The 288,358-nt window shown below is 37.9% G+C and overlaps 5 protein-coding genes across 14 annotated transcripts in view; 2 read left to right on the top strand and 3 right to left on the bottom strand.

The window, feature by feature from the left end:
• Window positions 1-48,045, top strand: part of LOC117409242 (mineralocorticoid receptor) — a 133,728-nt gene extending 85,683 nt beyond the window's left edge. For all 3 annotated transcript variants that reach the window (XM_034014948.3, XM_034014947.3, XM_034014950.3), the window contains 6 exons: window positions 11,427-11,543; window positions 17,724-18,041; window positions 18,185-18,329; window positions 22,681-22,811; window positions 33,920-34,077; window positions 42,613-48,045. In XM_034014948.3, the coding sequence (XP_033870839.1) occupies window positions 11,427-11,543; window positions 17,724-18,041; window positions 18,185-18,329; window positions 22,681-22,811; window positions 33,920-34,077; window positions 42,613-42,768 (1,025 nt within the window). In that variant the 3' untranslated portion in view covers window positions 42,769-48,045. The remainder of the gene's footprint in view (window positions 1-11,426; window positions 11,544-17,723; window positions 18,042-18,184; window positions 18,330-22,680; window positions 22,812-33,919; window positions 34,078-42,612) is intronic.
• A 6,627-nt stretch (window positions 48,046-54,672) lies between these two features.
• On the bottom strand, window positions 54,673-152,257 carry LOC117409087 (rho GTPase-activating protein 10-like). Of its 6 annotated transcripts, XM_034014705.3 has the most exons (23): window positions 151,748-152,257; window positions 114,725-114,820; window positions 114,475-114,536; window positions 107,705-107,776; window positions 107,365-107,466; window positions 105,864-105,974; window positions 105,339-105,443; window positions 100,543-100,672; window positions 100,345-100,451; window positions 99,591-99,685; window positions 97,154-97,235; window positions 96,935-96,974; window positions 96,127-96,195; window positions 95,575-95,649; window positions 91,595-91,682; window positions 87,191-87,249; window positions 86,536-86,641; window positions 85,480-85,639; window positions 83,955-84,093; window positions 79,625-79,787; window positions 65,502-65,621; window positions 63,583-63,674; window positions 54,673-56,179 (listed from the first exon to the last, which is right to left on the bottom strand). In XM_034014705.3, the coding sequence occupies exons 1-23, from the start codon at window positions 151,899-151,901 to the stop codon at window positions 56,091-56,093; spliced, it is 2,316 nt and encodes a 771-aa protein (XP_033870596.1). In that variant the 5' UTR covers window positions 151,902-152,257; the 3' UTR covers window positions 54,673-56,090. The 6 variants fall into 6 exon arrangements, with proteins under 6 accessions (XP_033870596.1, XP_033870597.1, XP_033870598.1 ...); XM_034014706.3 differs by lacking the exon at window positions 63,583-63,674; XM_034014707.3 differs by lacking the exons at window positions 63,583-63,674; window positions 65,502-65,621.
• Window positions 152,258-153,243: 986 nt separating this feature from the next.
• On the top strand, window positions 153,244-167,678 carry prmt9 (protein arginine methyltransferase 9). Of its 2 annotated transcripts, none has more exons than XM_058999496.1 (13): window positions 153,244-153,321; window positions 154,361-154,566; window positions 155,201-155,349; window positions 155,665-155,901; window positions 156,362-156,529; window positions 158,337-158,439; window positions 160,094-160,203; window positions 161,504-161,696; window positions 162,307-162,490; window positions 164,075-164,777; window positions 165,308-165,461; window positions 166,076-166,198; window positions 166,564-167,678. In XM_058999496.1, exons 1-13 carry the CDS (start codon window positions 153,303-153,305, stop codon window positions 166,810-166,812), a joined length of 2,598 nt encoding a protein of 865 aa, XP_058855479.1. In that variant the 5' UTR covers window positions 153,244-153,302; the 3' UTR covers window positions 166,813-167,678. The 2 variants fall into 2 exon arrangements, with proteins under 2 accessions (XP_058855479.1, XP_058855484.1); XM_058999501.1 differs by having other exon boundaries at window positions 153,265-153,503.
• A 2,709-nt stretch (window positions 167,679-170,387) lies between these two features.
• Window positions 170,388-187,515, bottom strand: LOC117409218 (transmembrane protein 184C-like). Of its 2 annotated transcripts, XM_058999563.1 has the most exons (11): window positions 187,402-187,515; window positions 187,054-187,202; window positions 186,410-186,540; window positions 185,035-185,071; window positions 183,562-183,767; window positions 180,452-180,526; window positions 176,009-176,102; window positions 174,346-174,458; window positions 173,972-174,071; window positions 173,316-173,487; window positions 170,388-172,884 (listed from the first exon to the last, which is right to left on the bottom strand). In XM_058999563.1, the coding sequence occupies exons 2-11, from the start codon at window positions 187,168-187,170 to the stop codon at window positions 172,586-172,588; spliced, it is 1,344 nt and encodes a 447-aa protein (XP_058855546.1). In that variant the 5' UTR covers window positions 187,171-187,202; window positions 187,402-187,515; the 3' UTR covers window positions 170,388-172,585. The 2 variants fall into 2 exon arrangements, with proteins under 2 accessions (XP_058855546.1, XP_033870791.1); XM_034014900.3 differs by having other exon boundaries at window positions 187,054-187,515.
• Window positions 187,516-202,334: 14,819 nt separating this feature from the next.
• Window positions 202,335-220,729, bottom strand: LOC117409424 (endothelin-1 receptor-like). Its single transcript, XM_034015449.3, has 8 exons — window positions 220,453-220,729; window positions 218,664-219,164; window positions 210,982-211,109; window positions 209,675-209,873; window positions 207,360-207,512; window positions 206,928-207,061; window positions 205,959-206,067; window positions 202,335-204,079 (listed from the first exon to the last, which is right to left on the bottom strand). The coding sequence occupies exons 2-8, from the start codon at window positions 219,105-219,107 to the stop codon at window positions 203,948-203,950; spliced, it is 1,299 nt and encodes a 432-aa protein (XP_033871340.1). The 5' UTR covers window positions 219,108-219,164; window positions 220,453-220,729; the 3' UTR covers window positions 202,335-203,947.
• Between the last annotated feature and the right edge of the window lie 67,629 nt (window positions 220,730-288,358).

The raw sequence follows: 288,358 nt of genomic DNA, 5'->3' as shown, positions 1-288,358 counted from the left end.
ATGTGTGGCACGGGGTTGCACGTAATGAATTCACGTGCTGGGATTCAAGTGAGTAATTAATTAGTAATTGAATCCCAGCACAAACAGTATAAATAGACGCACGTTGCTTGCACTAGGGGTTGGGTGTTCGGAAGAGGAGAACGGGTGAGAGAGAGAGGAGAGTTAAAATAAGTAAAATCATTAAACGTAAAGATAAGTTTGTTTGTACTCACCGTGTCTGTCTGTCTGTCCGTGCACCGTTTGTTTAGTGTTAGTCCGTTTTGTATGTCTATTTATTTTGGCGTGTAGTGCCGTGTCCCGTGTTTTGTTGTTTCAAACCTTTTATTTTCTGTCTGTTTATTAAATGCTGAACGCGATCACGCGTTCAGCCTCACCAAAACCCCATCTCTCTGTCGTTTGTGTTCCTGTTTCTGGTCTGACGCCACCCACTCCGGCCGTCTTTGTGACACCGTATTACTTACTTTTTATCCTACATCAGCTTGATAAGGATTTGTCTGTTGTGATTACAACCAAACTTGTCCACAACAGCATGAAGGTCCAGTTGTTTAGCCAAGGCACTTTCCACAGTAAGAATGAAGATGAGAAAGATGTTCATTGCCCATTTGTTTTTCGCAGATACGTCTTTAAACGTTTCATGCATGAAAAGGTACGCTCAGCATAGAGGGAAAGTAATAGCAATGACACACAATTTGTACAGGTCTTGGAAAGCAATCTTGTGGCTATGCAGTAGACTTGTAAACTTTAACAGTGTATCAACTTTTGTGTGCACTTTATCTTCATATCTGACTTTCAGACGAACCACAAGTCTAGCCTCAGTTTCTACACTGTCGATGTCACATTTATAATACTCAGCAAATGGTTTCAGCACTGAAGTGTTGAGAAAAGTATCACTTCTGGGATACAAACTGCTGATGCCTTTCATAATGGTATTATTTTCACTGAATAGGTTTTTCAGCTAAGTCACAATTCTGTCAATGACTGGTAAGTACAAGTTGACACGGTATTCCTCTGAAGTCGACAGGGATGCCTCTTCACTAGTTACATGTTCTATAACACATTCCTTGAAATGCGCAGGACGTAGACGTTGTCGTTTTGGTTTTGGTTGCATTGTAAAGACTCTTCATCAATATAATTTTCCTTAGCCAGAGAAATAACTTCTTTCTACAATGTTTCAAATTCAAAAGTCTCCCTTAGTTTCTGAAACCCATCCAAAGTGCTATCTCCCAGCATACACGCAGAAGCTAAACTGCATTCAGGAGCTTGTAGGTAGTGTAACAGGGCGAGCAGCCCTGTACATTGTTTATTTACTTTTAGATCGGGGTCCCCCTCTGCCCCTGTGTTATTTTGTATTATTATTATGATTTATTATTGTATTTGTCGGCGAGCGCCGTGTTATTGTTTTGTTTATTTTTAAAACGTGTCCTGGCAGAGGCGAGATCGGTGCTCGTCCTCTGCCAGGAGTAATAATTAATAAACCCGTGCAGATTGTGGCCGAGGGGTAATAGGATGATTTACTAATTAGTTAAACCCCTCGGCCATGATATAAAAAGCCTGCAGCTCTCGGCACTCGGGGTGGGTGTTTGGAGCGAGAGGAGAGAACGGGAGGAGAGAAACAAAACGAAAGTAAAAGTAAAAGGATCAGTGACAGCTATTTGCCCAGCCTGACCTTTGTTTATATATTTTGGGTTCGTGATTTGTTTTTGTTTACCCTTTTATTTTGCTCGGTGAGCACAGTGCTTTTTTGTTTAAATATTTATTTATTTTTTTGGTTGCTTTAAATAAAACGGCGCCCGCGCCACTGCACCATACCTTTTGTTTTGTTGTGCCTTCTTCTGGTCTGACGTCACCCACTCAGCCATTCCTGTCACAGTAGTCACACTAATTTCAGATCTTTCAGAATTCTCGAGAACAAGGTCAAACAGAAGACAAACTTAAAGTTAAGTTGGAAAAAGAAGACCTTCTGCTTCCACCTCCCTCTGTATGATATGCAGATCTATTACTTACTGTAATGTGTACAATACAATCTAATATTAATGCAATAAAGTAAACTTTTAAAATAGTTTCACCTTACAGATAACAGACAACCAGAACCTTTCTAAATGTATTGCAGTCATTATCCATCCATGCCTTTCTTTTAAGTGCAATTAAGGGGCATTCCACAATTTCAGGAATGGACAAACCATGGCTCTTTTTTAAGCTAAATCTATTTCTATGAACAATTGTTTTAAATATTATGAAGTGAATTAGCCTACATTTATTAATAACGTCTTAAAGGGTTGTCCATTTTTTTTTTAATTAAACATACCCCCATTTCAAACCTTAGCCTGCAATTTGATGTGTATTCCAAAGTCTACACGCAAATACACTTCAGGGGTCTCAGCAAGATCAAATGCCATATTTTGTAAGAATGCACACTTCAACAAATCAGTTTCTACAGTGCTTGAAAAAAAATAAGTAAAGGGGAAGGCTTGTTAAAAACTACAGTATGATTTACTCTTGAATCACATTGACTGACATTAGCTATTCCATATGAAACTTAATGCAATGTAAATTTCCTAATACCATGAATATGGGTTCCGTTTCATCTCCAGTAATGCAGTATTATCAATACTCACTAGAAACCTGTCAGATATTAAACAAATAGTTTTCAAACTCTGAGGGCACATTCAAGCAATGCAGTCCAAGACAGCACAACACATTTCATCTGTTTTTTATTATTTTTCAAATAGCATTCGTAAATCATATTTTTTCCATAACACTCAACATTGCTTTTATACAGAAAATGTGCTCTTCATAAACCATCACACAGTAATATGCTCTCTTATATTTCCTAAAGGAAAAAGTTTGGTCTCTGCATTGGAAAGGAAACTAGACAAATTCATAAATATTTACCTTTATACTGGTTTAATGAAAGCATATAATTTTGAATGCAATATGTGAAGTACTGTTGAATAGAAATATGAACGAGTTCTACATTATACTAAATCTACATTACACACCAAACTCTTCCTGTGTCATCAGCGTTTTTATTATCAGCCCCTTTTCCATTCATACATTCATAAACATGAATACAAACATCACATATAATACAGCTGTTCGGTTCCATACAACCGTGTGTGTGTGTTCTTGTGGCAAAGTGGTAACGATGTGCAGGTGAATGCAATGCAGAATAATCACACAGACAACGTTGGTACAGGTGCAAGGGTGTTTATTTAATTTAATAAATGTCCAGAGCCTTAAGGCAAACCTGCAAATAATAATAGTGCTGGAAGTGATACAGCGGCGTGTATCACTTCTATTTGTAATCCACGGGTTTGACCCGTAACCCCAAAAAGTCCCGTTCAGACACCCACACAAAACACAAACACATTCAAGTGCTAATGGTGCAAACAAAAGACCGTTCCTGTAGTGGAAAAAGGTGAGTGGTGAAGTCCGGGTTTCTCGCTGGCCTGCGGCTGCAGCTCCGGATCGTGCTCAGTAATCTTTAGTGAAACAACACACAAGACACACAGTGTTAAGACACAGACACGAAACACTCACGGTTTATTTTCACAAGACGGGCTCCTTCTCGGTTATTTAATTTAACCGTATGCAAAGGAACAGATCACTCAAGCCATGCCCCCTATTTATACCCTCGCCCATGACCCCGAGGTTAACGAGCGCATCCGCTCCTCCAATCCTCGGATGCCACGCCGCTTACCGTCCGGGTCACTGAGCTCGGGTGCCGTGGCTCCGCCCCCTTCCGAAATGACCGACTTCCATCTACCCTACGGAATAAATTGTCGTGCCATTTCATTAAGGGTACTCTGTTCCTCGTGTACCGTGCCCTCACAGGTCGAGAGGGAGATCTAACACCAAGTCTCATTCGCTCTCTGTCACAGTTCTACACAAGGTTTATCAGCTTGGCGGCACAGAAATAATTACGTTACTTGGATCCTGTATTTAACATGAAATGCTTCATCTCAGTTAACTTGTTAAAATGTATAAGTTCACAGAACAATGAAATACATACATTAGAAAATCCATAAGTTATAAACAGTTTACTTTAATATTATAGACACAAGTCGCGGGTCCAGTTTCGCTTGTTTCTCACACGAGTGTTAACGCTTCAACCAAATGTTGTCAGCACTGACAATGAAGGCTTAGGTTGGCAGGGGAAACCACGGTTCACCACGCATCAGCGACCCCTGTGGCACCTGTGGGTCTGCAGTGGAGCCACCAGATCTGTGTTGTCGTCCTGCACGATAGGTCTGGTGGCCTCGCTGGGGATCTGCAGTGCGAAAAATGACGGATTGGCAGGAGCACATTTTGGAGGATGCGTGTTCCAGCCGCCCGTTTCCCGAGTCGGAGGGGGGAATGCGAGTGGTGAGCCGAGGATACAGATAATAATTGGGCATACAAAATTGGGGAGAAAAACCAGGGTAAAAAATTGGCTACGACTAAAAAAAAAAAAAAAAGAAAGACTTGCAGTCACACTGTACACACTGTCAACTGTCAATTCCCAGCAAAGAGTAGCCACGAGCTTCCGACTTCAGGGTTTTCTTGCTCTTCCCAAATCTAACTCTCAGTTTTCTCCATTGGGCTTTACATTCTCTCCAGTCCTTTTCTATATTTTTCTGAATAATACACACCAATTCTGTTTCTATTATTTGGGAATATCAATATTCTTTAACTAAGTGAGGATTTATATAATATGTTTACAAACAGTGGGTGTTTACAGACTTCTATTAAAAACTATTTAGTAGTTTTTTGTGCAGATACTAACATGCTAAATTAAATGTAATAGTAAATTCATACAAACGTTTTGACGTGTTTTTTTTTTTTTTTTTAATTAATTTCTTATGCTAAGCAGTACTTTATTTTGGACCTGCTATGACGTTAAACACCGAGGTTAAATAAAAAATATAATGTCATCTTTACAAACTCCATCAACTTAAATTCAAATGTCTTTGGTTTTGACTACTTTAATGCAGTTTGGGTAATACAATTTACCATTTTATTACCTCAATGTAGACAGAAGAGTGAACTTTTTATTTTTTTTTATTGTAATTAAGCTGCCTACGTCATCGCTGTCAGCACACCAGGGGTATTCTGATGTGTTGATCCGCTTTATGATAGCTGGACAGAAAGTCACATACCAACATACCATTTACAGTGGCTCTCAAAAGTATTCACCCCCCTTGGACTCAACATGGAATCAATTATTTTCTGTTTTATATTTGTAATTCATTTAGAACAAGTTGTAGATTTTATTTTTCACTTTGACATTATGAACTTTTTTGTGTTGATCAGTGGCAAAAACTCCTAATTAAATCCATTTTGATTCCATGTTGTAACACAATAAAATGTGGAAAAGTCCAAGGGGGGTGAATACTTTTGTGAATACTTTTGAGAGCCACTGTACCATGACTGTGAACCCTTAGGGGTTTCTTGCCCTTTGATAAAATAGAAATAGGCAAACATTTAACGCAAAGTCATTTTCAGTGTAAAACTGAAGCTAAAAGTTTGAACGTATTTGAAAAATAAACATCTGCACTGATCAAATATTAGTTTGTCTGAGGGTGGGTTTACACCAGTCAATACTTGCTTGCAATAATTGCTCACAGGCAAATTGCTATTGAATTACCTAGTGTAATACAGTAAGCAAAGTTGCTTTCAGTCCTGCCGAGAGAGTGAGGGTGTGATTCGGGAGGAATATTTCCAGCAATTTTGCAGCCTTTGATGTCATTTTACTCATCAATCCAAGGTGGCGCGTCCAACGATAAGTGGAGCGTGGGAGGAGAGGCGTCTCTGATTTTATTATTTATTTTAAAGTTAATGATGTCTTTGGGACTGCAAACAATTAAAAAAAAAACATGCTAGGATATGCTATGTTGTTAACTTGCTGTTAGCCATAAGCAACATATTTATTGTCTATATTTTTTTTTATTATATAGTCATTGACATTTTAATGAGCTAAAACAAATATTTTAACCGTTTTTGTTGTTATACTGTTTATTTTGACTCATTGTGTTTGATAACGACATTGTAATGATATTGCAAACGTTACATGGATAATAGAAATAATACTTTAAACACCTTAGTTGATTAATTACTTTGCTAACTGCACATTTCAGTGTTGAGATAATCTATACCACCCACCCTAAGGCCTTTCAAGAAACGTATTTTGCTAAACGTATTCTTTTGTTTTTGATGGATATAATTTATTTTTAAAGGAGTAATGAAGTAATTCATTTTAATTGGCTGCCTGATGATTGTTTCCTCGGTGAAAAACGTTTATCTGTGGAATTAAAATGGACGTCATGTGAAAACCAAGAACTTTGTTTTCGCAACTCTGATTTTGACGTAATGGGCTATTCTGGAGTTGTGTGCGTTTTAAAGAGAAATGTTCCCATGGACCTCCTTATTAAACACATCCCATTGATAGTGACAGCGGCAATGCCGACCACCCTTAGAAACCATCAGGTCTGGTGTCGCTCTGGAAAGCAATTAAACAGGCCATAAAACGACTGTGTCACTTGAGTGGATAAAATATGAAAATTGTCATTCTAGTTTTTCTCATAGAATGATTTTACCTTCCTGGATGAAGCAGGGGCATCACTGAGAGCAGATGTAAATGTTTTTAGAGGTAGGCACTATTAGGCTTAAGCATTGTTTATAACCAGGGGTTAATTTGTGCCAAATCACACCGGATCCCAGATCCTGTACCTTTTTGTCTAACAGGCGACAATTAAACAGTATTCAGATGATGAACTGATGAAAAGTTTTTATTTTTGCAAAACAGAGCTCTCTATTACAACGGTTTGCTTTGTTATGAAAAAAACTTTGTTATGTCTAAATCACAAGATAATTCTGATCTCGATATTACCATTCAATTTTCTCGTGCTCACGAGATAGTTTATCCCAGGATCTCGAGAAAACGGAAGTGACTACTTCAATTATCAAGACCTGCACCGATTGTGCACTTTCATTTGCCAGCTACAGTGCCTGTCATTCAAAGCGCCTACTTTGAAATTAGCGGGTTAATTTCTTAATTAAACACTTAATGAATATTGTGCACAATACCCTGACTGACGGCTGAAGTCTCCGTGGCAGGACGAAGCGGGCCTGTCTGCCTTGCCTTCCAGTGACTCTGAGTCCAGCTGTGCTGAAGCAGGAGCTCAGACTGAGTAATAAATGCTAATTAGTTCTGTTCAACTATCTAATGTTTGTTCTGTGCATATTATTTTTTATTCTAATTATAAGATCTTATACCTTTTTGTTTACAAATGAACCCCTGCTTATTACTATCTCACCACTGCACCTTCCACATAAAACATCATATTTTGTCAGACAGGTGTTATAACTTGGTTATAACTGAACAGAGTTTTCAACATAAATCAGTTGACAGTATCCAAGCCGAATCCATACTGAATGTTTCAATAGAGCTATAGACAGCTTGAATGTACTTCCACTTGCTTCTCTTCTACAGTTTTAGCTCACAGCAGATAAACTACAGCCCAAGTTTTTAAAAATCTGTTTGCATCAGTTCAGAAGGGAGGGGTACTTTCCATTTTTGCTGCTAAACCTGGGAGATGACATTCCCGAAATGATTGTGTTCTGTGTGTGCTGTGTTAACTGAATAGCAACCGCCTGCTGTTTTTCGATTCCTGAGATATGCCATGGAGATAGGGGAAGATTTGCTAAACAGTACCCGTTCATCATGAACTGTAGTTTCAGTAACCTTGCATGGCTGTGTGTTAACAGATGCTTCAGGGGCAAATGTTTTGTGTATCTGTCATCTTTTTTGCCACCCAGATGATTGTTTTAAAAAAAAAATGTCTTTGTTCTGTGACTGCAGTGTGGAAGAATGCCCAGGAAGAATGCTTCTGTTTTTTTTAAAGGAGTATACTATTAGGGGATTTGTCATTCCAAGAACTATTTCATTTCAACTGAGTTCCAAGAAAGCAATCAAGGCAGACGAAATGAATATTTTTTTTATTGTGTTTTTAATAGCCTGCCAAATCCACTTTACACTGAAGAAATTCTGAAGGTAAAAATATCTCAGATTTTCATAAACAAAGAAACCTCTGCATTTTTAAGTACCTATTATACTTGAACCCACTTATGAATTATATATAGTGTTGTATCTATATTACTTAACACTTAGGGCCTCATTTACCAAAGGGCACTAAATGTAGCTGTAATGTGCACATTGAGTAGTGAGCCTAATGTGCACCATGAATCTAAATGTACTGATCCATTTACTAACAGAGTTAATACATGTATTGTGAGCAATAATTTAATGAGCACGATAATGTCCAAGACATACCCGTGACCACCCAGCAGTCCAGGCGTATCTTTTGGTCAGTGGCTTATTGTGAGAGGTGGAGGTGGCTTTCATTGACCCGAGAATGAGCGATCAACAGACGCAGCCTTCCACAGGGGGCAGGCAGAGGCAACGCAAACTAAAACTGCACACAGAGGAGTTAGAAATTCTAGTGGAGGAGGTTGTTTTAAATTATAATACCTTGTTTGGTCCAGTGTTTTATTTAACCACTCTATTATTTGTACCAATGTAATGAACTATAAAATAATAAAATAAAAAAATAAAACAAAAAAAAAATAATTCATTCATGTTTATTCATGCTTAATATAACCTGTTATTTACTTGTAATTTTCACTGCTCTATATAAAATACTTTAATGCAAGTAATGCCTCCATGATGCCAGACAGATTTCAGCCCAGAAAAATAAGTTTAAATAGTGCGTCTATCAGTGGTTAAAGCCTGGTTTCCCTCAAACTAATTATCACTCACTTTAAGGTGCACACTACGATTATTGCCCTTTAGTAAATACAGTATGACTGAAGCTCATCTCATTATTCAGAGCAGGGTGCCTCATTTAAATATATAATCATGCATTACCATACCAATCACATATTCATTCTGATTACCATAGGGTGGCACAATAAAATCAGCATGTGCCATAATATGCCCACTATTTTGCGCTATGATGAATAAAATTGCAACAGTAAATACGGAAACCATGAACGTGCACACTAACTGCAATTATGATGCACCATAATGTTTAGTGCCCTTTTGTATGAGGCCCATAGAGCATAGAGTTTATGAACAGCATCCTCCTTTAGTACTGAACAATTTTGAATGATGTCCTTTCATAGAAGTTTTAACACATTGAAACAAGGTCAAACAACCTGTCAATCAATCACCAGCACTTAGTCAAGAGAAAGTAATAGCTTCCTAACACAAGTGCTACTGTAGGGTAAAAAAAAAATAACACTGCAGAAATATCCTGTTTACGGGAATAATTAGCTTTAGAAACCAAGCCAAAGAAACATGATTTTCCTATTGTATAAAAACCACTCCCTTTGCAATAAGAAGAATAAGAGTAAAACTGTTAATGCAGCAATATAGGGAGGTCACAGTAAATGTTCAACCCCACGGTCTTAAAGGGTGCATTCCAAAAACTGAAAATGATTATGTGAAATTAGCTTGGTTTAATAAGTTTATTTTTACATACAATTACCCATTTATACAGTTGGGTTTTTACTGGAGCCATCTAGGTAAAGTACCTTGCTAAAGGGTACAGTAGCAGTGTCCCCCACCAGGGATTGAACCCACAACCTTCCGGTGAAGAGTCCAGAGCCCTAACCACTACTCCACACTGCTGCCCTAAATATTAATTGTCTAATTGCCTGTACTAGGAGATTTGTTAAAATTGTTCTTACCTAAAGTGACTATAAAGCTTTTGTTGTTTTATAATGTTCAACATTTAGACAAAAAAAAAAATTAAACCTAAACCTAAAACACCAAAATTCTTAAAAAAATGTTTTTTGTTTATAATGAATCCATTTTCAAAACATGATATCTCATCCTAATAGTTTTTGTTGCGTGTTTGTTAAAAATCAGTTCCAACGATATTGCAGCTGTATTAGTAAAAAGTGATGTATGTATATGCTGCACTGCCCTTTGAGTGCAGTACTATAACTTTGGGGTACTGATAGAAAGGTGCCTGTGAATTTGTTATTGGCATTGGTACCCCTGCACTGGTTGGAGGTTGTGGATTAGATCTACATGATCCACGCTCAACTATTCTCACCATGTTACTGAACTACAGTGTATGCAAACAGTGCAAGTTTGATGGAAGTACCCTCCCATTAATCTTGTTTTGTGACCACACAGTACCATAGGAGCTGAATGGAACGCAAGTAAAAATTTCAGACAGGGTCCTATTAAAACAGGAAGTGAAGTTGTGGTAGGAAAAAGGAATTTCACCTGAATCAAAGTAAAAATAGCTGCCTTTGTTGTTGTGTTGTGTTCTTATAGTTCAATATAAATTAGAAAATGTGTAGTACTACGGTATGGCCAACCTAAGTAAATGTGGGTTAAGCAAGTTAAAAACAAACACAGAAAGTTTGCTATCTGTGAATGTATGAGTGTTTCTGACAATAATTAACCAGATTCATGGGAATAGAAGCGTTACAATGAGAGGAGTTGTTTATCTACATTTACTTTACACAGAATACAGGGGAGCATCATGTTTCCTGTGTTGTCGTTGCTGGTTTTCAGAGGAAGAAAAATGGGCTTATGTAACGGTCATGTGACGCTGACAGAAATAGAGCGAGATCCGGTTGCTACTGCAGCTATCACTGCCAGGCAGCTACCAAATAGCCTGTGGCTTTAGTTTGTTATATTCATTTATTCTACCAGCAAAGTGTGTTGTTTTAAAGGAGGCACATTTCAGTCAGATAAGGGTTGTGGAAGCTTTGCATTGCTGGCTCTGGGTTCACTCAAAGTCATAAAATCATGTCGATCAGAGGGCTGCAAAGTTCTCATTTGTGGTGGAGTTTGCACAGCGTTGGCCCTGAGCATTGCAAGACATCCATAATGTAATGTAATTGACCTGAAATAAGAGATACTGCACTGTGATTGCACCATGTTTAGGATTGAAGGTGGGGAGAAGGGGGAGGGGGTTATCATCACAGCTACACTGTTCTTATATACATACCCAATGCAGCCACCATCAAATAAACATATACTTGCATATTTACCTTAAATACAGTATGTTACATAGTTCTAGGAAAAAGTACTTCTTATTAAAACAATTGCCTGTTAGAATTTGCAGAAAGGTGTTCTATAAATGTTATGTAGTGGCAGACCATTTGAAAAATACATATTATAATTAAAACACTGTCCATCCACCTCCTGCCGTACTAACCACAAACCTGTTAAGTACTATATGCCTATAGTAGAACAGGAGATGTGTTACCTATGTATTTTTCTCTGTATTTTGTGCAGCACAATTTTGTACAGTAAACAGATATATCTGTACAGCCTATAGTATATTCTAAATCTGAATTACTGATGTGGTGTAATGTATTTGCTTGTCAAGCTAACTTTTCTGTTCTTTTTGCTTTTGACCCAGGACAGCACAATTACCTGTGTGCAGGAAGAAACGACTGTATTATTGACAAGATTCGTCGGAAAAACTGCCCTGCTTGCCGGGTACGGAAGTGTCTCCAGGCTGGAATGAACTTAGGAGGTACTGTATGTGTACTTCTGTTTGCTTGAGTTGTGACAGGAACCTTTCTGCCCAGATAACAGTACACAGTTAAATTAGATCAAGCTGAATACAGTCGTAATATAGAGAGCATGATAGCAACCCCAACTGAGTACCCAGTAGCCTTGTGTGCTTGCTGTGCTCTGCTTTATGTGTATAGGACAAGGTCAGTTAAGGTCAGTTACCCCGGTGTAGTAACTTACAGTCAGCACTCGGATATCCGTTAACCAGATACAGTCATTTGCATTTTACCACCCTTGTATTAAGAATAAAATCAATCCCCATTATATAGATAACAAATTAATGCACTTACCCGTCACACGCGATGTCCGACTCTGTCACCAGTTTTCCGATACAAAGCCCATCTCTTCAATGTTACAATTTATTTCAATATCCGTCACAGCCTGTGTTTTTTTTTTTTTTTCATCTCTGCATGCCAAATCAGTCTGTTATTGTGTAGTTACACAGTGCTTCCTCCAGTTTCACCTGATGACAAAGCAAAGAGACAAGCTATGGTAATGTAACAGTTAATTAGTGTTGGGACGAACACAGGATTTTCATGTTCGGATATTCGCTCATAATTTTAATATCCGTTCCGATATACGTTCATTTTCAAAAAGTAATAAAAGGCATTATATTGCTCAGAACGGAGGCAGAGACCGTATAGCAGCAGGGGCAGGAGGCGTGGTTTACAGCAAGAGGTTACAGTAACACCTCAAAGTGGAAAATATCACAGGAGTAAAGAATACGATGTGTAGACCTTACTTTACCCCAGTGAATTAACTATAAAACAAAGGATGCCAAATAGCAGTTCAAGTTAAACGTTGTTTTTATTATTCCTGAAATAAATAGTACATAAAGTTGACACCGCATTTCAGAGGTCACTTTTATACAGAATTCTATGTTATATACGCAGGACATTTTAATAAAATGGTAAAACACAAATGTAAAAGACAACAGATCCCCCTTTCATCCCTATCCAATAATTTTGTTTATATTATAAAGTAGTTTTATGCATCTTACCTGTTGACACTCAGCCAAGAATTTGGACAAGTAAAACACATGCTCAAAAATCATGGTTTTAAGACCATGACATCTTTCCTGCTTTCACAAAACTTGCAACAATTGCAATTACGATACTTGTATCTTGAGTACCAGCAGAACAGGGTTTTAGCTGTCAGAACAGAATGCAGACCAGGAAACACTCTAGTTTACATGAGGATTATCTAAAACATGACAATTTCAATGGAAGCTCTTGAGAATTATTAAGACTTTGATTTGGAAAGAGCGCGAGTCATTTTTTGACTTGGGTGCTAAAAGGAAAATTGAAAGAACTTTTAAACAGCAAAATTGTAAATAGTTATGATGTTGACATGGTAAGCTTGTCTTTATGTCTATTTCTACTACCATTATTTATATTGTGTACTGTTTTGCATGTTAACTTGGTTAATCTGAAATAGTTACATTGGAAAATAATATAACTATGTTGATGCAATATGCAGATGTTCAGGTTGAAAACGCAGATTTTGAGATGGTATGCTTTTTACAAATGCACAATTCTAAAGGCTAGCACGAGCCCTGCCACATTTTATTGATTTTTTTACTTTCTTTTTTAATTCCTTGCCATTTCTATTTATTCACAGTAAACAGTAGCCATAGACACGTTTTCATAAAGTAATAACATGAGGTTCACTTGTGCCTTATTGTAGCTGAACAAAACCAAACAAAAACTGAAATTTTACTTTAAACACTTCAAATAAAACAAACGTGGAAATGGCGTAAAATGTCGCAACAAAAAATATATAATATATAACAAAGTCGCAACAAAAAATATATAATATGTACAATCTATATAAAAATCACTACACAACAGTTACAGCAAGTTGGGCACTGTTTAAGCGAGGCATTTGCCTTTTTTCTGTCATGAGATTCTCATTCGCACTAAAGCAGCACAACGCTTTTTTGACCCAGATAGCTTTCCATAGAGAGCACTATGCTTGCACGCGCATACTCTGGTTTGTTTACTTTTTGCTGTCTAAAACTTTTAAATAGAGGCTCAAGAGCTGCTATATTAATCTTGCATATCACACAGAGCTCTTTTTCATTTGCCATGTTTGAAACTGTAGCGCAGCTTTTGGCAAGGCGGTGAATAAGTGCAAGGTATTTTTGTACTTTCTACCAAATACAAACATCTGAATTTTCTGCATCTGCATTACCTTTAATGTTGTACGCAGTTCTGTGCATGGAGTAACTGTGGCAAAGTGGCTTGCAGAGTGCAGGTGATGCAGTTCACAACAATGACGGACAAACACAGGTCATGGTCCAAACAGGCATTTATTTAGCTCTTGGTCGGTTTGCAACCGTTAAATAATAATACTTAGCAATACACAACAATGTGTAGTTGCACAGGTAAAAACCATGGGGTTCAGTACAGAAACAATAAACAATAATGAAGCACACACAGCACAGACACGATCACTAAAACAAAGTGAGTGCTCTTCATGCAAGTGGTCAAACACATGTTAGGGTGAACAGTGGTAAAGTGCAGTCTGGGTTTAGTGCTGGCTTCAGTGCGACTTCTCCTGGGTATTTAGCCATCTAATAATGACAAACAATACTATTATTAAGACAGACAGAACAACACAAAACACTCATGGTTCTTTTTTACTCCTTCAGCGGTCCTTCCGTAACCATAACAAAGGAACTGTTTGCTTCGCCACATCCCCTTTTATACCATGAGTCATGCCACCTTTGATAGCGAGTGCAATTGTTTTTCCTCCAATCCCCGATTGCCACCTTGTCGACCGCTTGAGGCAATGACTTGTTGTATTATGGCTCCGCCCCTTTTCTAGATGGCCGACTTCCAACTTTTCCTGGAATGAATTGCCAACCGATCCAGTCCATGGCACACTGTTCCCTTTACACAGCGCCCTCACAGGTCGGGAGGGAGATTTATGATCAGGATTCACCCTGTCTCTCTGCCACAGTAACATTTTGATTTAATTTTGCTGTTGGGTCGTTAACGGGGAATTTTACATACTGCTACAATACGTACCGTAAATGTATATACTGTATTACAGTCTACGTGTCGTCTCTTGGCAAGTGATATTTTCAGAATCATATCGTTCTGAATTAAAATACTTCTTCTGTTGAAAATATAGTACTGTACCAACAAAACCAATACATTACATCTAAATGGAAGCCTACTTATTTTAAAACACAGTCGTGTCAGCTATGTATTTTGATATTGTATCTTTTTTGTGTTCCCTGAAAAAAGGGTTGGAACGGGCCAAAATGAAATAATCAAATATGCATCACACACGTTTACCCATCACTGAAGTAAAAAATGTATAGGGTCGGATATGTGAGTGCAGTCTGTAATTGTTTTTTTTCACAGGGATTGCCTCAGGGAAGGGGTAAACGTTAAGTTTATTAAATTTTGCATTCCCTGTATGATTTGAAATTCACTCTATATTTACTTGCCTGCTAAATAACACAAAGAACAATGAGGAAAACTAAATATGAAGTTAAATTAATAAAAGCAAGCCTTTAAGCTCTGTACAAGTATATAAAATTGAATAAAATGCTGTGATTTTTCCATTCACAGTCTGGGGGCTGCAGCAGATTGTCGCATTTGTCTCCAGGGTAACAGATTAGATTATGACATTTAATGCATGTCTGATTTCCTCTACATTTCAGCATGATCATGAGGAGTTGCATATTACAGTGTGTGGAGAAAAAAGCTTGAAGTTCTTAGAAGTGAGAATGCTAATATTAAATGTCAGCTTGAATGTAGCCTATGTGTTAATGTTGTGAGCTCTTAATGCAGTTTTTTTTAGATGTGTGGTTTATGCATGTTTGCCACAGAGGTTTTCTGCTTTATCTGATTAAACTGCCACCGTTTGTTTTGACCTTGAGTTAAATTAAATAAGAGAGACAAATGTGATTTGGAGTAGAAAGCAGACATTACGTTACACATGGACTCTCTGTGCTTAGAAGTCTAGTTTACCAGGGAGATTGGAATGATTTTTCAATAAAGACCAAACTAAGGCTTTACGTAATACCTTGCTGTACATGTTTTTAACTCAAAATGTGTTGGTAAAATTAGTTTGAAATGAGGGATTGCTCTGTTGCTGTCTCCCAGGATACCCTTGTAAAGGCCCTTACACACCAGACGTGACGCAAAGAGAGTCACGACAAAGCGACGTGAGAAAATCAATAAAACATGTGCTTTTCAAAAGCGCCCTTCAAACCAAAGGTGACATGACAAGCGACGTCGCCGTGACACAAATTCCAACACGAACCTGGTCCTATTTTTGTGAATTCATCGCGCAACAGCTCATGTGGTTTGAAATCAAGCCCTGTTTCACTTTCACTGAAAATGAAGAAGAAGATCATACTTGCAGTATCTAATTTCTCTGTCCTTTTTGACAAGAGTCAAAGTAATTATAAAAACACTGAAGCCAAAAACATAACATGGGAGTCGATTTCTAATGATCTGGGCGTGCCTGGTTTGTATAATTTCATACATGATTAAATGCATATCGCCTAATATATTGCCATTATCATCACGCCTATAATAATAATAATAATAAGCCATTTTCTATTGCGTTTGTTTGTTAGTAATCATACTTTCTGAAAGATCTGGCAAATTTCCAGCTGTCGCATCGTGTCTGTGATTGCTTCTGGTGTGCACAGTGTTTTTGCAGTGAATTTGTCGTGTCGCCCCAGTAAAAATCGCGTCGCGTCTGGTGTGTGAAGGATTTAATGTGATTAATGATCTCAATGGGTTTTCTCCAGGTATGGATAGATTTACAAGCAGAGTGCTGGCTCATACAGTGCTTTTTGAATCCAGTTAGTATTTTTTAAATGTTGGCAAGAATTGGGTACAATTATACATTGGTAATTTATTTCATGTAATAAAATTAATAAATTATGGTTTCATTTTGGTGTGTTCGTAAATAGTTCTTAGAATATTTAATTAATGTGTAAGCGTATATGAGTCATTTTAAAATAAAAGTTGAATATGATTAATATTTCTGGGCCCAAAGTCGGATAACCTTAGTAGAATTGTACCTATAACTTGCATTGCATTTTTATTTGGTGTGAAGGCTGCTTCTCTGGTCAGTCAAGTCAGCTGCTAAGCCTATTGTTTGGTTTACAGGTTATAATTCTAACCACATAGACTGCCATCTACCTGACAGCAATTAACTTCTTAGGGAGCAACAAAGTAGCCCACAAAATCTGGCCTCTGCTGGTCATTTGTTGCTGTGATGCTGTTAACAAGTGCATCCCGGCACACTCTTAGCGATGAGTTTTTTAAACATTAACCTTGTTCTATCAAGTCTCAATAGTTTTAATAGAGGTATAAAATGCACTTGAAAGCAGTTTTTTTTTTCAGTTTTCCCTCTTGACTTAATATATTGTTATGATGAAGTACTGTATGGGATCTTTCTATGAAACCTCCAGGACAGTATTCATAAGACCAAACTGACGACCTCCTTCCAGCTGTACTGAACAGTCTTTTCGTGACGCTGTTATCGATCTTTCTATTACAGAGCTCCTTGCTTGGTTTTAGTCTTGTTTGCACTCTTGTGTCTGTGGTGCCTCAGCATAGATGGACGAGATTGCCTTGCCAATCGAGAAAGCATGTGTGTCACCTAATATATCACAGAAGCAGGACTGTTTATTACTCAGCATTTCAGAGACTGACTGGGGACTTAATTATTTCATTTATATGCAAACAATAATGTGCTTGATTTATGCTGTTCAGAAACTGATTTGGTCAACTGCAGGTTTCTATAGAAAGTTTGCGTTTAGAAAGGGGTTCAACGCATAAATAATATATATATATATATATATATATAAAACTGTTTAATCAGTTTTTTGCACCTTGCCTTTGATAAATGCTTCCTTTAGCAATTCTGTTTTTAATCCATCATAAAAAAGTTTTTTTTCCCCACTATGATCTTTCAAAGTGTCATAATTACTTTTTGCTGGGTCTCCTCCATAATTAAGAAAACTGTTCCGTCATTGCAAGCTTGTTTAATATGGAATTATAATTTTATTGTCAATCTTCATTCACTGTTGAATGTGTGTTTCACGATAGACAGCATTGGCTTTGGTTTGAGTTTCAGTCTCTTATTTGATTTGTTCTTTCAGCACGGAAGTCAAAGAAGTTGGGGCAATTAAAAGGGGTAAGCGAAGAGCAGCCGCTACGGAGCCCAAAGGAAGGCCAGACATACTTGACTTCAGAGAAGGAGTTAAGCACCAGCACCATTCTCGTCCCTCATGTTCCCGGCATGACGCCATACCTTCCTCCATCCATCAGCAGTGTCCTGGAAATCATTGAACCAGAAGTTGTGTATGCAGGCTACGACAGCACCCAGCCTGACACAACAGACCACCTGCTCTCCAGTCTCAACCAGCTGGCCGGGAAGCAGATGATAAGAGTCGTCAAGTGGGCAAAAGTACTTCCAGGTGAGATTTTTTATTCTAACTACACAGCTGTATTGAATGTATTGCACTTTCAATGGGTTAAACTGCAGTTATTATTATTATTATTATTATTATTATTATTATTATTAATATTATTATTATTATTATTATTATTATTTCTTCAGGATTCAGAAGCTTGCCGATTGAGGACCAAGTCACCCTCATTCAGTACTCTTGGATGTGTCTTTCGTCATTCGGCCTCAGCTGGAGATCATATAAACATACCAGTGCTCAGATGTTGTATTTTGCACCTGACCTTGTCTTCAATGAGTAAGCTATCATTCATTGCATTACAGTTTCTCAACTTTTTGACTGAAATACAAATGCTAATGCTAACACAGACATGTCCAGGCTAACACAGACATGTCAACCCCTAAGGGTTCATACCAGTGAGACCCCTACTGAAAAGCCTTGGGATTGATGAAAAACCTTAAACCTGGATTTACACATAAGTATTGGAGGAGAACAACTCAATTATTTTAAGACCTTATTTATTTAATATTAGTAAAACAAAGACACCAGATTTAAAAAAAATATATATTCTTTTTACATTAAATGAAAACAACACTTCTTATCCTCTTACTGCTGTTGACAAATCACATAATCAGCACTAACAAATCACGCTACAACTAGATCAGCACTGACAAATCATGCTATAGCTAGATCAGCACTAACAAATCACGCTACAACTAGATCAGCACTGACAAATCACGCTATAGCTAGATCAGCACTAACAAATCACGCTACAACTAGATCAGCACTGACAAATCACGCTATAGCTAGAGCAGCACTAACAAATCACGCTACAACTAGATCAGCACTGACAAATCACACTATAGCTAGATCAGCACTGACAAATCACACTACAGCTAAATCAGCACTGACAAATCACGCTACAGCTAGATCAGCACTGACAAATCACACTACAGCTAGATCAGCACTGACAAATCACACTACACCTAGATCAGCACTGACAAATCACGCTACAACTAGATCAGCACTGACAAATCACACTATAACTAGATCAGCACTGACAAATCACGCTACAGCTAGATCAGCACTGACAAATCACACTATAACTAGATCAGCACTGACAAATCACACTACACCTAGATCAGCACTGACAAATCACACTACAACTAGATCAGCACTGACAAATCACACTACAGCTAAATCAGCACTGACAAATCATGCTATAGCTAGATCAGCACTGACAAATCACGCTACAGCTAGATCAGCATTGACAAATCACACTACAGCTAGATCAGCACTGACAAATCACACTACACCTAGATCAGCACTGACAAATCACACTACAACTAGATCAGCACTGACAAATCACACTACAGCTAAATCAGCACTGACAAATCACGCTACAGCTAGATCAGCACTGACAAATCACACTACACCTAGATCAGCACTGACAAATCACACTACAACTAGATCAGCACTGACAAATCACACTACACCTAGATCAGCACTGACAAATCACACTACAACTAGATCAGCACTGACAAATCACACTATAGCTAGATCAGCACTGACAAATCATGCTATAGCTAGATCAGCACTAACAAATCATGCTACAACTAGATCAGCACTGACAAATCACGCTACTCCTAGATCAGCACTGACAAATCAAACTATAGCTAAATCAGCACTAACAAATCACGCTACAACTAGATCAGCACTGACAAATCACGCTGCAGCTAGATCAGCACTAACAAATCACACTATAGCTAGATCAGCACTGACAAATGCTGATTGATTTAAAACAGACTGAAACCGAGTAGGCACCAAAATCTGTAAGAATCCATTGCACAGATGTGTGACCCTCAAAATTGTGAAAAACCCTGAGTTTCAAGGGTAAACCTTGAATGTCTGCTAACGGTTATATAACTTTTTTAGTGTGTGTATGCGTGTGTGTGTGTGTGTGTGTGTGTGTATGACCCACTTTATAGACATTGAGAGGTTTGCTGTTCTAGAACCTATTTCATTTTCTGTCTTACTTGCATTTGCTTGCATGTAATATAGTATAAATCCTTTCAATCAGCATTCTGGCTGCATCTGCTGTGTCAGTAAATTTTAACTACAGTACCGCTTTTTAAAAAGTCTACAAAACTGTCAAAAACTAAAGTTGGACAAGCATGAAATCCCAAAGACGCATGATCTGGTTATATCATGCTGCCAGCTTTAACACCATTTTAGCACTACCACAGTAGATTCAGCTGGAAGCAAAGTGTATATTAGCAAGACAAGGCCATTCGCTCCCGTTCATTTTTTTGCAGTCAGCTTTGAAAGGTAGACATACTGCATAACTGCATGGGACTGTTTGTGGTCTTTCTGCTGTGAGGACCAGGCTGCCGCAATTCATCACTCTAATTGTGATGCCTGGAAGGGTTTCACATCTCTTTTCTGGTATTCATTTACTGCCATAACCCTGTGTTTGGGAATGAAGCTATTTGAAATGCAGGCCAAACACACTCCCCCTAGATTCCTCCAGATCTGAAGAGGCTGAATCAGGTAGAAGATGCTTATTATCAGTTTAGGAATATACCAGCCTCTAAATGACCTTATGCCCTCCGATGCACATAAACTACTGTTCATTTGCACATAAACTACTATATTTATTTAGTAACTGCTTCCTCCGTAACAGTAAACTGCTGTTTATAGTCATGGGTCTTGTGGTACTGGAATTAATTCACATCTGTGTGCACAGGAATAGTGGCCAAGATGTTTGGACAGCTTCATGTTAAATTAAGGGAGATGTGGTCTCTCCCAAAATTTTGAAGTCACATTTATTTAGCTGGATTTATGAAGGGAAATAAAACAACAATATTTGACAGCACATTACATAAATAGAAGGCTGTGTTTTTTGTTTGGTTTGGCTGTGTTTATTCAGCATTGTTATGTGAATGATTGTAGAATATTTTAAAACAGTTTTAAACATATTTTAGTACTGTATATCCAGCACCGCCAACACTTTGTCATGTCATGTGACGTTTTGGTGTGCTGGTGATAGAGAGGCCTAATACTTTGAGATATAAGCTTCATACACCTATATTCAGTGATTCTGTAGGTCAAATTTGTACAACCCTGAAAAATTTTCTCGAGTAGTGAGTAATCAGAAGCAATGATGGACAATCATACAGAACACACATAATTGGATATTAAAGACAGGTAAGACATTAATATTGGGAAAAATTAGGTGTTATAAAGTACCCCTTTAAAATGTGTCTGTCTTTGTGGTACATACATTGTATCAGTACACTGCACTGGGAGGTAGTTAGAAATGTTTTAGAAAAGCACAAACAAAGCCAGTTTTATATGGCGTACATTATATATACTGTACTGAGACTTCATATTGAATTCCTAGCATATGTTGAACTGATGAACAGGATGATTAATATATGCCTTGCACATTTGTTTATAGACTGCCTCTTCTTTCTAATTAAGCTTGGCGCATTATTAACTTTTTGTTGTAAGGCTGCAAACACAAAGCTCTGGGACCAGCTGTTTACAGTAATAGAGTAACACGATTTTTCTCATTTCTGTTGATGTAATGATGTGGCCTGCAGTATCAGATGTGAGCTTGAGGGCTTTTAAGTCCAGCCATTGGCTTGTATATGACTAATTTATGGTTAAAGTTGTGAGGTTACGAAGCCAGGGGTCATACCTTTTTATTCCTCTGACTTCACAACATCTGTTGTCCAGATTTCCAGTGAGCTGTGCACTATTGTTGTCTTTTTTTTTTGTTCTGCACTGCAAGCTCAAGTTATGTAGCAAAATAGTTCAGTAATGTGGTGTTTCATGAGTCATGTCATGTTGTGTGCTGAGCTAATCAATCAAGAATGAGTAAGAGCAGAAACCCTGCATATGGGAAATAGTATGCAATTTGTTTCTTAGCAGAAAAAGTAGCTGTTTTATGTAATGTTGATAAATATAACTGATTGCTCATGTAGTCCTGTAATCAGCCCCTGTTAATATGTAGGCTTTTCATAATTGTAGTCATTAGAAAATGTGTATTACAAGGTAATAATGAGGACATAAGGTAACATATACTGTGTAACACAAAACAAAATGTGTCTGGAAATCACATATCATTCATTACATGTCTGTAGATGTTTAAAGTGGTATTGTAATTTAATGTTTCAAGTTGGTTCAGTCTCAATTGAAAATACATTACTTTAAATTATATCTGACACCACCAAGTAAATAGAGACATTTAAGGCATGTTAATTTATACATCAAAATACTGTTACTTAAGAAAAAAACAAAATAAAACAGCATTCTTCATGGTAGTCTGCATTCTGTTAAAAACGGAATGCTCTGACAGGCTAAAAAAACAAAAGCCAATGTGTCCAAAAAGTAATATGTTGGTTGCAGAAGGGGGTTTCTTTGAAAAACAGTACATGTAAATTAGAAAGCTTGTCGTTATACAGCAGCAGTATTTTAAATTAACAGTATCTGAGCATTTCAGCCAATGTACCAGTTTAAGAGAGAATTTGATTTGGGGGAGAGAGAGAGAGACAGGATGTAAACATCTAGAGGCAGATATTTTACTTCCTGTATCTGGAATAGACTCTTAATGATCCTGTGCCCATCTTTTCCATCCTACCAGGGAGCGGATGCAGCAGTCAGCAATGTACGGTTTGTGCCAGGGGATGCGGCAGGTGAGCCAGGAGTTTGTGCGGTTGCAACTTACCCATGAAGAGTTTCTTGCCATGAAAGTACTGTTGCTGTTGAGCACGGGTGAGTACTATGGGTTTGAAATTGGTTCACGGTTAAAGATATTCAGATTTCATACCCCTCATTGGTGAGTTTCCATGTGTGGTTACTCACACGTGAAGTTGCGATGCACATGAATGTTTGGGAGAACAGCTCGAGAGGATCAGGTTTGTGGCCGAAAATAACGACCACAGAGAGGGATAGGGTAAATCTCATTTACTCATGAGTATGACGTAAAGCATGGGAAATCCAGGCCCATTTTCACATGGAAACCCGCATTTCATGTGAAAACGTCCACTGCTCCCAATCCAGACAGACTTTGGACGGGAGTGGACATTTGAAAAACAATTTGGGCAAGAGCAGCAAAACACATTATTAAACAACCAGGCGCGAGGCATGTACAAATCACAGCTTTATTACATGAGCTTAACACTGTGCTTTAGAGTTTCACTCAAACAAGATGTCACCTAACAACCATGGAGTTCTAGGTGAGATTCTCTTTTGTACCTGTTCTCTGTGCATGGAAACCATTTTCCTGAGCTGTCTGAAAACAGCACGAAAAGAGGGTTTTCTCAAGTAAAATAAACTGAGCCAATGGAAACCTAAAATGTATAGGGTTTTTCATTTGGCTTGAGCACAATGTCTTGAGTAAAATTATAACACACATGGAAACTCCCCCATTGTTTCAGATGTGTAAGGAATTAAATGTACAACGCTGGGTGCCCTTTAGTTTGATAATGGCATCAGCCCTGTAGATAATGGGGATGGTGAATTAGCATGAGGCTGTTAAAGGTCAAGGCTTTTTACAATTTACTTATCTCTTTTAGTTTAGAACAGATTTTCTTATTTACCATATATAACATGTTTTATCACAGGCATAGTAAAATGGGATATAGCACTCTAATCATGGTTCCAAACTCCAAGGCATATGACCTGAGCTTTATAGTGATACTGAGTCTCGCCATGAATAGCACATATACTATACTAAATAGCCACTGGGCCAATCACACGTGGTGCATGGCAACATAAGGAGAAACTCCCCCTATGGCTGTATCCTCTGATACAAATCTAATATACAGTCAGCGTTTAGTTTAGTTTAGTTCTGTCTTGGAGTACAGTATCTGTAATCAACTCCTGCCTGATTTATCTTGGGTGTTGTTAAGATCCTCATAACGAGGAGAGCAGTGGCACCTCTTCAGTTATGAAAGTTGAAAAGCTCATAAAATGTTTTGCTTTCAAGTGTGTTTTCTTAAAATTCTCAAAACCGTTTTATCCATTCTGCAAGTTCTTGCGTGCGCTAAAGACAGACAGTCCACTGCCAGCGATGCTTGTACTTTTAATTACTTTACGATTTCAGCTACCTACCAGATGGCACTGGCTGTGAAATGACTGCCACTCTATTGTTGTTTTTTATACACAAATAAGCTTACTTGATTTGAAAAACATCTTAAAAGGTACAAGCAAATTCTTACAGTACTTGGTTTGATTGAACGAGTAGTACTCAACAAGCTTCAATATAAAAATCTGAACATTTATTTCTGTAAAGAACAATGACACGTTTAATGATAAAAAACATTTTGTAGCCTGCTTCCCTGAAGTAAAAAAGGTTATTCTGTTATTTTGAAATATCACTGCTTCATATGATTACTACTGCTTAAAAACAGTAACAACATTGTATTTAGGGTTGGTGTTGAACTTAAACGTGTTCATGCCTGCCCCCACCAGAGGTGAAAGTAAGCTGGATTAATTCTCTCTGTGACAGAGAGCGAATGAATCCGAGTCAACAATCTCCCTCCCTACCTGTGAGGGCACGGTATAACAGGAACAGTGTGCCCTGGACTGGATGGTTTGACAGTTCATTCCAGGGTCAGTCGGAAGTCGGCCATCCAAAAAGGGGGCGAAGCCGCAATACTAGAATTCAGCACCTTACTGCGGTAGGCGATGTGTCAGTCATGGATTGTAGGAGACTCGCTACCAAAGGGGGCATGACTGAAGGTATATCAGGGGATGTGGCCGAGTGATCTGTTCCTTTGTTATGGTTGTGAAAGACCTGTAGAGTATTATTAGTTAGAGTTAGATCATGTGTGCCAATTTTTGGTTCAATCGGACTAGTGGTTTCAGAGACGAAGGTTTTTGTAAGCCAGTTTTGTATGTTGATGATGTCATCCAACGTGGCCGCCATGTTTTTTTATTGTAGCAACTTCCCTTGACCAAATCTTAAAGACAACCATACCAGGATCATGTGTGCCAATTTTTGGTTAAATCGGACTAGCAGTATGGGAGAAGAAGATCTTTGTAGTTTGTGATTATAACGTCTGTACCATGTGATTATGACGTCATGCAGCATGGCCGCCATACCACACAACCTATCAGCTTCTTATGAACACCAGTTAATCTTGGACTATCCCTCAACAACTATACCAACTTTCAGCACTCTGCAATATGTGGTTTTCGAAAGACAGATTTCTACATTTAGGAAAAATGTTTTTTTTCAATCCACTATGGCGGCCAAACTACGACATATGTTCAATTAACATCTACCAACTTCTGGTTCTCTCGCCTTTTTTCAATGAATAGAATGTAATTAATAAAGAATAAAACAAACTAAGCTAACAACTACCTAGCCTAAAGTAATCTACACAAACTGCCCAGCAGCTTCTGTTGCAGTCACGTCGCTGATAATGTTAGATATTAATACAGTGCGGACCATGGGTCAAACCAATGTTCGTAATCAAGGAGGGAGTGGCATATGCCCCTTCTGCCCTAATGGGTTAGGCACCTATGTATATAGGCATATTTTATTTATATATATTTTTTATCCTGCAGTTGCTTTTAATTAATTTTTATGCATGTATATGATTGTAAACATCTAACACTAGTATGTGCAATACTCTTTCAAATAAACTTGTTATGATTTTGAATGTGCGGTTCTTAAGAACTGTATTATTGTCATTGCTTGCGCCCCGGCACCTCTTTCTTTACAAATTAAACACTGGAGGAGAGTTTTCATACACCCTGTTTACAGTTGTGATACGCTCTGCAAACTTAAGTTTTATAAGGACCTTGTTAACATGAAAAAAAAAACATCTTTGTAAAGTAACTCCGCAGAGATTAGTTAACCTATTTTTGTATTTTAATTAAATGTCTTAATTATGACATTTTGAACACTTGCAAGGCATAAACCACAATTTCCTTTCAGAAAAAAAAAATTGAATAAAAAGTATTACAGGAAGTTATCAAGTTTTCAAATGGAGAGGATATTGCTTGCAGTGAGAGGAGGTGATATATAGCTCTGAAATGGATAACCAATACTTACACTAGCTTGTACACTTATGTAACTAGAAAACATGATGTCATCTTGTAACAATAATTATGAGTGCATGGCATACTGGTATGGTTCACTTGTTTATCTGTTGACCTGCAACACAATACTGTTGATTACACTTTACTGTTGATACTCCACACTGCTGCACTTACAGGCAGCAGTGTGGAGTAGTGGTTAGGGCTCTGGACTCTTGACCGGAGGGTTGTGGGTTCATATCCCAGTGAGGACACTGCTGCTGTACCCTTGAGCAAGGTACTTTACCTAGATTGCTCCAGTAAAAACCCAACTGTATAAATGGGTAATTGTATGTAAAAATAATGTGATATCTTGTTACAATTGTAAGTCGCCCTGGATAAGGGCGTCAGCTAAGAAATAAATAATAATAATACCACTGCCGTTCGTGTTACACGTCCAGTCACGTTGCAGATTTGTGGATGTTAATCATATTGAAATGCATAAACTAGCCTCTTTAAAATAGTTACAGTATATTTAATTTGAAAAAGAAACCCCTAAGAAGTAGCTTTTCAAATAGAGTTGTGATTCCATTTCAATGCCTAAATGATTAACGCCTAGATAGATTTTGACAACAAAGATAATAGTCTTGATTATAAACTCACTAGTCATGGTGCCCATCTCCAGTAACTCTGCAGCTTTACTCTTAGTATTCATGATCTCACTCACTAACATTGCATGGCCAGTCTCCCTCTCCCTATCCCATACATGGTCCCTCTTGTCTTTCATATGTCTATCTTTCCAAAAGTAACAAATAACCTAGCAGGTTTATGTCATTGTCACTGTTTGTTTTACAGTGTCTCCCAAATTGTAATATTTTTTTTTACTATTCCACATTACATCCTGGAGACTTTTGTTCCGCTGAATACTCAGTGTCTATAATAAGTCATAATAAGCTGACTAATGTAGCTTAGTATAACAAGGGCTCAGTTTGTCAGGCCCTCACCTCTAACAAAGAATTCAGACGCTACAGTGAACGTAATTCTGGACCCATTCCCATTTATGAAAGTCTGCACATAGTTTGAGGTGCAGTCAGAAGCAGTCAAAGATCTCAGAGCAATGTTCATTAAATACCAAGGGTGTTGTACAGCCTCCAGTCAGAACTTCATCAGACAACCATGGAAAAGGGATTTTACATGGATACTCAAAGAATGTTTCTCTGTCATTAATAATAATAATAATAATAATAATAATAATAATAATAATATAGTGGTTTGAGTTATGGAAGCTGACTGTGATCCCCTGCTAGCATAATTGCATATTTACTTTTATCATTACCATTCATAGGAAAGCTATGATCTGTTTCTCAGCTAATCCCCTGTGAAGCAAAGCAAATGTCACTTTTGCCAAACAAAAACAAAACAAAACTCTATCTTGCACTCAAATACCAGGAAAGTATTTATGTTAGTGCACAAATGCATTGTAAATTGGCTGTAGAGAAAGATCTAGTCATATACACTTTTATGATACATTAACAACGGAAATGTTATTCGCTTTTGTTTTCTTTTATCTTGCCACAGTTTTCTTTTTGTCAGTTTACAGCAATGCTTCAATTAAAAAAATATTAATAATGAAAGTCGTGACAGTCGCTGTGCTCAGAACCCCTCCTTCTCCCCACATCAAAGGAGTTCTGCTTCAGTTTCACATGGAGGAAGCCACATAATGCATCTGCCTTGTTTTAGTTGTTGCTCGGCCCATGGCCCTGGAGCCATTCCAAAGGGCCTTACTGTATTTAATGTGTCAAATCAAGATCTGGGCACATCTCCAAAAGCTGGTGTTTTGCTTGACTTCCTTCGAATTGAGGTTTTAGTTTTGAGGGGGGGCACAAATAAATACTTAAAGAAAAATAAACTATTAACAGTCTGCAGCAATAAAATGCCAGAGATTACCCTAAGACGGGTGACATATGTTTAACAAGTTGTCTTGTAATGAATCCTGGGATACAAAAAGATACTATCCCACATTATTTTAAATTATATCGGGTTTCAGTCAAACAAGCAAAAGAGTATAGTACAATTTACGCTTTTCCAGTTCCAGCGGTACATGCAGGGCCTGGTTTTCAAATGGCTTCCACTGAGTAAATCTCTGACAACCAAGCTCAGGAACCAAATAAGTTAATCACATTACACAAACAGCATAACTTCACTGAGAAAAGCAGAGCATTCAACATTAAAGTTGAATTTTAAAAGCAAAGACTATCCACTTACTTAAGATTTGAAAACCTGGTCCATATTGGTTGTTAATTGTTTGGGAGGTCACAGTTGTATGAAACAACTGCAGCTAAACCTAAGTGCATTTTAGTAAATTGGTGCAACAGACAGTTTTGAAATATATGTTTATTAAGAATAAATAAATATCTCTCCACATTTTCTCTGTTAAGCCCGGAACACACTGCCCGATGCAATCATCGCATCTCAATGGAGGAGATTGCGTTGCAAAAAAATATTTGTGAGCAGGCATCACACAGTGCCTGATGAAATCTCAGGAAGGGATGCAAAATTTGTAAGTTTGACCTGCCCTGGATGCATAAAGCACAGAGTCAATGGAGCGAATCAATAGGCGAAAACATAAGGCTATGGCCATTCTATTATCTACAATTTTGGTTAGAAGGTGTCGTGATAGTGAAAACCACATATGACTGGAGACATGCATGTATTTTTTCTCTCTCGCTCTCTCTCTCATACACGTACATTCCAATTGCTCCATTGTTTGATGTTGATAGTAGAATATAGATTAAGTACAAAAGAAAGACAACTTATACTTAGTACAAAGGAGGCCTTTGATTACAGGTCCCTGTATTTCTTTAGTAGTGCAAGAATATGTCTCTCTTAACATTGTTTATGTATGGGTGTTTTTTTATAAGAAACACCTATCATTTTCAAAAGCACTAGCAGAAACCACATTTTGACTCGGGGAATTATTATTATTATTATTATTATTATTATTATTATTATTATTATTATTATTATTATTATTATTATTATTGTTATTATTTATTTCTTAGCAGACATCCTTATCCAGGATGATTTACAGTTGTTACAAAATATGACAGTACAAGGTATTGCATTATAAAATATCACATTGCAAGTTATCACATTATAATATATCACAGAATATCATAATACAGATAAGAGCAGTTACGAAAGTACAATTCGATAGAGGTACCAGTAAGAGCAAGTTTGACTAAGACCAGTTATAACATAGTAAATATTTGCTATAATTATCATGTGCTTGTGTCTACTATATCAGTGCTGAGTTTTGCAGGATGAAGCATTCCCCAGCTGAATGATGACCCAGGGTGTGTGAATGAAAATATCAAAACCATCATGATTTATGCTGAAAATGTATATCACTGTGATATATAAACTTATCTGGGTGTTTTGTTACCCTCTTGTGCTAAATTAACTGAAAGATGCAGGGAAACAAAAATTTGACTGAACATGCTAGCATGGTTACTTATAAAATTACATAAACATAGTGCTCTTCAGTTCCAAAAATGTCACCATGGAAACGAATGTCCCCTCCGACAAATTAAAGTGTTTTATACACAGTTGCAATCCAAAAATCTAATTAACTGCACATTTAGGGGCAATTATTTTGCACTGCGCCCTATGTAAGCTTAAGCTTGAGTAATGCAAATTACTCAACACGCACAAATAATGATCTACAATTATGATAATGAGGGTCTCAAAAGGGTCTCAGCGCATTTGTCTATTTAGTGGCCTCACTTGCAGAGTTGGGAGTACAGAGAGCAGTAGTTGCTGTATGACGTCTGTGGAGCAAGAAAATACAAAGCAAAAAAAAATATGTCAGAGGAAGGGCGCACAGAAAAAAATTCACGTTTTCTGAGAAGGAACTGAGAGTCCTTACGGCTGAGGTCACACAGCATGAAACGGAGTTGTTTGGAAAAGCCTCAGCCAACATCAGTTATGTGAGTAAATTATATGTATTGGCCTGCCCTTTTCAGCATGACATCCAGATATTTGCCTAGCACTCTGGAAAATGTGGATTGGGCTATCCCTCCAGACATTCCAACTGTGATCAGAGGCTAAGTAGTCCAGAGAACACAACACTTTCACGTGTGCAAGGATAGCGGTCCCTAGATTGACGTTGGGGTCTAGCTCATCCTTCAGTTCAGCTATTAGGTCTAGGATGACCTGCAGAGTGAGACAATAATGCTTTAGCACCGCATCCTCTGACATCCCAAACAAAGTGACCCTGGGATTGAATAGGCAGGGTCTTCTTCGTCTTGCCCTTCTCCTCCGAACATGTTCCTGCCTCTCCTCAACAAGAGCCAAGTGTCGCCGCATCAGGAAGTGTACCACAGCAGCCACCCTGAAGCCAATGACAGGTCTCTGCAGGTGTGTGCTTTTATACAGCTCTTAGTTACTCGCTTCTACAATGGTTTGCACCTTGTAAGAAAAGGTGTAAAGATTTTGGAGGGTCAACAATTGCCTAAGTGTAAGGCAAAATCCTTACATCACAATATAATGTTTGCGCCCACTTACTATCGAGATCCCGTCCAATTCCGTGCTCTTTTCTTCATTTGAATGCATTTCAGTATCATTTTAATGGATTAATGATTGCAAAGTGCAAATCTGAAAGCAGGTACAGAACGGCAGGTGAACACCATTCTTTACATACGCCACATTTTTAGCGACCGGTAAAATCAGACTTTACGGCTGCTAAACACGATTTACAGCAGCATTATGGGGGTTTTGAACCCACAAATCACTTAGCACATATCCTTACATCCCCCCCTTAATATGGTGATGCATTTTACCAGTGATATACTGTATTCATTAACCTCTTTTAGTCTAATAAGTGTTTATTTGTATTAGTTTATATTGCATTTCAGAGTGGACCTATATCTGAAACTAACTACTAATTAAATAACATAAATTACAGTTTTTAGTCATTTTAAGGATATGTTTCTTTACTGTTTCACAGTGTATTACTCGTTAATTTAATTATCATAATTATATATGGTACTGTACAATATAGTACTTGGTTGAACTGTACATGTGTGTTACTTCAATTACTGTCTTGGTGACACATTTCCTGTTTTGCAACACAAGTTGATTAAATGGTTGGTGTGAGAGTGTGTTCCTGTTTGGTGGTTAGGGCTTGAAGGAGTTATGAGAGGCGATGCATGTCAGATGGCCTTGCATTACACACTTTGGCAGTGGAGTAGGGGGTTGCAGTTTTTTCAACTGATTAGTCCATTTCAACAAGAATAGAACACACATTTTGCTTGATTACGATGTCTTGGCCAGCAGAATTAAGCTTCGTCCTCAGCATTAATGCAAAGCTCTTTTCTTTTAAGGTGAATGTGACAGGGTGACCGAGGTTGAGACTCAGAGACAGTGTGAAAAGCTCAAAATAAAGTTTTTAATACACAAAAATACAAAATAAACTGGCACGAGGGCCAAACAAAACAGGTTTCTAAGACACAAAATAAACACAAAATGAAACTTACAAGACTAAGGCATCCAGGCTGAGTATTACCGTCACTGGATTGAAAAAATAAACGCAAAACCCCCAAAACCCCCAAAACCCCCAAAACCCCCAAAACCGTCTTCTTCTAGAACTCTCTCTCTCTAATGGGAGGCTGAGGCCTCCTTTTATGCCAGGTGGCTGGGTGATAATTGAATAATTAATTGATTGATTGCTCCCACCTGACGCAATCAACCTGGGCAGGGAGGAGAATTTAACTCCATCCCTGCCAGTATTTCCAAGGGCAGAGCCCTGCTCTGCCACAGTGAAGTTGTACCGTTGTAAGATTTACTGTGGCACGCCACAGTAAAATCAAAGTAAATTATAAGTAATCGTCGTGAAGCTAAACCTTGATAAAAGCATATTGCAGTTCGGTAAAACTATATGAAGCAAGATTATTTCTAATTTAAATGCCTCATTTACCGAAAACGAGATTAAAAAAGATTAGATTAAACAACTCATTTCTTGTTCGTACCCAGCTTTAAAGTTTCTGGAGGCATAATGTGATACATTTATTTTGCAGAAGCCAGAATCCTTTGTAGCTCATTAACTGTAACTGTCATTTGAAAGTTCTCCTCCTACCTCTACTTTTGGATATGGAAGTTCATTCATCCATATGACATACTTTATTATAATTTGAGTTAAACCTGTGTGTTTAGGAGCAGGTGAAAATTAGTTTATTCTCATTGAAGAAGAAGATCCTGGAGCAAGTCTGAATATTACCATAGTTCACATTTAAGCTCACCACAAAAGTTATTTCATGCCACTTGATTGAAAAATCATTCTGGGAAGCCAAATGCATGACAGGAAAAAAAAAAAAAAAACAGCAGTCTGTAATAGTAACATAGAGTTGATCTGTGCCAAGTCTGCAGTCTTAAGTTTATTATGCTAGTTATTTTACATTGCGCAGGAGCAACAGGTCTCACGCAGTGCTACATTTTTTGGTTTTCAGTTTTTGCTTTTATCTAGTCAGAAAACATTGCCTCTATTACACTCCAGATGTACAACTGGAAATTCTTGTGATCGATAATTTTTCATCCTGTTGAAGAAAACTTGTCCTAAGGATACTAGGCTTTTTATACCTTAGACAATTTGTCTCCAGCAGGACCACTGTGGCCATATGCCACTGTCGGGACTTTGAGTTGTATGGAAGACTTTTGAGGTTTCCACCAGAAATATTGAGTAATTATTAAATATTCATCAAACAAAGCTGTAAGGGGGATTTGAGAAATTAGCATTTTGAATATATAATTTTACAGACGTAATACTGTGAATTAGACTTCATACATATCAGGTTTTGGGTCACAAAACTGTAGTTTTCCTCCTTGTTACTCAGCCCTTTAGGACATCCTATTTAAACTTACTCGATTTGTACAACATCTCATTTGTTCCATAGATCTGATCAATTGTGTGCTATATTTAAAGGAATTACTATGGGTTTTCCAGCAGCTGAAAGTCCCTTTTCAACACATGAATGTTGATATACTGTATCATCTTAGATAAACAGTTAAATGCACTATGCTTTATACACTATGCTGCAGCACTCTGGGTGATATCCTCAATACTTTATTAGCTCTTATTGCCTTTCATTCCTCATTGTCAGGTACCGGACAGTAGTGTCAGATGTAGTGGGTGCATTTGGTTTTGTCAAGCATAGTCAAACATGGTAAACAGTCACGCATGATGTGTGTATGATGATGCAAATATATAGTGAAAGCATGGGTATTTGGGTAATTAACATTATGACTTTGCCTTATAAAACTCTTCTATTGATATATAACCTCTGAGATACTGTAGTTATGGGCATTACAGTAATATACTATTGAACAGTTTTTAAGGTATATGGCTAGGTCATCATTAGCCATGGCAGTCAATTGGTTATTCTGCCGCTTGTGCCAGGAACAAACTCAACACTAACCAAACTGGGAAAACTGCATGTCCTTCTCTGCTGAATAATTATTAGTAAATGTGAACTGTACTTCAACCACTTTACATAATTAAGGAATATTAATAATCATTTAAATCATACTTTATGATAAAGAAAACACATGTGATTATGAGATGGACACATTTCAGACTTTAAAAGCCTTGTGTGTTACATACCATATCATTAATGTGCTCAGTATGTGTTGTTTAGTTGGTTTTTCACAGGGTGTAACAAAATTAGCAGCAAAGATGGGCTGATTTTTTTAAAAGATGCAGATTTTCTGATTTGTTTCAAAATTACACATTTACTGCTGCTTGACTTGAAAAAATGTTTTAAAAGCTCAATTTGACAGTGGAATTTTTTGCTGTGCAGTTCCCAGAGACGGTCTCAAGAACCATGCTGCATTTGAGGAAATGAGAGTAAACTACATTAAAGAGCTGAGGAGGTCTGTGAGTAAGGCTACCAACAACTCTGGACAGACGTGGCAGAGGTTCTACCAGCTGACTAAACTGCTGGATGCCATGCATGACGTAAGTACCAAAACAGAACTGCATGTTACTACCATAAGCTGGGATATTCCATTGGCTTTGTGTCTGTCATTGGTTTCTTTAGATCATTCAGCCATCTGCATTCAGTTTATTTTAAAACATTCTGGGGACAAGCAGCCAGCTGCTCTACAAGGCTGTGGGAACCGGGATATGTGGCTTACTGTGCGTACTAGAGGTGGAAAAACTCAGAAGATACTCTCATACAAGAACAATTAATGTAATTCCATGATTTCCTGATGTATTTGTAATTCTGGCTGTGGGGTAACATTTAGAGTTGTTTATTTGTAGTCTTGTTACATTACTAGTTTTGACTTGCTAAAAAAAAGCATGCTAATTGGCACAGTGGCCAATTAATTATTATTATTTATTTCTTAGCAGACGCCCTTATCCAAGGCGACTTACAATTGTTACAAGATATCACATTATTTTTACATACAATTACACATTTATACAGTTGAGTTATCACATTATTTTTACATACAATTACACATTTATACAGTTGAGTTTTTACTGGAGCAATCAAGGGTACAGCAGCAGTGTCCCCCACCTGGGATTGAACCCACGACCCTCCGGTCAGAGCCCTAACCACTACTCCACACTCCTGCTGTTAACCGCAACGTCAATTGTAATATTAATTTCCAATGTACAACAAATGCAGTGTTTGCTCCAGGACTTACAGACTGAGGGTCAATGTGGCCCCTTCTCAAAATTTTAGGGGGACATTTTCTTCAGTGAGGGGGTCAATATGTTTGATTCAGAACCAACCACCATTTCTTATTTTTGTTTGTTTTTAAATATGCCAGCAGAGTTTACTGACCTTTTGTTTCTGAACAAAAAATAAAACTGTAAAGCTATAGATACAACCAAGGTGTCTCTACAATACTCACTGTCACTTTTGGGGAAAATATTGGGAAATGTGTCACAGTGATGCTGGTGTATCACTGAGTAGAGGATATTCATTGTAACAAATCACATTAGAACAGGGGTATTCAGTCTTTTTAAGCTGTGTACCCCTTTCCAAAAAATTTAGTCCATTGAGATAGTCATAAAATGAAAACAGAAAAAAGGTCTGTACAATAACATGATACAACAAAACACACAAGCCTTGGAGTGGTGATGGATACAATTATAAAAGTTACAGTATTATAAAAGAAAAAAATATATATTATATTTACTTTTGGCTAAAAATAGTCCCTCAAACAGGTTTCTAGTTGTTGGAAACATTATCATTTTATTGTAAATATTAATTAATTAAAATCAACGAAGCCTACGTGCTAGCCTCAAATCACTCAGAAATGACATAGAACTATTCCATGATAGCAAATGGCAATCATGTATTTTTATTGATAATAAAATTACAGAAAAGGCGGCAAAGTAAAGTTCACTAACCACGCATCTCTACAGCTAACCTCATTACGAAAACATATTATTGGTATTTTTTAATTCTTGGCGACTAAAACGTACAGTACTGATGCTAATTAAAAAACAATAATAAAACGCTTACCTAGTATGTGATGGATGTCCCTGCTTGTTACCACACAACTCACTGATGATGGCAGGGAAATTGGAGAGAGCTTCAGTCGGAAGACATTTTTGGGCGTTTTTAATCTATAACGGTATTAAAACTCTTAACTCTCACACCAGACGTAACGCATGGCAATACTAGACCGCATGGCAATACTTTGGTTTCTGATTGGCCATACATTCTGTATTTTGAAATGTAGTACTTAAGTTACAATAAACTTTAATCAGGTCATTGAAAAAAATAAATATCGATTTCTCAGGCACGAATGCACACAGGAAATAAAATAAGTTAAAGACTAGGCTTTTAGTTTTTTAAAATATGTTCTTTTTTTTATCCCAACGACAGACCAACTGTATATATGACATTTAAACAACAGGGCTTATTTAAAACGTACATATTTAATATGTAAATTAGTCATGTGTGCTTTGAACGCTCTGTCAAGGCTCGTCAGTCTGGTGTTAGTGACTAAATGTTGATTACATGATAAAAGTTTGCAATAGATTGGCAAGTGGTACTAAATAAAATGCGTTGTCTGCCATTTCAGAATTTTTCTCTCGTACCCCCAGGGGTACGTGTATCCCAGTTTGAAAACTGCTAGAAGAAACGACATTACTAACAGACACAGTTTATGGCCCATGTTACACAGAACACTAAAAATAAAATGTCAAATATACAATATGTAATTCGTTGGATTTGCTAGATTTTTTAACTTATTTTAATGCTGCACATAATAATATGGTTTTGAAAATGCTACTTACCAAAACCGTGACTGCACGTGAACTGTATTACATAATAATTTCCTTCATTCCGATTCCAGTGTTGTTTTCTCAGTGCAAGATGTATATACAGTGCTGTATAAAATCACATACACTGTGTGTGTGTATAATTACACATTTTACATATTTCATAACGTTACCGTAGGCTACTTTATTTATTTATTTTTTTAGTCAATGATGTAGTTTTCGTTTCGCAAATCTACTGCATACAGTATTTTTAAGCACAAATATAATAGCCTGCATTTCAAAAGTCACTGCCGAAGCTGATTACTTATTCTTCCAGAAATAATGGTCGGGTGTAACAGGGATACGAGGTTATATTTGCACCGGGCCATGTTGTTAACAAGCCTGATGTTGTCATCCCGGCTTTACTGTGAAACTGACTGTAACTAGGGAGGGTGTGAGCGCATTCTACTTACTGGACTGGAGAATATGGCACTGGAGTTTAATTATGAAAACGCAAGTGTAAACAAACAAGTAAAAAAGATTAGCCTGTCGCCAGATATGTCATGTTAATACAACATGCATTAATTTACTGCGTATTGGTATTGCGTCTGGTCTGGGAAGGGGGACACACAGGCGCGTTAAGAGAATTTCAGCGGGACATTTTTTATTTCAGGGGGGCATTAGCGCAATGGCGCGGTCTAGCGCGAACACTGAAATGGGAGTGATTTTAAGGAGAACAAAATGTCACATTTGATTAATCTGGTATGTCAACATGAAGCCCTACACATGAAATAATAAATTTTTAGTTTTGTTTATTTTTGTTCTGGGGTTTTCTGTTTGTTTTGAAGTAGAGTCAGACGCTTCATCTGGCACATGCTATCTGCTGTGTTTGGTTGCGGGGAAAAGTAGCTGGGGATTGGCAAGCTTTGGATCCCTAACCAGCAGGTGGGCATGTCCAGGCAGAGTGTCTCGCTATAAAAGGTGGCACATCTCAGGGCTGCTGAAAAGCCAGAGGACCAGGACTGTCCATGCTACCCGGACAACAAACTTTTGAAACCAAAATCCTCTGAATTTGGGATCGGAGCTCTATGAGTAAGAAGGCCACCATGTGTGTAACTGGGGTTGGTATTTCCATTATTAATAATCGGAACAGGGATTAGTTTAATGGATTCAAGCCCACAAGTATAGTGAGGTGTGTCAGCGGGACCTCCTTGAATAGCGGAGTAGTGCTTGCTGTCTTAATGGTAACTTTTGTTTCTTTGTTTTTGCATTTTCTGTTCTGTGTCACCATTATTATGATTTCGCCCGTGGCCTACCATTGTTGGTAGCTTCACAAGGTCTTGTTTTTTGTGTAAATAAATGCCTGTGGCATTTTCAACATCACCTCCATGTCTCTCCCCGCCTGACAGTGGATAAACCACACCCCTATCACAGGGTCATTGAGCCAAGAAATCTGAAAACCCTGAAGTTTAGGAGTGGTTGGTATTGTACAGTAGCTATGCTTAATATCACACATGTGTTGCTGTCCAGTTTAAAGGATGACATTGCAGAAAGTAAGGGTTGGAAAAGTTTTAAAATGTATTTTTATTTAATTTATTTTTAACTGTCAATGTCTTTGGAGTCATAAGATTGTGTACTTTGTTTACACAGCTGTTTCCTGGTATTTTGATCTATTATCATTTTAAAAAGAATATATAGAAAATATGGCTGGACTTGTCATACAAATGAGCATGTTTATTTTCATAAGAAGCTTTCTATCACAACTGTCGATGTTCAACACAAGAAGCTTGAAAGAACATATTTTGTGCAAGTTTGTGGTTTCATGAATTTTCAATACACAGCATTTTGGGCCACAGAATACTGTATCCATGGAATTTTCCTTTTTTTATTATTATTGTCCCACACTATAATTCCAAATGTTCTTGTTGAATTCTAGCCATTTAATATATCAGGCTACTCTATAGGTGAAGCAAGGGGTGCTAAATATTTCTGTTTGACATGTGGATTTGATTGATAATTTGATTTAGCTCATTAGACACATTAATAAACACATGGTGCTATTACCAAGCAAGTGTTAGCTGTTTGAAGGGCTGAATTCACTCATATTTCAACTTGGCACATATGATCTTATCTACCTGATACAGTAAAACTGATTTCAGAAGGAAAAATGCAATCTTGTTAAATATATTAGATTTTTTTTTCAGTGATAGAGATAAAAACAAGTTGAATACACATGGTTGGCCAAATGTACATTGGGTGTCAGGGTTAGAGTTTAGAGATAGGCTTTAGCCATATCTGTGATGCCAACAAAAACAAGACTTTATCTTCATGATGGCCAGAAGACGCCTATCGTTGTATTTAATCCTGGCCTTTGTTTGGTTTTCAGCTGCACCTGGCTTCTAATTTTATTTTTTCCTGTTGGTTTGCTCACACTGTAACTTGCAAGCTCTGTAAATTAATTTTACATTCTTGATATTTTGGAACCATGTCGTCATTGGGGTTAAATATGTGTGGGGGGTAAGTTTTATTTGTGTTTGTTACCTCATGGAATGACAATGTAGGTTTTCTTTCCAAAAAAATGAAAGCGATGCTATAACAGGAGCAGAGGTACTGTTTGCCACAATTTTATTAATTATAAGCTGGACACCATTAAAAATATTAGAGCAAGGATTTTTTTTTTTTTTTTTTTTACAGGAACAAAGGTAATTTACCAAACTGAAAAAAACAGACAAAATTATAACTGTGTAAAAGACTTAAAACAAAGATTAATGTGGCTTGGTTTAAAGTGTTTAATGTCACTAAGCTTTCTGTAAGTACCTGCACAGCAGTCTTCACCATAACATCAGTACAATTGTTCAGTTTAAGTTCTCTGACAATTAAACCAAGTCCCTCACTCTTTTCAGCGACATGGCCCAGTAAACTGTCTGACCAGACTTTTTATACCATTGAATTCCACCCCCTTCCCACTGAAAGCATGGGATTCCAGGAATTTTCAATTAACCAATTAACCTAAGCTCCTTTTCTTAACCTCTGATTTGCCCAGTTTTGTTAGCTCCCTGCAGACCTTCCTCAGGTTATTAACAGCAGACAGGCTTTGTTTCTGGTCCCTTTTGTTTAACCTGCAACTACCACTGCCTGTTACAGATGCCAAAGCAGGAATTCTGAGGAGTGGTGGGACTCACTGTGGTCTTACAGGCAGTAGAGACCGCTAAGGTTTTAATAAGTGAAATTAAGACACATTGCATTTTATCAGGGAATGTACACTTAACTCATATAAATACCTTGTACAAGTTGTGATCTATAGTGGTTGTTCAGGGTTGGTTGTTTGGGGTTGAACAGTATAGAAGCGTGAGTCCATCAATAGAGGAGGTTAGTCTTAAAGAAGGAGAAGGCAGAAGTTATCTTTAAAGAGAGGTCTTGATAGACACTCAGCCGTCAATGGCTTTGGCTGTGTGTACCAAATGCCCTTGGAAATGTTGACCCTTTAAGCCTTGCTCCTGTTAGTTATTCGAGAATTACAAAACTATATTTCTATATTTATAAATACCATTCAATGCCGTGTACTGCAATCCCTATAATAATGTACAGTGTTACTTTCAAATATTTTGGTTTCTTATGTTTAGTTTTTGGACAGTCAGGCCACATGGCCAACAGATGTGTAGGAATGATGGAACAGTGTTAAAAAAAAGTGATCGTATCATATTTTTCCAAGGGCAGGATTTTAACACACTCACATTGACATACATTTACATGCAGTTACACACATATTTTACCTGGGCAGATATTGGTACTAAAGACACAGGTAGCCAGATTTGGTGATGTACTAAAACTACAGTCAAGTTTTGATTACAGGTGTTCTGGTCAGTAAAGTTGGAAACATCGACATGCCCAATTTGTATAAGCCATAACTATATTGGTAAACCACTATGCTAGTGTTATTCATTTGAGGTACTGTACAGTAATACATTAAACAATCTTTGTAGGTGATCATGGGTTCTATATAATATAGTATAATTTAATATAATAAAAAATTATGACCTAATTCCAACCACGGTCGATTTATCTACCCTCTTCTCCTGTACTTGCATTTCAGAATTAAATCTAGGCTAATCCAGAGGCACCTGTTATAACAAGTAACACTGACTGAGGCTAAAATGGTGCCTTGAGGTTAATGTTTGGCTTCACAGCTGACAGGCGTTATTTCAATAGGTTTTAAATTACTAGTATTTCCTCTTATAGGACTTTTTTTTTTTTTTTTTAAATAGAAGTAATGTTTTGAACAAGTAAGGCTGTTTGGTCAATCAAGGCTGTTCCTTGCTTTCAAGACAGCCCAGAGCAGAATCTAGTTTGTTGAATCATTACAGTACTTAAATGTTGAGCCATTGTTACTGTCTGATCTTGTAGTTTAAAAACTCCACCAAAATGCTATTGATGGTATTGAAGGCAGTGGAGCCTTCAGGCACTGCAGCTTGAAGAGAAAAGTCAATCAAAATTCTTTAGGAAAAAAAGGTGTGTTTGAACACTTGCTCAATTGGTTGTTAAACCTTCAAAACAAACTTGGATATCCATGATCAATTAAAAATATATTACCTGTGCACTTGTAATAAAAAGGCTATACTGTAGGATTCCCTCAAGATGTTTATAATAGTTTAACGGTTTCAAAACTTTCACAGTTCACTGCTGCAATCAAATGTACTGATAGCAAACATAGTTGCCGTGTTTTAATTAGACATGTTCAAAAGATGGGTCCAAAATCTGTGCCTTCATGATTCATCACAGTGGGAGATGACACTAATCAGTGAGAATACTTATGTAATAGATAAAGGATAGAGAATTACTGAATATGTGAATTTTTTATATGAACTTCAGATTCTGGAGGAACTATTCAATTTTCTCATAAGCTGGAGGCTGTGTGGCCCAGTGGTTAAAGAAAAGGGCTTGTAATCAGGAGGTCCCCGGTTCAAATCCCACCTCAGCCACTGACTCATTGTGTGACCCTGAGCAAGTCACTTAACCTCCGTGTGCTCCGTCTTTCGGGTGAGACATAATTGTAAGTGACTCTGCAGCTGATGCATAGTTCACACACCCTAGTCTCTGTAAGTTGCCTTGGATAAAGGTGTCTGCTAAATAAACACGTAATAATAATAATAATATTAAGCACTGTTTTTCAGTGAAACTTGTGATTATAAAATACAAGACGTTTTCCGTATATTCTTTAACATGTCTGTGTTTAATATGTTTATTTGACATTTCGGACAGTTAGGACACATGGCTAACATATGCGTAGAAAGAATGATGGGACAGTGGTAGAGAAGTCTCTTATAGAAACAGCTGCTTCCAAGGTCAGGGTTTACCACACTCACATTTACACACAGAAACACACTTCTGCCAAGTGGAACTAATGATCGGAAACACTGCCTGCCCTATCCAGCGATCTGGGCTTTTAAAGCTGATCTCCATGGAAGCATCTAATAAATGTTATCTACAGCTATGGCCAAATGTGTTGCATCACCTAGAGTTTTTAGGATTGAGACATAATTAAAAATAAAACTATATGAACATAATTTAGGTCTTTTATTTAACATCATGTAATCAAATAAACTATACATTTATATCGCAAAAGTCTACCGGAAGCCATAATAGTAGTACTGTATTTCATATTACATTTTGAAATGTCACATTTTAACTTTTTTGTTTTTCGTTGAGTATATGGAAAACTGTAAAGCGGTATATAATTTCAGTATGTTAACGTAACATTATTCAGCAGGTTTCTTTCGACTTTATCAAGCAACATCTGTTAATTCTATAGGGTGATGCAACACTTTTGGCCATAGCTGTACAGTCTTGCATTAACAACCATTAAGTAATTCACTATCTTTTCAATGTGCCTCATTGAGTTCAGATCATTTCGGGCTCAGTAGTGGTACTGTAAATCGAATTTAGGACAATTTCTGTGCACCCCTTTAAGTAAAATGTAAAAAAAAAAATACTATTTGTAAGGGACTTTTAAAAATAAAATATGCATATTATTAATATTCTGAATCTGATGGCAACAGCAATATCCCTAAGTTATGATAATAATATATAATTTGCACAGAACATTTTTAAGTCAAGGTAAAAACAAATGTATGTATTTGCCTATTTATACTCCAAAATTTAGCCACCATCTTTTGTTGACTATTCCTTTTACTGTATATTTTTTTATTTCATAACAGTGGATTGTGTATACAATAACAAGTGAATCCTCATGTCCGTGTCTTTCCCTTGCAGCTGGTGGGCAGTCTGCTGGATTTCTGCTTCTACACGTTCAGAGAGTCCCAGGCCCTGAAAGTGGAGTTCCCCGACATGCTGGTGGAAATAATCAGTGACCAGATATTAAAGGTGGAAGCTGGCATGACCCGGACACTGTACTTTCACAAGAAGTGACTTGAAAACAGAGCATCTTCAAGAAGGACTTTGCCTTAAAGTTGCCTATTTTATTCCACACCCACAAGCAAGGGGAGAAATATTTTCTCATGCATACGCATGCTCTTCAGCTCCAGAACTTGTCTGGAGGGAATGACCAAGGAGAAGGAGGGTCTTTTAAATCTTGCACTGAAAAGTACTTTTGAGAGTATACCCCCGAAGACTATGACATGGATACAAAGCCATATATAGTAGTTGTCGACATCCTGACTTAAACCCTGGTAAAGGTTAATTAGCTACTGTGGCTTTCGTGTGTTTTTTTTTTTTACATGGAGGTTTACAGGGAGTAAACCAGGAGGTTGACTGCATTGTAAAAATGTACCCAACTCCAAGACCAGATTTCTGTTTTTGTTTTGAAAGTTAATGCATTCAAGGCACCTGAGAAGGTCTGAGCATCAATTGAGTGGGTTTTTTCCATTTTGGAGAGATTTCCAAAGGGCTAACAAATGTTTATGATTTAAATACTTAAATACAAAATATAAATAATTGTTTCAGTTAATTTCTAATAGGGAATTAATGCACACACACACACACACACACAGTCATACATTATATATATATATATATATATATATATATATATATATATATATATATATATATATATATATATATATATATAATCAGAATATAAAAGATTGCATTTAAATGCAAAACACACTAAAATACACTAATCAAACTGCCAACAAAGGTCATCTAGCTGAAATGGCCATTTTATCCTTTTTATGTTTTATAATAACATTAATTGGTGTTATTGTAAATCTATTTCCAGTAACACTGCGTATATTATCATAATTAGAGCTGTATTGCAATGGCTCAAGAAATATATTTAAATATCTGTTTAAAATAATAAACACATAGTAGTGATTGGCAGGCGTGGGAATTGAAACCTGAGCCCACTTGTAAGGAATGCTGTTGAAGTACATACAATCCATGCAAGCTGTATCACTTGCCATTTCACTTTTTGCTGGGATTTTTTCCATGTGTGTGGGTGTATTACACTGGTATATAAGCTCAATGATAAATTGCTTTACATATTAGGAATTTATTAATAATGCTTCTTCATTTTCTAATATTTATATTTAGTCTGATAAATCACCAAAGTTAAACCAGCTTTTCATGCATAATTCACAAATCACTAATACTTTATTTCAAGGTTCTAGTTATAAAACATTTGTAAATCTATGAATATGCATTTTATAAAATGATATAAACACATTTTCTAAACAGGTGCTTATTTTGTTACAACAAAGCGGACATGGATATTATCTGTAGAAACACGCGTATAGCAGGTTTTTATCCGAAAATGTAACTTGTTATATAACATAGTGTTGATAATAGTGTTTATGACAACCTCCTTAACAAATTAATACTGGAACCTGTAAATAAAGTTGTACAATATAAAGGAAGATTATTTGGGCAATTTATGTTTTTATCTGCAAAATGAAGAGCTGCCAAAAGTTTGTAAAAAGCAATTGTTAAAACACTTTAAAACAGTTTAATATTGTAAAATGAATTCTGACAAGAAAAACAACAACAGAAAAGCAAACTATGTACAGTAAATAGTTAATTGCCCCATGCTTTCCATCATTTTCGTTTTGTTGTTTGTAAGGAGGGCAAACAGTTCTTTGGACCATTTGATTATTTTACCAACCTCCAAAATCACTGAGCAAGAACGGGCCATTTGAGAATGGAGCTGGAGCACAGACATTCTGACAAGTAGGGCAAATTGAAGTTAATCCACTTTATTTTCAGGGCTTTTTTTTTTTAAATCTAGGATTATGTACTTCCTATTGCCTACCTTAAGTTTGCACAGAAGAGTACATGTGGTTATGGGGCATTAGTATTAATTTATTGTATAAACGTGTAAGGAAGATGGTGTGGAATAAAGAGCGCTTTTTCTCCTATGATGCTGTATTTGCTGTTTAACATAACCCAACAATGAGGGGCTTTAGGATTGGTTGTTATGTTACAGCAAACGACAGAAGCTAAAAAAGAAAAAAAAAAAAAAAAAAAACTTTTGCAAGCTTTTACAGATTATTTTTGCAATCTTTTGCTGCTCTGTTTATTGCCGTGTGTATAATTTTGAAGGACCTGAATAAGCTGTTGAGGATTTTTTTTTAATAAATGACACAAAAAAAACTTTAATGGTTTATAGGAAGAATGGTAGAGTATTTTTGAAAGAATTCTATTTTGCTGGAGAAATAATATTTAAGTACTTTGTCTAAAAAAAAGTATTTTTTTTGTAAAGTGAAATGTTTATGCATGCTTACTGAAGAGATGTTTACAAAGTATTTACGAAAGGGAAAGTTGTGCCTTTTTATCTTATCTAATTTACCATTTGACAGTGTCTGTTGTAAATAACCACAGTGTTATTGGTTATTATCAAGTGTTTCTACTTTGTCTATTGTTTGACAATATTTGTAGTATATGTGGCTCCCACCATAGAAACCTGCTTTTTCTGGTTTATTAGGATGTTAGGAATTGTTGCTACATGGCCCAAGAGATGCTAATGGGACACAGTTTAGAGAAAAAGAGGAATGTGGACAAGAGAGTGAGAGAAGTAGACGCTAAACTATCAGAATGTGAGACTAATTCAAGCCTTTGCTTTAAGAATTAATTTAAAAATACATTTAAAACATATATTTTTTTGTATTTTTATTAATTTTATTGTTGTTGTTTTTAATATTATTATTATTATTATTATTATTATTATTATTATTATTATTATTATATAGAATTGCATTTTTGCCAGTGTTAAATTGGCAAGAAATTCAAAGTAGCTGAATTATAGAGTATGGAAAGATATGCATTATGATACATTTCAAAATACAGGTACATAAACTACATGTAGTTACACTGTAGTTCCCAACCAAGTACAAAATGTAACCATTACCGAATGGGTATTTACCTCCTAAAGACTCAGAAAGCTGAATAAGGGTATAAAAGTACTCGAGGGCATAAAGGCACTGCGCTCACAGACCTCTGCTCCATTCTTCTTTTCAACACTGACCTGGCGGACGAGCCTTGTTCAGGTAAGTACTTGGTACCTCTATCTGCTATACAATTCACATTTGTTGTGTTTTTACACAAAATGTATGTGATATTAAAATAATCGCTGTATATAGTTTTCACTAATTACGTGTAATTTGTGCACTACAGCCTGCTGCTTGTTATGTCCCACTGCGGCCTTGTGCCCCGCATCAAACCAGCGGCTTTAGTCGCTCCTTCCCAGGGATCCAGCAGTGCTCTCCCTCCAGGCTGAATAGCTCCGGCTGGAGTTATTATTTCTCGTTTTTTATTACAGGACATTTTATTCTCATTTTATTACGAGACATTATTATACTTTATTACTGATTTGTAGAGAAGTTTTCTCTTGTGTTTTCTGTTTCTTTTTACAGAGACTACACACAAGTCGGTCTGCAACCAGGTGCTTTGCACATGTACAGTGAGAGCAGGACCAAGATACGCACTTCAGGTGTTGATTGCTTGCAATCCCATCCACAGTATCTTGATGCCGTTTTGGTGACTTTTTGCATCACCATTACGAAGGCTGTTAGTACCATCTAACAAGCAGGCTTCCCTCAGTCTTGTGTGTGTACTGACTGAGTATTTTTTACAGGTATTTTACAGGCATCCCTGTACATTGTTACCTGCGGTGACTGCAAACTTGTGGACCCGTACCGTACGGTACCAAGGTCACCGACCTGGTAACAAACCTGTACCGAGGGTGCCGTACCGTACAGCCCCGGTGCTAAAGTCACCGAACCGATCCAGTAGCGAACCGACCCGGTTTCTACCCAGGCCTACACGGACCACTGGTCTTGTTCGGCCCATTGCTATCTATAAGCAGATTGAGGCACCTGTACATCTTTATACTGTACACTGCATTGATTGCTTCTTGCATCATGCCTCGGTTTTATCCATGCAAGACATGCGAGACCAATCTCTCCATTGAGAACAAGCACGGCAGATGCTCTTCCTGCCTGGGGCCAGAGAATGCCAAGGAGGCACTGGTGAACAACAGTTTCTGCGAGTTTTGTGCACATTTCTCTAAGCGCACGCTGGAGAAACATCTCTCTCGCAGCTCTGCGTCCCTTACTACTGCACAGCACTCTTCCCCATCACCCTTTGTTACAGAGGTGGTTCTGTGCCAAGGGAGACCGGACAATGCACCCGGGAAAGTAGCCCAGGTAGGAAACTATCTTCACGGTCTTCCTCTGCTTCTTCTCCTCCCCCAAGGAAGAAGAAGAGTCACTGTTCCAAACGATCGACGGACTCAGAGCAGATGGAAAAGCGCTGGGCAGCTGTTTCCCCACCAACGAACTGTTCTAGCAGAATTACTGCCTGTCCCCTTGAGGCCCCAGGGGGCTATGGGTGCAAATTGGCAACAGGAAGACATACTGGCCATCGCCGCCTCTGATACGCAGTGCTTTTGTGCCCTCGGGGGTGGGCCATGCCTGCGTCACAGGCTCTGCGAACAGCTCCGTTATATCTTCTTCAGGTTTCTGGGTCTTTATGAGGTAAATACCCATTCGATAATGGTTACATTTCTATTCCAGGGAACCAGGCTTATGATAATAACTGTACGTTTCCTTATATTTACTGCATGCGGTTAGCACACAGGTGTGTGATTGTGAGAATGGAACTCCATACATGTATTTAAGTTGTTCTCCCAAACATATATTTGTGTTGTAAAAGCATGCATTAAGTAATGTAACAAATGTGTAAGCACAGTGTAGCTACAGTTCAGTTAAAGTAGCTATATTCTGAAGTGTATCTGGATGCATTTTCTTCTCTAGCCTTTTTTTAACTTGTGTTAAATAATTCTGAAATCAGACCAAATGATCATGGTTTTTGTTATTAGTTACAAGAACACTAGACGCAAGCACATTTATAAAGGGTCTGCGTTCTAATTCTAATAGAAATAACATTCGCTAGCTGGAAGCAATATCCTTGTATGTTCAGTAAACACCAACTTGGTTCAACACTTGTTTTCAGAAACTTTTTGGTTCATCATTAATACTGTACAAAAAAATACAATGTATTACTGTCCAAAGGTTCATATAACAATAACTGTGTTATGCGGGATCACATAATATTCATGATTTGTTCCAAATCAAGGAGTTGCTTCCAGTAGTTCAGGGGATCGAAGTGAATCAGCCCAAATCGTTTTTTTTGTTATCAGTACCTTTGAATTGGAATGTAGACATTTTTATTAAACTGTTTCCATTTGTTGGTTTGTTCGTTTGCTTTTTCATTTAGTTGTTCAGTAATCATTGCAGTTTGAATAGACCAACCAGGATGCCACATATTTCTTTTCATTTGTACACCTGAATGGGATTTTTGACACAAGGGGAGTTTGTCTTGCTCTGGGATTTGTCCGAAGGGCCAGCGGCTGAGTTTAAAAAACAGAATATCTTTCTGTCCCAAAACCACAGATCTATGCATCAGCCACTCTATACTGCTCTGTCTATACTGAATGCTTTCAAACAATGATTAATGTAACCCAATAGAAGCCAGAAAAAAGGAGATACATAGTAGGCCAGTAAAGGAATAGTCTAGTGAAAAATGCCTTGCTTTGTTTTGACTGTTACAACTTTAAGGTGCACACTTAGAGTGAGCCGTTCTGCAGCCTCCAAGCCTGTACATTCAGCCATGTAGCTATAGAGAACAGTTTAGTCCACACTATAGTTTATATACCTTATTTTCAGTAAATAACGGCAGGGCCTTTACAGTAGTGTTGGCTGGAAAGTGCACACTAACTGTGTGTTGTATATGCCAAAAAAAGTGCTTTCATTGTCATCAGTGTGCTGCTTTTTTTCTCAAAGGTCCATCCATGGTGATCTTTTCAATGTCAATTCGAAAGACATATAAAGTAGATCAGCCTGGCTCAATGCCTTTCATAAAGATATCGCATGATAATAAAGGCTGTTCAATCAGTGGAATCTGGTTTTAATTTTACAAATGATGTAAAAAAGTTTTTCAAAAAGATAAGACTGCTTGGAAAGTGAGAATCAAGAGCACATGATGTTTCCGCTCAGAAATAAAGTTTCAAATGTATGCAGTTAAGATGTGTCCCATTCCGGCTTCTATTCATCCACTAGATTCTTCATTTCTCCTATCTTTTTTTAAATGTAATTCGTCAACAATTGGATAGAGCACTTAAAGTACATAGAGCTAACAAAGAAATCCCAGTAAATCTTACCTAATATGAATTACTATAATTTCGTAGGGTTCGCAAATAAAAGACGCAATGTGTAATATTGTAATGGGTGTATTTTATATAGGAACATGTGAGACCTACACAATGATGGTAATACGTTTAATGTCATATTTACTCAAATTATTTTGTTAGCTCTAAGTACTTTTAGTCATATAGCCAACATGTCACTGTCTTTCACAGGCCTCCGTCCTGTAACAGTATGCTTTTTGTTTTTACAATGCTTTGTACAATATTTGTTCGGTACTATCCATAATACATTAGCTCTTTCATTTAAAAAAAAATGCAGCATAAACAATTAGTTCATACAGGTTACTTAAGCAGGTATGTTTATAAATGTGTTAGGGATTCAAATAAATCCTTTAACCAATACCTGTGTCTATGATTTTTTTACAATGTGATTGTGCTGGAGGGAAAGACTTTAAAACTGACAGACTTCCACTCTATCTGCAGTGCTGCTTGTAGGTAGACTAACAATATGCTGAATTTAGGAGAATGTGGGGATGAAAAGTTCACATGTGAATCCAGATCATATGGTCCCCTTTAAAATCTAAACAGGTAATTGGGTAGATGAATCAAGGAAAAGCTAATGTTATATTTTGAAGCTCCCTTTAATAAAACATCAAAAGAATCAAACAAATTTGAAAACATTCTAGTGATTTGAAAGTTATCTTGTTAATAAGCTTGGGTAATTATAGTATATTATTTTTTTTCTAAAACCCAACTGCCTACATACAGCACAGCCAAAAGTAAAACAAATAAGGTTCATTTTTTTATTTTTTTTTTAACCATACTTCTTACTGTTTGGCTACCAATCACCCCCAGGCTGACAGCAGACTGTATTGAAAGCAAAGCAAACTGTCAGGGTGAAAAAAGGTTTCTGCCCAGTCCAGGAACACTTATTCACAGAACCTGACTTACCATGCTATGGAACTGTTTATAGAAAACACTTTAATATAAGGATAGCAGAGTTATATAAATTCCAGTGGAATGGCTGTTATGTATAAGGTGTGCCACTTACTGTATATACATCATGGATCTGTGGCCAAGCTATCTGTACAACTACAAAATTCATTAGAAAAGAACTGGAAAACATGATGGTATTCAGATAGTGCTCAAATGAAATTCTATTGTAATTCATATGATCCAGAGGCCATTACTTTAAAGGGTTGTCATAGAAAGCAAGTTAACTGCAAATATACTTAAACCCTGGGACCAAAGTATATTTGCAGAAACTTAAAAAAAAAAAAAATTATTTCCGGTATAAGTATGGTTAACTACAAATATTATAAAATTGGGACATTAACAGTTTCAATTGTTAAAACAGGCCCTGTACCATTCCATTCTGGATAGCTGGAACACTGAATGGTACTGATAATGAATAATTTCTAATGACATTGTGAGGCTTGGCTTCCAAAGAGTAGTATGTAGAATAATAATAATAATAAAAAAACTAAAGTAATAGAGATGCCTGCTCACAGAGTGGTGAGGAGATCAGAGCGAACAAGTTTAATTCCAAAAGTCTCTGGAACTGTAGAGTGAACGAAAATAACTTAACAAATGCCTTCTGTACTTATAAAACACTACAATGAATGAATAAGTAACTGAAGTTGTTTAATTATAGCGTTATTACATTTGTTGGCACTGTTACTGAACTGAAATCTACTTGGGCATATACAAGATATGTGGATTATGTACTGTACTGTGATGTTCTCCACATCACATACAATAAATGTAGTAGTCTGAATCAGTGGAAATAAAGCCAAATCCAAAATAAGTCTGTAAAAACCTTCATGTTATGCTCTAATATACTGTATATAGTATGAGACAAAGTAAAAGACTTCCCATCAAAATGTCTGTGTACATCAGTATTTTACAGTGAAAAAATAAATAAACAAGTTTCAATTGTATTGTTCTTTTAAAGAAATATTCTGAAGCAACCACAGTTTGGCAAAACTGCATTTTGTCATACAGTATGTGCTGCTTTTTCCTGTGGAAGTGATATTGTGTATTCATCTGGCCAGCTGGTTTATAAGGGTTTCTTCTTTAATGAAAAGCATTCTCTTTTCTCCTGAAGAGCAATCCATTTGTGCAATCAAACAGAATTACAGTATTGATTCAAAAGAGAATGAAGAGTCAGATTCTGAGATCCGCTCTGGATTCCAGAGTTAACCACCATGGCTGAATAAAAGAATGAACATGTAGTCTTGCACAATGCATGAGCTTGATTCTATACATGTAATGCTGCGAGGATAATATGAGGATAAGGATATAAACCAATCATCCTGAAAAAAAAGCAAAGGCAAAAAGGTAAGACGTTACAGACATTTTTGGGTTAAAAAAAAAAATCTAGTAAATTCTCTGAATAATCCAATTCATTCAATTTAATTTGACACTGAAATAAATTCAAAACTGAAATGGCCTAATTTTGAAAGATACAAGAGTGTGGTAATTGCCTCTTTTTCGAACAGAGTGCATGTTTCAGTGATGGAAGTAACAGTTTATTACGGATAAGATGCAATTAGTGTACTGGAATACGCTAACTGTTACCTGAACATTACAGTATGTCAGAAAATAATTACTGAAAACGGGGGTGTTGAACCACATTTTGCTGTCACAATGAGCTGCCATGTTTTACAAATTACTGCTAACTTTTTAAATGCATTTATTTGCTCAGATGAGCGGTCCTTATCGTTATCTTTAACACCTTTATCAAGGGAGCATACAGTTTTCTGATGGCATGTAACTTTTGCACAGTTGGTACCTTTGAAAACCTAAAAGCATTGCTCATTAAAACCCTTAGCATATTTTTTAAAGAGGAGATAATTATCTATTCAGAGATACCAAGATATTTATTGAGCACATAATCTGAGTGAAGTTATCCAGCAGCAAATTTCCCATCCCTAATTGTATTGCTTTCCTAGAAAAATAACATTTCGGGGTACCATTCTACTTGTGAAAAATGGGCCATACAATCCCCACACTGGTCTTGCTGTAAATCATTTGTTGTTTCCAAACTTTTGAACACTACTGTATGACTTCATTTTTTTCTATTAATCCTTCTGGAATCAATGAAAGCCTGTTTATCCATTAACTTTTTTAACCCTCTGTATGTAAACATTTCAACTTTTAGTTTGTTTACTTTTATAATTATGTTTTACATTAGATTCTGTATTATTTATATAATTAGGCTTCCAAGCTGGCTTGGGAAGCCTATTGTTATTGTAAGGATATATATTTTTTTTTTTTAGGCTTCCAGGCCATAGGCTGGGAAGCCTATTGTTATTGCTGTGTTTATTATTATTATTATTATTTTTCTTTCCGCCAGAGTTGCTCAAAAACTCACCAGATTCGGTAGGTTGGTAGATGCTTATGGGACGATGGAAAATGCTAAAGAACTTATGTCTTAAGTCACATGGTTTGGCTGCCATATTGGACTGAACAAAAAACATTTTGCCTAAATGTCTTTCGAAAACCACTTATTGCAGAGTGCTGAAAGTTGTTATAGTTGTTGAGGGATAGTCCAAGATTAACTGGTGTTCATAAGAAGCTGACAGGTTGTGTGGAATGGCAGCCATGCTGCATGACGTAAAAAACGCACAGTATACACGTCATAATCACAAACTACAAAGATCTTCTCCCAAACCACTAGTCTGATTGAACCAAAAATTGGCACACATGATCCTAGTATGGTTGTCTTTAAAATTTGGTCAAGGGAAGTTGCCAGAATAAAAAAACATGGCGGCCACATTGGATGACATCATCAACATACAAAACTAGCTAATAACTCCTTATAGAGTGCATATAGGTACATGGTTACTATGGAACACATATAGTAACCCATGTATGCTCTATAAAAAAAAAAATATTGCCCGTTACCTTTGACCTCACTTAAAAGTCAAATGTAAAACTGGCTTATAACTCTTTATAGAGTGCACATAGAGTCATGGTTACTATGTAAAAATAGCATTTTGCACTATTTGATAAAAATTTTGGTATTGGTATTGTTACTGGCATTCTGCACTATTTGCTATAGTGTTTGGTACTGGAAGCCATAAAGTTGCTGGCAACTCTAGTTATTATTATTATTATTATTAATATTATTATTTTTATTATTATTATTATTATTCCATCAACTTCAAACTGCTCGCACGCGGTGCATCCAATCAACATAAAACTTTGCAGGTATCATCCCGTGTAGATTACAGTTCAGATGCAAAAAAATTGCAATCCTGCGTCAACCAAGATGGCAGATTTTTTTGGAAAAACCTTTCAAAATCTTCTTCTTGGGAACCGGTGAACCGATTGATCTGAAACTTTGCAAATGTCATCAGTAACCAAACCCGCTTCAAGTTTGCGAGGCAGACGTTGCTGCGATACATTTTACTATCAAAATGGCTGCCACCAAATTCACCAAAACGCGCCCAAACATCAAACTGCTCGTTTCCAAACCGTTTAACCAACTTCTGGGGACAATGGAATTCAAATATGGAAAAATTGTGCTCTTTCATATAACAAGATGGCGGCCAGACCTACGTGTTGTTCTTAAATTTAAAACCGCTTCAGTTGAACACAGTTTAGTTAATTAACTCCAAAGTTGACAAGCATCATTCCTGTGTCAATACAACTGACTTTTCCAAAAATGCTGTTTGTGTGTAAACCAATATGGCCACCTGACGTATTTCTTTAAAAACCTTTCAAAATCTTCGGTCAAATGTAAAACTAGCTTATATGGAAAACATAAAGGAAACCATATGTGCTCTATCCAAGAATTACTTTGCCTGTGACCTTTGACCTCTCCTTAAGTTAAAATGTAAAACTAACTTATAACTCCTTACAGAGTGTGTATAGGTTAATGGTTACTATACAACACAGATAGAAAGCCATAAATGCTATATCCAAAAAAATCACCTTGCCTGTGACCTTTGACCTCTCTAAGGTCCGATGTAAAACTAGCATATAACTCCTTACAGTGCACATAGGGTTAAGGTTACTACACAACACATTTAGGAACCCATATATGCTCCATTCAAAAATTACCTTGATCATGACCTTTGACCTCTCTAAGGTTAAATGTAAAATTAGCTTATAACTCCTTACAGTGTGTACATAGGGTTATGGTTACTATGGTGTTTAAAGTTATAAAGAATCGTAAGATAATTAACTAATGCAGTATTGTGAATTGAAATTGCTCCATAAAACTGATCAGTTGCTGACACTTGTGCTGCAATGCTACATCTTGCCCAAATCTCCAACTGGTACTGAGCTTGGCAGCCATAAAACTGCCTGGCAGTTCTAGTTCCAACATTTTATTGTATTCACATGTAGTGCGATACATTTTAAACAATATAACATACGCTTAAGGGTATATTCAAGGTTGAACTTATACGCAGATATAGGTACATTTAAAAAAGATGTGCATAAATACTTGAATAAAAACTGGCATAAGAAAAAGGGTGAAAAAGCATTCTCTCTCACATAGGACCATATGCTTATATTCAAGATAATATGGTACAAATACATTTACCAGCATTATGGAACTGAATCTAACAGAGGTTGAAAAATAAGATTGAATGTATCCTTTGCATAAAAGACTGATATACCATCTGCTGACCACGTTGTTGAAAAAACAGGGTCTGAAATCATATCACAAACACATACATTTATTTGTCACAATTAATCGTTTTCCAAGACTTTCAAAAGTACTTTTTTGTATTTATTTATTCATCAGCAACAAATTTGAAATGTAACACATGTACAGTTTCTTAATTTAAAAGTTCAATTCAAAAACACACACCAGTAAGAACAGCAGTTTAAAAAAAACAAACCCCCAACAAATCATTGTGTCTCAACAGCAGTCGTTGTGTGCAAGAAGTGCCCTGTGTGCATTTACAAAATCCAAACTACACCAGTTGCTGTGCATTAACAATATCCCAACAATTATCTCTGATGCGAGCCCACAAAAAAGAATAAAAAGAACTACAGAGCTTAAGTGAACATCAAAAATAGTATGTTAATTTGTGTGGTACCACAGGAATCATGCAAATCAATAGCCTAAGTTCCCAAACTGGAGCTTCGCATGAATTTATATTGAGTCGTAAATTCTGTGCACGAAACCAGAAGATACCAATATAAATATATTGCGAATAGGGACTTATGAAAAGGGGGCGGGGGGGTCCCTTTGTGTGGAAGTAAACTAGTGAACTTACCAGGTACATCATACTAAAACCCCCATGTATTGTCTGTGCTAAATCATCCAGTCATGAATCAGCACTTTTTAATCTGATAATGAATTCGCACTTTGCAAATACTGTAGCTGCTGCTTTGCAATTTTGTGAAAAACAAGATTTGGATTTAACATGTATATTTTAAACAACTTAACATTGCAATACAAAATACTGTATACAAAAAAGACCTGAATGTTGAGACTGACTTTCTTTGAAATGTATATATATATATATATATATATATATATATATATAAACAAAAATGTTTTGAGCTCAAATCAACTCAACCAGCATCTAGCTCACTAACTAGAACAACCTTACAATGCAAGTAGATTTATAATTAGATTTGTCCTTACAGCTTGTGACATGTATGTCTTGTGTAGTAGCTGCACTCTGATCCAGTGAAACAAATATGGTAGATATACAGACAAGCAAGCAAGATAAACCAATGCACAACATTACAGACTTTAAAATAATTCTTACCTACATCTTTACAAATAATTCTCAAAAGAGAAAGAATAATGATTATGCTAAAATGTTACACTGATTAAAAGATATATTTATTTTTTAAAAACATTAAAATGCTTCTATATATTTTCTCTATATTCCAACCTTTATTTCTTCAAAGCTGCTCTTTATTTTAAGACTGACATAAGACAACACGGTATTTATATTTGGCAGTTCTGCAGTGGGGAAACACATTGTTCTAGTCATGTGTTTGAAAGCATATCAATATATGCAAAAGTGAGTCAAAGAAAAAAAAAGGGGGGGGGGGGGGGTCACTATTGAAGATCATGGATACCATGTATACCGCAATATCTCCAGCGTTTTGGCTATAGAAGCTCAACATAGTTTTTTGGAATAAGTCCTCTTTTTCCATCAAGTTTTCCTTCCAGCCACCCCGGTTCTTTGGAAGAAGTCACTTTAAAAAGGAAAGAAAAACAAAACAATTCAATGAGTGATTGTGCAGCTTGGAACAAAGAACATGGCTAACATGTGTGCAAGTAACATGCACCTCCCATCAAGGCCTGTAAATACAAAACTATCAGTATTATGAAAAGGTAGGTCACCATGACCTACATCTACCAGGAGCACAGGTTCTCCATGCAAGTGGTAAGAGGAAGTAGCTTCCAACTGCATTTTCATTGCCCCCAAAAATTAAGAAAACACGGCATCTAAGTCATTGCAATAAGAAGTAATTGCACAATGACTGTGAAGAGAAATTAACAAAAATAAACTGAAATGTGAAGTTGCTTACTCTTTAAAATTATCCATATGATTTTTTGTAATTGCATTATTATGCATTTAATATTCATGAAACATTAGTTACTTGGTTCCCTGGAATAGAAATGTAACCATTACCGTATGGGTATTTACCTCCTAAAGACCCCGAAAACTGAACAAGATATACCAAGCTGCTTGCAGAGCCTGTGACGCATTCATGGCCCGCCCCTGAGGGCATAAAATTACTGTGCTCACTGATCTTCACGTCACTTTTCCTTCATGCCTGCAATCATGGATACAGCGACTTTGAAGGTTAATGGTTACATTTCTATTTCAGGGAAGCAGGGTTATGATAATAACCTAACGATCCCTTTCAAGTATGAAATGTAACCATTACCATATGGGGGAGTGTACCGAAGCCGTCGCAAAGGAAATATTGCAGAAGAACTGGAATGCTACAAGCCTAAGCCGAGAGGCTGCCTTGTGCGTTACCATACAGAACCCCAGTAACAAGTAGGGCTAAAAAATTGAGGGAGAAACTCACCTCTGTGCCTGTGTTGAAAGGGTCAACTTGAAAGCCACCTTTAACACTCCACCCTTAACATTCCAAAGCCAGGGTTTTGAGGATCCACAACATTCAGTCTGTAGAACCTAGTAAAGGTTTGGGGAGTAGCCCACACCGCTGCATTGCATATATCCTTGACAGATGCCCCCTGGAATAAAGCCCACGAAGTTGCCATGCCCCTGGTGGTATGGGCAGTGAGCTTTTCTGGAGGGGGCAAGTTGGCCAACTCATAGGCAGTCCTGACTGTGTCTGCTATCCACTTGGACAGCTGCTGCTTAGATAGGGCTTGACCATGGGACATAGCAGACAAAAAATTGTTTGGACTGCCTCCAACTTTTCTTCCTGTCAACGTAGTATGCCAGCGCACTGGGCAGAGTGTATGGAGCTGTCGCTCTGTCAGACTGGAAAGGTGGCATGGCAAGCCGAAATGGCTGCCAGATAGACCTTTAACGTGGCGGGCGAATTCCCCTTGTCAAAAAGGTCCTACAAAAACAGCAGCATAGCTGCCATGGGACAGGTAGTGGGGTCAAACCCACGTGGCAGGCACCACGTCTCAAAGATGCACCACTTGTACCCGTACTAGTAACGAGAGGACGCTGCTCTGACATTTTGGTGTCAATAACCCTATTGGACAGACCCCGATGACTCAAATGCAGCCATTCAGGGGCCAGACCCAGAGCTGCAGGTCTGATGGGTTGGGATGCCATAGTTCCCGGTGCCTGACTGAGCAGGTCTAGGTGCTTGGGCAGTCTCCAAGGCTGGCCACTCAGGAGCTGCATCAGGGTTGAAAACCAGAGTCTCTTGGGACAATAAAGAGCTACTAGGAGCACCTTGGACAGGTTCTGCCAGATTTCCTCCAGACACAGCAGGACCAGGAGAATGGTGGGAAGGCATATAACAGTTGCCTCGGCCACATGTGTGCCAAGGCATCTACTGCCAGCGGGTCCCCACTTCCTATTATGGAGAACCAGGGGGGGATAGTGGGTTGACTTCTGGGTAGGCAAAGAGACCTATCTCTGGTCTCCTGAACTTATCCCAAATGGGGCTCACCGCCTCAGGATAAAGCCTCCACTCTAAGGTGCTGGGCACTCTCAATTGATCACCCAGGGCAAATGTACTGCCCGCAGTGAGAGGAGGTTCTCATGTGTCACCACTGTTGTGTTGGCTGTACGGAAAAGCACACGAAAAATCCTGCTGAACTGCCTGCAGCACCAAAACATTGATGTGGAGACCCTGCCAAGGGGAGTTCCACACACCTTGTGTCCCCATGCCCTTCCATACAGCGCCCCAGCCCAGGCTGGACACGTCTGTGGTGACGATCTCCCGAGGCGTAGATGGGCAGGCTGTTTCCCCGAGAGAGCGCCTTTAGACAGTGACGAGACGCAGTCAATAGGCGGTTGTGGTTCAACGCGGGCTGAAAAATGTGCTGTTGAACCAGACCTGTAGAGGGCGCATGTGGAGAAGACCCAGTAGAAGGGTCTGGGAAGCTGCTGCCATCAAGCCCAGAAGTCACCCAACCGTTAAAGGTGGCTGGTGACAAGTTTTGTGTGGGCCTGTGTCTGTTCTGAAGACTGAACACAAAATTAGCCAGTTGTCCACATAATTGAGCACTGAAAAGGAGCCAGGATAGCTTCCTTGCACTTCGAGAAGTGCATGGAATATGGGGAGCTAAGGAGAAGCCAAATGGCAAGACACAGAACTCATACGCTACCTCCTACCTACCTCCTGAGACACCACCGCGGCGTCCTGTGGGTTTGTGAGTGATGTTCCAGTCACACCCTGAATGGGAGGGGGACTGCTTAAACTGCAGTGAGTAGTCTCTCTGTAATACTGCAGATGGTTCCCTGAAACAGCAATGTAACCATTAACCTTCAAGGTCGCTGCATCCATGACTGTAGCAGGCTTGAAGGAAAAATGGCACGGAGAACTGTGAGCGCAGTGCTGCAACATGGGATTATACAGTCGCATGACTGCATCACAGCCTCTGCGAGCAGCTTTGATATATCTTTTTTAGGTTTCGGGGTCTTTAGGAGGTAAAAACCCATACGGTAATGGTTACATTTCGTACTTGGAAGGGAGCTTTGGCTTCATACAAAACTGGATCCTTCCAATACCATTCAAACAGACAAACATTTTATTGAATAACTAAAAATTAAGAATTCAGTGATGGTTAAAAGCGTGTGTCGCATATCTGATTATTTTATTTTGGCCAGTTCCAACACTTGTCCATTTTTCAGGGAACACAAAAAAGATACAATAGCAAAAACACATATCTGAAAGGACTGTGTTTTAAAATAAGCAGGCTTCCATTTAGATGTACTGTATGGGTTTTGTTGGTACAGTACTATATTTTCAACAGTGGTATTTTAATTCAGAACGATATGATTCTGAAAATATCACTTGCCAAAACTAGAGACAACACGTTAACTGTAATACAGTACATACTTTTAAATCCGGTATGTATTATAAAAATTCCCATTAACAACATAACAGCAAAACAACATCTAAATGTTATCCATGCACAGAACTGCGTAAAACATAAAAGGCAATGCAATTTAGCAAAACCAAAAGATTAAAAATAAAACACACAACACAGTTTCCAGAATTAAAACAGTACCCCAAATCAGTATTCACAATTGCAGAATATAGTGCTCGATAAGTCCCTAATGTCACAGTTCACTTGCAAATGAAAATGCACAAAAGCAACAAAAGATCACAGCTAAAAAAAGAAAAAGAAAATACATCACAGTATCTAAAACTGTTTAATGATTAACTGTTACATTACCCTAGCTTGTCTCATTCGCTTTGTTTTGGCTGCATTTTCGCCAGGTGAAACTGGAGGAAGTGCTGTGTAACTGCACAGTATAAGGCAGACTGATTTGGCATGCAGACAGAATTAAAAAAAAAACACAGGCTGTGACGGATATTCAGATAAATTGTAACATTGAAGAGATGGGCTTTGCATCAGAAAACTGGTGACGGAGTCGGAAATCGCGTGTGACGGGCAAGCGCATTATTTTGTTACATCATATATATATATATATATATATATATATATATATATACACAGATCCCTGACCAATTCTCTCATATTACTGAATTACAAATGGTACATTGAAATTTCGTTCTGTTTGATATTTTATTTTAAAACACTGAAACTCAAAATCAGTTATTGTAAGGTGACATTGGTTTATTGTTGGGAAATATTTTTAAGAAAAATAAAAAAACTGAAATATCTTGCTGGCATAAGTATTCAACCCCCACACATTAATATTTGGTAGAGCCACCTTTCGCTGCAATAACAGCTTTAAGTCTTTTGGGGTAAGTATGTACCAGCTTTGCACACAGTGTCGGAGTGATTTTGGCCCATTCTTCTTGGCAGATTTGCTCCAGGTTGTTCAGGTTGGTTGGACAACGCTTGTGGACCGCAATTTTCAAATAGTGCCACAGATTCTCAATGGAATTGAGATCAGGACTTTGACTGGGCCACTGTAGGACATTCACCTTTTTGTTCTTGAGCCACTCCGATGTTGCTTTGGCCTTGTGCTTGGGATCATTGTCCTGCTGAAAGGTGAATTTCCTCCCAAGCTTCAGTTTTATAGCGGACTGAAGCAGGTTCTCTTGCAGTATTTCCCTGTATTTTGCTCCATCCATTCTTACTTCAATTTTAACAAGATGCCCAGTCCCTGCTGATGAGAAGCATCCCCACAGCATGATGCTACCACCACCATACTTCACTGTAGGGATAGTGTGTCTTGAGGCATGGGCAGTGTTAGGTTTACGCCACACATAGCGCTTTGAGTTTTGGCCAAAAAGCTCTATCTTGGTCTCATCTGACCACAAAACCTTTTCCCACATCGCAGCTGGGTCACTTGCATGCTTTTTGGCAAACTCCAGACGTGCTTTCAGATGGTACTTTTTGAGTAACGGCTTCTTTCTCGCCATTCCCCCATACAGGCCAGTGTTATGCAGAGCTCTTGATATGGTTGACTGGTGCACCATTACTCCACTCCCAGCCACTGAACTCTGTAGCTCCTTCAAAGTGATTGTTGGCCTCTCTGTGGCTTCTCTCACAAGTCTCCTTCTTGTTTGAGCGCTGAGTTTTGAGGGACGTCCTTTTCTTGGCAGTGCCTGGGTGGTGTGATGCAGCTTCCACTTCCTGATTATTGATCCAACTGTGCTCACTGGGATATCCAAACACTTGGATATTATTTTGTACCCTTTCCCTAATCTATGCATTTGTATTACTTTATCTCTAACTTCTGTAGAATGCTCTTTGGTCTTCATTTTCCTTCAGATTCACAGTGATCCTTCAACAGTGGGGTTTCTATTCAGGAAATGTGACAGCAACTTTAATGGTTCACAGGTGGAGGCCAATGGTAAGATAATTGTGTCCTCGTTAGGGCAATTTCTTTCATCGGTGTAAACTGGGAGCTTCCACAGCACAGAGGTTGAATACTAATGCAAGCAAGATATTTTAGTTTTTTATTTTTCTTAAAAATATTTCCCAACATAAAACCAATATCACCTTACAATAAATGATTTTGAGTTTCAGTGTTTTAAAATAAAATATCAAACAGAACGAAATTTCAATGTACCATTTGTAATTCAGTAATATGAGAGAATTGGTCAGGGGTCTGAATATATATATATATAAATGGGGATTAATTTGATTGTTAACGCGACTGACGTGTATCTGGGTAACGGATATCCAAGTGCTGACTGTAATCACCAATATCCCTTATGGAACATTTTTGAAGCAGTTACACATCACACAAACCCAAGACTGGTAAAATGAATGGCAGGCTGCAACATGGGATTATACAGTCGCAGACACATATATTGGCACCCTACACTTAATATAAGATAATTCTAGAAAAAAACATGTTAAGTACAAGCATTTATGGAACATTAGCCGCTAAGGAATATGACAAAGACCAAAAATACACAATTTCTGGTATTTTAACAAGCGATCTTTATTAAAAACAAAACAAAAAAACACAGCACTTAAGCAATTTCAAATAGGCCCTATTTGTTCATGACAAAAGTATTAGCACCTTTACATTAAAAGTCTGTAAAAATGTAATATAACTTATTAAAAATATATATTAATTGATTGAAAACCATTACACAATAATTAAACTGCATTATAAAAGACAGTAGCAAGCAAAAAGAGGTAATAAGGTCCAACATCTGTTGAAAAGAATGTTTTGGCATCACAGAAGATGATGGTCAAGAGAAAGAAGTTGGATTCATGTTTGAGAAAAGCACTTGTAGCAAACTACAACAAAGGAAATGGCTACAGAACAGTATCAAAGAAATATGGAATACCAATATCCACAATGAGAGAAATAAAACAAGTACCACAGAACAAATTCAAAACGCTTGAAAGAAGTGGACATTCAAATAAAATAATGGGTACAGCAGGTTGGAGAATCGCCAGAGCAGCTAAAAAGATTATCAGCCAAGGACTTAAAGAAAGATTTAGAAGCATCAGGCATAAAGTACTGTACAAAACACACCTGAACAGTTGTAGGCACATGGACTTCGCTGTAAAACTTTTTTAAAGAAAATTCATAAAACAAACCATCTAAAATTTGCCAAGAAATATGAACAGGTATCAAAGGCATTCAACAAAATTCTCTTGTCCAATGAGACTAAAATATAACTTTTACCCAACAATAGATCACAGTATGTTTGGAGAAAGAAAGGGAAAGCCTTCAATGAAGAAAACCTTGTACCTACAGACATGGAGGTGTCATGATATGGGGGTGTTTTAGCAGTTCAGGGACTGGAGACATTCATGTGATTGAAGAGCGAATGAATGCAAAACATTATACAAAGTACAATGATATCCTCTGCTTATAGGCTTATTGGCAGACGGTTTATCTTCCAACACGACAATGACCCAATGCATACAACTAAGTCAACTGTGAAATTCTTGAAGGAAACAGAGATAAAAGTTCTGGTCTATGCAATCCCCAGATCACAATCCAATAGAAATCATTTGGACCGATGTAGCCAAGTATTGTGTATCCTATCCATCTGAACTGAAGGAAATATGCAAGACAGAATGGGCCCAGATTTCACCAACAAGATGCAACAGACTGGTTAAAAACTATCAAAAGTCTGAAAGCCGTAATAAAAGCAGTATTTACCTTTTTTATCACTTGCTATAAGCGTTGACTCAGCAGTTCTTACGCATGTTATGGAACAGTATTTTATAGGCCTGCCACTAAATTAATCTGGGCTCAGAGACGGTGTGTGATAGCAAGCAGCAGGTAGGGTTCTGTCAACACATGACTGTTACGTTTTTCCAAGAAGAAAGTCTGACAAATCTTTCTAGTAAAAGATAGCCACATCAAACAAAAACTGTTTAAAAAAAATGGTGACTATAGATATGAAGTGTTGAAATACCTTGTTGGCCGTTTCATTTAGACTTCTACCGATTAGAGATCTGATTTCCAGTATGGCCAAAAATCCAATATGCTTGCAGTTCTAAGTGGCTGACTGGCAATATTGATAATAACACTTACCATCTTCAAATATTGCTCCGACTGGGAATGATAACTCTGAGTCATGCTCTGCTTCACAAGAAAATACCGCTTTGGCTTTCCTGTATGTGACACTGAAAAATGAAAGTAATCAGTAATAGCAGGCTTTAGAAGATTGCACTACAGTTCAATTCAGGCTGTTATGCCTGAGATAGTGTGAGATTAGTCATAACAAATGCGATCACACTTGACCCTCTCAAACTTGGAGGGATGATTAAGGGTGGATTGTAAGATAACTAGAAGCATTCAGAACTACTGTATTTGTAAACATTACAGAAACTGAAAAAGACAAATCATTAACCCTTTGCGGTCCATTGTCGGACTGGGTCCGACATTGCAATTATTCCTCACAGGTCCTTTGTCGGACTGGGTCAGACATCATTATAGCAACGCAATAAACGGGTCTTTAGTCGTTTTTTCTCCGGAAAAAGCCGAGAAAACCATTCAATTGCCGAGTGGGAGCGACAGGAGCCGAGACAAGTCGAAAAAAATAAATAAAAATAAAAAAGGTGTTTCTCATGAATAGTCACACATGGTATCAGGTATCAGATAACGGGGGCGGTCTGAAGTAAACAAGTTGGCTGTCTGAATCAGCGCACAGAAAACACGGACATTTGCAGAGCTTTTTTGAGATGTTATAGTAATAAAATAATGACTTGGATCGCATTATTGAGGAGTTTGGTGATAAAACGAGTGATTCGGAGATGATCGATCGGTATGTACGACTATTATTATTATTATTATTTATTTCTTACATAGGTAAACGCTATAGCAAACGAAAGGGTGGGGCGGGGCTGGAGATGCCTAGTGAGTGCTTTGTTGATATGCAGGGCCATTTAAACCCGTTTGACTGTGAAAAAAAAAAACTTTTAAACAGCGCGTCTAAAATTAACTGCGCGTGTGAAAATAAATTAGACCTGGCGTGCCTGACGCGCATTTAATAAATGGACCGCAAAGGGTTAAAGTTTTTTTTTTTTTTTTTTTTTTTGGTGTTTCTTGCTATTTGCACAAAACACCAGGTCAGCAGAACTGTGGAATGTTGCAATACTTGCAGGAACTGGGAACACTTTTTCAGACTTAAACTTCATCAGACCCACTGAAAAAAAAAAAAGCTCCAATCCAGTTTTGGTAGTTCCACAGGAAGTGAATTTATTTAGGATGATTATGTTTGTTTCTCACAATAACCAAATAGTTTAAGAAATGATGAACATTATATTTGAACTATGATCATTACATTTTAAGCAACTGGTAATTTGAGTAAATCTTTTGACTGTATAGTGTACATTTGTTTGTGTGTGGACGACAGTGGTTTAATGAGTGTCCCCAAACCCAATAGTGCTGTATGTTAATATATATTTGTATATTACAGGGATCAAACAGCCCTTGGACTATTCAGGTGGGTTACTTGTAGTGCCTGTTTGGATGAACAGTGTAAAAAGCATGAAGTTGAAAGGGAATTTCCTCACAAGCCCTTTCCAGTCATATAGGTTTCTTGTGCTCCCATCACAGATGACACCTCCGTTTGTAAGAACTATTTAATTAGAATAGTACATGGTTAATTAGTTGAATATATGAGCAATTGGAATGTTGATTATTTATTAATGAAAGTGTTAATTAGTTGGATTGTTTATTTATTGCCAAATAATTGAAAAAAGTGTTGATTTATACAAGTTGACTTAGCTATCAGGCAAAGTCATTAAAATGCAAAGTTTCACACACTTATTCTAATGGGACACAGCTTCTATGGAGGGGACTAGAATAGCAGTCCTTTAAATGCTGAGCTTTCCCAGAAATGTAAACTTTAGGTTAATGACACCTCAAAACATGGGGTTGAGATTTCTCACACAGAGTATTCTGTCAATGACAGAGCTGGGTCAAACCAACAGTAGCTGTTGTCCTACCTATCTCCCGGCTTGTCATTGTTCGTTCCTTCGGGTGAGAAGAAGGTGGCTGACGATGGAGAGGCAGGGGTGGTGAGCGATGAAGCATTCATCTGTGGAACCGTTGAGGGGTAGGAAATGCTGGGGAAGCAGGGAGTAAAAACAGTGCTCTGAAATAAATTTAAAACCTTTTTTCCCTCCAGACAGTTAAAGCTCAGAACAGTTAAAGCTATGGAATATTGACCTATAAGTTTAGAATCATTTATTATTACAATTTTAGGCTGTGTGCGAAGTCAGAGTAGAAATTCATCACAACATCCGTTATTATTATTTCTAAGACATACCCTGTATTTTTATTTTTTTGTACCTCAAAACAATAGTGCTGCATGCAAGTAATACAGCTGTATGAAAATGCAGTGATTTTGGCTGTGGTTTGGAATTATGTGAACTGTCCAACAGGAATGCTTCAGCAATATCCCTGGCTGGCTACATAATACAGCCTGGAGGGGTTCTGCAGGGGCCTGGGGGTTGATGTTCGATGTTTGACATAACTGGCAGAGTAGCTGCTCCATCTAAGGGAGCAAACAGCAAGTTTCAGTGTTTTGTGGAAGGGATCTCAAATGCAGCCAATGCCAAACAAATATTACTTTAAAAAGGCAAAACGAACCAGCAGTTTGCAACGACTCCATTAACATCCATCTTGTTATAGTGTTTAATTGAATACCAAGAATATTTTTGGCACTCACACTTGACATGCTGGGTCAGGCAAGCTAATTAGACAAGGTCGCTAATAAAATAATAAAAGTATTAGGATTCAAATATAGTCTGTTTTTTTTTTTTTTTTTTTTTTTTTTTTTTTAAGAATTTCACAACTGTCTTGGATTTGCCCCTCAGTCCTGTCCACCCAAGGGAAAAAACAAACCTGTTATGGGAAGCACTGGGCTTATATACTGTACTTACTGCTCACTGCATGCCAACCATACATCTGTCTTTTTTACTATGCCAATATATTCATCACCATCATTAAAAGGAGGAGTTTAAAGCTGCAGTATTTACAGTACCAAAAGGGAACTCTTCTAAGCAATATTCTGTAAATTACACTTTCAAAAAGTTAGGCAAGTCTGCCACTGAGTACCTGCAGCCTGCAATGTGTGGTGTAGAATACTAAAATGATGCTTTCCATCTGTCTATCCTTCACACTCCATAACTCACAAACTAAGTAGGTTATGGAGGTTATTGTCACACACAGCGTTCGTACACACATTAGAATTTCCAGGACCAAAAAATAATGTCATACTATAATGCACAAGCGTTTTACAGTCACAACTACAAATGTTACCCCAGCTGTATCGCAATAACTAAAACTATAATGACGATGACAAAAAAAAATATCAGTTGCTCATTAAATCCTGCCAGTGTGTGCAGTTCTTCTTTGAATAGCAGACACAAATCTAGTATTGAAACAATGACAGTAACTTGTGTTTAATAACTGGCTTCAGAACAAGAACACAGTCTAATTCAGTCGCAGCTCTAAGTAACCCTAACCCACTGGCGTCGCATTACTACGTCACACAGCTGTTGAATATAAACATAACCCCCCCTCCGTATGCAACAGCACATTCAATACATCACACCTCATAAACACCAGACACTTGACACAAAGTCATCACAAAACTGCCAAAACAACCATTTACTGTAGTACTGTATTAAATTGCATGTCCGATATTAATTATAGCTGCGGTTAAGAAATAAAACTAAAATTCTTTAGCAATGTCTTACAAGCATCTAAAGGTAGACATGATTTATGAATACTGCTCATATATTATTTCAATACTATATTTAAAAGCGCAGACTTAGTATATTATATTTAAAATATATATTAACTGACAATCTTACCTGGCTGTTTACTTGCTGGCATTTGTTAATGTTTGCAGAAGTTCATCAATTTTATCCTGAAGGGAAGAGAGGTCTCGCTCTTTTTCTTTAGCACTTCTCCTCATGCTGTTGGGTTTACTAATCCACGTTAAATGTCCTGTTGATTCTGCTTTCTCAGCAAATTCATCAGCTGATTTTATTAGATTTTATCGTGCTTTATATTGATTGTTTTTGTCTTTCTGCAGCCAGTCATTATAGGTCTGTTTTCAAACCACCGTTCATTGAAATGGCACTTGCCTGGCATTTTTGAGTACATTTAAAGTGTTTAAAAGACTAAATACACAGCTACTAAACCGTTACTAAGCAGCAACCGCAATCTCTCCCACCAGCTCTGGCGAGCATCAAACTCACACGAGAATACACTTGACTGATAACGCGGTGAGCCAATCAAAAAGCACGAACAGTGAGCCAAATCGAGTTTGGTCATATCCGACATATTGTGGGGGGCCGGGGCTGACCCTATAATAAAATGTGGATTTTCCAGAGTGTTCCAGGACTGGATTTTGTTAAAGCAGTTTTCCACGACTTTCCAGGTTTTCAAGCACCCGTACGAACCCTGCACACAGGTAGACCAAGGCATATACAGGAATTGTGGGAAACCTGACATTTGACCTCCAAGTCAAGGTCAGAGAATACCAAGCCGATTCTCTATTTTTGATGTTCTCACAATAGGAGTAGAACTGATGATCTGATTTGGATAACATTTTGTAGAATTAAGCAATTAAGTACAAACTTGGTTCTTAATACGATTTAAGTAAATAGCCTTTGTTTTCGCCTTTCTGAAAGTAACACTGACCAAGTTAGATCTGAAAATAATTTTCTGTACGGCTTTTTCAATACTTGGGATCTGTTTTCCAGGTTTATATACAAAATATGTTATTTAAATAATTTTTAATTGATTGCTTATATATTTTTCTAAAAAATATGACAAACAATTCTAGGAGGGTTGTAAAATTGAGATCCATGATACGGACAACATGCCCCACATGTCAACCTGTTCCAATCCAGTTTTAAATAACTTTAGCATAACAGAGGCAGAAGTGTTGAAGGGATTAGGAGCTCTTAAAATAAACAAATCCCATGGGCCGGATGAGATCCTCCCAATAGTAAATGAAAGAAGTTATTTACAAACCTCTAACTAAGATCATGCAACAGTCTCTTGAGACTGGTGGTACCGACAGATTGGAGAATTGCAAATCTAATACCGATCCACAAAAAGGGACAAAACCATACCAGGTAACTACAGACCAATAAGCCTGACTTCTATTATATGGAAACTTATGTAAACTATAAGAAGATCCAAAATGGAAATCAAGATGCAACATCGACAATGGATAATTGCAAAGCATATGACATGGTTTATTTAGATTTCCCAGAAATCTTTTGACAAAGTCTGGCATGCACATGGATTAGGGAGTGGTTAACATGTAGAAAACAGAAAGTACTGATTAGAGGAGAAAACTCAAAATGGAGCAAGGTAACTAGAGGAGTACCACAGGGATCACTATTAGGTCCTCTGCTATTCCTAATCTACATTTCAGTAGTTCGGGACAAAACACCAATCACACAAATTTATTTGATTTAAACTATTTATTTAAAAGAAATGCGATGTATGCGATAGCTGTAAAAAAAACATTATTTCCGTAGAAAACATTAATTTGGCATCAAACCTAACTTGGTTTGAGGACTCACGCCTGGCCGTGAGGACGAGGCAGAGACCCCCCCAATAGGAAAATTAAACTAATTTTAAGATGTGGAGATGGGGAAGGTGGTGGGTTACAAATGAATCAAACCGCATACAAGGGGTAAGTGGAAAGGGTATTTATAATGCTAGCAGGAGTTAATTGCTGACGTGTAAATTGAATGATTCAATTTGGCGACGTGGAGATTGGTGCATGCCCCTCCTCCCGAACTTTAATTATAAATTTCATTAATGATTTAGATTCTGGTATAGTAAGCAAACTTGTTAAATTTGCAGACACCACAAAAATAGGAGTGGCAAACACTGTTGCAGCAGCAAAGGTCATTCAAAATTATCTAGACAACATTCAGAACTGGGCAGACACATGGCAAATGACATTTAATAGAGAAAAGTGTAAGGTACTGCATGCAGGCAATAAAAATGTGAATTATAAATATTATATGGGAGATACTGAAATTGAAAAAGGAATCTATGAGAAAGACCTAGGAGTTTATGTTGACTCAGAAATGTCTTCATATAGACAATGTGGGGAAGCTATAAAAAAAAGGTCAACAAGAAGTGTTGAATTTAAATCATGGGAAGTAATGTTAAAACTTTAAAATCCATTAGCAAGACCTCATCTAGAATATTGTGTTCAGTTCTGGTCACCTCGCTACAAAAGGATATTGCTGCTCTGGAAGGGTCAAAAGAAGAGTGACCAGAATTATCCCGGGTTTAAAAGGCATGTCATATGCAGACAGGCTTAAAGAATTGAATCTGTTCAGTCTTTAACAAAGAAGACTACGCGGCGATCTGATTCAAGCATTCAAAATTCTAAAAGGTATTGATGATGTCGACCCAAGGGGCTTTTTCGACCTGAAAAAAGAAACAAGGACCAGGGGTCACAAATGGAGATTAGATAAAGGGGCATTCAGAACAGAAAATAGGAGGCACTTTTTTACACAGAGAATTGTGAGAGTCTGGAACCAACTCCCATGTAATGTTGTTGAAGCCGACACCCTGGGATCCTTCACGAAGCTGCTTGATGAGATTCTGGGATCAATAAGCTGCTAACAACCAAACGAGCAAAATGGGCCAAATGGCCTCCTCTCGTTTGTAAACTTTCTTATGTTCTTATTTTTCAACATACAGTAATTGTGATCATTTTTATATGGGTGTGTAAAAAGCAAACTCTGATTAAACACATTTCCTGATACTTGGAATTATCTACATGGTCCCAGCCAAATTTAGCAGTCGCTTATTGTAAAATTACTTATTTTAATACAAGTTTACTTTACATGAATTTCCTGTTTGTGTGAATTATTTTGGAACCTGTTACTGAGTAATGGAAATTCCGTACATTTTCTCCTGGAGAGGCTTCCATAGTTGACGGCCATCTTGGCTCAAATTCTGGACTACATGAGGTTCAGAGCCAAGTGAAAACTATTAAATTAGGAAAACTTGAGATATTTAACTGGAGCTAGAATCACTGTTTTGGGAGAGAGGCAGCAAGTAGGAGTGTGTTGTGCATGTCTGAGGGAGGGAGAAGACAGACAAATGGTTTTGAAACTGGTAATACATTCCTGTTTGTGACTATGATTGTGGAGTAGTATTTTTGCATTGTTATAAAGGTTACATTTTCAGGGTAGCAGGATTAGTCTGTATATTGGACCCTTGTAAAGGCACAAAGCTGAGAAATTAGCTCAGCAACTCGGACATGCAGATTTCAAATGAAGTTCAGGGTCACTTGAACAGTTTTCTATTACATGTAAATAGGCTACGGAAATTATTTATGATACATTATCATAAGAGCTGTAGCGGCTTTACAAATTTCACTACACTCCCAGGGACTTACATGCCAACAGTCGTTATATGGACGGGATAGTCCTGATTTCCTAGCAAATGTGCCGTATCCCGATGCATAGGAAGAAAGTCCCGATATTTACACAGAAAAAAAATAATTTATTCTGCACAGTAGAGTTAGTGAAAACCACATGCTGTGCTCTTCGTGCAGCTTACACATCTGCTGATCACTATCTTATACAAAGGTAAGAACGCTTCATTATGTCTATTTTTACTATCATGATGGTCATGTTGTGTTGAGTTGGGGGAGAGACGTGTATTATATGATAATACGTTTTTTGCATACGTCTCCTCCCATGTGTATGAGCTACCCCCCCCCCCCCCCCCGAGACAAGTGTCCCACTGAACAGTTTCCAAATGCAAGGATGTTTAACTATTTTTTTTTAAAGATTTGGGGCCATGCAGCTAACTGAAATATGATTCCAACACATCTTTCGTTATCAGTCAAAGTTACTTTACCTTTACGTCTGAACACTGTCTGTATGTAGGGTCCTGCGTTTTACGCAACCTGCTTTCTTAGGCTGCACTTCATTCCTCCCACCACAAGGTGGTCGTGTAGTCTGCTCAATTAAACCACTTATTGATTAATAATCTCCCAATTCCTTTAATCATCTCAATTAGTCATTCTATTAATGCGCATTGGCACGTTGATTAGCGGCAGCAGCAGCTACGGACATTTATTTAGTCATGCATCCCTTTATTACTAATACGTCTTATTCAATTATTTCTTAGAATGTAAATAAATAATTTAAATGTTTCAGTTTAGTATTAGGAACACATCATTTGTCAATAAAATATTTAAAAAAACAGCACTGATTCCTGGAACAATTTATATAAAATACTGAAATCATAACATCAATGCTGTGAGATATATATTACAAATATAACAGAATAATAATAATAATAATAATAATAATAATAATAATAATAATAATGCAAGGTTGTTCGCAAGCAGCACATAAAGTGTCACTTACAGTTTCATGAAAGAAAATGTCCCATGCATTAAATGTTGGTATTAAACTTAAGCATCGTCAGTTGGTTAACCCTGCCTTCTTTCATAGATTGACGTTGTTCTGTAAAAACTTGGCCATAAGAAGAAACACTCCTTTCAGCATCTACAGAATTGGTAACAACTGGCAAATATATTTTAGCCTTTAAATTGGGAAATAATTCTTCAGCTTTAATCCAAAATTAATTCAAAGTCGTTCTTTTGCATATGGGAGGTATTTGTCCATTTCTGATTTACAGTCAGCATCAAATCCTGGAATAGAATATAATTGGAGGGCTTCCAGATCCAAACTACACACTTGCTACGGGTCAAATATCCTTACTGCGAACAGAAAGTTATGAGCTGGTTGAAAAAAACTTGGTTTCATTTTGCATTGATCCAGATGGTAGTAATTAGTCAGTTTTTCAGAAACGTCATGGAAGGTTTTTACACATAGTTTGTTTATTGCGTCTGTGCTGTGTACCTCTTGTGCCATTGCTCGGTATGTATTTATTAATTCTGCAACTTTATTATATGTTTGATGGATTCTCACTTCACGGCTTTCAAACCACTGAATCAGATCCACCAGTCCCTTGGCACGCGTCGCAATTACGGAGTTGAGATTTTCAACTTTGCACATCTTTAAGCAATTTCTGGAGGTCCTTTAACGCTACAGTGTTTGGTGAAATGTGCATTTCCTTTTCCACGAAGACTGCCTAAAAAGGGATGTATTTGGAATGATATTCAGCAGCAGAATACCAAGTGCCCCATCGTGTTATGCATGGCTCAGGTGGCAACTTTATGGGTAAAGTACAGCCTTCTTGTTGGATTGCTTCTGTCAGGTGGTCTCTAAAACGTAGTTTTCTGATTGGGCAATGTTTAAACAAGTTTTTTAATGGTTGCAACCAGCTTGTCTGCTTTCGGAAAATGATTTGCTCAGATATTGCTGGCAAGGGCTATTATGTGGGCATTACAAGTCAAATGTACTGAATTTTGCAGTAAACCTCGAAGAACGTCATTGTATGCCTTGATCATGTAACTGGCATTATCGGAGACAAATCCAGTCACATTATGAAAATGAACTTCAAATGCGTTTAAACATTTCACAACGCCCTGTGCCACCGATGAGTAATTCACAGAGTGCAGATTAACTGTATCGGTTAATATTACTTCCAATTCAAAAGGTATTAAATAGTCCTTGGAGAACAAACTAAATGTGCAAAACATACTGATCTTTTGCATTTGTAGACTCGTCAGTAACTACAGATACACTGTCAGACATCTTTACCAGTTGTACAATTTTCGTCTTGTGCAACTCAGCAATTTGGGGTAGATATTCCCTTCTCAGTTGACCTGCTGTAGGAATTTCTCCTGCATTTATTACATGTTCGTTCAGAAATGCACAAACTTTGGGATTATCATTTTTTTCCAGGGGAATATTAACACAAACAAATGCCTCTGTCAAATCAAAAATAACATCTCGTTCCCCTTACGTTTTTTACTGGAGGACGCCGTCTCATAGGTGTCAATCTCAGCCTTTCGTTTTCTGTGTTTTTCTGATGATAAATGTCAGTCTATTGTTGACTTTCGAGTGTGGTCCAAAGATAAATTGCAAGTTGTGCAAAATAAATGATACCCATTGGTGTGCAGAACACCAGGTGGATATTGTTGCCTGCGTTCGCTCAAAGAAATGCTTTTTGATTGCGATGTCTTTGACTCCATGTTTAGGTCTCTTGATTTTTTCTTTTAATGCATCAATTTATTCAATGACCATTTATACTCATCATAATTAGCTTTTATTTTTCTAATCAGTCAAAACGTAATGTGTTGATTTCTTAATTGTGAATTCGATTACTATAACTGAAGTAGCTGCAGGGACATCTAGGGGATAGCCGTTGAATTACAATTGAAAAACAGGTCGCGTAAAACGCAGGACCCAATCTATATGGAATTAAACAACGTGTAATTTTAGATAGCCAATGTGTAAATCCTTTCCTTCTTGTTTTTTTTTTTTTTTTTTTTAATTTTCTAGCTTTAGGATTCTCAAAATTCAGTCTCACCAGACAATACATGAGTGTCTCATTCTTGAGCTACAGTAAACTTACTGGATTTCCCAAAAAATGGTAATTGTAAACTCGACTTTCAAATACATTTCCACAATTCTGCTATTTCTAAAAGGAAACCTCACATTTACGGTTGTGTCTGCTCCAGCTCAGATATAAGCTTGTTTGAATGGCTCACTTTTCATTACTGAATCTGGGGGGGTCAGATAATATTTAAGCTTTGTCCTTGGAGGACCTTTAAATAATTCAACCAAATGTCTCACATTTACAAAATATCAGTAATACTCTCTCTGCAGGAGAACACATTTTAAAATACCCTTGAATTGAATCCCAGAGATAGAGGAGGCTTTTATGATTAATTTAGCTTTTTACCTTTCATATCACTTGCAATCATTAGGTATGGGAATAATGAAAATACATAAATATAGAGATTCAAGACTAAAGAAAGTGTAATGATATTCTGATACTGCCACTAAAATAGCTGCAACTTAAACTTGTCTCATCACACCATTTGAATGACAGATGCATCATATTCCCTGTTGGTCAGTGGCATCTACCTGGGGTTTAAATCTTATGCTGAGGAAATGTTACTTATCAAAACTAGTAGGACGTTGAGAATGCTCCTTTTTTAATTGGATATAAATATATAATTATATATATAATTATTGCTGCTGGCAACAATGTCCCCTACGAGTCTATGAAACGTGTTTTGGGCTTCCACCAACTTTTTGCAAGTGATTTTTCTTACAGCCTAAGTGACCAAATGTCTTTCCTGCCAACTTCTTTTTTAAGTCCAAAGTCAAGAGTCTGCTTTGGTTTTAAAGTTTTAACCATTGTCCCTTGTATAATGTATGTTTTCTTGTCTGTTTTTGTTTTTCTTTTCTTGATAGTATTAAGAAAATACTAGCCATACAATAAACGCCCAATTTATCAACATAACCAAACAAAACCTGTACAGTTAATGTTGGCTGTTTTTCTCACATTCACTGCTTGTGGTTATAAATCTGAACATTTTCTCCCTTTAAATCCCAATACCGGTATAGTAATTGTATTAAAATAAAACATTCATTTTGAAGTGCTTCATTATTTTTGCAATTAGTGTGAAGACGATTTCGATACTGTGGATTTTATCAATAAATAAACCTGGTGCCCCGACTAGTTATAATGCTGCAAAAAAAAAAAAAAAACCTGTAAAATCACTCCTATCTGTTGCTCCCATGGAGATAATAATACAAGCAATTAAAGGATGCAGATTAGGAAGAGCCACAGGACATAATAAAAGGTGAACACGCAGTTCCGCTGACTTCCAACTGTGTCACATTGGCTGTGATTAATGAATCTGCAGTCACTCTGCTGCTTCACACCAGCATGTGGAGCAACGTGCTGAGCAGCAGCAAATCTGCTCATTAACCTCTTCCTGTCTGGGTGTAGCGCTCGTAATATAAAATCAAGAATGTTAGGGTATTATCTTTACCCTGGTTCCCCGAAACCTGAATAAGAGATAACAAAGCTGCTCAGCCGAGCATGTGACACAGTCATGCCCACCCCCAAGGGCATAAAGGACTGCGCGCACAGATCAACGTCAATTTTCCTTCAAGCATGCTACAATCACGGACGCAGCGACCTTGAAGGTTAATGGTTACATTTGTATTTCAGGGAACCAGGGTAATGATAATAACCTAACGTTCCTACCATGTACGAATGAGTCAGTATACCCAAGGTCAAGATTGCTGCGACCGGAGGCTAAGCCAAGGCTGCCTTGTGCGTTACCATTCGTAAACTGAAGTAACAAGTAGCTAGGGCTAAACATTTAGGGAGAAACTCACCTCTATGTCTGTGTTGTAAGGGTCGACTTAGCTGCCGCCCTTAACACTAGTTCAAAAACCAGGGTTTTGAGGATCCATGACGCTAAGTCTGTAGAACCTAGCAATGGGGAGTAGCCCACACAGCTGCATTGCAAATGTCCTTGACAGATGCACCCTGGAATAATGCCCACGAAGTTGCCATGCCCCTGGTGGAATGTGCAGTGAGCTTTTCTGGAGGGGGCGAGTTGGCCAGCTTATAGGCAGTCCTGTCTGCTTAGACAGGGCTTGAGAAGATACAATATGTGGGGGAAAAAAAAAAAAAAAAAAGTGGAAATTAATTTTTAATTATAACTTTTTTTTACATTTTGTTGATGTATAATTGTATTACTTTTAGCAAACAATATGAAATGCTGAACTGAAATCAAAAGATCAAAGAAACAGAAATGTTTCAAGGTTGTAGAATTTGCATAAGATTGGAAACAATATGAAAAAGTCTGAAAAGTGCATAGTACCTTAATGTATTAACAACACTACTGTACATAATACTGCAACTATTGAAGGAAGCTTGCTATTGGAAACCAGAGAGTTCTGACCTGGCAGGAGTTTCTCACAAGATTTACTTTAATAATCGCAGCTTTAAAATATGATTTTCAGCAGCAAAACTGGGGGATTTTCATGCCAATTCTAATAATGCCAATTCAAATTAATACCGGTAATAATAATAATAATTAAAAAAAAAAAAACAAAAAAAAAAAAAAAAAAACACACACACACACACACAACAGGACAAGTTCAAGAGAGCTTTAACAGTTATCAGTGGTTGTTGGACAATGCCAGTTAAAAGCAACCAAGACCAAGCAATGTTTCAAAAGGGTATGAAAAAGATAATTTAAAAAATACATTAATATCCAGTTCAAATTTTTGGATCAATCCAAATACATGTCATGTTTGTTGAGGCTGTTAAATACGTACATCACTTATATAATTCCATTGTTCTCCAGGCTCGACAACACATTGGCAACACATGTTATAGTTTTTTTTTTTTTTTTTAAAGCAGCACGTGACTTATCATCATTGGAATATCATAAGAAAAAATGCTAATTCTAAATCGGACATTAGACCTCACATGCAGTTGTTTTTTTTTTTTATCTCTGCCATAAAATGCTGGTGATATAAGATTCGGTGCTGGCATGGTACAGCCAGGAAACCATTTTGTTTTCCACTCGTTCAAGAACATCCATTTAGTCTTTGCAGCGAGCAGCAATAGTAATGTTGGGATTAATGTGCTCCACCCTGGATCTGTGGCCAGTTTCCATATCTCAAATTAGGCACTGGGGGAGGGGGTAGGAAATGACTGCAGATCCTGCAACCCAACCCCCTACAGCTGGCTGTTTATGAAGGCAGAGGCATGGTTGCTGCTATTAATATGGCATCCACATTATGTCAGAAATCAAAGTCATGGTCACAAACACATTTATTACACAATGTTTATATGGTAAATACCTTGCAAATATATAGTCAGTTAGGCAGCATTAGTGTGTGGTGGTGGCAGCTTTGTAAAATTACAGCCACAAAAGTGAGTTTTTTCTTGCGCAATACCCACAATCAAACGTAACCAAGAGAATCACAGAATACAGCTATGTGGCTAAGGCAGCAGATTATACGTACGTCTAAGCTCCCCTAACAGAGATGCTTAACCCCATACCGTCATAACAAGGACGAGGACAAGATACCCAGAATCAACCCCATGCAGCGATTGTTGTTAATTGGTGGTCTGGGAAGCGACGGTACAGTACATCCTTCATTGCCAGCTGCATAGCTAGCTGCCAAGAAAAACTGCCTCTGACAAGAGTAATGAGAGCGAGGGCTCTCTAATGCTGCCCACAGATACACCTGCAGGCAGCTGGAGGCTCTGGACTGGAATGAGGCACAATGTGGTTTCAATTTAAATAAATAACTCAGGGAACCTTACACTGATGTGTTCACTGGATATTAACAACAAACAACAATAAAAACATAAAAGTAATTTTTATCTCATAGAACCCAATAAACTAGCTGGCACAAGGCGGTTTGAAACTTTGACAGTAACATTTTCCAGTTATGAAGCATACACTGTAAATGATATGGGCTACAGTAGAACATGTTAAGATATATCAATTTGACATTGGTTTCATAGAGTTTGGTTTCATTTAGCCATTTAATTTTCTGAAACATTATTTTACAAGCAATTCTTAATAAATGTAGCTTTATTTATTTCTCAGCAGCATAAGGGCAATGGCAAGTTGTACCAACAATGATCAACTTTAGTCCCTTGTCATAATGATTTCCTCTAGCCAAATATTTACTGTATTTTAATAATAATTTATTTTCCAGGATATAAGCAGTGGTGTCCTGCTTCTTCGATCCAGTTTTACCACTTCATTCCCACTGCCTTTTCCCAGGAAAAGCCAAGCTTTGACAGTCTTGGCACAGTGTAGTTAAGATGGCTGTCTGTGTTCCAGAGTCATTTTGTCAGGTATAACTGACCAAGGAAGCAGAAGAGCAGCAGCAAAAGATCACGTTGGATTGTGGGATTGATTGAAAACATGCAAACAAGTGAAGATTAATGTTTTTTTGGGTTTGCAAGTCTGCCATGTACCCCCCGATACCATCGCTGGTAGAGGGGAGGCCCTTTTTGTTATTCGTTTGCAAATAAAACACAGGCTTTTGGGAGAATTATTGTCTGGACATGAGAATTATTGTCTGCTTTTGTTTCCACACCACACGCACCCGACAACATGCTGTCAGTAGTCTCATTAATGGGGTTCATCACGCAATAAGAGAATCGTGGCGGAAAACAGCCGTCATTGCTCAAAACAGTTTGCCTTTTTAGCACATGCCTTTTGATGACATGGTATGCGATACGAATCTGTACTGTTTGAGGTGCAGCGAAGGTATAGCTAAGCGTCAGTGGAAACACCCTCCAGCTGCACCTCGCCCAGACTGTCCAGCTCAACTATACCTGGGAAAAGGCAGTAGAAACATAGTTGGCTAAAGTGAATTCATAAGTTATCTGCTGAAACTAGGACTGTACCCTGTGGCAGATCCTTTGCCTGTGTTTTTCAATTTAACCACACTGGCTTCTCATAGGATTGCCATACCCACGGAGTAATCTTTTCTATGATTCTTCACATCTGAATTCCCCAGATCACATTGTTAAATACTAAACCACTTGCTGTGCTGCTCATTTTAAACTTGAGATTTGTAAATCTGTAAATTTAGTTCGCACATTTGACAGTCTTCAATATTATTCTTTACAAATGCAGCATTTACTGTAGTTACTCTCTATATATGATGTTACATGCATGACAAGAATACAATAACAAATTGATCAACACATTTCCAGGTGCTTACACTGCATTTTCTGGCACCTTACAAGTTCATATCAAGGGGATTTTGCTGCCTTGGGACACTGTAGTAATATAATTTGCAACATAAACCTTTTTTTTTTTTACCCGCTATCTATTCATGGCAGGATGGTTGTCAAATCAGCAATACGGACAATACAGACTACACAAGACAGAATAGACCAGGCTGGGTAGCACCAAAACCATTTCTGGTGAAAGAAAACAAACATTTTGACCACACTACTTTAGAATACAAAGCAAATTATGAATATAAAGTCCTAAAATGGCTTAAAAAAAAGTCTAGCCTGTCTCCTTTTGTTTAAAATCTAGTACTCTAGTATTCTAAAAGTCTTGGTCCACTTCAGGTCCAGTGCCTACTATACAGTCTGGGTTCATTAGTTAAGAGGACAGCAGTGTAGTTACCTAGCCCAGTCCATGAGGTCTCCTCCATTGGTACTGAAATGATTCTTGGGGTCCTCTGGAGGGCTGCCGGAGGTAGATGAAGTGGTAGCAGTGGAAGACTGCGAGGAGACAGAATCTGTGCTGCCCATCGAGGTCTCGTCCTTTACAGGGTTGGGACAATCAGCTGGGATGAGAAAAAAAGAAAAGGGAACGCATAACTTTACTTCCATTTATTATTAAGGAGTTTGGGATCAGCACCTAGAGAATTTACAATGCATGCCATCAAAAGAAAAAAACATTTTGTCATTTGCCAGCATTTTGTTTTTCAGCTCCAATAGTAAACGGATAGTAAAAGATGAACACATTCATTCAGATCTACGTAATGAACGTTAATTAAGAACAAAGATGATGCATGCTGGCTTGGATATTACCGTCTTTTTCCCCCCTTTCCTTCCAGAAAAGCACAGATCTGAGACAAAGCTTTTCCTTTTCTTACTTTAACATGAAAAGGCTGAAGTTCGTGTGGGTTTTGGATGTTAATCAGCATCTCTCCCTTGCCCCTCGTTATCTGTTGTATGTGAAGCAGGGATTCCAGATTAACCTTTCACTCAGTTTACAAGGATAAGAACAAGCCAAGAACACAGAGTTGTTGGACTAGTGCTGCCATCCAGAAACCTCAGGGCTTAAAACAGTGTTCTCTTTCATTAAAGCATTCCAATGAAGATTCAGAAGCCGTAAGGACAGACTGACTGACATAACCTGATCTCAATCACACATGCTACATGTGTTCAATCTTTACAATATTTAATTTGTTGTTGTTCGTATTTACCAGGATCTTCTCCTACCATGGTAAGTTCCCCACCTGGCGTCTATGGAGAACACACATCCTTCTTAGTGTCCACCATGGTCAGCCCAGCTGTGGTTCAGGAAGCATTTCATGTTACTCTACTCTACAAACACAGTACACAGGCAATTGCCTTAGGTCTTTTCTAGCATTCCCATTACAAAAACTGTGCAACTGTGTTTTTAAAATCAGCGTCACAGACAACAGCACAAATAAGTCAAAACCAGGAAGGGAACCAACTTTCTGGAGCAGGTGGTCTTCAGTCGTATTGCGTGTTGCTTTTAGGCTGAGCTTATTAATTTCCATGTCTACAGTTTTCAAAAAGGAACTTTTCCAAACACTGCTGCCACAGGAGTCGATAACCCAGTTAGTTTTTTTTTTTTTCTTATTATTTTATTTATAACTCCCATAAATATAATAGAAATAACCCTCTCCTTCAAAGGAATATATATTAGTGTTTTATCGTACCCTTAGGGGCACTTGCATCAACACAGCAAACACCACCTCTATCACCATGCAAGAGTGATGGCAGACATTTCTATTTTTTTTTTCATACACTTTCACAAATCACATATATTACTTTGTCAACTCTTTACAGCATTAGCAAAACATATAGATTCCCATTACAGCTGACAAAAAAAAGTAATATACCTTTCATAATATACACTCCCTGGTTTGAGGCTCATTGGGACATTGTTAATTAACATGGTCAGGATTTGAATTGGTTTAAACTTCTGTAGGCAGAAACGGGAGAACTAAAAAAGTGAGTTTATTGCATGATTTATGTGACATGTACGGAATTTCCATCATGAAGTTAAGAAAATATTTGTTATGAGATAAAACTAAAGAAAACATAGTGAATACCTTTAACACTTACATTTATAATTGAGTGTTTTAAGTTATGGATGACTTTTTATTGAGTTAGTCTTTTTTTAGTAGTGCTTCCACAGTTTTTCTTTAATACATTTCAGTTGCTTAAACCTGCCAGAAATTAGGTAATACACCAAACAATGTAACACACCTTCCTGCTTTTACTAGTGATGGACCAGTTGGATGACTAAAGCACAATAAGGTGAACTATCCCCAAACAGGTTTTGCTTGCTAATCCCACCACCAAGGCAACACTCCATCTGGGTCCCCTGTCAAGATTGGCAACTGTTTATAACGTTTATTTTGTAACAGATTTGAAACACATGCCTTACAAATTCCAAGTGAAGGATTACAGTTCCTCAATCCAAATATCTGCTGTGGTAAACTTTCAAATAGTTTTTGGGCACTGGAGCTACATTTTATTTTGATGATATCAAGTGTTGTTTGGTATTTCATTTTTGGATTTTGCTCAAAAGGCTATTGCTATAGAGATAGAGACAGAGATCTACACACAGTGCACTCCTCTTAATTGCGTAATGGATAACCGCATACTCCATTTAAATGTATAGCAATTTCTTGGTACCAAAAATGTGCTATTTGTTTACATGGAATTGCACTCCGCTCAAATGCACGTCTGAAAATTGCATAATTTGCTTAATTGCATGAAAGATAAACAGTTGATTTTGCACACGACTGTATAATTAGTTCTGGTAATTGCATTGGTTGAGGAGTTGACCACGTGACCGCAAACAAGTTCTTGACGAATGGCATAACAGCAATTAAGGCAGAAAACGACACAGATGAAAGCAGAAGAAGGAGGCTCGCTGAAGTAATACATATATACTCTGTTAATGCGTTATGCAGTCTTGAAGTAATGAATATAAACTGTTCATATATACTCTGTTAATGCGTTATCATGTTTTATGACTCCAATTAGAAAGAACAATGATTACAAATGTTCCTTGGAAAAATGTGGCAATTTTAATTTTCCAAATTAAAATTAAAATGACATTTTTGCATGATTTTTTTTAAGTTTATTTATTTTTAAGCAATCCTTTCCTATACAGTACCTCATTCAACAAGTGTGGCCACAGAGTAAGTAATAAACAATTTATTTAGTTTATGAATGTGGCAAAGTGGTTTGCAGTGTGGCCATGTAGAGGTGATGTGGTGCAGAAGTAATGACAAACAAGTGATTTCAATGTCCAACAATGTTTTATTTGGAGTGGTGGTTTTGTAATTCCAGGTCTTTTGTGACCGCAAATAATAATCCAAGGCAATACACAGCAATGTGTATTCCAATCTTTAACTACAGGTTACAGTCCCGAAAAACACAATTATTAAACACACACAAGACACACACACGATCACAAGTCCACAGTGACTGCTAATGTGCAAGTGGTGAATATACAATGAATCTGTTAACAATGGTGCAGTGTTGTCTGGGTTTGTGCTGGCCTTAAGTGACAGCTCCGGATCGTGTTAGCTGTCTAATAAATAACAAACAGTACAATTAGACTCGACAAAACAAACAAAACACTAAACGCTCACGGTTATATTTCGCTCATCCTTTATTGTTCTCTTAACCATAAACAAAGGAACAGATCACCTAGCCACGTCCCCTATTTGTACCTTCAGTTCAGCCCCCTTGGTTAGCGAGTGCAATCGTTTCTCCTCCAATCCACGTTTGCCACATCGCTTTCTCTCTGGAGCGATGACTTAATGTACCGTAGCTCCGCCCCCTTTCTAGATGGCCGACTTCCACCTAATCCTGGGAATTAATTGTCAGGCCATCCAGTCCAGGGCACTCTGTTCCCTTTATACTGCAACCTCACAGGTCGGGAGGGAGATTTATCACCAAGAATCATTCTGTCTCTGTCACAAGGAATAAAACAAAAAACAATGAACTCTTATTTCAAATGATGCACTTAACATTTATTTATAATTTATTTTTCTTTTCATTTAGAAATAAAAAATACTTCTCTCTTGCGCATGTCGTAAATGATTAATATAAAAATGTGACTAAAGTCTCCCGAGGCGTTCCGATAAAGTGCCGCCGACTGTACAAATAAAAATAAAAATTGACTTTCCATGCCTTTTCCAACCACTGTATATATGTTGTCATAAAGAAAAAGTGCATAACCATGTCTGCTTAAACTAATTTACAACTCGTACCAAGTATGGGCTCGATTTATAAAGTTTCCAACCAAATGAAGTCATACTAGTTGACACCAAACTAATTAAAATGTTTAATTCAGTTAAATTTAACTTAAATCTAGATTTATTAGCAGCTACAATTTTAGAAACTGATTTCATGCTGGGTGAATGTTTTTGCAGTTCAATGTTCACCAACACTGCCAGGAACTAGGATGCTATAAATGTACAAGAAATATAAAAGCTACTCCAAACATCAACTGAAGAGATTTTTTTTTCTATATAATTAATCTGGTTCTGATGTTTTTCTATAAGATTACAAGAAATACAACCTAAAAATCACCCAAAAAACATAATTTTTCACAGACACTGACTGACATTAAAGTTGAGCTAGATTATTTTAAGATTACAACATTAGTGCTGAATCAGGCTCTGTGAAACCTTCAGTAAGTGTCCTGTTTTCGGTTACGCATTGCCTCTTACCATATTGGAGCTCCACACTGGGGTTATACACCGCTGGAGGCTGATTCGGCTTCTTGGACAGCCTGGGCGGGGCACTGGGCTCAGAAGAGGACAAGGCCACAGGTGTGGTGGGAGATCCATCTGGTGCGCTCCCGAAAATCTGTAAAATCAGAAGTAATACTTCCCAAAGTCAGCAACCTGTGGAATGCGCAAGTAAAACTAATATTAAACCAGATTTGTCTTGGAGTTCATTCAAGAGGGAGATTGGGTGCCAAGATCCTTCCTGTGGTGTTTTGGGTGTGCGCCATCATGAATGTTTTCTATAAACATCAGCACCGTCTACACATTAACCTCTCTGCAAATAAATTAATCTAAAAATCGAAATATAGGTGTTCTGGAGCCTAATAAATGTATTAGAAAAATAAACATTAGTACTTAGATTATCATTATTTTAATGGATATATAAATACAGTACTTCCAACCCGCCAAAACCCATCCTAACCCAACCCTAACCCTGTCACAAAACAGAAGACATGTAACGTGTAAAATCATAACATGTTAGAGGGTTATTATGACCCCCTACTGCTGAAATACCTTGTACTTATCTTGCACATTGCACCCCTTTTTATATAAATAAGTAGCTCTTTGAATCTGGTGCACCAAAGCAAGAGACACACTGGAAGTGTTGACAGTTCCATGGGCAAAGTATGATAAAGATAACTTTCATTTTATCAGTTTCATGAAATAATTATCATACCAGAAGTTACACAGAAAAGGGGGATGGAGTAGTGGAATACAGCATAATGACTTTTCACTGTTAACTCAATGTTAACAAAACTAAATCAGAGGGTGCCATCATCTGGACAACATAAGTTACTTTTATTCTTCGCAATATACAGCATATTATTATTATTATTATTTAAAAGAATCTAGGCATTAGTTTTCATTATAGTTGAAGAAACCTATAAAGAAACACATGTATTTCATATCCAATCTTAACATTTTAGTGCAGCGCAATTGGCCCAAAGCAGTTTACAGTTTCACATGCTGGCCAAGACTGAATGCCAATTCATACGTGGCCTGGATGGTTAGAAACTGACATATACTGTGGTCTAGTACTTCTATACAGAACCCTCTTAAGTATAGCTGCAACCTGAGCTTTTCTAGGTGTAATGAATATTGTAATAATCTCTGGGGATGTCTTTTCCAAGACAGGAACAAGGAAGTTACCTTTTTCCCCCCATTATATGCAACTGCAGGATAATATATACACCAGAAAATCAAACAGAATTGCATTTCTTTTGTATACGATGCTATGACAAAACACATCAGTATACTATATACAGGGTGCCCCATAGGGCAGACATCATAGACAATAATATACTGTGCATTTATGGATGTTGTCTGTTAAATTGACAGCCACACCATTCTGACTATCTGCACCACACATCAAAAGGATTGCTTAAAAGACATTTCATACCTGAAATAAATAGAAATAACACATATTAACAATTATTTGGATGTTTGTCAGCTATTTGTAGTTTACCTTCTCATGGTTTTCTATTAGAATTTCCACCACAATATTCTGGAACTTGAGGTCCATAATTGCAGCCACAGTTTCCTCTTCAGGTCTCATCAGTGTAGGCCCAAACACCACTCCTAAATTTGCTACAGTCATCAGATTCTGTTTGCAGTTAGCAGAGACACTGCAGAAACATTTTAAAACAGTCAATATAATAAATAAAAGCACAAACTAATTCCAAACTAAGGTAAACATTATATAAAAAGAATATGATATTCTGTCATATTAACCAAATGATTAAAGTATGAACAACCTCTAACAGAGGAAACACCAACATGATCGCAATTGAGTGTTAGAGGGAGGCTCTTTCGAAGATTAGGGAACAAGAGCCTGCTGGCTCAGAGAAGCTCACACACCCACAGCTCATAATGTGCAATTATTTGATATAGTCTGGTTTCTTGCTAATTGGAGTGTATCATTCTCTAATGAGCCGTTATTTGACATTTGCAAACAATCACTTCTTTATTTTGCCTGCTGGGATTTGACTTGGCTCTTGAGACAGTATCCCTATAGTGCTCTTTATGTTTAATGTCCTCATGTGATCTAACCACTCCTGTTCAAAATGCAAAAATAAAAAGTATAACTTGGGTTTCCTGAAGTCTTTAGTCATTAACAATTTATGCAAAGCACACAAATTACACAAAGCAGATATTGTATACAAAGCAGATATTGTTGTAAGGAAACCTACCTATTACTTTCTCAGTCCAAAGTGACTTTAAATTTTAGCCTTGACAATTGCGTTTTGAGGTACTAAAATAATTTCAAGGAGGCACAATGTAAAAAGAATTGCATTTCTGGTACACTTTTGTAAGCGTGAAGTAAAACAGCAAGACACAAGTGTCTTTAGACAGATCTGTGGCTGATCACTTCTGCCATGGAAGGGAAGGGTTAACCTGCCATTGAACGAACAGTATCCAGGGTAGTAGAACTTGACCAGGTTACCACTAGTAATTACAGGAAGGAAGACTATGGTGAGGGAGTAAAGAGATAGAACTTTAAAATTACACAAACAAATCTTACTTGGCTAAGTGTTTCATTATCATTCCCAACATCTCCAGGTTTTTCTCTGGAAGTTTATAAACCAAATAATGTATTGCATCTACTCTGGACTCCGGAGTGCCACATTCTGTTCAATTGAAACAAAAACAAAAAAGTGAAACCATTAACAACCTCCCTTGCAGTAGGGTGCCTCTGGCTTGACATGGTTCAGTCCAGAATCAATTACCACAAATCCAGACCATTAAAAAGTACCATAGGCTCTCGCTAATACAAACCAGTTGGGACTGCTCTGTTCAGAATAGCGATTTGTATGATGTATTGATCATAATTTGTAACATAGTAAATTGTTTCATGTTTCTGATAGCTACATTTCAACAAAAAAATGCAATAATGCTTTGAATAAAACAGAGACAGATGGTAACATTTAAAAAACCCAGAATTATGATATCAAAGTTTGGTTTCCACCACTGCTATCTGTAAGGTTTACAATATCGGTAATTTCGCTCTAGCGGGGGGTTGTGATTATTCAGAGGCTATGGAAGTGTGTATAATCCTTGCTGAAAAGGGCTGTAAAGTTTCTGGACATGTGTTACTGTGACAAACACACATGAGGCAAAGGATGCAATTCAAAGTGTGTTGACCAAACATTCTCTGTATAGTTTTCTGTATATCTTACTGGCAGGGACGATGAACTCCTTGTATAACTCGTAGGTCATCAGTGGTTCTGGAAGACTCCTTAAAAAAAAAAAAAAGTTAATTAATAAATAAATAAATAAATAAATAAATAAATAAATAAATAAATAAAGACAACTTGTGAGCATGTGTATCTTTTGCAGAACAATAATAATATTTCTGGAACAATCAAGAACATAAGAAAGTTTACAAACGAGGAGGAGGCCATTTTGCCCATCTTGCTCGTTTGGTTGTTAGTAGCTTGTTGATCACAGAATCTCATCAAGCAGCTTCTAGAAGGATCCCAGAACATAAAACTGATGCAAAGTGTTTCAGTGCCAGGAAGATTGCTAAAAGCTCCAGATGGTTTATATGGAGGTGCCTTTGTCTTGGTGACCAGGTTCCCTAGTAGGGAGGTGTCTGTATACAGGCGTTGTGTCGGAGGTCGTTGATACAGCTGTAGTCCCCCTATCACTCAAGGTGAGAATCTTTACAATCTTGCTTCTGTTGCAGCTTCCAGAGAAACCTTGATGCAGCGGGAGTCTGGAAGAGTTGGGTTCCATGAAGAAAGGAGACAGCGTTGTGTGTGTCTCATGTGTAGTTTTGCGTCTTTTACCAGAGAAACTGCTGCTGCCATGTGCCCCAGGAATTGCTGAAAGGAGTGTGCCGTTGGCCTGGCTGCCATGTTGAAATGACCCGCCACTTGCTGAATAGTGGTCACTCTCTCCTCTGTGAGATACACCCTTCCTGAGATCGTGTTGAATTGGGTCACCAAGAAAACTAAAGACTGTGCTGGAAAGAGCGATGATTTTTCCCTGTTTACCAACAGGCCCAGGTCCTGAAAAAGTTGAAGAGCTGTGTCTCTGTGTTATAACACCCTTTTCTTGGATGGAGCTCATATCAACCAGCTGTCGATGTAGGGGTAAACGTGGATGCCCCTGCTTCGTAGATGTGGTGCTACTTCTACTGTCACCTTGGTAAACACTCTGGGGGCTGTGGAGATCCCAAAGGGAAGCACCATGAATTAGTATATGCAGTCCCTGATAGAAAACCAAAGGTATTTTCTGGAATCTCTGTGTATGGAAAGAAGAAAATAGGCATCCTTGAGGTCTACAGAAACCATCCAGTCTCTGGGTTGAACTGCCTTGATGACAACGTCCAAAGATACCATTTTGAACGTTTGTCAGAATGTATTTGTTCAGACCTCTGAGGTCTAAAATTGGTCTGAACTTCCCATTCTTTTGTATATTAAGAAATACCTGGAGTAATGGCCCTGCCTCTGCGAAGTTGAGGGGACCCATTCTATGGTCGAGGGAAAGGAGCATGGATCGTATCTTCTCCTGTAGAAAGACTCCTTGTGGACTAGCCCAGTGCAGTCGTGTTCAAATGATGCCTGTTGCTGGTGGTTGAGACCGGAATGGTACCTAGCCGTGTTGTATGAGCCCCAGGGCCCAGGTGTTTGAAGTTATTTTCTGCCAGTTTAAAAAAAATATATATATGTGAGACTCTTCCCCCTACTGGCAGAAGTGAGGGGGTGGAACGACATCTGTTGGTGACCGGAAAATGTCAGGAAGATGTAGAGGGTCTGCCTCTACCTCTAGTAAAGCCACAGAAGGATCCATATGGCCTGGAGCCTTAGCCCCTTTGTAACTTTGCTCTGTCCTACAATGGCTGAGTTGGCTGCGGTCTGAAAGACCTTTGCCTATTAAAATACCCCCTATTAGGGGGGTATACCTCTGGCTGTTGTTGAGCAGGATCTGATGGCCTGCTTTGCCTCCTTCATCTGTGTCAGATAGTCTTTAAGATCAGTGCCAAATAGAAAGTCCCCTTGAAATGGTAATTCCATAATTTGTGCTTGTGTGTCAGGAGTTAAGGAGGATGTCTTCATCTGCAGAACTCGTCTTGCAGAGACAACACTTGCTACAGCCCTAGCATTGTTGTCAATGCCATCACATGCCACCTGCAGCTGGATTGTTGCAGTATTTTTCCCCTTTTCCGCAAGCTGCATAGCCAGTTCGATGTCCTCTGGGGTAGAGGTCTGTAGGGCAGCAGACACCTGGCTCCAGTTTATGTTGATATTTGGCCGCATGAATTTGATAGTTATTGATGCACGTGTTGCAAGTGGCAGCAGCGTAGTCCCCCTTTAAGAAGGTATCAATTTTCCTGTCTGCACCAACTGGTGTAAAGGATTTGGAGGATGCACTGGTGGCTGGTGTATTCATGATATTATCTATTTTAGGCTGCTTAAAAAGATGCTCTTTGTGGCTAGAAGGTACTCTGTAGAATGTATCTACTCTGTGTAGATATGATGCAACACATGTAGGTTTTTTCCATACAGCCTCAACAGGCCTCCAGACAGAAGTACTGTCTCCAGCTACTGAAACGTCATCATCAGGGGCAGAGTTCATGACGTCACCGTCTCCCTTGCTGCGTGTGTTAGCAGAGACGTATTGCTCTTGTGCACTCCAAGCTGCTGTGGTCCCCGTATCATCAGCCTCCAGGGCTACTGGTTGTAGAGGTACAGGTTGCCTTGAGCAAAAAATATCCATAAGTTACCAGGGGTATTAATTCCTGTGAAGTCGTAGGCTGGGTAGCCTCAGTTGGAATCTCGGTAATGGCTGCCGCTGTTTTAGCTGTTGCATCTTTCTCCCTGTTGCCGCGGGAATGAGTGGATTTACTTGTTCTCTTCCTAGGGGGAAGACAAGATGGAGCTCCGCCGCTCTGTGGAACTACTTGGACTTTTAGTTGATGTTTTAGCTGAAGATGAAGAGCAAGACTTATCAGCATGCAAAACTGGGGAAACTGGGGTGAAGGAGTCTTTACCCTAAGAGGCAGCAGTGTGGAGTAGTGGTTAGGGCTCTGGACTCTTGACCGGAGGGTCGTGGGTTCAATCCCCGGTGGGGGACACTGCTGCTGTACCCTTCAGCAAGGTACTTTACCTAGATTGCTCCAGTAAAAACCTAACTGTATAAATGGGTCATTTTATGTAAAAATAATGTGATATCTTGTAACAATTGTAAGTCGCTCTGGATAAGGGCGTCTGCTAAGAAATAAATAATAATAATAATAAGTGTTGGTGCGTCTGACATGTAGGGTTAGAATTAAATCTGATGAGGACTAGTTGATGTCTGTGTCTCAGTAGTCCTCTGGGCGAGTACTTAAAACAAATGTACACATATATTCTCATGTTTAGTCTTGTGTTTAAAAAATGCAGTGAAGTCAATTCTCTAACGGGGTGTAGCAGTGGTGATTACGCATTCACAAATAATGCTTAGAAAACAGTCACTCAGAACTGAAACCTCCCTTCATCTCTCCTGCAATGCCAACCCCAATTAATGGCATTTTACGTTTGTGTTCTCCCTCTGAACGGGATGCAAAGTTTATCATTTGAATTTACTGAAACGCATTGCATCTTTTGAAATAAGTGTAAAGTCATTTTACAAAAATGTGTTGATTTATACTGGGTTACAACCCTGACTGAAGATGTCATTAGCAAAGGGGGCCGGTTGTACTAACGAGGTCAAACAATAGGTCACATTTTACTAAACATTTTAAAAATAATAAACAAACAATTACCATAATGAACATTATAGTAGTATATTGCTTAAAACATAATAACACAATGTATTCATAATAAAGTTGAGTTCTTATCTATTAACAGCAACACGTTTAAAGCTTGGGACTCGCTGTCTGTAGCTTGGTGTTGTTTACATTATCGTCAGCATATTTTAAGTGATTGGAAGCTCAAATTACTTTTTTAAAACACACTTTTCTTATACCAATACAGTATTGGTAAACTGTAGCTTATCCAACAGTGCTTCAGGGTTATATGCGTAGGCTGGGCAATTTCTAACTATTATTTTAAAATAAACTTTCAGAACGGGAACCTGAAATTCTTTAAGGGTAATAAAAACTATATAAAAACTAATAAAAAAAAAGTGTGGGTTACTTTCTGGTAATTACAATTTATAGTGGAGGACACTGTGCAAAATGGTTTGCTACAGGATAATACTGTACATTTATCCCTTACAGTGAGATACTGTGTAAAACTCAACATGGTAATTTCAATGTATTTATCAACAATCCACATTATTGAGTATTTTATTTACCCCAAATTAAATTAAAACATGGCATCGTCCTATATTTAGCACTTGTGAATTTGGTCACCAACGAGATTCATACTGTACAAGTTATATTTTATTTATTTATTTCTTAGCAGATGCCCTTGAACGAGTCCAGAGCCCTACCACTACTCCACACGGCTGCCCTATCTAAGGGGAATTCAAAGACTACAGGATAACCGAGTTTCCTTCTTCCTCGCTCAAAACAGAATATAAAACACAATTTTGTCTGGCACCGGTAACTTCAGCAAAATGTAAAATGTGTTAAAAAGGGGTTTAAAGCTTACCTTAAATATTGCTTTAGTGCACTAGTTACTGTTTTTATGTCCCATTCATCAGAAGAAGAGAGGTCAACTTCACTGTATGTCTTTTCATCTGAACATAGAAAAAAAAAAAACACTTATAATGCAATACACACACAACATTACATAAGATGTAAGGTAGAGATTGTTCAACCACTGTTACTATTTAATATAAAGCCATCAATTCTAACATTAATTGAGAATTACTCATGGTAAACAGCTTGCATTCACAAATGTTGGTCCACGCCACAAAGTAAATATATATTTTTCGTCAGTTCCACACCTTAACCATAAAAATCTGTTTCAATATTCTACCTCCACCAGAAAAGCTTAGATTATAATAAGTTGGATCTTGGAAATGGACAAAGGTGTCTAAATTTAGATCGAAATGAAAACAGACGTTGGATGAAATAACAAACCTTTATTTATTTTATTCAGACGCTACTGAAACAGTGATACTGTAGATCTAGTTTAATTTCGACGGGTGGACAACTAACAGTAAAATCTAACTGCCAGACCTTACACTAGGACCGACTGCGTGGAATAGCTGCGGTACAAAGACCAAATTAAGAAACAACCTAAGTAAACATCGAGGGTCTCACTTACATAGTGTACTGTACAGTATGCACAACTGTTTTAAACATGTAGCCAGGTTTACCCACACCCAATGAGAAACAGAGGAGAGAAAAAAAAAAACACCCAGTTTGCCAAGCAGCTGCGGAAATAAGTAAAGCCAACACAAGAGCCCAAAATTGACATGGAGGGAGGCATAAGAACTGAAAACTTCTTGGGAGACTCGAGTCATTTCTTTTTGTGTGGAGCAAGCTTTTTTTTTTGATTCATGAAACCACAGAGTGCACAGCCTTACATTTTTAGCTGTTTCCGGTCTGTGTGTGTGTGGCTTTCTCCACCCCCACCCAACCAAAGGTCTGTTCCCCCCAGCTTTCTAATCAGCTTCAACGTCTCCAGAAACAGGTGGAGACCGTGCTTGGGTATCTGGGGGAGTGGCCTCCATCCTGATGTATTTCCATTGTGAAATTACTTCCGTTATGTGTTGTGGGCTTTTAGTATTTGTGTTTCCTGCTTTTGTTTTAGCGTTTTGTGCCTGTTTTTTTGTGTTTTCAGTTATTTGTGTTTTTTATTTATATTTGTGATTTTTGATTTTTGTATTTGTGTTTTGCTCAGGGCTACCGTACCAAGACTACATTATGGTGCTTGAAATTTATTCGCCATGGGATATCTTAACTGTCAGAAAACCCATAAAACCTCTGCATTCCACTGGGCATTTCATATTTAAATAAAATAAGAACAAAATACATTATCTGATAAACTGCGCAGAAACTGACAGCAGTATATTGAACAAACACTCTTGTCATTCCATACATGTACAGAGTGGTGGTGACTGCTCAGTTAAGGGGGGGGGGGGGTCACAACATGATTTTCTACACTCTGCCAGAAAGCCAAGTGTCACCCACAAGGATAAGACCTGGCTGGTCCCTTAAAAGCAGCACAGTGTGCCAGGCAGGAGCGACCCTGAATACCAATGAAGTTGTTAGACGCAGGCACCTGCTGTCTGTGGCAGATTTGAGAGCTTCAAGAGCCTCATCACGTCCAATTATTATTACTGCAAACACATGTACCATCATATTTTGAAATACATCACTAAAAGCTAATGCACCCCAGGTGTGAGTTGTCAAAATATGCACAGAGAAATAAAAACCTAAAACAGAAACAAACCTCTAGTAGATAGGTATACCAGTAGGACTTTTTCTTGAAAAAGTAAGTATTTAAAAATTCCAGGATCTGCTTAAAAAAAATCTAAGAAACCTAAGAGTCAGAAAGCATTTAACACAGTGATAAGTCTGCACCCTTTATTACTGAACAAAAATTCAAAATCCATAATGTTACAGGGCATGAAGTTAAAGTTATGAAGGGCAAGGCAATGTTGCCTTCAGAAAAGTTAAAAAAAGATAGATTTTCAGGCAAATTGGCTGAAGATTTACCCATGCTGGAGTTTAGTAATGATAATGGTCAAATGAGTTGTTCGGTCTGCAGTGTAGTTTGTTAACCGCTGTTACAAAACATGTACAAACAACGCGGCTTTGAAAAAAAAAACAAAAAAAAAACACAACTCGAAATAGAAACTTTGTCAGGCAACGGAGAGTGCTCTGCATCACAATGATGAACAGCTGCTTGTACCTAATGTTAGATGTTTACATTTAAGAGACTTTATATAGTTTGACAGTTCTTGAATTTTACAGTTGCAAAGGATTTAGTTGTGTTATGGTGCATTGCTGGACACTCAATTCAGGGGGAAAAAAGGTATGCTGTTTTTAAGCATACACATTCTAACCCCCTTCGTGAAAGCACACGTTTTACTAGTTAAAGTAAATTTTACTAGTGAGAATGTACTGCACAAAACAGAAATCGATGCACTTATGAAGATTGTGTTTTGTTCGCTATTATGTTATCTCTCCTGCTCGTTTAATAACGCAGAGCGCTGCTAATTGAACCATGTCAAAGCTACTTGCTCAGTTTTTTTGTGTTAGAATTTGAGCAAAATTAATAATGATCTGCCTATTGTGTGTTAATTTTTAGCATTGGTGTTTTGGGGGTGTGTGACAATGTGCCCCGCCCCTGTGTGTATTTTGTGTGTTATGTGTTGTATGTATGGTGCGTGTGTTAATGTTGGTGTATAGAGATTGGTACACGGGATATAAACGGGCCTGTGTTTCACATGTATTTAAAAATGTAGATTTGTATTTAGGCACGAGGAGGGCACAAATCACTTCACGTGCTGGTTAAAGTATAGTATGTGAGCACGGGGTTGCACAGAATTAATTCACGTGCTGGGATTCAAGTGAATAATTAATTAGTAATTGAATCCCAGCACAACAGTATATATAGATGCACATTTCTTTCAGTCGGGGTTTTGTGTTCGGTGAGTGGAGAACGGGTGTGGAGAGGAGAAAGGAAAAGAAACCAAGATAATAATAATAATAATAATAATAATAATAATAATAATAATAATAATAATAATAATAATAAGAATAAGTATTATTTCACTTACCGTGTTTGTTTGTCTGTTCGTTTACTGCTTTATCGTTTTGTTCGTCTATTTATTTTGGCTCAAGTGCCGTGTCCTGTTTTGTGTTTAAAACCTTTTATTTTCTGTTCTGTTTATTTATTAAATGCTGAGCTCAACCAAACTCTACCTCTCGTTTTGTTTATTTACTTCCTGGCCCTGGTCTGACGCCACCCACTCCGGCCGTCTTTGTGACAGGGGGAATAACACCGAATTACAAAACAGCAACGGTCATTGAAATGTCTATATAATATTAGCAATTTATATACACTGAAGAAATGCAAGGAGTTAGAATGTGTATTGCACCGTTGCATTTTAAAAGGATTGCAATTTTAAAGCCTGTTCTGTCACAATTCAATTTCATTCTGTCTAAGCTCATCCTTTCTGCAGTACTTGGAAACTGTAAATGGACATTATTATTATTACTGTCAGGCACGAATTGTTGTGCACCCATTGGTTAAAATGATTTTGCAGCTCAGAATGCATGGTCAATTCTGCTGTTATTTTTGTATTATTAACGTCCTGGCTTCTTTGATGTCCAAAACACAGCTCAGGTAACTTGCAACACAAGTTAACGTGTTGGTATACAACATCTGTCCAAGTTGCCCCTTGGTAGAACTTGAGTGGTAGATGTTTTTTGGGTTTTTTTTGCCAAACAAAATACCCTCCTGCTATGCAACTGTAGCCACATGGAAAAGGGTTATACGCTGTTAAATCCTTGTGTGTTTATCAAATAGTTATAATGCACAAATATATTAAGTTGAAGAGGGGATTTGTCTCGGGTGCACCAGCTGCTTTGTGAATGGTTTAGGAAGTTGTACAGGAGTACTCAAAAGGAGCACATACATGTACACACACAAACAACAAAATGAACACTTACCCATTAATATTCCCACAAGCTTTATCACCCTGGAACTGACTCCAACGACTCTGTACAGACCCTGATCAGTAATCCCTGTTGAAAGAGAATCAGTCACTGCACACATTCACAATGCAATCAGAGCAAAACGACAATCAGATGTCTATACAGCATAGAATTCAGAATAACTACTTGTAATAAATGTCCTTGCAAAGTTTAATTCAATTCAGGCGAGTGGTTCTGAGGAGAGCGTTCATTATTCTGATGACTCTCGAGTGCCCTTTTAAATCTTGTTCTGTTTTCTTTGAGCGTTGATTCCTTACCATAAAATACCTCGACATCAGAGACCAATCAGCTAGGAAGCCTATGCCATCCTGTGGTAAAACTATAGTACTACTACTACTATATTACAATTTGATTTATTGTATTGTTAGTTAGAAATGATTTATTTAAAATATTGAAAAAAAGAGCTACAAAACCTGATCAGGCAAGGAGGTTAAACTGCTAGCAAAATGGTATGGGTAACCATTTCTTATTAAACTGTATGAACAAATACATTGCATTAAAACATACCTCTGGACTCAACTGCGCTGATACAGTTTTTTAAAAGTGAAAATCCTACTTCATCCAGGTGTGCTTCAACTAAAAAAAGAAATGCAATTATTATTTTCTATTCCACATCGTGCATCACATATAACAGGGGTGGCTAACACTGGTCCTGGAGAGTCGCAGGGTCTTCTGATTTTTCTTCCACCCAAGTTCTCAATTAGTTAATTGAACCAATTATGTTCTTAATTGGTACACACTAACAATTGTTCTAGGTCTTTAGCCATTGATGATTTAAACAGACCCAGAAAACCTGCAGGATTGTGGCTCTCCAGGACCAGGGTGGGCAACCCCTGGCATGTAACATTAAAAAACACTGATCACCCAAGTTAACTTTCTACTACTTTTATCTGAAACTCAAAGTAGTGTAAAAGGTAGAAAACCCACCCTTAGACCCTTCTATTTTTGAGTGCTTTGTTTTAATTATTTGTAAATGTAAAAGCAAACAATGACATGTTTTCATATATTTAACTATTTTGAAAACTGTAAACCAATAAAACACATTTCAATTACAAATACAGTTTCTCTTTGTGCTCTTTTTAAAATTATTACAAATAAAAGCAAAAGATGTTCGATGTAGTGCATGTTAAAATGCAGCACATCTGGAGGGGTCCCGGGATTGTGAAACAGCACTCGTCTGCATTTTTCAAATACAAAAGGACTGAATACTAACAAAAGGTTTCTAATAAAACCTTCTTAATAAAAAGAGCTCAAATCAGACTAGTTACTGTAAACACCAAACAAACCGTGCAACATACTGAAATTATTTACTTACTTCCTTCCCTCTTTGAATAAGTTCTGCCCAACTTGCAGACCTGTCGTTAACAGAGAAAATGCTTAAATAGCCGTAATAAGCGGAAATCAAACCTTTATATCAAACTTTCCCTTGTTAAAATGTCTACTTAATTATTGCATTTGTACGTAAACTGCAGTGCCCAATATCCCAGTTTATCAAAATGTTTCTAAAATAATGAAGAAAAACTGTATCACTTACAGGTTCTTTGCCTCCCATCGCCTGCATCCACTGCTTCCGATCGTCTTCTGACAAGGCCTGTACGGTGATAATGAGACCTGGTCTGAGAAATACGAGCATAGTGTAAGCATGGTGAAGACACTCCGGAATACAAACATTACTGGCAGGTACACCATATTGAATTGAATTCCAACAAGACAAATCTTTGATCATGCCAAGACAGGCTAGAAAAAGTGCTTTAGCAAGGAACAGTGTGTCCAACTGGTTTAAAAGGGCCATCATGGAACCCATTCTAATGCAGTAGTGGTTCGAAACACAAGATGTGGACTACAATTACAATTCTGAATTCATCAACTTTGATTGCTTCTGCAATGAAAGTCTGACTCATACCAATAGAAAACAAAAGTAGCAGGAGGCTATGTGTTTGACTTGCAGCCACACGTACCCTGTACATTTTCTTATGTAAATTGAAAGGCTGCATTTCTGTAAAGTGTGTGCACTATATGTAAGGTACTGTATAGTATCATACCATGTTAGTGCGGCACCATGATCTGTTTTGTGTTACCGTTAACCAATACTACTGTATAGGCCTACTGTACAGATTTATATTTTTACATAATGTAACATGTACAGACAATATATAAAGAGTAAGTAGCGGGGTTCCAAAAAATATTGCGTTATACGTCCCCACGTGTTGCTACAACTGTTTAAATAACCTACCTGTCATTTTTCTTTTCATTGTTAAAATCCTGACAACTTTTTACACTTATAAGTTTAGTCTGTTTTTCTGTTTTCAAAATGTCAGCTCTAGTGCACTGGGGTTTGAGATCTGTCCTCTAAGTCACTGCAGGAAACGATTTAAAAAGCGATTAAACAAAAAAAACAAACATAACAAGTGCTATGGCTTTTCCGTTGTGTTACGGGTGAAAAACATACCAGGTCTGCAAGAGCTCATGTAAGCTTGTGAGGCTCTGTACAATGGTTATGATCTGTTGTTGATGAGTGGGAGGTGCCAGGCTCACATCCAGCCTCCACCTGTCATGTCACCTCATTCTGTCAGTTTCTCCCAGAGCTCATATAGAAACCTAGGAACCCCCTGCAATCACCACTACACAGTGCTCCAGATAAGGTTTTACCCTCTAATTTTAACACTAAGTGAGTAAAATGTATTTTCAGAGGGTAAAATGCAACATTACCTTGGAAGTCATGAGTAATCTCAATAAACTGTACATGTACAACTGTAAATCTTTAATGGTAACGGGGTAGGCAATAAAATAGAGCCTTCCATTTTAACTGCAATGTTACTCTGAGCTACTGTACAACCACTTGTGAGTTCTGCAAGGTTCTTTATCGGCTCAGCGCATTTTTTCGAGGTATCACACTGACTCAAATTAATTACGTGACATATTTAAACATTAAATTCTTAAACTCGGTGAACATGTTAAACTTCAATATCAAGCCATACAGATAAATAAAATAAGGACATTCATAAACAAGTTATAAAACAGTTTGTTTAATATTACAGGCACCTTTTTTTAGCGGTTGCCTCTGACGATGGTTCCAGTCGGCTTTATAGCTGGACTGGGGTGTTTACGCTTCAACCTGTGTAGCTTCAATTTTTTCTTATTCTTACTGAGATTTGCTGCAAAAGACAATAGGGCTAGCCAGAGATTGGATAATGTTTGTTGGATAGGTTTTCTTGTGTACAGTTTCCTGGTAACTGGAGACATTATATTCTGTGAGATGTAGTTGTCAGTGGAAGTTTTAGGGGAGGCAGGCAAGCTGTGCAGCAAAATTGCTATGCATATTTTTTACTTAAATTGAAAATTTAGATTTAGTGCATATTTCTGCTTTTTTAACGTGTAAAAACAGCAGGTACGCAGCTTATCTGGACCACTGCCACTACACATACATTATTTATGTAGTTTTCATTTGGGTTTTCACCCTCTGCTACAACAGAAATGGGCAGAAGTGACACTAAAAAGAATAAAAGTGACATCAACAAATATCAGACTTGGATCTTATCTCTGTTAGGCAGGGATGACTGCATTTTCACTACATGCCACCTAACAGACACAACACACACCAGGAGGTAGGTGGTCAAGGCAATTCATATTTCTACAAGTAATGTATGTGGTTTACTAGCGTAACAGAATGTCTGTATACAATGGGGAGATGTGACAAAACGTCCAGTTATTCATGAATATGTCCAATTTGAACAGAGTCATCTGTATAGCTGGCTAATGCAATATTCTGCAAACCTCTATACAACCACTAGATGGCAGGTAAAGCTTCACAATGTTATAGTTCTGTTTTTGTGTGGAGTTTACAGTTGCCCTTTAGTATACTCTGTGTAATAGTGTGAGAAGAACTAATTTATACATACAATATGTGCATCTTACATATGGCTACTGTTTCCAACTTTTTGTCCAACCCCTTTACAAAAAATAAATCTTACCGGTCAGCTACCTCTAGCTCTAAACAAAACCTCTTGTCGATAGAATCTCCTGTTTTCTTTGTGCAGGATTTCAGGATGAAAGACTCTGGTTCTCCCTAGAAAACACACAGATTACTCAGCACCTGAGTGGGCGTCAACACTAACGAAGGAAGATCTACTGTACACATCACTGCATCTAAAACTCACACTAGGGAATTGGGATGCAGTGAGAGTCTGTGGTGGCTTTGGAACAGATACACTCTATAACCATAGTGCTAACAGAATTCAAGACACAGACACAAAAGTACAGACTAGCACATGTTGAATTTAACTTGTACTACTGGTTTCACGCATAAATCACTAATCTGGGACTACCTCACCTAAGGCAACATAAGGTAGTCCAAGATAAAGTGATAATTGGGGCTGCAAAACCATCCATTAGTATCTGTGAATTCTGTCAAAGATGGAAGGAGCTGTAACCCATTCAGTGAATCCTAAGAGCTTCTTGTGACAAAACAAATGGATTAAAACCCATTCAAAAATAAAAATACATAAACAAATAAAAACCTCATGTCAGGCTGGCAGATATAACATCAAGATCATCTTCATATATAAGGGGTTGCCCATAAATGTTGGCTTTTCCAAAAAAAAAAAAAAAAAAAAAAACCACCACACACACACAGGGCCAGTGAAAAGCTAGGAACTATAACAAAAATCTTAGCAGTTGTGTAATATTAAAAGAAAACATCTAACTATTAAAAAAGACATCACTCACCGTTTTCCCTCCAGATCTGTGATCAAATGAAACCATGTTAAAAATCTTCTGCTCTTTCAAATAAATACAGTACTTCTTCACCCAGCTGGAGCCGAAAGGGGGAGGCCCTGAACAACAAGACAGAATGGTTTAGGTGCTACAGCTACTTGCAACGGATGAATTGGTAAAGATAAATAGTTCAAGCAACGTCCAACGTACTCTTCTCCTGGACGTACAAATAACCCTCAATGCTGAGCGGGCTGTTCCGCTTGTGTGCTTCTGGGTTTTGTTTGATTTTTTTCATCAATTCTTCTACTTCCGACCTGGTACCGTCAAACCGATTTCTTGTCTTTAAAATATGAATAAATACAAAAATCAATAAAATACTAAATAGTTTCCATGCTACAGTTCATCATGGTGTGAAGCCTAAGTCTTTATTAGCGTATGATTATTCCACTGCACCTCTATTATTATTATTATTATTATTATTATTATTATTATTATTTATTTCTTAGCAGACATCCTTATCCAGGGCGACTTACAATTGTTACAAGATATCACATTATACATAATTTCACATTATTTTTTACATACAATTACCCATTTATACAGTTGGGTTTTTACTGGCGCAATCTAGGTAAAGTACCTTGCTCAAGGGTACAGCAGCAGTGTCCCCCACCTGGGACTGAACCCACGACCCTCTGGTCAAGAGTCCAGAGCCCTAACCACTACTCCACACTGCTCTTATAAACCTACAGCTAAAGCAGCCCTCTTTCCTGTTTCTGTTGTTGCTTGAGAGATATTTAATTTAGTAAAATAAAAACATAAAACGAAATCAATAAGATGGGCAGTAAAAAGTGGGCATAGTTACCAAACTATACATTTAAGAGTAAGTAGCGGGGTTCCGAAAAATATAGCGTTATACGTCCCCACATGTTGCTACAACTGTTTAAATGATGTACCTGTCATTTTTCTTTTCAGTGTTAACTCCTGCCAACCTTTTACACTTAAAGTTGTAAGTCTCTTTCAAAAGGTATTTTCAAGATATCATCTAATGCACTCTGTTTTGAGATAAGGGGCGTGCCACTGATCACCACTGGAAGAGCGATTAGAAAAAAAAAATGCAAGTGTTCCGTGTGACATCATGTGGAAACATTTGCATATTTTACTAGTTCAAGCACTTAACTTTTCTTCAGTGGTGTTATTTTGCAGAGTGTGTTAAAATGTGGTACGCTCTGTACTGCGCTTGCCTGGGCATGCGCAAATGATTTTAGTTCAGAAAATAAGGAAACACCCATCTGAACAAGGTATGATGTACTGAGTTTGGCCCTTAAAGTTCTTTTTAATATAATTTTGTTACAATTAAGCACATTTATGTGACTTTAACTGATGAGCAACAAATTGGTATAATAATTGTTGTATTGTTTGTTAGTGAGTATGGTCTACTTGGGGCTCTCTTTGTATTAGTGCTGCACTATTGAGATGTACCTGTGCTGGCCCTGTGGGTGAATAAACTAAACTACAGTCTGTCTTGTTTGTAGTGATTTGTGCAGTAGTCAATCACAGCAGTTCTGCATCAATGTGCTCTTAATTAGAGCTCTGTGTGGCTGGTGAGCTAACTTTAAAAGGTGTCAATATATAACTTTAAATTACTATCATAAGAGATGTGTATTTTAAGTGCAATAGGCTTTAAAGGTATGGGGCTATACCAAGATCACAACGATAACTCTGAGCAACGTCAGTATTTTTGTTTGTTTTTGCCGATCACTTACAGCCCTGTGTTAGCTAGTTAATAAATGCTTTTCATGCCATTTTTCTTGACTGTTCTACCCATCACCCCTGCATGTCTTGGATGGTATCAACAAAGGTGTTTATTTTCATTGTTTGTTTGTTTTATGTATTATACTGAAAAATAAATGTATTTTACAAATGCAATGTGCTCTGAGCGTATTGAACCAAACGTTGTTTCAACAAAAGTCAAATTAAGGGGAAAAAAATCTGTATTTATTTTAAATAATGTAATTACTTTTTATCTATTCGTGGCATGCGGTTTTTATTCCGATGAGGAGACTCCCTAAGCCTATTTCTTGCAAATGGACATAGTAGTGGAGTCCACAGAGTTGTTTTTTTTTTTTTTTAAATCATAGGGATGCAGTACAGTATACTGTAGTTGTGCAAACATTTAAATATTCTGTATATTTTTTCTTTTTTGTTATGCATTTCATGCATCAATATTAGCACTATACTCTTGAACAATTACAATAATTCTCACAACTGATATTGTCTTTGGCTTTATGGTGTATATTATGAATGTGTGTAATGAAAATATTGTATAGGTGTTTTCGTAGTGTTTTGGTATTTTGGACTGTAGTGAAGTTCAACAGGTGGTCAACATGTTGATTAGGCTTCATAAAAAGAGAAGGATTCTGAGGTCAAGAAGGAATTTCAATGATTTGCCTCAGTCATGCTTATGACAGTCTCATGTGAGGGGAGTCAGGAAATATGGCCACTAGACTTGGCTATACCGCTGTCCGGGTATATATTGAAAACAAAACAAAACAAAACAGGTACATAAACTCACACATGCATTAAGAGACAAACAAACTACTTTTTGACAGCATACCATTTTCTGACCTTACCAGAGTCACGTTTTGGTATGCGTATCACATTCTGATGATGTACCACTTTCTGGCCCTACACTGTACTGAAGCAACATTTAAAAAAATCTGCATATCTGATAAATTATACTGCATCGAGTCTATAATGTCAAGGTAAACCGAATGCATTTATAAGTTTTGCATATATATTTTTTAACAGAAAGCTGGTTTTGCTTGTTTGCAAACCCCTGATATATGTGTACAGCAAACAAACTAAGAGACTAATTATTCTTATTATTCCTAGTATGATAGTGGAAGGGTTAGTGGCCACATTGCCAAACAGGCAACACAGCAATAAGGACCCATGATGTCACACGGAACACAAAGCCAGAGCTCTTGTATTTCTAATCGCTCTTCCTGCAGTGATCAGGGACACGCCCCTGCTCTCAAACCCACAAAATTTTATCTATTGCACACACTTAAAATGCACTGGGCTGACATCTTAAAAAAAACCTTTGAAACAGACTTTACATTTATAAGTGTAAAACGTTGTCAGGATGTTAACAATGAAAAGTAAAATTACAGGTACATCATTTAAACATTTGTACAACACTACATTTTTGGAAACCCCGCTACTTACTCTTTAAGGTCCAGACTTTACAAATGTGAAGTCTCTTGCCGCCCACTCCTAGTTGTGTCAGTACATTTGCTTTGGTTTAGAATTTTTTTTAACTTCACTTTGTTTTTACATTACAAAACCATGAATCAATCACATAAAATTGCACACACTTAAACTTTAAAAGCACAATGAGAACAAACATTTGATGCTGCCATCTTCAGCCTCTCCCCAAATCAAATTGTTTAGATGTATTACTTATTTTGAATAACAAAATCAGGTATTAACTTAACTCCAGTACTTTTAATACATCCCAACACTGTCTTACAAGTTTCCAGTAAGTAAAGGTCCTAGGAAACACTAGATAGCAATATCGGATTAGGTTACAGTTTCCTCACTTTGCCTGCTCACAAGCCAAGGACTGACGTGCTTTAAAAACTTAGTAGTGCCACACCAGAGGGCACATCATGTTTCCTGCAACACACAAGGTACTTTTACTGAAACATACAATCCCCACCAAGGTTTAAACCCTCACAAAGTAAAAACCAGTGGAGGCTCCTTACAGGAGGCAAGGGAGGCAGTGCCTCCTAAAAATTTAAAAGTGAAAATAAAATGTATGTATGTATGTATGTATGTATGTATGTATGTATGTATGTATGTATATATATATATATATATATATATATATATATATATAATGTGTAGCATTATAAATGTAATAATGTTCAATAAAACAAAAACAAAAAAATTGTCTAAAATGCAAAAAAGACATTTTAAACAAAACCACAGATTCAACATTCCTATCTTAACAATAGTTCTGGTTCCTCAGAGAAGGCAATTCTCCGTTATAAACTCCTATCTGCTATTAAGCACAGTACTAGCAGTAGCAGATCACGTGATCCGAACTCGGGTTTTAATTGGAGGGGTCAACAGGGTTTTTTTTATCAGAGGAGACAAGCCTCTGTTACTATCTGCTAGAACCACACACACAGTACAGTAGTAGCAATGGCAGATGATGTAGTCTTTTCCCTGGATTTAATTGGAGGAGCAACTCAAACCCTCTCGCCCCCTGCTGAAGCACTGCTTTACTGAGTATGCGTGATTATGACTGAAGTTGAAGGAGATTTTGACCAGAAAACAAAAAAAAGAAAAACGATCACAAAGGTAGGAACATTTAAAAAAAAAAAATTGATAGGATATGCTTGATTTTTTGTCTACCTTTCTCCTGCCTCAACAACGTTGTTTAGCAAATATTGTATGCAAAGTATGTTAGTGACATGGTCTTAATTTAAATGCTATTTTCATTCTGCCTTTTTAAACATATGCTGCAGTGTGTAAGTTAGGTTTAACAGAATAATCTGATGAGCTACTGTTTTCTTTTCTTTTTTGGCTAGTGGAAAAAATGTGTTCAACAGCCGAATTTGGTAAACCTGTTTAGACTGCACTTGTAGATCTATTGATCTGCCCATCCGACTATGCACTGGACTTGTGCACCATGTTACTGGATCCTCAACTGATGCACTATGCTTGCACTATTACACTACTAATGTGTCATTGTAGATATAACCTGTTGTGTCCTAGTTCATATTGTATTTTATTAGTATTAGTTTCACTTACTGTAAACTATACTGTATTTAAATATTAATCTTGTATTGTCACCTTGGATAAAGGCGTCTGCTAAATGAAGGAGAAGAAGAGAAGGAGAAGGAGAAGATGAAGATGAATGTCAGGATGCAAAGAGTGCTTGGGCACCTGTTTTAAAAAAGTATGGTTAGGCATAGTATCATAGTAAAATAACTCACATTTTGAATGTTAATCTGCAGTTTTGTTTTGTAATGGCTGAAGTCTTGTGCAAGCTCATATCCCTGATGATAAAAAGTGAAAACCGCCTGGAAGAAAGCCAGCATCTAAAGGACACATAGAAAATAAAATTGGCAATCAGTCATAACTTTTCTTGCATGTATAACACACTTATTAAACGACTCATGGAACAGTTGCTATCGTAGACATACGTGCCCAATACTTTTATTATACTAGTAATTCAAGAATATCCACCCGGAAACTGAAAAAAAATAACACGACCCCAATATCACTGCCATCTTGGGTCACGAGGCAGTGGGACCCAAGTTTAATCTCCACTTAATAATGACAGGGACAGACTGTATGAGAGTCTGGTACATAGCTGGATCATAAACCAAAGACTTCTCATGCAGTTTAATGCCACCAGAACTTGATTTTATTGCACACCATGTCCAGACCGTTCTAAAATTCCATTTATTATACTCGTGGCTTCCTGCCCACTCCTTTGTAAAACACGCTGCACTTACTGGCTCTGCACAATCAAACTTCTTCTTTTCCTGGATTTCCTGCAGTTTGCAAACATATTCCAGCGACTCCTCGTGGAAATGTAGCCTCATCACCTCCACTTGGTTGTCTGCCTGTAAAAGAATATAAATCAGACAAAGAGTTAGCTAAATGAGTGGTCATACCTCATAAGAAACACTCATTCCTCATGGGGGGTGGGCAATACATTTTGTTGAACATTAAAAATCACCTAACTTTAATGCTACTTCCTTAAGATTGAATTCCCTCGATGTATATAAACACTGTCACTCTTGGGGTTAAGTCACGGCAGCCAACAGAGATGTAAAGCATTTCTAATCCACCCCCCTCTCTCTCCCCCGACAAGCTCTTGTGCAACCCTTCTCTACAGAGCCTTGAGGGAGAACACCCAAATTCCAAGGGAGAAAGTGACAAAAAAAAAGGGACATGGGAAACTATGGTGTGTAGAAGACACAGACATGCCAAAAAATACACAGCTTGATTTACTGGGGAACAAGATGAAGAACATGAATCATGACTCGCAGCTCTATTAGAAACAGACTTTTCCCATTAACAGCATGCCGGCAGCAAGCCAGCAGAATAAACATTGTGACAGTCTAATAATACATATTAATGAAGCCATAATACACACTGTTTACCACATTAAAAACTCATTAGATTAGCAAAACCTCACACATAACTTGCATCTTACTATATTTTGGTACAATGGGAGGTTCTTCCTTCACCAGACCATTAAATGTATCATAGAGCAGGTTGAAAGGGACACGATATTTTATAGTTATATTACTGTATCGATATTTTCCTAATAGTTTATCCCATATATGTTTAATAATCTAGTATGCAGGTTATATATGATTGCTTGCCATGCATATTGCTTACTACTATTCCAGATAAAATGCTTCTTAAATACTCCTCAAGGCTAACTGTGAGTAAGTCAGGTGGGTACACAGCACCACAGCAATATGCTTCCTATCTCACAATTGGCTTGAGGAGTCTTCAAGATCAATTTCTGCAGCAATAGTTAGTAATCTTGATGAATAATTATATGATCAAAAAAAAAAAAAAGTTAAAAAGAAGAGAGAGAATTAGCCGATACAGAACACACAAAATTCAGTAAGACATGTCTGATCCAGCATCGTTTAGGACTGGAGTGTTTCTTCATTACTCTACCATACCTGCAGGACATGTGTGTATACTGCACAGCCAGATATCCATTGATTTTAGGCAGACAAGACTTTCAAATTAAGAATAGGACAGGTTCCAAATTGCAGAGGGTATCGCACCATTCACTTCAATAGGGATTTGGTAGGGACCGAAAAATTATGCCAAATTATACAGAAAAAACAAGAAATTAAATATGAGAAATGTAGAAAATATAAAAATCATCCCTTTAACTCACCATGGCAATATATCACACATTTACAGTACCAGCAATACGGCTGACTTTAGTAGCAAGAAGAATTGAACCTAGAAGGCCTACTGTACCTCCTGCAGCTGTTGATCTTTCTTCTTTGCCGACATATTTAAAACCTTTTCAAGAGCGCTGTAGTACTTCTCTGTGTCTTTTTCATATTTCTTCCTTTCCTCCTGTTTATAGGAAAAAAAAGAATATCAAATGCTCCTAACAGAACCAGTATTTCTGATTACACAGTTAAATCTTATTTACAGGAGGATTAATTACTCCCAAACACAACATAATCACAGATTATTATTATTATTATAATTATTATTATTATTATTATCCGCTCTTCAAAAATTCAGTCTCAAATCTGTGGTTTTTTTCAAACACCTACAAGTTGTTCAAAGACAGGACTTATACGATTACCTTTGCAGCCCCCAGCTGTTCTTTACGGAACTTCTCCAGAGGCTTCAGCAGCGTCTCAGTGATGTTGAACAACTAAAAAAATATTTAAAAAAAAAACAACAACTCTAGGTCAAAGACAAAAAACGTTATATACTTTTGACCAGTTTCACAGACCCCGATTAGCACTAAATCTTGGACTACTTTACCTAAAATAACATTAGGCAGTCCACTATTGGTGCTAATCAGGGTCTGTGAAACCAGCCCTTAATCAACCACTACCCAACTGAATTATTATTATTATTATTATACCATATATTTTATCTCTAAGTAGTTGTATTTTTCAAGTTAAGGTTCAGTATATTTTATTTTGTATAATATTCTATACTGTTTTTAATTGTGGTTAAAAATAATTTTAATTCGATTAAAATTAATGATAAAATTAGTATGAAAAGTCATTTTCATCAGGATTAACACATTTCTTTAAAGAAAGTAACATATTCAACCAAATCAAAGTTTAAGATTATTCAACCAAATAAAAACATTATTAGGGCGCACTGAAAGGTGAGCAAATATAAAATAAAACTCATAAGAAATGTAAAAATGCATTTTGTCATCTATAATAAATAGCTTTACAGGAAACAGGAAACGTTCTCCCTGCAAAAAAAAAGTAAATTCTTATAGCCTATCCTCCCTCACAAACGACAGACTTTCCGTGTGTGTGTGTGTGTGTGTGTGTGTGTGTGTGTATGTATATATATATATATATATATATATATATATATATATATATATATATATATATATATATATATATATATATATATATACACTGTGTGTGTGTGTGTGTATTATATATATATATATATATATATATATATATATATATATATATAAAATAATCATTTACACTGGATTATGATTAGGAAACATTAAATGGAAAACAAGGCAGGCTGTCTCCGCCTTCTCTACATTCCCACTGGCCAGAATCACCACTGTCTCAACTCCCATTGGCCAGGCAATGTTTCTGCAGCTTGTTCTGAAGCCTTTAGTACAGCAATGGAATACAGGAAAAAAAAAAAAAAAAAAAACACACACACACACTTATTATTTGGGCCTATTTATTATCATCATCTAAGTTTCGTTTTTTTCTCCAAACGTCGTTTAACTTTTTATTATTGTTATGTCATTTATTTCACGTTTTTGTCCGTATCAGTTTTCATTAACGACTGTAACCCTAAAATTAAAATTAAATTAAAATGAAGAACTCGCCATTGTTTCCTCTAATCTCGCTTAAACTCCGGTAGCGTCTGGCCGGCTCATTGCACAATGGGATATGTCTCGGATCAAGTGGAGTTTACAGTTCAAACAACCAAGACCTTTTCTTTCATGATTTACAGTTTAATAAATGTGGCATATTAGCTTCGTATTTCAAACTTATATCACGATACACAATACACGATGAATCGTTTCACCCCCACTGGTCCTGCTACCTGGACAATGAACATTGAAAAGCATGAACCCTCCAATCACTGCGTGTCTAACCAGGATCAGAACTCCAGAAGATGCTAAAACCGCCAATGACCATGTGTACAACCAGGGGTCTGGGTTTTCATTGTTATAAGGAATAGGGATTAGTTTATGTATAGGGAGGTGTGACAGCAGGACCTCCTGTATGAAAACAGTGCCACGTGTTTCTTCAGTTCGTGTAAATAAATCCTTGCGTGCCTGAAGGGCATGTCAATGTCACCTCCTGTGTCTCTCCTAATCTCTCAGCAGCTGACCCACTCCCCCTATCACAGCCTGGAATTTCAGTTACAGCTGTATTAAAAAATAAACTGGCTCAAATAAATGTGTGGCCTTTGATAATTAAGAACTGAACGAAACCTAAAGTTATATTATTTATTAAACAGATACATGTAACGTTATTATAATACCATTGTGAGTTGAAAAAGGTGACTTGCAAACTTCAAACTGAGTTAGAAATAATTCTACATTGTATCAAAAAGGCTGAAGAACAGAACATGGGGGGTACATGCATATCTTCAGGAAAGGTATTCCAGGATTATGGGGTGTGGTTACAGATATTTCTACCAACTTTAGAGCAGTAAGAAAAGAGTAAAAATATAAAAGTCAGATGAGTTTACATTTCTTTCAAAACAAACAAATATTTTTAATAGCAATGAAGAATGTAGCACATTATTATCAATGTCATAAACACTACAACTAAACTCCATTCTATAGAAGGGTTGTGTTTGATTGTCTTTCTCTTTGGAAACAAACTGGAACATGTGAAAGAGAAACCTGTTACTACAATTTTCTATTTAAAATAGAGAGTTTACATAGAGGGGTTAGCAGGGCGTTTCCAAAAGTTAGTCACAATAACAGGCCATAACAAAGTGTTCCTTTGCTTTCATTCAGATCTTATCTGAGAGGGAGGCCAACATACAACTTGTTTCCTATGAATCTCGTGCTGGAAACAGCCAAGCATGCAATGCTGTTCCACAAAATACCAGGGATATTGTTTAAATACCTTTCACTCACTTATCCAAAGTGCGGAAAAAAATGTAAAACAACAAGCTTGGACAACATTAAATGTTGTTTCAGTAGAGCTCAAATTAATACAAAGTAACAAACACAGAAAGTGTAGTTTATGTCAACCACTTTTGGACAACCTGTCCTAATTGCTTGACACAACCAGATTATTGTTATCTCATTTCACGCACCAGTTATTGTTTCTCAAGAAACTTGAGGCGCAGCACTTGCATTTTTTTTTTATGGCTTTACATTGACTAATAAAGGCACACACCACGGTTCAACAAACAAACTGAACTACATTGACATGCTATGACTAACGTTTAACACACTCTTGTTGCTTTGTCTTCAACTACCCATATTGAAAGCTCAAAAGTAATTAATGTGTTTTTCCAAAAACAGGACAGAAACAAATCACTGCTGTCCTGAATTTTGGCAAATACTGCGATTGGTTGATTTCTGATGTGACTGATAATTTTCAAACCTGGCATTTGCCAAAATTCATATCATTGGGGCAATTTCCATGGAAAAAGAAAAGTCTTACCTTTTTCTAACCCTATTTTGGTAGTACTTTCGGGTTCTGTGTGTTTCCATGTAGTTTACTTTTAGCCTGCGAAATTCTAGTTCCAAATGCAAATAACCTAATTAATATTCAAATATGGGAGGGTATATTTAAATGTTTGTGTCTGAGTTCCAATTTGGCCTTGCGCGACTTACTGGTGTCGTACAGCTTTCTTAAACTGGGTTTCCACAAAGTTTTTAAAGTTGTCTTAAAACACAGACAGTGCAGCCTGCCTCATTTGACCGAAAAAACAAACAAAACAGACAGCGTTATACAAATATGAATAAAATAAAAACAGCATTTTTTTTTTTTTGCGACTGAATTGACAATGCTCACACGCTGTCGTCCTCATATGGGGATGAACCCGATCACGCTCTGTTCACCCACCTACTACTATGACTATTACTATTTCAAACATAACTCTCTCAGCACAGTCACTGACAAAGGAGGGACAGATGGATGGCAAGAACAAAGCAAGCCGCTCATAAGTCTACCGGAGGAAAGGCGCCAAGGAAGCAACTCGCTCAATCATGGTGGTGTTGATAGCCTGCAGCCATAATAAAGCCACTGGCAATAAATTCCCAGCTATGCTAGTTTAATACATAGGGATACACAAACGTGGCTTTTTAATACATAGGGATACACAAACGTGGCTTTTTAATACATAGGGATACACAAACGTGGCTTTTTTGTCCTTGGTAGGTACCCATGATAGATACTACTTAAGGCTAGTGTGCCGTGCATTGCATTTTATAGCTAAGGGACAGAAAAGCCTAAATTTACAGCAAATCGACTATCTGATCAATAAACATTAAGATAACAAAAATGTAAAAGGAGGAAAAAAATATTTGTGCTTTGCAAAGGGCTTCGTTATTTATTTATTTATTACAAAGGGCTAAATTGTTATTAGTAGCTTCAGTATTTTTTTTATAACGCTGCTTATAAAAAAAACAAAAAACTATAAAGCAGGATCACTTTATCAAATAGCAATAATTTGAAACGCTGAATAATTGGTGTCACATAAAAAAAAAAAAAAAAATCCTGAATGAAGAGTCATCTAAACTCCTCCTACTGTATGCTTACGTTTTCCTATTTGGTCAGATAACCTTGCCATGGCTACTTCCAGCAGCTCTCAGATAATAAAGGATTGCTTGGTGGTAAGGCCTTTACGTATAGTAGAAGGTTGGGTGAGGTTAAGTCACAAATGGGATTTTCAGTGCTGAAGTCTCATAAGCATAATGTATGACTTCTGGATGTGTTTCCATACAAAAAATAAATTTTATGTTCAATTGTACAGCTTTTTAGTGCGAGAAGACAATTTACCCACCCCTTAAAGTTGTACAATGTTTTAGACACAAACTTCCTATAGCGCATGGAATGTGCATGTATGTGCATGTATGTGCGTGGTATGTGCGTGGTACGTCACATAAATAATGACTGAGGAGAGACAGTATCAACTTTCTAAGCTGCATGGAAACCCGGCCATTGTTACCTTGAAAACACTGAAATTATTTTCCAAAAATCATGGCATGCATCAATACCTTCATATTATTCCCCATTCAACATTATGTCAGCAGCTTAACAGCTAAGATGTACTAGAAAAGATGAGGAATTGGTTTTCCAGGAGTGGCATAAATATGCAAAATATTCCACTCATAAGCCATATGTTTTAGAATCATCAAGTATCCTCCAAGTGCCCCCTTCCCCAGCTGCCTGACCCTTTCCATGAATTTAAAGGGAAATTGCAACATCATTCTTGTGAGTGCTTTTGTATTGTAAACTATATCTGCTCACAATTTTAGTAATATTCTTCATTAATACGTTCCCCTTAAGTAATTTAGTTGGCATTTAACAGCTTTAGTGACCTAGTATGGCCTCCAGCTGGTTCAGACAGTTGATACTGTGCAAAACCTTGTCTTTTGGAAGGTCTCTACCATAGCTATGTACACACACTTCATAGATCTCCTACTGAGAAAACAACACCAATTATTTTATGTAAGCAAATGTGCATGACCCAAACAACAAACTGAAAACATTTGAATCCTTTCAGTAAATAGGCTTATCATTTTCCTGCAGATTTGTTTCACAAAAGCGCTCTGCCAAAAATCAGCTCAGATGTGTACTGATTATGTATACTCTCCCTCAAACACTCAGGACCATAATTACATTGTCCAAAACAGAAACAAAAATGGGGCATTTCACATCCTTGTGTATTATTGTATTGTCTATGACAGCAGACAGTATATAACAGGGGGAGGCACAGTTTTCTGATCAAAAGGGGATAGGTTTTTGCTATAGGTCCATTAATGTTAAGATCATTAAAATAATAATTATGTAGGTTTGAAGAAAAAATTCAATAGTTGGTCTCTTTTTATTACAAATAAATATTTTAAAAAGTTACAATAAACTATTCTATGTACATTTAAAATGTATTTATTATTTCTTTATTGTGTGCAGTATTTGCAAGGTACTGTATGGTATCATAGCTTGTTAATGCAGCAAATTTAACTATTTTGCTGTTTTGTGTACTATTAAGTAGTTGGGTAAAAAGTGCACTAAATTCCTTCAGTTTCAACTTAAAATAATACACTAACGGTGTACAGAGAAGGCATGATTTATTTTGTGTTACCGTTATTTAAAGTCACCTATAGGCCAAAGTATAAAAAATGCACTGGGTATTCATTTGATTTTACTATCGGTATACTGTATAAAGAACACATTACAGAAATGGGAAATACATTTAAAATAAATTGAGCACTAATAGAATAAAGTTCAAGGATGAGAAATGTGGTAGAATGTTGTGTTTTAAGTGCGAGTTAAGTGTACTGTACCCGCCGTTTATGTCCATTTGCTTCAAATCGCCAGAAATTCAGTAATAAACGTTCTCATTTCTGACGCACGACTCCAGATCTTCCTGAAATAACACTTCTATCTGCCCACAGAGAAACTAGAGCCTGCACTTCCTCAGCGTCCCAAGGCTACACTTTTCTCTCATCACACTTGCTGCCTGCCATGTTTGTTGTTTTTCTTTCTGGAGTGAACTGATTGATGCAACGTAATGACGAAAATCCTTAACCCCGCCCCTGGCTCGGCTCGCAGCCGGATTCAGATGTTTTGTGAGGCAGGAGTTTCATGGTTTGGTTCTCGCTCGGTTCGACAAATAGCCAGTGGAGAACCACCCGTACCCGTACCGTACCGTACCGAGCCCTCATGGGTCAGATGGGCCACTGGAGAAGGGGTATTAATGAGCAAACACCACAATAATTTCAATTATCCAGATTTTTTTTTTATCCCGCAATGATCATTTCTGAGATTTTTAATATTGTCCCAACTCTAATTCACACCTTATCTGAGTTTGTATAAAAACACAGATAAGATGCAATGGGAAGTTTGCTTTTATCTGTGGAATGCATTTCTCTATAATCTCAATAACCGATATTCTGGTTAAAGATTAAGAGACTGGGATCATAGTACCATGCTTCTCTACCCAAGGAGTATCACTGCCTATTGCTTGACTCTTATAGAGCATGTATCCTTAATGTCTTTACTTATTTGCAATATTGGTTATTTTTGACATTTACATGCCTTAAACATATGTGTTTTTTCACCTCTCCACAGTCATGTATCTGTTAATTTACCCAAAAGCACTTCTCCGGGCGGAATAATCTTCATTTATTGGGTGGTTCATCATACTCACCATTATTTCTCTTTGTTCCTCCAAGTTTTTGAGAAAAGAAGCAAATTCCTGTAGAGATTCATCTGAAAGAACAAACAGAATTGTATCACACCAGTGATGCCACAACAAATTGGAAGCAAAAACACTGGATCACAGTGCAGCAGTACTGCATGGACAAGACATGGCAAGTAAACTCTTTCAGCACTAAGTATGTAATGCAGTATAATTTCTCCCTGGCAATCCACAAAGTTATGGTAATTGACATCCTTACCTATACATTTCTCATCATCAGTCTTGGCATCCCCAATATACTCAAATTTGAATTCTCCAAGTGACTGAGCAAACTTGCGTTGAGCCACAGCTAAATCTGAAAGACAGAGTGACAGAAAAAACACTTAAAAGATTACTTAGTTATATACAGTAAGAATATTTTATGATTACCTAACTAAGGCTTTCTGTAGTCCCGTATACAGTATTCTGGTTTTAAAAACTACAGATTTTATTGTAAAGCACCCAGAATTTGTAATTTTGTGGCGCAAGATGTTGCATAATAAGGGCACTTTCACACCTTAGTTATTTTCAAAGGAAAATAATCATAATTCCTTTGCATTCCCTAGTGATAAAACAAACAAACAAACAAACAAACAAACAAACAAACAAACAAATGTGATGCCAGTACTAAAAACACATTCAACTTACCTAAGGCTAAAAAGCCTAGACCTCAATCAAAAAAGCAAATATAGCAGGGGGGAAAAACAGGGCCTATATCAACATTGAAGATCTCTAAGTTGACATTTTTATAGGAAATATGTATAGGGAACTATGTGGCAGTAGCTGTAAGACACTTCAGCAGTTAAGTATAAGGTGACCATATTTTAAATCCTTAAACTGGGACAATATGGAAATATTGTGAATAACTTCCAACTTCCAAGCTACAGGGAAGCTCCAGGGTTTTTATTTTCACTTTGGCAATGTTTGATCTAATATCATATTGAAAGTGAATGCAGAGACTCATGGTGATATTCAGAGTGGAATCCTACTTTTTTGTGAATAAATGATTGTCTTTGTAATTTCATTTTTATATAAAAAGTATATTAATTACATTACACAGTAGCAATTCAATAATATTAAAATTATAATATTAAAACTACTGCCGATTACTGCTGCAAATCTAGTCCCTTTTCTGCCTAAAACTGCATCTTCTCTCTTTGATTTCCACTTTCCAATCTGCAAACCTGACTCTCTTCCTGTATGCAAACATTACATATCTCAATATTTATTAAATGGTTACTTCATATAATCTTTTTTTTCCCCCAAAATATTTAATTTCTTACCATTTAATATGATATGGTATTTGTTCTGTATATATTTTTTTATTGCAGTTTGTGCTTGGATGATTGGTAATTAATACATACTAGGATTTTTTTAAGCCACTTTCTATTGTTAAACTATTACTATTAAAGGTGATGAAATGTGTTAAATATCTTATTCTTTGACTGTGTGCAATAAGTGAAGCCCACTAAATCAGCTTTTCCGAGTTTTGTTTAGAAGCTGCCCTGATTGCAGAAACAGGAATGTCCTTCTGAAGACGTTATTAAGTATGGTAGACAGTAATCCACGTAGGCAAGCCCATCAAGTTTGTCTGAATAGTTGTATTTTCAAGTCCCCCCTTTAACATGCTGTGCACTGACGTGCATTGCTTAAAACGGAAAGGAACCTGTTAAAAACGTGTTAATTGTGTGATGAAATTGTGTGCCTATTCCACTTTTTGGTACCAATCAACGATCATGAGAAAGAGTCTGACAATCTAAATTAGATAAGTACGCATTTTACGACGGCTAATTTGTTTGCTGATCTTGCCTGTTTTTTTTTTTTTTTGTTTGTTTTTTTGAGTCAACAGTCTAGGCTGAGACATGGATCAAGGTGTAATAAGATTAAATCGTATTCCTTTTCTCATCGAATGAAATGTTGTCACTGCTTTACTTACGGAAGCAATGCGATTTAATCTTCCTTAATATAAGCGTTAGCCTATGTAAAATGCACACAGAAGTGTTCAGATTGTCTGGAGACGCTTTCTCATTATCATTGATTGGTACTGAAAAACTGCAGAGACGAGGCAGGAAATATCGTCATACAATTAACACGTTCCTTTCTGTTTTAAGTGATACCTGTCGAAATTTGGAGCGAAAACTATTTGGAGAAACGTAAAAGGGATCGACCCCCCCCCCCCCCCCGTAATTCGAACCCTGACATACGCCTCTTTTGCTGAAGGAAAAACACATGTTTTTATCAAATTGTTGTTTTTCTTCTATTAAACTAATAGCTGTGAAAGTAAAATACCTTATATAGCTAATCGCACCTATGCAACAGATAGCATTCATCTTAAATATGACTACTCCATTGTCTCTATTTTTTTCTTAAACTTTGCAGGACAAAATATACTACGTCTCGAATACATTTAAAACACAGAAATAAAAATAAGGGGTCACCAAATTAAAGAGATTTATCCTGCCTCTACGACAGCTTATTTAGATATTTTTAAAAAAAAGAAAGGTAAAATGAAACAAGGACGTGATTCTTTTTTTGGTAATTCTTTTAAACTATTTGAATCATATACAGTACTCAACTATGAATGCAAATCTTTTTTTTTTTAAAAGACATTAAATTGGCACCTGGAGACCTGGAACTATTGTATTTCATTATTGCTAAAAAAAAAAAAAAAAAAAAAAAAATACATAATATACATATAAATAAAAAATGTTATGAAACATGTCAAATATTTTACAACATGGATTTCATAAATGTGAAAATAACTAATTTCATAAATTTTGTATTATTCACTAACATACATTCTTAGAGGGTACCTGTTTTCAAATACTTGTCATATTTTACATCTCCTCCTATTGTTGTTAATGCTAATGGACTATTTGATGCACAAAGTGTTCAAACCACGACAAGCATCAGTGCACTGTATTGTACACATGGCAAGGTGATGTGATATGGCAGCATTGATTTCTACAATTGTCACCTAAAGCTACACACAAAGCAAAGCTGTTTGCACGCAGATACACAAATATCATGGGTGAAGAGAATAATTCCAACACAACATAAATGGTACCTGTATGAGCCGTTACTGTTAGACTACAGTAGTCTAACCTCTTCGGGCAGTGAGAGCGATGATTCAGACAAGGACAGCTGCCAGTTCGTTTTTGCAGTAGTCAGGGGATAAACCCACCCACAATTCTCTGATTGGTTGCAAATATGAACGTTGACTGTTCAGTAATTCTCCAGATTTGCACAGCGCTGTACAGCCGCTTTTTAATGCTACTGGATGTTCAACCTTCCCTTTAGTCACATCAAGCGTCATTGTACTGTAATAAGTTCGACATGGTAGTAACACAGCAGCCTGCATGAAAATACAATATTCTGTTACTGGCGCGACGCAGGCCCACCGAGAGGGTGGGGAGGACGGAGAAATTTCTCCGGGGCCCAACGCCCCAAAGGGGGGCCCTGATGAAGGGGGAACTTTTTTTTTTTTTTAATAAAACATTTTAAAACAACTAGCCCTGCACAAGACCCTTTGCGTTCCCACCACCACATTAAAAAGAAAAACTCCAGTACTGCACACCGAGCCAACGTGCTTCTGTTGTGTAATGATTGTGTATCCAGGCGCTGTCAAACACTTCCTTTCCCACAATGATTTGAACTTTTGCGTTTCATATTGTACTACACCAAAAAGCTGAAAAAAAGGCATAGCAAATGTATGTATTTTTTTTAAAGACTTTTAAAAACTTTAAAAGAACCCTAAAGTTGCACAATATATATCACAGTATGAATTATTCTATTAAGATCTACAATTTGCTCAAAACAACATGGTGCAGCAGTTTGTTAGAATATTGTATCATGTAAAATAAATAAAGTACTTTCTTCAGCTGGTGGTAAACACAATTAGAGAATGATCCGTTATATTGCTTAAAATACAAATATATTTACCAATACAGGCTATTAGTTAAGAGCAGAGATGAGTGGTTTATTTTTGGCAAAGGATAAATAAAATAGTGTATAGCAAAATGTAGTTTATGCTAAAAACGTATGTTATTTGATGTTAAGTAAGCTTTATTCACTTACCTAAAAAAAAGTTTGAATCCTGTAAATAACTTAAACATAACTACTTTGAGAAAAAGTAAACTATCCTGCTGCAGATTTTAATTGAGATATTGAAACTTCTAGGCGTCGTTGACAGTTTCCTTCAAACCCATTATTAAAATACTGTATCGGCTGAAATGATCTTCCTCAGACACTGCTAAGATTGCAAGTATCATTGCTTGGTTTAGAAGCTTGGTTTAGACTACAGTATACTACAGAGTCGGATGAATGTAGTACCATGGAGGTGGGGACGGACAGCGGGACATACCAATCCTTCCCCGGGGCCCATGATGGCTCTCGACGGCCCTGGCCCGACGATGCTCTGGGGGAAAAAAACGGGACGAAAGGAGCGTCCCAAGAAAGGTTTGTCCAAAACGGGACATCTGGCCACCTTAATTGTGTGACCAGGAAAGAAAATCCACATGTTTTATAATAATATTACAGGGGTGGTCGTGTGAAACAGCAGCAACAGAAGTTACATTAATGTGATTTTATTCCTGAATTCCAAATGCATGTTTTAAAAGCCAAATTATCATTTAGACATATCTCAAATTAAATTTACAGGACACAGTATCTCTAAATATTTGTGATATATCTAAATCATTTCCAGATCTCTAAATATTTGAAGATATCTTCAAATATTTAAAATATATCTTTAAACATTTAAAAGATATCTGTAAATCATTTTAAGATATCTAAAATACATTTACATATGTCTGAAAATGATTTACAGATACCTTTAAATGGAGCTTTAAATGAGAGATCTAAAATGCATTTTGCAATATTTGAGATATCTTTAACACTACAAGCCCCGCGGCAGTCATTTTGGCAGTTTTTGGTTTTAAAATGTAATTTGCTCCAGTTTATACAGAACTGTATTCTACTTAATTTTTTTTTATGTGTTTAGCTGTAATCAGATTAGTCTCTACTCTCTGCCTGAGTGAATGACTGACAGTCTATTGTTTCCAATCGGCCTTTTGAAGGCTGGCGCCTGCTTTGGTCAATCAATTAGCATCGGGACTAGTGAAAATAAATACCAGAGACCGTGGAGTTTTACAACGCAACAAAATATGGAGTTGATGTTTTGGATCAGATGGCATGGAAGTATTCAGTGAAAGCTGGCTCCCGATGGTGGTCTGTTCAGGTGTTTTACAATGTATTGGACCTAGTAGCCATCAACTCATGGGTACTTTACAAAGAATGCACGTAGAAGAATTTACCTAGGAGAGAATATATTTTACAGTTAGCACAGCAACGTCGCAAGAAGCATTTGGAACAGAGGGAGACTGCCAAGCGTGTACCCACAGCTGAAGTTGGCAACCCCGCTGAGAGCCGCAAGAGACGCCAGTGCCAGGTTGGCAAGTGCAATAAAAATAAAACTTCGGACAGCTGTGCCCTGTGCAGAAAGGCAGTGTGGAGAAGCGCATTATCTGTGTTGATTGTGAACAGCCTTAGACTCAAGGTAAAGGAATACCCTTTTGTCGAAAAAAACTAAAATAAATTAGACTTTTTTTTATAACTTCTTGTGCTGTGCGCTTCTGTAAAAGTTTTTTTCTAAGTTTATTTATCTACGTTGTTCAGTTGCTTTTGCTCATCTGATAATAAACCGTTTGCTGTTGAAAAGTTAAAAATGTATTGCTATCGTTTCAGTTTTATAAATATGTATGTTGTAAACCGATGTCTGGTCAGATGTTTATTAAGTTACATTTTTGTGTTTTGATTTTATATATATATATATATATATATATATATATATATATATATATATATATATATATATATATATATATATATGCGCTTTGGTTGTTCAGATGTTTATGTGACGTACTCAATAAAAAAACAAAACAATTACATCTGACTGTTTCGCCTTTCGTTATACTATTTACCATTCTCTCAAAAGGGTGGACCATCCTCTCAAAAGGGTGATGGACCAGCTCAGTCTCTCGACCTTTATCCACCCCATGCACATATAAAATATGATATTTGTACAGAGCTCTAAATGGACAGGCAGTCCATTCAAAACATGGAGCATTTTCACACAAAGTCATTTACTAGCAATTTCTTAAGTTCTATGATGCAAGGTCTTGGGAATTACTGGCTTCAGTACAATAGTCACCACCCCACCCCAAGTCTTGGTTTTATGTTCTTGCAAATCTGACCCGATATACAACATGTGATATTTGAGCAGTGCATGCTGTTCTGTACTCCGCATGCACATCATTTGCTGTAGGCTTGCACTATGAATTAGCCAAGCTTCAAATAAAGCGTAGGCACCACTTGATAAAGTGATGGCCCCTCATTGGGGGGGACACGATTATATACCAAAATAATATAATTCTGAGCAAATCTTACTAACCTGTAGTATCCACTTTAATTCTATAGGGTGATGCAAAACCTCTGGCCATATCTGTACTATAGGGCCGAAGTAGTTAAAAGGTCACAGTATCATGACATGATAAATCCTTTCTTAATACAAATCACTGCAAGATTACAACTTGAAGGAGATTCCAAACTATGTGGCATACATCAGTCTAATGTCTGACTTCAGAGTGCTCCAGCAGCTGCCTCATAAAATTAAGTGACAGTGTCCCAAAACAAAATTCTACAGTGTGGCATGTTGTACACATTTCTCAGATCTACACAGTTACACTGCCTCTTGCCAAGAAAGTTTGTTTTTTTTATTTATAGAATGTAAACCTGACTTGTAATAGGAGGGGGGGAGGGGGGGGTTTAAAAAAGACACACGCAATTTATTAAATGCCGCTTAGTGTATTTGTGCATCAGGGCTTGAATTTCAGCGAGGGATTGTGGGAATCTCACATTTTCCAAGTTGCTCCCGCATATCTGCAACTTTCAGTGCGGGAAAATCTTGCAGAGATATTTTAGGACACCTTACTGTATTTTTTCACCCAATTTAGAATGCTTGAAATGCTACAACAATCTATAAGGAAGTGGGTGTCAGTGACGAAAGCACTATGAGCCACATTCCGAGTAGTTCTGGTTAAAATAAATAAATAAATAAATAAAAAAAAGTAGAGCAGGATATTTTAAGTGCCACGAGACTTTACTCTCTCGTACGTGATTCTCGGCCACTATCTTTAAGGATTACAGAAACTCTGTACACTGCAGTAAGTGAACAGTTTTGAAAAAAAATAAAATAAAAAAAAATGATGATATTAAGTCCATCTAGGTGTTGTTTTGCAAGCGGTGACTTTCATAAAACTCAGCCCCATTCATTTTGGGGCGCCAGCACACCAAAGGTTATGCACATATTACTCAGGCACCGTAAAAGCCACCTACCATGGCTTGTTTAAAAGAACAGACTCGGGGTTTTCCAAAGAGGTATTCAGTGTGTGTATGTGGTACTCCTAGCCGGAACTACGATTGCCTGAAGTTAAGCCTCTCATCATGTGACAGAGTTCACAGTTTAGGTTTCGTTTTGAGTCTATTGTGCCATCATTGTAGCAGCTAGAATGAAAGGGGTGGTATCACTGGAAAGCTTAGAAGCTCGAGCTTCCGCCCCATGTTCATTTCATATTGAGGTTTAATGGTGCAGTGTTTTTTTTTTTGTTGTTTTTTTTTTAGCCATCTATGATTACAATATATATAGCAGCGACTAAACATGATTTTTTTTTTTTTTATCTCTACCACATACAGTATGCCTGATCTTGTTACATAATATGAAAGGACATTTTGTGGCCTTTCATTTGATATGTTACATGCATGCAGTACAAACTATCCAGTAAACACACATAAATGAAAACCGTGAAAAACAGGCGGAAATAGGACTGAGTGTAAAGAGGTAAAAAAAAGAAATGGAGCGCTGGTTAAAAAGAAAAGCACCTTTTTCTTCTGCTGCATGCAAAAACTTCACATCAGGCAGTGGCAAAAGCAATGGAGAGTGCTCTGTCTCACAGTGCTGAACAGCTGTTAGGTCTCCTGAAAGGGCAGCAGTGTGGAGTAGTGGTTAGGGCTCTGGACTCTTGACCGGAGGGTCGTGGGTTCAATTCCCGGTGGGGGACACTGCTGCTGTACCCCTGAGCAAGGTACTTTACCTAGATTGCTCCAGTAAAAACCCAACTGTATAAATGGGTAATTGTATGTAAAAATAATATGATATCTTGTAACAATTGTAAGTCGCCCTGGATAAGGGCGTTTGCTAAGAAATAAATAATAATAATAATAATAATAATAATAATAATAACACCAGTGTGAATGATGATGCAGTAAAATATATATATAGTTTTTATATGCAAAAGTGCCTTTTTTTATATGCCATTACCCCCTAAAATTTTGGAATCCCCCCCCATTGGCTGCAGCACAGAGGGGAAATCCCCCCAGCACACAAAAAATGAAATTCAAGTCCTGGTGCATTTTCGTTTATTGGCTTGCCCCTTATGGCCCTTAAAAGGATTTCCTACAAAAAGTTTCGGAAGTTAATAAAGCAACCATTTAGATATGTTTGAAACAGCTGGTTGATGCTACTACAGGTTTTTATTCAAAATCCACAAAAGCTGTAAATTTCACTGTCAAAAAGTGTCAAAATGGGCTTCTACTAGGAGGTACTGTAGTATCAAAACCAAGCTGCAACCTTGTGTATACAGTCAGCACAGATCATAGCAACAACCACTGAATGAGAAGGGAAATACCCAAGGTCAGGATGTGGACAACTACACATCCTTTATAACACAAACAGTATTGTAATGGAACAGGTTTGCCTTGAGAAAAATAGCAGTTCTTGTTTTACAAATAACCTCAAAATGAATACAAATGCACAAAGAGTACAAAGGGGTGGAGTGGTTCCATGCACATTTGTTTAATCTAAATACTTATATCCTGGCTCCTCTTCAGTAAAAACCAGTTTAAATTACTGCGTCTTTGTTCTGCTAGATCTACAAATGGAATACACCACAGCAAGCACATTGTCATACATTTTCATTAGCACAATCTGAGAGCTAAATATAGTAAATAGCGTTTTTTTTGTTGTTTACTGCAGTCAAGTCAGCTGCAGTACAAAGTACACTTCCTAATTACAGTACCAAGTATTTTTGGGTGTTCTGCTTTCACATGTCTTAAATGGTCAGTTTGTGAAATAAACCTTGTTTCCCCTGCAACAGCTGACCTTGCTTTATAACAAAACTCACGCTACATACTGTTTTTCATAATGGTAACAGTGCTCTTAGATTACTGTGCCTGCTTCTTTGGCTGAAGAGATATTACCAGCTCATCATCTAACTATGGAATCTTAAATCATACATAAACAATGTAACTAAATCTATCTGGGATGCAGATAAAAAAAGATCAATTTGTGTTGACTCAAAACTTTATTTAGGCACTCTACGATTTGACTGGCGAAAGATAACGTTGTTTTTTTGGAGTTCACAAAGATAACTTTTTTCAGCTTGGTACGGTAACCTTTTCACTTCCTTGTTTGTTTAATTCTTGCATTTTTTGCTGCATTACAGCCCTTCATTAATTATTTTCTTTATTTTAAGTTTCCACGGCATTCTGGTAATGGCAGGTGTGCAATACACAAACCTTAAGTGTATTTTTATTTGTTGCTGTGCTTGTTCTACGTTTCTTAAATGCAACTGTTCACTTTAAGCTACTTTTTTTACACAACAGTACTCACACATGTTTGGTCACCATCACAACTTTTTTCCAAGAAACTGGGGTTCCCGTATTCTGCTGGTGTTAATACAGCACCTCTCTGCGCTTACAGGCATTTTCATTCGATCCAATTGTTACCGTCCTTCTGGTACTTCAGTTTATTAAAACATGCGATATGCGTTTTTTTTTGTTTTTATACAGACCGACGTCATGTCGCATTGGGAAATATTGGGCCTTGCTTTTAAAGGGAGATGCAGCATTTTTGTGCCTAACCCCTAAAAAACAGCTGTCAAAATGTTTTGGGGCTTTTTTGCATTTGTAACCATTTTAGTCGCAGCCTAGAGCCCTGCATCATATTTTCTCATTTCTCTGTGATTCAGTGGTACAAACAGATCGATACATTACGATGGTGTGACTGAGGGAGCATTGTGTTTTGAGGAATCATATCGTCATAAAGAACTGTCGGTGCGTACCAGTGGCAAGCCTGTCGCGTACCAATAAAGGCACGCTTACCACAGGTTGAAAACCACTGCTCTAGATAAGCTCAAAGCAAGTTCAAAGCAGATTTAACAAAACAATTACCCGAATTCCAGATAAAAATGCCATGCTATTATTAAAGGTACATTGGATAATACTGATTCATTATGCTTTATCTAATTAAATGCTATTGTCGGTGCTTCCTCTCTTAAATACATAAATATTATTTATTTTATTTAAATGGACCTTTTAATCCTATCGCTATTTAAACAGTTGAGACAAGAGTTGAAAAGAACTGTATTTCAATTCTAATGAATCAATGTTACTAGGTTCTCGTACAAGACTAGAGGAGCTTATGTATAGAGAGGCAAGGGTTTCCATCTGCTAACCAAGGTTTTAACAGCAGTTTCTTACTCTTCTTTGCACAACACTTCCTGTTACCTGTAACACAGGCAGTGAATCTCCAGTGTGGTGGCATCAAAAAATGGCTTCACTACTGCAAAGTGAATAAAGCCTGAAAAATAAAAGATCTACAGCAAAATAGCAAGGGACTTCATTATAAAAGATTATTAAGTGTCATTATATCAATGACGGCACAAGCTAAATTGTTTGTCTACATGACTCTGAATTTATTATAAGAGCCAACAGCTTCAGCTGTCATTTTTACAGTACATTACCATAATATTTTATGGTGTCGGCCTTGCAATTCTGCCTTCCCCACCTATAAATGTAGAGTAGGTGGGGCTGCCAGAGTTGAAGGGTCACATTGTCACATGACTGAAATGGAATGACGAAGGCTGTTCAGTGCTGGCACTTAAGATTATGTACACAAGGTAACAGGGAACGGCAGATTTAACCACACAGGGTTTCAAACCTGATACTTTGCCTTCTCAGATTAATGATTCTTCTGTAAGAGGAACAATAAAAGATTGTATTGGAATTGCTTGCATAATGAAAAGTTGGCTAAAGGCTCAATTTCTTTTTTTTTTTTTAAAAAAGGAGGATTTGAATATGTGGCCTCCTACACAATGAGCACTCATCGACCTTGTCTTGTTGCCTTATTGCATTCTGTTAACTTGTTCAGGTAGTTAAAGCACATGTAAAAATGCAAGATAATCAACATTCCTACATTTGTACTTGCAGTCCTAAATTGTCCGGTTTCAACACGTAAACAGTGTATTAAGTGTAACTAAGATGACAAATTGGAACACTAAGCAGCATATGAAGCAGCTTCCTATTGGAATCTTTACCACAACAAGGTTTTCCCTATAGTACTAATGGATCTTTTATTTGAAATTGGAATGCGGATGTTAAGGTTAATAATATTGTTATTTTGCTGTCCTGCCCCTGATGACATGCTTGGAAACAAGATGAAGTCACTGTATTCTCCTCTACATAATATTTTTTGGGGAAAAAAGGTGCAAACTTTTCACAGGAGCCAAGGCAAAGTAAAATATGTCCTTTTACAGTATTTTTTTTTTTTACTATTACGCTAAAGAAAACAGACTTGTGAAACAACTGCTGGTGGGTAACAACAAATGCAAGATGTTTCAAAAGGTACTAAAACAGAACTGCCACAAAATCAGAAAACATATCCTGTTGTATTACTTGCCGCCCTGCTGTAAATATTTGCTCAGAAGCCTTATGGTGCCAGCTTGATTCCTGGAGCAAAGTGGAAAATAAAAGCTGTATCCCTGAAGTCACAAACCGAAATGCAGAATCTGTAAGAAATGTTATAATAGTTATCTGGATATGTTAATATCTGTAGGCCAGTACACAAACTAACCACGTAAAGGAGTTTAAACACCTTTATGTCCTCCTAAAACATCTCCCCTGAGTATTTAAGAGGTTTAGAAATAAAAGTAGTATGTGTATTGTGACACAACAAACACAATACACTTAAAGTACTACAAATTCCCCATGTGTAAGAAGCACACAACTAGAAGCAGCCCTGCAGCATAATCACAGAAGGGGTCTTAATGTATTCACAATTTATAATCTCTCTCAGACAATGTACAAATGATCAGTCACGTCTGCATCAATTACAAGACAGAAGTTGAGCAGCATTCACCCCTTGCAGAAATCCTAATGAGTGAAACCAGACAAGCCAACGCAGGCTCTCAGTTCAAACAATAAGAGGGCCTTCTTTCATTGACCTGCTTACCTTTGACAAGCAAACTGTGTGCTCTCTTGGTCAGCCATTTCTATATAGAAACCCAATCAGCTCTCAACAAAACAATGGATCAAGTGCTTAGTGGAGTACAGCATTCTCTCCACAGTAAAGTATACCACAGATTACATACACAGATTTCATTAGGTTAGAACACTGAAGACAGTATGCTGAAATGTTTAAACCTAACCTCAGTTTCATTTAGTATTTATTACAGATAAGAAACTATGTGGCCAGGCTTTCACAGTGGTGGTTTATCACTTAACTCATCAGCACTGTAGATGTCGCAGCATTTATTATCTGTTGCCCAAAATTAGATGACTGACACCTAGTAGATTCAGCCTAATATAGACCTATTGCAGAACAGCAGCCTGTCATAAACCGTACTTTGAGCTAAAGACTTTACAATAGGAAAATAGCAGCAGAATTGCATTTATCAATTGAAGGTGAAGAGTAACTTGTAGGTGCAGTTTCTAGTGCTGTACAATCCATACACAACTACAGACATACTATATGGCTTCTAGATAAATAGCCCTGCACAGTATCAAAATCGATAATTATGGACCTGCATAACAACAGAACATGTATGCTAAATGAATATGAGATTCAATGAAATTATTATAAGAGCCAACAGCTTCAGCTGTCATTTTTATAGTACATTACCATAATATTTTATGGTGTCGGCCTTGCAATTCTGCCTTCCCCAGCTATAAATGTACAGTAGGTGGGGCTGCCAGAGTTGAAGGGTCACATTGTCACATGATTGAAATGGAATGACGAAGGCTGTTCAGTGCTGGCACTTAAGATTATGTACACAAGGTAACAGGGAAAGGCAGATTTAACCACACAGGGTTTCAACTCTACAGATAAGCGTGTTCCATTACAGAAAAAATGGGTTACAGACAGCCATTTAAACTTCTAGACAGAAATATATATATTTTAATGACACTGAAGTTAAAAACCTATGACAACAACTTGATCAGTCTTCTGTAATACAATAAAGGATGTTACTTTAGTAGGGAACGGCATCACTTAGAAATCAAAAGCAAAATACAACTTCAAAAAACCCTGTCTACCAGAGCCACATGCTTTTCCTGAAGCAAAACCAAGGAAGCATTGCCAAAGACTGCATTTTAGATGACCTTGTTTTATAATACTACCAGAGCCTTACAGTGAGTAAGTAACTTAGTAATGTACATGCACCAGTAAATAGGGTGTGGGGCGTGCCCCCCTGGGGGGGGGTATGACAAGGTTATTAGGGGGGCGCCAATACCTGACTGGCAAATACTTTTTTTTTTTCTGTCTTCCTGGCGATTGTAAAAGCTCTGCAGTAAATGGCAGACTCGTTGGGCCTCCAGGATGATTGACTCAATCAACAACTCATGCAGGTATCACGTTTAATCTGACCAACCCCCTGTTAAATCTGACCAATCCCCAGTCCACAGAGCTTGTGTCGTTTTGTGTCATCGTAGCTCAGTGACTATCGCCCAGCCCTCCTTCATTTGAAAGTGCAGCGGCGGCTGGTTTTAATATCAAGTATGTTTTGTTCACAAATAAAATCAAATAAAAAAAAATAAATACAGAAAGTTCACAAAAATGCAAGGAACCACTCTGACGCATGTGCATATCGTACAATAATCCAAATAGTGCTTAATGCAGCACGCAAATAGTGTTTGGTACCTTGTGAGCACGTTCTGAATGGAAAAAAAAAAGATACACATATATCACATTATTTATGCCGATTTTCCTGTTTATTATGGTTTTTTTTTAAATTTGTTTTTAGGTGTGTATCCCTTTAAAAAAAAAAAAAGACGGTCCTGTTTCTTAATGAGTTGATGCCTGCACTTTTTGAAAACAGGATATCATTTCTGGTAAGGGGTTGGCTGGTGAAAGGAAACCGATGAAGAAACGGGAGTAGAGCACACGACAGAGGGTATACAGGTTATGGATTTGTTGTTTTTCTTGATTTCTAGCTATTGAATGTTTGAAATACATTTGTTAAATCAGGTTCTTATCTTAACATAAAATAAACTTGATTATACTGCATTTGTATTTTTAGCAGTATTAGCATAATAATGCTAAACCTCTGCAAGCTTATGTGTTTTTTTTTTTGTTTTTTTTTATCCCACGGTATGGAAATAATTATTATTGATATCGAACGATATCATATCAAAATATCGATACTGGTGCCCACCCCTAGTTTTTATTATTTTGTTTTGCTTTGGCGTGGTCTATTTGTCCTGTGCTAATAAACTGCTGAATTCGAGCAGGAAGCTACTGCTTGTGTGGAATCTGCTTTCATTTTACACGCAACGTTACAATATGTTTTTAGGAAAATCATATTTTTCTAAATACTGTACCATTTACCAGAAGAGGGGACGCCACAAAAAATAATTCTCTGAAGGGGGACACAGCAAAAAAAGGTTTGGGAACCCCAGCACAAGTGCCTGGAATCTAACATCACTATCTCTTTAGAAATCCCCTCCTATAAAACCATTAATTTTATTCCACCTCAGTTTTACCATCCCCCACCCCTTAACCACTTTCTGAACCTTTCATCCCATTACATAACTTTCCATAAATACATTCAGCCAAGATAAGCTCGTCTTTCCTCTCAAGCCAATTGTGTTTAGATCTGCAACTAAGCTTTTGTTGCTGTGCAAAAATTCTAAATTTCTAAAAGTATTCAATAAACTTTAAACATTTTCTGCTTATCCATACAATTTTTTTCCTTCATTCTTTCAAGATAAATTGACAATGGTTTAGGGTCATTCCATGGCAACTCAACCAGTGCCGTTGCCCGTCCGTCTCAAGATTTTCCTAGAAAACTTCACCTGGGGGTTTTCAGACAATCGAGTTCAGAAATGATAGCCATTACTTTTTTTTTTAAATTTCCCCATCAACCATAATATTTTGCTTGATGCTTGTAGATCTCATCAACATCTATCCAAACATATCTTTTTTTTTTTAAATAATTTAGTCGTTGCCAATTAGTTTTTATTATTTTCTCCCCAATTTGAAATGCCCAATTATTTTATTATGCTCAGCTCACCGCTACCACCCCTGCGCTGACTCGGGAGGGGCGAAGATGAACACACGCTGTCCTCCGAAGCGTGTGCCGTTAGCCGCCCGCTTCTTTACACACTGCGAACTCACCGTGCAGCCGCCTCAGAGCTACAGCGTCGGAGGACAACGCAGCTCTGGGCAGCTTACAGGCAAGCCCGCAGGCGCCCGGCCAGACTACAGGGGTCGCTGGTGCGTGGTGAACCGAGGACACCCTGGCCGACCTAACCCTCCCTCCCCCCGGGCGACGCTCGGCCAATTGAGCGCCGCCCCCTGGAAGCTCCCGTCCACGGTCGGCTGTGGAATAGCCTGGACTCGAACTCACGACGTCCAGGCTATAGAGCGCATCCTGCACTCTAGTGAGTGCTTTTACTGGATGCGCCACTCGGGAGCCCCCAATCCAAACATTTCTTTGGGTGATTTTTTGTAGTGCCCCCACGCAAGTTATTAAACTTAGTACAAATAGCAAAAATTCAAATTTCAAGGGGGTTTAATGACCAGTGGTGGGACTTGAAACCAAATGTTTTTCACAGAATTTGGAAGACTGGTTCCTAAGGTTCTTACAGCAATACTTACATTTTAGGACCCACATCCCCTACAGGGTAAAGGGTTAGGCTGAAGTTCGAATAAAACTTACCCCTTGTCTGGCAATTTGCCAGAAGTGAGTAGGATGCTCCTAGTATTTTTTTTCTGAAAAGCCCTATTCATTACGAGTAGAACGAGGTGCTACACATGATGGTAGCATCTAAATTGCACCCAGGGTGATTTTTCTGGTCAAGGTCCCTTTCTCACTTTAGGTTGATTTTTGCAAGGTCACAGGTCAAAAGGGGACATTTAAAAAAAAAAAAATGGCTATCATTGTAATTGTAAGTGACTCTGCAGCTGATGCATAGTTCACACACCCTAGTCTCTGTAAGTCGCCTTGGATAAAGGCGTCTGCTAAATAAACTAATAATAATAATAATAATTTCTGAACTCAGTATGTCAGAAAACCCCCAGGTGAATTTTTCTAGGAAAATCTGAGACAGACGGGCAATGAAATGCCCCTCTTCTGGTTGAGTTGGCGTGGAATGACCCTTTACTATTGCTTATTATAAATGAATTACATTTGATAAGAAAAGAGGAAAACAAATTGTATCCCAAAGATTAAAAAGGGCATTTTCTGGAATGTTCTTTCTCTCTTCTTTAAATCTTTCCATTAATTTTTCACCTCATTGCTTCACTAGTAGACTCCCTAGGAGACCAATGAGATTTGTGCTTGCCCCTCCCCCTGCCCTCTCTGACAGCACCTGTCACAACCTGCTAAAGAAAACATTCCACTTTGTTATAAATCCCCTGATTACCCTCCTGTCTGTCCAGAATGAAGGACACGTCATCAAATGATGTGAACCTGCTGTGCAAAGGCTACAGCACATATGATCAAGCACTGGTGACATTCCGTTCCATGAGATAAAGAAGTTAACTTTGAATTATGTTGAGGTGCAATTTGACTGCGTGATTAAACCTACTATCTGCTGTGATTTTGTGAATAAAAATAGTACCAGGAAAAGGTAGGCTGTGTGACCTACACTGACACTGTGTGACCTACACTGACACTATGTGCCTGCGAAGCTCTATGAAATTCAGGACTGCAGTTCCGAAGATAAAGCAATTCTCAGGCTGTCAGGGGGACGATGACCACCATAAAACAGCTAAAGGGGACAATAGTATACATGGGCATCAATTTTAAAGCCTGTATTTGACAGTACTGTACAACTGCATTTAAGGATTATCGAGAATATGTGATCACAATATGGCAGTAATATTAGATTAAGTTGAAGTTGGTGATTTTGCAACAAGGCACTTACAATACCGTCTCAGCAAACCAAACACAACAACAACAACAACAACAACAACATGCATATAACTTTTTGCACAACATAATATTTCAATCATCTTTGACACAGTATTTGCTTCAGTGCAATAAATAAACAGCATTAAAAAATGTAATGAAGTACAAAGTTACAGAGTTGTAATATTCCTTTACAGCAGCGGTTCTCAAACGATGGGGCACGCCTCCCATAGCAACGGTGATACGTCATACGTATGTTCCGTGTGTCCCCGCCCCCAAGTAAACTTAAAAACAGTATCAGCAGCAGGCTTACAGTGAGAAACAGCTTTAAATGAGAAATTGATCGTTTTGTGACAAAGGGAGAAAAATGTACAACACAAACCGAAGTGAGGGCAGCAGCTGAGGTTCCAGCAAAACGCAGAAGCCGAAAATATGAGGAAGCATATTTAAAACTGGGCTTTACATGGAGCGAGTCCAGCGGTGCACAGAGGCTTCAAATGTGCAGCGAAATACAAGCAAACCACAGTATGGGGCCCTGCAAGCTACACCGGCATCTCGAAACACGACAACCCTACCTTAGTATCTAAACCCGTAAAGTTTTTTCATAGGAATGTCAATGAGTTTATTTCTGTATTTATTTACTGCATTTATATAGCGCTTTTTATACAAAAAGTATTGCAAAGCACTATACAGTATCTAGCAGAAAAAAAAGAACAAACCACACTACATTTGTATAGCATGTCACACATACAACTGCAACAACCAGACCATTTAAATAACAGATTTAAACAGTATACACATAATACAAAAGCAGCAATTTTAAAAGTAACATTAAAATCCACTAAGATAAGAAAGTTATCAGGACAAAAAAAGATTTTAGCTGCTTCCATTTGTACTGTTTTTGAATTAATACTTCTAAAACTCATATTGCTCTATATTGATCAAATCCCTTCTACTTTTTTATTCATTTTTTTGCAACATATAGGATTTTCAGTTTGTTATATTGTTTTAGTAAACTGGGGAGGCGCAGTTATTTTTTTTCATAGCTCAGGGAGGCTCACTATGATAAAGTTTGAGAAACACTGCTTTACAGGGATTCTTACAAATTACAACAAGTAACACAAACACACACACCAGGGATTATTTACTACATATTCTATTTATAAAAAATATTGCCAGTGCCCTTGCCAGTGCCAGACAGGCCAAATGTGTAACAGTAAAGCCTTTGAAAGAGGATTTGAAGTTGAACAAGTTGTGTCTTGTAATGACATTTTCATATTGTGACATCAAACATGACAATGCTTAAAAACACAGTGGTGGTCACACACAGAAGTATTTTCATGGGATAAAATGGAGGTAGCATGAAATTAAATTTAAGTTGTGGGTAGTGAAACTGATGAATTTGGCATCTCGCTCAGAAAGTGGACAGCTGTGACTGACTTCATCAAAAACATACTGTATGATTACAAATCACTACAGCGAGTCTTGTAGTCTGTTGAATCCCTTCACTGGTCAGCACAATTCAGTACCACTGAATCATACATACCTGTAATTCCAAAGGGGATTTATTTTGGTGGCGGTTGCAGCTTTATTGTTTGTGTTTAGAATACAGAATACTCACAAGTTGGCCTGCTGGACTGACAGCGGCAAAGGAACTGATAGTACAGCGCTGGTTCCCACCCCATAGACTACCTATGAGGCAGTGGTTATCATATTTTAATGACATAGTTATGTTGCAGCTATCTACCACCAAGGACAAACATGGCAGAGAATGCCACCTTAGAGACCTGGGGGGAGTAGCGGCTGAGAGAGGCAAACTATTGACTGTTGCCTAATTGTCATTGGGACGGTTAGGAAATGTGGGGATTGTTGGGGTTCGTTATCTACCCGTTACCTATTTTCTGTGTCAAATTACTCTCCAGGGAGGGATGAGGGGGGCCGCGGGGGGAGAGAGGGAAAGAAAACTGTTAATCAATGTATGTAGAGGTGTTGTTTTTAATTTGTATAAAAACACAATAAAAATGTGATCACAAAAAAAGAATACCTCACAAGTTAAACAGACATGTATTAAATATCCGTTTATTTAATGTGTTCTTGTTGTTTAGATTCCCTTTTTTTCTTCATTTTCTGTCATCACATCCTGGTGATGTTTTAAAGCACCTCCATGCCAGATAGAGTCTAAGAATCTGAGTTGTACCCGACGAGTTTAGACAGAATTCTTAGAGCTCCACTGATACCACATGGGTTCTTTAAACTTCTCAGTTTCAAAAGTCTCCAGGGTGTGATGACTGAAACAGAAAATACAAAGTGAACCTAAATAAGAACAACACATCAGTTAAAATAACTCATAGAGATTCCCATACAGCGCCAAGTATCTATTTAAAGCTTTGTGAATACAGCCCAATATCTGCACAACACCATCAGATTCTTTCAATTGAAAACTCTCATTATTTGTCAACATCCTCAAATTTTTTATGACTTAGGAATGCACGCTGGGATGCACATTCCCTCAGTATGGGTTGGGCTTCATATCTTACCACCTCTGCATTTTGGGAACCTTTCTCAACATTTAAGTATGGTACACATTCACAGTATTTTTGGTGCTGTAAGCCAGCTGGCATGTGGGAAGTTATCCACAATGCCAGGCATGAGGCATGATAGAATCCCCTCAGCAAGCAAAAACAGGAAAACTTTACCACAGGAGGTACCTGCTGTAGCGTCAGAGTGGGTCATAATATCACTTCTGTGTGTGAAAGTAACAGAATTGAAATATACAGGAGGGGGATTTTAAGCCATTCTCTGTGTCTACGAGATCAATCAATGAGAAACACTCCACGTGGACTCAGGCACCGCCCAAAATAACCAAACTATCTAATCACAGGGGTAAAGAGAAGATTACTAAAGTATGAGCGCGACACTAAAAACCGGAGATTCTGATCCAGCCTGCGACCAGCTGGAACAGAGATACCGTTTTCAGACACTCTAATACGAGATAACTATTCTAGTGTTTGCCTTGGTGGGGGGAGTCCGCTGCGTAAGACGTCTAAAATCCTAAAGTACTTGTAATCAAATCTCTGACTTGGCCCCGATTGATCACCTGAACATTTGAAGTCAACATAAATTGAAATATATTCAATTTATTGAGCTAGCAGTGCGTAGATTTGCGGTGAAATATCCCAGACAAAGGGTGCACGTATTGCTGGAGGAATTGCTGTTTCAGTGGAATACCTAATAGTTAATGACTCTTGCTCTTTGCAAAGACATTTCTTTCGTACCCTGAAGTGGAGACGAAACACAAGGAAGGTAGACCCCAGAACCTGGACCTGTCCTTGCCAGCAGGAGAGCCTTCGAGCGCCTGTATTGTTGAAGACACAAATCCGCTGGAGGAGGGAGCGTACGTCCATTAAGTATTCAATGAGTAGTGTTTTATGATCTTGAGAATAAGCAGTCCTTAAAGTAAAATTAACGGTTTGTTTTAGGTGGAATGTAAGAAAAGTATTAATGCAGTTGTAACCTTTAAGGGAATCTCCCATAGATTGCGTTGGATCGCTGATCAACCAGCGGGAGTGGGGTGTCGTTGTTTAAACTTTCTTTTCTGTACTGTTCAGTTAATTTTTCCTTTCTGTATTATTTTAGTTTAGTTGTTGCACCTTTAAATTTTTCCTTTATTTAGTTTTATTTCTAATAAAACTGTTCCTTTGTATTCACTGGAAACGTTGTCTAGTCTGATTATTTCGATTGAGGTTGGGTTCTACATGATTTTAATTCAAATAAGGTATTCTATTATTACAATTTAAAACTAGTCCAAATACAAATATACCTTGCACACTACACTGCAATCGGTGTGACCTCAGTTTTGGTGACATGTAAAGAACAAATAAAGGCACTGATTAATGCAAGACTACTTCTAGATATTACACCTTATAGACTGCTCAGGTTCTTTCAGTCAATCATAGTGCATGTTTCTCTTTCTGTATTCCACGACACAGAGAAACCCTACTCATGGCATTAACACCGCCACTTTCAGTTTTTACCACGCTGTATCCTCCATATCAGCATGGATGATATAAAACAATATACATATAAAAATCGTGTTTAAAACAAAAAAATCAAAACAGCTCATATGCTGTGTTCTGTTACTAATACTACTAAAGCATGGTTAATGGCCAATAAAATGCCTTGTACCTGGATTGCAACCAAGTCACAATCAATACTAAAAGCAGGCCTTTTTCCAAAAGCTTTCAGTCACACACACACACACACACCTCTGCATTTCTATTTTATTCTTTCCACTGCTACCTGCCTTTTCCTCTCCAGGGCCCTGGACCAGCTTCAATCTGAATCTCACTTTTCTCTAAAGCAACACTAAATACAGCAGAGACACTACTGTACAGTTTTCAGTTCTTTTGAAACAGCATCGTTCTTTCTACGTCCTCTTTGTTGTCGTACAAATCTACCAGCTTTCCAGAAAAAGGAATGGACTTTGCGCAAGGGAAACTGTAACCCAAGAATATACAATTTCAGACTTGCACTGATTGTCACCTACAAGTGCAAGACTGAGGTAACAATATTTATGGGTTGGTCATCTTACAAGTAACCAAAAAGTGAATAAGTATTCACATCAATGTACCTCAAGGAATAACCTTAACCCTTTATAATGCATGTTATTATTATTATTATTATTTATTTCTTAGCAGACGCCCTTATCCAGGGCGACTTACAATTGTTACAAGATACCACATTATATTTACATACAATTACCCATTTATTCAGGTGGGTTTTCACTGGAGCAATCTAGGTAAAGTACCTTGCTCAAGGGTACAGCAGCAGTGTCCCCCACTGGGGATTGAACCCATGACCCTCCGGTCAAGAGTCCAGAGCCCTAACCAGTACTCCACACTGCTGCCCTGTTAAACCATCAATGTTGGTATGAAGGTATTATTAGACAACAATTAGCATTCCTACTGGAAAGAGACAACAATAGAAAATTGATTTTAAATCCCAAGGGGCTACACATAAGTAGGTTTGCTACTTTTTGATTTTAAAAATCAGTAAAGCTATTTTTTTTTCTTACCAAAAACAATCCTTTATAAATTCTCTCTAGTGTGTGTAGTTTTTATACTTGCTGTCTGTCCTGTCTCTGTTACACTCTGAATGGCTAGGGGTTGCTGTCAGTCAACTCCCTTAAGTGGTCCCTTAATAGGCTAGTGTAGTTTCACTGTCAGTCATTTCAACCTGTTCTGACAGATCTCACTGACTGAAGCAGCACCAGAATGCTCTCATTTGTTTAAATGAATGTCAATCATCAAGACCTGCACTGACTTTGCACTTTCATTTGCCCATTACAGCGCCCGTCATTCAAAGCGCCTACTTTTAAATTAGCGGGTTAAGGTGTAGGTAAGCTTTTGTTATAGGTACCGGTTCATACGGTGACAGTTACTAGTTTGATTTGAAAATGGGGCGCAAGAGGAAAACACTTCGAGTACTGTGCACAATACCCTGACCGATGGCTGATACAAGGTCCGCTGTGACCAAACGTTACTTGTAACCATGGTTTTGTTGCACGTTGAATAGGATAAAGGGGTTTCACTAAATGAGACGTTTCTCAAATGGCATAAAAAGTTTTTTTTTTGTTTTTGTTTTTTTTAAAGCATAAAGGTCCATTTCATCCATTCTCTGCTTGAATTGAAAAATAAAAGATTGAGAAAAAAAAGGTAAATTCTTCAAAAATAAACGACGATATTAAATCGTCGATTTGGAAAAAAAAAAACTAATAGTAGCAAGCCTACATATAAGCAATTAAGATTATATCAGGGGTTGAAAAAGCAAAATATGAATTAAAAGGAAAGAAAGCAAAGTCCAAGCAGCAGGCAATCCAGCTGCAATTGCAATATATACCAATTTTTTGGAACTGAATCCCAGGATAGTGGTTAAACAGAAAATAAAATCTACAGCAGTGCTGTCCTTAGAGTAAACCTAAACCACAGCCCCATCTGTAATTCTGATCCCAAAGAATTCACAGCACAAACAGCAGAAATGTCGACACATGGACCAAGTGCCATTCTATACAAAATATTAACATCTTTACCACGTTTAACTGATTTGTCTTCACAAAGCATCGAACACCTAAATAAACAAGATACATTTGTGCTTCTTTCCTCTGCATATTCGGCATATTTCCTGAATATGCCAAACAAACACAACATTGAACATGAATTCCTGGAAATCATTAATCCAAACTTCTGTGTTACCTCAGCTTCCTCCTAATTGTAAGTTGCTGCAGGTTAAATTACATGTTTAATTATAAACGGGGCAGATTTTTATCTGGGAATGCGAGTACATAATTGGCAGCCTTTTCATCTGGATACAGTTAGCTATATTTCATACAGTAAAGCATGGCACCACTGAGCACACAGCCACCCTATTAGGACATTGCTATACATCTTTTGGTACTGTGAACAGCTGGCATACTCCTGCAAAGGTATACATTGTTTTACAGTTTCTTAATAAAAAGGTTACTACAGTATTATTATCATCATTGCTAAATTAAATATAGTTTTCGTTTGCATAGCAATCAGAGACAAATATCATTTCAAAATATCCATATGCTATAAATGTCATACTGCCTTCATGTAAAAATGAGACCAGTTTGAATTATTCTCCAGAGTATCCCAATTGAGTCAAACTATTTGAAGAGAATAAAAATCTATATATAGATTAAGACCACACCATCGTCACTGCCCCAGCTTCATCGGGGCGTGTCTCTTTAGGAATACGGGTAGAAAAGAAAACTGCGCCTCCCAGCAGTGATCAGAGAGGTCACACCTCTGATCTCACACCCGAGTGCATTAGAGTAGACTCAAAACACCTTTGAGAGACTTTACATTTATAAGTGTAAAAAGGTGTCAGGATGTTAACAATGAAAAAAAGAATTACAGGTACGTTAATAGTTGTAGCAACACGTGGGATGTATAACACTATATTTTTCAGAACACTGCTACTTACTCTTTCAGGTCACTGCATTGGCTTCCTGGCCATTTCTATTTTTACTTATTCCCTATAAACCAGATGGTACTTTAAGATCAGCAAATGATGGTCTCTAGATAACTCCAAGAACTCTATTAAAAACCTATGGTGCAAGGCCTTTTAGTTTTTGAGCTCCTTCAATTTTGGACCTCACTTCCAAATTTTATCCAAAATGCTGAGTCTATCAGTATTTTTAAATCTAACCTCAAAACATTTCTTTGATTTGGTCTTTCATTAGCAAGCAGTTTGGAACTCTTCTGGCTTGTGGTTTATTATTGTAAAGCACCCTGGGATGTGTGCACATGAAGAACGTCATATAAATGAAATTGGTATGACATGGGAATGGTCTGTGACAGAGATGCTGAGTCCAACACATGGATGTGATCAACCAATACCCTGCCAGGATAAGCCACAGCTGGATTGTAGTTCACAGTAACAAGGAATCCATCTGGATTGCATCAATCACTTATTTTAAAAGAGGGAATCCCAGGATACCAAGGATAGGTGCTTCCCTATTGCTGTAACCCCTTCAGTGTTATTTTGGGAATCTATGAACCTTCCACTACCATGGGACGCCAACACTATTTCTGGCACGCACTTCTGTCATCACTGTAACTAGAATAGCCTGAGAAGTCAAATCATTAATACAATTAGTACAAAAAGTAGTCACACACACACATATATATATATTATATATATATATATATATATATATATATATATATATATATATATACACACAGACGTGCTCAAATTTGTTGGTACCCTTACAGCTCATTGAAATAATGCTTCATTCCTCCTGAAAAGTGATGAAATTAAAAGCTATTTTATCATGTATACTTGCATGCCTTTGGTATGTCATAGAATAAAGCAAAGAAGCTGTGAAAAGAGATGAATTATTGCTTATTCTACAAAGATATTCTAAAATAGCCTGGACACATTTGTTGGTACCCCTTAGAAAAGATAATAAATAATTGGATTATAGTGATATTTCAAACTAATTAGTTTCTTTAATTAGTATCACACATGTCTCCAATCTTGTAATCAGTCATTCAGCCTATTTAAATGGAGAAAAGTAGTCACTGTGCTGTTTGGTATCATTGTGTACACCACACTGAACATGGACCAGAGAAAGCAAAGGAGAGAGTTGTCTGAGGAGATCAGAAAGAAAATAATAGACAAGCATGGTAAAGGTAAAGGCTACAAGACCATCTCCAAGCAGCTCGATGTTCCTGTGACAACAGTTGCAAATATTATTAAGAAGTTTAAGGTCCATGGAACTGTAGCCAACCTCCCTGGGCGCGGCCGCAAGAGGAAAATCGACCCCAGATTGAACAGAAAGATAGTGCGAATGGTAGAAAAAGAACCAAGGATAACTGCCAAAGAGATACAAGCTGAACTCCAAGGTGAAGGTACGTCAGTTTCTGATCGCACCATCCGTCGCTTTTTGAGCAAAAGTGGGCTCCATGGAAGAAGACCCAGGAGGACTCCACTTTTGAAAGAAAAACATAAAAAAGACAGACTGGAATTTGCTAAAATGCATATTGACAAACCACAATCCTTCTGGGAGAATGTCCTTTGGACAGATGAGTCAAAACTGGAGCTTTTTGGCAAGTCACATCAGCTCTATGTTCACAGACGAAAAAATGAAGCTTTCAAAGAAAAGAACACCATACCTACAGTGAAACATGGAGGAGGCTCGGTTATGTTTTGGGGCTTCTTTGCTGCACCTGGCACAGGGTGCCTTGAATCTGTGCAGGGCACAATGAAATCTCAAGACTATCAAGGCATTCTGGAGCGAAACGTACTGCCCAGTGTCAGAAAGCTCTGTCTCAGTCGCAGGTCATGGGTCCTCCAACAGGATAATGACCCAAAACACACAGCTAAAAGCACCCAAGAATGGAGAAGAACAAAACATTGGACTATTCTGAAGTGGCCTTCTATGAGTCCTGATCTGAATCCTATCGAACATCTATGGAAAGAGCTGAAACTTGCAGTCTGGAGAAGGCACCCATCAAACCTGAGACAGCTGGAGCAGTTTGCTCAGGAAGAGTGGGCCAAACTACCTGTTAACAGGTGCAGAAGTCTCATTGAGAGCTACAGAAAACGTTTGATTGCAGTGATTGCCTCTAAAGGTTGTGCAACAAAATATTAGGTTAGCGGTCCCATCATTTTTGTCCATGCCATTTTCATTTGTTTTACTATTTACAATATTATGTTGAATAAAAAATCAAAAGCAAAGTCTGATTTCTATTGAATATGGAATAAACAATGGTGGATGCCAATTACTTTTGTCATATATATATATATATATATATATATATATATATATATATATATATATATATATATACAGAGCTTCTGTTTTTCTTTTTTTAATAATTTCATTTTTCGGTGCTTACTTGAGCTATTTTCAAGTTTTATGTAGATACCCCGAAATCGCTTTTCTGGGGGGCTTTCGCTTTTTATATACTGTATGAAATTATTGTTTTCTGTTACTTTTCAAAATGCTTGGCTGTTTTTTTTCTGTCACAATATGTTTTAACTTGACAGTACTTGCATACTTAAGTTGTACATTCTTTCCTTTGCCGTCTTCCTCAACAAAATCCTTATGGTCACGGGCAAATTCGTCTGGGGTTTTTGTGTGTCTAGGCATTTTAACATTTCGCCGCAATTTGCAATTTATTATTATTATTATTATTACTTATTTCTTAGCAGACGCCCTTATCCAGGGCGACTTACAATTGTTACAAGATATCACATTATACATTATTTCACATTATACAGATACCACATTATTTTTACATACAATTACCCATTTATACAGTTGGGTTTTTACTGGAGCAATCTAGGTAAAGTACCTTGCTCAAGGGTACAACAGCAGTGTCCCCCACTGGGGATTGAACCCATGACCCTCCGGTCAAGAGTCCAGAGCCCTAACCACTACTCCACACTGCTGCAATCTTCACTGTTTAATATAGCTTTAAATCCCATGCACAAGCCTCCGTTCCCAATTGTAATCTAATTTCCTTGGATCTCTTAAAAGTCAAAGGCAAAGGATCTATTTGGTTAAGATACTGCTTTCATAAAGAAATATAAAGATATTCTGACATGTCATTTAACTCATTTGACTAACACTACAATTAAGCATGGAATTTTTCTGAGTGCATGGAAATCTGCAGCAGTTATACAAATGGAAATCGTATTTTAAGAATGGAGATTCCGAGGAGATCAGTAATTATAGGCCTATAAGTATGCTCTCAGTAATGTCAAAAGTTGTTGAGAAGGTGGTAGCTGAACAAATGATGTCACACTCGGAGGCTGGAGATTTTCTACACCCAATGCAGTTTGGGTTTAAACCAAAACCCTCGACTGAAACTGCAAATTGTTATTTTGTAGAATGTTTTTAGATCTAAAGAAAGCATTCGATACAGTTAATCACAATGTCCTTATTTTTTAATTATCTAAAATTTAATTTTTCTAATAAGGTAGTATCTTAAGGATAGAAAATAATGTGTCAGAGTTGGTAATATTCATTCTCTTATTAGGAATTGTACAGTTGGTGTCCCCCAGGGTTCTGTATTAGTGCCACTACTGTTCAGTCTGTATATTAATGATCTACCGGATGCGTGTCCTGAAATTGATCTCCAGATGTACGCTGACAATACAGTTTTGTATGTTTCTGCCAAAACTAGTCAAGAGGCTGCCTGTAAGCTAACTACTACTGGGACAGAGGTGACACATTGACTGCACCACTCCTGTCTAACTCTGAATGCGAAAAAAAAACAAAAAAAAACAGTGGGAATGTGTTTTACAATTAAACAAAATTCAATTGGAAACAATTTTGATATACAGTACTGTGCAAAAGTTTTAGGCAGGTGTGAAAAAATGCTGTAAAGTAAGAATGCTTTCAAAAATAGACATGTTAATAGTTTATATTTATCAATTAACAAAATGCAAAGTGAGTGAACAGAAGAAAAATCTACATCAATTCAGCGTAAAGAAGAACAAGGAGTCCTGGAAGTGATGGTATGGCCCCCACAGAGCCCTGATCTCAACATCATCGAGTCTGTCTGGGATTACATGAAGAGAGAGAAGAAACGGAGGCTGCCTAAATCCACAGAAGAACTGTGGTTAGTTCTCCAAGATTTTTGGGCCAACCTACCTGCTGAGTTCCTTCAAAAACTGTGTGCAAGTGTACCTAGAAGAATTTAAGCTGTTTTGAAGGCAAAGGGTGGTCACACCAAATATGGATTTGATTTAGATTTTTCTTCTGTTCACTCACTTTGCATTTAGTTAATTGATAAATATAATCTATTAACATGTCTATTTTTGAAAGCATTCTTACTTTACAGCATTTTTTCACACCTGCCTAAAACTTTTGCACAGTACTGTATTAATTAAAATGAGATAAAATTGAGACAGTCTCGGATTTTAAATCAATATTTATGTTAAATATTGTATAATATCCCTGTCAAATAAACAGAACAAATAAAATTAAAAAATTGAGTCTCCATTCTGCAATAGAAATGTAGAAATTTGCTGCCACTCAGTAGTTGGGGTGGGTTTAAAGTATTTCGATCAAATATATCAGTGCGGTTTCATTAGCATAAGAATTCCGATATTTTTCGGAAAACTAATTCCGATATCAAAAGTCATGTAAACACAGTTTTTAGAAAATGTAACGGAATATTCCGAAAGTCAGTTTTCGGAAAACAGCACCTAGAAATTTCCAATTAAATTCCGAAAACTAAAATGTATATCATGTAAACACACTTTTCGGAAAACTTATTCCGATAGCGTACTACACATGTGCAAACTCTGACCTTCATTCCTGCACGTGGTTTTAGAAAACAGAGAAAATTATAATCTGTAGTCTGCATGCATCCATTTGTCTAGTTAGGGATAAAGCAATACATTTGTTAAAGTCTGTATGTATTTGTTAATAGCCCATACTGAAGCAGCAAATGTTTTCCAGCTTTAAAATGATGTGATCATTTAAAATAATGTCTGCAAAAGAAATTGGTACTATAGAATAGGATGACCTGTTGGAAAGGCTGATTGCACTTTGTGGGGAATCTGAATAGAGGTATAGGATAGTAATCTTTGAATTTAAGACCTGACACTTTGATAAAGCACTATATTGGATTGGTCTCCGTTCTATCGCAGAAATGTCCGGTCTTCAAATTGTACTTAGGCTACTACAGTACTTTCCATGCGAAAATATCCTGCGTTTTCCGAAAACTTCAATCCATGTATACAGTTGAATTCTAATTAGCTTTTCTATCGTTAATCATGTAAACACAGAAGAGTGACGTTTTAAGAAAATCAGTTTTCTGATTCAGTTTTGTCATGTAAACGTACTGACTGATAGATACAAGACAGGAAGGAGGGACATTTTTTTTTGTTTTGTTTTTAAATGGTCAAGGGGTAAAGTCAACATGAATTGAGTAACCATTTTCAGTGTTTTTCCTGTGTTTATTGGCTATACACCAAATTCATTTTTTTGGGTTATTTATTTATTTATTTTTAATCAGGGGTGTTATCAGTTTTTACCAGTTAAAAACGAAAGTCAGAAGCCCCACTTAACGTATTACTAAGTTTCTTTCCAGTGCTTCTACATATCTTATGACAGAATTAAAAAAAGAATGTCTGTACCTCTATATGTGGTCTTATATGCCCAGATACAGTGAGTAGATACAGTGCCTTTACAGCAATTTATAAAACTGACTTTCAGTATTTGACAAGCTCTGCCTAATGATAGAATTATACCAGAGACACACAGAAGAGGTGCAAGAAGTAATTAAGCTTGGTTGTCTACAGAACTTTATATTTCAAATACAAAATAAGTGTATCTTATCGCCAATAGGGGAAATAGGAATCATAAAAGATCTGCTCTGTACACAATTCCAAGAGTTCCTGGTTTAACAGGCCAGAAATAGATTCTTCGGTCAAATACTGGTCAAGGGTGTGGTCAGTTGTGAGAGCATGCAATAGTGCATTTCATTTCTATTTTTTGGCAACAGCTAGTGGATTTTATAATTCAACTATACAGCAGTGTTTTCGTTAGCATAGTGTGGGGTATCACATGATGAAAATGGACAGAGCCTGTAAAATAAAATACATTAAAATACCCCATTGTAGGGGGGGACATCCTGGTACTGCAGCACAAGTTACATTTTTTTTTATATATATATGTCAGATGCTGGAAACAACTGTAGTGCTACATTTGATGTGATTGTACAAGGCACCAGTATGTGTGATCATCTCCCTGCATTTCAATATCAACCAAAAACTCCTAGTTGGTATTAATCCAGGATCCACACAGTAGATGCAGACCTACACGTATGAACACCAGTCACACTTACTTTACATTATAAATCTATCCAGTAATGTATAGCTGGATCAGATATTTATGTTCTATATGCAGTACCCCCAACACCCATTACCCTGGGTGTCAAATGTTTGCAAATGAAACACTGAGATCAAGGACTGCCTTACACAACTTATAAATAGACTCTTAAATAGCCACAGAAAAGATGTTCAACCCTGTTACAGCTGTGTGTCTCACAACGAAGTAAAACCACAATGATTTCCACCTCCTTATCAGCCAGCACTTACTCTTCTACTAAGCAGCACGCAATACCACTTACTGACAGCACCACTGCTTTTGTGCAGCTGCAGACATCTGTTAATATTTATTATAACATGCAACAGCCCTTCAGTATATCTCTGATTGTTATGAGAAATATACAAAATATCTACTGCCAAGGATAGAACCACCACAATTTTTGTTTCGTTGCCATGGGGACTCCTTGACCTACAATAAACCAAGTGTCTCAGAGCAAATGCCCTAATGCATAAACTGGTTTCCAGGATATAACCTGTATTAGTCACTTTTAAAACTCTATCCTTTCCTGGATTTGTTCTTTGCTAGAACTACTAGGATTCTAATTAGATAATTATATAAAATAAATGAGAATAGTTCCATCTTTATCTTTTTTTTTTCTTAAATGACGCTACATCAGCTGCAGGATAATATTAAATAACTTTTATAAACTTTTTACAGTAACTGATAAAACAGGGCCTATAACCACCACTTCTGGTGTCATTAGATCTGGCTATATAAGGTGGGGAAAGGGAGAGGGAGAGGAAAGAATTTTAAAAACACCATACCAGCAAGTGCCATGTAAATGTGCCTCTCAATCTCCTGTCTATCAAGCAGCGAATATGCACACACAACTCCACTGATACAGGCACACAGTGGAGATTCTGGCTAACAGTTTCACACTTACATCACACAGATATATTTGAACAAAGGAAACCTTTTATTAGGTGTATCCTCTCATTTCGTATTATGACGTTAGTACATCTTTACATTTGACTCACCTCAATTTTAAATTAAGACTACTGTGACCCAGTAGTTTTTGTATCTATTTTGTGCGCATTCTTCAATTCTCATCTCTCTCTCTATTTTAATCTAAACATAGAAAGAGTGGGTGTCCACCTAGAAGTAGACAAGCATGACTTGGTGATACAACAGCAACATATGAGGGTTGCCATGGAAACTGAAGAACAACAGGCAATGTGGTGGTCAGTGTCTTAAAATCAACTTCTCCACCTAGGCACGCACAGGTCTAATACTATACACGTTTGTTTGCTGTATGTATTTTCTCCTCCATGTTATACTGGGCTCAAATTCACATGCAAACAATAAGCCCATACAACAGACCACACATCAATACTTTGTTTCATTATATAAACATAATAAGTCACGCCCCAATTGGAACCTATTACTGTAGCATTAGCTACACTTGTGTCGCTGAGAGCGTAGAACTCGTCCCTCAGAATGTCAATGATAAAGAATTCTAAATGATTAAACCACAACCGCATCTACATAAACAGATTCAATATGTTAAAATCAGTGTTTCATCTGTTTTCTTTATTTAGAAATGTTCGGTGGCTACCTTAAGTTTCAATAGGGGCCTAACATAGATTAGAGCACGAGTGACATCAAACTCCTGGAATTTGTATTCTGCAATTGGAATCACACCTTCAAAAAAATAATCATATGTCCTACATTTTTATTACACTATACAGATAGCTCTGAAAAAAAGTACAATAGTTCACATTTAAATCACTAAAAATTAATACTTGATAACTCTAGTCTAGACTAACAGTACAGGAACATATTATTCATACAGTAATGGAAGCTTTCAAACCACACTGCACATGTCCTGACAAGTGTAGAACCCATAATAACACTAGAGCAAATGATAATTTCAACTTGAGTTCCAGCAGAGTGCAGGAAACAGTGTAGGAACTACCAGGACAAGTCTGAGCACTACACTCTAAAGATAGCAACGTGTATCTCTTACTGCACATACAAAGACCTGTAACATAACCTTCAGCGAAGGTATCACAGGAGATGCCTTCATTAAGAAAGATCCATGTTGGGTGTTAAAATTACCTACAAAAAGAGTCCCAGCTATTTATATCTTTAGTTATGCCCCTTCCGTTCAATATCTTCCTGTCCAGCATATATTTCTATATTGTTGTACTATAGCCCATTTAAAACCACCTACTGTACAGACCTACCATAATGTATATAGAATTACAAATGTGTGCAGCAGCAGCAGCAGGGGTGAGGTTTGCTTTAAACGCAACACATTGCTTGGTGTTCTTGGTGACCACTTAGGATGATACCGTGTGATGGAGTGTCCTGCCCCTTTGTTTGTTATTTATTTATATTATACTTTATATGTTTATATGACGGCGAAAGCTGATTATTTGTTATTGTTTTGTGTATATATTTTAAAAACCTTGTGAGGATGCGTGACTGATCAGCTAGTGATTTATTTAGCTAGCTGACAGTCACGCATCCTTATTAAACTCGTGCAGATGGTGACCATCTCCCGAGTTAATTCATTGATTAATTGTTGCTAATCGGGAGATGGTCACCTGTATATAAACCCGCAGCTCCCTGCCCTCGGGGAGAGTGTACCAAGTTTCGGTTTCATTTGAAGAAAATTAAGAATTCAACCTCAAATATTGACACACAAGCAACATTCAACATATTCACTCATTTTATGGCACATACAGTTCTGAAAAAGGCTTGAATGTGAGGACTGAAGCTTTCAGGACATAAACTAATGTCAAGTTCACATCCCCACATGTGAAAACTCAGTTCCTCATATTATTATTATTATTTATTTCTTAGCAGACGCCCTTATCCAGGGCGACTTACAATTGTTACAAGGTATCACATTATTTTTACATACAGTTACCCATTTATACAGTTGGGTTTTTACTGGAGCAATCTAGGTAAAGTACCTTGCTCAAGGGTACAGCAGCAGTGTCCTCCACTGGGGATTGAACCCACGACCCTCCGGTCAAGAGTCCAGAGCCCTAACCACTACTCCACACTGCTGCTCATATAGCTTTTAACCTTCTAATAGGTCTTAACACCTTGATTCATGTTCTTATCAATCTCCGCACTTACATAAATGTCCCAGCCCAGGGGTGGAAAAAGACTCCTTTACACAGCAGTTTCACCCATTCCAGGTTTTACTACAAGCTTAATTAGCCTGAGTGTATAGGTAACAAACTCAGGTGTTTCTTATTAAAAACACATAGTAAAACCAAGAATGGCTCAAACTGCTATGCAATGGGAGTCTTATTTCCATCCCTGCCATAAGGATCGACCTTGGACAGTTCACTGTTTTAGCACACAAATGTGCATTGCCAAATGTGTAGGTACACTGTGCAAGATGAGTCACTCATGAAATAAAAAAGTTATATAACTTGAAAAACAACTTAGGTGCTTGTTAGTCTTTAAATAACAGGACTTTTTTTCTAATTCTAAAACCATAGCAGTTTTTTTTTTTTTTTTTTTTTTTTTAATTTGACTTTTAAAAAAACAAGTGAAGCAAAAATGTAAATATGGCCCCGGGTGTTACACATTAACATCAATTGAAAAACATCCACAGATAACCAGCCTTCAGCTAGTAACATGCTTGACTGTGCTGAGGTGAAATGAACAAGTGAAGCAATAACATATTTCCTGGAAGGCAAACTGAACTGTCTTTCGCCTATTGTAGTTCCAGGTGTTTTAAAGTGAGAATTCATGTCTGCTATAACACTTCTTAACTTAAACTGCATGTTTGAGACCTATGTAGCTAATAGAAGAGCAAAATGAGTAAGGTTTATTGAACTATTTTGATAACTACACTTACATTAAAGGCTGGTATTAAATCAATTACCTCCTATTATTATGCAAAAGTGTCACTTTGTTCTTCCTCTCTCAGACCTATGATAATGTTTGAAAACCTAATATGAAAAACCTTACATTTATGGAGTAACCTCTGAATTAGGTGCAAAATCTTACTAAAGCTGGCCTAAATGCTTTATGGCAGAAACTTCAGAGGGCAAAGTTCAGCTCTGATAGCCTTGTCTGTTTGCAATGTAAACACCACTTTGCACTCTCAAGTCCTGCTCCATTTTGTTGAAAGCACAATAGCTTAGGTTTTAGAAAATGCATGTACCTTCCTTTCTATGATGATGTAATAAACATGATTCTGTTTACTCCACCACTTACTTAGTACTAGCTGCTTTACTGCTGTATACCATTTATGAATGATCAAGATGGCAATCTTTTTATTTGTCAACTTTTGCTCACTAAAGTGCATTTTTGGTTAAAATAAATATGTACTAATTTCACTGTACTGTACTAAATACATACTTTAATGATAAACGTTGCAATTAAAGTGTTTCTTTACTTAAAGTTGAAAGGTTTGTTGTTGAATTTAGAAAGTTTTAGGTTTAAAAGTTCAGTGTATTTCAACATATGATGTGAACGTTTATTCAACACTCTTTACAGCAGGAAATACTGTAAACTACAGCAAAATAATGTTTCAGCAAGGCAAAGGAAAGCTGCCATTTGCAACACTCTAGTTGCATCTTGTGGTTTGTAAAATTGTATGCACTTGCAGATGCTGTTATGAGAAGTTTTTCTTACATAGACACCACTTGCACGCAACGTCATAACACTTCCCGATAGTTATGCCTTTTTCTGCTTAAATCGATTCCCAAGCCTTTTTTCACTAATATTCCATTTAAATCTACAGGGATCCCAGTTTAAATAATTAACAAAATATATAAATAACTACATTTCTATGGTACTAACGTAGTTGGCCCATTACCACATTAGCTCAACAACATAAATGTCATATATTATATATATATATATATATATATATATATATATATATATATATATATATATATATATATATAACTGCAATGTACAATATTGAAGGCATATGAAAGAAAAGTTTTGTTTTTTTAATGTACACAAAAAGTTCAAAAGATTAAGAAATATTATTTTCAGGACGTTTCAGGCAAAAGCCCTTCTTCATCTGTTTAAAAAGAAAAGTAAACACAGTGCAGTAAACTTGTTGTTTTTGCAAGCGTAATTACAATTCTTGAACAACAATCTTTTAAACGTATATATATATATATATATATATATATATATATATATATATATATATATATATATACACAAGACACACACACAGCATCAAAATAAAAGTAAAACGTATATTTGGATAAAAATTCACTAGATGTGATCAAAAAAATGACAAACTCTGTTTTAGAGCAGGTGCAGTGACTTTTTTATTGTGGTGATTAACAACTGACATCACGAAGATGCTGCAAAATGACCTGTCTATCTGGGCAGTTGTTGTGACTCTTGGTCTCCGTGGCCTGTCATTGAGTGTGCCTGGTTATACCCAGTGGTGTAGTGGTAAATAAAAAAGCGGGTAAATTCCCGTTTGGTGCTCCAGGCATGGTAGGAACGGGATGACCATTGTGTACGTTTTTTTTTTTTTTTTTTTTTTTTTTAAAACATCGTCCGACTACACTTGTCATCCTTTCAGGGCCTTCCTGAAATTACCAAACTGAGTCACAACACGTCGTTATCTACAGTAAAATGAAGAGAAACGCAGTAAGCACGCACCTTTGCAGTTTATCAAGAAGTCCACGTACGACTATATCCTCTAACTTGTCTAAGAGACTATAGGCATTTGTATTATTATTATTATTATTATTATTATTTTTTGAATTGTAAATGGTGTTGTAAAGATGATGCTGTCTCTATAAGTTTAAAGACAGCAAGGTCAATTGTAATGTAGGGATTTATGTGTTATGTACTAAAAAATGGATACAATTTATTCCCATTTTATTTATTTATTTTTATTAAAAAAGTCCCCTAGATCCCGCCTACCTTTTCTTCTTTCCTTTGTGTTTACTGTGGTTAACATGTAGTCAGAATTAATAATAATAATAATAATAATAATAATAATAATAATAATAATAAAATATTTGCAAGCGCCGTCTTCTCATCATAATTAGTGGACGGGCATTGCATTTCTTAAAACGCACTCGATTGGCTATTGCTAGTTAACTCTTTGCGTCTCTTAACCAATAGGATTTCCCTGCCGTCCAAATTGATATACGCAAAGCAGGTGATTGACAGTTCTGTGGTGGTGCCCATTAATATCCAGAAAAATATATATTCTCAGGGTCCAAAGATAGATGAGTGGTGTGCGAGTGACTTCATGGAGTGAGCGCGCAGCAACATAATAGACACATCGTTGGTCACAGCAAAAGTATATGTCCTACGTCTGTCCGTTATATGAGAAGTGGGTAAACGCTATATCGCCCAAATTAGAATTAGGTTAGTTATATATATATGTGTGTGTGTGTGTGTGTGTGTGTGTGTGTGTGTGTGTGTGTGTGTGTCTATGTTACAATTTGAATGTTTAGGAGCAGCCATAAACAGTCACAAAACGTCAAAACAAATGACAGGACTCATACTGTAGGTAAACGACTGTTTCTGACAATAAATAAGGGAGCTCGATAAATAAGTTATTCACATTGAATAAAATATCGACAAAAAAATGACTTACTTTTGGTTGCTGTGATGAGGTTTTTCCCATCCTTACTAAGCTCTTTAATAAACCTGTTGGTCTTTTCCAGCTCCGCTTCATGAGCCTTCATTCTGTCCCTGAAGGCAGGGCTGTCCAAATAACAATCACTGAACTCCAGTGGGAGAAGACCCATTGCTGCTGACAATGAAATCCCAACGCAGTGAGGAAGGATGATATGTGGAGATTGCACAGATCAAAACAGCCGCAAAGTCAGGGTAAACTAAAAGTAATACTAGTTGCAAAACCACGACAAAAAAAATAAATTAAAACACCATACACAAGCTGTGTAACATGAAACTGTTAAAAATCAACGCGCCCCCACAGTGTTAAAGGCAGTTTTACAAATAATCTACTTTCCTACAAATTATAAAAACCACCCAAACAGCCTGCCCAGCTACAACGTTATTTATCTGATATGACTTAGCTTGTATGAAGGAAAGAGACGGAACATTCAGTCCTCCCCCTAAAGGCGTGGTTCTGTTCTCACGCATAACGCATGGATACGAGGATTGTCTTCATCTTCCTACTGGTTAAAATTGCTGCCAATCAATGAATTTGCTGTCCATTTGATTAAGGTTGAGTTTATTGCTTGGGCAAGGCAGATGACAAATAAACTGTTAATGCTATTTCACATATTGATTAATAACAGCTAACCTCAATATTTTTATATTTAAAAAATGCATTTCTCATAATCTGTAAACAATATGTCTTCTAATAAAACAGTTTATTTATAAAGCATACAGTAAACCAAACAAACACAGGCACAGGGAATAACCCAGGGGAATCCCATGGAATTCCATTCCCCCCATGGAGGTACTGGGCTTTTTTCTTCTTTTTTTTTGTTTTTGTTTTTGTTTTAAATCCCACGGGAGATACTCCATAAATTGTCAGAGTATGGTTAGATAGGAAATTACATTTTACTAACATATGTCGATATGATCTCCAAAAAAATTTGAAATTTGGTTATTTTTTATAGACTCTGTTTTCAGAACAAACTAGAAAACAACTGATCTTGAATACACCTTTGCCTTTGATTGACTAGTGACATTATTTACCTCCGCCTTAAGAAAACTGGATCATTCTGCATTAAGTGTTTAACCAACCTGGGTTATTCTGTTCATTGTTGACTAGTCTGACTTCATTTTCGCGAAGACTGAAACACTGAAACACTTATAAGGCGTATCCTTGGCAACCCCAACCAAATGATCTTAATATATTTTAATTATTTCTAGTAGGAGTTATAATCTTAGATCTCAGACTGTTCTAAATTTCTCAGTTCGTAAAGTTAGTACGGAATTTGGGGAAAAAAAAGGCATTCAATTTTCTTGCTCCATGGTCTTGGAATAAACTTAAAAAAGAACTGAAACTTACTGTCTTGATACCTTTAAATGCGTTAAAAAAATAAATTTAAAAAAACCATCATACGTTGTATTGCATAATTTCCAGATTCTACATTCAACACAGTTTGCAAGTAGGAACAGTTGATTACCGGAACTGTTGTTGCAGCGAACTGTGTGCTCCTCCGAACTTCTTGATGAAGCGTAACACAGAACGTATGTGAATAAATACGTATTTTTTCTTTTATCGGAAATTTTGTAACGAGGAATGTGGTACAGTGGAATTTGAATAGCCTTGCATTGAAATATATTTTAATTGAGTTTGGAAAATAGGAGGGTTAAACTACGTCTCTGGATTCTTCAGACCGGACAGAGTTACTGTGTGTGCTAACACTCCAGTGAGTTTTTGGAGTGTGATCTTTTTTTTTCATTATTGTGATATTTTTGCCCACTGCATTTTGTGTAGACTACTTTATTCTCCGTAGTAGTGCATACAACATTCATAGATACACTGCTATATGTTTTTGTGAAGAAAATGAAGTGTGGATTTAGGCAGATTCCCCCTCACATTTTCTAAAAGCCCCTGCAGTTTTATAATCGCAGTGGGGAAAATATGTTCTGTGTACCATAGTCATTTCTACGAAGCGCTTTTAAGCATGTGCTTTATTGAAAGAAAAAAAAGGCATCAATTAAAATTCTAAAACGAATAAGAAACAAATTATTTGAATCCCCTAAACTTTGTAATACAAATGTGCTACTGACAGTTTGGAGTAAAGAGGTTTGAGAATATAGCTCTGTGTTTATTGTCAAATGCATTAATATCAACTGTACAGTTGAGTAGCTTCACTAAATAAGTAATGCTCTAGTAAGGAAACGTAAAAGTTGGTGGAATCGTGTAATAGTTTAAAGTATGTGTATTGAACACATTATTTTTAAAGTTGGGAATACTGTGTAAATAAGTGTAAAGTGTAAATACTGTAGACCCTAGAGGAGGGCTACGTAACCCTGTGTCTGTAGGGCCGCTGCCCCTCCTGGTTTTTGTTCTAACTGTACACTAAATTAATTAATTGGACAAATTAAGCTTCTCATTGGTCCAATTAAGTAATTTAGGGTACAGTTGGAACAAAAACCAGGAGGGACAGCGGCTCTCCAAGACCAGGGTTCAGTAGCCCTGCCCTAGAGTATGTTTTTAAAATATTACTGTAAATGATCCTAGCTTCTGCCTGGTCATATGAACTTCCATGCTGTTTTAAAGGAATGCCCAACCCCAGCACCAGACCCAGACCTAATCGTGTGAGACGGAATCGGCGAGTGGCGGGAGGAGATGCTGCCAGGAATGAGCTGGTCTCCAGGTCTCTAGAAAGTGCACAGCAGTGTCTGGTGAATCAGGACTATGGAACAGCCTTTGCACACTACCTCCTGGTGCTTAATCTGGCCCCTGCTCTGAAGGATTTTGCCAAAGTGAGTGAGATTCAGTAATGCACATGAGAAAAAGGATATTTGAAGAAGCCAGGTGCTTGATTGGTTGTCTTGATTCTCATTGCCAGTTCCCAGCCCTCCTGGAAGATTTCAAATCTGGGATAAAACACTGCAGCAGTCACTCAGACATTTGAGTATCTTTTCTGTTTGCCTAAACAAAGCTTGTTTTTTATATAACAGTTTTAATTTAACCTTCAATCTGGACATACTAACTGATATTATGTTAAATATATATATTATTAAAATGCAATTTAAACTGCATTTTCGTGTCTCATTTTACTGTGAAATGAAAATAGCAATAGTGCAAGTAAGAACCCCAGACTATGTGTTGTTTCAAAACTTCGAAAGTGCAGTTTACAATTATATCCTAACGGCCCCTAACTGGTTATTTATTTTTATTACTGTATGTTAATGGTACAGTAAATAACACGCTTGTATGTGAAACTTAGGGATTGTGATTGTTTGAATTTTTGGAATTGTCCTCATAATTTACAAATACCACTGAATTTAAGGCCAACATCTGTATTTGACGTGCACATCTTTAACAATGGTTAAACCACAAAATTGTAAACATTTGACTTGGGTAAGATTTTAAATTATTTTTCTTGTTCTGTAGGAATCATTCAGATTTACTCTTTTCAAATGGGCAGAAGAGCTGGATGCCCTCAGTCGTATCCAGGATATATTTGATTGCTATGAGCAGGCGCTGGAGCTGTTTCCTAATGATGAGGTCATTGTCAACAGTATGGGGGAACACCTTTTCAGGTTTGTCATCATAATTGTCCAATGTTGTGCAGGAGGGGTTTTCATGTGCAACATGGACAGGCTTTGTAATGAACATTCAAAGGGCTGGACATTTTTTTATTTCCTCATCTCGTTCATATAGTGGATGACACACAAGTGGATAAAAAAACAACCCAAAGATGATAACCTCATAGTCCGATATTTACTGTAATAACTGATGCACTGCTATTCATCACAATATTAGCATTTGACACAGAACCACTTTAACCAAATTGGATTAGTCCAATTTTTAAAAACATGTAAGTTAATTTTGTTTTTGGTTTCCTTGCTCCATAGAATGGGGTTTCGAGATGAAGCAGCTGGCTATTTCCACAAAGCTCTCAAGCTAAAACCAGATTTTGCAGATGCCAAGGAGAATTTCCATAGAGTGGCTAACTGGTTGGTGGAGCGCTGGCATTTCCTGATGCTGAATGACCACAAGAGGAACGCGAAATACCAGCGGGCCATCCAAAAAGCAGTGCAGTCTGGGTTCAACACCGTGCTGGATATAGGGACAGGCACTGGCATTCTAAGGTAAGTTGTATAGGGATGATTTACCCCAAAGCTTATGTTATTTGTAAAACTGCAAAGCCAACAGCATTGTAAATAAGATGCAAATTCTCAAACCTTTACCAGCCCATTAACCTTTAGGGTGTTGAATTACACATATTCCAATGTGTGTCACAGTCGGTCCAACTCTGTTAAAAGAAAATTTGAACAAATAAGCTTCACCTGTTCTCAGATTTGTTTTATGTACTATATACTTTTTGGTGTGCAGTACACCCATATGAAAGTGTCCCATAGTGAAAGCATAGGTAAGCATTATAAAGAATAAGCTATGGTAAATGCATAGTATAACCATGGGGAAAAATACTGTGGTAAACTTTTATAAGGACACATGCATATACATTATTAATTAAAATCTATGATTTATAGCTATATAACTATGATTTTGCACCGCTGGTCACCACTAACCAGATTTGTGTTCTCTCAGTATGTTTGCTAAAAAAGCAGGTGCTTCTGAAGTGTGTGCCTGTGAGCTATCCAACACCATGTATGAACTTGCCTGTGAGGTATTATCAGCCAATGCTATGGAAGGAGAGATCAAGATTCTGCACATGAAATCTCTAGACATGGAAATCCCTAAAGATATCCCCAACAGGTAGGATGCTGTAAATCTATCCTCTCTCTCTATATATATAAAGTGTATATATATATATATATATATATATATATATATATATATATATATATATATACACACACACATACACACACACTGCTGTGCAAAAAGTCTTAGACATGTTGCATTTTTCTGCTCTGATGCATTATAACAACCTTGACTTGCATAAAGAAGGAAAAACATTGAGTGAAATAGCTTGCATCACTCGATTTTCAAGGTGTGATATCCGAAGCATAATCAGTAAGTACAGAGAAATATCATCTGTAATTGACAAACCCAGGACTGGAAGACCCAAAAAGTTGTCTAACAAGGAAGAGCAATACTTGAAGATAATATCATTAAGGAATAGAAAGAAGACAAGTGTTGAATTGACAACAGAACTGGCAGAGGCACAGGTGTCGTTGTCCATCAAATCAACAGTACGAAGGTCACTCATGAAATCAGGACTTAAAGGATGTGTTGCAGTAAGAACACTTCTGTTAAGAAAGGGGAACAAGACTAAAAGGCTAAAATATACACAAGAACACAGAAAGTGGACTATAGAACAATGGTCAAAGGTGCTTTGGACTGTTAGACAGCTTTTTGGACCTTCCTTTTTGGCCACAACCAAGACTGCCTTATAATGAACTTATACTTGAGCTGGTCTTATACTTGGAAGTATAATTAACAAATCACCGGTAGCCTTAAGGCTGGTACATACTTAAGACTCCAACGACATTTGTTGTCGGAGTCAAAGGAGGGGGGGGACTGTGTGATAGATATGTGAAGAGCAGAAAACCCTTTAAGTAAATAGTGGCGTCGGAAGCCCGTGGCCACACTTTGCTGGGAATTGCCAGTTTACAGTATGTGCAGTGTGAGTGCAAGTCTTTCTGCAGGTGTCACTGTATCGCTGTGTATTTTTGCGTTGAAGCAATGGTCCCAATCTGTTTAACAGGCCATCAAACCTTTCACCTGTCATTTTAATAATGTCTTACCTGCATCGCTCTAATGTACAGAATTCTCCCTTTCAGGTTCTCTGTTGGTTGAGAGGACGGATATACCAACAATGTCGCTTTTGATTTTTTTTAAACCTCTTATATAAGAGGTACAAACTCAGCACCTCCTAAAATGTCAATTTTTCCAATTTCACGAATGCAGTCTGTATTTAAAGTATGAAAGACAGCTGAGCAGTCAAAATGGCTGTGTCCTTCATGAAGCAAATAGTGAAGCTGCACAGCTTTTATAGCTGTCTGTTCCAGACATAACGCATTCATCTGCGACAGTATGATCCAGGCTTTAGCATGTTCTTTCCCTGCTTGTAGCGGTTCTTTAGTCAAAGCCAATTTGTGATCATTTATTTTACTTTATTCCTGTGCTGAGATGAAGTTCAATGTCACAAGAAAATAAGGGCTTTGGAGGTTTGGTAAACTAGATTGAGAAAAGCAACATCCATTAATTTAGTCTTGTGGTCAATGCAAAGTTTATGGAGCTTCCTACAGAAAAGTGAATGTTCCATACTGTGAGCACTATTTATAACTTTATAAAACAGAACTGAAGTATGGGTCAGATTTACAGTAATGTGTGTGTTTGTTAATTTGCTTTATGGGTGTGTGTGTGTTTTTTCTAAAGTTGTTTGGTATGGAACACATGAATTTGGGCATAGTTTGCCTGTAAGCCCTGTTAACCCTCGGACAACTAACTACATGCCAAAATAACAAAACAATTCTGGCTTTGATAATCCCTTATCATGTGGATTGCTGCTGGGTTTATGAGATAACAGAAGAAGTTTTTAACTTTATTTTGGCAGGGTTTCACTGGTAGTGACAGAAACAGTGGATGCAGGGCTGTTTGGTGAAGGCATTGTGGAAACGTTGATTCACGCTTGGAAACACTTGCTTTTACCACCCCAGGTAAACACCATGTGTATATTTCTTTGTTTGTTGTCTTCTTGCCTGCTACTAAAGCTGTATGCTGCTTCTGATCTATCTGGTAGCTCATTTAGGAACCCTGAAATATTCCTGGTTACTACTGGGGAAGCCTAATAAGATGCTTTCAGTGCAATAGACACTTGTGCAATTTAATGCTTCAGCAGCAACACAAAAATACTTCACCTTATAAGGTGCTCAGAATTGAACTGCAGCAAAGGGTGATTGGATGCTTCTTTTGAGGTGAGCTTTCTCAGCCAAAAGTCATTGGTTGTTATAGCTTCATGAAAGATAATTCACACAAGGAATACATGTTTCTAAAATTGACTGTCAAAGAGTGGCTTAGCAAAAAATAGAAAATCCATTTAGATTAAAAAAGATGTAAATATTTTGGTATCACGCCTTGCATAAACTATTAATTTATTTTAAAAGTATTACATTCTGAATAAAGCTGATCTTTAAGAAACTGTTTTCCAGTTTTTTAATATATATATATATATATATATATATATATATATATATATATATATATATTGTGGGCGTGTGGGTGCACACAAACCAAAAGCAGACAGTAGTTTCCAATCCAAGTTTGTTTATTAAACTTCACAAAAGTAAAAAAAAAAAAAAACTTGCTCGCTTACTTCACAAAAGAAAATACCATCCTGGTTGCGAGATGAGATGTAAAGAAAATAAACAGTTCAAACAGGATTTATATGACAAAAAACAACAATGTAAACTAACTGGACAGTTAACCACATCCAGTTGAATGAATTGGTTCCTGGGTTTTACCAGGTTGTTTGTTGGCTTCAGCTTGTCTCCAGCATGTGAAAACCAGCGGCGTCTCTTTCCCCGTTGCTGTATTCCCTTCCAACAGCGCCGACCCAGGAAAGAAGATTTCAGTTGCAAAGGCAGTTTTTTTAGCTTCCGTTTTATATTCCCGGTCAGTCTTGGTTGTAGATAAGCTCACGCTGCTCACTGGTTGGAAGCCAACCTTGACTGGCTGTGAAGGCTTTCTTTTAAATGGTGCTGGATCATCTAGTAATTGGACGGTTACAGGCTACAGGTGCGGGCCAATTAAGGCTAATGAGAATTAACCATGGTACAACATTGATCCCCTACCTAACCACACCTGCAGCCTGTTTACCCGTTAACTCATCATGGCAGGCAAGTATGCTGACCACAGGTCTATCATTGTGTTATCTGCAACACCTGTGGGCTTGTTCCTAGCCTGCCATGAACGCCTCCTGCTGGTGAACCTGTGAGCTGACTCACAATATATATATATAATGACTAGATATATAATAATGAATAGATATGTCTGAATAAGCTTAGTGTACTTAAATTCTCCCCAGTTCTTTTTTTTTATTTTTATTTTTTATTCTTCAGGTTTACTGGTACATTAAATATCTGGCCAATAGTGACATCCAGTGTAGAAAACAGTAATTGCAATTGGTAGTATATCTGTAAAACTACTTTATCAGGTAGGCTAATATAAACAGGAATATATTTCTGCTGTGTTACTGGTGTACTTTAGGAAAGCCAGATTTAAAATGAACTATTCAAATGGCAAATGCTTATTTCTTTAGACTGACTGGAATTTAAATTGGTGGCAAGGTACAGACTTTTTTTTTTCTCTCAGATTTCAGAAAGCCAAGCTGTTCCCACTAGTGGAGTGGGTCGTGTCATTCCTGCAAGTGCGACTGTGTTTGGGATGGCAGTGCAATGCCCAGAGATACGCAGGCATCATAGGTAAGACTTTACTGAAAGAAACTCTGGACCTCTAAGTTCAAATTTAAAAAGCTGTGTTGAATATATTTTATTTAAGACTTATTTCTAACTACAGTCAGCACTCACATATCCGACCCTGTAAAATGTTGACTTCAGTGATGGTTAAACGCATCTGATTATTTCATTTTGGCCCGTTTCAAAAAATACAATATCAAAAATAAATATCTGAATGGACTGTGTTTTAAAAAAGCAGGCTTCCATTTAGATGTACTGTATTGGTTTTGTTGGTACAGTACTATATTTTCAACAGCATAAGTATTTTAATTTAGAACAATATGATTCTGAAATATCCCTTGCCAAAACTAGAGACGACACGTTAACTGCAATACAGTACATACTTTTAAATCCGGTATGTATCGTAGCAGTATGTAAAATTTCCCATTAACGACCCAACAGCAAAATGAAATCTAAATGTTATTCATGCACAGAACTGCATAAAATGTAAAAGGCAATGCAATTTAGCAAAACCAAAAGATAAAAAATAAATAAATAAGTTTCCAGAATTAAAACAGTATCCAAAGTCAGTATTCAAAATTGCAGAATATAGTGCTCGATAAGGCCTTAATGTCACAGTTCACTTGCAAATAAAAATGCACAAAAACAACTATAGATCACAGATAAAAAAAAATACATTACAGTATCTAGAACTGTTTAATGATTAACTGTTACATTACCCTAGCTTGTCTCGTTCGCTTTGTTTTGCCTGCATTTTCGTCAGGTGAAACTGGAGGAAGCACTGTGTAACTGCACAATATAAGACAGACTGATTTGGCATTAGAGAGATTTGATTTTTTTTTTTTTTTAAATGCGGGCTGTGACAGATAGTCAGATAAACTGTAACATTGAAGAGATGGGCATTGTATCAGAAAACTGGTGACGGAGTCGGAAATCGCGTGCGACGGGCAAGTGCGTTAATTTGTTACATATATAATGGAGATTGATTTTATTAATACAAGGGCGGTAAAAAGCGACTGACACTGAATGGATAACCGAGTGCTGACTGATTACTTTTGCAATAACCTGCTGTAATATGTTGTGCTGGATTTCAAATTGTTGATTTGTTATATAACTTGCTTTGCAATCTACTAGTATGTAATAAACATAGCATTTACAGGTACATAAAGAAAAAATCTCACACACATTTACAAATATGGAGGTTTATTAATTCACATATTGTACTATAGGCAGATTGAACAAAATTTGAATCGCACATTTATATTGAGTTGAATTTGCTTATCTTCTTTGCACGGACTCTCTGCAGGGTGGGTGTGGTCGAAGTGGGAGGGGTATGTTTGACAGGAGCCCCAGAGCTACACAGTCCTGCCATCTACTCCACAGACTCTGATGACTCTACAGAACCTTATACCACTGAAAGGTTGAGCCGGATTCCTGGGGGGTACACCCCTCTGACTGAGCACTTCCAGGCTCTCACTGTTGATTTCAACAGCCCACAGGTACACTACACCACTCTACACAGATGACAATGCATACTTTGCGTCTGTTGCTGTAAATACATGAGGAGGCCTAAATAAGAAGACTATTTGTTTCAGCCCACTACATTTGACTAAGCAGCGTTTTTATTCCTGTGTGGTGGACAAGTCTAACACATGACTTTGCCTTTATATGTTCATATATGCACAAGCCAGCATGACAAGGACCTCTGACTGTCTGTGAAATAATGTGACTCTTTGTCATAAACCTTCCCCGCATGGATGGCAGTATATAAAACTGTACCTGTCAATGGAAATTGATTTAAAGAGAGACTTATTGGGACAGGGTGCATGTAGTCTTAATCTTGTGATTGTCCAACATTTCTGCATGCTGTAGATTGTTTTGCATGTAGACTGATTGGTGCAGTTATACTGGTTGATAGGGAAGTGTAGTAGCCTAAAACATTTCTGTCAACAGGTAATCCCCAGTCACAAAAACTAAAAAGGAGTAATACAGTGGAAATCATTTTTTTATTTTACTTTAGCATCTGTTTACTTTAGCAAGCTGTTTAATGAAAGTGTAATTTGTTTAAACTACTATATATATTCTGAGTGGTGTTCTGTGTATTTTCAGGAGCTGGGAGGCCTGTGCTCTCAGAAGCCATCTCGGATCTGTTTGCCTATTACCAAACATGGTGTGTTAGATGCCATTGTTGCCTGGTTTGTTTTACAACTTGATGAGGAGAACAGCCTTTCAACCGGGCCTGAGGAAGAGACCTGCTGGGAGCAGGCTGTCTATCCGGTGCAGAATCTGCTTGGTAAGTTGTTTTTTGTTTGTTTGTTTTGTTTTGCTTTAAGAATACATAGAAATATTTTTGTTGTTGGAAAGAGTTGTATGTTTACATTGACTATTAAGAATTTTCAAAAGTATATATATTTTATTTTCAAACAATTTCACATTGTTAGTAACTATTGGGAATTCTATCCTGTATTCAGGTCCAGATAGCAGTTTATTCATGTATTAACGTATTGTATAATAACATGGCTTGCTTTATTTATTTATTTATTTTTGGTAAGGAGGCAAAACTGGCAGGGACTGTTTTTTTCCTCATCGGGCTACAGTGGACCCTACTGGCCAGATGCCTGGTGAGCTCAGGCAGACTGGCGTTTGTCCTGGGTGTAAAAGGTTGTGGGATCAGAGGACACCCATTGAACCTTCAGTTCTGAGCTGGTGGGGGATTGCTGCGGTCAGGGAATATAATTGGAAATTCTAAATTGAGGAGAAAATCGTGGGGAAAATAATAGGGCACTGTAAATTTATTAGAAAGAAAGAAAGAAAGAAAGCCAGCCAGCCAGCCAGCCAGCCAGCCTACAATGATGACTATGTACAGTATTTTCCCTTCAGCACATGATAGCCTTTATGTTCTGTATAGGTAAGCAGGTGAAATAGCCAATAGTACAGAACAAAGGTGTTTACTTGGGAATCTATTTCACTTTCTTGTCAAATTGTAATGACTAATACTGTTCCTTAGGCACAGTGGATTTGTATAAATTTAAGTAACAAGTGAAATTAGTTTTGAAGGTCCTCCAGAGCAGGACTGAGACTATCCACATTGCATTATGCTTAAGCTTGCGGTGCTCTGCTGTGTGGATCAAAGAGATGTAAGAAATACAACCATAAGAAATACACAAATAAGTATATATTACATCCACTAGAGACGGGGCAGATAATGGTTACTCTAAGATGTTCAAGGTGTACTTAAAGGGTAGGTATGATTCTGAGAGCTCTAGTAAAGCAAATGTATGGAGCACTCCTTGCAGATAGGCCAATGCCTAAAGCTTTTGGGAGTTCTTTTAAAAATGTATAATATTTAAAGAAATGACTGGAAAATGTGTATTTTAAAAACAAGCAAACAAACAAACAAAAAACAGTCATTGCTTAAAAAATGAAATGTTCAAAACTGTTTTCCTACAAGAACTCAAACTCCCAGATGTCACTTAGGTTGTTGACTGCCTTCCTTCAAGGGAGGTGCAGCATGGAAAAAGTGCAAAAGCTATGGGGGAAAAAATGCCATTATAGAGTAAATACACATAATGCGTACATCCTTGCTATAGTAATGTATCAGATATGCCAAGTGATGGTAATATATATATATTAGATAAGAGTTACTGGAATTCGAATGTTAGCATCATGTACTTTGACAATCAGGCATGTATAATCTCAATATAATAATTACCAGTAATTGTAAAACTACTTGTTAAACAACTTTACTTCCATATAATGTAATGTATTACATGAGCTGAATTGTGTTTGTAATGTTTGACCTGCACTAACTCCGGCCATCAGATTCTGGAGTGGTTGTATTATTTTTGCTGGTGACTTTTTGTGTTGTTAATTTCAGATTGTGCAGTAAAGCCTGGAGATAGTCTGATATTGGAGGTCTCATGCCAGGATGCCTATCTAAGGATCTGCATGGTTTCTCTTGTGAGGGCAGGAGATGGAATGGAAACTGAACTAGATGGAGATCCCAGTTTGAGTAGTGAAGCTGAACTGTGCAGCGCTTTAGCCTGCCTTCAGACCACCCAAGGCAGGGATCAGCAGAAGTGTATGCTGGAATCTTCTGAAATAGCCCTGCTTAACAATGTAAAGTACCATGACAGTTTTAAGACTGCGTTAAGCAAATTGCTGTCCTCCATAAGAGCGGGAGGTAAATCAGAGAGCACAGTGCTGGATGGGACTGGCTGCAGTGCAGACTGTGGGAACAGTCAGAGACAGGACTGTCCAAATACAGCCTCTGACCCCTTGTATGTATTGGATGTCTCGGAAGGCTTCTCCATCCTGTCACTGATAGCTGCCAAGCTGGGGTCAGTGAAGGCTTATAGCTCAGTGGAAAAAGAGCAGCACCAAACAGTACTTAAGATCTTGGCAGAAACTAATGGAGTTTCTGAAGAAATGCTGGAGTTTTGGCTCAATCACGTGGAAGATGACTCTGCTCTTTTGCAGAGGCCTACAACGGACAAGATGTGGAGCGCAGTCATCCTGGATTGTGTTGAGACGTGTGGGCTTATTCGACAAGAGCTGATGGAGAAGGCTGCCCTGGCCAGGTGGGATACCCTGTGTTTTTCCTAAACATGTCTTTGGTTGCCATCTGTCCGTCATACTGAATGGAACGTTACCATGTTTTACTGTATCTAATAATATTAAAATAGGGCTTAAGAAGTCACTCATGGTGAGGGACATCGTTGTTATTTAAATTGAGTTATTTAAATCCAACACTGTTTACAGCATTAAAAAAAACTCAATGGTATTGTTCAGGTGAAGAAAAGTCTGCTTTTTGCAAGTTCTCATAGAAATAGTTTCACCCTCACATTGTAATTTTTGTAAGTTCTCTAAACAGAAGTAATTTTAAATCTGAATTGCAATTCCGTACAATCTACATTTCTAAAGTTCCTCCTTTTCATTCAAACATCCCAAGGCACTGCACAGTTATCTTCTAAAGACCAGATCAAACAAATGTTTGAAGATGCTTCTTAATCTGTGTAATTGGTCTGACATTCTTGGCCTTAGCACATTTGCTTGTAGACGTGTCCATTTAAAAAATGTTTTGTTTGTGTCCAATTCTGCAATGCTGTAGGTGTCTGCTCGAACCTGGAGGAAGGATTTTCCCTGGGCGCATAGTGATGTACGGGATGCTGGTGGAGTCGGAGACCTTGCTCCAGGAGAGTGCTGTCCAGGGCACAGAACCTACTCTAGGATTAAATATCGGCCCTTTCATTAATCAGTTCACAGTAACTAATCCTACATTATTTATCGTTCTATTTATTTATTTATGTTCATTTATGTTCATTTTGTGTTAAGATAACACCAATCACGATTGGGTCAATAAATAATGGTAGTTTGGATTTACAAGCCAACTTCTGTTGTGCATATTGAACATAATATTTAAATGTATTTAGCAGCAAAGGTGAGATTTATTTTTGTACAAGGCTATATGTTTTAATGGTTATGATTTGTCACATCCATTGATAAGAAAGTGTACTATATAATAGTGTGTCTTTTGACCAATTTGCCCTTTTCATTTGTGTCTCGTGGGATTGCAGTTTGTTTTGACATCTGTTTTTTGGTTGCTGCTTGATTGAGGGCATGGATGTTTTTTGAGCTTGACAAAACTATTGATTGCAAGTAACAAAGCCTTAAAGAGGTTCTTCGAGTTGCCAGCTATTTACCATGTTCATAGGTTGTCCCCAAATCTAGTAGCCGGACTTGCAAAACAAGCCCTGCATTATACATGCTACATAATGTGACTAGAGAAGAAATTATACTAAATAACATGACTAGGATTTCTATGTGCATGTGTAAATATTATCAATAGATTTTTTTTCAAAATAAACTTTATTTGCAGGTCCCAGTCCATGTCTTCCTGGATATAAACACCCTACCCTGTGTCCATCTAAGCCAGACGGTTGAGCTGTTCACACTGGACCTCATGTACCCAAATGCAAACTATAACAGCAGAGAGGTTAAGGTGAATTGCTGCATTCAAATTGAGTTTAGGAAAAAAAAATAATAATCTTCAAATTTCTAATGAAAATGATGTGCTGTGCAAGAACAATTTAATTTGCTAAAAATGCAAGGTTAAGTTTGTTTTTAAATACATTTATGATATTTTTCATAGTTACTATTAAAGAACTAAGTGGATTTTTTTTTATTCAGATCAACTAGATGGTATATGTTGTTTAGAGATAAGATGAATCCAAGCAAACCATTGAACTAATCTTTAAAATAATGTACATGGAGGTATTTTTCTTGCAGTTCGGTTATTTAGGTAATAAAATACTGTTGATTATAACCTGGTGCAATAGTCACGACCCCTACTTTAACTGCTCTTAGGTACAAACCTGCTCTTCAGGTAGAGTGACAGCCATCCCATTTTGGTATCAAGTTCACCTGGATGATGAAATCAGCCTGAGTACCTTCAGTGAAGATTCCCACTGGAAGCAAGCGGCTGTGGTCCTTGATGAAGCCATAGAGGTTAAGGCCGGTGACCTGCTCCTACTAAACATTCAGCAACACAAAAACAGCATGTCAATCACAGCCAAGAAAGGAGGTGAACACACTGCCACAGGCTCTGCAGACTGACCCTTTCTTCTCCTCCATAAATGTGTGTTTTTATATATATATATATATATATATATATATATATATATATATATATATATATATATAAATAAGAAGGATTAAAGCAATCAAGCCCTTTGCTCTAGTTAAATTGGTTAATGTAAGCAATCGGGCTGTACCATTTGTCAAGTAGGTAGTGTTCTACCTTATTCTTTTCTGGGAAGATTTCTAAATACCTATACTAATGACCACAGCTGAATTGGGATGGGTCCTTAAGAATAATCAAAAGAAAAAAAAAAAAAAATTTTATATATATATATATATATATGTATTTGTTCACACTGTACCTCATGAACCCCAATGAAAACTATTGTACAAGAGCATAAAATAATAAAATGACAACCTTCACTTAAACAGTCTGATCATGAAATCATTTTAAATGTTTGTTTTTAAAAATATTTATATGTGGATATATATAGTTTTACTTCTAGTATTTGTTTGATTCCATTTTGTATGTTGTTAAAATAACTATCTTGTCTATTTTAGTTGTTGTTGTGGACTGACAGGCACAGAAAAGGACTGAGAGTCAAGACAGCTATGGTTCCAGTCCCAGTTTGGCCAGTAAAGCACTGGTGGGAATTTTGTTTCCCCTCTTCTTATTCATGGCATCACATCATACATCAGTGCTGATCTGTAAATTATTGTTGTAATTACTAAACTGAGTTTTGGTGGTGAGTAGTGATGAGAAAAAATCTTTCAAGAGAGGTTCAAGCTTATAGAGAGGTTCAAGCTTATAGAAAGCTTGGAAAAACAACCTCAACAGAGATGCCAACGGCAAAGGGATATAATACTACGATTTTTATTAAATAAATAAATGATGGATACTGTCTGAACGTTTATGAAATATTATTTCAATACCATGTGTGTTTTCCTGTTTAATTTTTTTTAACAAATTTAATGGTTCTTAAATAATACTGTATTCACTGACAGTTTATTGTGGCATTTTAACTGACATACTAAAAGCTATGAGCCGGGTTGCTTAGTAAACAGTTTTAGGGGTCCTTCAGAAACAGCTGCTCAAATGTTGCCTTGCTATCATTATCAATTACACATTTACTTGGTTGATTGTCAGTAAGGCTGGACACAGTGGATTCCATGATTTTAGTAGAAAACATTGAACTTTACCAACACAACTTGAAATTCTACCTGAACCAAAACTGGTTTAGCTAATGATGTTGAATTAGCTTGGTTGCTTTTCTTTGCAATGCAGCCGTTCACACTTTCAATTTTTTTCAGCGCTGTCAATTGATTTAAACATACATGCAGGTGCAGCTCTACTGCCCAATTTTGTCAACCTGCAGCTGCATTTTTCAATGTCTGTCGGGTCTTTGACCCAAATCAAGCGAAGTATCTCGGCATAGCTGAGAAAGCAGTGTTTGAGTCCATTCTACTGTTTGAAGATAGCTGTATAGCACAGCGTGAATACCGTGCTTACTACGAAATTGTCACTGAAATGAAATGCAATGTTGATAGAAAATAGCTTCTCGAGTCGATTGTATTTCCCTTGCGTTCGTGCACGCTACGCACTGACCAGGTGTGTGTGTGTGTGACCGCGCGGTTAGGGTAGGCGCGATTGCGTAGCTGCCCCCCCGGTGCTTCGGTACCGCAGCGCATGCATAACCCTTGGTACTTCAGTATCTTCGTGTGCAAGGTGCTCATTGCATACGGCACCCGGTGTCCAGCGCTACAGCATCAGTGCAGACACAGTGGTGCATGGGACACGGTACACATAGTGCGCTCGGTACTTGGTGCACGGTGCCCACTTCTACAGCGCTGGTGCACGAACGTATGGTGCACACAGTGCTTGGCCACTGCTACGGAACTAGCGCAAGAGCGCACTGTGCTGCACGTAGTGCTACGGTGCTGAGGGCGAGTGTGCTCACGACCTATATGGACGGTGTACTGTGCGAGGCCCCACTCCCTGAGCTGGTGGCCACGGCGCTAGAACCGCTAGAACTGCTTAATGCTGGTAGGTCACCTTCCACTTTGAAGGTGTATTTAGCGGCTATTTCTGCATGCCATGCCCCCGTAGATTCAGTGTCTCCGGGTGCGCATTTCTTGGCTACCCGTTTTCTTAAAGGCGCTCTGCGATTACGTCCTCCCAGGAGGACTGTTCTCCGCGAATGGAGCCTTAATATTGTACTGGAGGCTCTCATGAAGGCCCCATTTGAGCCCATACACTCCATAGAATTGAAGTACCTGTCTATGAAGACAGCCTTCCTCGTGGCTATCACCTCCGCTAAGCGGGTCATTGAGCTGCAGGCGCTGTCTGTGCACAGGTCCTGTAAGCGTATTTGGGAGGATGGCAGCAGGGTGCCTGCACATCAACCCTGCTTTCCTCCCCAAGGTGATCACAGCCTTCCACATTAATCAGTCTGTGGAATTGGAGTCCTTCCATCCACCACCGTTTGCTTCAACAGAGGATGAGATTGAATTTCCTCTGCCCAGTGCTGACATTGAGATGCTACATGGATAGGACAAGAATTCTGCGTCAGTCTGACCAGCTGTTTGTCTGTCACGGGACACGGACCCTAGGACAGCCCCTCTCAAAGCAGCGTCTGTCACATTGGATTGTGAACACAGTCTCGACTGCGTATGACGGTGCTGGCTTGCCCCCGAAATGGCTTCCTCAAGATGACAGTTTTAATCCCTCGGTGGGCAGGACCGAGTGCATCATCCCAGGAAGGGGCTTATCGGCAGCTCTGGTATAGAAAGCTCCGTGATACCTACCCAATGGGCAGGTATATCCCATATATAGTGTTCATTGGTGGTCGTCTTCTCTTTCAGGGAACCAGGGTTATGGTAAGTAATCTAATGTTTTTGTTTGCTGCCCTGTATAAAACCCACCAAATGTTATGCGAATTGAATATTTTAGTTTATAGTTGTATACGCTGTGAGGCTTACCGATTTACAGGATTAAAACTTGAACCTGATGTTGCTAAACCCATAATAAATAAATATTTAGATTAATTTTCCCCGTATCCTACTTCTATAGACAGACCAATTTTATGTTTATGTAGGTACTGTATATTGTATTAAATTTACTGTGACTGCTCCGTGATTTTTAGTACAAATTTTCATGACAAAAAGCCAAGCCTTACTTATCAGTTTTTAAAACAGGAATCACAAATCAAACAAAAAATGTCTCTCCTCAATCAAAAAGATTGAGGTTGGCTTGTCAGAAATAGAGAAATTTACCACAGAATGGTCATTCATTAAAAGAAGCAGAGTGTCTCAATCTAACGTCTACTGTAAATACTGCCAGACAGACTTCTCTGTGAAACAAATGGGTTTTGAGGTTTAACTCACTTTAAATAATTAATTAATAAAAATGTAAATTAGCATCGGCTCTTGTACGTTTAATTTGTGGTTGAAGAAGCAAAGTGTGATTGCAGGTTCTTGTTTTAATTCAGTAACAATGGTAAAAGAGCATTTTCTATTAAGTACTTTCTTGGGTTACTGGGATTCAAAAACCTGACTATGGGGCACTAAAACAAAGCAAACGTGTTGGACAATAATCACTTCTTGCTTCAAACTGAGTGGTATAATTAATTTATTAAATAAAATATTTTACAGAATATGTACACCCAAGGCCATTTGCTTATCTGGATTTACAATATACCTTAGTTTTGTTTTACAATCACATTACTGTACATTGAAAGACAAAATATGCCGCATGATGGTTTTTTTCTTACTGCAGTACAATATTGTGTTATGCAAGGCAGAACAACACAGCTCCACTAGTACTGCCAAAGCACCTCAAATACAATTAAAAACAGTAAACAATTATTTAACTAGAATGTGCTAGATAAAAAAGAATTCCTGATTTACCGTATACACTTTGGGAATGAATATATTTGGTAAACAAAAAAACAAGTATTTTGTTTTAAGCCCGTTGCCCCTGACATCACAATATTAACAATGCCAAATAATGTATACATTGTTATATTTTCATTGTTTATGGTAGTCTTTCTTGATTATTTTTTATTAATTAGATTTTATGTAAAGTATGTTGTTTTCTAATACGTGTCTTTTTAGTAGTACTGTATGTATTAAAAAAAATAATCCACACACATGCTGGAATAAGGAAATATTTGCTTAATAAAAGGTTAAAAGGCTTATAAGTACAATGAACATTAGGAGGTGTCAGTCATGACAATTATTGATTGTATGTCTGTACAAAGGGTCAAATTATTAGTACCTGTTATTTTATAATGCCACTAGTCATGTAATAAAATGAACACAAAAAATGTATAGTTGACTCATACATATGTGTAAAACAAACATGCAGTATGATTGAAGGGGTTGGAGGAGCAAAGTGTTAATCCCTCAGCTCATCAAAATGCCTATGCAGGGACATAATTATATTTCAGCATCACTTGGCTACACCTTGAATTCCATATCTAGCACTATGGGACCCACTGTGTCTTTTTTGGCATAGCTGTTTTCCATTCAGAAACAGAACTTACTTTTAACCACATATTAATAATAATTAGTGCTACTGTATACTCTAATGAAACTGGACAGCTGTGCTATCAAGGTAGAATAGTCAGAAGTAATGCATCATATAGCAGGATCCTCCAGAAAACACACATACATACATACATACATACATACATAAGTAGGTCATGTAGTTTTTTTAAAAAGAACCGCCTATCTGATGGTGACAGAACTTGGTATTGACATTCCATACTTTTTTGAGGGTATCAGAATCTAGGTCACAATTAACTTCTTTGCCTCTGACTGGTGGAGCAAAAGATATGTACATCTTATGAACCACAGGAAATTTTGTTTCAAGCAATTCCACATACAGACACTAAGGCACAGCGACATAGCTTCCCTTTAGCATCCCCTTGCTCTCTCAAACCTTATATATATGCTTAGGTGATAATGGACTCCTTTCTATTAGAAACTGCACTAAGAACAACTGTTGTCACCGAAGGCTCTTGTAATTTGATAGGTCCATTTATTAGAGAGTTTGTGGTGTTTCCATAAAAGTATATTTCAACATTATTTAAAAAAAATAAATACTTGCTTACGAGCTGGCAACTGTCAACACTTTTGTGTAGCACAAGTTCCTCCTCAGTTGGTCAATATATTTGCAAGTTGTGATATGAGCCAAGTGCTAAAAGTAATTGCTGATTATCTGCAGTAAACTATACTAGTGATCATTTGACTTTAGCTATTTGGTTATTCTTGCCATCCTCAATCAACATAAGACCTTTGAGAATTTTTTAATAAAGGCTGACAGTAAAAAACCTAGGAAGCCTCTGCTTGAAGGTTCAATGTTTTTTGCTAAGCTTGGTAAGCTCTGAATATAAAGAAAGTCCCAGTTTAGTAGGCTGTGAAAGCAATATATCTAATAAATATACTATGATTAGGAATTTTAGACTATGGCCAGGTATGGCATGACACAGTATTGTGTGCGACACAATCATAACATTCACAAAGCACAGGTTGTCTGTCAGTATTCAAAAGTAAAATAAACATAATGTAATGCCACCAACAGCTTAAAGGTCCTTCAAGAACAAAATACCACAATTTTGACAAACCTTACGCTGTAACATTGTGCTACGAAAACTCTTTCAGCTTTTGGTCAAATGTCAATGCCGGAAAACAAAACAAAAAAAAATCCTGTATTTATGAAATCTACACAAAGCACTAGAACATACCTTAATGACATGAACAGTTTTTAGACATCAAAATAGAACGAGGGCATTTGTTGTGTAAGTGATCAAGACTCTGTGCGATTGACCTGATCTGGAAGTTCCTTGGTATCCTGGGGCAGTGAATTTGGGAAATCTTCATACTGTGTGTCACTGGCAGAGCTGAAGAGCCCTGCAGGCGCTGATAAAGAGTGGGGAGTCATGGTCGTCCGCCCAAACCCTTGATAGCGACCCGTGGGGGAAGGTGGCATAGAAGAGACATCTGTGGCAGGCTCCTGGGCTCCACCGGACAGAAGGCTGGTGTGCTCGTTGTGCTCCTGTTCTTCTGAAAAATACATTTTCCGAGGACGGCCTAAAACTGTTCTCCCTTTAAAAAAATTAATAAAATAAGAGTAATTTACTTGCCATTTAGATTTTTATCCTTTTAAAATCTATACTTTATTTAGTGGATTTATTCTTGGCTCTTGGTTTGTTTTAGATTGGTAAGCTAGACGCTTGTATTAGTTTTTGGTCTAGTAATGTGGGGTGTGGGCCAATTGTTCAGAAAATCAGCTAACCAGACTGCTTGCGTCGCTTGTTAGTCTGGTGATTTGCTGTTGTACTGCATTTCTATATATAGAGTAATAACAGCTTGTCCATTTAAAGTCAAGATCACTGATGTCAAAGATGAAAAATTTGGTATCTAAACAATTTTAATATGCATTTTAGATTACAGATTTGTAAATATGTACTACATCTAATAATGTAAGATTAGTAAGGTGACAATAGTGTGCTTGTGCTTAGAAGTCTTCCACTTACCAACATTGCGCACTTGTTCCGATATGTCAGCTCTAATGTCAGAAATATCCCACATGGCAAGAAAGGAGTCGAAACATGAGCCCTCCTCAGCTTCTTGTACATAAGGTTTGTATGTGAAACTGTAGTGGTGAGCTATCGCAGCAAGAAACATCTCCACACAGATGACAAAGTCCTACAGAAAAAAAAACAAAAAAAAAAACAAAGCATCTTTATTTAGAATTATTACAGCATGATGCTAAAATGTCTGTTTATACAAACTAGAATAATGTTTTTTTCTAAAAAGCCCAATCAAACCAATGTGTGCTCCAAAATTATTATGCTCGTAGCTCTATTATGTAGTGAGTTATTGGGGTCTTTTGGGGGAACGGTTTGTTATAAAAGGCTGTATTTGTGCCTGTTTCATTACCCTACGATTCAGAAGTTGTACATTTACAGATCAATCCAACAAGGCTTTCAGAAGCAATAAGCCTCAGAAACTTTCATAGAAACTAACACACTTCCAAACATGAAAACTAATACGTTTTCTGGCCAGTTTACCTTAAGAAAATAATTTAAAAAGGTACATATACACAAAAACAGTATAAACCTTAAAATAAAGGTTTTACACTTATTCTATGACTTCTTGTGAAAGCTATTCATGTGGCACTCAACCGTACCTGTAAACCTGTTGCAACAGCTTCCACACTGTCCCAGTCCCAGGTGTGGGAATCAGAAATAATCCCAACTTTAACCAGAAACGCAATAAAAACAGCTTGCCTGAAACACGAATACCAGATGTAAATTTAATTATGAAATCTTATCTTTATTTTCCATTTTGTTTGCTCAATATTTAAGCCATGCACATTTAGTCTTAGCAAGTATGCACGTTAAAACAAATGAGTAATACAAATATTATATATATAATACATACCTGGTAGTACACTTATAAATTCTACTCTAAATAAAACCTAGGAAATAGAAAGCTCATTTGTAATATTTTGTTTTGCATGCAACAGGGGTTTGGCAAAAATGTGAATATTTCAGTAATTACCAGAAGGACACAAATACAACCAGTTTCACACAGAGGAATTTCCCAACTGGACGGATAGGGTTCAGCTCCTCCCTCAGCGCCTTATAAAAGAGCACAAGGCAGTACATGGCAAACTGGAAGGAAAAGAAGCATCATTACAGTTACACAACATTGATTTAAAATATTCATTCAATGGTCTCTGAGTGGGTTACAAAGAAAAAAAAACCTTTCAATACGAGTTACGAATCGGATTTAGGCCTGGATGCAATACCAGAATGTTAAATTGTTACTGAACGCTTATTTAACTATATTGCAATCCAATAAGATGGTGATCTATAACTAGGGCTTCTGTTTTTCAGTTATTATTAATTTCATTTTTCGCTGCTTATTTTTAGCTTTCAGTTTTATGTAATTTTTTTTTCATGGCTTCCACTTTTTATATACTGTATGCAATTATTGTTTTCGGTTACTTTCCAAAATGCTTGGGCGTTTTTTTCTGTCACAGTATATAGAGTAACTCAAGTTGTACCTTCTTTCCTTGGCTGTCTTCCACACTGAAATCCTTATGGTCACGGGCATATTCTTCTAGGGTTTTTTTTTTTGTTTCTAGGCATTGTTTTACATTTTTCAATTCTGTTTTGAATTCTCCCCATCTAACTGCTATGTAGTTTTAAATCAGGCGAACTAGCCTTCTAATTGTAATTTCGTTTTAAATCTCGCAAGAGGAGTCTCCAATAGAAATGTAGGAATTTGCTGCCACTCAGTAGTTGGGGTGGGTTTAAAGTATTCAGAACGAATCAATGATAGATACAAGTCAGGACGGAGGGACATTGCCCAACTGCACTGGGAAAGGTAATTTTTAATTTTTTAATTTTTTTTGGAAAGGGGTGAAGTCAAAGTGAATTGAGTAACCATTTCCAGTGTTTTTCCGGAGTTAATTTTGAATACAACTTTACATATTCCTAAATCAGTTTTGAAGCCCTGCTTAAACTATTAGTGGATGCAAAATGTTTGTTTTATTTATAAGCTTAAGATACATTCACTTTGTAATGTAAAACACTGTATAATAAGAAAATAAATGTGTTCACTTAAGTTCACTTAAAACCAGTATCGGTAGTTTTCCATTTACAAACTGGAATCAGTATCAACAGGCATTAGAAACACATTACAAAAATATAATTGAGATGGAAAAGATTTCTGGTCCACACTGGGTGACATGATTTGACTATAAAAGTATGTTTGACTTTAACGGTGCAATTCACATGCAGCATTTTAATCTACCGGTATTATGTAAACATTTTAAGATAAAGAGGTACAATCTCAGTAAAAACCATAGTGTGTGGGGGTATAAAGTCTACAATTGAGCAATAGAGGGTCATCTGATTTTTAAAAGAACCTGGTACAGTTAAAGTGTGTGTTGTAGAAAGAAATGAAAGAACTGATAATCCAACCGAAACAAAAGGCACCTGTTGTTCACAAACTATTTCACACATCTGTTATTAAGAGATTTATTGATAATGGATTATAAGATTGTACAATTGTTGGGTAAAAATGTTCACATTGCAATTGGGGCTATTTTTTGTATGAATCTATGGGAATAGCAAAAAAAGAAAATTGAGAAACAAACATGAGCTTTTGTGATGGAGAAAAAAATGGTGCACCACCTACTAGAAAATAAACATACCAGTTGTGATAAATTGTTGAAAATCACCAGGTAGGTCCAAGCATTTTTGGTGCTGAAGTTTCCTTCATCATACACTCCACATAGCTGACAGATTCTTTAATAAAACAAACATGAGTCATTTTATTGTTGTGTGAACAATATTGATATGTGGCATGCGGCCACAGCAGCATCCCAGCAACACCTCTCTTAATCAACCTTTATCTTAATCGGTTCCACTATTCAGCTTTCATTCAGCGCAGTTCATGCTGCTTGCATTCCGATTACTCATACTGCTTTCTGTTAGCTGCCATTAGCCAACACTAAAGAGTAAGGAGCAGGGATTCGGAAAAATAGAGCGTTATACGTCCCCACATGTTGCTACAACGGTTTAAATAACATACCTGTAATTTTTCTTTTCATTGTTAACATCTTGCGAACTTTTTACACTTATAACTTTAAAGTCTGTTTCAAAGCTCTTTTCAAAATGTCAGTTCTAGTGCACTGATAGTGTAAGGATTATTGCTCACATTGTCAACACAGCAATGACCCATGATATGGTACGGAACAGAAAAGTCAGCACCTAAGTTTATTTTTTTTTAATTTATTTATTTTTTTAAATCTCTCTTCCTGCAGTGATTTAGGAGGAAAGATCTCAAACTCCAGTGCACTACAGCGGGCATTTTGAAAATAGCTTTGAAACAGGCTTTAAAAGTTGTCAGGATGTTAACAATGAAAAGAAAAATTAGAGGTACGTTATTTAAACAGCTGTAGCAACACATGGGGACATATAACACTATATTTTTTTTGGGAACCCCCGCTACTTACTCTTTAACATCAGTTTAATCGCTGCATGTTGATTGGCTGAGCTTTCATTTTGATCAGATTTAATTGTGGCATGCATCACAAATCTCTGCCCATTTTGTTTTAGTAGTGCGATGTGAAAACAGCGATACACAGTAATATTATTTTCTTTAGTGCGGAGAAACTACCTGAATATTCGAACGAACACTGCTGCACATGAATTTGAAGGAAAAATCCACGTCTGTGTCCACCATAAATTACATAGTTGATAGATATTAGAAATACATTGAACAACATGTTTTGCCAAGCACCGATTTACCACCTTGCCATGATTTGCGCAACACTTTCTAAAATGCCAAGTGATGTGTGGGTTAACATAAAAGACAGGATCAACAAAGTGCTGCTTCAGATTTGTCAAGCAAGTCAGAATTGGGGGGACACAAATGCAGGTATGCTTCACGCTTTCCAAACACTGGCCCAACTTACAAGGTAAATGTTATGTATAGTGATCAGGGTTTTGTTTTGTTGTGATCCTATTTTCTGTTATAAGGACAGAAATACAAAAACCAAAAAGGTAATTTTTTTTTTTTTTTCTTTGGAAACTATGTTGTCGTTCTGAAAGGGGAATCCATCCATTCATCACATACATAAATCAAACTGTTCCTTTAAAATAGTCCTCTTGTCTATGTCTCCTTGTCGTTTTTTTTGTTTGGTTTTGTATCCCTGCAGGTGGTGTTGGTGGTGTCTTAGCATTATGGACTCGACTGTCCAATCGTAGACCTAGGGCACAATTTTTTGCAAACGCTGCATTTCTTCATCCTGCAGTTCCAGTAGACCAGCAATTACCAACCCAGCTACTCTGTTGCCGAATGTACTTGTTCCGATAAAGTTCATGCTCAAATTCACAAAGCTACCTGTCTATGCACCTGGGCGCCAGCTCATCGGAACCCCTCTTCCTCACCCCAGAAGGATCAGTCGTTTCCAGGAATTGGTTCTGCGACCATCTACGTGCAGCTCTCCTATGTGCTGGATTTCCTCCTGATAATTACTCCAGACATTCCTTCAGAATCGGCGCCACCACTTCAGCTGATTCAAGGAACATTTCTCCGCACTTCATTAAAACATTAGGGTGATGGACTTCTGGGGCATACAAACTTCACATCCGCAAAAATGGCTTGGACATTTTAGTAGTCTACTTTTGTACTGTTTCTCCCTGAAATACTCACACGAATAAATGTATAACTAACTACTGTGTGACATCCTCTGCGTTATAGTTAATTCAGTGAGGCAAAGCAAGGCCTTCACAACCTAATATTACAGTTTTACATATTTTATGATTTAACAGTATCGCAAACTGTTATACTTTTGTTAGATTTAGCTGGGAATTGTGCAGCATGTGATTAGAACAGGAAAGTGAAAGTAGTTTTTGTATTTATTCAGTATGTTAATAATGTATTTTAGCTTAGGTATTGTATTAATTTATATAAATGTATATGACTGTTTAACCTATTAAGCTTGAACTGTTGTCAGAGCAATATAACATTTTAAAAACTAGCAAAAACAGATTTTTGTCTCCAGGCCATGGGAATTAAGATCCAGTATAGTTGAGATGAGCTGCTGTATTTTTTAAATGAGAAGCACACTGGCTTTATTATATAAATAAATTAGAAGTGCATATGTCTATATTTTCTTTATTTTTTATATGACATACTTAGTATTTTTAGGACAAATTTGCATTGTGGTCACTAGTAATACAAGTAAAAGATTGTTTGAAAACCACTATTCTATATTAGAAAATAGATTGGAGATTACCTTTAACCTGATTGGCCAATACAAGGGTTTAACTCTCTGATAAAGTACCTTGAAAGTTATCTTTCAAACTATGTTTAATCACTGTTCCAAATCAACAACAGTGTTTGCTGTCAGCAGAAATACAGTAACCACAATAGTAATTAGTCTTCGGAACTTTGAACAATGAGTTGAAGAAATCAAACAACTGGATGCAGTCCGATTACTTTCAGTAACTTTACTTCAGCGTATCACAGTAACAACACAGGCACGGTGCTCCCTTCTCTAAGCCAACAAAGCCAGGAAGGAGGCTTTGAACAAAACTTTAAAACACACTATGAACACGTTACTGAACAACACAATTTAGGACCTAACGGTAACTTAAATACTAAAGCTTACACAAACATGCACTTAAAGCCTAATTAAAAAAAAAAAAGTTACCTGTACTTTTATTCTTTTACATGTTTTACAAACAGCTCACAAACCAAGTTCGCTTTTCTGTACGAGGTACCTGAACTGAAGAACAGCTCCATGAAGGTTTTTTTTTTTAGTATTGAGGTATTATTTGGCAATTGGAAATACCCACGAAGCGTCCACCGCTGGAATTCTGAGCAAACCACATTACTCAAGATAAGAGGGCTTTATTGTCTGGTAAGGCCCTTCTCGTTATGTTAAATGCACTCGCCTTTGGGTTCTATTGCTTAAGTATAGTACTTAAAACTGAAGAGTGAAAACTAAGAAAATTCATGCTCCATCTCTGATAAACTGAAACTCATTGTAAAAACTAAACTATTACAGTAGTCCGTTGCGTATCTGACAGCGGTGGGACCTCAGTAAGGGCAGATATGTAAAAAGTCGGATAAATTAATCCTGTTTTAAATACCATTTTACACAGCTGTAACAAGTACTATATTCACAATTATTGTTTTGAGATTCAGCTTTTATTAGTGAGCTACCCTATATCCCTTCTTTAGAAAGATGCAGGGTATTAATGCTTGTGACAGGGTAGCCGTCTGCCGTGTGGGTGCGTACATTCGCTACTGAGTGACAGGCGGACATGATTTATTTACATATCAACACACTGAACAGCTCACGTGACACTACCAGCAATGGCAGCGCACGGAGTACATACAACACAGTGTACGAAAACTTTGGTGGGATCTACAATCTCTGAACTAATGTTCTCTGATCAATAATAAATGCTCCGGCTACTTGCCCGGCTGGCGGCGGTTTCGATTCGCTTACTCACTGCTTGGTATCCAACCCTGGTTCTGGTTCTCTCACACACACAAACAGGAGAATTGCAGCTTCTTTAGCCCAGATGGCTTTGGTTTTGCAGCAGCCCTGAGGTGAATAAATGAAACCTTTTTTCATACCTGATGCCCCTGCTGTAACACACCTACCTGCTGATTAGATTCCACACCTGGTAATCACACACAACACACAGGCTCTCCCAGGAGCGTCAGGTACTTCATTAATGAATTACAATAAACTAACACTATTTGAAATATACATTTACACAAAAAACCCTCTTCATGCACGGGGCTCCTGCCCTGCCACAGTGCTGTATTCACTTACATTAGTGTCGGATAATTCACACAGTAGCAAAATGCACAGGTTTACATTAGCATTGTACACGTGGGTGACGTTGCTGAAGTGCTTGATCATGGTGGACAAATGGTTAGGGCAGATATGTGACTGGCGGATACACAACGGATTACTGTATTACTACTACTATTACTACTACTATGACTACTAATACTGCGACTACTACTACTAATAATGAGTTGTAAAACTCAACAACATTCCTCATATATTCAACTGGAGTTATTGGTACTGTATATCCCAAATATGCGTTGAGGTGATCATACTTACAGTGCTATAACAGTGGTGAAAGGTCTAACAACTGTGTACTGCAGCACCCCAAGCTTGCATCTGAATAGCAGCACCCTTCAGGAAAAAAAACAAACAAAAACACACATATAGAGGGAAGTTATGAAGTCTTCTGGCAACTTCTCACTGCTGCAAGTAAGAAAGTAGAGCTATTAGGATAAGAACTACAGTTTATAGCTTAGTGAAGAAAGCAGAGATATTATTGGGATAAGAACTACAGTTTCTAGCTTAGTGGTGCTACATCAGATCCAGCTGTAGCCCTTCAATCCTGCGACATTAACATTAAACACGAACATCTCGTAGAGAAGTAACTCTGCATGACGTGTAACAAATAATGTAGCTAATGTTGCATACATGTTTTTGCAGGCATCAGAATGCACATTCAGCCACAAAGCTGGCCGTCAACTGGACCTCACCTTCTCCAGGGCCTGCTGCCCGTCCACCCTCTGTCACCCCCTGGACCTCTCTGATCACTATTTCATCTCTTTTTCTCTGTCTCTCCCCTCTCTCCCTGCTCCTCCTACCCCCACTGTCACCTCTCGCCGTAACCTCCGCTCTCTCTCCCCCTCTGTCCTTCTCTCCACTGCTCTCTCTCACCTCCCTCCTATCGACTCCTTCGCACAACTCTCTGTAGACTCTGCTACCTCCACCCTCTTCTCCTCCCTCACCTCCTCCCTCAACTCCCTCTGTCCCCTCACCTCCCGACCTGCTCGCCCCTCCCCTCCCCAACCCTGGCTTTCCTCTGCGCTCCGCTCAGCAAGAATCACACTGCGATCTGCTGAAAAGAAATGGAAGAGAACCAAACTCCCTGCTGCCCTAGACCTCTACCCCACTCTCCTCTCCTCCTTCTCCTCTACTCTCTCCTCTGCTAAATGTACTTATTTCCAATCTGTAATCCAAGCCTCCACCAACAACCCAAGTAAACTATTCTCTACCTTCTCCTCCCTCCTAAACCCTCCCCCTCCTCCTCTATCTCCTCTGATGACTTTGCCTCTTTCTTCTCTTCTAAAATCTCAGATATCCGCAAACTTTTTAACACCTCTCCCTCCCCTGTACCCCCTCCTGCTCCAACCCCTACACCCACTGCATCCCCTACTAACTCACCCTCCTTTTCCACCTTCTCTCCCCTCTCAGACTCTGACCTCTCCTCCCTGCTCCAGGGTCACAAACCCACCACGTGTGCCCTGGACCCCCTCCCCACTCACCTCCTGCTCCTGCTCAACTTCCCTTCATCTCCTCCCTTCTCAACACCTCTCTCCTTTCTGGTCTCTTTCCCACTGCCTTCAAACAAGCCTGTATCACTCCCCTCCTCAAAAAACCTATCCTCGACCCCACCTCCCTCCAGAGCTACCGTCCTGTCTCCCTCCTACCCTTCCTCTCCAAAACCCTCGAGCGGGCTGTACACCGCCAGCTCTCTGCTTTCCTGTCCAACCACTCCCTGCTCGACCCTCTCCAATCTGGCTTCCGCTCTGCTCACTCCACTGAAACCGCCCTCCTGTCTGTCACCAACTCACTAAACTCTGCCCGAGCTGCCTCTCTCTCCTCTGTCCTAATTCTCCTTGACCTCTCTGCTGCCTTTGACACTGTCGATCACTCTATTCTACTACCCTCTCTCGCTGACCTGGGAATCTCTGGCACTGTTCTGGCCTGGGTCTCCTCCTACCTCTCCAACCGCACTTACCAGGTAACCTGGCGTGGAGCAACCTCCACACCTCGCCCTCTCTCAACAGGAGTCCCCCAAGGGTCAGTCTTGGGTCCTCTCCTGTTCTCTCTCTACACCCGCTCCCTGGGCCCCCTCATCACATACCATTTCTATGCTGATGATGCTCAGATTTTCCTTTCCTTCCCCACCTCTGACTCCACCATCCCCTCCCATATCTCTACCTATCTGTCTGCTATCTCCTCCTAGATGCACTTGCATCACCTCAAACTCAACCTCTTTAAATCTGACCTCCTTTTCTTTCCCTCCTCCCCCTCCTCCTCTGATCTCTCCATCTCTGTTCCTCTGGAATCTACCACACTCTCTCCCTCCTCCTCAGCTAAGAACCTCGGAGTCACCCTGGACCCCTGCCTCTCTTATTCCCAGCACATCTCCACTCTGGCACGCACTTGCCGATTCTTCCTGAGCAACATCCGAAGAATCCGACCCTTCCTCACCAACTACACCACCCAGCTTCTCTAGGCCCTGGTACTCTTCCGCCTAGACTACTGCAACTCCCTCCTGGCTGGCCTCCCTGCGTCCGCCACCCATCCGCTCCAGCTCATCCAGAACTCCGCTGCTCGCCTGGTGTTCTCTATGCCTCGCTTCTCCCACGCAACTCCACTGGCTCCCGATCACCGCTCGCATCCAGTTCAAGACTCTTGTACTAGCCTACAGATGCCTTGACCAGACTGCACCCAGCTACCTCCAGACCCTCATCTCTCCCTACACCCCCACTCGACCTCTCTGCTCCTCCTGCACTAGAAGACTGGCTCTACCTCCTCTACGCTCCCCTGCCTCCTTCTCCACCCTCGCTCCGCAGTGGTGGAATGACCTTCCTACAGATGTCAGGACTGCCCAGTCCCTGACCACCTTCCGGCGCCTCCTCAAGACTCACCTCTTCAGACAGCACCTGTAGAACTCCTCTTTTTTTCCCCCGGACACTTATCACTCTTCCTAAATGCGCTTTACCTGCTCTTATCTGCCCCCTATTTTACTGCATTTAATCCTGTACTTTAGAGTACTGTAATCTGTCAAGTGTTATTTAATCTGTAGTATTTTGTATTTAATTATATCCTGATGTAACTATCACTGACACTGTTATCTGCTCTGTTATTGAATCGTATTTTGTCATACTTGTACTTGCTAGAACCAAAGTCATTGTATTTATCTTGCTCTTAATTGTATTATTACTTGTACTGTGATTCTTGAAATGTATTTTTGTTTTGCTAAGAAATAAGTAATAATAATAATAATAGAACTCTTTTAGAACACAACTTTAATAAAACACAATGTTTTATCGGACAAATTTGAGTTTACTGCATGATTTTTCAAATCGCATATACAGTACTGTATGAAATTCTGCCTTTACAAACAAATACTCTATACTCACTCTCCCATGGGCCATGATGGACAGCAGCACAGAGGAGGGAGATGTCTCTGCTGTTCTTTGACTTCCAGCATTAACACCAGACTGGGGTACTGGTTGCTCAGGTAGTTCAGAAGAAAGATCATAAAGTTGTAAATTACATAGGCTTCATAGCACTCTCTGCAGGTGTCCACGTAGATTGCAATGTTTGGATATTTCAAAGCAATCCACTGCAGAGACAAAAAAACAAAAAGTTTAAAAAATAATATTATTCAAGACATAGCTTTTATTAACCAGGAAACACGAATACAAACATTGCAACAAGAAGTCTTTATTGCCATTTCATAAAGACACAAAACTAGTTTCAACGTTAATAAATTTAATGACAAACGTTTCGTTTTAGAAACTAGAAACTTTGAAGTCTCATTGAAGACATGGAGGAAGACTTCTAGTCTAAATGCTACTCATTGAGTTTCCTTTAGTATTTTAGACAGCTAAACTATCGGTTTCCAGAGATTTTACTTATTTCTCCATTACTTTTTCAAAAAGGGGTCAATTGTTGCAAATATTGGCTACTAATAATTGTGTATATATTCAGTGCTTTCTTAAAGCTGATTTGGAGGCATAAAATTGGCTTCGAATCACATTAGTCACTTTGAAAACTGCTTGGAAAAATTGAAAGCTATCTAATCTTGAAAAAGATTTGAAATGGCAAGCATAGTTTCAAGTCTGCACAAAACATTCGACCAAAAAGCAACAACCTTTATAATTTCACAAACAAAAGCAGACTTCTCCAATGCTATTGATAAACTCACAAAACAGCACTGAGATCAGTCCAACAAACAGGCAACTAAAACAAAATAAAATGGAGCCAGACTTTTGTAGACGAGAGTAAAACAACTTAAATGCTTCCATTTCAATTCAATTATTATATGTAGCTACACAGTTGTTTCATGACTAGAAACTCTTATGATGGCCTTTGATTTAAATCCTGTGCAGAGCAGGTTCAAGGACTAAAGTAAACTTCAAGGACTAAAGTAAACTTCAAGGACTAAAGTAAACTTCAAGGACTAAAGTAAACTTCAAGGACTAAAGTAAGATAAGGATTCTGTTACTTACCGATTGATGCAAGAATTGTGTAAAACAAAGGAGATACTTGTCACTATGTTTCTACAGTACAGTCCTCCACTTGAATAAAGGTCAGATTATGCATCCCAGTTTTTAGTTAAAACCTAAACTTTAGTTAAAGATGCACTGATTAATGTTAGTTATTCTTCCATTTTAACATTTAAAAGTAATGTATTATGATGCCAGTGTATCCTTACACCCCCAGCCACGGGAGTCCACACAATCACAAAAAGTGTGCATTTGTAATGTAGATACTACAGAGGCTTGAGGAGGCAAGAAAACCTGTGCATTATCACTCAACCTAACCTTAACAAGGTTACATTCTCAGGCCTCATACACAGGAGTAAATTAAAAAGAATATCCACTTACACTGTCTAAACTGTATATAGGCACCATCCATAATATCCTGTTGATAAAAAAAATATATATAGATCACTCAATAGTGAAGGTATGTATGTATGTGTGTAATTTTATATATATATATATATATATATATATATATATATTATATATATATATATATATATATATATATATATATATATATATATATATATATATATAGGCTAACTTCACTATAACGAACCCTTCTTATAACGAACACCCGTTTTTAACAATCCCAACAGCAAGAACCAGTTTTTTTCAATGCAAATTAGCCCTACTAGAACTATCACGTACAGGATTGACCCGGATAGAGCAAACTCAGTACTGACTGACACAGAACTTTCTCCAGTGTCAAGTGTGTTATTCTCTCAGTGAAAACAAAGATCATGGAGGACTAATTCAAAAATAACGCAAATTCAAAGACTACCTATTGTAGTACGAATCATGCATGACATATGCAGTCGTTTTTTCCTTTTTCATTTCTTTACTGTTTTCTTTTAAACATACCACAAGGGGGAATTAGTGTTGGTGTTATTTATATACAGGTATGTGGAAACAGGTTTGTTTGGTGTGCTTTTTGGAGTTCTTATGTTTGATCAAATGATTGTTTACAGACGGGCGCTCGATTGAGACTTGCTGCCTGTCTGTCTTCTATGTGTCCTCTGTGCTTTACCATCGTTGGTAGCGTCACATGACCCGTTTGTTTACTTTCTGTTTTAAATCCTGCGCGCCTGTGCCGGCGTTTCATCTCCAACTCCTCTGTCTTGCAATGCGGTTACCCACACGTGACACGAGTACCTTCTCACAATACCGTTTAAATGTTGATCAATGTGAAGGAATCTTCACAAAAGTACTATATACTGATGTTCAATTCAAATGTTCCATTTTGTCATTATTCTGATACAGAAAAATGACAAACCCTACTACAGTGAACGCTGTGTGTGTGTGTATGTATGTATGTATGTATGTATGTATGTATGTATGTATGTATGTATGTATGTATATATATATATATATATATATATATATATATATATATATATATATATATATATATATATATATATATACACATACTGTTGTGGGAGACAGTACTTGTTACACAACAGATCTTTGGTGGCACCAGGGCCATTAATAAAGATGATGCACAGAAATCAAATGGGTCTATTTGAGATCCAGTTACAGTGAAGTCAAATGTTAATTGCCAGTGACTTTAAAGGTAAAAATGGTGCACAAATTGTCGATACAAGAAATGACAAAATACAGATTGTATTTATCAACTCTGTTGCATTATTTTGTCAGTGACTTATGGGTTCCTGTCCTCGTGCATCTGTGGAAATCAAAAGCATTTCACTCTTACCTGATTATGGGTTTCTGCAGTTCAGGCTGAGTATAGTTGACTAGATGCTGCAGGATCCCCCAAAGTGATATTGGTATTGTCATAAACACAAAGATCCCAGCAATAAACCATGCTTTGGTGTGTGTCCCAACCTTAGAAACAAAACAAAAAACAACAATACCTCAGGTAGGACATCTCCTTCTTATAAACAAAATTCAATGATCTAGCTGCAATCGGATTAATAAGAGTAAATAACATGGATAAAACCAAAATCTGCCACAATGTACTGTACCCCGGTATCCCTTTCATTTGTTGTATTCAATCTCAGACCTAGGATAAATGTGCAACCCAACACATGACAATAGCATTGGATTGGTAAAACAATCTGCTTGCATCTCTTCTACGTGACGTTTTTATGGGTTTAGAGAAAATATTTGGACACCAAGCTGGGAACAAAAACAAACAGGCCTTAAAGCGTAATATTGCAGCGATTATCCTGAACATGCCTTAGAGGCCAAGTAGTAATTCATGTACAAATAGCTGGCGTTATGTCTGTACTATATTGTTGGGTACACGTATGTAGTAAATACGTATGATTCAGTGAAAAGAAATACGACGAAGTACACACTGTTTATTTGATGATTAACCGTGTATATATGACTTACCTCAGACTTCTGCAACTCCCAGATACAAAATGGAAGAACTACCACCAACCCCAAAATATACAAAACCACGACCAAGGGACGAATCCACCTCCTCCAATTGACACAAGTACAAGGCATACTGGCTGTCTACATTCAAGGTCTACCAGAAACTGCAAATGACAATATTATATACTACGATAATGTTCACAGAAACCAAAAAGAAAACATAGTCAGCGCAATGACATCCAGAACCTATGATACAAATACAGATCACAACACTATTTCATACTGTAAATTGTAGATAACGTGATTACTGTGCATATTACAATGCAACCCCTGCTATGGGTCACATGCATCATAACATTTTACCGTAAAACTTGATCTTTGACTGTTTATCAGTAAGAAAATAGCTTGTTTTCACAATGTAACTTCGCAGAACAAAACAATATGTCAAACACAGCCGAACTCGCTGTCCATTGGCACTCAAAGTCCTACCTACTTTTCTAATTCTGATTGGATCTAAGGGAAAAGTCAAAGTTTGCCTTCTTTATTATTTGTCACTTCTCTTGTCAGTCAGGGAGCGTAGCGGACTGAGGTTTGGCTGATGATTCCAGTTGGGTGGGTCTTGGTAACATTGTAAACAAAAAAGGTGGTCCCCCAGCTCTATAGACCAAGGAGTCAGGGAATAGAAACAGGAGCCGGGCTGGCTGTTTGCTGTAAGTACTGTACTGTACTGTACTGTACTGTACTGTATAGTTAGTATCCGCATTTTTGGTTTTTAAAAAATCCGGAATTCCAAGTTTATTTTACATATATTAAAATAGGGATAACATCGGTAATACATCGTTTTTAATGGAAAGATCAGTAAAAATCCGGGGGGATGGGATCTCAGTATACACACTTTACATGTGGAATATATGATGCGTAGCAGTTCTAGTTTCTGATTAAGTTTACTGTCCCTGTATGATTAAGTAGAATCTGTGCAAGTCGAGGCCACATTTCCTATGTTAGCTGGTACTTTGCGAATGTTTGGGCAATCGCTGTGCTGACAGATATAGTATCTGCAGAAGACATGAACATGACATCAGCACAAAACAAGCCAGGTTTATTCACCTTGAAATCATAAAAATGAAAGAAAATTGACAGAACTGGGCGGTGAAAGCCATAGTGGGATATCACACAAAAATCAAACTGGACATTTCCATCAATGCGTTCCAAAGTTTACCAAGTAGCAACTAAAAGCATCATCATTTTCTCACCAGGCTGAAGTTGTTTTGATATTGGACATTCTCAGTACACCTTATAATACTCCAATTATAGTGCAAGCTTCAATCGCTCCTACCAAAAAAACTAAACGCAGGAATGGTTTGTCATTTACAAGGTATACTTTGTGTACCTTGCTAAACAAAAGAAAGAACAAATTGCCAGGGTACAATTAACCCTTTAGCCTATGGGTGGCACACAATGATACCTCCCATACTTTATAATACTACAATTATAGTGCCAGCTTTAACCACTCCTACCAAAAGAAACTAAACGCAGGAATGGTTTGTCATTTACAAGGTATACTTTCTGTACCTTTCTCAACAAAAGGAAGAAAAAATTGCCAGGGTACAATTATCAGTAACAGCCGTGACGCGTGTCCATATGGCTATGCATGTAGCTTAATGCGCAAAGGACCCCAGGATTACTGTGAATAGATGGGCTGTAGCTGTACTTCTGTTGAATTTCAAAGTTTAAAATAAAAAGTTAAATGTAACAAATATGCAAATAGATCCCATTGATATAACTACTGTAGTCTTGATTGTTAAAGACACTTTTTAATGTTCCACAGAGGCATGCCCTTTAGAGGTGCAATTGTGTATATAACATAATTAACAGAAAATCTTTGTGGTATCAGCTTGTTCCCACATGTGGTTTGGCTTTTCTGTCCCATCATACCAGTGCCAGTGTCCCTTGTGTTTAATGGCACTAACACACTGGTTTCCTGTGTTAAATGTAGTAGCACAGAGAAGGTATTTGTTTGTCTCTATGTGAAATGAATCCTTAATATCACCCAAAGTAATACATTGCATGGAATACTGAACAAACAGTAAAGGTGGCGGCAATCTGGTAAAACTTTGTGAGGCTGTATGCAGCCCCTTGCATTTTTATCTTCTGCATGGCTCAGTTTTCTGAAAGACAAGATGGTCAAGCCATGTTTGGTCAACTGCAAATATCTCAGAAACTGTTCCTGATGTTGTGGAAAGTGAACAATGGTTGTTGGAGCACACAGACGTGGTTTGCCTCTTTTGCAGCTGGACAATGTGATCCACAAAGAACTCTTCCTCGGTGCCACACAGATTCCATATCAATGAGTTGCTGTTTTTCCACTTTTCAATACCCAGGAGCTAGATGTGCTTTGCCTCACTACATTTTCCTTCCAAAATTGCATTATGCACTTTCAGAAGTTGTTGGGAAATCTCTGAACCACCCTGAGCATCCTGAGTAAACACTTCAAGGATATGTGGCTCAGAAAGGAAAATGTGTGCGTTACCATCAGATGATTATCAATTGTGCAAGTGTTAACCAGACTTAACATGCCTTGTTTGGTTGGCACTTTGCCTCCCCACTTTACAGGGTGAAAAGCAAGCTGCTGTTCATGAATTTGTACCTCATTCCCTGTTTTGATTTGAGCCTTTCCTTTGTAATAGCGAGAAACTCCAATTCTCCTTTTTCTTCCATGTTTCCTCAGCTAGCTCAGTTGCTTCACACCTCTTCCTTGTCTTGTACATGCTAATAAAGGTCCATTCCTTTACTCTTCCTTCTATATTTTTATGTCTGTCTTAAAAATTGGCCTGGTTTTAAATAAAGTTTTCCCAAAAGGAGATCCTTTTATAATTTTGAACCACTTTTCTACAGCTGCATTGCTGTCTCTTGTTATGCCTTCAGCAAGCAGACACCCTGTCCACAAAGGAAAAAGTGGAAGACAGTGAGACAATAATACTTGCACAAAATGTGTACAATGAAATGGGTTTGGTACTTTAGAAAAACCCTGGGTTTTATCAATGCAAGTGGAAATATTGTCACACAATTTTACAAAATGGATGCCAAATGGGGAGAGTTCCCTGAGATTTTTCCCAGATTGTTTATCCCTTCACTGCAATTTACTTCACCTTTTTTCTAATTCAACAGATGTATCAATTCGTTGTTCAAGGAGCATCTTGTGATAATCTGTTCCTGCACTGTTACATGGGGACAGCAACAAATAGAAGAGTGACTTCAGGATAGTGTCTGCTTCTTGAAGAGAGGTGACATTCTGAAGTAATGCAAATGTGTATAGCACAGATGCTCTTAGTTTTGAGCTTGGGAGAAGCACCTTTAGATTTTGGGACACTGCGTGAATAACATGCACTGCACAAATGTGAACAGTTTTTTTTTTTTTTAACTTTTCCACCAACATTGCTCATATAATCCCAGTTTTAAATATGAGAGCAAATCCTCTTTGTTAAAAGAAATTTAATTGGAATGAATTAAAGCAAAACTGAAATCAACTTCTACTTTATCAGCAGACTGGACAGAAGGACCACTGATTGATCGAAATGTCCGCAGATAAAGATTTAGAAAATAAGATATAGAAGGAACAGTATGGTTTGTTGTTAATAACTCTGCTACTGGCATAGCTATCCCCTGTTCTGAGTCATGAAGGAGTAAAGCGTAGTAGAGAACTTGCTTGTCCTCCCATTCTACCTTTGAGGTTGCTGAGCCACTTTCATCTTCTTTCTCATCTCTTATGAATCTTTCAGAATGAGTGTGCAGTCTGTTTCAACAGTGTGATTACTGGAGTCCTTCTCTTTGCGTTGCTTTTTTCTTTCTTTAGCGACTTTTATTTACCCAAGAACTCTCTTACCCCTTAACGACTATTCTTAAACAAGGTATAAAGCCACAGGTGATTGCTGGCATTTTTTTACTAGCAATGTCTTTGCTGCAACCCCCCCATAACGATGTTAATTTCTTCCAGCCACATTTAAAATATTTTTCATGTTTTCCAATTGTAATTAAACATTAGACTATTCCATCAGTAGTTATTTTGCACAAATGGTTATTTGTAATAATATTTGTTTTATTACTTGCTTATTATTCTCCACCATTTAGAAATTGTGTGTACAACAACATTGAGTACAAAACATCAATTTTGTTGATGTGCTGACAAAACGTGTTCTCCAACAAGAAAAAAACAAATAATAGGCCAACAGTTCTTTGGACTAAACTGTGTCAAACTAAACTGTGAGGTAATCATTTTGGCAAAAATCTGTTTGCAATAGGTAGTCTTTGATGCTATAGTATTAACCGATTTCATAAACCTTACACATTCCTTTGATTAACTTAACATATCTAGATACCCACCCGAATTTCCTTGAAACTTTTGCAATGCATGTCTCGTTACACACTAAATACTTATCACAAACGTTTTTTTTGACCTAACGTATTAACTTAATGATTTTTTATTTCATGAAACTTTTGTTTCGACAATATATTTTTTTTTTTTCAAACTTCAAAAATAAATACAACTTTCAACGGGAACTGTTTTAAACTGTATAGAAAGCATACTGCAATGAGACACTAAAATGGAGTGAAGGAGGTTGGGGAATCGAACAATGACAGTTTATTATTTTTGCCATATTAGATAGCTCTCTGATCCAGCAAATGCGGTTCCTTCCCAGGCTTAACTAGCGTTTGCAAATTAGAACAAAGCACCAGATGTGCACGTACTGTAATGCGATCTGCTTATTTAAAGAACATCTGCATTTCACAGCTAAGCTTGTGTACAGGGTTAAAGAATTAAACCTGACTAGAGTTAATCTCTTTGGAGGACACTTGTTCAGTTACTCCCCTATTACAGTTTATGCTGTACTTACTGTGCTGGTGTTTTAATAGGTTGATAAACAGTGTTTTACCATAGCACTTTATAATAAGGGTAGGTAATTAGGTTTAAATTAAAGTAACATACTGGATGATTTTCAGTTGAATTCATGTTGATATATTCCATAACAATATATATGAAATGATATGAAATGCAAATATGTATTTATTATTATTGTATGCGTGGTTCAGTATATGTTTTTTTTATATATATTGAATAAATTAAGAGAAAAATAAAATTAAATAGTAACAAAGAGTGTCCAGAATCACAGAATCTATGTAGTGAGCAAATCCATGTTTGATTTTATACATTAGTGTTCTTCAATGCTTAATATAAAGTATGTCCTGGCTGGGAAATGGATCTGCCAATTCCACAATCATACTGTTTATGTTTCACCTCATTTTTTCTTTCTTTATTTATTTCTTAGCAGGGCGACTTACAGTCGTAAACAAAAATACATTTCAAGAATCACAGTACAAGTATTAATACAATTAATACAATTAAGAGCAAGATAAAATACAATCACTTCGGTTCTAGCAAGTACAAGTACATGACAAAATACGATTCAATAATGGAGCAGATAACAGTGTCAATGATAGTTACATCAGGATATAATTAAATACAAAATACTACAGATTAAATTACACTTGACAGATTACAGTACTCTAAAGTACAGGATTAAATGCAGTAAAATAGGGAGCAGATAAGAGCAGGTAAAGCGCATTTAAGGAAGAGTGATAAGTGTCCAGATGGAAAAGAGGAGTTTCTACAGGTGTTGTCTGAAGAGGTGAGTCTTGAGGAGGCACCGGAAGATGGTCAGGGACTGGGCAGTCCTTACATCTGTAGGAAGGTCATTCCACCACTGCGGGTGCGTGGTTGGTGAAGGAGCGGGCTCTGGAGGCAGGGGAGCGTAGAGGAGGTAGAGACAGTCTTCTAGTGCAGGAGGAGCAGAGAAGTCAAGTGGGGGTGTAGGGAGAGATGAGGGTCTGGAGGTAGCTTGGTGCAGTCTGGTCAAGGCATCTGTAGGCGAGTACAAGAGTCTTGAACTGGTTGCGAGCGGTGATCGGGAGCCAGTGGAGTGAGCGGAGCAGTGGAGTTGCATGGGAGAAGCGAGGCAGAGAAAACACTAGTGCATCCAAAAGGAGATAGCAGACAGACAGGTAGAGATACAGGAGGGGATGGTGGAGTCAGAGGTGGGGAAGGAAAGGAAAATCTGAGCATCATCAGCATAGAAATGGTATGCGATGAGGGGGCCCAGGGAGCAGGTGTAGAGAGAGAACAGGAGAGGACCCAAGACTGACCCTTGGGGGACTCCTGTTGAGAGAGGGCGAGGTGTGGAGGTTGCTCCACGCCAGGTTACCTGGTAAGTGCGGTTGGAGAGGTAGGAGGAGAACCAGGCCAGAGCAGTGCCAGATTCCCAGGTCAGCGAGAGAGGATAGTAGAATAGAGTGATTGACAGTGTCAAAGGCAGCAGAGAGGTCGAGGAGAATTAGGACAGAGAAGAAAGAGGCAAAGTCATCAGAGGAGATAGAGGAGGGAGGAAGAGGGGGAGGGTTAAGGAGGGAGGAGGAGGCGGAGGGTTAAGGAGGGAGGAGAAGGTAGAGAATAGTTTACATGGGTTGTTAGTGGAGGCTTGGATTATAGATTGGAAATAAGAACATTTAGCAGAGAAGAGAGTAGAGGAGAAGGAGGAGAGGAGAGAGCGGTAGAGGTCTAGGGCAGCAGGGAGTTTGGTTCTCTTCCATTTCTTTTCAGCAGATCGCAGTGTGGTTCTTGCTGAGCAGAGCGCAGAGGAGAGCCAGGGTTGGGGAGGGGAGGGGCGAGCAGGTCGGGTGGTGAGGGGACAGACCTGCTCGCCCCATTCACCTAGCATAACAACAATGTGTAGTACAGTACTGATACAGTATTATACTGAAATCTGGTCAAACAAATTCAATAAATACATAACAAACTACATACATAAATACATAATTGTATACATTTAGAGCAGGGGTCTCCAATCCTGGTCCTGGAGGGCCGGTTGTCACTTCTGGTTTTTGTTCCAAATGTACCCTAAATTACTTAATTGGACCAAGTAAGTGCCTGTTAGAAGCTTAATTGGTCCAGTTAATTAATTTAGGGTACAGTTGGAACAAAAATCAGAAGGGACACCGACCCTCCAGGACCAGGATTGGAGGACCCTGATTCAGAGGCTGACTTTCAACAGTATGACTTATCACCACTAGAGGTCTCCACAAATCAATAATTCAAATTAGTCTCCTGTGTTGGTTTGAGGATGCGAACCAACGAACCACCCCCAGCCAGGAATGAACATAGCTTTCCAAAGCTACTTGGTTTGACTGCGATGACAAAACCATTGCACAAAAAGGAAACTATACCATACAATATTTTTTACTGTATGTAATGGATTTTGTCTAGTGTGGTGGAAAATGTAATGTGCCATTTATGGAATGGTGGTGAAAAGTGAAAGGCATGAGCCTGGAAGGGTAGGGCCTTTATCAGTATAAGTGAGTCTGAAAAGAAGACCTGTGCACCCACCGACTATGTCCATCAGGCCTGTTACATGACATTATTACAGTGTCACAGCCAAATTGTCTCTTTTTTTAGTGTGTACTGTATAGGAGTTAGTTTCTGATCAAGTGGCTAATATTTGTTACATTTGTGGTTTCTGTATGAACTCCATTGACTGTTGTTCTTTTTTTATCTGATTGGATAGGGGCCAGGCATCACTCGTCATGCATAATCCAAGAAGGGCTGAGAGTGACACCCTGCTAGGCAACCAACAGCAGTATTGTATGGAAAAATGAAACTTGTGATTCAAATTTTTTTTTTTTCTTCCGTGATACTGTTTAAACAAATAATTTGTTTGATATATTTTGTTTGACGATGTACTACATAATGCACTGGATTGCATCATTCCAAACTTTCAGTTTTATTCATTTCTTAATTAAATATTCCACAAAGAAATGTTGTGCCAACTTCCACCGGAGGACGGGGCCCACCTCTGGGTCATCGTGCTGCTATTGGCTGATGGCTGAAGGGGTTAGGGATGCTGCCGGGTTGCTTCTGAGGTCGCTGGCAGCCCTCACCTCAGACTCTTGTAGTCGCTCCTTTTGTTCCAGGCGGAAGCAGTACTGACACTGGGCCTCTGCGTAGGGGTGATGGGAGAGGGCATCAGTGTTGGCGTGGTGGTGGCCGGCTCGGTGGTGGATGCCGAAGCCGAACCCTTGCAGGGCGTCTATCCAACAGGCTACCTGTCCCTCTGGCTCTTTAAAGGACAGAAGCCCCTGGAGTGAGGCGTGGTTGGTCAGTAGTTGGAACCGCCACCCGTACAGGTAGGGGCGGAAGTGCTTGATTCCTTTCACCACAGCCAGCAGCTCTCGTTGAGTTATGCAATAGTTGATTTACGCCTTCCCCACCATCTTGCAGAAGTAGGCCACCACCCATTCACCTTCCGGCATTTCCTGCACGAGCACTGCCCCGATGCCCACATTGCTGCCGTTGGTGTACAAGATGAATTCTTTCTTCGGGTCAGGAAAAGCGAGAACTGGAGACTGGGTCAGCGCCTACCGGAGCTGGTCAAAAGCCTCGTGGCAGTCGGGGTCCCATTGGAAACAGCGCCCTTTCTCTGTGAGACGATGCAGGGGTCTGGCCACTCGTGCATAAGTCCCGCGCGAACCTCCGGTACTAAGACGCTAGTCCGAGGAAGCTGTGCACCTGTGCTAGTGAGGTGGGCACCGGCCACTCCCGCAATGTCTTCACATTGTCCGGGTCGGTGGCAATTCCATCAGCCCCAACGACGTGCCCCGGAAGGTGGTCTCTCACCGCACCAGGTGACACTTGCACTGATGAAGTTTGAGCTGGGCTTGCCGTACCCTGGAGAAGATAGTTCGAAGGTTACTCATGGCTTGTTGGAAGGTGCACCTTGAGGTCGTCTAGGTAGACCACACAGGCGGTCCGGAGCACACCCGCCAGGACTCTCCATCAGGCGCTCGAAAGTGGCAGGGGCATTGCACAGTCCGAATGGCATGACAGAGAACTGCCACAGTCCTTGCACAATGGAGAAGGCTGTCTTCGGGCGAGCTGCAGCGTCCAGTTTGACTTGCCAATACCCGCTCCGAAGGTCCAGAGAGCTGAACCACGAGGACCTGGTGATGTAGTCCAGGTCCTTGTCTATCCAGGGGAGCGGGTAGGAGGCGACGGTAGTCAACGTAAAACTGGTAAGTTCCATCCTTCACCAGCAGAGTGGGGGCTGACCAAGGACTGTTGGAGGCCTCCATGACCCCGGCTGCGGCCCTCTCCTGCACCATTCGTTCGCCGTTCTCCCTCTAAGCCAATGGTGGGCGGTGGGGTTGCTCTTGGGTGGGGGCCATATTGCCATTATCGATGGTGTGTTGGACTTGTCTGGTGCAGCCTTAGTCCTGTGGGCTGGTGAAGATGTCCTGGAACTCTAGCAGGAGCCCCCGGAGTTGTTGCTGCTTGTTGGCGGTGAGGACAGTGCAGTTGCGTTGCCACAGTTCCGCTATCGCCCCCTCGAAGGCTGGTGGGCTGGCGATGGTGCTGGGGGCGTGAGAGGTCGCTGGCTGGTTTGGCGATGGAGCGGCAGGCCCAGGCTCCTGGTGCAGACGGTACCATGCTTGGGTTTGGCGTACCTCAGGTGGTGAATCCGACCTTGGGCCCACGGGAAGGCGGTGGCGACCAACCTGCAGGATCAGGTGGCGAGGTCCAGGCGAGCCCCAGTCTTGGTGAGCAGTCCCCAATGTTGGCGAGCCAGAACTTCTGGTCCGATAGGCAGTCCCCGAGGTGGACTTGCAGTACTTGCTTGCCGTGTATGGGGGCGACTTGAACGGTCACTGTCTTTATCTGGGCCGTGGAGGCACGTCAGGCCTCCGGGTCGCCCCCCGTCTCTGGGGAGTGCGCCAGGGCGGATGAGGCTGACGGTGGACCCTGTGTCAGTGAGCGCAGAGAGCATGAGCCTGTTGAGTTGGCACAGGGTATACAGGCTCCTCCCCTCACAAACTCCCGACAAACTCAAGGGAAGCTGGAGCGGAGGGTGCGGAAATGCGGGTCGGCCATTCCTCCTTTAGACCGTCCCGCTTGCGTTTTCCCAACAGCTCAGCAGGCTTGAGTTGCTTTCCAGTGCTCGGACGTGAGCGTGAACCAGAGAAGGGGCGGCAGCACTGGTGGCAGGCCAGTGGTTTGGCAGAGGTAACTCCATGGCCTGGGTGGTGCACGTGAGCTCTTCCTCTTGTTCCCCGTCGCTCTCCTCTGATCCGGTAAGGTCTCCGGCCCTGACTGCCTTGGTTCCGCTGTGGTGATGGGCCCTGGCCTACTCCATCATGACGGACTCCATCTCCTCTGCCTTCTCCAGGGCTTGGGTTAAGGATCTTGTATGGGCCAACCGGACGTGGCAGCGCAGTTCATTCGGAGAGAGGCCATGAATGAACAGGTCCAAGGCCAACTGTTCGGTGAGTTCCGGGGGCACATCCTCAAAGGCTCGGGCCAGGTGCTCGATATCCACCGCCAGGATGCCTAGCTTCTCGTTGGCTTCTCTCCGGGGGCCCCCTTCCGAACCGGCGCTGCAGTGCGGTGCACAGCGCTTGGAACTCAAACTCCTTCCCACGTGGCAGGTCACGCAGATCTTGCTAGGCGGGCCCTTCCAGGATCGCCACCAGGTTGGCCGTCTTCTCTGTGGCTGTCCAACTGTTCACCACTTAGAACTTGGTCATGTAGGTCTCCCAGTCAGAGGTCCCATTAAACTTCCTGGCCTTGAGGGGGCAGAAGTTGCGGTCGATGGGCCGACCTGAAGTGAATGGAGCATCTGTGTCCAGTTGCCACTGAGGCTCGGGGAAGCGCTCAGGCTGGGACGTTGACTGCCGCTGGGCCAGAGCCTTGACAGGGCAAGTCAAAAACAGGCATAAAAACAACTTTGTACATAAAATAAAGTGTCCCAGTTTGGGAGAGTGGTGCCAAACAATCACAACAGTGTCCACCAGCATGCACCGCTTCACTGCTCATGCAAATGTCTGGATAGCCCGAGTCCTGGCGTCTCTGTCACAGCATGTTATCCCGTTGCTGTGTTTGTTGGGAGACAGTCCAACAGGTGGCGAAAGCCCGAGTGATCCTCCGGCTCGCTATAATATATATATATATATATATATATATATATATATATATATATATATATATTGTGACAGGGCAGAGGCCCTGCACACTGGGAGAATGTGTATTTTGTGGCTGCTTTGCACAGCCACAATGTAATTGTAATATTGTTTAATTGTTTTATTAAGGTAATTAGCGACACCTGCGTGTAATTTAGGCAAGTGTATATAACCAGGTCTAAAATGTCTCTCTGGGTCTGCTTTAAGGTGAAGGCCTGAAGAAGAGGCCTGTGTGGTTGCAGACCTGAAAAACGTATTTAATACTTATGTGTTGGGTGTGGTTACCGGTAAACAGAGCAGCTGTCCAGTTAAAGATTAAAACTGAGAAAAGTTGAGTTAGAACTCCTGGAAGGAGTTAGGTTTTTTGTTTTGTTTATTTTGTTTTGTGTTTAAAATAAACATACAGGCACTGCCCTGTTAAAAACCTACCTGTGTTTTCTGAGTGCTGTTCATTACGCAAGAAGAGTGTGAAAATCTCCTGCAAGTGTCAAAGCAACCCCTGGTTTGTTTCTATCTATCTATCTATCTATCTATCTATCTATCTATCTATCTATCTATCTATCTATCTATCTATCTATCTATATATATATATAGTGGAAAATTATTGATCCAAGGGAAGACTAATGTTTTTGAAAATGTTTGTGAAGTTCGTACCGCATAGTTATACATTTTTTGCCATACAGCTCTCCGTCTGGTTTGCTGACAGCTGCATAATCCAGTTTATATCCCGGCCGTCATATTTGTTTACATCCGTCAAGTTCAATTTGTTTGAATTTCAGAAAGTCAGAAAACAGGGACATAGATATTTTAATCACCATTTTAGTGTTTGGAGCATCTTTCTTTTGTAGTATGTTTTGTAATTCATTTTCTGTTAAGTCACAGAATCGCTATTCAGCAATTTCTTCAGCCTCATTTTCTCTTGTTGTGAGGCGTGGAGATGAAAGGTGTTCCTTTCAAAGGGGGTGGGACTGACAGTGATGTGAACCCATCACATGATAGATGGAGACTATTTCACGGTGGTGTAAGGATGTTCGGGCAGTAGTTCAATCTATTTTTGCTCCTATGATGAGGTTTTAACCAATCACAGGCTAGATTTCCCAACCACTGATTCATATATATATATATATATATATATATATATATATATATATAATCTCCTGTTTGTTATTTGTTGTGGCAGGGCAGATGCCTGCCTGTAAATAATGTGTATGTTTTGGTGGTGGTTGGCAGGGATGGGGTTAATCCCCAGCCTGACAAAATACATATGAGAATGTGGCTGGGCTCAAACGAGGTAGTTGGTGCTAAGTGGGACCAACCACATGAAATAAAAAGGGAGCTTGAAGCTCCATTAATGGGACTGCCAGGGAGCTGGCATCAGTGCTGTGTGGAGAACAACAGAAGGAAGCCAGTGAAGGCTTTGCCCTGCCTGGTTGAATTAAAAAGAGTGGTTTTGTTGGGAGAACGGCTTAGCTGTCCCAACCTTTTAGTTAACAATAAACAAAAGTTTAGTTAGTACTCCTGAGGGGAGTTAGGTTTTTGTTTGTTTATTTTTTTGTGTGTGTTCAATAAGACTGCGCAACCATGCTAAAACGAGCTCAAGCCGAGACCTTGTTCACACGGTTTTACATAATATAAGTGAAATGTGAATTATCTAGCTGATTGCTTTCCCACAAAATACTACTGTACATGTATGATAACTTTTCAATGTGTATTAATGCCCTCTGTCTAGAAGTAAGTTTGTCTAACACGGAGGAGAGCTTGCAAATGATTAGTCAAGTACTGTATATATGAATTGCCAGCATGTCGTTTTTCAGGGTTTTGGGGGAACACTTTATCCTAACAATCTACAACTGTGCGTGTTTCGTTCCCCCACCCTGATCAATCCAACAAACCTCAAAAGAGTGTGCATATAAACAAACATATAAAAACAGAATATGTGCTGCAGCTCACCCACATAAACTGTTCATGAAACCAGAGCACACCAAATGTTTATCAGCTTTTTCTGAAATTGGTATTTTCCACTAGAACACAAGGCTATTGAAATCTTTTATAGATTAAACCATAAGTTTTAGAATTAAATTCAGTTTTTAGTAATGTATTCTAATATGTTGCTGAAAGATGTTTTAGAAGATAAAAGGAAACATCTGGATTTCTACTGCTTAAAGGCAGGTGAATAGTGGGACCACATCTGTGAAATCTTCTGAGATCAAACTGGTTACAGATGGCCAATAAGCAATGTTGAGGTGCTTTCTTCAATTATCTCTGATTGGCAGGTTCTAAATAATTACCTGACACACCAATTACATCCAATTAAAAACATCTTTGCTTTTATAGTTGCCCTGAAAGGCAAACAGATGACATCGGAGTCAGGTTGTTAACATTAAGAAGACTAATTTTCTACACGTTCTCACAAAAGAACTTTACGACAATTTTGTGGTGTATTTACTGTCTAATGTGTTTCAGGTTTGCTCTGAATCTGTTGACTTTCATGATCGTTAAACTTTGCTGGTGCGTGTTCAGCACTTACACTTGCTAGACCACATGTACAGAACTCCTAAGAAAGCTTTTAACTCTGCTGTAGTCCTCCTTGTGTGATTGGTTAAATTTGTTGTTCCTTTCATTGTTCCAACTCTCAAAAATGTCTCATGTCAGATTACTTCAGCAGGAAGCTCTGTGAGGAATAATAAAGCATTTCGTCTCCAACATAAAGCCACCCTTTTAATCCTCGTCTTTAAATTTTGATTGCTTTTCTGCCTTTACTGAAACTAACACATTACAACAGTATTATTGGAACTCCTTTAATGCTTATATTTAGGGCTTCTGTTTTTCGGGTTTTATTAATTGTATTTTTCAGTGCTTATTTTTAGCTATTTTCGAGTTTTATATAAATTGTTTTTTTGGGGGACTTTCGTTTTTGATATACTGTATGAAATTAGTGTTTTCGGTTACTTTCCAAAATGCTTGAGCGTTTTTTTTTTGTGTGTGTGTGTGTGTGTGTGTCAAAATATGTATAGTAGTAACTCAGTACTTGCACACTTAAGTTGTACCTTCTTTGCTTTGATGTCTTCCACAACAAAATCCCTATGGTCACGGGCACATTCTTCTGGGGTTTGTGTGTGTACGCATTTTTGTACATTTTGCCACAATTCTGTTTCAAATCCTCCGTGTTTTAACTGTAATACAGCTTTAAATCCCGCTAAAAAGCCTCCATCCTGATTGTAATCTCGTTTTAAATCTTTCAAGCGGAGTCTCCAATAGAAATGTAGGAATGTGCTGTCACTCAGTAGTTGGGGCGGGTTTAAAGTATTCAGAACTAATCAATGATAGATACAAGTCAGGAATGCGGGACATTGCCGAGCAGCACAGGGAAATGCATTTATTATTATTTTTGTAGTAGGTTTTATTTTTTTAAATGTGAACGAGGTAAAGTCAACGTGAATTGATTAACCATTTTTTGTATCGGGGGTGTTTTATCGGGTTTTATCGGTTAAAACCGAAAATCAGAAGCCCTAGTTATATGATTTAGATCAATTTAATAGACCCCAATAATGTAATTTGTAATGTAGGGCTTATTTGTTATATATTTGTTATTTAAAAAAAAAATAATACATACTCAAAATTCCCAGGAAATACTATATAAAATCAAAATAAATATTGTGTTTTAGTGATACCATTTGTGGATACAAAATCTATTTTGCCAGACAGTTTTTAAGTATTTAAACATTAACAGAGCTGACCCCATATTTTGCTGTTTATGGGAATATAGTGGGTTTAGTGTTTCTTTACAAAATAAAACAAAATAACATAGATTAAACCCAATAGTTGTTTCTAGAGTTGCTTGACTCCAGGTACTGTAGTTCCATTAAGTAGGAGCTATTTATCATGTTGGCAAATTCATGGAAATATGTGTCAGCGCAAAGGTTTTACTCCATGCATAAAGTACCAAGGCAAAACTACAGTTATTTTTTTTTTTTTTTATCCAAGGATACTGATAACAGTACATGTACTTTAACACATGAATACAAGAGCACAGCATGTGCTTAGCAATGTTATTCTGTACAAGTGAGGAACCAGGTATTGACAACTTCATTTGACGAGATATTCAGCATATTGCATTCCACAAAAAATATAAACTTTAAACTATATTGTAAGTGCTTGCATTAATAATGCAAGAGGTTTATTGTCTTTATATGCTAGATAACTATTAAATAGGATATGTATTTTTATTTGTTTTTATAAATATTTTTTATTCTGGGGCTGGATAACAGGTTGTATTTGCAGCACTGAAGACTGAAGTCTTTCTAGTTATCCACATCACATAGGTTTGTAATGGTCATGGAATGGGGTATTCTGCCTTCAAAAAATCCTCTTTCAGCAGCCTACCCCTTATAAAAGTTTATCACTGTAATTTTGCCATTTTCCCATGATTGTCCCATGGTTACTAGTTTAAAATGGTTTCCTATTATTTTAATATACTTTACCATAACTTTACGAAGCTTTCACTATATTTTATTACACTTTGCTATGCTTTTACCATGGGAAAGGGACTATGAAAGATGAATTTATTAATGAAGGAGCACAAGGCAAAAAAGGTTAATGAAGGCACCACCCTATTTGAAGGGGCCAGCTTTAAAACCACCTTTTTTGCCTTCAGCTGCCTAATGCCAACAGTGCCAAATTAAAGGGTGCTGTCTTTTATAGACGGACTACTGTCCTCTAAAGAAGTTTGACAGTGACTTAGACAGTGACAGATTCAAACAAAGTCCTTCAAAGGCGAAATGTTACTGCGTGAATGGAATTCACCTCTTTGAGCCCTTGTGTGTGTGTGATACTTGCAATGTGGTGTATAACACGCTAAATAGATTAACACAGTGTAACATGTTGATGATACAGATTTATAACTGAGGAGTTCTGACAGTCCTCACATAGGAGTGTAAAGGTGAATAATTGGCACCTTCTCGTTAAATAAGGGTTTAACACAGACGGGTCTTTGTCATTAATATAACACTGCTCTCAATGGTCAGCATCCCAGCCTGAGACTGACATAACTAACACCCAAACTATCTTTAAAAAACAGTGTATAATATTAAAATAATAATACATTTCTGGTATAATACAGTTTAAAGCTGTGGAGAGTCTGCAACATACATATTAATCTCTTTCTAATACATGCACACGCACGCTATATCGTCCCCTCTCTCTCCCCAATGCAAATGCTATGTTTAATAAATGTCCTGATTCCAATTACTGTACAAGAATTAGAAAAAGTCAAGCAATGCACTTAGGGGGCTAGTTATTATGTATTGCTGAGGTTCCCCTTTGTTGCAGTAAATAGAAGCAACGGGTCATACACAATTGCCCACAAAGCCTTTTGTTTAATCCAGACCTGCCCACTTCCTACACCCTTTCTGCTGAAATGAAAATAAAGCTGGTGACATCAGATATGACTCATACTGAACCATAAATCTCTTGTAACCTCCAAAAACTCAAACCACCTTCTGTCCGGAGTCTAATTACTGATTAACATAATTTATATAAAATGCATATATTTCTATAAACTCTACATGAAGCGCTGACAGGAATTCAAGAGCTTATGCTAAAACACCAGCATGTTGCCTTTTCTTCTTTAAAATCTATGAATCCCATTCACATCAAGGGAAAACAAACACGTGGAGCTTAGGGTGTTTTGGACTTTTAACAAACCCAGTTGCAGCTGATTATATGGTCCCTGGCTTTATTATGCAGTGCATATTTCCGGTCAATGGAAGCGTTTCATTAAAGTTGACTTCATAACAACTGGTTAAATTATATCTTTGTTTGCCGCACTGATGTGTAGTGCGACCAGTTCCTTTCAGTTTTCACTGTCCTTGCGTGTGCTGCGGTCTGTGTTGTGGTTGTTAGGCTCCTGGATTTTATATTGTAGGCTTGTCCCGTTCATTGGCACCATGCTGTTCGTGCTCTGACACCAACAGCACAGACATGACTGTAGAACAAATAAAATAAGACATGAAAGTCAATCATTTCAGCTGAGCAACTTTTTTTTTATCTGCAATTGTTTTCATTAATATTTAATGAAACTATTTCTAGCATACTGTACATTGGTTGCCCAACCTATGTATTACAGGAATCTAACAAAGAACTGAATGCCACTTGATAATTACAAATAACCTTTGAACTTCAAATGCACATATCTGGAGAGCTCCCTATTTGGGTGTGTCGACTCAGAAGGCCGATCTGGAATCATTCGCTTTTAAGGGTTTGTTTAGTCTATGTTCAAAGATATGCTTAAACACACATTTTAAACATCCTCACTGATGCATTTTAAAAGCACTCTACAGCTCAATGCTATGTTATCTACTATAGATTACTTGTAAACAATAACGTCACACCAAATGCATCACCAGATACTCGTAACAGCTTAGAAAGGGACAAGGCCATTCTGTGCAATGTGGCATATTTCTTTGTGCTGTACTAGGTTGAGTATAGGCAATGCTAAGAATGTGCAGTACTCAGTGTTTGTTTAAAACAAGATTCCAGGCATTTTGAAAAACCCTGCATTTTATTTCAGCTACAAGCAATGCACAAGCTTCCCCAAGGAAATAGGAAATGGATACAGGCTGCACGTTTTAGTCCCACACAGGTAGGGCAACAAGATATATGTGCAAAGCGTGACCTTACCTGGCAAAATTACATCATAAGTCAGTTAACTGGCTTATGCCTTCTGATTAGGGATGGGCATTTCCGTATATTTTAATTTACTAAATGATTACACTATTATACTTTAGATCACCGTGCCACTGGCTAAAAATAATGCTTACATAATGTGATTGGGCCTCTTTCTGCAGGTGGTTATTATTATTATTATTATTATTATTATTATTATTAATAATAATAATAATAATAATAATTATAATAATAATAATAATAATAATTAGTTATTTAGCAGACACTTTTATCCAAACTGACTTACAGAGACTAGGAGGTGAACTATGCATCATCCACAACTGCTGTTGCAGGGTCACTTACAATAGGACCTCGGTTTTACGTCTCATCCGAAGGACGGAGCACAGAAAGGTTAAGTGACTTGATCAGGGTCACACACAGTTAGTCAGTAGCTGAGCGGGATTTAGAACCGGGGACCTCCTGGTATCAAGCCCTATTCTTTAACCACTGGACCACCAAGTCGCCTTGTCCCATTATTGTCCCTATGCTGTTCGAGTAGTTCAGTGTTTTATGGCAAAGTGAGAATTTGACTCAAGCCGTATTCCCACAGAAAATGCAGGATCAGTGCCTGCAATGATGCCGTATTTCGTTTTTTAAATTCACCATTTACACACAACAACATTGCCAGTTCAGTGTCGGCAGTTTAGCGGCTTACCCCATTTACACAGAACTCGCGTTAACATAATTTGCTAGTGTTCAGTACCGTGATCAAAACAATGATGCCTTTGGTACCTGTCGTGGTATGAGTGATATTTTTTATACATTTTTAAGAACTCCTGGTTTTTTTTTTTTGTTAGGACTCAGAGCTTGAGTAATTTAGAGCTATAGTAAGAAATATTTATTTGTTTAATATTTATATGTTGGGCTGCAGCGGCAGGCTTAGTGGGGTTAATGTGTCTGTTCAGACCATTTATATTTGTTACAATACAAGATACATCATACAATTACTAATTTTCTAAACAATTAACAATTTTCAAATTGATTATTTGAACAAACAATTACACATGCCCATCCCTACTTGTGACAGAAACATCACTGACATGATTATCACTGTAGAACTGCCCATTTAATCAGTGCATGAAAAATAATTGTTCATATTAAGAGAAGTGGGTGAATTGATAGAGAAAAAAAATACATACCTTGAAGCAATTTTTAAATTTCTTGCTCACAAAATACAGAGCTATTGGGTTTATAAAGGAGTTTACTGATGCCAAATTTATGCTAACATAGTCCAGTACCAACAGGAAGCTAAACGAGAGAGGAAATAAAGCACAATTAGTCCCACTAAATTAGTTTGTTTGAGTAGCAAAAAAGAAAAATCGCCTTCTGGAGTGGTGCAAGCCTAGTAAGTCATGGTGGAACAATAATGTAACAAATTGTGGTTTTCTCTGTAGCTTGTAGACACCTAACATGGCTTCCCACTAAATACTCCTAGTACAGTACATACAGTAACACCACCAGCTGCATCAACATTGAAGAGCTGTCATGGACCAAAAAGTGCATTACTATGGAAATCTAAATACCTTACTGTATACCCAAGACAGACCCTTCTTGACCACTGAACCTAACTTTGACCACCGTGTCCACTGCCATAGTCCAAGTTTAAACAAGGAGGTAACTTTTATAATTGCTCACAAATAAGCATAAAAACCATAAAAACTATGATATAAGGTTATTGCAGAATGGTTGCATTTTTAGCTCTGATTTGGCAAGTAAAACATTGCATCCCAAGCTAAAATACTTAGCTATTCAACATTTGAAGTTTGCCTTTCCTGCTCACCATTCCAGTGGGGATGTAAACACCACAAGAGGCACATCTGGTAGTATAAACGCCTGGAGCTAAGGGGATGCTGTTTTGTAAATATGTGGTCTACTAGAACAGCTTGGAATGCATTTTTATTATGCAGATTTTTATTAACAAAAGAAGTGAAGCCAAAATAAATCTTACAGCTTACAATGGGGGTGGGGGTTGTAAGTGCCTGTGAGTGGCTGAAAAACAAGGGCACTTTGGGCTTTTATTTACCAGTATATCACAGTACCAATGAACAACTGCTTGGTTTTGCATATTGTTCATTCAGTTTGAAATTCACAATAACATTTCGACTTACTTGAGGAGCTCGCATCTCCCCGTGTCACCATCTCTGTACACCATTTTCTTCAATATTCTGCTTAGATGCAGTGGGAACCAGCACAGTGCAAATATAAGAACTAAGCAGAACACAGTCTTTGCTACTTCCCGTCTCTGAAAAAAAAGGAGTAGTGCTTAAACTAAACAGAAGGCATGCAAAGCAATTTAAAGGGCTTATGGTTTGACATTTTTATGTTACTATGTTTAGCCCCTATTACTTTAAAATCCCTTTTACTATAAAGTATTTGTTTCTTTACTATTTTCTATTAGTTTACTATATTTTAACTGTTAACAACTAACATTAATAAAATGACTACTGTGTAATTAAACTAGTTTCAAACAGGTGTTGCTTAAAATAAAATGTGGCTATACAGTATTTAAATGCTAGGTACTGTACAGTAGGTCTTTTTACCTGTTTCAGATGCTCAGTTAGGGCTATTCTCAGACTTCCTTTCCTGTTGTGTAACATTTCACACGTCATTAATGTGTAGAAGACTGCTGTGCAAGCCAGAGGCATGCAGAAATAAAATCCAAAAAGCCACCAGTCCTTCACATTTTTATAAAACTAGAAAAAAATAGAAAGAATTCAAATTAAATTAAACTTAAAAAAAACAAAACACTGCTCTGGCTTATTTATTTTATTTTATTTTATTTGCAGTGTTTTGTGCAGTCATTGTTGGATATTTCTATTTACAATGTTATTATAAAAATGTTTTTATGCTGCCAACGGCAAGTTCAATATTAATTATGCCTATTTTATTTCAGCGTTTTTAATGTCAGACAGAATTTTCAGTTAAAAGTAAAAACTGCTTTTAAACTTCAGTGTAATGAAACACTAATTTAAACCAACTGTTTTTGTTATGTTGGCTCTATGACCACATTTGGTATTTTTTTTTTATAAACAGGCAACCGACATGAAAGCTAATAATATCTTACACAGGGTTGTACTGCTTAAGTGAACGTGCTGGGGGAGGTTTACCATTTCTCAAATAGAAACTCTGGAGTTGAAAAGCCGGGCAACTTTGGATCACACTCCTTTGTAGATAAGCAACAGAACATTCCATCTATGGATATGCATGTGTTTCAAGAGGTCCATGCTGGTGGGTTCAATCTAAAAACCTGCCTACAATTAACTGCCAGGAAGCTGCTGCCACCAAAATGAGTAATCAGCTTTTTTTAAATAAATGTACATTTTATATTTGTGGTTGGTTTTATGTCTGTGTTTATTTATTCTTTTTGAATGTATTTATTTATTTTTTTGACAAAACTGGTGGCACTGTTTGGGGCACAAAAGCTGAATCTACTCCAGTGTTATTGTTTAACAGTTTCATTTTTGGAATCCACATTATGTAGAGGCATGAAATTCACAACCAGTTCCAACTGTAGCACCTCAATAAGCTCCTCTGTTATACTGACTCGCACATTATGAGTTGAGAATTGTTAATTATTCTATAGAGAGACGATACTGAAATGTTTCTTTTATTTATTTTTTTTTGTTATATTTCCTGTAGCATCTGTGGACAGCTGTCCTGACAACTTGCAATATACAGGGTATTAAAAATGGTTGGTACGACGTTTATCACAATGCCATCAAACGTCTGTTTCCTGACCGCCTGGATTCACAGACCAGCATGTCCTTTCCTTTATAGTGCTGACAGTTTCCTTCTACTAGCTGGCATTTGATAGAAAGTACTATTTATGGAAATTATTTTAAAGATACTACAGAGGGAGAGAGAATAGAGGATTATAGTTTACATTGCACAGAATAACTAATAGGAGCTTTTCTTTAAAATTTATGACTCAACTTTTGTAAGTAACTTTTGTAAAATTGTAAGTCGCCCTGGATAAGGGCGTCTGCTAATAAATAAATAAATACATAAATAAATACATAAATAAATTATTATTAATAATAATAATAATAATAATAATAATAATAATAATAATAATAATAATAATAATAATAATAATAATAATAATAATAACTTTTAAGATTGTATTTCACATCCCATCTTTGAGCAGTTTTACAGTTAATTACACCAAATTCTGTTTAGTGAAATTAACTGTACAGAAAAAAACAAACCCGAATGGGATAACTACATTTAAATTTTACTTATTAAATGATTAGTAAAGGAAACAGGCAGAATTTCAAATGTCTAGTCAAGCAGGCAGCTGTGCTAGAAATGCTAGTCCCAACAACAGTTTGAAATTGGAACAGACCTGTTGGTGACCTGGCTGGTTTATAACACCTAGGTTCAATTAAAAGTGCTGTTAACGCAGACTGAAGAAGATGCTCTGAAGAATTTTATAGCTAAAGATTTTAAATTGACTATTTTTCTTGAACCAACATTTCCAACTGAAAACTCCCTAGTAACCATAGTGAATGGATACCATAATTGTTATTAGGCACAGGACAAAGCACAGGCAGACAGAGTTTAGAGTTTAAAACTTAACTAAATCACCTTGCATTGGAGCAGTGATTTAAAGTACAAAACTAGTGCTTGCTAGGTTTTATTGGTGCTACCTTTCATGTCAGTTTTGGTTTATGTGCAGAACCATTTATTTAGTAACCTCAATTTAAACAACAACAAAAAATAATTCAGGAACGGCACAGGTTATCTGATGGTCTGCATATTAGAATTGCCCCATAATTTTCCTTTGAACCCCTGTGCATTAGGCAAGAATGGTGGAATGGGGATAAATAACACATTATTTTAAAGAAATAAATACCATTATAAATGGTGTTTTAGGGTTGAGCATGCAGGTCCTGCGCGTCACATTATGGTACTCAAAGGTGATCATGTCAAAGCCGATAGCCTCGGGCACAGCAAGGATGATGGACAAAACCCAGATGGAGATAATCTCAATAGCCGTCCGCATTGGAACCCCAACCCCCTGGACACGACTCCAGGAAGCCACAGCTCTGTACCTGCAAAGAGATTCAAGAAATGTTGGTGCTAGCTTGAGCATGGTTCAATTTAAAATGCATTTAAATGCCGTTAACACTAGGCAAAGTGACAGCTGCTAACCGCATATCAATAGTTTCAGTCACTATCAGTATGATATGTTTTGACACAGTAGTTCATTTAGTAAGGTTATTATCCTGGATTTAGCAGGGTGTCTCAGGTTTCATATTAACATGACTAGGATTGCAAAACTAGTTTATAAAGTTAGTTGTCTGAGGTATTCTATTTGGTGAACTCACCACCACACATTGTGTAGGAAATTGACTTCAAAGGAAATATCTGAATCCCAAAATGATATCTGAATACAGTCGATAAAGCCATATAGCACAATATATCTTAGGTTGTTCTTGAAGTAGCGACACACTTTAAACTTAATTTTATTGTGTAAATCTTGGTTTATATCCAAGCAGTGCCTGAAAAAACCAGTACCCATTTTTCCATTGCTGGTACAGAGTTTCGAGTTCTGCCCTTTTCCATGATGTCATCAAATCTACAACTCGCTTGTTTTCAGATTTTGTTAAACAGAGACTGACAAAATGAATGAAGAAAAAGAAAAAAAGACACCAACAGAAGAGAATGAGGCAGAACAGTCAGGTACAATAACAGCCATGTCGAGAGCTGGTGGAAAGATTTGCAACAACAGCGTTTTTCTTAAATGTGAAGATAACTTAAATGTACTCTGTGTCTGCAGTTACTGTCACGAAAGAGAGTACTTTTTTCATCTTGCAATATAATTGCTGAATTATTACTTTACTGAAGATTTTAAGTATGATGCAGGTTGTCAATTTAGCAATACAAATATCTTGTATATAGAATTATAGAATTGTCCTGTTGGAACACAAAACAGCAATCTGATAGTGACTTGAAGGTTGGAATTAAGTTAAAGGCTTTGGCTAAAATTGTGATTTAAGGTTAGGATTGGGTTATTTGTGTGGATGAACCTGGAAGCATGATTATTTCTGGAGTATTTGACTCCGGACTAAGCAAAATTGACCAATAAAAACAAGTGGATGACTGAATACTACACTGAATTATTGCATATTCATTAAACAGTAGACAAGACATTGGTACCTGTCCACACTGAGAGCACAGAGGTTGAGAACAGTGATTCCCACTGATGCTTTCTGGAGAAATGGCACCAGTTTACAAAGGAAGAGTCCAAGATTGGAGTTTTCAAAGGGCCACTGCTGAGCCATTAGCTGGGAAAAAAAGGAAAAAGCCATCATCAATAGAAACACCAACAATATCCAACGGTCTTGCTACAGAAAGATATGTTATTGCTTTAAAATAAAATTGAGAAATAGTTTACAAAAGCATGCACAAAAAATACAAAAAATGTCTGGTGTGTAATAAAACCATTCTAAAGAAAAAAATGAGCTTCTGTCCTTATCCCATTTGGTCTTTTTAGACCAGTATAAAACTCTTAAACAAGTATTGTAACTTGCTGAACGGTATTGTATACTGCATATTTAAATTTTTTATACAGCATGTGAAACAGAAACACAAATGTTGTACAGATTATAAATCAGTTAACATGTTTCAAATAATTCATAACCACAAGTATAGAAAAGGCTCTCATAACTACAAAAATGTAATTATCGAGGTAGTCTGTAAGAAATTAAACCTGGTCCTGTACACTCCCTCTGTATTGTCAGCGTCACAGATGCAGTCTGTTAAATGTCTGTTTCACTCTTTCGTTAAATTAAAACCCTGTTTTTTCAAGTGCAAATTAACTCCTGATAAATGATGACAGTTAACACGGATTTGCTTTTAAATTCCCACGCAAACAAAAGCAAAAACAACCTGCTTGTTAAGACAGTAACATTATTTTGTAAATCAACATCATTTCAGAAATCACATTAGGATGATTATTTAATAACGAAGTAGGCATAACAACCGCTTGAAAATGCCCAAATAAATGCTACATAACGATTTCTTGATTAACACTGGTGTTATCATTTACAAACTTTTGAAAATCCTGCCCTTAATGTTGAACTCCTTTTAAGACTCCTTTTAAAGTGTGACGAAAACTGGACTTTATAACTGGAAGGGTTGAACAATGGATATGTAGGCACATTTGGCTCTGTACAGTTGATAAATGTTTAAGCATAACGCTAAAATGTAGTAAATCAGTTTCTTTTAGTTTGTTTGGACTTGTTGGCAAATACAACAGCTGGGATAATGAAGCCCGAGTGAAGGCCACCAGACCGCAGATGGAATTCTGAGCAAACGGCATTACTCACGGAATAATAAGGAAAACGTTTGGATTAATTAGCCACAAAAACTAGTGCTGCATAAAATCATGAAAATAACAAACAGAGAAACTGTAAATGTTATTTTTTTTAGCGCAGCCATTTTCTAATAGCAATACAACCCTTATAAGAGGGCTTTATCGTCTGGTAAGGCACTCTTCATTATGTTAAATGCCTTTGCTCGAGACATTTAACTACACAAGGCGAGACTTACCACAAAGTAAAGCCCTCTTCTTTGGGTCCTATTGTGTAATTATTATTATTATTATTATTATTATTATTATTATTATTATTTATTTCTTAGCAGACGCCCTTATCCAGGGCGACTTACAATTGTTACAAGATATCACATTATTTTTTCATACAATTACCCATTTATACAGTTGGGTTTTTACTGGAGCAATCTAGGTAAAGTACCTTGCTCAAGGGTACAGCAGCAGTGTCCTCCACCTGGAAATGAACCCACGACCCTCCGGTCAAGAGTCCAGAGCCCTATCCACTACTCCACACTGCTGCCAACACATATGTGATATATGTCATTTTTGTATCTTCTCCACAGATGATAAGTAAGATTTAGATATTCAAGGTTATTATTTGATACTGTTTCCCTAGTAATATAATTATGCTCTGCACCTTTATTTTGTATTCCTCCAAATGCGCCGCCTGTGTCTTTTTAAATACCAGTGTAACTTCTCCAGAATCTCAATGTCTCAACTGAACACAGACAGTCAGGGAGGCAGTCAAGCAGAATATCATACCGTCAACCTCAACAAAACTGCTCACTGCATTATAATACATATTGCTGTGATGTACTTAACTTTCATACCATATTCTTGAAAATCTGAACATAAGTTTTTTTTGTTTTTTTTTTCCGTATGCGGATCCTTCATTGTTAAGATCTATTTCACTTCGGTTATTAACATTTTCCCAGGAACCAATCCTGTCCCATAGACTTTAATGTTAATGGAATTCTGATATTAGCAACTGCACGCCGCTTTTTGACAACTTCATTACTAGTTGCCAGTGCTACAGAGTACACTTGCATGATTTATGCGCATACTTCATGCAGCTTTTATAACACACTGACTTTGCAACCCCGTATTTCTAGTGGACTGAGTTATGGCTAAGTTATGACAGCATGTGAGTTCACTGATGCACAACTTCTTGAGGCAGTCGGAGCTGCTAAGCACCCACAGGTTGAAGAGTCACAGGATACTGGATCAGACGAGGAACCCGAAGAGTCTTCACTCCAAGAACAGTTACGTGCTGTGGACATTTTCTGGACGATATTCCAGAATTGTGGCTTTAAACTGTCTACGAAGCTGCACGCAGAATTGAGGTTACAGTGGGAGGTGGTACGTCGTAAAAAGCAGACAACGTTGGACAATTTCTGATTTTAAAATTGTGTTCTTTAGAATTGATTTTAAGTACAACACATTATATTTGATGTTTGCTTTACTCATTGTAAGCACAATTGTACTTTGCTGTGTAGTACTATTTGTATAAGCCTACTCCCTTTTTGTTGTTTTACACACACGTGAAGTACAGTTCTATGTTTGGGTATTTCGTTTTTCTCATGTACATTTTTTAACACTGTAACATTTAAAACACATGTATTTCAGTGCCATGTTTGTACAACTACAGATCTTGAAAACGGGGGCTTTTCGTTTATTGGCAACTTTCAGTTAATGACAACTTTTTGCTGGGAACCGGTTGTTAATAAGCGGCATCTACGTGTGTGTGTGTGTGTGTGTGTGTGTGTGTGTGTGTATATAGTGGCAAACCAGGGTTTGTTTTGACTCTTTTGGGACCTTTTCCACTTCTTTGGGACCTTTTCTACTTCTTTTTCCGTCTTCTAGTGTAAAAATGTAATACTCTGGAGCCTGAGTGATTATTTATACACAAATACATAAACAAAACAAATGTCTAACTCCATCAAGGAGCACTAGTTAAACATTACACCATCTTAACTATAAACTGGACGGCTAAGCCGTTTATCAGTACCTAAACTCATCTACTTATCAAGTATCACATGTATCACACTACCTTTTCGCAAGGTCTCTCCCCCAGGCCTTAACCTTCACACAGACAGTCCAACACACATTAAAACCTATTTTTATACACCTGCCTAAATTACTAGCAGGTGTCCCTAATTAAATTAATAAAACATTTAACAATTAAACCTGTGGCTCTGTATTTATCAGTGTGCAGGGCCTCTGCCCTGTCACCAATATACAGTGCCTATAGAAAGTCTACACCCCCTTGAACTTTTTTCACATTTTGTTGTGTCAGTGCCTCAGAGTTTCATGCATTTAAATGAGGATTTTTTCCACTTATCTACACACCATACTCCACAAAGTTAAGGGGAAAAAAAGTTTTTGTTGAGAAAAAGATTATATATTAAAAATACAAAACTGAAAGATCATAATTGGATAAGTCTTCACCCCCCTGAGTTAATACTTGGTGGCAATATTTGACCATTCTTCTTTACAAAACTGTTAAAGCTCTGTCAAGTTCCTTGGGGAGCATTGATGGACAGCAGTCTTCAAGTCATGCCACAAATTTTCAATTGGATTTAGGTCGGGGCTCTGACTGGGCCACTCAAGGACATTAACCTTTTTGTTCCTTAGCCACTCCGGTGTAGATTTGGCTGTGTGCTTTGGGTCGCTGTCATGCTGAAAGGTGAACTTCCGTCCCAGTTTCAGCTTTCTTGCAGAGGGCAGCAGGTTTTCCTCAAGGACTTCTCTGTACTTTGCTCCATTCATTTTCCCTTCTGTCCTGACAAGTGCCCCAGTCCCTGCCGATGAGAAACATCCCCATAACATGATGCTGCCACCACCATGCTTCACAGTAGGGATGGTGTTCTTTGGGTGATGCGTTGTGTTGGGTTTGTGCCAAACATAATGCTTTGAATTTAAGCCATAAAGTTCAATTTTAGTTTTGTCAGACCACAAAACTTTTTGCCACATGGCTGCAGAATCTCCTGAGTGTTTTTTTGCACACTTCAAACGGGATTCAAGGTCGTCTTTCTTGAGAAAAATACAGGCCAGATTTGTGGAGTGCTTGGGATATTGTTGTCACATGCACACTTTGACTAGTGTGACCATAAAAGCCTGTAGCTCTTGCAAAGTTGACATTGGCCTCTTGGTAGCCTCTCTGATCAGTCTCCTTCTTGCTCGGTCATCCAGTTTGGAGGGATGGCCTGATCTAGGCAGGGTCTTGGTGGTGCCATACACCTTCCACTTTTTAATAATCATCTTGACAGAGCTCCAAGGGATATTCAAGGCCTTTGATATTTTTTTATACCCATCCCCTGATCTGTGCCTTTCAACAACTTTGTCCCAGAGTTCTTTTGAAAGTGGCTTGGTGCTCATGGTTGAGTCTTTGCTTTGAAATGCACTACCCAGCAGAGGGAACCTACAGGAACTGCTGAATTTATCCTGAAATCATGTGAATCACTACAATTTAACACAGGTGGAGGCCACTTAACTTGGTGTGTGATTTTGAAGGTGATTGGTTACACCTAAGCTAATTTAGGATTGCTATTACAAGGGGGGTGGACACTTATCCAACCAAGCTATTTCAGTTTTTATTTTTAATTAATTTTCTACAAATTTCTAGATTTTTTTTTCACTTGGAAGTTGCGTGGTAGGATGTGTAGATCAATGACCTTTTGCCACATTTCAGGCTTCAAACATAAAGATATGAAACTGTAATTTTTTGTGAAGAATCAACAACAAGTGGGACACAATCATGAAGTGGAACGAAATTTATTGGATATTTCAAACTTTTTTAACAAATAAAAAACTGAAAAATTGAGCGTGCAAAATTATTCAGCCCCCTTAAGTTAATACTTTGTAGCGCCACCTTTTGCTGCGATTACAGCTGTAAGTCGCTTGGGGTATGTCTCTATCAGTTTTGCACATCGAGAGACTGAAATTTTTGCCCATTCCTCCTTGCAAAACAGCTCGAGCTCAGTGAGGTTGGATGGAGAGCATTTGTGAACAGCAGTTTTCAGTTCTTTCCACAGATTCTCGATTGGATTCAGGTCTGGACTTTGACTTGGCCATTCTAACACCTGGATATGTTTATTTGTGAACCATTCCATTGTAGATTTTGCTTTATGTTTTGGATCATTGTCTTGTTGGAAGACAAATCTCCGTCCCAGTCTCAGGTCTTTTGCAGACTCCATCAGGTTTTCTTCCAGAATGGTCCTGTATTTGGCTCCATCCATCTTCCCATCAATTTTAACCATCTTTCCTGTCCCTGCTGAAGAAAAGCAGGCCCAAACCATGATGCTGCCACCACCATGTTTGACAGTGGGGATGGTGTGTTCAGGGTGATGAGCTGTGTTGCTTTTCCGCCAAACATAACGTTTTGCATTGTTGCCAAAAAGTTCGATTTTGGTTTCATCTGACCAGAGCACCTTCTTCCACATGTTTGGTGTGTCTCCCAGGTGGCTTGTGGCAAACTGTAAACGACACTTTTTATGGATATCTTTAAGAAATGGCTTTCTTCTTGCCACTCTTCCATAAAGGCCAGATTTGTGCAGTATACGACTGATTGTTGTCCTATGGACAGAGTCTCCCACCTCAGCTGTAGATCTCTGCAGTTCATCCAGAGTGATCATGGGCCTCTTGGCTGCATCTCTGATCAGTCTTCTCCTTGTATGAGCTGAAAGTTTAGAGGGACGGCCAGGTCTTGGTAGATTTGCAGTGGTCTGATACTCCTTCCATTTCAATATTATTGCTTGCACAGTGCTCCTTGGGATGTTTAAAGCTTGGGAAATCTTTTTGTATCCAAATCCGGCTTTAAACTTCTCCACAACAGTATCTCGGACCTGCCTGGTGTGTTCCTTGTTCTTCATGATGCTCTCTGCGCTTTAAACGGACCTCTGAGACTATCACAGTGCAGGTGCATTTATACGGAGACTTGATTACACACAGGTGGATTCTATTTATCATCATTAGTCATTTAGGTCAACATTGGATCATTCAGAGATTCTCACTGAACTTCTGGAGAGAGTTTGCTGCACTGAAAGTAAAGGGGCTGAATAATTTTGCACGCCCAATTTTTCAGTTTTTTATTTGTTAAAAAAGTTTGAAATATCCAATAAATTTCGTTCCACTTCATGATTGTGTCCCACTTGTTGTTGATTCTTCACAAAAAATTACAGTTTCATATCTTTATGTTTGAAGCCTGAAATGTGGCAAAAGGTCGCAAAGTTCAAGGGGGCCGAATACTTTCGCAAGGCACTGTATATATATATATATATATATATATATATATATATATATATATATATATATATATATATATATAAAAATATTTTTGGTATTTGCTGTTGTATAATAAAATGTAGCAAATGCTTAGACTACAGCATACATAATTTTTGAAGTAGATAAGCTGTATATGTGAGAGCTGCCAAAAAAAACTCTTGAAAGTAAACTTACTTCACAGATCCAGGGCTGGAAATACAAGCCTGTTCAGTTAGTGAAGGTGTCCTTGTTTTATTGAGCAATAGACGTTTTACTGTGCTCCTGCTAAGAGTTCACATGACCCCTCAGGATTTACAAGGGGTGAGACTGGTGTGTGTCGTGTGAACAATCTGGAGTAGTACTGTCCTTTATGACCATCTTTTTCCAAAGACTACTAAAACTAAATCCTAAATTCGAAAATATACAACAAAATCTAATGAAACTAAGAAGAAATCGTGTTGCGAAAAAATGAAATTAAATATCTAGATTTGAAATATATTTGCTTTAAAATGTGACGGACGGCTATACATTTATAGCAAACTGTCAATACTATTTTATTGTATATTAATCTTTAAAAACAAACCAACAAGAATTGAACACTAGTCATATACTGCATAGTGCGACATTTGATAAAAGCTCCTGTACTAAAGTGATAGCATGTGACAGTTTAATAAAGAGTATCATAGTGATCAATGATTACACATGGGCTTATAAAATGAGTCTAAAACAAGGGAGGAAAAGGGTAGGTTGGGCATTTTAACTATACACAAAACATACTTTCGAGTATACTTTCATTTTGTCAATACTGTTCTCATAACAGTGTCTAGTGTAGTGTTTTGGTGTCATTTTTATTTCAAGGATGACATTAAATCACAAATAAATGCTCTTAATTCGTAGTACGCCCTCCTTACAATGCTGAGCTGCAACTAGGTTATCGCAGCTGCTTTTAACAGATCCTATAACGGCATTACTCGAAATCGAATTGTTTTGGAAAAAATCCACTTTAATCAACCAATCAATGTACTATTAGGACACTGTATACATTTTACATGTACTAGTACTGATAACATATTTCCATCAGGGGATGGGGATGGATCACACACAAAGTATTTGTGATAGGCCAGACATCTACAAACAGTAATTATGAATATAGAAAATACACATTGATATAATAAAAGTAAAATATAGATTTCTAAATATTTAGACCAATTTTATGTATGATTACAATTAATTTATGTCCTACCTTATAGACTGTGAAAGGGATAGCGACAGAAATGTAGATCAGATCTCCAAGAGCTAGACTGGCGATCAGTGCATTGGGTCCATTCCTCATACCTTTATTCTGGTAGATAATCCTTAACAGGGTGGCATTCCCAACCATTCCAATGATGAAAAACAGGCAGGAAAACCCTGTGTTAACATACCGAAAAATGTCTTGGATCTTAGTTTTTTGATGGCACATTGGTGTCATCCTTATTGTGTTATTTGGGATTTGCAGACTTGGGGAAATTGTCGAAAAGGTGCTCAAAGGTGTAAAATGCGTGCTGTAGATGCTCAGCTGCTCAGCAGTGTAGGGGACCCCCTCGGTCCCATTGAAGTCTCTCAAAGACACACTGGTGCTCTGGCACAATACACTGCTTGTAGAAAGGCACAGCACCAACAGCATGCTTAAGCCAATAGATACCATGTTGAAATTAATAAAATGCACAATGACAAAAAATCCCAGATCCTCTCAGTTTTTTGCCTGAAAAAAAAAAAAAAACATTAAAAAAAAAAAAGTTGGAATGTGATCGGATTTGCACGGAACATTCAAATAGTTACAGTAACATATTAACATGTCATTTATATTTGGTATGTATTGTATATACAGGATATAGTTGTCATAAATATGCAGTACCAGTATTGGTTTTGTACTGTAGTAATGTATATATTGATATGTTTAAAGGTTATTTTTATAGGCAATTATTTATCCCTGCATGTGATAAACTTAAGGGTACAAAGACTTTGTAGCAGTCATAGCTGTCGATCAATGTTAAAATATAGCACAAGATGTTGAAGAGACATTATTATGCCTTTGTTCAGCTGTTAAGTGTAAAATTAGTTTTGCCGCCCATATGTTATATTTGAAACAGATGTAGCTCTTTAACACTATACTAAGGGAACTTTTCTCTTTAAAATTGATGTTCTGGACAAAGAACTTATCCACAAATCATACGCGATGAGTGCAATAATATGCACTTATGAACTTCCTAAGATACTTGCATAAATCACAACAGTTAAAATTCATTCCCAGACTCAAAGACAGCCTCCACTTTAAGAAAAATAAAATAGCTTTTGTTATAATTTATTTTCATTTACCGTATATACAGTAAGCATGATGTTCTCAAGTTTTGTGAAACTAGCTGTTTCATCTCAGTGTGCCATTTCCTGTTTAAATAATAATAAAAAGATGCATCACCTATGACTGTGTGCTTTGTCCAATATTTAATTTTCCAAAGAGGGGGATTCTAGTATTTTGTTGTTTTGCAGGCTCAACCACTGCTTTTTTCTATGTGGTTTCCTCAATTTGCTTCTCCCTTTTGTTAGTGATGTTAGGGATTTCACAATAGCTAATACAAACGCAATATAGATCTACAAGTTCTTTTTTTTTTAATTGATAAAGTAGTCCAATTACATTTTCCACTCAAAACCAATACATTAATATGCTCTATTCTTAAAGATTGTCAAATGTGTTCTGGAATAGCAATATATGTTGGTTTGTCCCACCTTAACAAGTTATAGAAAAATCACTACTCATTACTACAAAGTCTGCAATGAAATTGAACCTATGGCCAGAAATAGAACTATGACTTATCTGCCTTTATAACATACACTGTATAAAGTATACACAGGCATAGTCCAACCAGACAGTTTTTTAAAGATTCAACAGATAGCCACTAATCTTACATTACTGATTAGGATTAGCACAACATCTGTGACAGAACTAAACTGACATATATTTATAAATAATAAATGCACAGTTTTTCACCTACCTTTAATACAATGTTCTTCTCTTCTGGGGAAAAAAATATGGAAGTCCCTCCAGACATCCGTATCACATCACATGCGTAATTACCAGACTATCAAAGTATATGAGTATCCCAATTGGTTTGTCAGTCTGCTGTGAGGTGCTGAGCATTGTGTCTCATGGTTTTCCTGTGGAGAGTTTTTTTTTTCTCTCCTCGGAGTCTGTCTCTGAGTTGGAGTGGAGCAGTTTGACTGGGTGGGAGTGTGAATCTCCACCTCCACTATACAGCCTGGGCCCCCAAAGGAAGCTCCAGCCCTAACTTCAGTGCTTGCTGACAATTATCACAAAGTACTAGCTCGCAGGCATCTGGGAACAAAGAGTTCCTGCACCATTTCCCTCTTAGATTATGCTCGATACAACCATTTCCTCTGCGAAAAAATTCAAAGCCAAAAGAAAAAACAAGTTGTATGACCACTTTTTTTCATTTTACTTCCTTTCTACAAAATGTATCCCAGGACATTATCAGACACAAGACTGTATTCTCTCAGAGGTTAACAACTGAGTTCTAAACAGTTTGGTTATAATTACACTTTATTATGTTCTACTTACAACTTAGTCAGTACTGTCAATTAGGTATTGCTAATGAACTATAATTCTGATTTGTAAGGTATGCTGAAATTCCCCCACTTATTTTTTTGCAGGTCTAATGCAGCAATTCTATAGGAATTTAACTTCATTTACCTCATGAAACTAACGTTTGAATAAGGTAATGCTACTTTGACTTAAAATATTTGACCACACCCCATACAGTTTGGTGTTGGTATTCCTCCTCAAAAGTAAATGCTTTTCACAAATTGAGGAGTACAGTCTCTTTGTTTTATAAAGAGCAAGCTCATCTAGCCAGCACAGCACTAAGCCCCTTGTTTACAGAACTCAACTGACTTGGTAAAAGAAAAAGGTGTACTTGTAGTTAATGCATGTGTTCTGACATTTTTAAAAAGGACAACCAAGAAAAATATGGTGCTGCTGGTAGTGGTGCTAGTGGATCAGTAGGGAGTACTCTTCCATCGAAGCTGTGCAGAAGGTATTATATTTTAGGTGCTGTCCTTCCAATGAGGCATTCAATCAAGGCCGGAGATAATGAGCAATTTATTTTTAAGCAATTTTTTCTTGGCAACTCAAACTGATAATAAAAATGGACTGTGTGCCACTAATTGACTTGAGTAGTCAACATATTTTCGATTGTCAATGAAGTTCCTAAAATAAACCACTGCTCAGCAATTCAGTTCAGCCATTGATACTGCATTTTCTAATCATCTGATTTCACTCTCAATTTTTCTAAATTGCAAGGTGGAGACATTTGAGACAAATTTATCGATTTTTTTTCATGATAGAAAATGTTTATGGGCTATTAGATATGCAGAATATAAAGACTGCAATAAAAAAGAAGACATATATAAGTCAATATTTTCAGGAAATCATCAGCAGAGGTAAACGACAAACCTGCCAACAAATGTAGAGTTATTGCCAGACGCTCAGCAGTGGAAATGGACTCTCTCATATTTGTATTTTCTCTTGCAATAATCAGACTCACTCATGTCAACAAATCTTCTAATGTCGACAGAGGAATGCGTAAAAAAATATTGAATCCTGCAGGATTATTATTATTATTATTATTATTATTATTATTATTATTATTATTATTATTATTATTATTATTTATTTCTTAGCAGACACCCTTATCCAGGGCAACTTACAATTGTTACAAAATATCACATTGTAAAGTATCACCTTTGAGAATATCACATTACAGATAAGAGCAGTTGTAAATAAAATCAGTAGCAAAACCTCAAATTCAAATAAGAGCAAGAGTTAACTTATATTAAAAATATTTGTTTATACAAGTAATTTCCAGTATGAGAACATACTAAGTATGATGAATGGATGAGAATGATTTCAAATAAGAGCAATTACAAAAAACGTGAATATGGATACCTATAAGAGTAAAGTCAAATACAAGATACAGGAAGTAGTTATAATTAAGAACAGCAGTAGAATAAGGCAAGGTACGGAGCAGTTCAGTGCAAGTACAAGCTGATGCAAGTACTGGTACAATTGAGTGCCATATAGTCCAGTATAGTCAAGAGTTGTGAGGTTTACAGATGCTGTCTGAACAGGTGGGTCTTGAGGAGCCACTGGAAGGTGGTCAAGGACTGAACAGTCCTGATATCCGTGGGTAGGTCATTCCACCACTGAGGGGCAAGGGTGGAGAAGGAGCGGGCACTGGAAGCGGGGGAGCGGAGGGGAGGTACAGCTCATTTGTCAGTGGTGAAGGAGCGGTGGGGTCGAGAGGGGATGTAGGGAGAAATGATAGTCTGGAGATAGGAGGTAGCAAGAATGTCAAGACAGCGATAGGCGAGTTTGAATTGGATGTGAGCAACGATAGGGAGCCAGTGCAGAGAGCGGAGCAGTGGTGTAACGTGGGAGAAACGAGGAAGGGAAAATACAAGGTGAGCTGGAGCGGATGGATGGCAGAGGCAGGGAAGCCCGCCAGGAAGGAGTTGCAGTAGTCAAAGCGGGACAGTACCTGAGCCTGAACTAGGAGCTGTGTGGAGTAATTGGTGAGGAGGGGGCAAATTCTGCGTATGTTGCTGAGGAAGAAGCGACAGGAGCATGCCAGAGTAGAGATGTGCTGAGAGTAAGAGAGGGAAGGTCTGAGGGTGACACAGAGGTTCTTGGTGGATGAGAAAAGAGAGAGGGTTGTGGATTCAAGAGGAATAGATGGAGAGATCAGTGGTGGGGGAGGAAGAGAGGAGAAGAAAAGGAGGTATGACTTGGAGAGGTTAAGTTTGAGATGATGTGCGTGCATCCAGGAGGATCCTCTAAATGCAGTTTCTGCATCAAAGCATGACATGAAACATGTTCACTGCGTGTGGCACATTTAGCAAAATATTTTGTTGTCAACAAGAATTGACAATAAAAATAGTTTGTGTATCTCTGGTCTAACACCCATGCAGAGGAAATAGGACATGTTCTATATGTGCTGCATCTCCCCTAAAACACTCTTGCAGGCCCCCAGTTTGGGAAATGCTGCAGTAGTGGGTTCTGCTGTGCTTTATCCCATGAAGGATACAGGTGAAATATTGAGGTTAGCAGAATCCTGGAGAAGTTACCGCTTGATTGCAGTTCCAAGTTCCTCTCACCTGTTGCTGGCTGTTGTTCCTATGAAAGCCAGTCTGTTCCTGGCTATTACATTTTGTATTTCAAAGAGGCAGAGACCAATTTTATTAACTCAGACACTTTGGCCTTGATTCTCTCTCCACTGGTCGATGTAAAACCTTGACTGGCTGGAGGATGGCAAGATGGAGTCATTCCAACTCTCCCCCCCCCCCCCCAGGGAGAGAAAATTGCTGCACAGTGATGGTGGAGATGGGGAGACGGAGGGTGCCTGAAACAAAATGGCAATGACAGGTAAGATCGGCTATAAATAGTACAAAGGGGCAGAAAAAAAACATGAATTGGAAGGGTGGATGAGAAGACAGCCTCTCAGAATCACAGCCAAACTTCTATGTATAATACTATACTCCAAAAAAGTTTTCAAAACACAATCATATATCAATCATATATCCAAAAAAAGGAAGAAATCGAGGAAACAATTCTTCCTGTGGTTGAACTGAAACATGAAGAAGCAGATGGTCTGTTGCTGACAGAGCTTTCTTTGTCAAGCCATCACGTCAAATTAAACCACTGTTTACGTGTATATAAACTATTGCAAAATAACTACAATAACAGTTTATCTGAGGTTTTGATGAAAACACAACAGGACTTTTCAGCACCGAGAAACCAAATGCCTACAGTAGTTGGTAATACAAATAAAAGTTTGCCTACAATATAATACAAGTTTATACTGTATTGTAACTCTAATGATAATGATAATGATAGTAATGACAAAAGTTGAGTCTTTTAGTGCAAAACCATTGCCTTGAGTGTTGAAATGTCAGACAATAGGTTATATCCCAAAGCCATTTGGGAATTGCCTACTAGAGTTACTTTTCCAACCCAAGACGCAATGGTTTTCATTGTAAGGTAAAACCCCAGTCAATATCTGATTTATTAATCTCGTCAGAGGGCAATTCAAAAAATTAAAAAAGATAATAATAATGACTGCTGTGAGACAGCAAAAGGTTATAGTTCTTTGACTATTTACTGCGGGAGTGTCTATTTGCCGGGTTTGTGGACAATAGCACAAACTATTTTTGCCCATGTGAGTTAATAGTGTTGGGAGTTGCAATACAAAAATAAACATGGGGTGCATGCTGTCATTCTAGGGGAAAGGCTTATCTCACTATTCTTTTCCAATTAATTTAATACTGGGGCTTAAGTTTCCTAAATGTCTTGTATTACTTCCTCTTCAACCACTCTGCCACCTCTTCTGCAGCTGTATCCCTCTTTTGGGGGTCGACATTAGTGGGTCAATGGTTCCCTCCTATCACCTGGCCTTGGTTGACCTCTGACTGCAGCGCTCACCGTGACCAGAAGGCATAATCCTGGGCCACAGAATTACTTTAATTTTTTCTAACATACTATTGTGTTTGCTGGATATATAGTGACTGTTTTTGTTTATTCTTATTTGTTTTATAAAACAACATGTAGGACTTATAATTCTAAAGTTTTCAAATAAATTATAACAACATAAAAAAAATGGAAGATATGGATAAGAATGAACAGTCAAACATAGTTTATAACTTCAAAGGCACTGAGAAAACAAAAAATGGCAGGAGTTCACCATTAACCAGGCAAAATAAGAATGAAAACACTAAAGAAGTATTGACACAGATTACAGTTAATTAATGTCATATTGCATTGAGTACAGTCTACTATATTGTAGATGTGCAACATATTGTATTTATTAAACATTAGAAAGTTGTAAACAGGTATTCTATATTTATATGTCAAAACAGCTTATGCTTTAGTTAGGCTGTTTACTTAGGCTTTTAGTAAGGTGAAAATCAGATGATTGATTGATATCAACTGAGTGTGATAATAACAAAAATTATATTATCAGGAACCTGCCTCATTGACTTCAAATTGTATTCTGAGCATTTTTCATTGTCATGAGTGATACTAAGTAGAGGGGACAAGACTTGTAGTAAACATGTTTAACTGTGCTTGGATATACAGTATCTGTGTACGTTATTGTAAGTGTTTCAATATGTAGTACAAGTCAAAATTAATCATATAACAGCGTGAGAACAGAGATGAGCATATGCTTTTTATATTTAGAAATAACACCCTATGGCTATAACAAAACATGGAGAGGGCAGAGAAGATGCACACAAAGACATTTACATATTGAAGTTTCATATGCAATGTACTCAGGGGATGTTTATTTCCAGCATTAAAAAGTGTCTCTTAACTTTGTAAGTCGTATCCTTAGTACAACAAGCCTTAACTGCTGCTGGTGTCTTACAAGACTCTCAGGGGACGCCTCTTCTTGGAGTTTTGTACTGCTAATTTGTTCTTTCTGATCCAATATATATTTAAACAGAACAGGCAACATTATTTTGTGTAAAATAGAGAAATTTAACTGGGTTTCAATTTACTATAATAACACAGTACAGTATTTTAAACCATAAGTGTCAGGCATTCAAATGACATCAACTGTGTAGAATATTTCCCATTTCTAATGATGTAATTATTAAATAGGTATTGTAAGTATAATCAGATACCTTTATATTTGTATTACATTTTAATAGCAGTTTATATGACTAAGGGTTGGAGTAAGCAGTTGTTAGTCATACATTAAATATGACAAGTATTTCAAAAATACTTAAAAGATGTATATTTTTTATGTGTCACATTGGACCGGTACTGAAATTTGGGTCCATGGGTTCTGTGCCTCAAAAAGTCTCATTATTACACTTATATCATAGTTTTGTCTCATTTCTAGTTTATGAGCCCTACTTTAGAAAAAAAAAATCTAACTTTTACCTGGTCTCTGTTGTTTTGAGAAAAATCACTTTTATGATTTTTTTTTTTTTTTTTGGCTTAATATCATATTAATATAATTCTGTCTGAACTAAAAGATGACATCAACCCTGCCAAGTCACATGCTTGTTATCTGATGCCATCTGTCGACACGAGCTCCCTGTATATTGGTACATTTCTTATGGGAATTTCAAACAGCGCTGCGATTGAGATGTAAGCAATTTCTGAACTTCCTCCTAAAAAAGAAGAGAGTGATTAAAAGACATAGGGAAGTTAGCCCAATTGTGTCTTGTAAAACGTGCCTCTATGTATCACATACAGCTGACTCCACTTTTTTATTTTTTATCAAGGGGCTTCCCTTATAAAAGTTTATCATAGTAAATTACTTAAGTTACCTTGCTTTTTTATTTTTATTATTATATTATTTATTTCTTAGCAGACGCCCTTATCCAGGGCGACTTACAATTGTTACAAGATATCACATTATTTTTACATACAATTACCCATTTATACAGTTGGGTTTTTACTGGAGCAATCTAGGTAAAGTACCTTGCTCAAGGGTACAGCAGCAGTGTCCCCCAGCTGGGATTGAACCCACGACCCTCCGCTCAAGAGTCCAGAGCCCTAACCACTACTCCACACTGCTTGCCATGCTTCACCAGTTATCCACAGTTTTTACAATGCTTTACCATACTTATTTGCAATTTACCATGCTTGCCTGTGCTCTACTATGCTTTACTATACTTTTACCATTGTATACCACAGTAAGGTTTGAACTCTCATCCTTCAGATCTAAAGATATCATTACACAGTGTTTTCTTTAAATCAGCCACCAGGAAAATTGATGGAAACATACTGTCACAAAGTGTGCATCTTTGTTCAGACTAATCCCCAGTGCATGCAAAAACTAAATTAAAACCATACATTAACTCTTTGTTTAGATTAGTCCACTGTTTTTAGCTGCCTGTTATTATTATTTTTTGCATGTGATGTGAGATTGATTAGGTTTGACAGAAACATATGAAAAAAAACAATGAAAGTATTATTATTATTAGTATTTATTTCTTAGCAGACGCCCTTATCCAGGGCGACTTACAATTGTTACAAGATATCACATTATACATTATTTCACATTATACAGATATCACATTATTTTTACATACAATTACCCATTTATACAGTTGGGTTTTTACTGGAGCAATCTAGGTAAAGTACCTTGCTCAAGGGTACAACAGCAGTGTCCTCCACTGGGGATTGAACCCACAACCCTCTGGTCAAGAGTCCAGAGCCCTAACCACTACTCCACACTGCTGTCCCGTGACAATCAGAATTGTCACGGGAATACTTTTAATTTCAGTACTCTTATAAACACAGTTGGCTCTGTGCCTGTACTGTACTGTGTCTATGTCAATCCCAAATTGGTGTACAGAATATCTGTTTGAGGGAAAGAATTTAAAGCGGGTTCAGATCATTTGTGTTTCAATACCCTCAGGGTACATAAGTTCCAGCAGTGAATTTAGGCCTGCTTATGTTCTGTAAGATTATACAGTACAAACAAATGCATTTTGTATGAAGGAAGGATTGTTTAAACAAACTTTCAAATTTAAATAACTCTGGCCCTGCTAATTCACTAGGACCTGACAATTTAAACTATGCCATGTAAGGAACACAAAAAGCTTTAAATAAAAAGGAATATTGAAGTACTAGGTTTCTTTATTATGACATGGCCAGGGAACCTGCCAAAAGCTTGGTGGGAAGTATTTAAACTGGATGGCAGTGTGGCCGATCCCAGGCAGGGATTGACCCAGCCTTCAAATAAGTCTTACGTGAATACTCTGGGATAGGCTGGCTGCCATTTCTGGAAGTCTGGTAATTACATCTTTGGCAGAGTGGGTCTCAGAGTGCTACAACTAAAGGTCCGAGTGTTACAACTAAAGAACATTATCATTAGTGGAATTCGCAACTAATTACCATTATGGATTTGTGACAAATTCTTAATTGGTGATTTGTTAGCGTATCATCATTAAGGATTTGACAAAATCCCAGTACAGTACTATATTGTGCAGAGATGTCATCCAGTTCTAAAATAAAAAATAAATAAATAAATAATATTAATTATTTTTTATGTTCATATTTTATAGTTGCAAAGGTTGTTTATTACCCATATCTCAGGTCCAGAGTAGTACTAAGAAAACAAAATGGTTAAAAGATTCTTATTTAAACAAATGGACGATAAATCAATCATTCTGAAAATAGAATGCCAAGAATACGATTAAAGTGCTGTTCCAAATCAGAACTCAATACAAATGTTTTAGTAACTGCAATCTGCAGAGACACATTTGAAAAAGGTTAAGTCACTGGCAATTGAATGCCCTTATTGTGGATGCCTAAACATAGAGCCCTCCAGCTCTCTGCGAAGATACTTCCATAAGCTGTGGCATTGATAGCATTATCATACAATTAACATGGGACGCATTCTTGGCATGCTCCACCATTATCCAACCTCCTGTCAAACAAACCTCTTGTGGCCTGTGATAATGAGTGCACACTATTTTTGGTGTTTTTCTGTTTTTTTTTTTTTTTTTTTACCCTTGTATTTACAAACAGAACTATCAGTAATATCAATCTGTCGATGGTGCTTGAGTGTCATGCTATTAGAGATTCACAAGCACTCTTTGCGGCATCTGGCCGCTTGTTTCTGAACTTGCTCCTTGTGTTTTGGTATGAAGCCAGTGGCTGACACATGGCTATGGTATGTCACACTCCCTCTCTGATGATGGTGACCTCCTTCAAACAGTGCCCTGGAAGTGTAAGGCAATCAAGAGAGTGTGTTTGTTTCCAGGACCCAGACAAGATGATGTAAACGTGTAGCTTACACTGTTGGAGACCAAACAAAGCTAATTTCAGCATGGCTCTCTTTACAGGTCCTTTAATATTGTAAAAGGCAAGCAAATTAAGTGTCATTGCTACTCATAGCACCTGGTACGACTTGCTCTATTGAACAAAGAAATTTAGAACTAAAATTAAATTGGGTACAATTATTTCAGCTTTTAGACTGTATAGTAAAGTCGTTTTGCTGGCAAATTAAGTGTCAGGAACACGATTTGGAATTTGTGTTGGATTTTGTGTAGTAAAAGGACACCTTCACTAATAATTACCAACTTGCAGTCTAAGACCAATCTTACATTTTGGGCTTTCGCCCTGCCACACACATCCCCTCATGTGCTCAGTACAAATGGCTGCAACCGGCCACCTCCCCCCATGTGCATCTTTTCCCATTTGGATTCTTGAGGGTGGGTTGGTCCCAACTGTGGTGGTCAGGGGTTGTGGTGGAGGTGGTCTCCTCGCCTCCTTCCTTTGACCAAGGTGGTCCTGGGTCTTTTGTAAAGGGCGTCCATTAAACCCCTCCTGTGACCCCTAAGCTTCTGTGAGGGAGTGCCCATTTAACCCCCTTTCCCCTGTCAGGGGGAAATTTATTGATTTATATATATTTTAAACTGTAGTACTATTCTGAGTCTCTAAGGGGTAATATCCCACTCTAACACCATATGTAGCAGGATAGCATTAAGAAAGAGACTCAGAGGCTAGAAACTGCAGTTAAAGTGTGTCTGCGCATATTTAATAGACACAAACTCTCCTCAACACCACACACCCACACAATACATTTAGGGCTTTCGACCTGCCACAGGTACTTTTATTGTGTAAGCTGATATAAGGATAGTAGCACACTATTTAAAATGTAATCTTAGTGTAAAAAACAAAATCAGTTTTGCTGAATTTTGAAACTCCTTTAAATGGGAGTCTTCATCTCTAATGCAAAACAATCACATTTTGGTGCATAATGAGGCTTGATATAAATAATGCATATAAAAGGAACAGTACAGTGTGCAAGCTTCTACTTTCACAGAAACGGCAGATGGCGTACAGCATTTTTTATATTTTTGTATGCCTGTTTCATGCTGGTAAAGACCATCCTTAATGGATTCTGTGGGACAAAAGTGTTTTGACCTTCGTTATCTATGGCCCTACTATAAAATATAAAACAGTAACCGAAAGATCTGATCCCTGTTAAAGGTCACAGTTGAATCATGTTCCTGTAGCATTAACCCACTTTGTACTGCATGGAGCAAGTTGACCCAGCAGGACCTTAAAGAGCAGAGGAAATGCTAGGTAGAAGAGGCTGCTCATCCTATTTAAGTTTATCCCATGCTATCACACCGCGAGCCCCAGGGCTGTATCTAATTGCTTCTTGAATGATCCCATTGTTTTAACTGCTACACAATTACCCAGTTTACTGTATTCCATGCAGTGTATGGCAACAATCTGACTCGCAATTCGGGACACTTGATTTATATAAGGAAGACGGTTTCACAACAAAGCCGTTAGCTCCTTTTCTCTCCTACTCCTTGTGTTCATAAAACAATCTTGCAAGACAAGTTAAGAGAAGGAGCCGGGGGTGGTTTGCTCATTATAGCATAATAATTGATAGCTTGGAGTGCATTCATATGGAAAATATAACAAATATGGGGTCTAAATGGCAGTTTAGATTACTTAAATATATGTGTTTGTGTTCATATCATTATTATTATTTTATCTAGTGTTTAAATTGTCACACCTGTTTTCCTACCCATCTTGAAATCCCCACTACCAATGATGAACAGACACAATCCATTCTCACTCTAGCACAGTATTGCCTTTGCTGGATGAGCCTCTGTGGACTGGTTGTGTACACATTTTCTGACAACACCACTCTAAGTATAAATGTCATTCTTGTGTGTGTGTGTGTTTTTTTTTTTTTATTGGCTTTACACATACTTGAATTAAATAGTGGTATCTGTTGAGCTACAGCCCAGGTCAGCCTTTTTTGCTCCTTTTCCATCATACCCTGGTTAATCATCTTCCTAATTGCTTCCTATAACATTCCAATAACATTTGGCTTGACTTTCCAATAACATTTGGTTTGGCTTTCTCATTCTATGAATGCATTTTCTCTCTTTCTTTTTTTTTTACTTACAGTATCTTTATCCTCAAGTACAATATAAGGATAATGTGATTCATTAATGTCTCAACCCAGTGCCTCCTATTCCAGATTTCAACATACCACGTACAAGCTGTTTGTGAACAGCTTTGATGAGATAATTTCTGCTTATCTCAGTCTCCATTTTATGACTGGAGAGGTAGATGAAATAAAAAAATACAAAGCCTGGGTTATTTCCCTGGTCTACGCTGAAAATCAATCAAACAGTGTATAGGGTTTATTCGTTGCTCTGAATGCTGCTATCAATTGAATCATTAGGTGACTTTGAGAAAACCAACAGCTCTAAAAGTGTGTGTGAGACAATTTTTGTCTTCTGAAATAAAATTACATGTCTGGTGGACCTAATTTTATATTTAAATGCTGGTGGTATTTAGATAAACTGAATGAACCCCTAAATGTGTTTCAAATTGAAAGCTTAGTGAATGTTAACACAGGTTTCGACATGTTTATTTTCTCAGCAGTCAGAGAATGCGGTCATAAAGTGAGGCTGCATCTTGTTTGGAAGTCTTTCTCATCCTACAGTATATATCTATTTTACAGGAGTGAGTTCGGCAGAGGGAACGTTTTTGTACCTCAATATATCTATTACTGTCTGTAGAAGATCAAAGGCTTTCTCCTAGAAACCTGTGTAAAGCTCCTAAATTGTGGAATGCTCTGCCTGCGTCTGTCAAGCATGGGCTACAGATACAGTGTATTTTATGCTTATGGTGATGATTTCCTACACATCTTACAGATTTGTAAAGGTTCTCCAGGCAGGTTATGGCAGGCTTGAATCGAGACTGGATAATTAACTAAACATTATTGGAACAAATGTGTCACAATACTTTACAGAGTGTAGTTTATATATATATATATATATATATATATATATATATAAAAGGAAAAGTCCACCCTCGTTGTTATTTTCAGCACAGAAGTGTTTTCCAATGGCTGTCAGTGATTTCTCTCTTCGCTTGATTGCTGTGTCTGATGGGGAGACCTTCAACACCACTGACTCAGTCTTTATCAATAGACACAGGAACTTTCAGAGCTGACACTCACTCAGGAAAACAACAGAGGTTATCAGAAAGGGTAAAGAATGAAGCATTAGGAGTTTCAGTGCTTTGGATATTTCATGAAGGAATGTTTCACGCTTAGCATATTTACTATGCAGTATATATGTTTACAAATATTTATGGAACAGATAAGTAAATGCCCAGTTAATTAAATAAAAATAAATAAATAAAAAAAACTGCTTAGTTCAACTGATAAACCTGAAACTCATGAAATTGGTAAATATTGTATTTTATTGCAATTAGAAAATGGAACAGATTTCTTAACATGATTGGTCAATTGCAGGTCTCCATCAAACTATGCTTAATCTCTGTACCAAATCATCCATTGAATTTAATTAAGTTCAGTACCACCCAAGTTTTTTTTCCTCCATTATCTATGTGAGGAACTGTTAGACTAAGAGACCATAATCATAATTATAATAATCAATTTTCAAAACCTCTTCCATTGTACCTTTAAAGCTGAGCAAAGCAAGTGCAGTAAAAATGTATTGTAATAGTTGTGTGCGTCAGTGGTGATACATTAGTAATCACTAGTTCAATAATAATGTAGTCTCAGTTCTGATGACTTCTTGTTGAATTCAATTGGGTGGGCATAGGGACAGTTTATGGGAGTGGGAGGGTGCTTTGTGGATTGAAAGCTCAGCCGTAGTCATCAGGGGAGTATTCGGATGGGAGGGGTCAGAGAGCGTGAGATTGGAAGAAGAAGCAGTTTAGGGTTTGCACTAGAATAGAATGCTTTGAAGGAATTTGCCAGAATAAGATGGATCAAATCCATTCTTTGCAAATGTGCAGTTGCTGTGCCAAGTAGCAGCAAAGTATAATTAACTTTGTAATACCAATATTTGTTTACTTAAACTTTTTTTTAATTTTTTTTAATTTGATGATTCATTGTATGTTCAATATAAGCTCAATGTCTACCTATTTGGTAAGAGGTCTCAAACTGCGAAAAAAGGTATATTTAACATTTTAATGATTGCCATCAGGGCTGATAATAGTGATTAATTGGTTTAGAACACATTTGTATTTTCCTTCTGCTTACTACAACAATATTCAAACATCTTTATCATGCATGTTTTATATACACAATCCAAGCTACTAACGAGTAAACCAGTTATTGTAAACCAAGGGCTAATGACACACCCATGATTGAGGTCAGCTGGCTGAGCCTCTTAAGAAATCATGCTGATGATTAAAGTGAAGACACAGGCCCAAACTGACAAATACAGGAAAACCTTTATTTATAAAAACAATTATTTTAATGACCACATTATAGGATCCCACTTTAGATTAACTGACATCAATAAATACCCAAGTATAAACAGTTACAGATTATAAGCCTACTGTAAACAGTCTCACAATAACTATAGATATTAATAAGGCTGCAAAATATTAGAACAACAATACTGCATTATGGAACAGTCATTCTCTAATCAAGATTAACTATGCATGATATAGGTGATATTATAATGACTGTAGGGGCACAGTTTTAGCTAAAATGTATTAAGCTGTGGAGGACAGTGGTTATTTTCTTATGTAGTAAAAAAAAACTATGAATTAATTATATATTTTTGTATTAATTTATAGTGGGAAACCACATACTTTGCTGTGGAATTTCTGGTTCCACTGTGGGTAAATCAAACCCAATTGGAATCAAATATTGCTATTGTTTTTGACAGTATCTACAGTATAGTGTGGGGTGCCAACCATCCCATCCCAGCTACGAACAAACTCATTTCTATGCAGTACTCACTTTTGTCTATGGAATAACCGTGAGTGACCCTGTACTGTACATGGCAGATTTGTTTTGTGTCATCTTACCAGAAGGAAACGGACACTAACTCACAGGCTACATCTAACCACGAGACAAGCAAAATAGGTGCTGAGTGATATTTTTCTGTTAGTTTTTTCAATTGCAAGGATAAGAATATGACTATGTGACAATATAGGCAGGAAACTGTGCCTTGTGACTGATTAATGACTGAGGAAACAGAGTGCTGCGGATCTTGCTGCTAGATGCAATCAGTATTCAGTTAAACATTGCTTCCAAACAATACAAAAAGATTTGCCAGATTCTGACTTTTACTGTAATATATATATATATATACAATTAACCCTTGACTTGAGTGTTCTATACAATTTGAAATACCCACCCTCTGTTTCCTCTGTCAAGCTTATTGTCTCTTTTTCCCTGTTGAACCTAAGAAAGCTACTGAGCCCTGAAGACAATGCCCTTTAAAAAAAAAAAAACATGATTGCAGTCCATTTTTTCACATGTACGGGGAGGATTTGTATATGAAACCTTGCAACACTAACATTGCTAGTCGTCATACATTTAGTTAATTGGCCTTGTGTTTGGGGTACTGCATGTAATGTTAAGGTGATGGAACAGCTTTTTATCAGATTGGCCGCAAAGATAAAAAAAATTGCACTACAGTGTGCTTCATGAAGAAACAGCGTGTAAGGCTATTAAGACCAGGGAAGCCTGTTCACATGAAAATACTGGGCAACGTTTCAATTATAAGGACATTTTTTGGGACAAAAAAATATATAAATTTATTTTTTGGCAAGCACCCCGACACTAAGACACATGTCACCATAACTCCCTCCAGCTATAAATATAAGGGGTCTTTAAGACTAGAGGGGATGGGGATGAATGTGGGAGTTTAAAGATTTATCTATGTTGCCTTTTAAACACAAGACCACATATGTAGTTTTATATCATCCATGACCTTATATTCACAATCCGGTTGCAACCCTGACTCAATAAATAGGAACATCTTCAAAATGATCCCACAGTAATCACATCTCACTCTTTTGTAGGGATGTTTCCCCAGAGTAGATCAAACTGGCAGAACAGCTTGTTTCCAGACTTGTTACGCAGTGCAGTCCTGTTTCTGCCAAGCTGAAATGGGGAGTGAGTAATAAAGATCACATATTAAACAATGGCTGTGCTACGAGTAAAGCCAGGCATCATAGTCCTTAGCTTTGAGTACTGCTTTAAAAAAATATTAACTTTTGTGCCTGTTACAGACTACATGGACTACATTTCTTTATGATAATTCTGAGTGGCTCTATGTTCTATTGCTCCAAAATCGAACTATATACATGTTTCCCTAAAGGGAACCTTTTGAGGTAACGTAGGAGTGTTAAAAGACAGAGCATTGAAAAAAACAGAAAACAGTTAGGACTATTCTGTTCATACAGTATGTACAAGATATCCCTTTGTTTTATATATTACATAGAAAGCCCAACGCTAGTAAACCAACTAATGTACCTTTTTAATGGAGCCCTCGTCTAATGACTTTAACCAAGCAGGTTAGGCAGAGTTGACACAAATATGAGGTGGGGGTTTGCAAGCTTGTGTTTCAAAGCTCCTTCTTTTCAAACCCTCAATACGCCTTTGACAACAAAACTTTATGTAATTGGGTTTAAGGTGTATTTAAGGAGGGAAGGAAGCAAGGTGGCATTTGGGTTTCTTGTGTCTTATTATAATGGAGACATCAAGACTCGCTCCTCAAAACTCCATGTTCACAACTCTTTCTACAAGTCCATTCTCCTGGTAGGAAGGACTGTTTTAATTATGCATTGCAAAACATGTCCTAACTACACCCAGATGTGGGAATAGCTCTGCCTTACTAATGGTCTACAAAGAAAGCCCTTTCCCATTCAGCTACAATAACATACTTCAGTGTTATTGAAGTAAACTGAAGTACAAGGGGTACCTTGCTGTTATGGGTACTATAACTGCAGACACAAAACCTTTTTATAACAGTATAATTCATAGTACTTATTTTCTATTATTTTATGCAGTTCACTTGTACTGTTTTCTATTGTTAAGACTTTTTTAGTTTGAATAAAAAAAAAAGATTTTACAATAACTGCCTCAAGAGTTGATTCTAAAGGCCAACATGCAACATCCAAAAGGTCAAGTGAAAATAGACATGAGTCAAATTCAGACTCAGAGTAAACAGTGACATCTGGTAAATTAATTCCTCCCTGGTTCATAGGGAAAAAAACTACAATATGCGGCACATTTTTCTTGGCACAATAACACAGTCAAAATGAGGCAAGTAAATATCTGGGAACACAGTTTCTTCAGGGCATTCCAAATAGTTTTACCAGGTCATAGCAGTGCAACACCCGATTCAGACATGATTTATGAACAAAATGAGAACACACGAAAAAGCTTTCATTATGCTTTATCTATTCACATAACACTTTCAGTGTGGCAAAGTAATTAATTGAACCCTTTAAAAACAAGAACACATCATTAATAAATCAAATATATGCTGCTACAACACTTACTGTGCCAATACTGGGAAAAAAAAGCTGTTTATTTCATACCTCATTATAAAAGCGTGCAAACAAGTGGTTTTGCATTACTGCAACAGAAATGTCACAGTGTGTGTTTATTCATAGACACACACAGGGTGGTTAAATTGGAATTGTCAACAAAGCATGTAGCCTACAGTATTTCCAACTGCTTCTTTAACTAAAGGGTTTCTATTTTTTGTACTATACATTGCAATACTTTTTAGCCTGGTATCTTTTATAAGGAGCATCACTACTGACCGCCCAAAGTGCTCACAGAAAGGCCATTATTCAAAAGAGACGTATTAGAAAGGGGTGCTTATACATGGCACACTGATAGTTGGTTTATGTGCATTAGCAAGTGAATTTGAAGTATATTACATTAACAGCCAGTTGTTGCAGGGCTTCATGAACCTAATGTAAACATGGTGTTATCCTCATAACAGTGGCAGGTATTGTTTGTCTGCCATTTTTGATTAATGACCAAATGGACCCTCTTCCAGGACATACCACTTTCCAAAATGACGTCATTTAGGAGTTTAGTGTGGGCAAAATAACTATTCCCTTGGGTCTCTTCTGCTAAAACTTTTAGGGTGAAAAAGGTTAGAGGGTAATGGGCAAAGAATGTCTGGGAATGATTATTTAACAGACTAACCATTACTCACAATCAAGGCTTTCTATTCCATGTCATCATTGCTCTGAAATGGATCAGTGCTTGTACTTAAAGCTTGGATACCTTTTACCATACAAGGGACATGTTTGCACCAAATAAAAGAGAAACACAAAACATTTGTTTTGAATGATGTTACACAATACTGCATGGAAAGGTTTCCTAGCAGCTGTTTTTTCACTAGGTCCAAAAATGCTGCACATTTTGAAAAGAAGGCATCCTGGATTCCCTGAGGTAATCTGTTTTTAATTGCTAAATCTTTTAATGTGGTTGTTGTAATCGGCTGTGCTGACGTATGTGTTTTATATATCTGCAGAACGAGGCCATCAACCAGCCGCTGTTTCTCTTACTATGGTTGAATTGCAATTGTATGATATATTTGCTTTCTTTAGTTTTGTATTGTCGACGTCTCTTGTTTAAATTGCCACGCTATTTATATTTTAGTGTAATTTGATGTGTAGGATTTTAGATTTCTGTGTGTGTGTGGCAGGGTGCCCCTGTGTTTTATGTTGTCTGTTATATGTATTATAGTAGCACAGACTGTGGGTTATGTAGCACAGGTTATGTAAAACATATATTTGTATTTAGGCACGAGGAAATACACAACCACTTCACGCGCAGATTAAAATGGTTATTTGTATGGGGGCACGGGAAGTGCACAATTAGTCCACGTGCTGGGACTCAAGTGAATGATTAATTAGTAATTGAATCTCTGCACAGTTGTATATATAGATGCACAAATAACTCACTCGGGGTTGGGTGTACAGTGAGGAGGTATGGGGGGGAGAGAGAGAGAGAGAGAGAGAAACAGGAAAGAAAACAATTGCTACTCGTGCTGGTTCACCGCCAGCACGATACTTGTTTGGTTAAGTGTTCATTGTGTTTGGTTTGTCTGTTTATTTTGGCCAGCGCGCCGTTTTGTTTTGTGTTTTGTATTGATGTTTTGTTCTGTTTAAACCTTTTATTTTATTTAATAAATATGCGCATCAGCGTGTTTCATATCCCAGTCTGCTGTTGTGTGGTTTCAGTTCTTGGTCTGACGTCATCCACCAGTTATCCTATTCACAGTGTAATAATAGGTTTATTGGTTGGTGCAGCCGTCCTTGTGTGAATGCGTGCGTAATACCATTCTGCGCCACGTTAACTTGTATAGTCATGTTGTTGTTGTTCTACTATCAAACAAGCCGGGCCATTGTCGCTGGGGGAGGGTCCACCCACCTTGTCTGCTCTGCTTTCTCTGGATCGCCCTAGGCAAGCAAGTGGGTTTTTGGTTGCAAGTTGTGTTAATATATATTCCACGGTTTTGTTTTGTGTTGTTTCTTTTCACTGCACACTTGTCTAGATGTATTAGTTTATTGTCTTTTATTTTATTTAATTACAGAAGTTCACGGTGGTATTATTTTTTGTTTGGTCTGGGCTGACCTGGTGGATTGGAGGGGTAAGGGGATTGTACTCTGGGTGTCTCTTTCCTCAGTGCTCTCTGCCTAACTTGTTTGTTTTATTACAGAGACGGCTGTGGACTACAAGAAATTGGTTATTTTTCTTTCTTGCATTTTCATTGCCTGCAGCCACCACTATCTTGATCAGTTGTTTCATCCAATACTATGTTTGTATAATAAAACTTCCTGCTCAGAATGAGCATTTAATAACAATTTTGTCTCTGGTTTATCATTTACTTGATAAGGGCTTGAGTGGGGAACCAAAGGTCTTTCTTTTATTTAAATTATTTGTGGATTCTGAGCTCTATTCTCTATTCTCCTGGTTAAAACTGCAGCTCCATACAAGGGGAAACGTCACAAAATTAAGATGTCTTTATCTACCCTTGATTATGTTTGTGTACTAAAACTAAAAAGCTGGTGAAATAGTATCAAAGAGAATGAAAAGTATTAAATATTAAAGACTGCTTTGGTTACTTTTTGCTAAATGTGTTGCATTTTGACTGTACCTTTTACCATTAGTCCTGCTATTGTTTGTTTTTTTAACACATTTCTTTGGAGTCAAATAGCATACAGAGGCAAATGGTTCAAGAACATTAATGCTTTCAGAGCATCTCCACATAAACCTAATCCAAACCTTCAAATTAATCCTAACCTTAAAGTCACTATCAGACTGATAAATTACTACTCAGTCAGGTGGAAAGATGCAGGAGGCTTTCAGCTTCAAATATAAGGCAAGTTTATTATATGACCAATATTAAAGGAGGATTACAGTGGATTTATCAGTGTACTACTAGAGCCAGAACTAACTTCCTTATTTACATTCACTACTCTCACTCTAGCTACCAGCATGGTTGCCAGAAATTAAAATATGTTTCTAGCCCAAAATCAACCAAATACCAGCCCAAAAGTAGCCCAATGTTATGTTACCTAAAATAGCTCAAAAGTAGCCCAATAAACATGATATTTTCCAGTTTCTTACTACATTTTATCTTAAAGTATTATAATTATCAGAACTCAGCAGTGCACAAACACACACACACACTGTGTACCTACCAGTAGCAGAGTGATCATAAGCAGGGCTGCCAACTACTTTTACAAAAACCTGCCCACTTCTTCCTGAAAACCCGCCCAATCAGGAGCGTATATTGTGACGTCACAATCACCTCTGATGTAACTACACTATTTGCAATTATATATTTTTTTAAATTGTGTTTTATGTGCTTAATTGCTAAACATTCACCTGAAATACAAATCAGTCAATCATTCCCTTTATTTAATCAAGTAAAACCCTTGAGAACAAATTCTCATTTGCAATAATGCCTGGTCAAGCAGGCTCACAAATGTAATTATTTTTACATTTAGGGTTGCTGTTTTTTTGGTGATTTTCCCAGACTTTTTCTTCTCCTTTAAGAATTCATTTGATCTCTGTTAAGCCCAGTGGCTACTGGTGGTCAAAAAAAAAAAATGGGGAGGCAGAAATAAAGCAGAGGTCTTGGGGTCCCCTGAAGCCACCAGCAGCAGAAGAATCTTATTCTATTCTGACTGACACTTTTCATATCTTCTTAACATTTTACCCCAATCCAGCAGAAAAAAGAAAAAAGAAAACAGTAGCCCACAGTAATTTATTCTAATAAACTTAACTGTTTCACACTGCCAACATATGTTTAAAATACAACATTAATGTAGCATTTAGATTTCAAGACCACGTCACTTTAACATACTGTGCATAAAATATTTTCTATACAAAGTTTAGCACAACCTATCAACTTAACTTGTTGAACTTAATAAATGGCCAACAAAATAATGAGATACCGTTCTGTATATACAAAACATCTATATTTAATATTGTAGTGTTGCACGTGAAATAAAAGCAGGCTCCACATAGGCAGTACTCTCGTTCTCGGATCAAGCGGTTTATCAGCACAAAAATTAAATACAAGGACAACTATCAGCCATGGACCACACCCAAAAAGAAAATAATAAAACCTCTCTAACTCCAGGCTCTCTCACACTCTCACCCTCTGCTTTTCGCTGAGATCTGCTCTCTAGATTTTACTCGCTCTTGTCTTCTCTCACAACTCTTCTCTCACAACTGTTCTCTAGACTATCACACACTCACGCCAGCACATGCACCCACATTTATACTCCACTACCTTTTCCAGTGCCCACCAACCTCAGACATGCAATAGCTGAACCCCAGCCCTGGTTAAAGTCAGGTGCTGAAAGCATGTCCAGGATTGGTGGACCCAGACAAACAGGCATCCGTGTGACTCCTCCTGCTAGCTAGTGGCGTGAAACCATGGAACAGATAAACAAACAAACAGGACAGACAACAAGTCCTGCTGCAGCGCAAATGCCTGGGTCATTACACAGCTCGTCCCTTAGTTCCTGCACCCGAGCCCAGTCTTTAGGAGGGCCCAGCCCAGAGTCAATTTCTTTTTTTTTCTGAGACCACTTTAATGTCTAGTCGTAAAAAATATATAGACGGCGTCTAATCTACTGGGATTAGAAAAAGAAACTGTAGCAGGGTAGTATTGGCGGACTGTCAATGAAAACACATATTCGCAAATCACAGCTGACAGATTGTCTATCTGGCAATAGGTCATTATGAAGGTCATGTGATTACTCTGCTGGGAGATGTGATACTAAAGGTGTAATTTCATGAGGCCGAACAGACCGATTTGGCGAAACCGTTCGGTCGAACAGCCCGGTCTGCTCGAGGAGTAGTTCCACAAGATGTCACAGTCTTGCACCAGGGCCCAGTAAATCCTAGCGCCAGCAATGCCTGAACAGAAACGTAAAAACTCTCAATCTGGAGGGAAAACCTCTGATCTGGCAACACTGCAGTGCAAACATTTAAAATACACGCCGGTTATCAGAGACTCTGATTCAGAGTGTACCATCAAAACTGGTATGTAGAAAACTGGACACTGGTTTTTTTGTGTCTAGTAGCAAGGTGCAGAAAGACTAATTTGATTTCCCCACTCAAAAGAGATTGTTTCATTGGTGCCCAGCCACCAGAAATAGAGCGGTCGGGAGCAATATAAGCATTTTCATAACAAATTGGTACAGATTCTTAAATTAATTGTTAAGTCAAGGTTCTACCTATAGAAAAAAGTACCAAACTAGCCCAAAAATTAGGCACCTGCCCAAAGCCATTTTTTCACAGGCAATTGGGAAAACAAAACAACAACAACAACAAAAAAAACAAACATTTGGGCATGAGCCCGCCCAATCTAGCAACACTGGACAGGAAACAGAACAGAACCTACAGAATACAATAAGTATCCCCCTTCAGTGATCAAAAGGTACAATGAAATAAAGCAATAGTTTTCTACAACATTGCGTTTTTAGACTGTAATATTTTACAGGTAGTTTATTATTATTATTATTATTATTATTATTATTATTATTATTATTATTATTATTATTATTATTATTATTATTTCCGTTTTTTTCTTCTTTTTTTAATAACAGCAAAAAGCAGACAAATGCATACAAAATGTTATTTGATACTTGAAAGTTTTAAAACTATTATTTAAACACCAGCCAGGAGTTGCACTCTTTTGCTTAAAAAGATAAAACTTAATAATAATATGAACCATATTTTATCACACATGTCATTATTTAATTAAAACTGACATAAAACATAAAACGTATTTTGTTAATGTTTTCCATTACTGCAGCAGCTGCTTAGTGTTTAGAAATACAGCTCATTTCATGCTGATTACGTAAAAGAAACAGATGGGTCAACAGAACCTATTATAAAAACCTCTGAAAACAACTCATCTTGTAATGTGATAAATGCTAAATCAAAATCAAATTCACATATTGTATAGTTGGCAACAATTACCTTCATTTATTTTATGCGGCAAAGAACTTCAAACTTCTGAATACTTCGCTGAGCAACATGTAAAAAACTATGAAACTATGATTCAATAAACTCAATGTAAAGCAGGTGACTCCCATAACATTTTAATTAAGTTATATATTTTTAACTCACTGCTTAGTGTGACATTGCACCCCCACAGTGAAACTGCCACACCACATGCACATACAGTGTAAACTAGTCGTCCTCTATCTTTTTTCTTTTTTCGGATAATGCTTTAAAAGGATTTTGGACTGATGCAACTCCCCTATTGAAAAAAGGCAGTATTCTTAACCTTGTTTAAATGCAATGTCTACCTTATATAATGCATTGCTCTGTAATAATTACATATAGTTTGTCACGTGGTCGTTTCATGACCCCCTGAAACCCTTCCATGACCCCCTCCAGAGGGTGCAAGATTAGCATTGACTAAACTGACCAATTTGACAAACAAGGACAAATAAATAAACAAATATCAGTCTAAGATACTCATTTGCATATTTTCTAAATGGAATACAACTATGCAACTATGTTGGTTCTTGCTGCTGTTATCCTAATCAAATGATTTTATTGCATTCAGAAAATTTGCTTTTGCACTTGCACTTGTTGGTCAATAGGACCCTCCCCCAATAAATGTTTGAGAATTGTCTGATGGTTTTGGGATGTGGACTTCTGTCCATTGTGGGCTCAGTTGAGAGTATAAAGGCTGGTTCATTTACCCACTGTGCCACCTATCACCCCTATCCCGATCCCTCTTCAAAACACTGCTCATTTTCAGGATCATTCGAGACTAACAGGCCACCCTGTGTGAACACTTATGGTCAGGACCTCTTTCTCTCCAAAGCCTCTTGATTAATATTGCTTTAGGCTGTCCATTGTGACTGGTGCTCTAAACAGGGAACCCATTCAAAAGTGCAGCTGCAACACTGGAGAATGGAGAAGAAAATAGAAAAACAGCCCTGTTGAGTTATTTAAAGTTTTCACAGCAGTGGAGGCTCCTTAGAGGAGGCAGGGCAGTGCCCCCTCAAAATTTAAAAGTGAAGAAAAAATGTATATATATGTTGTTGTGTAGGAGTATAATATAATAATACAATAAAACAAAATTAAATATATTGTCTAAGACAAAATGACATTTTTTTTAAAATTTAGTAGTCGGCAATTCATTTTTTGTTATTTTCTCCCCAATTTAGAGGTGTCCAATTATTTTTTTTTAGCTCAGCTCACTGCTACCACCCCTGCGCTGACTCGGGAGGGGCGAGGACGAACACACGCTGTCCTCCAAAGTGTGTGCCATTAGTCGCCCACTTTTTTCACACTGCGGACTCACCATGGAGCCACCCAGAGCTGCAGCGTCGGAGGACAATGCAGCCCTGGGCAGCTTACAGGCAAGCCCACAGGCCCCCGGCCAGACCACAAGGGTCGCTGGTGCGCGGTGAGCCGAGGACACCTGGGAGCTCCTGTCCTCGGTCGGCAAAGACATAGCCTGGACTCGAAATGGTGACGTCCAGACTATAGGGCACATCCTGCACTCTGCGTGAGTGCTTTTACTGGATGCGCCATTCGGGAGCCCCACAAAATGACATTTTAACCTAAACCATATATTCAACATTCTTATAGTAACAGCAGTTCTGGCTCCCCAGAGGCTCCATTACAAACTCCTATCTGCTAGAACCACACACAGTACAGTACTATTAATGGCAGATGACATAGTCAGATCCCTGGATTTAATGGAGGAGCAACTCAAACCCTCTCGCCCCCTGCTGAAGCACTGCTTTACTGAGTATGCATGACCACGAGTGAAGTTGAAGGAGATTTTGACCAGAAAAAAAAAGAAATCCATTATAACGGTAGGACAATTAAAAAAAAAAAACATCTGGGACGGGAAACAAAAAATAAACTGCTCAATAGCGTAGGAAATCCCTTGACTGTTTACTCCCATTAAACCAAAGTTAAACTAGTTAAACTACTAGTATGTCATTGTAGCTATAACTTGTTATAACTTGTTGCATCCTAGTTCATATTGTATTTTGTACATTGTTACCCTGTACAGTACTGCCGAGTGGCGCATCCAGTAAAGGCACTCCACGTGGAGTGCAGGATGCGCTCTATAGTCTGGACGTCGCGAGTTCTAGTCCAGTCTATTCCACAGCCGACCGTGGACGGGAGCTTCCAGAGGGCGGCGCTCAATTGGCCGAGCGCCGCCCGGGGGAGGGAGGGTTAGGTTGGCCAGGGTGTCCTCGGCTCACTGCGCACCAGCGGCTGGGCGCCTGCGGGCTTGCCTGTAAGCTGCCCAAGAGCTGCGTTGTCCTCCGACGCTGTAGCTCATAGGTGGCGGCATGGTGAGTCCGTAGTGTGAAAAAAAAGCGGTCGGCTGACGGCACACGCTTCGGAGGACAGTGTGTGTTCGTCTTCGCCCTCCCGAGTCAGCGCAGGGGTGGTAGCGGTGAGCTGAGCATAATAAAATAATTGGCGATTCCAAATTGGGAGAAAATAATACAAATAATTGGCAACAACTAAATTTATATTAAAAAAAAAGTGTCTGCCAAATAAATACATTAATAATATGAAAAGTGTTGTCAGTCAGAATACAAAAATACGATTCTACTGCTTCTGGGGGCTTAATGGGATCCCCAAACCCTCTGTCTTTTCTGTCTCCCCATTGTTTTTGGACACCAGCCACCACTGCTTCACAGGTACAGTTGAAGGTAATCTGTAAAATACGGGTAATACTGTTTAGCTCCTTTGTGTGATTTCAGTGAAGGAGCCTATAATGAGGCAACATATCAGAAAAGCTACTAAAGCTTTAGGAATCTTTGCAGCCAATAAGGAAAAGCAGGTCACACACACACTTAACCTGTTCATGAAAGAGGAAGTCACTGAATTATCCCAATATTGTAAAGGAATCTAAATCATTCGTCTTATGCTCCAAAGGAAACACATGTTGTACTCTTAAGGTTTGTCTCTAAGGACAATCAATTTTCCCCAAACACAGCTGTCCTAGAGCTTTTAACACACTTTCTCTTAAAGGTGTAGTTCCCTCCACACACATTCTGTAAATGTCTTTTTAATCTTCTTAAAGAATCTACAGAAAACACTGAAATATTTTACAAGGTAATCTGGTCATTTTATTGAGCCTTATAACCTTATAACTAGCTACATGTTATGGCCTACAATCAGGAAATCCAAAACATGATCTATAAGGAGAAGTATATCTGGCTCAGTTTTCAAACTAATACCTCAAAACTTAATAAGGAAGCTTTATGTAAAACACAGGTTTGGAAATACCTACAAAATGCTGTGAAAACCTACAAATTACTAGCATAAACTTATTAGAAAAGTAGTTTACTAGTAGTTGCAGTACAGTAAAAAATCTTAGCTTGTTGGCTGAAATGACATGGTTGAACCTTTCTAATTTAATGATTGAATTGGAAACAGCAATGTTTGAAACCAGGGGTGAGTTCAACAAAGAGAACGTTTGCAACCAACTATGTTCACACTAAACAACTGTGTGATCTGCGATACCAGGGCACTTCTGCTATTATTATTATTATTATTATTATTATTATTATTATTATTATTATTATTATTATTATGATGGATGTTTTATTAATAAATCACAGTAAAATATAAAACATACCTGAAATGAGCTTTCTCTGGGTCCATATAAATTGAAAACTTCACTTAGAGTCAAACCAATCTCATTGTATCCGGAAGCCATTTGTGTTCCACTGCACACAACCTTGCCCGTTCTGTGAGATGTTATTGACGCTTGGCTAACGCCTCACAGGCCTTACCTCACAGAAGCTACTCTCAACTTGTGGAGCACAATTATAATTCTATGAAGAAGGAAAAAAAAAGTTCTGAGGAGATTATTATTTTAAAGGAGAAAAAAAGTTCATAGTTATTCATAGTTTCTCAAAGGGAAGTGGTGATTAAACAGAAATCAGACCCGTTGTACTGTATATAACCTATAACTTAAAAAGGGTGAATGGAGTTGTAACTTCTCCACATTAGGAGTCACAGAAATGAACTGGAGAAGGACAGCTTTGGGTGTTAAAGCAATGTGAGTAATGAAACATAATTATTAATTTATTAAAGAGAGGGTAGTACTGCTCAGGGATTGAAGACTCTGGGCCTCTAATTGCCACAATCATGTGTTCTTCAATTTGTATCTGTTAAGTTTTGGCCTGGAAGCATATGAATTAAAGAAATTTTACAGCACAGCCATCCCTTACCTTCATGATGACTTCATCAGTTTTAGTTAAGAATAGAATACAATGGAGTAGGATTCAGGAATAAAAAACAACACTGGATGTTGTCTGAAATATATGAATGGTCTTACAGTATTTTAAGAAATGATTCCAGCCACCACATTAACAGGAATTAACAGGTATAAGTGCAGACCATGGCATAGGGCCTAATTCACATACCGTGCAGCACACATCACTGTGGGTTCACCCTTTTTTTCTTTTTTTTTTTTAACAATTATTTGTATTCATTTTCCAACTGTTCTCCCAATTTTGGGATTTACACTGAAGTCCCTTATATCAAACATCTGGCAGGGCTTCATAAAGCTGGTAAATGTATTTAAATATATAATTGTAATGGTTTTAGATTGTGTAAAATAATTTGGCCCAATTATAAAAATGTTTATAGGCTAAATGGTTTTAACTCACCAACAGGAAACTGTTTATTAAAAAGAAAATTTGGGGGACTAGAGAGAATGGTTTCATACAATGTTTTGAGTTCAGTTGCAGTTCTACCACATTCAATTCTGTTTGTTAGCACAGCATTAAGGGTTAAACACAGGGTTTATTCGATTCGTTTTTTTACGTCAGCTCATTCGCAGCGATTTTTGTATTCACACATGAGCGTTTTTTTCTCTTCTTCAAATGTCCAATGGAACGCCTGGTTCTAGCAGTGCTTGTTCTTTATAAGCAGCACAATACATATCTCAATATGCAATACAAACACCAAATAAGGGAAAATATGTGAGGAAATTACAGTTAACACTATTTTAATTTTAAAATAAATAAATTGCTTTACCTGTGAAAATGCGTTGTATTATTAAATACACATAGGTTAAAGAGGGCAGTTTGCTTAGCGGTAAAAACAAATAGCAGGTATGACATACCATTAATAAAAACAGAATATATATATATATATATATATATATATATATATATATATATATATATATATATATATAGATATACAGCTCTGGGAAAAATTAAGAGACCACTGCCAATTTTTCTTAAATCAGCATCTCTACATGTATGGCAGCCATTCCATTCCAGTGTCTGTTGAATTCCAACACAGGCACACCTCATTCTACTGAATGAGGTACTGATTAGGGGATCACCTGAACCAAATCTTATTTAACGAGGAAAAGTATAAAAACCACTCCTGTGGTCATCACTATCCTCTTGCAATAGGACCAGCTGGATGGCAAAACAGTGCTAGTAGTACCTCAAAAGTAATTGGAATCAAAAAATAACTATTGACCATGCCCAAAGAGTTGAAAAGGAAAGTTTTGAGTGAGGAAAAGTAGGGTTCAATTCTGGCTTTACTGGCAGAGGGATACAGTGAGCGTCGGGTTGCTTCCATCCTTAAAATTTCAAAGACGGCGGTTTTGGCATACAAGTAAGTTTAGGTGTTACATATGGTAGATGTCTGTACCCTTGATGATTCCACGTGTGAACGCTTGATGTTTCTGAACAGTATTTACATGTAATACAATGACAAGTTGTATAAGGTTACTTTAATCAAGGATTTCGTGCATTGAGCAACGCAGGAGGCTGAACGTACTGTATATCTAGAAAACCAGTGGTGTTAAATGTGATATTTTATTTTGCCACAGAATTAGTTTTCGCTTGTTTACAATATGTGTTGCAAGCTGCAGCAGAACTCATGGAGAACACAACGGGGCTCGGGCACAGAAATATCACGCGTGCACATCCAGCGATCTTTTAAAAACTGCATCTGCACAGGCTTGGAATAATGTGGGGATACAGAATTCTATGGGGCAATGTTACAGAAATCTATGCAACACCTGTCAGAATAATTTGATTTTGAGATACATGCCTCGGTTTGAATGTCAGTGAGTGAAGTTTTTCCAGTCAAATCTGTATATGTGAAAAAAAAAACGAAAAAAAAAAACACACATAAGCGTTTTGGGCCCCCCTTGAGTTTGGACCCTCGACACATGCCTAGTTTGCCTATGCGTTAATCCGGCCCTGAGTGTGACTAGCCCTTTAAACTACTTTTACTTTCAATACTTTTCTGTATTTGGTGTTTTGTTTTGTTTTTTTTTCTCTCCTCTCATCCGCCAAAATTAACCCCGATATTTACCGAGAAAATGTGGACTACAGTTTTTGTACATTTTCACCAGTTTTTATTTTTTGTAATAAACACTGAAATTCCTGTGAAATTTGAAGAAAAATAAAAAACTAAAAATGAAAGGCCTTATGTATATGTTACAGCTAAACTAAGTTTTTTTTTGTGTTCCTTTTCAGAAAAGATTTAAGAGTTTCGGTAAACTCTCATACAAAAACATGGTGTTGCTTTTTATTATAATTTGCTTCAAAACTTGTCCCCGAACTGCCCTGTCTTACTCTTTCAACAGAATGTTCCCTAGTCAGCTGGGTCTGGCACAGAAGGTGCTTCTGTTTGAATGGGGTTTAAAAAGCCTAGTTGAATTATTGTGCAGTTTTCTCGCATTGTACTGAAATTAATGTCAAGGATTTTTTGTTTGGTGTCTGACTGTAGTCAAAACTGCTGTTCATTATTCTGCGGACAATATAATGGCACCATTACATTTGACTCAGAAGAAATATGACTAGTAATATATCTACCCTCCCCCTAAAATACCTTTCGATTCCTCTGAGAGTTTGTGCTGGGGCAGTCTACTGTTTCTCGTCCCTTAAGGAACTTTATAATTAACTTTCTGTGGGTCAAAGAAATGTTCTAGGCAATAACTCTTACATCAATTTTTTCGATGCTATGTACTAAATAGCCACATTCATTTTTTTTTGGTCATTTTTAAATGGGTGTTATGTGGGATTGTTTTCATTTTTGGCCTGAAATTGCTTAATAGAACATCACATAAGTGAATGCATTATCCAACTGACCAATTGTTAAAGTATAGTTTGTCCGGCTAGCCAATTACAGACACAGCTGCTAGCCAATAAGACCCAACAAATAATACCTCTGTCACTCAACATGTTTGGTCACCAATACCAATTAAGGAATATGCAAATAATGATTTGGGGCTATAAAAAAAATGACTGTATCAGCATACAAAACTTTCACAACAGTCTGGGCAGAGTCAGGGGCCAACACACTGCTTCTGGGAAGGAAAGTGAATCATGGGAGTTGGAGGGGAAGCTGCAAACTGTAGCCGGGAGACCCAGTGGCAGGAAAGGAACAGCAGAGAAGTGTAAGCCAAATAAGTAAGCCACTGAGGTTAAATGCAAGCAAACATTATCAAAGCTGGGATACTGGAGTTTAGTAACGGGTGTTGTTTTACAATGTAAAAAAAAAAGATATGGGTGGTTTTATAAATTAGATTAACATTTTACATCCATAAATACATGAAATTTGTTGTTTTTATTAAACACATATCATCGTAACAAAATAAGCATTTTATTTTTTTCAAATTTTTACATTGACATATCATCAAAAATGTTAAGATTTGTGAAGGAAGTTTATAAAAATCTTATTTTTTCATTTGGTACATAAAAAGACATGAATGTCAAAAGTTAGCATGGAGAGATTATTTTTTCTTCTGTCTTTTATATAGCTAATTGGGTTGTAATGTGCTTGTCATTGAATGAAAATGATATTTTCTTTATATATATATATATATATATATATATATATATATATATATATATATATATATATATTGCCTTCTCTCTCCAGTTATTTTCACTAATTTTCACATTAATGTATATGTTATAGGCAAACCCCGAAACTGGGCAATTCATGGAATCACAAAGATCTTTCGTTGCGGGTTTTGCTCGGGCAGATCGAGGAGTGTCCAACAATGCCCGGTCAAAGTCTGAAATTAATCTCAAAGATCTTTCATTTTATGTTTTCAGAGACAGCTACGATTGAAGAGCTTGTTTGACCCGCCTACCTAAGTAGCATCATTCACTCACTCACTCATCTGAAAAAATAGGCATATATTTAAAAATGTATTTTTATTGACGACATGACTATATCAAATATTTAATTACATAAGACTAATTCATTTTAAACAAATTATTAAACTCTAGATATGTATTACGTACTTACACTCCTCAGTCACTCCGCTGAGTACTCTCTCCAACTGCTTGTCATTAACACTGTCAAACAGGAATCAGCTAATCATTCCTCCACCCAGTAACTGCATCCATCTCTCTGATTGGACAGTTCAATACAACAACTTAGTATTATTATTGTTTGTTATTATGTTATTAATAATACTGTCCTTTTTATACACAAGTGTCAATGGGGTTTCTCATGTACATATTTGTCAGGTAATATTGTTCTGAAGTGTGACGTAGGTTTTATATATCTCTCGATTCCTATCCAGCTGTTGCCGATGGTACTACACAAGTGTTCGTGGGGTTTCTCATGTTAATTCCTTGTTCCGAAGGTCTGCCTGTCACTCAGAACAGGAATGAAAACAGAGGCTGTGATTCGGACTCTGCCTGAAAAGCAGTGGGCAGACCGTGGTTTGCCCGGGCAAAGCCTGAAATAAGTTATTTTAATTTTTATTTCGGGTTTTGCCCAAAGTCAGCAGGCAATTCGCGAATTGCATGAATTTCGGGCTTTGCCCGTAATATATATACATATATATTGTAAACGATCCAGTAGCGTGGTGCTGCTGACCACTGGTTTCCCGTTCCCACCAACTGGCACAGACTCGATACGTTTGCAGGCAAGTATGTTTTATTTACAATATTTACACAATACAGCAGTTTCTGCTAAAGGCTAATGCCCTGTACGGGCCACTGACTAACTCACTTCTTCAACCCTCTCTAAGCTACTTCAAGACTACTACACGTCTACAGGCTTTGGCCTGTGCACGATCCACTTAGATGGGACCAAGTCCACTGGAGCGAACCACACTGGCCACTGGAGACATGGAGACAGGAGAGTAGTACCGAGATTCCTTCCGCCGAAGTGAGTCAGTCCACAGGTAAAAACAGGGCCAGCTCTCTTCCTTAGAGCTGTCCTGGATCACAGGTAAGTACAGGACTCCCTCTGCTGGAGTAGTTCCGCCACACAGGTAAGTATACAACAAACTCCCTCTGCTGGAGTAGTCCTGTAACACAGGTAAGTCCAAGACAGGCTCCCTCTGCTGGAGTAGTCCTGTAACACAGGTAAGTGCAAGACAGGCTCCCTCTGCTGGAGTAGTCCTGTAACACAGGTAAGTACAAGACAGGCTCCCTCTGCTGGAGTAGTCCTGTAACACAGGTAAATACAAGACAGGTTCCCTCTGCTGGAGTTGTCCTGGAACACAAGTAAACGCAGGATGGATCCCCTTTAAAGAAGAATCCGAGGAACACAACTGAGATGACCCCAGACGTCCAGGGAAGTGAACAAAGATAGAACAAGTTATATCCGGGCTGTGGGGAAGGAACCCCTGCAGCCAACTCCTGGTCGTCCACGGAAGCAAATTGTGTCCCAACTAAAAGCAAGTGTCCACTTTTCCTGTGTACACCATATGCAACGTGTCTTGTATCTGTATTACAATAAACAATTTCTTGCACTTCCAGTCTAATAAATCTGTTCTTTCTGATTATTATTCACTGTCTCTGCAGCGCGTGAATAACCAATACACCTCCAGGTCGTAAAGCATAAAACTAGACACCCTGCTGCTGTGACGGCGCACAACCGCACAGCGCGGAACACCGCGGGCCTCTTTTAAATTGCTGAGAAGTAAAAATAAACTTCGACTAGCAACACGACAAAAGAAAAATAAATAAACTTTCACCAAAACAAAAGGCTGCCTCACCAACAGGAAAATCGTGCTCCGTTTAAACTAAATACTCAACTATATTCTAAATACAATCGATCACTTTATCTTACGATGCTCTACCAACACACTGGAGTTTGCAGGCTTCTTTTCTGCAGAACAATAGGGCGGTGTTCCCCACGATCACACAACGCCCCGATGGTTCTGCCCTGCTTCCTTATAAACCCAGAAACCCCTCCCAATCAATTGGCACTCGGATTTCTGGGTTGTGTAGTTTCTCCCCTAGCGCCACCATTTCTTAAAGACGACACTACCCTTTCCTCACAATATATATATATGAAATATCATCACCAAAAAGTGATTACATTTTAATGGATATCATAAAGTCTAGTGAACCATTATAATGGAAGCGTAACAAGTGCAATAGCATGTCATCTTGAGTTATCGCTCAAGTCTTGAAAGCAAGAGGTTTAAATGGCAAGTATAGGACTCATCAAAGTTTCAAAACCCTTGGAGAAGTATTTATGATGCCTTGTCAGGAGACAGCAGCAGAGAATGTCCATAAATGTGTACTTATATCCGATGTGGTCGCTGGCAGAACCCATAGAGCAACACATACAGTATCACGCTATAAGAAAGGTTAACATACAGTTATACTGTTTTGTACATTAAAAAAAAAAGTGTGACAATATGACAGATTTATTGAAATTGACTTCAAATGACTGTTTAGATGAATAATCCAGGCAAAAAAAAAAACAAAAACCTCCCACTTTGGTCCTTTCACATGTAACCAGCCAGTGAAACACTGAAAAACAATTTGGAAGAATTACTTTGAGGTTATTCACAGTGCACTTCATTTAGCAGCTGCATCATTGTAGCCATATTTCAACATATAAGTGGCTGCTAAAAGCATTACTAATGTCTGTCTTAAACATGCCTGTCATAGAGGTAAAAGTGTCTGTGTGTGTCTGTGGAATAAATGCACGATATAGGCACTACGAAACATTTTGAATCCACAGGGGGAGGCCAAAAGGAAAGGCCAGATCTGTTTTTACATTTTTGATGTCATCTTCGATTTTCTTTTCCAAACCCTTTGCAGCTTTAACCTTTCAGCTTCATTAACAGCAGAAATGGCAAACTCTTTCTTTTTTAGGTTTTACGCTGATACAGGAAGACGCCGGAGCGTTGTTGTTTTGTTTTTGCAGGCGAGTACTGATGGGGAGCATCACTGCCACCCCATCACAAACCTATCACAGCACTTGGAACACCTACACTGACACACCCCTTCAACCCAGGCGTGCACCATTAGACTGTGTATTGTTTTATTATTTCGGGCATCTTTTTGTTTGGGACTGCAATCCCACCGTTTAATCCTCAGTACCATTGTTGGTAAAGGGGATATGCTTTTAATAATAAATGGGACAATTATTGTAAATACACCCTTTTTGTGGACATTGTAATCCTTACTGCACCACTCACATCCTGACACAGCTACAAGATAGCAGCACAATAATTAAAATGGAATCCTAGGATTGAGATATTATCACTGGTCTCCATCCTCCCCTTTTTTATTTCATATTTCAATTTGCAGTATGCATATAGTTCAAAGACAACATGTGACAAGGATGACAGAGGTTGAGACTCAGAGACAGTTTGAAAGTTCAAAATAAAGTTTTTAATATACAAAAAATACAAAATAAATCGGCACGAGGGCCAAACAAAAAGGTTTCTAAACAAAAATAATAGACAAAAACACAAAACAAAATTCACAAAAATAAGGCTTCCAGGCTGGGTGTTGCCTTCACTGGATTACCAAAAACTTACAAAACCAGCACACACAGACAAACACAGTTGCTTCCTCTCCTTCTGGAACTCTCCCCCTGTGGGAGGCTGAGGCCTCCTTTTATGCCAGGTGGCTGGATGATAATTGAATAATTAATTGGTTGATTGCTCCCACCTGACGCAATCAACCTGGGCAGGGAGGAGAATTTAACTCCATCCCTGCCAGTATTTCCAAAGGCAGAGCCCTGCTCTGCCACACAACACTATAGAAACAGAAGTCGCTTTGACTTCCTGTTATGAAATCACTTCCTGTTCTGCTGCTCAGTTTCACTACAGTGGTCTACCTGCAGTAAAAATAGGCACACATTAAGTGACTGTATACCAAGGTAAAAACAGATGCTTTTTTATCTACAATTCTGTACTGTATCTGTGTATCCAAATTAAGGTCCAAAAGCACAAGCAAAGAACCAAAAGATCTTTATCACCAGATCATAATAGCTATTGTTAATTATAGTTTGGATTTAAAAACCTTTTGCTGTACTTCCCTCTAACTACAGTATTATAGGAAATAAATCTAATTAATCCTTTTTAGTCCCACTTCTCCTTGGTCTCCTTGTCTGTCACTTCTGTTCTCTTTCGTCTCACTCGTCTCACTCCGACCGCCTCTCGTTCGTCTCAACAGCAGCAGCCCATTACTTATCCCCATGTCCAGGGCACCCCCCTCTCCCCCCCCGGTGCACCAGCCACCAATCCCAAGCAGACAAGGCTTCCTGCTCTCGATCCCTTGGTTTAGCTAAAATATTTTTTACAAACAATAAATAATGTTTTATTCTAAAGCATCTCTCTTTTTCTGTGTTTTTTGTTATCTATTGAATAGTTTCAAGCTATTTCACTTGTTTTTTATGACAGCCTGATGTGTACAGATTTATTTCATGTATGACATGTACCTGTAACCTTTATAGTTAAAGAGTTATAGCCACAAATCTAACAGTACAAAAACAGGCGAAACTAGCTCAGAACCTAAAGGGTTAAAATCTATGAACTCTTAGTGCCCTTTTCCAGTGACAATAGTGGACAGTATATGATTATGCATACCTTTATATTGTAGCCAAAGCAAATGATGGTTAGAACATCCGAGGGCTTTAAACTGATCTGGATACTTGCTACTAAAATCCAAACTTAAAGAGTAAGTAGAGGGGTTATGAAAAATATAGTGTTATACATCCCCACGTGTTGCTACAATTATTTAAATAACGTACCTGCAATTTTTCTTTTCGTTGTTAACATCCTGACACATTTTTAAACTTATAAATTTAAAATATGTCTCAATGGTCTTTTCAGGATGTCTGCTCTAATGCACTTTGAGATCAGAGGTGTGTCCTCTCTCTGATTACTGCTGGGAGGCGTCATTATTTTTCCTACCTATATTCCTGAAGAGACACACCCCAATGAAGCTGGAGCAGTGACATATGTTAGGACCCCAAGTCGAAATATGACCCCATCAGAATGCAGAAAATTCGCTTTACCCCAAGTCGATCTGATGAAGAAGATACTCTTTTGTACTTTTGAAATGAAAATAAATAAATAGGATGGTTTGATAATTTTATTTAAAAGCATAGGTTGCGATTGTAAGTCGCCCTGGATAAGGGCGTCTGCTAAGAAATAAATAATAATAATAATAATAGGTTGGCAATGTATTTATTAAGCTATCGCATTAACTATACATATTTTTTTAATAGTTTGACACAATAGTTTTTAATAGTTTGGGGCTACCCTGAAGAATAATTCCAACTAGTCTTGTTTTTACATGAAGGGATGAAAACTAAATAAACGGTCTATGGGTAGAATTGTACATGTCACAGGTAGCTCAGGTAAGTGTATAACACTGTTAGCCCCAATGACTAACCCGTGCTTTTCTTTCCTGTGCCGGTTCGTTTTGAATTCCAGTGGATCACACAGGATGAACAGAGACAACGGCCAAGGTAATTATCAAAAATGCAAATTTTAATAACACAGCACACTAAAACACACAGCACAGTAACTACACAGCTAAAAAACTGAATTCACACCATTCATGCACCAATTGTCCCCATACCCCCAAACAGGAGTAGTATTTGTTGCAACGGACAGACAAACACAAACTTATTTTAGTCACATAAGTGGTAAATCGCCACTATACAAAGTCTCGCACTGAACGTTCTCACCATAAGACTTTATCTTCTGTCCCCCCCAACCACCATGAACCGACTCGATAATGTTGTGGCGACCCCACTTGGTGAACGGAAGAAAAGAGAAGAGACACAGCCCTTGGTCACCCAGCCTCAGTCACCCCGTCCTTTGGCTCCAGCCCCCCCAACAACTTCCCTCTCAACCCCCAATTTCTCCCAGCTTGTGTACAATGTTTAGGTAATCAAGGGTGTGGGACGGTCTCTCTGTAATCTCATTACTTAGACCAGACCCAGCAACACTGTACTTAACTGCGGGGGGAGTGGGATTAGCCATGGGGGTCAGCCTGGGTGACGCTGGTCTCCTCTGTCTGTGTCCCCTCTCGCTTTCTCCCTCCAGCTGGTATCCTCGTTCTCCAGGTGCTGTGTTGTCAATTTTGTAATTAATATAAATCATTTTTATATATAGTCACTTATACAGTCTATGGGTAAACCAATACTTTATAAAAGTGGTTAATATGTCCGAAACAGCTTTCCTTGTACTGCCGTGTTGTTTGTTCCTCTCACTCTCGTGCTGTGTTGTCCAGCTTGCAGCTTGCAGCTTCTTCCTGGATCCTGGTCCTGGTCCTGGATCCTGGATCCTGGTCCTGGTCCTGGATCTGGATCTTGGTATTGGTCCTGGTCCTGGATCCTGGATCCTGGTCCTGGATCTTGGTCCTGGTCCTGGTCCTGGATCCTATTCCTGGTGCGTCCTTTTCGGTCTTCTTTCCGATCTCCATGCTCCCTTACCTCTGGTTCCTAGAGTCTTTAGAGCCTGCTGAATTTGTGGTAATGGGAACAGTTAAGCAGTCAATCCACTGCAGCTGTGAGCATTTTAGTTTTGATGAATTAGGGCTTGTTCTAGTTGCTGTTTCCCAAGCATTTAAACGGCAACTCTAAACAGTGATAACAAACGTATTACTTCGTACATGATCATTTTAAGTACATACAATTTAAACCCAAATGCCATTTACCCCACATACTTGTGTTGGTCACTTTGTGACCTACTGTGACAGAGAGTGAATGAATCAGGTTCGGCACGAGAAGTCATCGCCCTAGTACGGTAAGCGATGTATCAGTCATGGATTGCAGGAGACGTGATTGAACTTGCTATTGGAGGGGGCGTGACTAAGGGTATTTTAGGGGATGTGACGTCGTAATCTGTTCCCTTTGATGTGGTTACTGAAAGAACCCTTTAAGGAAACGGAAGTAATTAATTATTGTGAGTGTGTTGCGTTTTGTTTGTTTGTTGTGCTAACTGTTTGTCATTTGTCTTTGTTAGACGGCTATTCCGGGAGCTGTCACTACAAGCTAGCACTAAACCCGGACAACACTACACCACTGTTTCACAAACTGTTTGTCTTTCACAACACCTGCACAAGAGCACACACTATCGGGAGAAGTGACCCTGTCTGTGTGGTGTGTTAATTATTAGTGTCTTATTGTTTCGGGACTGAAACCCTTGTTTTGCACAGAGCAATACACATTGCTGTGTAGCGCCCATGCTTATTATTTATGTGTTGTTGACATGCAACCCAGCCAAATAAAGGAGCTGTTTTATTGAACTTCCACTGTCTTGTGTGTGTTATTCCTGAGCACTGCACCAACTACACCTGCGCACGGCAAACCACTTTGCCACACATACACAGTTGTTTATTTATAGTTTTACATCAGATGTGTAGATGATATTATTATTTGTTTATTTAGCAGACGCCTTTATCCAAGGCGACTTACAGAGACTAGTTGTGGATGAAGATATGAAATACAATACAGTATGTCACTTTAAAGTAGCTAGCTTTCATTTCACTTCATACAGGATCATCTTCAGTTTCATACAATATTAATACATAAATAAATAAATCAGATGGTTTGATAATTTTATTTAAAAAGCATAGGTAGTCACACTTTGACATGAAGAAATGTATTTATTTATGAATTTACGTATGCATTAATATTATATGAAACTGAAGACATAGACAGATAAATAGACAAAGATCCTACATGTGCAGTATAATATTTCATGTGTTCTCATTTAGAGACCCTGCAGGCCTGGGGAGCTCTAAATACATGTGTACAGCTTCATACTCTTATTACACGTTACAAGCACACTATGGGGCTCATCTATTTTATTTATTTTTTCTCCAGTATTTCCTGCCGGTTTTTTTTTTTCTCAGTGGTTGCAGCACACACATAGACATACTCTATAAATAGGGCAAAAGGTTAATTAGTGTAGAATATTATTTATAATTTTTAAGGCTTAAAATAAAGTGGACAGTGTACTTTAAAATACATGTACATAGTCAGCGTTTCTTCATTCTGTTGCTATAGAATATTTAATGAATACAGCTTTGGGAACTCATGTCAAGTATCAAGTACGTTTCCACTGTGTATTGTTCAGAAAGGCTCTAGAAATCTTTTCCTTCAGTGAGTCAATTGTGCCATTGCATGGGAAGACTGTAACTGAATATGACCAGGGATTAATCTGGAAAGAGGTTTCCCAGTTGTGTCATTGCTGAACTTGCGTTTCACACAGCATAACCTTTAAAAAAGAACTGCGTACTGTACATAACAAACATGGTGAATAACCGCTAGATCAAGAGCTTACACATTTCAGTTAAGCTTTCCAACATATTGTTATGAATACTGATTTGTTATGACAAGGCTGTAACCTAATAGTATTGATAATAACTGCATATTTGATAGCTTTGTAAACTTTAAGTCAGGGAATTGAACATGTAGAATTTATATATCATGCAAGAAATCCTTTCATATACAGGAATCCTTTTTTTCACATTTCAATATAGCAAATGTATACCTATAAACCTAAGAGCTATGTTTTTTTTTTTACAGTTTTCCTTCTATTTGGGGTAACACGTTTATCTTAGCATGGTCCACCATTTGAAATTTGCCTCCATAAGAAATCTGCAACACTACCACACATAGGCTAAAAACTGAGCAATATGTTATAGATTGTTAATTCATCAGCTGAGAAATGTTCCATGCAAACTGCACATGTCAGTATTGAAATTGCCTTCTCCAAGAGCACTTTTACATAAAACAACTGATCACATCATGTGAATCAAATCTTTATAAATATTGTTCATCCCTGATGTTAATTAGAGAAACACAATGAAAGGAATTAAGATTAAAAAGTAGTTTAATTTCTTACCACTTTAAAAACAATAAATAAAGCTGTACAGCTGGTTTCACATACCCTGATTAACACTAATCTTGGACTACCTTACCTCAGGTAATTTAGGTAGACCAAGACCAGTGCTAATGTGTCTGTCAAATTAGCCCTTAGTCATGTAAAGTGTACTGAATGTGTAGAGTCAGATTTTCTCTGATCCTTTTTCAAAGGACAAATCAACAACCTGTGTCACAGACACATATGCTCAAACATGTTGCAAACAACTGAGCAAAGTGGATGTACAGAAGCAAGGGTGAAAGAAATCCCACTTGCTTAGACAAATATGGCAAGGATGGGAGTACCACGGCTGTGCTTAATAAAGACAGTTAGTTTTGATAAATTACTATTGAAATTTATTTGTTAAACAAAGTGCTCAAACCAACAGGATAAAGACTCATTCTCATCAAAAGTTAATGACAGGGACCCGAAGTTGCAGTGCTCCAGTGCACTGCGTCATCTTTAATAATAAATAAAACTGGCATGTGATTAAGAGTCTGAGAATTGTTAAGGACCTGTGAGGGCCACTTGGAGAGGCCTCTACATCCTCTTTGTGTGTCAGAGAGAACTGAAGACAGATTAGTATATCCCCTTCCTAATAGGACTACTTCTCACAGCTGTTTCCATAAGTCTGAGACCCAGGAATAAGACCAACAAAAACGCCAACTGCTTTGACCCTTAGAAATGTGTTTCCTGCATCTTAGAACCCTCATTCATTTGCTATTGGCCCCTTAAAAGTACCCTCTGGAGACTAGCTTAAATGTAATTATACTAAAACAATAATTTGTTACCAAAGTTATGTCCTTATCATGGAACTAACAAGTAAAGCTAAACAGCACACCTGTGCAAGACTTCATTTTAAGCTATTGTAAAAGGGTACATAAGAACCTTTTTATTTTATTGTGTTACATGTGCCCATGTATTGCTACAACTGTTTATGTGAGGTGTGTGTATTGTTTTTAATTATTATTTTTTTTTTTTTACATTTTGACCACTTTTTTAAACTTTAAAATTGCATTCCCTGCCTCAAGATGGCTTCACATGTACCCGTGTGGACCTCTCAGAACTACATTTCCCATCATCCTCCTGCTCACTGGTAAATCCATCTCAGTTACATATTATTATTATTATTATTATTATTATTATTATTATTATTATTATTATTATTATTATTTATTTCTTAGCAGACGCCCTTATCCAGGGCGACTTACAATTGTTACAAGATATCACATTATTTTTACATAAAATGACCCATTTATACAGTTGGGTTTTTACTGGAGCAACCTAGATAAAGTACCTTGCTCAAGGGTACAGCAGCAGTGTCCCCCACCTGGTATTGAATCCATGACTCTCCGGTCAAGAGTCCAGAGCCCTGAGCCCTAACCACTACTCCACACTGCCGCCCATATGTAAGCAGGAGGATGATGGGAAATGTAGTATGATTCAATTAAAAAAAAAGTTTCAAATATGTAGTTTTGCTTCCACCAATTCGGTATGATTTGGGATTAAAGTTCAAGCACATATCAAGATAAAAGTACAGTAAATCATGTATTGTTGAACTATGACATGATTTCCTGATTAAAAATTTACAAATCTTAAAAAATGTAAAACCTTAAACCAGTTTGTCACAGTTTTTTAAAACACCAGTGTTCTAACAAGTATAATATTATTATTATTATTATTATTACGCTTAATTATTACGATTATACAATAAGCTAAATTATCATATAATCATACCTTTCTTAAACTGGAGCAGTAATTACTTTAACTCCCTGTGACAAGATGGCTGGTGTGGTGACATCACAGACCCGGAAGATAATGCAGACAGACACAGTACTGGGTTAAGAACGCTTTTGCGATCGTATTTACTAAAGTAAAATAAAGAACAAAACAAAAGGCACGTTGGCCAAAACAGCCAAAACAAAACCCAGTACAAACAAGTATCGTGCTGGTCCAGATCCAGCACGAGTAGCAATTGCTTATATTCTCTAATTCTTAGTTCTTACTTTTACCTTTCCTCTTCTGAACACACTCTCCAGGTTCAGCCAAAGCTGCAGGTTTTTATATTGTGACAGAGGGAATAGCTGATTATCATTTACCTAGTTTATCCCTCGTCCACATTCTTTATGGGGGTTTCTCATATGCGTGGTCAATAGCCAGTTTGTCAATAAACACTCACTACTGACCACGCATTCTCATGTTTTATCTGCCTTTTAAGACTGTGCCTCATTGTATACATTTCTGCATAGTGTATTTCAGTCAAACTGATTACATATTATTTTAACACATGGTAACAGTTACAGAATCCAGGTTTAAAATAAAAAAAATAAAAAATACTCATTAGATTTTTTTTTTTTTTTTTTTACAACATGTGTAAGGATTGCCTGTACAAAAATCAGATTTGATTAATCTGAAATATGATATGGCTCAGGTGTCAAAATAGGAACCTCAACTGTCAATGACAAATGTCATTTATAACAAATACCCCACCCACAATCACTTTATTCTCTCAAGAACACAGAGGTATTTACAACACAGGAAACAGCAACTTGCTAGTGTTCACAGGTATACATATTTATTTTCGTAATTGATACTTCACTCAGATTGCAAATCAGGTTGTACATACAGTGACTGACATTCACAAGACAAGCTCACGACTGACCACCTAATACTGCTGCTCCCTCCTAAGGAAAGACACGACATTAAATAATAATTAATTATTCAATAACCGGTTACACCTGGAATCATTTTATACAAAAAGAAACTGGTATTTAATATTCATTCCATTTACAATAAACATTCACATATTTTACATTACAAACGTTCCTTCTCATTTATACGTATTTGTTTAACCTGCATGAATACCATCTTTGTTTACAAACACTGAAATTGACATATACGCACTACAGCATACAGAACGCGTAGTTCAGGTGGGACAATATCAATGGTGCATTTAATCTAATCATACCACTATGTTATATGACGACACCCTAGAATGCCAAGCGCCCCAAGGGTTCTGCTTTGCCCCAACACATACAACACGACTAGGTAATATATACATACCAGCGCCCGTCAGTCTAGACTTCCAGATGGTGTAATGACATGTATGAGGAACCAGAGAAAATCTTACTTGCAAAAATACATAGACAAGTCAGTGAGCTATTGAGTTAAGCCAGGAGCGCACCGAGGTGGGGGGGTGGGGGGCGGGGGGGGGCTAATCAGGCTATACCCCCCCCCCCCAAACGAACAGAAAAACAGCTTTTAGTGTTTTAAGGGTTTAAGGGCAGCCTATTTAGCCAAGCAAGGGTAATTTATGTTTAGCGTGTCTGCTCTAAAAACTTCCGTATTATTGATATCACCTGACCTGATTAAGCTGGTAACGGTCATATGATAATTTCGTCCAATGACTGCCGCCGCAAATACTGTACGTAATACGTGCAAATGTGCGCCTAACGTTCTCAGATTGATCAAACACGTAAACATGAATGAAAAAGATGAGACTGGAAAAAGTAAACCAAAACAACGAAGGTTGTCAGATTTTTTTGGCAGACAAGTCAAGCCAACCTCTACAAGCCAGGATTCAGAGAATTCCTCCATAAATCTAGGAGCTTCATCTTCAGTTGCACTGCCCGAGTGTCAAAACTCGCTTCAAAGTAGTGAGATGATGAGACCCAGACAACATCAACAGAGACTGAGATTCAATCACAGTTGCGAAAGTCTGACCGATATGATATTGGCAGATGATTTCTGAATTTGCCCTCAAAAGGCCAATCAAGTATTCCGTCTGCTAAGAAATAAATAATAATAATAATAATAATGATGCTCGCTATAAGCTTATTCATTCTTGTTGGGTGCCACCACAATCGTATGATTTTCCTTCTGTACAGCAAGGGAAACAAACACGTCATTTTCAGTTTAGCTGGTTAAAAGCATACAATTGGTTAGCTTACAGTTCAGAAATTGAAGGTGCCCTTTGTAAGACATGTGTTTTGTTTGCAAATACCGAAGTAGGAAGTGGAAGGCATCACAATGCAGGAAAACTGTTTACAGAACCGCTAAATAAATGGAAAGATGCTCTCACCGAGTTTAAATCCCACACAGTCTCTAAGTACCACCAACATAGTGTGAGTGCAGCAGCGGATTTTTCATGATATTATGAGGGGGGAAAAATGGATGTTGCACATGTGATGGATTCTTGTGCAACAACAAAAAAACAAGAACACCAAAAGAGATTGGTTCCAATAATAGAAACAGTGCTTTTCTGTGCAAAGCAAGGATTGCCACTACGGGGTCACCGTGACAGCGGTAAACTTACTATTGAAGAACCAGGCGATAAAGATGGAAATTTTCGTGCAGCTCTGAGATTACGTTTGCAAGCAGGTGATGAAGTTCTAAAGCAACATTTGAAAACGTGTGGTAGCAATGCAGTACGTCCAGTCTGTTTTCTCAAGAGATATTCATTTCAGGAAAAATGTTTCAATTCTATTCAAATCTCCATACCACCAACACTACAGAGCAGCACTCCCGTTGGTTTAATTTTCAGGGAATTAGTGACTTTCGTTTATCGTGCACAGAGATTATGTCATTTAAAACTTTGCACAAAATGTCACGCAAACAGAAAGAATCAATTTATATACAATCCAGTTTATAAGCCAGTTTATATACAATCCAGATTTGTGTTGACATCTGCTAAATTTATGGGTTTACAAAGAACACAAACAGTGGGGGCTAACGATCATGTACAGAATCTCAAAGTGTGCATGTGTTCACAAGAGGTGACTTTTGAAAAACTTTTTTTTTTAAAGAGTTTCTAAAATATATGTGAACAACTGATCCAAGTAACAGTCTGAGTTCAAATGTGCAATGTTAGACTGCTTATCCAAAAGAAACAAATCTGACATATTGTGGCCAGTCTGTCAATTGGCTTAATAATTAAGGCTACGATTTTGTCACAGAGGTCACGGAAATCATGAAAATCGTGAATTTGAACAAAAGTCCATGAAATCTTGGAAATAGATGTAAAACACATTTGATTAGGCACTTTGTGGCAAAGTGGTTAACAGTGGGCAGGTGTAGGTGATCAATAATCAGACAAACAAGAATAATCCAAGTGCAATGAAGGTTTAGTTGTATAATCCAATGCCTGATGGCTAACAGCAGAAAACAATAACAATGTTAATTAAGCAATACAGCGTGGGTACCAATATCCTTTTGTACCACCGACTTAAAGCTAAAGAGTCAAATGACAAAAGTTGTACACTCAGTGCATCTTTACTTGTTTTTTTTTTGTATTACCTAAACAGCCAAAGAGTTTTCAGATTCCAACAGTTTATCCCATTAGCTAATAATAGAACTGCAACCAATTGTCAGTGTTTCTTTTTTGGTGCACTCTTGACATTGTTACTTGGCTTAGACAGACTCCCAGGCTTCCTTTTCATTTATGTGACCTTGCAGTCAGTATTTTTCCAATGTAGATTTTAGAAATAGTTGTGACAGTTTGTATATAATCTTAAATCCTTAGAGCAGTGATTCCCAACCTGTGGTCTGCAAGGCCATCGGAGGGGGTCCGTGGAAAAACAAAATAATAATAGCCTCCCTTGCACTGGCAAGTCCCCAATTTCACAACGCAAATCACATTGTATAAAGTGTGGCTAAATGTGCGGTGAGTTGCAGTACGTGACGTGATTTAGCCTGGTGACTAAATCCCGCACATTAGAAGCAACCCCACGTGGTTCAGCCCGCTAGTGGGAAGTATCAGCAATGGAGCGCTGGATAAAAACAGGTTCTTTGAAGAGGAAAGCAAGTGAAAATGAAGCAAGTGGCAGTGGAATATCAAGTGAAACCCTGCAACAGAGACAGATTAAACGCAAAATGCGGAAGTACAGCGATACATACTTGGAAATGGGATTTACTTGGACCTGTAGCGAAGAGGAGCCGCGACCGCTGTGTGTTATATGTTACAAGGTGTTGTCGAACGAAAGTTTGAAGCCAGCTAATCTTTGGCGCCACTTAGAAACGAAACACAAGTGAGCTCCTAGGTAAGCTAATTGAATTTTTCAGCAACAAACTGAGAATTCCGTGAAAGCAAGAAAATAATACAGTGCACCGCCACAGGCAGTGACAATGCAAAGGCTGTTGAAGCATCTTACCAGGCATCCTTACTCAAAGCAAAGACAGGAAAGCATCGCACTATTGGGGATAACTTGATATTATCAGCTGGAAAGGAAGTGGTCCGTACCATGCTGGGAGAGAAGGCTTGCAAGCAAATAAATTGACTATCACTATGTGACAGGATGGCTGAGGGGGTGACGTCACCAGACCAGGAAGTATACAACGGGTTGAAGCGCGGTTGTACGTCTTTATTAAACAAAATAAAATAAATAGAAGCGACAACACTTTCATAAAACAAAACGGCAACAAATAATAACAAACACAGTAAATAACACAAATATTGGCTGGAATGCAGCCAGCCGGATAGCAGTTGACTTTTTTACCGTGTGCTTCTTGATCTCTCTCACTCTTTCTCCACAACCCTCTAACTCCCGCTATGAGCGGCTGTTGTGCTTTTATATACGTGGCCATCTCCAAATTAGTACTCACTTAATTAATTTGGAGATGGCCACATTATGCACGCACTGCAAAACAACCATGCTAAATCACTTGTTTTAAATAAATACAAAACAATAAATTTTTTTCAAGCAGGGCTCTGCCCTGCCATGCTATTTACATGCTATTGCCACACACTGTCAAATAACACAGTTCAACGTTGGATAGGAGAAATGGCTCACAACGCTATGGAACAGCAAGAATACGCAAAAGTCGTTACTATGACTTGCAAATGGATGAATCCACAGACGTTGCCAATATTTCTATCCTTCTCACATTCATCAGGTATGAATTTAATGGAGATATTCATAAGGATTTCCTCTTTTGCAGGTTATTGCCTACCCATGCAGAGTCTATTTTTGAAGTTTAGAATCATTTCATACAAATAAATGTTATTGATTGGACACAATGCATCAAAATTAGCTGACGGGGCTTGTGCTATGACAGGCAGGCAAACACAGTGGAGTTGTTACAGTGTTAAAGCTGTGGCAGCTTCAGCCAAATCGACACATTGTAGCATACATAGGGAGGCGTTAGCTACAAAGAAAAAGTCTGCTGCTGGAAGGTTTTGGAGGAATTTGTGAAAACTGTCAACTTCATCAAGGCCGTCCTTTCAATTCATGAATATTTGCTGCTCTGTGACGAGATGGGTAGTGGTCACTGACAACTACTTCTGCATACTGAGGTCCGTTGGCTCTCTTGAGGGAAGCTACTGACCCACTTGTTTGAGTTGCTCGACGAAGTGAGTTTTTCTACCTGACTGTACATTTGAGTTTTCTGACTTCAGTGATTTTCTGTGGTTAGCCAAGTTAGCATACTCGGCATATATTTTCAGCCACCTAACTCAACTTAAGCCTGCAGGGGGAGGCCCTGACTGTCTTATAAGTTGAGGACAAAGTAAAAGCTATGATCAAGAAGTCAGAGCTGTGGTCCCATTGTCTTGATCAATCAGATTACGAATCATTCCCAAATCTATGAGGTTTTCTTGCCACATCAGTAATGCAGCTTCCAGGCGAAGTACAAGGTGATATCAGGGAACATCTACAAAGCGTCAGAGTACAACTACGCAAGTACTTTCCTGACCCCAACTCCAAAAACGAGTGGATTAGAAACCCATTTACACCCCAACCCAGAGCACACGAACTGTGGCCTTTTTATTCCTGATCAGTCGCAGCTGATCGTCATTTACCAATTACCTGATTAACCCGCACTAATAATCAGGCCTCTAGCTTCACTTTGCCCTTTCCGAAGATGGAGTGCATTATCCCTCATGCGCAGGGCCCTAAAGCCATCAGATTCCTCTCTGAGATGTACACTCCATCACATATCCTTCCTAGCATATCATATAACATATGTTCTGGTTGTGGGAACCTGGATAAACAATTAGCATTCACATGCTCTTTCCCCTTTCTATGCATCAGATTAAAACAGTATGGTTGTAATGCCAAAAAACACCTGGTTATCCTCATGTTTTTGTCTTTTTGCCAGTACCACTGTAATGCTGCATGATCTGTGACCAATGTACATTTTCTACCACATAGATAGTACCGTAGGGCCTCTACTGCCCATTTCACCACAAAACACTCTTTTCCTATGGTGGCATAATTTTGTTCCTGAAGAAGTTTTATTTAAATATAGGACTGGGTGCTCTTCCCCCTCGCACTCCTATGACAAGACTGCTCCCTTCGGATTCATCTGTCTGTACAATAAATGGTTTGGAGAAGCCCGGGCTCACCAATACCAGTCCTAAACACAATGCTGTTTTTAAATCCTGAAATGCTTTTTCAGCTTCTGCTGACCATTTCACCGTATTGTACCTAGTACCCTTATGCGGGGCTGCCCTTGAGGCAAAATCTCTAATGAACCTTCTGTAGTAGTCAACCAGCCCCAAAAAAGCCCTAACTTGTTTTTTTTATTTATGGGTCTGCTACACGATGCAATAGCCTTTATCTTATTTACTTGGGGTCTTATCACACCATGTCCCAGTGAAAACCCCAAATACTTGGTTTCCCACCAAGCTATAGCACACTTTCTAGGATTAGCTGTTGGCCCCACCTTCCTAAGTGAATCCAAGACAGCTTCTACCTTAGCTACATGAGACTTCCAATCTGTATTAAAAATCACCACGTCATCTAAATATGCAACCTTAACACCTGATTCATCAGCCTTTGAAATGTAGTCGGCGCACCATGTAAACTGAACGGTAATACTGTGAATTGATATAGCCCTCCTGGTGTTGAAAATGCAGTTTTCCCTTTTGATGTATCTGACAGCAGTACCTGTCAATAACCTTTTGTTAAGTCCAGCATTGTATATGTCTAGCCTTGCTCAGCTTTTCTATTAACTCATTATCCCACAGCATCAGGTATGCATCACATTTTACTACCTCACTGACCTGCAAAAAGTCGATACAAAATCTGACCGTGTCATCAGGTTTTGCTACCATCACTACGGGACTACATCAGTCACTAGTTGACTCCTCAATCACTCCACCTCTCTATCATTTTCCGTATCTCTTCTGCCATGACTAACCTTTTGGATTCTGGGATTCTATACAGTATCGTATTTACTGTCAACCCTGGATCAGTTACAATTTTATGCTCTGTCACATTCTCGCAGGCATTTCAGAAAACACATCCCTGCCTCGCGCTATCAATGACCTATTTCTCTTTGTCCCGTATTCAAATCTTCCCGTCTATACCTCCTGTTTTTTCATGCTAAATTGAATTTCATGGCCAAAATCCCCCTCCACTTCTTGTACACCCCCACCAGGTTTTCCCTCTCCCTTCAGGTTTCAAAAGATTTATATGATAAATCTGATAAGGCTTCCTTCTCCCTGGTTGAAAGACTTTGTAGTTCACATCACTCAGTTTTTCTATTGTGTTATATGGGCCCTGCCACTTGGCTAAGAATTTGTGTACATTTGATGGCAACAACACATTTACTCTATCCTCCCACACTAAATTCTCTGAAGCGTGCCTCTGTGTTTTAATGTCTCCATTGTTGTTCTTGCACTTTCATTAGATTTCCTTTAACGTCATTGATATGAGCCATTGTCTCTTTCATGTTTACAATATATTCTACCAAGTTCTCACCCTTGCTTGGTGTTTCCTCTCATTTTTCCTTAATGATATCCAAAACACCCTCATAATATTTTACATGAATCGCGTTCTCTGGTCAGTCAATATTTCCTTAGGAATACCGACCCTAGCGAACACCTGTACTAAAGCTTGGGCTATGTTCTTAAAACTGGTATTCCTCAATGGCATAGCCTCCGTGTACCTGGTGGCTTAATCCAGTATAGACATGTGAACGTGTGGTTTGCAGTGCGCAGTTGCAGTGGTGATGCAGTGCTCCGGAAATGACAGACACAAGACAGTTCACAATTAAACAGCTCTTTATTTGGCTGGGTTGCGTGTCCACAACACTTAAATAATAAGCATGGGCTCCACACTGCCACGTGTATCGCTCTGTGCAAAACAAGGGTTTCAGTCCTGAAATAATAAGACACTAATAATAATAACACCCAACACAGACAGGGTCACTTCTCCAGACAGTGAGTGCTCTTTGTACAGGTGTGGTGAAAGACAACGATCGTGAAACAGTGTTCAGGGTTCGGTGCTGGTTTGTAGTGTCAGCTCCCATTTAGTGTTAGCTGTCTAACAATAACAAATAACAACAGAATAACAAACAAACAAAACACGAAACACTTACGGTACATTTACACTCAGTCTCCTTTACAGGTCCTTGCAGTAACCATAACAAAGGAACAGATTGCTTCGTCACATCCCCTGAAATACCCTTAGTCACGCCCCCTTTGATAGCTAGTGCAATCACGTATCCTCCAATCCATGACTGTATTAAGGTGATGATTTCTGGTATTGTGACTCCACCCCCTTCCTGGATGGCCGGCTTCCAACTGACCGTAGAATGAACTGCCAAACTATCCAGTACGGGGCACACTGTTCCTGATTTTTGACTAGAATTCATTCAGTCTCTGTCACAAGACAATATATATATATTGATACTCTGTTTTGGATTTCTCCAGGGGCCCAACCAAATCCATAGGTACTCTCTCGAAAGGTACAGCTATGATGGGCATAAGAACTAAAGGTGCCCAACTCAGTTTCTGTGCCAACACCAATTGGCATTCTGGACATGCCCCACAAAACTGTTCCACGTCTCGATATATTCCTATCCAATAAAACCTTTTTTAAATGTGTTCCCTTGTTTTCTGAACTCCCAATTGTCCCTCTAAAAGATGACCATGGGCTAGTTTCAAAACCGTTGTTTTATACTTCCTTGGGGCCATTATCTGTTCTACCAGCTCTCCTATATTAGTTTTGCTCACCCTGTAGAACAGATCATTTTTAACTATAACATTTGGGAAGTTAAAATTTCTGCGTCTTTCCCAGTAGGCTTCTCCAATATCTATCACCTGACTGAATGCATGCTTTAAGTTTAAGTCATCCAATTGCTCTATTTTAAAATTCCCCAGTGAAGTCTCCCCATTCTCTACCAACACCTTGTAACCATTCAGAGTAAGACTCTGTTTCCTCATCCTGGTCTACGGTAGTGCATTGAGTAGAAATTAGCTTTATTTAATTTGTCCTCCTACCTTTGTGGTTTAGCCTGGGCTTCATATTTTTCCTGGCGTGTTTTCCTATTTTTACCAGGGACTGCTATTACTTCGTCCCATATCCAATCTTCCTTTTCTCTCCACAACTCTTGAAAAGGGCTGTAGCCAGCCAGCTGATGAAACATCTCACAGATAACAAATCTGCTTGAATCTCTGCAGTCTGGCTTCCGGCCGCATCACAGTACCGAAACTGCTCTGCTCCGGATTGTAAACAATCTTCTGCTTATATCTGATGCTGCTGCTCCCTCTGTCCTTGTCCTCCTTGACCTAACTGCTGCTTTTGATACCATAGATCACAGCATTCTTCTTGACCGCCTTCAGAAGTATGTTGGGATCTCTGGAACCTGTCTCTCCTGGCTGTCCTCTTACCTATCTGGACACATGCAGTCTGTTTTCTTGGATGGAAGCAGGACGTGTGGGGATTATTGTGGATTGTTTTGGTTTCTTTTGTTTGTTTTTGTTTGGCTTGCAAGCCAGCCGTGTTCCCCCCGATACCATAGTTGGTAGAGGGGTGGTTTCTGTTGCTTTGGAATAAATAGAACACGGAGGTTATTGGGAAGCATTGTTTTGGGACTGTTTATTTATTCATCACACCACTCGCACTTATCACACCACCCATAATAAATCACTGTGTGAGAAAAGACTATAGTACAAACAGCAATGGAGCTGATAACGGAAGTAGTTGTAAGAAACTTCAACAATCATACTATACTTTAACGAGAAATCTGCAATTAGAAAAACACGGTAAACAACATGAAATAAGTGCATGAGCTGCATGTGCTTTACTCACGCTATGGAGCCCTCGACCTCTTCATGCAATGGAAAATTGACATAAGTAACTCTCTGTGTAATAAAGCTGTTGGGTTGCGTGAACAGAAACCAAAACAATAAAAGCAGGTGGCTGCTAGCTTTTGCAGTCTGTTTATGTCTGCATCAATGGGACTGCATAGCACTGTGTGGAGATGTGAGAGGTTTAATTGCAGTAACTTTATACCCTTGTTCCTGCTTAAAATGTAATGCAGATTTAAAGGGAAATGCAGTGGTCTTTTTTGTTAGTCATTGTTTTGACAATCTACAGTATATTTAAAAGAATTCTAGGAGAATCTCCTTCTCATCTCCTGGTGTGTAACACCCCCTCAGATAGAGGGCATAAAACAATGGATGAAATAAGCTTTGAAACACAGAGGGGTTATTTTTATTGTGTAGCCAGTCTACGCCAGATCAGTGCGATAAAGCACAGAACAATATATTTGATCATTTATCAGGTTCTTTTTATTTGGATAGCAGATCTAACATACAGGGAACATTGGGCCAGTTTACATGTATAGTCTGTTTCACGTGAAGTGGCCATGTGCGTGCACCAAAAGGCCACAGTATTTTAACAGAAAAGTCTAATTTACACATGAGAATCAAGGACATGCTTGTGAAATCAACGCCCACTTACAAATGGAAACACGAGTTTCTCATGAAAATGTTTATTAGGTCATTCAAGTGCCTTACCTAAAGCCACTATAAAAGTCACATGGGAATACGTAAGTTACCATGGTCCAAGGATGGCAGCAGGTAAGTTCATTTTTTGTTTGCAGTATTTTCCTTATCAGATTGATGTTGCAGATACCATCACTTTTTTCTCCGTCTTCCCTAAAACTGTGCATAATGCTACATGCCATGGATTTGTAAAGTATCATATAGATTGTATTTACTAAGTTTCTGTTTAAAACTATTACTACAAATGTTTGATAAACTGCATCGTGGGTTTGTGAATTCAGGTGGTTACAGCTACTGTACAGTACTTCAGAATACACTTGCAAATAACTTTCCAAATAACTGTCAAAACATCTTTATTGTAAAGTACTACTAAGTACTATAATTAAATGTGTATAACTATACTCCCATGCAATTTCTCCTAGTTATGCCTGAGCAAAACGTGTGTCCATCCTCCACTTACGTCTGTTGGAGCGATGAAGAGGATTGGGTGTTTATTTCCATAACGCAAGAGGATGTGATGAGGCAGCTTGATCGCCCAAAGCAACTGAACAGTTTTGTCTACCAAAAAGTAGTTGATGCTCTTTCTAGCCAAGGGATTGAGCGCACAATCCCACAAACAAAGGACAGATTAAAAAAACTGAAGCAGTGCTACCTGCAGGAACGTGCAAGACAATCCAGTTCGGGAGAAGGAGGACAGTCCCAGTTTTGATTCTAGGAAGCTTTGGACTGTTTGTTGGGTCAGCGGCCAGTGGCATCTGCAACTGCCCATTTGATTGACACCTCCCAGCCCTCAACATCTGCAGAGTGATGAAGCTCTCCTAATCAAGGAAGTGTAATGCTTGCCATTACACTCCCTAGTTCTGGGGTTTCTTGCACATTTTGCACTAGTACCTCTCTTCCAGCGCCCTCAGTCAGCAGTCAAAGCTTCGTCACAGTTTGTTATACAGCATGCTGAATGGGTGGAGGAGCTCTGTAATCCAGATGCTCCTTCTGTGGAGCTGCAAATAGTAACAACACACAAATCACAGTGCTCTTAAACATGATAAACCAAATATTTTAGAAAAATATATATTTTACCTGCCGTTGTCATCCACCACTGCCTGCAGAATGTACGAAACCCAGTCTAGTGAGGAAATCTCATAAGCAGCGCTTTGGTACTTTAATAGGAATATGGGTAGCATCAATCTTACCATTAGTTTTCGCAGACACGCAAAGCAGTAGTTTTAGCCTCAGCTTCATCAGGCATAGCTATATATGTCTTGCAGTGCCTCTGTACAAGGGAGTTTACAAACTTGGACAGAGAGCGATTCCTTTACGAGTTTCACTATTTCATTAAACTTTGCTCGGTGACCCGAAAAGACTCCATCCACTGCTGATCTGTAAAAGAGGGATGCAACACAACCTCTTCCCACCAGCAAGAAGGACGATTGTGTGCCCAGACTGCCCTATCACTAGGCATTGGCATTGGACAACAAAGCATAGGGATCTGTTGGAAGATGATGTTAGGAGGTTCAAATCGATTGAAACACTGGCATATCATCCACTTTTTCCAGGAATCTAGCACAGCTCTCTAAAATTCTACCTCCTCCATTTTCAGCCATGCTGATCTAAAATACGTGGGCTGACCAAATTTTTATATATATATTGCTCCTAATGGATTTTTTTCAATTAATTCAATTAAATAAACAAAACACATTTTAATAAGATATACCCCCCCCCCCCCCCTCCCCCCCGGCATGACCCATCAGAAAATCATGACTTTATTAACCATTTACATCAAATACGATGCCATGTGGATTTCCTCGGAGAGTCTCTCGTGTAACCTTCTCTACACATGAAAACAATATTTTTGGCAGTTTCCTGTTAAATTGCACGACAATCGAACTGAGCCTTTTGCATGGCTAATTTAAATATCAATCCCTTCCCCTTCCCCATTCATTTGCATAACATTGGAGGGGGCGTGTTCCCAGGAAAATGAAAGGCTTCACATGGAAATGCAAAAAGGTACCAAGTCCATGTTTATTTCACAAGACAGAAATGTCTCGAGTAGGAGTAAACACACATGCAAACTAAGCCATTGTCACCTAGAAAAACATGCAGATGATACTAACAAAAACAATGAACATGTATTTATTTGACAGCATGTTTAAAAGGAGCGGCAACACATTGTTCAACAGCTTTTCTGTTCCCCACCAAGTAGTCAGTACAGATTTTCCATTAACAGGTCATCATGATTAAGATTAGTCAAAATAGTTATTTTAATCAAAATACTTCACATTTAAAAAAAATGCTTAGTGTTTCTAGTAAAGGTAGAAGGTTCCTTATATTAACCATAATGTAATAGAGAATAATAATAATAATAATAATGTAAGAAAACAGATATGTCACACACCAAGTTCCAGTTTCAAAACCTGAGGTTGCTTTACTGTAAATCACACAAGAGCGAGGTTACAGAGCTGGAGAGAACTTCAAAACTCTAACACAGCAGAGTCCACACAGCATTTTTATACATGCATACAAAACAACATCAGTATACACCCCACAAACTGTTTGTGCCTTTTGTCACATCAACCTTCACAAACTGTTTGTTCTCAGTACTTTCCCGTTATCTACTAGCCTCCACCCCCCCCCCCCCCCTTCTTGCAGTTTGTTCTCTCTTGAGACATCTGTTTTTAGCCGATTATCAACTCCAGGCAACTTCTGCTTCCAGGCAGCACTGATTTAGAAAATAGAAATAAAAATAAAAACCGGTACTGTTTTACAGATGTGCATGTTATATGAAATTACAGAGGAAAATAATAATAATAATAATAATAATAATAATAATATCATTGTCATTAATATCATGATAATGATAATGACCACTACTGTATAATAAAAACAACAAAAATAATATGAGATTATTTTTACTAGTGTTATAATTATCATCATGATGATAATAATAATAATAATAATAATAATAATAATAATAATAATAATAATAATAATAATAATATATTAAATTACTTACTCAGAAATCTAGGCAGCGAATCTTCTTTTCTAGTTCATCAATGAGGTCTTCAACTTGTGGGCAGTTGCTTCTTGAAAGGTTCAGCATGGCAAGGCCTGAAAGTCAATCCTGTCCCATTGTTGACCGCAAATAGGACTGGAGTCTGCGTAAACAGCTAAAAGATCTTTCAGCTGATGCTGTTGTAACAGGTATTGTTGCAAAGATCTTTAATAGACAGTGGATGTTCAGACATTGGGTCAGCTGCTGTATGTGCTTTCATTACATTGTTCGGTCTTTAATCCACGGGGCACCTGTTCCATTGTGCTAGCCACCTATCCCACTCATTCTTTAGGTCATCTGGTGTACCAGAAATGTCATCATCATATATTTGTATGGTAGTACTCAACATCTGGAATCCACACAGCCATGTACTTTGGAATGAGGTACTGGATCACGCAAACCGTTCTGACATGTTCACTGAATCGCTCAGCTAATTCATTCAAGAGGCTATCGACAAACGGAAGGAAAATAGAAAGTCTGCAGTACGTTTTTGGATCTGCTGCTGGATAGTTCATCCGTTTTGTTTGCCTTCCTGCTAGACGAGGCATTTCAAGAGTAATGCTTGCAGGTTCCTCTGCTTTTTGAAAAATGTAGTCAAATTCCTCTTCAGGATTCTGCCTTATGCTGAATCCTGAAGAGCACTGCGGGTATTGTCGATGTGCTCCAAGCACTGCAGAATGGCAATGTCCAGTTTCTGGAGAGAGGTGGACACAGGGAGAAGTAGTCTCCATTCTCTGATGTCTGACAGCCCCTCTGTCACTGCCGGATACATATCAACGAAATGCACAATTGTTTCATTTTTTTCAACCCAGCAGGTCTCACACAATCCAGTAAGCTGCTTCTTTTTTGTGTCTGGCAATACATTGATTTTGTCTTTTGGCGGAGCCTCAAACAAAGTTTGACACATCCTTTATTGTTTCAAAACAGTTATTGATTTCACGCAACTTGCACGCATGTGCTATCACTAGATTCAGCGCATGGCTTGAGCAGTGCACATAAAGCGCTTTTGGTATTTTACTTGTAACTGCTGCTTGTTCACCCTTTCTGCTGCTTCTCATTGCTGCGCAACCATCATATCCTTCCCCACACATCTTCTGAAGAATAAAGGCAATACTGCTCAAGGCTTTCTGTAATTTTATTTCCAATTCCTTCTCCAGTTCCATTGGTTAGTTCGTCAAACCCTAAAAATTGCTCTTGAATCTCATTGTTTTCGACGAATCAGATTATAATTGACAATTGTTCCACTGTAGCACTGTCAGTTGTAGCGTCTGCAAGAACTGCGAAAAAACCTGCATTGCCTACAAGTGCTTGTTGCATCAGGTTGCTGCTTGCTGTGATGATTTCATTCTGCATTTTCCAGCTTAGATATGTTGCAATGCTACCACACGTTTTCAAATGTTGTTTCAGAAATTCATCAGCTGCTTGCAAACATAATCTCAGAGCTGCATGAAAATTTCCATCATTATCGCCTGGTTCTTCAATAGTAAGTTTACCGCTGTCACGGTGACCCCATAGTGGCAATCCTTGCTTTGCACAGAAAAGCACTGTTTCTATTATTGGAACCAATCTCTTTTGGTGTTCTTGTTTTTTTGTTGTTGCACAAGAATCCATCATATGTGTAACATCCATTTTCCCCCCCTCATAATATCCTGAAAAATCCACTGCTGCACTCACACTATGTTAGTGGTACTTAGAGACTGTGTGGGATTTAAACTCGATAAGAGCATCTTTCCATTTATTTAGCGGTTCTGTAACCAGTTTTCCTGCATTGTGATGCCTTCCACTTCCTACTTCGGTATTTGCAAACAAAACACACGTCTTACAAAGGGCACCCTCAATTTCCGAACTGTAAGCTAACCAATTGTATGCTTTTAACCAGCTAAACTGAAAATGACGTGTTTGTTTCCCTTGCTGTACAGAAGGAAAATCATACGATTCTGGTGACACCCAACAAGAATGAATAAGCTTGTAGCGAGCATCATTATTATTATTATTATTTATTTCTTAGCAGATGGAATACTTGATTGGCCTTTTGAGGGCAAATTCAGAAATCATCTGCCAATATCGTATCGGTCAGACTTTCGCAACTGTGATTGAGTCTCAGTCTCTGTTGATGTTGTCTGTGTCTCATCATACTCACTACTTTGAAGCGAGTTTTGACACTCGGGCAGCGCGACTGAAGGTGAAGCTCCGAGATTTACGGAGGAATTCTCTGAATCCTGGCTTGTAGAGGTTGATGGAGCAGCAGTTCAAGTTGACTTGACTTGTCTGCCAAAAAAAAATGACAACTTTTGTTGTTTTGGTTTATTTTTGCCAGTCTCATCTTTTTCATTCATGTTTACATGTTTGATCAATCTGAGAAAGTTAGGCGCGCATTTGCACATATTACGTACAGTATTTGCGATGGCAGTCATTGGACGAAATTATCATATGACCGTTACCAGCTTAACCCTTTGCAGTCCATTTATTAAGTGCGCGTCAGGCACGTCAGGTCCAATTTATTTTCACACGCGCAGTTAATTTTAGACGCGCTGTTTAAAAGTATTTTTTTTCACAGTCAAACGGGTTTAAATGGCCCTGCATATCAACAAAGCACTCACTAGGCATCTCCAACCCCGCCTCACCCTTTCATTCGCTATCGCTTTCACATATGCTAAGAAATAAATAATAATAATAATAATAATAATAATAATAATAATAATAATAAATAGTCGTACATACCGATCAATCATCTCCTGATCACTCGTTTTATCACCAAACCCTCAATAATGCAATCCAAGTCATTATTTTATAACTATAACATCTCAAAAAAGCTCTGCAAATGTCCGTGATAGTCTATGTGCGCTGATACAGTAACATCCAGCTTGTTTCCTTATGACCACCCATATGGGATGCCAATGGCAAGTATGACTATTCATGAGATACGCCTTTTTTTTTTGTTTTTTTGTTTTTATCGGCTTGTCTCGGCTCCTGTCGCTCCCACTCGGCCATTGAATGGTTTTCTCGGCTTTTTCCGGAGAAAAAACGACTAGAAACCCGTTTTTTTGATGATGTCGGACAGGGTCCGACAATGGACCTGATAGGAATAACTGCAAGGTCCGACAATGGACCGCAAAGGGTTAATCAGGTCAGGTGATATTAATAATACGGAAGTTTTTAGAGCAGACACTCTAAACATAAATGACCCTTGCTTGACTAAATAGGCTGCCCTTAAAACACTCTAAACATTTCTGCCAAAAAAAAGAAGCGTTTATAGCAGTAAGACTGAGCTGTTTTTCTGTTCGTTTGGGGGGGGGGGGGAGGCTATAGCCTGATTAGTGCCCCCCCCACTTGGTGCGTTGCTGGTTACAAGAGATTTAAGATATATCCACAAGATATAATACATCATCCGCATACAGAGATATGTGGTGTTTGGTGCCCTGGATGTCAAAAGGAGTAATCACCGTGCTATGCCTAACCGCTTGTGCTAGAGGCTCCAACGAGGTGGCAAACAGGAGAAGACTGAGAGGACAGCCCTGTCTGATTCTTCTTGTCAGAGGAAACTAAGCAGACATCACGGATCCAGTTAATATACAAGCAGTAGGAGTACTATACAGCGTACGAATCATATCGATAAAGGGGGTCCCAAAGTCATAGTGCCGCAACAGCCCACAAATAATCCCATTCCACTCTGTCAAAGGCTTTTTCATCATCTAATAACAAAACAGCAGAGGGCAATGGTGATCCCTCAGCCAGATCTATAATATGAAGTAAACAACGCAAATTATCCGAAGCAAGTCTGCCTTTCATAAACCCCGGCTGATCGTGGTGAATTAACGGTCAAGTCAACGGACTAAGCACCTAGCATAAATTTTTATGTCTGCATTCAGAGAGACAGCAGACTATTTCTAGAACATTCTAAAGGATCTTTCCCCTTTTTCAAAAGAAGGGAGATCGACGCAGACTTCTGGTCTCTGTGAAAGGAGTAAATTTCTAACAACTAGTTAATTGACTTTAGGAGAAGGGGGCCAATCTGTTTCCATAGTAATAACTGAAGTTCCGGCAGTAAATCTAGATTTATGCAAAAGAAATTCTGCTTTATTTCTAGACAGCTTTTTATGTCTGGCTTTCAAAGCATGTAGACAGTCCATCTTGGAGTTACAAAAATGAAGCATCAATTACGATTCAACATGTCTCACCTCCTGCTCTAGGCTAGTAATCTGCTGCAGTCTGGATTTGTTCAAATGCAAAGCATATGAGATTGTATAACTTTCAATATGACACTTCGTTACCGCCCATACAGTATGGGGGGGGGGGGGGGGGGTCACCTCTGAGGATAAGTTAAGTCCCAGAAAGTCTTCTAAACTCCCGGTTAAATGTTTAACAAAAGCTTTATCCTGCAGCAGGAAAGTATTAAACCTCCAATGCTTGGCCCGTTTTATCTCAGGAATAAAGTTGAAAGCATATGATACAGGGGCATGGTCCGAGATAAATATATATTTATATATATTTTGGATCTCTGTGGACTTCACAAACTGCTAAATATTACAGGATACTAGAATAGCGTTGATTCTGCTATAAGTTTTATGCCTGTCTGAGAAAAACTTATAATCACGTGTAGTGGGGTTCTGAATCTGCCAGGGGTCACAAATCGATAGATCTTTAATAAATTAGTTAATAATTAATAATTGAGTAGTTTTAGGAGAATGTGTGGCTGAAGAGTGAGATGTCTCTAACACTGGGTTGAATAGCTGATTGAAATCTCCTGCCAATATAACAGAGATATTCCCCAATGAAGCCAATGTATGCTTCATCTGGTCGAAAAACTGTACATCAAAGATATTTGGTGCATAGAGAAAGACGATACAGACCTCTACGTTATTCAACAGCGTAGTCACAGAGCAGAATCTACCCTCCGAATCATTACCTTGGAGACAGATTTTAAAGTTCAGCTGTCTCTTGGCAAGAATAAGGACACCCCTATGTTTATTATGAGCAGAGGAATGCGCAATTAACTTGTAATGTTTATTTGAAAACGAGCAATGTCACTTGAAAGCAGATGTGTTGCCTGCAAGCATGCAATATCAGCCTCATTTCTTAAAGATAATCTAAGCACTGTGCTCTATTTACAGGAAGATTGATCCTTCGTAAATTCCAGGAAATAATGATAACACTAGCCTTGATCAAAGATAGGAATAAAGATCAGAGAGAGTGAACTAATAAAAGGCGTAGCACTCAGAAAGCAAGGCTATGCGACATAAAGAAAGACCATTGACTCGGCACTCATCATATAACAATATCTTATAGGATACTAGCATAGTATTGTCAAAAACACAGTAAAATAAACTGAGAGGGGAGCATAGTTACAAAAATGTAGTATAATAAAGAAGAGAGCCAGAGGGAGCATACTGCATATCAGATATCTCAAGCCACAGTTAACATCTGTACTCCCTCTCGCTCATTGATTTCACTCCCTATCTACCCCTGAATCCCCAAATCCCAGCCTCCCTTTCCCTGCTTCTACCTCCCCAGCCTCCCCTTCCCTGCTTAGCTCCCCAGACTCCCTCCCCACCCCCCAACCTATCTATCAATTGTCACTGTGAACCAGATTACCCTGAGGGGACTTGCTGTGAGCTAAACCACCTCGCAAATAAGAAACATGAACTGCAAATTGGACAACTGTAAACAACATTCACATAATCTAGTAGCAACATTAACACCACAAGTAGTAATAAAGATTGTGGAAATGAACACAGCCACGTCTCCAAATTATTAGTAATGAACCGCATTAGTATTCTTAATAGGGTTATCATACCCTATGCAGTGTAGATATCTCTTTGAGGACCTTGCAAAATGACTAGATCAATGTCAAGAAACAACAAGTAGAAATGTGCAAACCTGACGGGTCACTGTCACTCATAAGAAGAGTAAGATGTTTCCAATCCCATACTAGGTATGAAAAATAGTAATCCGGAGCAAAGTTAGTCCATTGATACCGACGCTCCATCTGGACTAAGGGATGAGAAGCACAGGGCCCTGTGCACAGAGGGATCAATAGACCCCATCGTATCCTGAAAGCACTGAGCCAAAAAGGAATTGACCTCTTCAGGATTAGTGAAAGACAGACGCTCCCCTTCATGGTTAACTTTCAAAATAGCTGGATACACCAAGAAATGGTCCACTCCCTCCTCTTCGTGGCAGTGACAGCAGAGTAATCCACTAAGAGGAGAGGATTTTCGTGCAGCCTTGAGAAGCCGCTGTCGATCAACATAACGAAGGCATTGAAATATCATGGAGCATGGATCTTGGAGTCCCAAGAGCCGCCTGCGTATACACAATGTGCTCTATTTAACTCCAGAAAAGGGTGGTCATTGCAGGATTTCAGGGTCGGGTACCAATGTGGAATTTTCTGCTGAAGAAAGTGGATAGGATCATTGCCTTCAGCCCCTTCAGGAAGTCCCACCAGTCTAACGTTACAACGATGATTTCTGTCCTCAAGGTCCACCATCTTGTCCTGCATAGCATCAATACGAGCACTGCACTGATTTATTTCATCTTTCTGTTGTGGAAGATCAGCTCTGGTGACATCCTGCCTGCCAGTTAGCTGCTTCATAGAGGACGCAATATCAACAACCTCCTGTTTAAGAGCGTTGAGGATAGTAGCTGTTTCAGTAACATTTCGAATCACAGGAAAGCAAAGCCGTGTCAATTGCTTTCTGAACTGCGTGCAACCTCTGCCAAGCGGACTTCCCAGTCATCAGGGCCCATGAGCTCTTCATACGTTTTCCCTCCGTTGTGGATTGAGGGGAAGCAACGGGTCCCTTGCGTGTAGTAGCCATTCTAAAATGGTGAGTAGACAATTTTTATAAAGAAAATAATCAAAAAATAATATAAGGAGCTTAAGTTCAATTATAAATGAAAATTGGGAAGTGGTAGCAGGCTCTCTAACGGCAAGCAGCCACCCCAGTGATAAGGTCACATGATCTCCAACTCCTATTTTTTTTTAAAGATGAAAATTCAACAGTAATGTACAAAACTGAAAAACAAAAAACAGGAGATTACTTAAGATAAGTAATTATATTACCTAAGCCCCTTTCACACTGGTATGCTCTACCTGGGTCAGAACCCGATGCTAATTACCCTTATTAAGTCTGAGCATAAATATTCTTCTATAGTACAATACTTATTTAAATCAAAACTGCAGAGCGCTGCCAGGAAAACCAAAACAAAGTTAACTCTAAACAAATTATTATTCACCACATAAACATAACATAACATTGCCTGTGAACAGTACCATTTCTCAGGCAGTAAACCATGGTATGTCTTTCTGTTAGCATGTTAACTTTTCTTTGTTTTACTTTGTTTCTTTTAGATACTCGCTCTCCACCAGACAGGATCACAGCGAGAGACAGCATCAGTAAGTACTATTTCTGGGGTTGGGGTATGTAGCATTCAAGCAGGTTGTAATATTAGGGTTTAAAATCACGTTATTTTCTAGGGGATTAGGGACTGGTGAGAAAGCACTGTCAGTCTTTCTCACACTTCCATCCGAACTTCTCTGGATTGAACCGTCGGCCCAAGTGTTGATTAAACGTTTCTTCATCCCTGCTGCAATCTGGCTCATGGTGTGTCTCAAGCAACAAGAATATGTCTAAACAGAATAAACAAGAAACGTTCCTTGCGGAAGTGAAACCTTCACTCAGGCGTGGCTGTTTGTTATTTCGGATTGTGACCTGGATAGCCAGGACCCAGCTCCAGACCCGGGTAGATGTTGCAGTGTGAAAGTGGCTCTAGATGTTTGACACTAGTTTTGAAGAGTCAATAGGCGTTTTTCTCCTTTAAAAAAAAATAGGAGTTACTGTAATTAAACACTGAAATCATAGCGCCATATTTCCTGGCCTATGGATTTGTCAGCGCTATCAGAGATGAGAGACTACCAGTGCAAATTAAAACACAACAGGGTGATTTACTGTTTGGGCAGTGTATAATCAGGCAAGATAACACTTCCATTGTGCAATAAAAACTGAGCAAAGATAAAACTGTAGTAAGCAAGCATCAAAAAGCTTGTGCTGTGGGACGGTGATCTTAATCAGAGAATTTGTATCAATTCAGTACATTTAAATGAGATCAAGTTTTCAGAAAAGTAATGTATTCGGAAAACTGAATAAGAAAATTGGTGTGACAGGTTTGCGTCACGGCCCAAGCTGTTACTGGCAGGAAGACAGACTCAGAGACAATAAGCTGCAGTGAAGCACTGCTGCACACATTTAATTCACAAAACAACACACTGGAACAAATAAACAGGCACAAGGGCCAAAATAAATATACAATACAAGCTGGGCACTTTTACATCAAAAATACATTTTTAAATAGCTGCATCTATAAGACACGTCATACAGATATAAAAATGATTACCATAGATTTTTTTTCTTACCCTGTGCACTAGTGTTTAATACTACTAGGCTATCTACAGTGCATAATCAGTTATCTGCAAGTGTTGCATTAGCTTTTTCAGACGTCAGGTATTATTATCATTATCATAATTATTATTATACAGTATAACGTTATCAAAAAACTCAGTGGCCCAAAACTACCCAAAGAAAATAAAGACAAGCACGGCTTTCATATTGCTGACTTAATAAAAACCATAACGTCAGAGTGCTGTAAACCAGTACAAACACATTGCATGCTCAAGATTTCTGATGCAGAAATCAAAAGAATGAATCCACTCGTCCAGCTTTTTTAGGTAAGCTTTCGATTTCCAATACTATCTTTAAGGTAATGTTCATATGCACATTACTGGGTAAGGGCATCTGCCAAGAAATAATAATAATAATTACGTGCAGTTCACAAGGAGATTAGACCTATTTAATTTCACTAAATCGGGGAAAGCATAAGTGTTTATTTCATGAATGAAGTTGAAGAGTTATACGTGACTGTGCATCTTGGCCCTGTAATATAAACAATGCTTTATCTTTTAAGTGGATGGGAAACTGTAAACACTATTTGCAAGATATAAATGGTACAACAAACCAAATATAGAAATACACTTTTTTTTTATTGCCATAAATGAACTGCTAACCGGGGGTTAACTGTATACATGAACAACATTCAGAATTGCCGACCTGTAGACAAGGGGGCGTGTCGCTCGCGTTCCTTATGCCAGCGTGATTATTTTCTCTTGCTGGAGGTTCAAAACAGTACGGACCAAGAAGGGATAGGGGCGGACCAAGCAGGTACAGGGGCAGACACAGAGGGGATAGGGTTAGACCAAGAATGGACAGGGGCTGACCAAGAGGGGATAGGGGCAGACCAAGAAGGGACAGGGGGAGACCAAGAAGGGATAGGGGCAGACACAGAGGGTACAGGGGCAGACACAGAGGGAATAGGGTTAGACCAAGAATGGACAGGGGCAGACCAAGAGGGGATAGGGGAAGACACAGAGGGTACAGGGGCAGACAACTGAATGATTTGAATTGTGCCACAGTTAATTTTGAAACTGAACTTCTATTATACTTCTGGACCAATGTATTTATTTAATGTCACTGATGCTCAGCAGAATCATTCACAGTATTGGTGTCTGTAGCCTGTAACTCATTTCAGCCACAGACTTATGAACTATAAGACTGATAACCTTGGGGATATTAATGTGTAAACTTCTTATTTCTTATTCCTTTATTTCCCCCAGAAGATACACAGGGAAGGCTGTTCTTACTGTTCTGTTTAACTGATCAAAAACTATAGAAGAACATTTAGTCACACTGTTTTAACAGACACTGTTTTAACTGTTAACTAGCTTATTAACATGTTAACACATGTGGTTCATCTCTTGTTAATGGTTAGTTAATATATAGTAGCCTACTCAAAAAGTGATAAAAAGACCATATGAAACGTTTTGCAAACATCATATCCTAACTTCTGAATTATCTACTCAATCATATGATTGAAATTGGTTTAAAGGCACTTTTAAAAGACGTATTTAAATTGTATCCAATTACTGTCGTTAAGTTACATGCTAATACAAAGTCAACAGATATCCAGCAAGTAAAATGACAAGGTATCAGTTTCCAGAACCAATGTCTTTTCACATCTTAAATATTTGTTGGAGCAGGGTGTCTTAAAAAACAATCCATGTTTGTATAGTATGTGAGCAAGAAATGTGCTGTCTGGTGTTGGATATGTTTTTGACTGTTTATTAAAATGTAACTGAACTTAAAAAATGGGTAATTGCACGACAATTAAATACTTAACCCAAGCAAAAAATAAAGTGTTGCTTCTTTTACTTCAGAGTGGAGTGGAAAAGAAGTGTCTCATGAGGATTATAAGACGTAAGTACCGGTAATGGTGTTTATATGAAATTGTTGGTGTTTGCACACAGGAAACACCATGGTAAACTATCAGGGAATGAATAAAACACTCAGTTCATTTCCTTTGTAACAGAGCAGCATAACATTCTGTACTTTTAGAAAACCAAGATCTTCAGTCATAGAACAATTCAATAACAGTATGCTAAAAAGAAACTATAGTTTTAAAAGTGTCTTTATCAAATCCTTATGTTACAATAACATAAAACGAGACTTTCATTTCTACAAGTGACAATACTGCAACTCTGGGGTTTGTATAATATATGCCTGCCTTGTGTATTATCTAGTGCAAACATCATGAGGCTGTATGTCTTGTTTTAAGGAACTGAACGTTGGAACGTTGATTTGCACTGTTAAAGACATCCTTCAGAACAGCTATAATTACACATGCCTCATTTTTTTTTATTCTGATTAAAGCTTGCTGAAGACACTGTTTATGTATCTACATCTCTTATTATTGATGATAGAACATGACTGACATTTGTCTCCAGGAAATAACATCATGAGGTGAGTCAGGACATACAGTTTCACAAATGTTCTTGTTAGGAGTTCACATGATCATGACCAATGGCTCCTCAATGTGTTTTATGTGGGAAACTACTTCAGGAATGCTCATACTCCATACAATATTATATTTCATATTATTAGTCAGCTTCTGCAGCCTGGGTCCAAATAATTTCTCTTTTGCACCACAAGATATAAACCACTTCTCAGACTCTTGTTCGGTTGGTACAGTATGACACCACTGGGAGTGAAATCAAACTGGCTTCCTTTCCACCATTCCATGCCCAAGGGAGAAGCCTTCAGGCCTTTGTAATTCTGAACAGTAGCCCCACCCATACCCTCAATCTCTTTAGTGTCTTCAAGAGAACTCTGATGGATGCAGTTCTTCCGTTTGCATCAGCAAACAATACAGACACAGATGGACTGAATCTCGGATGTTAACATTACTGAATATTACTCTTAGAATGGAAAACAGTAACCTTTTTCTCTGTCTTTTAAAATAATTACATGTAGTTGGCCGATTTCTCCAAATTAAAAATAAATAGTAGTAAACAGTAACTGGGAGTAAAACCCTTTGAAAAATATACCAGTGCCTCCAGTTGCTACTATGGTTTCCATGATTATTTAAAAAAAAAAAAAAAAAACAAACACACAACTCAAAGCTTTAATGTGGTAAGATTGAGAGGAACAGTAGTTCCTCATACAAGTTAGAAAAACTTGTTTGAAACTGCCGAGAGTCTCTATACAGCTCAAAGAGTTTAGCTGTTTTTACCATATTGCAGCGGCAAAACTAAATCACTTAGAATTGCCATCTGTACCAGTATCAAAAGTCTGAAACTTTCTTACCTCAAATGTGAAAAAAACGTACATACCTCTTATACACAATGAGAAATAAGTCGTCAAACTAAGGTAAAATTGTTATTCTCCTTCTTCCGTCTACTTTTTAAGGGTGTGTAGCGACTATTCAAACAGAAAAGCTAAATAACTGGACATCTACCAATCATGTGATTTCACATGTTGGTCAACGTCAAAACAAACCAGGGAATGCAAGCAGCTTGATATCCACACCATTTATATTAAACAAATTATTTATGTTTTAAAACAGCACATATCGCAGGAAAAAGAAAAAAAAGAATACCGTGGTTTAAACTTGCAACGTGACGTTCTTGAAGAGCACACGACCTTAGCCCGCTGCGCCACTTCATTTTTTAAGCTTATATCCAAGCCTGACCAGCTTTGATTTCCTGTCTGAAAATTTCTAGTTTCCTGTTTGTTAGGGTAGATACCATAGAGTGGAATTGCACACAAGAGTGGCATGTAGCTTCCTTGTCTAAATCTCTGATCTCTGATAAATTGTAGTTCCTCGTTTAATTAAAAATAAATGAATTATTTATTTGGTAGAAATAAATAAATGATTTAAATAAATGCATAGAGGAATAAATACATTTAGAAATAAATATGTTTAAATAAATAAATGTAGAAATGAATACATGTTTATATTATAAATGTATAAATAACTTAATAAATTAATAAATAGCAAGCTACGTCATATTAATTGATTTGGCTGATGCGTTTATGCACAACAATTGACATTTATATACCTATATAAAAAGTACAAGTTTCATGTAAAAAAATAAATAAATAAATAAAAAAATTGCAAGTTGCCTAAAATTAATAGCACATCAAGAAAGTCACCGAGATGGAAAAATTTAATGGTAGCTACTGAGTCAACATTTACATTGTAACGTTTAAAACAATCTTTTATAATGTAACAAACAAGGGTCATTTAAATG

The sequence above is a fragment of the Acipenser ruthenus genome, chromosome 2 (genome assembly GCF_902713425.1).
Source record: "Acipenser ruthenus chromosome 2, fAciRut3.2 maternal haplotype, whole genome shotgun sequence".
In the NCBI taxonomy this organism is placed as follows: domain Eukaryota; kingdom Metazoa; phylum Chordata; class Actinopteri; order Acipenseriformes; family Acipenseridae; genus Acipenser; species Acipenser ruthenus.
This window is presented reverse-complemented; position numbering and strand designations above follow the sequence as displayed.

Excerpts from the sequence above, each read along its gene's own strand:
- LOC117409424 (XM_034015449.3), bottom strand. The coding sequence starts at position 219,107 with ATGGTATCTATTGGCTTAAGCATGCTGTTGGTGCTGTGCCTTTCTACA. Across the intron at positions 211,110-218,663 it reads TCCCTTTCACAGTCTATAAG|CTAATGGCTCAGCAGTGGCC; the intron begins GTAGGACATAAA and ends TTTTTTTCCCAG. Across the intron at positions 207,513-209,674 it reads CTAAAACACCATTTATAATG|TTTTATAAAAATGTGAAGGA; the intron begins GTATTTATTTCT and ends ATTTTTTTCTAG.
- LOC117409087 (XM_034014705.3), bottom strand. The coding sequence starts at position 151,901 with ATGGGTCTTCTCCCACTGGAGTTCAGTGATTGTTATTTGGACAGCCCT. Across the intron at positions 114,821-151,747 it reads CCTCATCACAGCAACCAAAA|ATTTAGCTGTGGCTCAACGC; the intron begins GTAAGTCATTTT and ends TCTGTCTTTCAG. Across the intron at positions 96,196-96,934 it reads TTATTCAAAGAGGGAAGGAA|TTGAAGCACACCTGGATGAA; the intron begins GTAAGTAAATAA and ends TTCTTTTTTTAG.
- LOC117409218 (XM_034014900.3), bottom strand. The coding sequence starts at position 187,170 with ATGCCTTGTACTTGTGTCAATTGGAGGAGGTGGATTCGTCCCTTGGTC. Across the intron at positions 185,072-186,409 it reads CTGCAGAAACCCATAATCAG|GATATTATGGATGGTGCCTA; the intron begins GTAAGAGTGAAA and ends TTTTATCAACAG. Across the intron at positions 183,768-185,034 it reads CTATATACAGTTTAGACAGT|TGGATTGCTTTGAAATATCC; the intron begins GTAAGTGGATAT and ends TTGTCTCTGCAG.
- prmt9 (XM_058999496.1), top strand. Across the intron at positions 154,567-155,200 it reads CTCTGAAGGATTTTGCCAAA|GAATCATTCAGATTTACTCT; the intron begins GTGAGTGAGATT and ends CTTGTTCTGTAG. Across the intron at positions 155,350-155,664 it reads ATGGGGGAACACCTTTTCAG|AATGGGGTTTCGAGATGAAG; the intron begins GTTTGTCATCAT and ends CTTGCTCCATAG.